Raw genomic sequence first — 288,288 nt, 5'->3', positions numbered from 1 at the left:
GTTGTTGTTTCATCCCTTTTCTGAGTCCTTCAAAGCCCCTGATACAACTCACAATTATTTCACTTATTGTTTTACATATTCATTTTTGTCTCCATCTCCCACACCTAGGTTATAATTTCCTTCAGGACAGGCACCCTGTCTGACTTATTTTCCACGGCACACCCAGCCCAGTGCCTGGACATAGCAGGTGGTCACTAAATGTTTACTGCATAAAGGATGACTGATTTGGCAGTCACTGTGTTAAACTTTTTTTCTTATTCACAGTTCCCTCTACAATTTGGCTAAGTGATGTTCTCAGGTTTGGTTGTCTGTGCTTTTTTTTAAGGCCTTTCATTCCTCCTGCTTTTTGTTCTCAGTCTCCTGGCCATTTTGATGCTCATTAATAATCCTTATCATGGAGTGGGTAGAAAAAGACATTTGCTTCTCTTTCACTGAGTCCACACAAGACTTGGTCAGACCAGAGCTCTAATTACTGGCTAAGCTATCATGTGGGGATTATTTGTGACTCCAATTATCCATGAGATTTCTGTCCACTCAGAGCAGGCAGTAGTATTGGTCAGAATAGGCCAACTGCTTTAACAAATAACCCCTGAATCTCAGAAGCTAAAACGAATGCCCTAAAAGTTCCTTTCTCACTCATGAATGTCCTCCTCCAAGGAGTGACTCAAGGCTCCTCCTATCATGTGGCACTTCCAGCTTCAACACCTGGCCTCCCAGGTCACCTTGATGGACAAAAGATCATGGGAAGACACCTGGACACCTCACCCTCTTGGCCAGTAGTGATGCACACAGCTTGCACTGAGCTCCATTAGCCAGCTGGTCACATGGTCCCACGGAGATACAGGGACTGGGCAGAGGCATGAGAGATGGAACCTGTGGTGGGCAGCCTTGTCCAGCAATAGCTCTCACAAGGGGACCCTGAGAGTCCCTGCCATGGCAGCAGGTCACAGCCTGGAGGAAAGAAAGCTCTCGTAACTTCTTGACCTCCTGCCACTTCTCGTACCCTCTTGGGAGAGCCAGGTGCCCTACAAGTTCCAGGGCAGCATCCACATAGCTCCCACTCCCCTGGAACTGTGTAACGTGCAGCCCTGTCTAAGAGCACGAGAGAATTTTTAGGTACCTTCCACTTCCCTTGGTCATTGTATCCCTCTTCTTGGCTTTCCTCTGGAAGGCTCCAGCGGGTAGCAGTGCCCTAACGTGGCCCCACTGGCTGCCCCACGTCCCTCAGTATCCTGCCAGGCTTATCAGCCCCAAGAGGGCTCCGTTGGCAAATGGTCCTTTTCTCTCTCTTCTCTCATCAAATTCCCCCTTTTCAATGTGGCTTAAGTCGGGTGCTTGGAAGAGAGAAGTCCTACTGGGTTTCCTCCCAGTAAGTCATAAAGGACTGAAAACGCAACACAACACAACTCAACTCTGAGACACTTGCGTCTACGCAGGAGGCCGGTGGCAGACTCAGATCCATGCAGACAGAAAGGGAAGGGCTTTGGACACTGCCAGTGGTGAGGGGCATCCGTTTTGGTGGGGAGGGCTTCCTGGTGCCCCTCGAATAGCACCAGGCAATGCCCTCTGTTTTGAAATGTAAGTTGTATGACTATTCAGGTATGGTGAGGCCAGCAGATCAGGAGACAGCTGCTATTGTAAAGTGAGACTCACGGTTTCCAAGGGCAGGGCCACACGGGGAAGCACCAGGTAATCAGGAGGCAGAGACAGAGGTGGGAATGAGGGGGAATGGCCTTCACTATGGTTTACCAGCTGGTGGGGATGGACAAGGCAGGGCAAGCAGGCTTGGGATTGGCTTTGGGAATGGTTCAGCAGGCTCTGGGGTATACAGGCTGGCCTCAGTTGTCCGGTTCCTGGGCCTGGGGTGATTAGGGCCGGGGACTAGTGGCCCCGAGTGTAAGAGCCCGATAGACAAGGGAGGTGGCTAGGATGTGGGTTGTGGGCTCTGGATTGGTTGGTTTGTATTTGAAAAGTGTTCTCACAGGCCAGTTGCTGCTTCTTTCTAGGAACTGCTAACCCTGGGAGGGGCAGTCCCTCCAGGAACAGCAAAGCCCATAGGTCAAAGCACCAGAAAATACGGAAACTCAAAGATGTGATAAAAATACACATCCTCGGGCTTCCCTGGTGGCGCAGTGGTTGAGAGTCCGCCTGCCAATGCAGGGGACACGGGTTCGTGCCCCGGTCTGGGAAGGTCCCACATGACGTGGAGCGGCTGGGCCCGTGAGCCATGGCCGCTGAGCCTGCGCGTCCGGAAGCCTGTGCTCCGCAACGGGAAAGGCCACAACAGTGAGAGGCCCGCGTACCACCAAAAAAAAAAAAAAAAATACACATCCTCCAACTAATAAGCTAATTAATGCAGTTCAATAGATGACAGTCCCGTCTAGTGGCAAGAGGCACATTTGGGGATAATGACTTGCCCTACAGTCCTTTGTGCTGACACCCCCCACCCTTCCCCACACCCCCAGCCCACCAGCAAGTCCAGTGGGCTCCAGCTCCAAAATGCCCCAGACCTACTTCACGTCTTCCGCTCCCCCTGCCCCACGGTGCTTGCTTGAACCATTGCAGAAACCCTCTACCTGGATGTCCCCTGCCCTCCAGCCCGACATAATCTGTTCACCAGAGAAGGTATTTTGCTATCGCTTGGTTTTGTCCATTTGCGGTTTAAAGGGTTCTTTTTTCCCACTTTTGTTTCTTCTGCAGTCTAAAGAGTTCTCCTGTAAACTTTCATTACAGCAATTTTCAAGCACACACAAAACAAAAGTGAATGTAATACCCCCCCGAAACCCCACCACCCAGCTTCAATACTTAGCAACCCACGGCCAGTCTTGTTTTAACTAGACCCTGACCCACTTCTCCCCTCTCCCCACACTATTTTGCAGCAAATCCTTGACAGCAGAGGATCTTTATAAGCAAATCAGATCTAGTCACTTCCTAGTTGAAAAACCTACCATAGCTTCTCAAGGCATTGACAGTGAAGCCCTAACCTCACTGGGGCACTCAGGGCACTGCTTGATCACTTGGATGGCATCTTCTCACTCCGCTCCAGCCAGGAGACCCTTCTGTTCTTGGACTCGCTGAGTGGATGCCTACCTCGGTGCCTTTGCACTTGCTGTCCTGCTCCCTAGACAGCCTACTGCCGCACATTTACGTGGCTGGCATCCACATCTCAATCCAGACACACCCCCCCGCTGAAGGAGTTGCCAGTTCATGCCTCCTGCACACCGCTACCATAACACTCAGAAATTAGTTCACTCGCTTGAAAAATATGCTTATTCTAGAATCAAAGCTCCAGGAAAGCAGAGCCTTTGTCTGTTTTGTTCAGTGCTGTATCCCCATGGCTAGACCAGTGCTTGGTCTATAATAAGCACTTACAATTTGTTGAGTAAAGCCAACAGAAAAGAATAAAAATGAAAACTAAGAACTGTAGGGCAGTTTGCAGGGAGTAAGAGGCAATCTCTTATATAATCCAATCGACAGGGAGTAGAGCCACATCAATGAATTATTTGAAGCATGTTGGGCTGATGCTTTTATTTTTTTTTTAATTTTTATTTTTTTGGCCACGCCATGTGGCCTGCAGGACCTTAGTTCCCCAACCAGGGATCGAACCCGTGGTCCCTGCATTGGGAGCGTAGAGTCTTAACCACTGGACCGCCAAGGAAGTCACTAGGGCAGTTTTTAAAAATAGACTTTTCTGGTGCTCTTATGATTAAATGAACTGATTTAACCAAGCATCATCTGTTAGGAAAAATATATTTATACAAATTTGTGTGGAAAAAAAAAAACCCGCCTCTTACTGCTGTATCTGTAAAAGATGCTAAGTGACCTGAGCTTTTTCTGTTTGGTTGGTTTTTGGTTGTTTCTTTGTTTTGGCTGCACTTCACGGCTTTGGGGATCTTAGTTCCCCGCCCAGGGATCAAACCCGTGCCCCCTGCGGTGGTAGCACAGGGTCCTAACCACTGGACTGCCAGGGAAGTCCCAAAGTGACCTGAGTTCTGATGCTGCATACAGGGAAAGAGAGTCAGGGGTGAAATGACTATTTGCAGTCCTTGCAAGTAGCTCATGCTTCCAGCTAAAGTGAGAATGGAGGAACCTGTGACTTATAAAGTTCATTTATATGATGAGACTACACTCTCCAGCTCTTAATGCCATGCCAGGGGAAAAAAAAGCCTCCAAGGAGACAAGAGTAATGAACTCTGAAATGAGAAGTAAAAGATTAAAATTTAGGTTCATTCAAGAAAAGCCTCCACTTGAAGGCCTTTGAGTATTTGTGGAGCCTGATTGATGGAATGCAAATTATAAAGTGAAATCGCGTTGTGTTTTTAATTATTTCATATCCTATTTTAAACAAACACCCACATAATGTATTCATCGGTGAAAATCCATTCCAAAAGCTCCTCCTTTCTTCCCAGCCCTGCGCCCCACGCTCCACACCTACACAGCCCCGCCCTCATCCACCGCCTCTCCCCGACCTCCCTTCTTAGAACCGGGATTCTCTCTTATTTCTGCCTGTAGGAACTTTTCTGTAGAACTGGGGTTCGGTGTTCCTGAATGTGAGCGCATATTGCTTTACACCAAGTACGTGTAGTAGAAAAGTTTCACATTGATTAAATTTGTATTCATCAGCGGCTTTTAAACCCCCAGAAGGGTGTCCTCTTACAAAGCAAGCCGCGCTCCCTGTAACTGGTCCTTTGTTCGAAGCCACAGGCTGGCCTGATGGAAAGCAGGCGGGACCTGGGGCCCACGTGGGCGCTCCCCTCCCGGCTCAGGCCAGCCTCAGACAGCTGGGTGGGTGACAGGGTCCCCTCAGCCTTCTCCCACACGCCCCTCGTCTCTCAGGGAAACAATAGCATTATTGATTCGGGCACTGGTAGGAATGAGCAGGGCCTGGGCAGGCTCCCAGGACATAAACCCTTTGAAGATAGAGAGCTCCAGGCAACCAGGAGTGCTTGGAGGTGGGGGGGGGGGGGGGCGGGCCTGGGCCCAGCAAGGAACCCGCGGGCAAAGATGCGCCTGGCTTCCTTAACTCCGTGCCTGCCCCAGGCCTCCTGACCTCAAGGCCCTCTGTGGCTGGGCTGGCCTGGGCCGGCCTGGGAGGTTTGGAACACAAGTTTCTTTGAAGAAGCCACTTGGAGTTCTGTGGATGGCATACATCCAAGACTTCGTTGTACATGCAGTGTCACTTCGCGCATTTGTCTGAGTGCCAGCAGAAGCCCTTCAGAGGAAGGGCTTATTTAAACCTCACAGATCTCTGCGAGGTGGGATTAATGTCATTTTACACTCAGTTGAGGACATTGAGTCATGGAGAGGTCTGAAACCTACTGACATCATACAACGTGTAAGAGGGGGAGCTGGGAATGTACTCTAAGCCATTTGACATCAAGGTCCAAGTTCTTGACCACTGTGGAGCACAGAGCCAGCACAGATAGAGATCAAAAACGTAGACCCCCGCACTGTGTGGGATCAAATTCGAGCTCTGCTGATTTTCAGCTGTGTGACTTTAGCAGGTCGCTAAACCTCTCTGTGCATCAGTGGCTTTGAGTGCAGAATGGGACTCATGATAGGACCTGTCACATGGGTTTATATGAGAACGAAATCAGGTGCTATATGTCAGTGCTTAAATGGTGCCTGGTAGATAATAAGTGCTCTGTGTCTGCCTTCGTAAGTCCTACAACACCACTGCCCAGCTTGCAGAATCCTGTTTTTCTGGCTCCTTTTCCCACCTGCTCATGGAGGGCACCTACCCCCTGCAAACCCATGCCAGTTATTTCAGGCAGGGGGACTTTCTGGAGGAGGTACTGTTAGATGCAAGTTCCGAGCTGCATCTCTTTCTCTCCGGCTGGACATTGTTCAGTGACGTCCACCTTCAACGATGCTGCCTTCCAAGGTGCCTAGAACCTTTTCTCCAGGGCCTGGTAGACATGGTGGTCTCCCCAGACAACGTGGTGCCCACCCCCATCCCTGCCAGATGGGCGACCGGGCCCTTGCGCTCCAAGGCTGAGCCAGCTCTGTTCTCTGAGCCAGAGCCATATGGGACCAAGCTGGGCAGCTTGCCTGAAGGGCCTTGCAGAGCACTTAAGGGAATTGGCTTCCGATCTGTCCTCACAGAGTCCATGAGCTCATAGGAAGCTGGGCTGAGGGTCACAGCCGAGGCAGAAATTAGAATTAAGCCTTCTCTGCAAATGCCTGAAGCTCTCTTATCAACCCACACCCCCATCTCACCATCCCCCTCCCCTCCTGCGCCCACACCCTCCCCCAAACCAGGGGTTCTCAACCTGACTCAGAGCCCCCTGGGGTGGCCTGGGAGGTGTGCACTGAGTGAAACTGAGTGTGTGTGTGTACATTTCCTGGAAAAACCCCCAGAGTTACTGTCGTGCTCTCAAAAGGGTATCATGACCCCCAAAATGCCAAGGATGCTGACTTCCACAGGGTAAGTCAACCTGTTAGGTTCCTTCTCCGGGAACGACCCAGAGATGGAGTGACGCGTGCAGCCGAGAAGCTCCTGTGGGAGGGGCACCATCAGGCAGGAGGGGCATCTCAGCAGGGATTCTGGAGCACAGCCCGTCCAGGAGAGGAGTCCCGTGCTGGGCAGAAACACCGGGCCTTTGGGCCACAGCCTTGCTCTGAGGTTGGCCTGGGCCGCCCGAAGAAGTGTAGAACCGGGTTCGAAAGCCGAGGCACGTCCTGGAGGAGCTGACAGCTGGAGGCTGTCAGCCAGCCGCGCTCCTCGTAACTGGGCCTCATGCCCTTTCTAGAAGGGGATCTGGGCCGTGCATCTCTGTGCCTGCTGCGTGCTCCGGGCGGCCACTGCACAGTCCATCTGACTAGCCTAGGCAGATCCGATCTGACTCCTACAAGTGGCCCGGCCTAAGCCAGCTGGGCCCCTCACCCCTGACTTAGCGAATACCGGGTCCCAGAGTCCTGGGCCCTGATGCTGACCTGGGGAAGAGAACTAGGGGGAATGAGATGCTGGGTAGGAGAGGTTATAGACAAGGGAAGCCCTTGTCTTATGATTGGATTGTATACACGCTGGTTGTTTGGAATATGGAATACATTTTCTCATGGAAATTCTATTATAAATGTTCCCCAGGGCTTTTTTTTTTTTTTTTTTTTTTGCAAAAACCTATTTAATTCATAATGATGTTGAAATAGTAAGAAGGGTCATCGGTCATCCTGAGCTCCAAGACCCGGAAGACACCAAGGGCCATCTCCTCTGAGTTGCCCCGGGAACCCTGCACAGTAGAGGACAAGGAGAAATGTGCCAGAATTAGGGGGTAGAAGCAGCTGCGGTGCGGAGCCAGGGGCGTCCCAGGGCTTCTGCGGCGAAGGCAGCAGAGAGACGTAGCACAGGGATGCAGAAGGACCAGGGGTCTGAGTCAAGGAGGGGGTCCCTGCAGCAAAGACACGCTGCCCTGCAGGGAGGGTACGCCGCATCGTTCTTAACCGGGTTCCTTGCCTACCATCAGCCCAGGCCCCTTTGCGACCACCATCACGGAAAGGCTCAGACGGGCTGGAAGGAGAACGCGAGACCCAACAAGCTCTTGGTTAACCTCTGGAGTGCCGGGGCCTCTCATCCCAGAGTGCCGGGAGCCTCAGGAGCCCGCCCTTGGGGGACGTTCTGAGAGCGACCACTAGATGGCGCGTCCGCCCTTCCCTACTCCGGGAGCGCGGGAGCCCGGGCACTAGGCGAGGAAACCGGTCGTTTAATTGCCACTTAATGAGAAGGCTGATCCCGATGTGCCCTCCTCCTAGGGAAAGCTCCAGGCTTCTATCAAAGGGAACAGCTTATTTATACTCTAACACGAAGAAGCATCAATTAAACACATTTAATGTGACCAGAGGGGGAGAGCATCTAAGGGATGGAATACAGACTTGTTACCTTTTAAAAATACCAAACCGCCCATTCTGGTCTCCGTGTCATATAGATTGGACCTGGGATGGGTCTCAAGAGTGCCTGGATCCCACGGAGCCCCGCCCCCTCCCCAGACAGGCTGAAGGTTGGGGGCTTGTCCAATACTCCACACCCATCAGGTGATCTTTGCTTCATACTCAATTTTCTTATTAGTCGCACTCGGACACTCACGTTGTCAGGACGTTCCTTACAACGTGGGGATTGAAAAATACAGTCATTGGTGATATTTTCTGTCTACTTGATCTGTAGGGCAGATTCCGGAAGGTGCCATTGTCTGGACCAAAGTACACAGTTCCAAACTGAATAAGTGTGTGCCCAGGTATGTGGTATGTGGGAGCGGACTGTGCACCAAGAAAACAATGAAGTCCTAAGCAAGTGTCACTGTTCTAAATTTGACGCGAGGTCAGATACAGGATGCCATTAAGGTTGTGGCTTAGTACACTACACAGATGGGCGAGGAAAGGCCCTCAGGAGAAATGCCTGCCTTTCCTTGGTTCCAAAAATAGTGATCTCGGAAGTACCTGATCCCTTTTATGTTAAACACTCATCTGTTTCCCTTTCTTCGTTAACTCCTAGTGCCAAACTTGTGGCCAATTGGAGGGAAGTCTATAAACCTGAACAGTATATTTTCTATTTTTTCCTCGCTTCACTCCTGGCTCCATTGTATGCCAACCACCCTTATCTTTCCTTTTTCACTTGCTCCTATTTTCGGTGTATATTAAACTTATATTTCGTGTCTCCTCTGTAAACTCCCTTAAACCCTTCCTTTGTGGAACAGAGCAAAACGCAAATAAAATAAAATGGACATCAGATGCATTCCTTCTGTGGCACAGCGTTAGGTCAAAGGGCTCCTGAGTATTTGTTGCCTGTACTCCTTTGTAAGAAAAGAAAATTTTAAAATTCTCTGCCAGCCTGCCTGAGTGGTGACATTTTCCAATGCTATTTATTTTACTTACCAGCGTCTTTAATTTTGCTTAATCTTTGATTTGGACACCTCCAGGTTGTGTCTTCTAGACTTTTCTCTCTCGTATGTGTTACACAAAGCCTAATTTTTCTGATTTTCTAAACTCAGAAAGTATATTCTAACTTCTCAGAGGACTTAGGTAGCAGATTCAGTTTTTAAAATCTTAGATTGGTTTACAATCCTATTATAAATGACTGCTGAACTTTTTTGCAAATTAAATTAAATTCACAATGATGTTGAAATAATAGGAAGGCCTGGAAGCTCCGAGGCCTGGAAGACCAAGCTCCGAGGCCTGGAAGACCCACAGCAGTACCATTTCACGGGTCTGGCTGGTGCTGTGGAAACATAGGAAGAAACAGAGAGAAAGTCATGGCGGGTTGACTCGAAAACTCAGATATCCCCAAAGCAATACACTTTTTTGGCTGCTGTTGCTATGACAGATATTGAGACAGTCTTTGAAGGCCTTGATTCCTGAATCTCAAAGATTCGCCCCCAAAACCTGAACACAGTAAGCAGTCAGTACTATTGTTCAAAGAATAGATGAGTTCACACAACCAAACCGAGAAGCTGGGGAAGAATGAACGAATCTTCTGGGTCAGGCCTCGGCAGTTCCATCCCCCAGGTCTCCAAGTGGGACTGGCCAACTTTCAGAGTTATGGGGATTCGCTAAAATGATGTTACTGTGGTTTTCTCAAGGAGGAAGTAACTAGGCAGGAAAAGGCCAGTCTCTGGGAAAGGCAGCTTTGAAGGAGAAAGATCTGGTGGCCCAGGAAACTTCTCTGGGAAAGGGCCTGGAACGTTGCTGTTTTATCAAACGTGCCCCCTCCCTGCCCTCTCCCCTGACCTCCCCTCCCTCGAGTGTCAGTAACTTGCTGTATGGATGCCAGCAACGCAGAACACCACCATCCCGATTCCCATGCCTACTTCTGAATGCTTGTCCTGAGAGGTTTTCTATTTCCAGGGGTTTTATGTCATTGGCCAGGCCTAACCCTTTAGGAGAACAAAGAGGGTAGTTAGTCTGCGGGTTTGGGCTGTGTAAACAACTGATTTCTCTAATTCAGGTCAAAAGCTGGACTTGCCAAAGACATACATTTTTACTGAAAATATGCATTTAGATTAGAAAATTTCACCCATTGGTATTTTTTCAACTCAACAGACGGGTCTCATTCTCCCTGGCTGCTGGTTCTTTTGCTTTCTCTGGGATTCCTTTTTCAGGATTGTTGAGCACCCCAGTGCTGTAGGGCCGGACTTTACAAGAAGCAGGCAGTGTTTGGTGTGGGGGCCTCTGCTGGAAACCTTCACTTTCCCGTGCAGCCTCCCTCCCTGCCGAGGAATCAGCAAGCCTGGGGGAAACGCTTTCCTTGCTGTGTTTACAAAGCACTAAATTGTCAGTCACTCATTCCCTTCCTCAAGCAGGAGCCTAATGGAGTTTTCTACTAGTCACTGAGATAGCAGTTATAACCCTGAAAGATCTAGAAAGCCAGAAGGGCCTAAAGTGAAGTGAGAGACAGGGGACGGACTTCTCCCACTTCAGAGGGAAATAGTTTGAATATCTCAGTCACTACCTCACGCACTTGTTTATTTTCCTTTCGAGAACGTTCAGAAGTGTTGTGTAGATGGAGTCCCATCCTCCCCCGCGCGCGCGTTCTTTGTGCTGGGGCTGCTGGCTGACCCCTTCCCACCGTGGCGGGGAGGCTCGGGGTCTTGACCCCCCAGGGGCAGGCACCAAAGCTGGGGTGCCCAGAGCGCCATACAGAAAGGGCCCTGTTTTCCCGGTGCTCAAATTACTCCTTGGAATCCAGGCTTCCAGGCAGACCCTTAACCCTCTCGGGGCCAGCGGGCTGCAGGGAGCATCCTGCTCTGAGCACATGCCTGTCCATCTCTGGGTGCGCCCGGACTGCCCTCTCCGGGCTCTGGGGCAGGAGAGGGACACTATTCCTGGCGGGGACACTGCTCCCCGGGCAGAGTCACAGGAGCAGCCCTGCCCCTGGGCCCCCTACAGCTCTATGATGAGCCCAGGGAAGACTCCTCTTGACTCCAGTGTGGATCAGTCTTCTAGAGAACGCCCTGAGACTCCAGGTGGCTGTAGGTGTTGCTGTGGCCAGACTGGAGGCAGTGGAAGCTGTGTTGGCAGGAAAAGCAGCCGTGTTCAAAATACGGCCCACAGGCCTCCACATCAAAGTCACCAGGAAAATGCAGACTCTCCCTCAGCATCACCAGCAGCCCCGCCACCTCCAGAATCAGGATCTTCCCAGGGATCGGGGTGGGGGGGGGGCGGGTGACGGGGCTTCGACACAGGGCAGAGACCTAAAGGGTGTCTGCACCAGCCTCTGGGTCCCCGAAACAGGCTGCCCTCCTGGGCTCCCATGATAGTCTGAGCAGACTTTCTTCCAGGTGTAGGAATACCAGGCTCCCCGGGAGGGAACGCTGCCTGGAGGCTGCAGAGGACCTCTGAGGCGTGCCCTCCCGATGCGGCGGTCAGCAGGCTATGCCTGCCTCCCCTCCGGACTCTGAAATCTTCTTGTGTGCGCTGGTGTTGTTTTCATCTCCATGCCCCTGGGTAGAATCCAAGAGAGAATTCAAAGCCCTCCAGAAATCCCTCGATAGCATGGACTTTGGTTACCCTGGCGATGGCCTTGGTCCCCCTGGCTGCCTGTTTGGCATTGGATCTGGCCCTATCTTGTTCGCATCCCCAGAGACACTGCCATGAACCTTCTCTGGAGGAAATTTACAGAGAGGCCTGAGAATCAGGGCTGCCTTTAGTGGAAGGAATTCCCTACCTCTGACTGCCAAATGAAGCCAGGGCCTCTTGGCCACCGGGGTAGCCCTTGAGACCCATCTCCTCAAGGAGACTTTCGAAAGGATGCTGGGACATTCTTCCTGTGTGAGCCTTTCCTCTGTGCCATGCCTGCAGAAGCAGGGAGCTGGGAGCCAAACCCTGGCCCTTCCTCTCATCCCGCGTGGTCTTCGGTCCATTACTCACCTTCTCTGAGCCAGAGATTTTCTTACCTGTAAAAGAGAAATAATAATAACAATAAAGATAATGTTCCTGCAGCTTTGAGATGATGTGAAACATGTCTGTCCCTCCCCCTCTCTGCCTATAGCATTCGCACCAGGCATCCAAGCCGGGAACTCAGGTACTGGGACACTCAGGGAAATGGTACCAGGGAGCCATTCTAATTGCCTGCGTTTGACATCCAGTCTGTCACACCTGATATTTATTCCTGAGTCTGAGGGGAGATAATTATTGTTTTGCGGGGAGGTGGTCTGGCTGCGCCGCGCGGCATGTGGGATCTTCGTTCCCCGACCAGGGATCGAACCCCTGCCTCCTGCAGTGGATGTGCAGAGTCTTAACCACTGGACTGCCAGGGAAGTCCCTGAGGGGAGATAATTACTGTTAGATTTTTAAAGCAACAGTGGCCCAGGCTGCTGACGATACCTCCCGTCAAGGCATATGCCCCACCAGGCTAGGGAGCGGATGATAACCAAAGCCATCTTGCTTCTTGGATTTTCTCCTGAGCCCTGCCATGCTGGGGTGACTCTGCGCATAGTAAATATTTAAGCACGTGTCTTGTGTAATGGTCACCAATCTGGATGCAGAGGGAGCCATGGAGCAACACACTGTCACCTGCCTAAGCGTCCCGGCTTCGAGAGAGACGGTGTTGATGCCAATACCAGGAGTCTCTCGGCTACCAGCGGCTGATAGGTGGCAGAATTCTGTGGCCTGTTAATTGTCTTGGAAACAAATCCTCGAATTGGGAGAGAGAGAGAAAGGAACTGTAATTAAAGCTTCCCTTGGGCAAAATTTCCCAGCGATGAGAATTAACACATTTCTTGTGTGCCCGTTAAGCTCCAGGCTCTAAGCTGAGAACTTTACATATACAGATCTTCCTTGACGTACAGTGGGGTTACGTCCTAGTAAGCCCATCATAAACTGAAAATATCTTGAGTCGAAAATGCGGTAAATACGCCTAACCCACAGAACCTCATAGCTTAGCCCAGCCTACCTTCAACGTGCTCAGAACACTTACCTTAGCCTACGGCTGGGCAAAATCACCCAACGCAAAGCCTACTTCACAATAAAGTGTTGAATATCTCGTGTCATGTATTGGATTCTGTACTGAAACTGAAAAACAGAGTCTGGGTCCAGAATGGTTGTAGGTGTATCAGCCGGTTACCTCTCGATCGCATGGCCGGCAGGGAGCTGTGCTCGCTGCCGCTGCCCAGCATCACCAGAGAGGCTCGGGCCACAGATCACTAGCCCAGGAAAAGATCCAAGTTCAAAATTTGAAGCGCTTGAAGGTTTCTACTGAATGCAGACTGCTTTTGCACAATCGTAAAGACGAAAAATCATAAGCCGAAACATCGTAAGTTGGGGACCGTCTGTATTGAATCTTTTAGTCCTTACAACAGCCAGAGAAGGGGCTCTTATTATCATCACCAAGAAATGAAGGCTCAGAGAGGTTAAACTGTCTGCTCACAGAACGAGGGGGCTAGGGGATGAGGCCAGAGTTGGGAGATCTGCTGATGGAGAGAGGGAATCAATGCTGCTCTTTTTAACCCTGCAGCCTCGTCAGTAACTTACCTTCAGAGACTCAGAGAGAAGTCCCGTGTTGGTCGGGACGCCTCCAGGTCTCTCCCAGGTCAATGCTAAGCCTTTGATGCCTCCTGGATGCCCACTGGGCAAATAGATTCTGTCTTATCTCAACGTATATATTTATTAAGATTCAAGGGAATGGAAAGACAGAGGCAAACGCAAATAGAACAATGCCGGATTAAGGGACTGGGCAGTGAACAGGACCAAGGAAGCCAAATCGTAAGAGACGTAGAGCCTGCTTCGCCCTCACCTTCCGTCACCCCGGCCCCTGTGCCTGCTCCCTCCTGAGCATCCTCTGCTCCCCACACAGACCTCAGGGTTCACCAGCCACAGCAGACCCTTCCAGCCTCTGTTCCCTGCATCACTCACAGCCACATCTACGTCCACAGTTCCTTCTTACACAGCTTGGTGCCTGGGCTCCCTAGTCACCGCCGCCGAGGAGTACAGCCTGCTTGTTCCCTGCTGGTTGATACTCCTTTTGCGTGGCGTCATAATCGCACAGTTACACATTTGTCCCCCTCTGTGAACTGCACGCTCTTCAGAGGGTGGATCTTGTGTTCGTCTATGCTCCGCGCGTATGTCGTCCAGGGCTTGGTGCCTGGAAGGCGCCCTATAGATGCCGAATGGCAGAGGAATGAATGCATAGTGGCCTGGAAAGAGAAACTACATTTGCATTTCCAATCCATATTCTGTGACAGGAAGGGTCTGACCATTGCTTTTGTTGCAAACTTAATGCAGTACTTTCTCACTCAAAGATAGTCGCTATGATTTTGGGTGGTAAATAAGCTTACACTGTCTCATAGATATCTCCGAAGGAATAACCAGGAGCTAAATAATAACCTAATGTTCAAAAGATCATAGGAAAATGAGAATAAAATGACCTCTAGAATTCGAAGATAATTAAAAAAAAAAACCTGGAAAACTAAAGTTTAAAATCTTCAAGCAGGTATTTTAATAGATACTGGGACAATTCATTTCCCTTTTAAAGAATCACTTCAACTCCAAAATGTTTGTTGAATATCTCCCAAGTGCTTGATGCTATAAGGAAAATTATCAAGATCGCCTGCTTACAAAGCGCTTTGTACTTCGCAGCACACTTTCACAGAATTGCTTCTGAGTTTCCTCACCGTGGCTGGCAGAATCGTGCCCCCAAGATGCCCACGTCTTAATCCCTGGAAACTGTGAATAGGTGACCTCACGTGGTAAAAGGGACTTTGCAGCTGAGATGGAGGATTTTGAGATTGAGATTATCCTGGTTTATCCAGATGAACCCAGTGTCATCACCAAGGTCCTTATAGAATAAAGTCAAGGGGTCAGAGTCCGTCCTAAGAGATGAGGTGAGAGAAGCAGATGGTTGGAGTGATGTGGCCGTGAGCCGAGGAATACAGGCAGCCTCTAGAAGCTGAAAACGACACGGGAAGGATTCTCCCAAGAGCATCCAGGAGGACCACAGCCCTGCCGACACCTTGACTTTAGACCTTTGACGTCCAGAACTATGAGGTAATGAATTTGTGTTGTTTCAAACCACTGGGTTTGTGGTCATTTATGACAGGTAATTTAATACACGCATCTTTACAACGCCAATAACAATAGTCCGTACTTACCTCATAGGCTGTGCTGTTAGGTGAGACACATTACAAAGACAAGGCCATTTAGTGACCTACTGTTACCAGAGAATTGTTATTTTGTTGTTATTTGGGAGATCTTATCCCGTGAGGTCAGCAGATCCACCTTATACTCATGAAATGAACCCGTATTAAGTCCTTACTAGACACCAGGTCGTGCAGTAACGCCAGGGACCCTAGAGGAATCCTGGGAGCTCCTGGCAGGAGGCGAGGCAGACACCTCAGCAAGGACAGCCAGCACGGGTGACAAGACCAGTTAGCAGTATCCCCAAGGTTGGAAGGGACCCAGAGGAAGGAGAGTGGGGCTAACTGGGAGGTTCCTCTCATGAGGAGAGCCTTGAACTCAAAAAGGCAGTCAGCAGAGACCACCAGGCAGCCCAGGGGAGGGAGCTGCAGGCAGGGGGAGCCAGGGAGCCGCCCGGGGGGGTGGGCGGCTGCCCAGGATCCCACAGCTGAGACCTAGACCTTCCGTCCCCCGCACTTTCTGCTGCTTTGGGACACTGCACGTATGACTCAGCTGCTGGCGGCCCTCAAGGAGTATATCGTCTACAAAGGGACAACCAGATGCATGCTGAGGGCACAGTTTAAATCAACCATAGAAGTCCCTGTTTGAGAGAGTTTAAAAGTAAATGGTGGGGGTCTTCCCTGGTGGCGCAGTGGTTGAGAGTCCGCCTGCCGATGCGGGGGACACGGGTTCGTGCCCCGGTCCGGGAAGATCCCACATGCCGCGGAGCGGCTGGGCCCGTGAGCCATGGCCGCTGAGCCTGCGCGTCCGGAGCCTGTGCTCCGCAACGGGAGAGGCCACAACAGTGAGAGACCCGCGTACCGCAAAAAAAAAAAAACAAAAAAAAATGTAAATGATGGGGAAATTCCACCAGAAAGATGTATAAGGACTGGACGCGGGGAAGAGTTCGAGAGGCAAGGGTGTGAGTCAGAACTGATGGGGGGATGCGGAGTAGATGGCTGGGGGCTGGGGGTGAAGGAGGAACCTTCTCAGTGTGGAGGCTGGCCCTCCCGGAGGCTGGAGGCTGGGCAAGTGTGGGGAGCAGCACAGCACAGAGACCCCCCAGCCTCTGGGGACGTGAGGATGACAGGCTGAGTGCAGGAGGTCCCATAGGGCCTGAAAGCTACTTCCAGCTAAGACTTTAGGCTGAGGGCATTTGGGAAGGCTTGCTGAAGGGTTTTTGAGTGACAGGATGAGATCAACGTGTTAGGGATACTTATGGGTCTGTCTGTAAGACAGGGACTTACCTTTCTGGTGCCTGCTCTGTTGTTATTCGTTGGACTGAATTAAGATTTGCAGGATGGATTGAAAGAATGGCGAAATCTGACATCTGATCTAAATCCCACGTGCTCACTCCTCATTGGAGGGGAAGCTAACGGTTGCCAGCCTCCATAAGGACCGCAAACCCTAGTATTCACAAGAGGTTATAGAGTCATCTCCAGCTTATCTTTTCTTGTTGTTGCCTTTCATCTTTCCTCGTAAATACTAAATGTTTCACTAGGTGCAAAATGAAATAACACTTTTTATACTGAGTATCGGCTATTTATACCTGAGCGTAACTGAGTCTTGACCCAGTTATAAAACAGGAGCTTGAACGTGTTCGTTCAATGCCAGATTCTGATGGGAAGAAGCAAAGTCCTGCCTGTCTTCTGAGCCTTCGCTCGGGACGATCGCCGCCCAAGCCCACCCCACGTGTCGGGAGCTGCTGAAATGAATGGGTGCTCAGCCGCCAAAATGCGCCCCGACTTGTGCACCAGAAATAATAGTGACAATATGACGCTGAACACTAAGAGTCTGTTAACAAGTCTAATAGCAAGAAATGCAACTTGAACTTGGACAGAAGGAAGCGCATCGGCTCCTAGACCCAAGAGACAGCAGGAGCAGCGCGGGGACCACGGGAGCAGGGATTCAGATTCCGACGGAACCTGCAGGCCGCTCTCGCCATACGCTGCTCTCCACATTTTGGTTTCATTGTCACCAGAAGGTGGTGGACGCTTTTCTCCAGGAGATGGGGACCGTGACCAGCAGCGGCCCCCAGGCTCTTCTCCCAAAAAGGAGCACCTCTTCCCCGCCAGCTGTCATCCCGATGCATCTCAGGGAGGGGCTGGCTCAGACATCCTCCCCTCCAGGGGAGGCAGAGACCTAGAGAGGGACGGATGACAGCTTCCATTCGAGGACCAAAGGCAGCTCCATCAGAGAGGGGGGGACAGGCAGCAAGAGCAGGAAGGGGTCATGCGGATCCAGGACGCAAACTTCAGTGTATGTACAGCAGCTTGTGGGAAAGGAGGCCTGGGGGGGCTCTGTCATCTCCTAGATGTCGTCACGGGGGTGTCCAGGTCCTGTCCGGCTGCCTCTGATTTCTGCCAAGAGCCGCCACTTACCCTCCACTCCCCCGAGTCAGTGTTCCTCCCTCTGTGTTAGAAACTCAACCCACCCCCAACTCCTGCCGTGGAGGTAACAGCAGGCACAGCCCTGAGAAAAAATGACAGAGACAAATATAGATCCAGCGTTCCGGTTAGTCCAAGAATCCCGGAAACCAGCAGCTTAAAAATGGCAGGTGTGGGTGAAATCAGATGCGGAGAGGATCAGTGGTACTTCAGGAGTTTGCAGACACCTCCCCTAAATGACTATGAATTTGGCACCCATGGCAAAGTGTAAGTGATCAATCAAGTCACTGGTCTTTGCACTAAGCAGCGGTTCGAGCTTGAACGCGGACAATCCCACTTGTGGAGGAAAAGGCCTTGCCGAGGGGTAAGATGTCGATTTACTTTAGGGAGAGCACAGTTGTATCTGTGCATTCTGCATTCCACTGCTGTTACCACCAGTGCCCGCCCTGCTGTTTGCAATTGTTTTCGGTCCTCTGGCACCATTGATCCCTAATTGACCCCAGATTCCTGAGCGCCAGGAGCCTGCCCCGGCTTGTGTCTGGCTGGCCCGCTGCGCACGTGTCCATTGGTGGCTTTCCACTGAGCTCAGCCTGGAAGGCCACCCTCCGAGCGTGAGCCGGCCGAGCCCTCGGCCGGGAGGCCAGCCTTCTCCAGGCCTCAGCGACAACAGAACCTCCCTGTAGCTAAGACACAAATTTCCTCTTACGTGAAGCTATGCAACACACGGGCCTTCATTTCCTGGCTCTCCGGCCAATAGAAATTCCGTCTGAGCTTGATTATTGGATAGCTGTCTGGGCTGGTTGTGACCTAGAGAAATGTTGAACGTGGGTTGGCCGCACTCAGACAAACTCTGTCCCTTCACCCCAGGGCGCACCCTGAGCTTCAGGCAGCTGGCTTTCAAAGTCTCCCGTGGGTGAGCGGGTGCCTGGCTGGGCACAGCTCTCCCGCCTCTCCGTCCCTGATGACAGGTGGCCCTCGTGTCATCTGGTGCACAGAGCAGAGTGGGTTCCTGCATTGAGAGCGCGCCCTGCACACGAAGGGCGAACTGGAGCTTCCTCTGCTCCCAGCTGGCTCTGCTGGAGCGGCCTGGGGCCTCAGGGCGTCATGTTTGCTGGGGACCGCAACCAGCGGTGTGCTCAAAGGTGCCTTGGCAGCCTGAAGGAGCCTGCGTTTAAGCCCTGCACTGAAACAACAGAGGCTTGAGGCCCGTGGTTTATTGGGTGTTTCCAATAAAGACGCAGGGCCCAACGTTCCCTGGGGAATCCACACGGCGCACATTCATCTGGCCACATCTGCACTTTTAAGATCTTAGGCAGATCCAGACTGGGGCCCCCGTGCCCTTGCAAGCATCCTCCTGGTCTGTCTTTGAAATCAAAGCTAGATGGTCCGATCCAGACAGGAGGACGTGTGGTGCTGAACCTCAGCGAAGCGTTAAACGCTCAGAGAGGAATGGCTCCTTGATTGTAGACAAAAGTTTGTTTTCCTCTTAAACCCCGAACCTGGAATGTGCTCTCTGATGATGATTGCAGGATGAATCAGCACTCAGGTGATGGAAACCAGGCCCGCGCTCTGCTCACGGTATCCAGGCTGCGGGGCAGCTGTGGCCTAATGAGATCCAGCAGCCCTGCTCAGCTTTCCAGCGGGCGCTTGGGGGAAGGGTGTGCAGGCGCTGTTCTGAGGGGCTCCCTGCCCGGCGTGGGGGCTCAACACTCCCAGCCTGACCCCAGGGCCCTGCAGGTGTGCACCAGGGTCAGCCGCTCGCACACGTGGACGCCTGGCTCAGGCGATAGGACGAGTGCAGTACTGAGGCCAGAGCTTTCCCCAAACCATGGGGAAACCATGACCTCATCGTCTGAATCTCTCATCGTCGCACTAACTGTGTCTGCAAAATGCAGGTAAAGTGTGCTCCTTTTGCACCTGGTGGAAATGATGCCTTCATTCCATACAGAATGAAGTCCCAAGTTAGCTCACCTACAACAATGTAAGAGCGGGTGGCTAGAAAGTGAGGGGTGATTGACGTCCTGCCCTCTGCACCGAGCTCGCCTGGTCATTTCACCTACCCCATTATAACACAAGCCCACATTTTATGAGACTGAATTTGGGGGGCCCTGCTTAGGAGTTTACTATATTTATTAGAACCCAAAGTATGCAGAGACAAAGGCAAAGCACGCAATACCACCCTCCACCTTCTGCCAGGGCCACTCCGGTGAGATGCTACCGTCAAGGACGTTTCCACCCGAAAGGGCTCAGATTTGAAACGCCCGTGGTCATTGGCTCTAATCAGTGGCCCCCCAGGTAGAGGGTCAACAGGTGAAGGGGATGCACGTGGCCCTGGGGATGACATCTAGCCATCAGAGGTGCACAGGTGAGGGGTGGAAAGACGGCTCAGTGGAGAAGTCGAGGCAGAACGCTCTTCTGGTCCTCACGGGACAGTAGACCCAGACCTGGCCTTGTTAATAAGCTGCCTCATCGCACAGCTCCGGGAGGGAAATGTGGCCGGTGACGAGTTCTCCGCCGTTTTAGATGGCAGGTGAGCGAAGCCACCAGGCCCAGCCGTTCCTTCCAGCCTCATCTTCCCCATCACCATTATTGGAGCCATTGGTCCTGAGACAAGGGGCAGCCTCGGGAGGCCGGACACCTTCTCATCACTAACCTTGCTTCCTATCACTGTAGATGCCGTGCTTAGAGGAGCTCTGGCTCCTGAACGAGAAAGAATAGTGCCTTCTCTGCAGCTTCAGCACAAAAGATGACCTTCAAGAGGAGACATCCAAGGCTTCCCTGGTGGCGCAGTGGTTGAGAGTCCGCCTGGCGATGCAGGGGACACGGGTTCGTGCCCCAGTCCGGGAAGATCCCACATGCCGCGGAGCGGCTGGGCCCATGAGCCGTGGCTGCTGAGCCTGCATGCCCGGAGCCTGTGCTCCGCAACGGGAGAGGCCACAACAGTGAGAGGCCCGCGTACCGCAAAAAAAAAAAAAAAGGAGACATCCAGCTTTTCTGGGAAAGAAATCACAGTACAGTTTCGACCTGGCCACTCTCTTGGAGGAAGTTTGCTTCACTGTCCAGAGTGTTGACCTCTCCAGAGGGGCAGCCATCTCCAGATGTGGCCACACGGCTGCTGTGGTCCTCCTGGAGACATCCTCGAGCAGACAAGTCAGCAAACTCAACCTCTTCCTCAAAAGCAGCATCTTCTCACAAACAGAATGTGAATTTCTCCCTGCTCCCTGGCTTCGCCCACAGGGAGTGCATGCCAGGATATACTAGAATGTTCCAGAGCTCCCTGGGAATTCTGGAACGCCTATGCCCTCCATCTAGGCAACCCAGCTCTCTGCTCCAGGCACCTGCAGGCTTCAGAATCTCCCCCTGCGTGTCCTTCCCCGACATGCACGAAACTCAAGTTCAGAGACTGGGTGTGTTTTGTGTGTGTTACCTTCTGCGCTCAAATTTTCTTGCTACTCACTACCTCCTCCCTGCACTGCACTTGCTTTCCCTCTAACTTCTATCACAGTCCACAGTGGCTGTGTGCAAGGCAGGAGAGCCCCACCTGCGAGTCTGGTCAGCAACTGGAAGCAACTGCAAGTTATATGCATCTCCTCTACGTCCTCAACATTCTATAGAAAAGCTCGACACAGCTTGTACCACATTATATGGTAACTGTTGCTATGCCTTCGCCTGGAAAATATGAACTGTCATTTACTGAGCACATCCTACGTGTCAGTGTTTAATGTACATTACTACCAGACCCATAAGATAGGTATTCTATTTTCCCTATAACAGATGAGAAAACAAAGGATCCAAAAGGTGAAGTAACTTGTCTAAGATCACTCGGCTAAGCAGAGAGACCAAGCATCACCTGGGCAGGCCTGGCTTCGAAGCCAACCTTCTCTCTATGACCCCACCTGCCCGGCAGCGTCTTAGAAGCCTGAGGTCTGGGCTGAGACTTTCCTTTCTGTCCTGGAGGTTTGCCCCGGGACTGAGGGGTTTCCTGGGATGAGGGACTCTGGGTGCTGAAACCGGGACAGTTGGTCACCCCACGTGGGAATGTGGATGCCTGGACATTACCGTGGCCTCAAGCATAGATGCCGGGCTGCGTGGACCAAGGGGAAAGATCACGGCCCACAAGACGCCCCCTGCAGGGCAGGGACCACAATGTAAAGTTCTCCAACTTTTGAGAAAAGTTCCAGCGGGTCTCCAGGCCAGAATATAATCATCATGATCATTTGGGGGTGCACACAGGACTTGTCAGTCAGTGGACAAGGTTTGCCAAACATTAGAGAAACATCCTGGGGGTTTTCTCTCTCTCTTTTTTTAACGAATCCAAGAAATCTAAATCTAGGTAAAAATTTTGAAAGTATTCATGTATCCTTTGGACTCATCGCCCTCAAGTGCTCATCTCTGAGCAGGCTTCAGGGTCCACAGCCACCTGGAGCTTGACCGAGAGTCCTTAGGTGGTCCTGCTAGAAGGCCACCAGCAGTCCCTGTGCCACCCCCCCCACCCCCCCACACACACACACTCACCCTGCACATGACCTTGTCAAAGCCTCTGCAGCTTCGCTTTGAGCTTCTGCAGGTGCTGTTGAGACCAAAGCTTCCCCCTTCCTCCCGAAACCCTACTCATCCTCCAGCCTCTCCTCCTCCCAGAGCCTCCCACCACCTCCTTCCTGCCCGGGTCCCACGGGCACTGCCCCTCTGTGTGGATGTTTGTTTCACTCCCCCGCCAGGCTGGGAGCCCTGCCGGGCAAGAGCCAGTGGCCATCTTCTTCTGGGGTTCCCAGCATCCACTACGGTGTTTGGCGTACAGATGCTCAGCAAATGTTTCTTCCAGTGAGACAGAAACAGAGCTCTCCGGGGCCTGCTGGTGATGGAAGCAGCCCAGCTTGAAAGGCGGTCTGCTCCGCGTTGCATCCACAGGTGGCTCCAGGCTTACTTACAAGCACAGAACTTACTGTCAGCTTCGAGCCAGGGCCGCCGGTTGCTGGCTGTTGTGGAGGCCACCCCACGGTTGCCATGGGAACCAGCCACTCACAAAGCCTCCAGGGAGCCCTGAACTCCGCCCCCAACTCCCTGCGGATGCTGCCATGGGAACTTCCCAGGTTCCAGCGCCTCCCTCCAGCCCATCCCTGAGGCCAGAAGATGAGGGGCTGGGCTTCGGTGGGGCTCGGACCACGCCACCTACAGCTGCTTTCATGGAAAAAGGCATTCAAAGTTCCAAAGAGACCAGCCAGTAAGTGCACTGCTGGGGCACATCCTGTCAGATGAAGTGTCTTCACACCTGGCAGTGAGCTGAAAAGGGCGAGAACCAAGAAACAGGCAGGATGGGGAAATTGAAGAGGGATCAGTTCTCCTTTACCCACAGGGTGGCTTTTGGGGTGTGTGGGGAGGTCTGATGCCGGGAAAGGGGCACCAGGGAATGTTGTCAGACCTGCCGATGGTGGATCCCAGCAGAGGTTTTACCAATTGACTTTGAGAAGCATCTGTGGAGTATCTCACAGGTGAAGAAGCTGAGGCTCAGAGACGTTAACCAAATCCATGTCCTTAACGTCTTGGGCCTCTTCCAGGCGTGGTCTTATAAGTCTCCCACGCGTGCCTCCCTGCTCCCCTGGCTGGCTGCAATAATGATGACTCTGGGCAACGCTGGAAGTGCCCAGTGACCTGGTGAAGAGGACAGAGCCTCTGCCAATCCAAGCCCCTGAAGAGCTGAGCTGAATCGGGCTGCCCACCAATTTCCGCCCCTGCTCCGGAGTATTACCTGGAGAAGAAATAAACCTCTCGTGTGACTACACATGGGGTCTGTTTGTTACAACAAGTAGCTTTCCTTAACTGAACGATGGGACAGGAAGATTTCGGCTTCCTTGTACTCCATTTCACAGGACTAGTTCCAGGACAACTGGTGGCGTCTGAGGTATGTAGGCTCAGTTGGAAAGGTCCAGAGATGCTGGTATGTTCGTCACGATAGCTTCTTCCTGTGCTCTGGAGGGTTTCCAAGAAGTTGGCTCCAAGACAGAGCAATAATTGTTCACATAACGTGTTGCCAGAGAGATTATGGCTTTGCTGCATGGTATCTGGTACTTAAAAGGTGTTCTATAAATGCTTATTGAATGGATGGATAGATGGATGGATGGGTGGATAATGGCTTCTACTGCAGGGCAGGGGAAGGAGGGAATGTCCTAAATATAGACACGGGAGTCTAACTGAGACACAAGAAAGAAGGTAAAGAGAGAGAGCTGGTCACTGCAGTGACAGCACCCTCTTAGGGTGTGTTGGCAAGTCCAGCTGGGTAAAGAAGAACAGGTGACCAGAGATGGACAGGCCCAAGGAGGCAGCAGATGTGTGGCGTGAGCGAGCAGCTCCTGCTGCTGGAAATGCTTCCCACCCAGCCCCAGCCAGGGCTCGGAATGCCACTTCATCAAATAAAACCACAGACAGTGTGCCCACTTAAATTTGAATTTCAAATAAACAACTCTTATTTGTCCTTGTGATGCTTGGGACATTCTTATACTAAGATGCTATTCACTTTTTAAAATCTGAAATTCAAATGGAAATGGGTGTTCTGTATTTGATCTGGCAACCCTAATCCAGGCTGCCCAATAAGTGATCTTGTTGGACAAACGGGGGAACATCTGACATAGGCTGATCAAAGACCACTGTTTCAGGGATCAGCAGTTGTTTGCTTCTTCTGAATAGCCAGGAGGTAGAAGACCTCTAACAACTTCACTGGGCCTCTTCTCTGCATTTTGGAAAGTATTCTAAGTACAGAAAATGGCAGGTTTGTAAATAGTGGCGTAACTTAGAACAGAAAAAAAAAAAAAAAACTCAAAAAACCCAAAACAAAACAAAACAAAACCAAAAAACCCTTTGGCCTTCAGTCTATTAGATCCAGAGAAGAAATTCTTCCAACCCGGTGACAGTTTATTAAATGTGAAACATACAGCCTCATTTAGAATAGAATTTATAGAATGGGGAGAACAAGGGGCCTTTCTGCTTTTAACCTTTGGAAGAAGTCTCTGTGTGTTTTTTTCAAAATTCTTAAAACAAACATTTTCCACATGTAGGTATTTTCCCTATGAAAAACTTGCTGTTTAATAAATAAATCCATTGTCAGCGCAGAATTCTTGGTCAGCGTTTGCGAAGATGCTGTTTTTCTCCCTTTAGATTAATTGTTTTAGTTTATTTTCTTAATATTCCTGGGAGCCATGGGAGAAAGTTCTAGAAGTAAAGGGAGTCTAGCCTCACCCTCTTCCCCCATACTGATCACATTACAATTTTACATTAAAATCTCCTTGGGGAGAAAAAAGGCAAGAGGCCTGAAGGGCTAAGCCAACCACTTTCCAGGGTCGGGAGGATGGGTCGTGTGCCTGGACCACATCCTCGCCGGGTGCTGATGCTTCTCGTCCACGACAGGATGGACAGCTGCATCTGAGCATCACATCGTGAGAGAATCTCCACCATCATCATCCCACTGGTCACGTGCTTTACTTGTCATCGTCCCCCGCGGGAGTCCTGATTTTCATGCGTGCCTCTCTGCAGTCTGTTCCCCACCCAGCAGCCACAGAGGGCTTTGGAAAACACCATTCCCCTGCTTTAAACCTTCTGATGAGTCCTCAGCCTTGAACAAAAGAGCCAAACCCTTCACTGTGGTCTCCAGTGCCCCTAGTTCCACGCCCGCTTAGGGCTCCCGATGAGCTGGTAACTGTGCTTGAAAAATCCTTTCCCCGAGTGTTGGCCTGACTGCTGCCTTGTTGTCACTCAGGTAACAGCCTAAAAGCTGCCTCTCTGGGCAAATTGCCCAGATCATGAAACCTAAGGCACCCCTTCCCCCCCGCCCCACACCCCCACCCCCCGCCCCCGTCTCATTGCGCTGTTTGATTCTTATCATAGCACTTACTACTATCTGATCAGTTTTTGTTTATTTGCTTATTGGCTGTATCCTCCAAGTAGAATGTAAACTCCAGAAAGCCAGGGACCCTGTTTCTCCTCTTCAAGCCATATTCCCAGCACCTAGAGCAGCACAGCACAGAGTAGGCCATCAATACCTGTGGACCAACTGAACGAATGGCTTGCAGAAACTTTCAAAGGCCCATCTTTTCACCAGGCACCAAATCCTCATGAAGGCAACACACACACAGACTAATGACATTAGCAAATATTCATCCAGGGCTCGCCACCTCCCTAAGCACTTCACATGTATAATTAACTCTCTTAATCCTCACAACAGCCCTGGGAATTCCATCGTGTTATTATCCCATGTCACAGGTAAGGGCCTGGGGCACAGATAGGAAACGTCCTTGCCTGTGACCACGTGGGTCAGAGGATGCCTGGATGGACCCAGGCAATCCAACCCCAACTCCAAGCACAGTCCCTAAGCTGTGGTGCTAACCCTAAAGAAAGCCCAGATCCTGGGACATGAAGCGGCCGGGTTTCTGGAAGGGATTCCCTGTGAGGCTTTTGGTTGAATACGTTGGTTTCTTTTATACCATTTGTTGAGTTCTGGTCCTATTTCAGCGTTAGGAGGATACAGAACCAGCGTGTGATTTGGCAAGACTTAGGAGGGAGCCAAAGACAGAGGGTGAAGGAGGACCCACGATAGAGCCACTGTTGCCCGTGTCTACCCACCCATCCCCTGGCCGTTCACCCAACACCCAATCACCACCAGGCGCCGTGCCATTCTGGGCACATCTGTCTATCAAGAGGCGGTAAGTACTGCAAAGGCACAGAGCAAGGTAGGGGGTGGGATGCTGAGGATAGAAGAGGATGCTGCTGTATAGGTTCCTGTGAGAGACCGTGGAGCAGGGTGTTCCAGGCAGTGGGACGGCGAGAGGCGAGGTCCCGAGGCAGAACGTGCCTGGTGTGTCCAGAGGACCAGCAACAGTGGGCCTGAGACGGGCGAGCAGTGGGCAGGGACGGGGTCAGGGAAGGGAGAGGACTTACGGGTGCTGTAAGGTATTAGGATTTTGCTCTGAGTCAACAGGAAGCCATGGTTTGACTTACAGGTTTGGAGAGTCACTCTGGCCGCTCAGACACTGAGTGGCATGAGCACGAAAGGGGGGGGACGGGCCGTGGCCGTGGTTCTGCTTCCTAGCGGACACCCGACAGTGCCTGGACACACGTTTGGTTCTCACAACCTGGGGAGTCAGGGAGTGTGCTCCTGGCATCGGTGAGTCTCAGCGGGTATGCTGTCAAGCATCCTGCCCTGCACACAAACCCCCCCGACAGAGAATTATCCAGCCCCAAAGGTCAGTCTTGCCAGGGTTGAGAAATCCGGAGCTAGCGGATTACTGCCATCATCTAGGCAAGAGGTATACTCATTAAAGAGCAACTGAGCACCTACTGTGTGCCGGGCAACGTTCCAAGAACTGAAGATACAGCGACGAACAACACAGACCAGGTCTGTGCCTTCCTGAGTTTACAGTGCGATGACAGTGGAAGCTTAGAACAGGGTGGAGGCGGCAGAGGGGTGAAAATGGTCGGGTTTTTGTATCTTTTGAAGGTAAAACCAATAGGATTTTCTAAGGATTGGGTAGAATGAAAGAGGAGCCGAAGTTGACCCCAAGGCTTCGTCCTGAGCAGTGAGTACAGAGTTGCTGTTTACTGAGCTGAGGACCACAGGGAAGGTGGGAGAAAGTGATTTGGGGGTTGGGCAAATCGGGGGTTTTGTTGTGGACATATTAAGTGGAGATGAGGGAAATTGGAGATTTAATCTGGAGGTTAAAAAAAAAGAGGTCTTGGGCTTCCCTGGTGGCGCAGTGGTTGAGAGTCCGCCTGCCGATGCAGGGGACACGGGTTCGTGCCCCGGTCCGGGAAGATCCCACATGCCGCGGAGCGGCTGCGCCTGTGAGCCATGGCCGCTGAGCCTGCGCGTCCGGAGCCTGTGCTCCGCAACGGGAGAGGCCACAGCAGTGAGAGGCCCGCGTACTGCAAAAAAAAAAAAAAAAAAAAAAAGAGGTCTTTTTTTTGTAGGAAAAAAATTTTAGAAATTGGCAAATGTAGAGAAGAGCACTGAAGAATTCAGTGTAGGTGTAAGAGTACATCCAGGAGATCATCCCTGCAAGCTGAGCTCTGCTGCCTGAGAGCTCTGACCTCTAACCCTGCAGAGGATGGGGAGAAGCGGAATGCGGTGAGAAGAAAGCCAAATGAAGAAAGTGTTCCAAGAGATGAGAGCCATCAGCCGTGCCAGGGAAGTGCTTCCATGCCCGGAAGAAAAACTGAATACCACCTCCTCTCCATCTTCCAACGCTATAAATTGTTCCAGGGAAGCATCATCACAAAACTCATCGCTGCCTTACCTATTTCAGTCTCTCCATTTACTCTGATCAGTAATCAAATTAGATGTTGCACAAGATGCTAAAGTGTTTAATACATATACTCCCTGTCCTCATGAAGCTTTCCATCTACTAAAGAAAATACAACATCAACGAAAGCTTCTGCCACATAAAAGAAGGAATTAATCTATCAGTATTCACCAGGTGTCCGCTATATTCACAGCCCTCAGCTTGTGGTTGAAAATACACAAGAGAAAGGCAAGACAAAGGTTTTCGTCTCATGGAATTTACAATCTAGTCGTGGAGATTTAGAGGAGACATATAGTGGAGAGTGGAGATGCTCTAGGTGTTTGAAGAAGGAGGAAGCTATTCATTATTAAAAGGTCTTCTTACCGACCTCCAGCCTGAAATGTCTCCCTTCTACTGTGGTTCACATATATATTGGGAGTGGAAGTCCCAAGGAAGTTGGGATCAGGCCAGAGGATGTGAGTACATCAGCATGACCATGACAACCTCGGAAAAATGACCCCAATGCCCACTGGCCATGGACGGACAGTAGGAGGAGACTTCTCCTAGGAGCTCAGGCTCAGAGCTAGCAACCCCTAGGACTGGTGGTGGAAGGGGAATTAGGGCCAACACGAAACTAAGATATCTTGGCGTCTCTTCCCATTCATTAGCTCCCAGCTGTGATTTCCCCAGAAGTAACCAGATAAAAGAGGTTTTGCATTTGCAATGTGGAGGCTTTGGAAAAATCAATTTCCACACCAATTTCTCTCTCAGGTCTGATATTCTAACCCGAAATAGGTTCTCAATTCTGCATACCCCAGCATTATAATGGGAAATTCATGAATTTCTGCATTAATGTAACCAAATCCTTGTATTATAAGGAGCAAAGCTTCAGTGCTCACAGGAACTCTTTGTATAAGGGGCAGATGAGCCTCAAAGGACAATCAGGCATTTACTTGTTTTAGCCTCATTTCTAGAGTGTAAGAAAGGCAGCAAAGTGGTGGATTGCTGGGCATGTGTAAGTAGAACATGGTTCAAGTTTTTGCAAAATTTATACACCTCTTTCTATAAAAATCTCAGGCAATTCTTAAGATAAATGTGTTTGGCTTGAGAAGGATCAAAGAAACCGTCTATTTTCTTTTTTGTACGAATTCCTGAAGTACTCTCCCGTGAAGACTCAAGATACCTCAGAAGGAAGATGGAAGGACAAAATATTTCCAAAAAAAGGTCTACTTCCTCTATCTCTCCTCATCTTCTTTTTCAAGTCAGTTTGCTTTATCGACAGTAAGATGTTTCAATTATCCGTTCTGTCAACACCTCACCAAAGCCAAGGTAAATATGATCATTTTGCTTTGGTATAAATAAATATGGGAGTAGTAGATTATTTTTTCAAACAGCCAAGGACCATAGAGTTAGAAATCACCTGTAAAGCCTGGAAGGCTTGCAAGGCCATTATCAGGAAAATTCCCTCAAGTCACATTTCTTTAACAAACAAACAGTAAGCAAAGGACCTGGATTTTTCTTTTTCACCGGTGTGAAGCCGTCCTGTTCTTTGAGCCCAGTCCTAAATTGGGAAATACAAAGGGTCAATTGATTTCTTATGAATGTGATTTTTCTTACCTGACATGTTTTCCATAAATTAGTACAATGATGCTAGGTTTTTAGATTAAAAGACCCAGTTCAAGATGTCTGTCCGCGGAAGAGGACATGAAGTATTTGCTTTGTGTCTCCATTAAGAAGATGACTTTCAATGGGCTGCTGTCAGACGAGGCGTCTGGATTCCGGCTGAGCTGATTCAGACCCCCAGGCTGAAAGCCTTCGAGGACCCTTAGCAAGTCCCTTCCCACCCCCCATCCTCAGAAACAACATGAACAACATGGAGACCCACACATGCATGTTTTGAGGATAATTTCAGGGTTTTCAAGCATCCCCACCCCAGAGGTCCAGACCCCAAAACCGCATCTGAGCTGTGATACAGGTTACTTACTTGCTCTCTCTCAGGCTCACTCTCCCCCCTCGTAAGTGGGCGTGTGATAACAATACCTCGATCATCAGTCGACTTTCATGATTAAATGAGCAGATGTATCTGAAGCTCTCAGCACAATACCTCGCCCATAATGAAAGCTGGTCATCGTCAGCTGTTATTTTCATGCCTGGGCCATGAGTTTAAGATTCCCTGGTCAAAAAGAATAATATAGGTACTTTACAGTTTATCTGTATCAATATATATTTTTATTTATTTATTATTTATTTTTGGCTGCGTTGGGTCTTCATTGCTGCGCGCAGGCTTTCTCTAGTTGCGGCGAGTGGGGGCTACTTTTCTTTGCGGTGCGCGGGCTTCTCATTGCGGTGGCTTCTCTTGTTGCGGAGCACGGGCTCTAGGTGAGTGTGGGCTTCGGTAGTTGTGGCTCATGGACTTTGTTGTTCCACGGCATGTGGGATCTTCCCAGACCAGAGATCGAACCCGTGTCCCCTACATTGGTAGGTGGCTTCTTAACCACTGGGCCACCAGGGAAGTCCCTGTATCAAGTTTTAAAAATCTATATGGCAGGTTTTATGGAGTAACAGTTAAGAGCATTAGTTTACTTTAATGTCCATAGTTTACTTGAGAATAGCTTGACATCGAGAATGGAAACATGAGTTTGTATTATCTGGAGCCTTAGCTCTTGGGGCATTGAGTTGCTGTAAGAGAAAATTCAGCCTCCGAGAGTGGTCAGCTGGCAATGCACCAGAAAGATGTCGGCTCTTCAAATTTCAAGCACCACCTGAGGCTTTGCATGTTAAGATAATGCATGTCAGAAATGAGTTTTTATTGGCAGAATGAGAGACTTGTTAGTCTACACGATGAGTATCAGAAATAGACTCTCACTGGTAGAATGAAAGGTATTCAAGTTTGGAAGCCTGGGTAAAATACTGTAAAAATGCTCCCCAATGCATGCCGTAGGAGCCAGTGCCGCTGGGGTCCTGTGCGTGGGGATGGCACTGAGGCCAGACAGTCCTGTGAGCTGCCATTGGTTAAAATTTCTGGTTGCCTGATGCCAGTTCTAGGGCCCTACCTCTGGAATATTGTTGCTTGTGCCTCAGGGGAAACTTTTAGTCAAGAGCTAGAATCCACCAAGCTCACAGTTGTACGAATTGTCCAGGGCCTGCTTTCTAAAGGAACCCTTGTTTAATAAAAGTTCTGTATTTGTGTCCAAATTTGGTCTGAGAATTGCTTTCCTAATAACATGATAATGAACACTTTCAATGTCTCAGTGACGTCATAAACCCAAATTACCCAAGAGTGGTGCTCAGCCCCATTGGATTAAGTCAGTTCACGGTAGCTTTTTTTTTTTTTTTTCTCCTGTGACCCCAGCACACAGCCTGCAGGATCTTAGTTCCCTGACCAGGGATGGAACCTGGGCCCCCAGCAGTGAAAGCACGGAGTCCTAACCACTGGATCACCAGGGAAGTCCCCACAATAGCTTTAAGATAAGATAGACCTGAATTTGACTCCCAAATGTGTTACCTCCTAGCCCTTTGACCTTGGGCAGATGTCCTTGCCTGTGGGCCATTAAAGGATTAAATAAGGCATACAGAGCACATGCACAGTACCGGGCACACAGCGAGACGGTAATAAAGGCATCGTCGTGGTTATGATCAAGTGTTTAGGGATTCTCGTCTCTCCTAATCGTAAGGGGCTTCCCAACGTCTTTAGATGTTTATCTTATGTGACAGTTTTACGCAGAACTGTGCGTCGAAAGTGCCCATTCTTGGGCTCTTGTGATCTACTTTGCTCAGGTGATCCTTTTACCTCTTGGAGTCTTTAAGGTCCCCCTTGGGATGAACATTCCTTGTGGGCATGGATCTTGTCTCTTAGTCACTCTTGATGCCCGGCACCTGGACCCAGGCCTGGAACGTGGCAGGGGAATGATAGGGACCTAACTGAACTGTGCGTCTTCTCTTATCCAAGCTCAAAACCAGGAGTCCTTTCTCCTCCCTCTTCTCTCCCTGCTCTCACGCCACCAGCCATGCTTCCCGTTTGTTGTTTATTCATAACGTTACATCTTCTAGCCTCTCAGCCACCATCTTGCATTTACCATTGACATCTTCACCTACTGGTTATATCCAACTTGTTTCCCCTCCCGCGTCTGGCTAGTTCTTTCTTCAAACTGTCTTCTACAGAGCAGCCAGATTACTCTATTAGAACTCTGCACAAATCATCATTCTCTCAACAAACAAAAAACACCCACTTTCAACAACTCTCTACTGAGAGCATCCAGGTCCCACAGGCTGGCTGGCAACTGGAGTCTCCACGACCTAAACCCACGGACCTTCCTTTCAGGAAATCCTTCACTCCAGTCACAGCGGTTTCCTCATGATCTCTGCTGACCCCTGCGTTCACAGACCAGTGTCTCTCAAACATCTCTACCAAAGGCTCCCTAAACTACAGAGGATGGTGGCTCAAGTACAGAGAGGGAGATGTTGCTTTCAAGTCCTGTGTTTTATCTAAAAAACTCATATGAATTTTGCATTCCTAGCGCATAATACATCCATCTGTGTTTGTATTAATATATAAACATCTTAGACGACAGCCACTCTGTAACATTGGATGAGTCCAATCTCCAGGGTCCAAGAAGATGTGCCCAGGTAAGCCGATGGTTTGTGTATCCTCTGGCTTACCACAAAGCACCGTTTTCCCCACCGTCACAAGCCCGCAGTCTGTTCTCCTGGCCTCCCTCCTCCCTACCCTGACTATTTCGGGCAGCAGTCACCGCCTCCTCTGAGATCCTACTCACTGTAGCTTGAACCGGGGACCATCTTTTCATAAACAATTCTGTTCCCCCAAATAAAAGGTAGGCACTTGGAGACAAAGACCCTCTGTTCCACCAGTGTTTTTCCCCTGGGTGTGGCACGGAGCTCTGAGCGCAAACAGCCCTCAGCAACACCTTCTGTATTCCTCGTGTGCTTTAAAGTGTCTCTTTAACGTTTCCATTTTACATTGATTTCTTTCTTTCTTGTCTTTTCTCCTCTTTCTTTCCCATCCCTTCAATGGCCTTTCTTTCTCCTTCTCTCCTATTTCGGGTCTGAGTGAACTGAACACTGAGTTATCTCTCAGCGGTAGGAGCTTTTCAGATGCTATGCTTTAAAATGCTTCCAACAGAACAATATAAAGAGCGATAAGAGCAACAATGAATGGCTTATTTATTTGTTTGTTTGTTTGTTTTGGGCATTTTATCAAAGACAGGCCCTGTGCTCAGAGATTTATTTGACTTGTTTGTTTCATGATAACACACCAGTGGAGAATCCCTCACTAAAGTAAAGTGGAACATTTCAGAAAAGTACACAAGCAACTCTCAGCTTCCTGGAGACCCACTTCCTTTCTCTGCCCGGCCTCTCCCATTTCATGTTTCAGTAACAGCCCCATAGAACGGAAGAATGAAGGCAGGGAACTCATGGAAGGAAGGGCTTTGAAACACAAGGTTAAACTGAGATGAGCTTCAGTCATTAGCTCTGCTTTCTGTGGTCCCCATTAACCCAGGTGATTGAAAGGGCAATGGAAGGATGTGTCAGCTGAATCACAGAATGCTATTGAGGTTTTCTTCCACTCAGTGGGCACGAACTATACACACACACACACACACACACACACACACACACACACACACCCCTTTCCCTCCGGCCCCTCCCCCAGCCTTTTTCAGAGGCTGGAAATAACGAGCCTCATCCAGCCGCATGGCGTCAGTCACGCCGGCCAGCACTCTTTTCATCTGTCACTGGCCGGGCATCCACAAGTGTAAACATAATTGGGGTGAGGGAGGGAGGCAGTGTGCCCAGTGGGCGTGGCCTCCTGGCTCCAGGTGAGAATCGACCTTTCCGGACAGTGCTGTGGCCACGGTCAGGTTGCCACAGCACTGACGATGAAACCGAACCTATACGCGCGGCAGCAAGAAATCACGCACCAAGTGTTCATTCTTTCGCTCTCTCGTGGACTGGGTGAGCAGATGTTTAGTCGTTGGATTCTGAGAAGGCTTATGTTTCGTTATGTTTATGCAGTGGTTTCCACTCTATTAATAGCATGTCCATTTTTGCAGCAAACTTCCTCAACCATTAAGGCCAATTTCCATTAAAAATTGTTTTCAAAAATTATCCAAAGAGAGACAGAGTCGTTGCTCTTCTATAGATAGAATTTCTGATTTCCTTGAAGCCTATGCTGACATCTTTCAGGCAAGCAGGAGTCTGCCCATTTGCGGAGCCGCAGGAAATGTTAATACGTAGGCTGGTGACAATCTGTACTACCTATCGGCACAGCATCTAAGTGCATAGGCCAGGGTAACAAGAAGAAAGGAGGAGAAACTTCTCCTGGGACTCTGGTCGATTTGTGTGCCAAGCGGAATTTTTAATTTGGAGAGCAATTCTGCAGAAATGAACAGAAACTGCTATCTAAACATTTTAATAAGAATAAGTCCCTGAGCCAATATGCAATTGAGTGCAGTGCTTTCTAGTAATTTCATTTATACAACAGCTCCACAAGCTGTTTCTCTCTCCATATTCAGATAACCCTCGCTTCGAGGGTGACCAGAAAAATGATATTTTAATAATGGGCCACATCTGTTGATCAGAAATACTTAATGAAACACTCTCATGATCATATGGGTAACAAGCTTCAAAGAACTCTTTTCTAGATTTAGACAGGACCTGTTCGCTTCTTGTGGTAATTTTTCAATATCGTCTGCAAGGAATCGTTACCCAAAGACACGTGCTTGGCCTGAGGTCCAGCGTGTTTTTCAGCTAGGAGACCTTGCTGGCTCCCACAGAACTTCTGGACCGGTGCTGTCCAATAGAAATATCGATACAACGCCAGCTGCATATGGAATTTAAAATTTTCTAGTCATCACATTAAGGAACGTAGAAAGAAACAGGTGCAATTAATTCTAATTAATGAATGAATGCATTTTGTTTAACACAACGTATCCGCAAGATTATCATTTGGATGTGTAATCAATATAAAAACATTCTTAATGGGATATTTTACATTTTTTATATTACGTCTTCAAAATCCGGCGTGCGTTTTCCATTTACAGCCCATCTCCATTCCGACAAGCCAAGTTCAAGGGCTCCATAGCCACGTGTGGCTATCGTATTGGGTGGCGCAGCTCTAGAGCAAAGGAAGGTAGTCTGCCACCACTCACATCAGGAAAACCCTGAGAATCTGAATAAGAAGGTGAATTCCTGGGCCCTGTTCATGACCTACCAAATCATATCTCTGGGGGTGGCACTGAGGGATTTGCATCTTTTAACAGCTCCGTAGCTGGAGCTTTGCTTAGTAAAACTTGAGAACATCCGTTAGGCTCCCTGTCCCAACTTATAGTCCTTCAGATATCACCACCACAGCCCTCACTGTTCCCGACCCAGGCTCCTCGCCTTCCCCAGGCAATAGAAATTGACTAGAGGCCAGACAAGAAATTCAGGCAAGGCTCTACCGGGGCCCCTGCTGCAGCAGCCGGGAGGGAGAACAAACAACAGGTTCCCTTGCTTGTTCGTTCCCGAGGCGGGGCAGGCTTGTTTCTTACAGGGGGTGAGAGTGAGGTGTGTCCAGGGGTCGGGCCGGAAGGGTGGCTTAGGGAGTTTGCCCACCCCTTAGGTGGTGTTGTGTGCAGGGGGAAGGCTCAATACCCTGCTTTTGCTCCGGGCTCTTCAAAAGTGGCGGTTGAGTTTGTTTGGTTTTTTTTTGGTCTCTGTATCTTCTGGGGCCAGAATTTGCCCCAACTGCGCATGCACACAGTCATTTTTAGTCCCATACAGTTTCTCTCTATTTTGTAGCTGGAGGAGAGGTGTGTCCACGTGCAAGCACTGCAGCACCGCAGCAAAGGGTCCAGGTCCCAGGCCTGTCTCACCACCACACATCATATAAACCAGGAGATACAACCTCACCACCCAGTCTATTCTGTTATTGGCTCACAAGCGTCTCTTGAGCACTGATCATGTCCAGCACTGTTCTCGGCAATAAACAATGGGGGGGGGGCGCTTCCCTGGTGGCGCAGTGGTTGAGCGTCCGCCTGCCGATGCAGGGCATGCGGGTTCGTGCCCCGGTCCGGGAAGATCCCACATGCCCCGGAGCGGCTAGGCCGGTGAGCCATGGCCGCTGAGCCTGCGCATCCGGAGCCTGTGCTCCGCAATGGGAGAGGCCACAACAGCGAGAGGCCCGCGTACAGCAAAGAAAAAACAGAAACAAAACCAAAAAACAATAGGGGTGTTGCTCTGGGGTATTTATTGCTCTGGGGTAGAGCAATAAACAATAGAGGCAGTGTCCCTGCCCTTTGGAAGCTTACATTCCAGTGTAGGAGGCAAAGAATAAACCAGGGAAGGGGTAAATAAGTGGTCTGATTTCTGGTGGTGATGGGTACGGACAAGAAAAGCGGGAAGGCAGGAGGACAGGGGGTGAGGCGGAGGAAGGATGGGCTTCTATGCAGGCGCAGTGCGGCGGTCTTGGGGGCTCTGGGAAGAGATGACCACAGACACTGAATGAAAGGATGAAGGGAGCCCCGGAGCAGTCTGGGAGGAGCGCACTGCGTTAGAGCCGGCAGCGCGACGCCTGTGATAGTCAATGCACTTGACTTCAAACGTCGAAGTGCGTGGGATTTCATTCTGCAGCAACAGAAAACGAATGTAGCAATAATGAATATAATAAATATAGCAATAATAATCTTCAGCACTTATTATATGGTAAACTTATTCAGTTGCTTTATCTCATTATTCCTCGCAACACCCCGTAAAGCTGGCACTGTTCTTAGCCCAGTTTAGCACATGGGAAGACGGCACAGAACTGAGGACGAGACAGAGCAGGGGTCCAGCCGAGGCCGGAACTCTGCAGAGAGTTTGGTCACTGTGCACCGCTGCCTCCTATTAGGGGCGGGGTCCCTCACGCAGGAGCTCTGCGCCTGAGCGCCCCTTCTTCACAATGTGGAGGAAGGCTGCTCTACCCACGTCTCATCCCCCTGGTGCCTCCGCCCTGCCCGGCCTGCCCAGGCCACGGCATGCAGAGCCTCCTCTGATGGGCCACCACATTGCTTCCTCTCCTGCCTGCTGCAGGCCCCATGGCCAGTTTGGCCTCTGGGAGCTAAGGTGCCCCCAGGCTCCACGGGGCATATTCTGGCCTAGCCCACCCTTAGGGTGACCGACTCTTCTTGGTTTCCCAGGACTGTCCCAGTTTTAAAAACAAAAGCCCCACCTTCCAGGAAAGCCCTTGGTCCCAGGCAAACTGGGATGATTTCTCACCCTACCATCCTCTGAACCAGCCGAGGCTGAGGTAGGCGCAGGGGCCACTTGCATCCTGCATCTTGCCGTGACCTTTCCTGTCACCAAGATGCAAAGAAAGGCCCGGCTAGGATACTGAGTCCTGCTCCCGCCCCGAGAGCTGAGAGCAGAAGCAACTCCACTGAGGCAACTGGCTCCTGCTGGATGTGGGGTCTTCAGCCTGGACCCTCAGACAGGCTAGGAAACCATGACCCCGTGAGGACTGTTCCCGTGAACTGAGAGACCTGCTTGCCTTGAGCATCACGCATGCAACACGTTGATGCAGACATCACTGAGGCCAGACTCCACGTGCCCGTCCACTCTGCTCCCAACAGGAGAGAGCCGGGGGGAGAGTTGGCCCCCATCCAGCCCCATCCTCCCTGTGATGGTGACCATGATGCAACTCGGCTGGGGGTAAAGGGGGCTCATCTACTGCTGGTCACCTCAACTGAGAGCTCAGTCCCGATGAGCCGGCTTCTCTCCATTGGGTGTCCTAGACTCCTGAGCACACCCTGCTGTCTTCCAAATTGTGCTTTTTTTTTGTCAAGGGACAGCAGGTGTGACAGTGGTTGGACGATTACGAATCTGTACCTGATACGGGAAATGGTTCCACACACATACTTTATGAAGTATTACCAGCCAGGGACTCATGAACTCATGCACTTACTTATTCATTTGTTCTACTAATATTTGGGGACCCCTACGATGGGTCTGGCATCATCCTAGGCTCTGACACTGAGTTACAGCACATTTTAAACTGAATGATACAAAGAGTGCTGGGCACGATGGTAGCACATAAAGGTACCAACCTAGTCCTCATGGGGTGCGGGTAGGGGGCACACATTCAACAAAAGATTCTTAAGGAAACAAAAGGTTCTTAAGGAAGTCTGTTTGTCCACAGGAAGGATTGTTTGTTTGTTTTTGCATTTATCCCCAATTTATTTATCTCATTAAAACCGCTAGAAAAAAATCTTGATCTCATACGACTCACGCCTACTGTCCCCTACAATACATCACGGTACAGGACGTTTTCTGAGTTCCCAAATAGTCTGAGCCATTGGGTGCCTGCTACGTGCCAGCCTCTAAGCTTAGCACAGGAAAAGCAAAATAAACAGGGACATTCAAGAGCTGACGATGTAGTGGGCATGGGCGGCACGTACTAAAAGCACCTTGACGTTGCGATATGGACTTGCTGCGGTTGAGACGTGCACAGGGTGCTGTGCTGGGGGTCAGGGGCAACACCAGACCAACCTGGAAAAGGCAGTCTTCAGTTGTGTCCTGTCTCTTTCTTTGTTTCGTGGTATTTTTTTTGCCACTTAAAAATTTTCAAATAATACATGAAAATATAAATAAGAGATTAACACTTACTCCAAATCTCTTCACCCAGAGATAATCACACTTGACCACTGGTGACCTTCCAGGTGTGTGTGTGTGTGTGTATGTGTGTGTGAAGACAGCGTATTTTTTTATCATCATCATTAAGGTCAAGGAAAACAACGCAGTTATTCAACTGTAGCAATTTACCCACGTAAAACTCAACCACCAGCCTCGCATATGTGTCTGCATTTTATTTTAGGAAAACATAAATCGGGTCACAACACATCCTCGGAAAGCAGGATAAGTAAGAAACACACAGACGGGATCTGAAGAGCAAATCTGGTGCCACCATCACGTTCCAGGGCGGAGCTGACATGAAGATATTCTCTTCCAGGAAAAGTGAGGTTCGCTCAAGCTGCAAAGCCCAGAGGGTCAGCAGATTTACAGCGTCGTTTAAAGGGTTGAGTTAGGACGGCTTCTAGGGACTGATTAGCTGAGCACACCCACCCGGAATTCAGTTAGGGGATGAGGAGGAGGGGGGAGATGGTGGTGGCAATCGTCTTCATGTAGTTTTCAAAGTCACTTCCGAAAACGAGGATGAGGAAATAGTTGAGTATCCCAGCCAGGGACATGAGGAACAGGAACAGGATGATGCGTTTCCCAAATATGTAGCCACGTGTGCTGGAAAAAAAAGGGAAGAGAAACTGTAGAGGCAACACAAATGATACCAAGTTAACAAGAAACGCTATCACGTTGAGGTACACGGGCTTTAAATACAGCTCCTTTTACTCAAGAATGCTCCATTTACTTTCTATGAAGGATGGTAGTGTCTTAGCTACTATTAGTCATTGAATCTATTTCAAAACCGAGCTAAGAGAGCCTCACACCCATCACCATTAGGGCTCTGCTCTCCGGCTTCTCAGTGCCATCGGCACGCCAGCTCCTGGACGGCGTGAGGGTGGTGGCTTCTGCTGGTCAGCGGGGTTGTGACCGGGGACTAGGAACCCATGGGCTGCCTGAGACCCTCTCCAGGAGCGCCTGTAGGAGCTGTGCTGGCCAGCGTGTGGCACGCAGGGCTTTCAGGGCCTCTGTGTGAGAAGATGGTTTCAATGAGCCAAGCAGCCTGGTGGCATCTAGGCGGTGCGTTGGCATCCGAGGGCTCCATCTCGTCTCCTGAGCTGCCTGGGAATAACTCACGTTCGCTCTAATGAGGGCCAACCCCCAGCACTGGAAGGCAGGCCCTTACAATTGAAGTGAATCAGGGGAGGGAGACGTTTCCTCGCCTTCTCTCAGAGGCTCAAAATCCTAAGCCGCTTGGACAGAGCATCAGCTGGGGTCAGGAGGCGTCTCCCCAGTGACATGTGACCACCTAGCTGTGCATAGGGGCTGCCCTGGCTTCCTCTCTCCCCTGCAGCATCCTCCTGTGACGGCTGTGGCTGGTCCATCTGTGCAGCACCGGCACATGTAGAAAGTCCGGCCAAGTGAGTCTCTAAGGCTGTTAGTAAAGACCCCGGCGAGGGGCCCCTGTGGCAATCAGGAGTGCTCCCCGAGATCAGCCAGCTCAGCTAAACAGACGCCTTAATGCTGCTTGGCCCTCGTTTGCTACAATCAGAGAGCAGAATGTGGCATCCACAGGCTCGACGTTAGAAATTTTATCATTTTGAAAGGGACCCCAAAGGTTCATAATGCATCTCCTAATATTCCTGTGTCGAGAATTTGAAAATCATTCCACGGTTGAGCATGAACGTCCTCGCTGCCCACAGTGTCCCGTGCACCAGCAGCACAGACACCTGTTGGAAATGCAGAATCCCAGGTCCCTCCCCAGATCCACTGGGTCAGAACCTGCGCCACTGACGAGCTCCCTCTGTGACTCCCGGGCCCAGTAAAGTCTGGGAGGCACTGCCCGCTGCCAGCACCCTGCTCCTTTTTAGCCGGCTGTGTTCCTCTGTCTTTGGTTTCCTGTTCACGGTCCTGCTCAGGAAGGGACACATTCTAGCTCTTTGTTGGGGAAAAAAAGTTTGGTCCCAAAAGAAAAGCGAGCTGAATTGTATCTCCCGCATTCACGTCAGACCGCAGAATGACTATTTAGAAAGAGGGTCTTTAAAGAGAGGTAATTAAGGTCAAACGAGGTCACTGGGGTGGACCCTAACTCACCATAACTGTGTTCTTATAAAAAGAGGTGAAGACACAGACATGCACAGAGGGAAGACCACTGAGGACAAAGGGAGAAGACGGCCGTCTGCAAGCCAAGGAGAGAAGCCTCAGAGGAAACCAACGCCCCCGACATCTTCGTCTTGGACTTCCAGCCTCCAGAACTGTGAGAAAACGCGTATCTGTTGTTTAAGCCCCCCAGTCTGTGGCACTGTGTTATGGCGGTCCTCAAAGACAAATACAGAGAATTACCTGCTAATGCTGATAAGGAACTGAACATAAAGCAAACGAGTCTATTTTTCAGCCAGAGAACAGAGGCTTCAGAGAAATTAAATTGTTAAAAGTCAACTATTGTGACTCAGATTTCTCACACGAATGAGGCCACCATATGCTCATTACAGAAACAAGGAAAAGTGATTTGTGAAGCTATTTCAGAACCTGCCCAAGATAAATCTGTGGCGAAGGATGAAACGGGAGTACCTCCTGATGAAACAGTGGTGTTCTTGATTTGGGTAGGAAGTTTCTAAGGATTCGAGGCATATCTCCCCTAAGGAGATGGGTCTATGGTGCTTTAACTCTTCCCAGACAAGAACTCAGCACGCTGTCACGTGCAGGGCTACGTGTGAAGGGGGGGGCCCCCGTCCAGCCCTTCATTCACTGCATTTTTAAGTCTCAAGCTTGGAGATGGGCTTTTGAAAACTGTGTCCATTATCATTTCTGTAAGCTCAATATTTGGGGTCTTGCACGGTGCCCCTGACTCTGGGAGATTCCCAGGTCTCTGCCATGCTTACTGTTATCACCTCACAACTGACACAGTACCTGCTCAGAGCAGGTGGTCAGTAAAGGTCCTGAATGATGCTGAGTGAACGAGGGGGGCGTAGGCAATGAGGAGAAGGTGGGCTTGGGTAACCCGAACTCACAGGCCTCGAGTCGCAGCCAATCTTTGCCCAACCAGCTCTGAGCTGAGAACTTCAAATTGCAAAGAGAAACTTAGTGGGAGCTCCACCAGGGAACAGGGCTCTGAGGGACAAGCAGACAGAGCAGCCTAGATGCCAGGCAGGTGGTAAAAGGCAGGTAGTCTTGTAACATCAGGCCAACTGCCATTGAGTTTGGGCCCAGATAGTAGCTCAGAAGGAAAGAGGAAGAAACTAAAATTCACCCTACACTGCAGTGTCATTAAGGATGCTACCTCATCAGGACAGGGAGAAAGGGGTCACCGTGTAAGGAGAAGGACTGAGAATAAGAGCCATAACTTCTAGGAGGAGTAAAGGAGACAGATGTAAAATTCTTGCAGGGCAGCCTGAAGCCGGAAGGCGAGGAGTGACTTACCCACCCACTGGACCAAAAATGACACTGGAACTTCTGCAGGGGTCAGAGCCAAAAGATGATCTAGAGCCCAAGGGAGAAGGTTCTGGGGAAGGATCTCACTGAGCAGTAGCCTCCATGCGCTGGTGAGGCCAAGAACTAAAGCAGGTCTGGAGGGTATTAAGGCATCTGCAGAGTCCAAGGGTGACACAGCCCAGGGACAGAAGGACGGGGGAAGGAGAGGAGTCTACAGCAGAAGAGGGATTAGCAAGTAGTTTCTAGAAGGCAGAATTAAAAATCCCCTTGACCTGGGGACTTCCCTGGCAGCCCAGCGGTTAAGACTCTGCGCTCCCAATGCAGGGGGCATGGGTTCGATCGCTGGTCGGGAAACTAAGATCCCGCATGTCCCACGGTACAGCAAAAAAAAAAAAAAAAAAATCCCCTTGACATGACCACAGAGGCCCTCAGGCTATATTTTGGTCTAAATTAGGATCAGACACTTCATCTAGTGTGTATCGTTTCTGCTGATGACAACTGCCCAGAACACTGTGTTGAGAAAGTATTGTGAGGCCGTGCTAGGTCTCGGCGGGAAGGAGCACGATGATGGCTAGTAACGCATGTGCAGGGGCGGTGAGAAGGGTCCAGCACTGGCACAGACAGTGGGCTAAGGGGCGATGGGATCTTCTTCCCACCACCTGATGGGGGACACCAGGGAGGGATTTAAGAGCACGGGCCTCATTTCAATGAGGTCCAGAGACGCGTCCATTTTTAAGTCTATTGTCCTGTTGTGTATTCTTGTTCATTCCCTAGTAGTGACTACCTTGGAAATGAAAAGAGCCTGTGGGTAAGCGGACATATTTTGTCATGTCCCACAGAGTGTCTTGGAATTAAAGCAACTTTAAGGGAATTCCCTGGTGGTCCAGTGGTTAGGGCTCCGTGCTTTCACTGCCGTGGCCCCGGGTTCAATCCCTGGTCGGGGAACTAAGATCCCGCAAGCCACGTGGCGTGGCCAAAAAGATTAAAAATTAAAGCAACTTTAAGATCTCAGGCAAGTGGTGACGGATAAAGAGGAGACCAGTGACTGGGCTGAATTCCTGGGACTTTGGGGGAGGAAGACGGGGCTTCGGGGGGAGCCAGCTGGGAGAGCAGAACCCCTCATTTCATTGATAGTTACTCTGCCCCCTTCGACTCTGGACAACAGGTAAACCTCTGGGGAAAGGCAGAATAGCGGTTTTCCAGGATAAAGAAGAATAAAGAATATCACTGAGGACAGCGTTGACAAGGATGTGCGAGGTAATGGAGTTGTGGTTTTAGAGGATAAACAAAAACGCCGCTAGAGAGGAATGAGGGGGAGGTGAGCTTGGAGGAGACTTGCTGGGGGTACCACCATTCCTCTCCGGCCGCAGCTGACCATCCAACCACCGGAAATCACTCAGCTTCGCAGGCCCCCGGGTTCCCCAGAAGCAGTGCTTTCACCTGGTGACCTTCTGGGATGGCACTGCCTTTGTCCCCGCTGAAGGAGGCTCCCTGAACGGAGAGTCCCTTATCCACTAGAGGGGGCGCTATTGTGAGAGACAGAGAGAAGTGAAGCCAGACAAGGGAGAGACATGGAGCGGGAGGCTGGGGTCAGCGTGTGGGCGGAGCTCCCAGAGCATCTTCCCAGCCTTCAGAGCCCATCAGGAATTCTGATCGCTCAGGAACTGGTGGAAATTGTAACTCAAACATTTCTTCTTCAAGCATTATCATTTATTTTACTAAAATCCAGCCTTCCCAACCCAGGTCTAGGGAAAGTACAATTGCCGCTTTGGGCGACATCTGTAAGCAGCGCAGTGGTGACTCTATCCACTGGCTCCGTCTGATGCCTGCTAGTGCATCTTACTTTCTCAACATTCTTTCCGCTGGTCCCCGGATGATCTGTTACTCAAGGGAACTCATCACAAGGTGCAAGCTTTAGTTCTCGTTTCTCTAGGCAAACAATGAAATGTTTCACTCACTGGAGGCTTTGGGAAGCCAGACAGAGACCGTCATTCAAGCCCCAGACTCTGCAGGGTGGGAGTAGAGGGTGTGGGGTTGCAAAGAATGCATTAAAGCATCCTTTGTGAGCCCAGCACCGTGTGGGGGAATTTTTAAATGGGAAAACTAGTCGAGGGCCCCAGCTGTATTTCAGAACCAGCAAAGCTCAAGGAGAAAAGGACGAGGGGTCCTAGTCGGCCTCCGCCCTCCCACCCTGAGTGGTCCCACAGGGCCTTAAATGGTAGACGGAATACTGTTGTGAATGACCACTCTTCCAGCTGGAAAAGTACGACTCCCTGCACGGTTCTTAAACAGTCCCAATGGCCTACCTCTGCGTTCTCTCCCCCAGGTAGCCAACAAAGTACTTTTGCCTCACAACCAGGTACATCAGTCCAGCAAAAGCCGCAGGAACTAAGTGGAGAAAGGAAAACACCTTGCGTTAGCGTCGCTGACACCAAAGCATGCTAAGTTAACCCAGTATTAATACAGTCATTATGCAATCAATGTTGGTCACGAAACTGAGCAGAGGCCTCAGCTTCTGCCAGTTGGGGCCGATGTGAAGTTCAGCAAAGAGCCTGCAGCTGGAAGAAACCTGAGATCTTTAATAATAGTCATGTTGCGAAGTAAGTCAGAAACAGAAAAACAAATACCGCATGCTAACACGTGTATATGGAATAAAAAAAAAAGGTTCTGAAGAACCTAGGGGCAGGACAGGAATAAAGATGCAGATGTAGAGAATGGACTTGAGGACATGGGGAGGGGGAAGGGTAAGCTGGGACGAAGTGAGAGAGTGGCATGGACATATATACACTACCAAATGTAAAATAGATAGCTAGTGGGAAGCAGCCGCATAGCACCGGGACATCAGTTCAGTGCTTTGTGACCACCTAGAGGGGTGGGATAGGGAGGGTGGGAGGGAGACGCAAGAGGGAGGGGACATGGGGATGTATGTATATGTATAGCTGATTCACTTTGTTATAAAGCAGAAACTAACACATCATTGTAAAGCAATTATACTCCAATAAAGATGTTAAAAAAAAAACTCAACAGAAAAAATAAAACAAAACAATCTAGTTAGAAATTTAACAAAAGACATGAAAGGTATTTCAGCAAAGGGGATGTACAAATGGCAAAAAAAAAAAAAAAAGCACATGAAGATTACTCTCATTAGACATTATAAGGAAGCACAAATTAAAACGATAATGAGACATCACTACACACCTATCAGAATGGCTAACAAAAAATAACGATGACACCAAACACTGATGAGGCTACATATTGCTGGTGGGAATGTGAAATGTTACAGTCTGGTAAAGACTTCAAGAATTTCCTACAAAACTAAACATGGAATTACCATATGGTACAGCAACTGTACACTTGGGCATTTATCTCAGAGAAATAAAAAATTATGTTCACATAAAAATAATAAGAATAATAGTCATGTTACCCTGTATTGGCATCACGGTGTAGTTTACAAAGTCTTTTCAAACCCTTCATCTAATTTGAATCCTTTTCACATGATTGATACCATCTTTTCTATTTCCAGATGTGGAAACATGGGCTCCATTGGCCAAGGGGCTTGTGTAAGACTGTCAGCTTGTAAGTGTGTGTGTGTGTGTGTGTGTGTGTGTGTGTGTGTGTGTGTGTGTGTGTGTTTGGGAGGAGAGCTGGACTTGAACCCAGAGCCCTGCTCTGAAGCTGGTTCTCTTCAAAGTACGCCCTTCACCTGTGGGCCTCCAGGAATTGCAACGTGCAACCTTTTCTGAACAATTGCTACAGTTCAGGAAAGATCTCTGGGGAAAGAAATGCCCTTTGCATTCCAGCCAAGTAACCCCATGGAGTCCTGAACGCTTGGAGCTGAGAGTTAGGAAACCCAGCCCCACCAGGACTATTACGATCTGGAGCTAATGCTTAACTCATTCCACATCTGGACAAAGGGCTGATTACAGCTTTCCTACCTATCAGGAATTAATATGCAGGTGAAACAGAAGTATGGGTATAAAAGCTCTGTGAAAACCCCCCAGCGTTATTCAAATACCAAATTAAGTGCATTAACCGAGCACTTTTTATGCGTCACGTACTGCCCGAGGCATACCGGGTACTCTGGTCTCCGATCCTCTCCTCTCTGAAGGTCACAAAATTGTCACAATTCACAATTTGCCTTGGACAAAGTCTTTCCTGGTTGGTCCCTTCCGGGTCGCTCTGCTCTAACTCACCGACCCATCTCTCTTTCACTGGGAGCTAAGGTGAATATAACCTAAAAGAAACCAGGGTGCAAAGTGGCTGAACTCCTTGCCCATATGCAGGGAACGGCGCCCACCTCTGGTGTGGACCTGGGCTGCTTGGAACACCAGGAGAGGTGTCGTGGATTCAAATCCAGGGTCTAAAATTCTCAGGTTTGAGCAAGTTCCCCTGGGGTTTGGGTTCCTGCTCTGTAAAGTGATGGGTTTGGGCTGGGGCTCCTTTCACCTAAAAAATTCTACAATCTACCATATTCATAGGAAGTGATGATTATTGAACAGGGGTGACTGACACTTCTGTCTCCCAGCAATGCCAACACTTGCTTTGGCAGAAAATGCATATTTCCAGCACCCTGAAACCCCTTCCAACTCCCTTTGTATTTAACTAACCAGAACAACTCCAGATTCACCTGTATCAAGTATCGTCTAAGACATAAAAGGAAGCATCTCTCCTACTCTAAGTGTAGTTTGACTTGACTTTTCAAGTGATGCCAGACATGTTTCTTATTTAACTGAGGACAGAAAGTGGGAAATAAAGAGTGAGCTTACTGACAGCCTTACAGCGCACATGATATTCCTGAAGTGGTTTCTGCTACCATCCCTCACCTCTCTTCTCTCTCACTGCACCTTATTCTTTTCCTTCATGGCATGTCTCACTCTTGGCAAAAATTTATCCATTCATTTATTTTCTATGGTCCATCTCGCCAACTGCTGTGTGCTTCACCACCATCTCTGTTTTATTTATCGCTGTGTATCCAGGGACAGGGCTTGGCACATAGTAGGTGTTCAATGTATATTTTTATGGAAATAAATAAAGTAAGAGGATACTTGTGAAAAATCCAGGATTTAGCCTGAAAGACCTGGGCTCCCATCCTGGCTCTGTTATTCACCAGCTAAGCAACCTTGAAAAAGTCACTTTATGTCCCTGAACCTGTCATAAAGTCACTTTATGTCCCTGAGGGTCCTCAAAGGTAACAGGGGGAAACAATATCTACTTTACCTACTTTATAGAATGAGTGAAGGCAATAAGGATGAAATCATTTATCAGAGGACGCTAGTGGCCTTTTGTCATGCACTGCTGGGCCACAGCATGGAAGCCGGCCAGGTCATGCCGAGCCTTCACCAGACACAGGGCCAGTCTCCAAAGGGGACCAAAAATACCACACAGGGACTTCCCTGGCGGTCCAGTGGAAGACTCTGTGCTTCCAATGAAGGGGGCGCGGGTTCGATCCCTGGTCTGGGAACTAGAGCCCACATGCCGCGTGGCACGGCCAAAAAGAAAAAAAAAAAAAACCACCACTCAGGTTTCCACTTAATTTTAAATCAACTCTGGGGGTCAACGTGCTGAAGTCAAGACGGTGGGCTGCTAAGAACCGGGGAGGCTGGAGACCAGGACCGAAGAAGGATCACCATGCAGAAGCCGACTGGCAGGACAGCCAAGTGACAGCTGGCCCAGAATAGACCCCTCGGGCGCTCTCATTTAGAATGCCCTTGCATCTGAGCTAACACGGCTTAAGGATTCTGAGTCACATTTAGCCATAAACCACCCTTGTCAGCGCAGCCACTCTCCACCAGCCACCAGGGGGCCAGCATTAGCGATGCATTACCGCAGGGCTCCGCGCGGGCGCCCCGCCCGCTGAAACACAGCCTCCGGAGGGTCTCGCCTCTCCAGGGCTTCATGGATTGGAGCTGGAGGGCAGGCGAAGCCTTTTCAGCAAAAAGCCTGCCCTCGAAGCTCCTGGTGATGCATCACGTTTCAGAAAGAGAACACGCAGGAGAAGCCTGGGTTACCTTGGCTGCAGAGAAGCCCGGCGCTCCAGAGCGTGACGAGGAAGGTGGGGTACGCATCCACACAGTTCTGGCTGTAGGATAAACACACAAGGGGAACCGTCAGAAGACACGCTACTGCAGCGCAGTCTGAAAATTACCCGAAACCCCGAATTAATCATCACTGTCGCGCACAGCACAAACCCCATTGATAATTCCACTGACCTTTACCTGATAAGACGTCAGAAACAGACAGCGGTGTGTGTAAAGCGGACACGGGTTCGGAAACCATCCACTCCCTTCCTCGGTGGAGCCGCTCGGAGACCCACTTTCTTCATGGTTTCGCCTTGGCAGGATTCCTGTTCCCGGTTACGCCAAAGCGCTTCTTGGAATCGAAAAGTGAGCGCTGCGGACAGCAGGTTGCTGGAGCAATGGCCTTGTGCAGGGCTCAGTCCTCACGCCCGTGCTGGTGTCTTACACCCTTGGTCTCCTTTAAACTCAAGCAATCCTGTGAGCACACATGGTGACTGCATGCGTTTCCTGGGGCTGCTGGGACAACTAGCCACAAGCTCAGTGGCTTAAAACAAGACAAATTGATTATCTGGAGGTCAGAAGTCTGAAATCGGTCTCGTTGGGCCAAAATGAAGGTGTCCACATGGCTGCATTCCTTCTGGAGATGCATCGCTTCTGTCTCCTTGCTTTTCCCAGCTTCTAGAGATCGCCTGCATTCCTTGGCTTGTGGACCCTTCCAACCTCAAAACCAGCAATGTCTGATCATGTCTTCTTTGCGACACCAACTCTTCTGCCTCCTTCTTCCACATTTGAAGGATCCTTGTGATTACGTTGGGTCCCACCCAGATAATCCAGAATCATCTCTTAAATTGAACTTAAATTCAGCTGGTTAGCAACCTTGATTCCTCCTTGCCACGTAACATAACCCATTCACATGTTCCCGAGATTAGGATGTGAACACCTTTGGAGGTCATTATTCGACCTACCACAATTAGTCTCATGTTTCAGATGAGAAACTGAATCTTGGAGAAGTTGAATAACTTGCCCAGGGTCACCCAGCTACAGAGTAGCAAAGCCAGGATTCACAGCCTGGTCAGTACTCTAAAACCAGGTGTGTTACCTCTTCGACTCTACAAGCACACCTCAGAAATAGCGTGGCTTCAGTTCCGCACCACCACGATGAAGCAAATACCAGATAAAGCAACTCACAGGAATGTTTTTGTTTCCCAGTACACATAAAAGTGATGTTTATGCTATACTGTAGTCCACTGTATGTGCAATAGCATTATGTCTAAAAAACAAGGTACATCACTTAATTTAAAAATACGTTATTGCTAAAAAATGCTAACCATCATCCGACAATTCAGGGCTGCTGCAAACCTTCAATTTGTAAAAAAAACAAAAACAAAAATCCCCGCAGTGTCTGTGAAGCACAATAAAAAGAGGGATGCCTGCACTAAAGCAAACAGCAAGTGTTCTCGAGTTTACAGCCTAGATCAGAACAATCAACATGCACATCCCTGGAAACACACACAAGAAGACTCAAAAGAGGAGAGCAATGCAATAGAGCAGGGAGGATTTGGTGACTAGGATTGCGTCCCCCACCTGACATTAACCTGCTGTTTGTCACTGGCAAAGCAATCTCTCTGGACTTAGTTTCCTTACCAGTTAAACTAAGAGACTAATACAGAGTAACTGAGATCCACTTAAGCTCTAAGAGTCCATGGTCTAATGTACTGGTTCTCAAGGTGTGGCCCCTGGACCAGGGGTCACATCAGAATCACCAAGGAACTTGTTGAAAATGCAAATGTTAATGCCTTCCTTGGACCTAAGGAATTAAAAACGCTGAGGGCGGGCCCAGCAAGAGTTTTAACAGCCCCCCAGGTGATTCTGATACATACTCAAGTTTGAGAACCACTGGTCTAAGGTAATTCGAACTGTATAGATGCAATTTTCAAATTACATTTGGCCTTTTATCCAAATTCCTTCCTTGGATTCTTCATCTGGATCCTTCCTGATCTGGTTCTCATAGAGTTCCTCCTAAAAATCAGCCTTGAAGCCTCGTTCAAACCAATAGGATCTCACGATTCAGCTGGTACCACTGAGAACCCTGGAATGACCAGCCTTTGGTCTGTCCCCTGCAGAGAACCCAGAGGTTGGGTCACGGGGGCCTTCAGATCTTTCTGAGGGTCAAAAAATCCTTTACTGGAGAAGTCAACAAATGGAAAAAGGAAGAAACCAATGTACCCTGTCCTGGACAGACACAGGAGAGCCAGAAGAGCCCTGATGACACTGCTGGGGGCTCTGGATACCCAGGATTTCCATTGATCTATGGACACAGTAAGAACTCCAAAGGGCGGGAGTCCCTTACAAATCTGCCATTTGCGGTGAAGCACCTAGTGAGTAAACAAGCCCCAAAGTGATAACTGTAGCAGCCGCTAAGCAACTGCATCACATCTATTCTTACACCTCATTAGAGACACAAAACTGCAGCCTCGGGACTGAGAGAAGATCCATCTCCCAGTTCCAGAAAACTAGAGAGAACATTCCCTTTTATTTAGTTGAATAATGTTCCATGTCTGATGGGATCTAATACCTGATGCTCCAACAGTTTGAAAATCTATTAATATCAAAGCTCTCCCCGGCTTCCTCTCATTCTCATGCTTCTGTTTTCTTTGTTTTGAAGTTGTGATTTTGTCTGGGTGATGCAAAATTTTAAAAAATTCTTCATTGTCCAAGGGATGTGCTCACAGAGAGAAGTGTCTAGTGACGTGGCATTAGATCAGCCATTCAATCATTCCTGCCTCTTATATCAAGTCACCATGGGCCCTGGTACAACACAGTCTGCCTGGAATTGAACGAAATTCTCCTAACTCTAAGAAAATGGGCTCTTCTCTGAATTTCCAGAATACGCCCAGAAACCTAACCCCCACTCTGGCTCAAGCCTGTCGCTCTCCCCATGCAGGACCTCTGACACATCTTCCATCCACAGCTGCGTGCACACACGCCCCTCCTCGCCAGAGGGCTGCTGCAGCACTGAACTCAAGCAGCTTTTGTCCTTTGGTCAGTGATACAGCTGCCTTTAGAGACCTTAGAGGTCACTCATGTGGTCCCTAAAGTCACAAAGCCTGGGTCCCACTCGGGGCTGCCACTTTTTTTTTTTCAGTATTAAAATGTTTAATTTTATATTGTCTTTACCACCTTTAATCTTCTTTTTTTAACATCTTTATTAGAGTATAATTGCTTTACAATGGTGTGTTAGTTTCTGCTTTATAACAAAGTGAATCAGCTATACATATACATATATCCCCATATCCCCTCCCTCTTGCATCTCCCTCCCACCCTCCCTATACCACCCCTCTAGGTGGTCACAAAGCACCGAGCTGATCTCCCTGTCCTATGCAGCAGCTTCCCACTAGCTATCCATTTTACATTTGGTAGTGCATATATGCCCATGCCACTCTCTCACTTCGTCCCAGCTTACCCTTCCCACTCCCCATGTCCTCAAGTCCATTCTCTGTGTCTGCAGCTTTATTCCTGTCCTGCCCCTAGGTTCTTCAGAACCATTTTTCTTTTTTTAGATTCCATGTATATGTGTTAGCATACAGTATTTGTTTTTCTCTTTCTGACTTACTTCACTCTGTATGACAGACTCTAGGTCCATCCACCTCACTAAAAAATAACTCAATTTCGTTTTGTTTATGGCTGAGTAATATTCCACTGTTATATGTGCCACATCTTCTTTATCCATTCATCTGTTGATGGACACTTAGGTTGCTTCCACGTCCTGGCTATTGTAAATAGAGCTGCAATGAACATTGTGGTACATGACTCTTTTTGAATTATCGTGTTCTCAGGGCATATGCCCAGTAGTGGGATGCCTGTGTCGTATGGTAGTTCTATTTTTAGTACTTTAAGGAAGCTCCATACTGTTCTCCATAGTGGCTGTATCAATTTACGTTCCCACCAACAATGCAAGAGTGTTCCCTCTTCTCCACACCCTCTCCAGCATTTATTGTTTCTAGATTTTTTGATGATGGCCATTCTGACTGGTGTGAGGTGATACCTCACTGTAGTTTTGATCTGCATTTCCCTAATGGTTAGTGATGCTGAGCATTCTATCATGTGCTTGTTGGCAATCTGTATATCTTCTTTGGAGAAATGTCTATTTAGGTCTTCTGCCCATTTTTGGATTGGGTTGTTTGTTTTTTTGATATTCAGCTGCATGGGCTGCTTGTAAATTTTGGAGATTAATCCTTTGTCGGTTGCTTCAAAATATAGGCAAATATTTTCTCCCATTCTGAGGGCTGTCTTTTCATCTTGTTTATGGTTTCCTTTGCTGTGCAAAAGCTTTGAAGTTTCATGAGGTCCCATTTGTTTATTTTAGTTTTTATTTCCACTTCTCTAGGAGCTGGGTCAAAAAGGATCTTGCTGTGATTTATGTCAGAGTGTTCTGCTTATGTTTTCCCCTTAGAGTTTTATAGTGTCTGGCCTTACATTTAGGTCTTTAATCCATTTTGAGTTTATTTTTGTGTATGGTGTTAGGGAGTGTTCTAATTTCATTCTTTTACGTGTAGCTGTCCAGTTTTCCCAGCACCACTTATTGAAGAGGCTGTCTTTTCTCCATTGTATATTCTTGCCTCCTTTATCAAAAATAAGGTTACCATATGTGTGTGGGTTTATCTCTGGGCTCTCTATCCTGTTCCATTGATCTATATTTCTGTTTTTGTGCCAGTACCATACTATCTTAATTACTGTAGCTTTGTAGTATAGTCTGAAGTCTGGGAGCCTGATTCTACCAGCTCCATTTTTCTTTCTCAAGATTGCTTTGGCTATTCACGGTCTTTTGTGTTTCCATACAAATTGTGAAATTTTTTGTTCTAGTTCTGTGAAAAATGCCATTGGTAGTTTGATAGGGATTGCATTGAATCTGTAGATTGCTTTGGGTAGTAGAGTCATTTTCACAATGTTGATTCTTCCAATCCAAGAACATGTATATCTCTCCATCTGTTTGTATTGTCTTTAATTTCTTTCATCAGTATCTTATAGTTTTCTGCATACAGGTCTTTTGTCTCCTTAGATAGGTTTATTCCTAGGTATTTTATTCTTTTTGTTGCAATGGTAAATGGGAGCATTTCCTTAATTTCTTGTTCAGATTTTTCATCATTAGTGTATAGGAATGCAAGAGATTTCTGTGCATTAATTCTGTATCCTGCTACTTTACCAAATTCATTGATTAGCTCTAGTAGTTTTCTGGTAGCATCTTTAGGATTCTCTATGTATAGTATCATGTCATCTGCAAACAGTGACAGTTTGCTTCTTTGCTGATTTAGATTCCTTTATTTCTTTTTCGTCTCTCATTGCTGTGGCTAAAACTTCCAAAACTATGTCGAATAATACTGCTGAGAGTGGGCAACCTTGTCTTGTTCCTGATCTTAGTGGAAATGGTTTCAGTTTTTCACCACTGAGAATGATGTTGGCTGTGGGTTTGTCATATATGGCCTTTATTATGTTGAGATAAGTTCCCTCTATGCCTACTTTCTGGAGAGTTTTTATCATAAACGGGTGTTGAATTTTGTAAAAACCTTTTTCTGCATCTATTGAGATGATCATACGGTTTTTCTCCGTCAACTTGCTAATATGGTTTATCACATTGATTTGCATATATTGAAGAATCCTTGCATTCCTGGGATAAACCCCACTTGATCATGGTGTATGATCCTTTTAATGTGCTGTTGGATTCTGTTTGCTAGTACTTTGTTGAGGATTTTTGCATCTATGTTCATCAGTGACACTGGCCTGTAGTCTTCTTTCTTTGTGACATCTTTGTCTGGTTGTATCAGGGGGTGATGGTGGCTTCGTAGAATGAATTTGGGAGTGTTCCTCCCTCTGCTATATTTTGGAAGAGTTTGAGAAGGATAGGTGTTAGCTCTTCTCTAAATGTTTGATAGAATTCACCTGTGAAGCCATCTGGTCCTGGGCTTTTGTTTGTTGGAAGATTTTTAATCACAGTCTCAATTTCAGTGCTTGTGATTGGTCTGTTTATATATTCTACTTCTTCCTGGTTCAGTCTCAGAAGGTTGTGCTTTTCTAAGAATCTGTCCATTTCTTCCAGGTTGTCCATTTTATTGGCCTATACTTGCTTGTAGTAATCTCTCATTATCCTTTGTGTTTCTGCAGTGTCAGTTGTTACTTTGTCTTTTTCATTTCTAATTCGATTGATTTGAGTCTTCTTTTTTTTCTTGATGAGTCTAGCTAATGGTTTATCAATTTTTTTTATCTTCTCAAAGAAACAGCTTTTAGTTTTATTGATCTTTGCCACTGTTTCCTTCATTTCTTTTTCATTTATTTCTGATCTGATCTTTTATGATTTCTTTCCTTCTGCTAACTTCAGAGGTTTTTTGTTCTTTCTCTAATTGCTTTAGGTGTAAGGTTAGGCTGTATATTTGAGACGTTTCTTGTTTCTTGAGGTAGGATTGCTATAAACTTCCCTCTTAGAACTGCTTTTGCTGCATCCCATAGGTTTTGGGTCACTGTGTTTTCATTGTCATTTGTTTCTAGGTATTTTTTGATTTCCTCTTTGATTTCTTCAGTGATCCCTTGGTTATTAAGTAGTGTATTGTTTAGCCTCCATGTGTTTGCATTTTTTACAGATTGTTTTCCTGTAATTTATATCTAGTCTCATAGCATGTGGTTGGAAAAGATACTTGATACAATTTCAATTTTCTTAAATTTACCAAGACTTGATTTGTGACCGAAGATATGATCTATCCTGGAGAATGTCCCTTGAGCACTTGAGAAGAAAGTGTATTCTGTTGTTTGCATGGAATGTCCTATAAATATGAATTAAGTCCATCTGGTTTAATGTGTCATTTAAAGCTTGTGTTTCCTTGTTTATTTTCATTTTGGATGATGTGTCCATTGGTGAAAGTGGGGTATTAAATTCCCCTACTATGATTGTGTTACTGTCGATTTCCCCTTTTATGGCTGTTAGCATTTGCCTTATGTATTGAGGTGCTCCTATGTTGGCTGCATAAATATTTAGAATTGTTATATCATCTTCTTGGATTGATCCCTTGTTCATTATGTAGTGTCTTTCTTTGTCTCTTGTAATAGTCTTTATTTTAAAGTCTATTTTGTCTGATATGAGAATTGCTACTCCAGCTTTCTTTTGATTTCCATTTGCATGGAATATCTTTTTCCATCCCCTCACTTTCAGTCTGTATGTGTCTCTAGGTCTGAAGTGGATCTCTGGTAGACAGCATATGTACAGGTCTTGTTTTTGTATCCATTCAGCCAGTCTATGTCTTTTAGTTGGAGCATTTAATCCATTTACATTTAAGGTAATTATCGATATGTATGATCCTATTACCATTTTCTTAATTGTTTTGGGTTTGTTATTGTACATCTTTTCCTTCTCTTGTGTTTCCTGCATAGAGAAGTTCCTTTAGCATTTGTTGTAAAGCTGGTTTGGTGGTGCTGAATTCTCTTAGCTTTTGCTTGTCTGTAAAGTTTTAATTTCTCCATCGAATCTGAATGAGATCCTTGCTGGGTAGAGTAACCTTGGATGTAGGTTTTTCCCTTTCATCACTTTAAATATGTCCTGCCACTCTCTTCTCACTTGCAGAGTTTCTGCTGAAAGATCAGCTGTTAACCTTATAGGGATTCCCTTGTATGTTATTTGTTGTTTTTTCCTTGCTGCTTTTAATAGTTTTTCTTTTATTTAATTTTTGATGGGTTGACTAATATGTGTCTTGGTGTGTTTCTCCTTGGATTTATCCTGTATGGGACTCTCTGTGCTTCCTGGACTTGACTATTTCCTTTCCCATATTAGGGAAGTTTTCAGCTATAATCTCTTCAAATATTTTCTCAGTCTCTTTCTTTTTCTATTCTTCTTCTGAGAGCCCTATAATTCGAATGTTGGTGTGTTTAATGTTGTCCCAGAGGTCTCTGAGACTGTCCTCAATTCTTTTCATTCTTTTTTCTTTATTCTGCTCTGTGATAGTTATTTCCACGATTTTATCTTCCAGCTCACTTATCTGTTCTTCTGCCTCAGTTATTCTGCTATTGATTCCTTCTAGAGAATTTCAAATTTCATTTATTGTGTTGTTCATCATTGTTTGTTTGCTCTTTAGTTCTTCTTGGTCCTTGTTAAACGTTTCTTGTATTTTCTCCATTCTATTTCCAAGATTTTGGATCATGTTTACTATCATTACTCTGAATTCTTTTTCAGGTAGACTGCCTATTTCCTCTTCATTTGTTTGGTCTGGTGGGTTTTTTCCTTGCTCCTTCATCTGTGTGTTTCTCTGTCTTCTCATTTTGCTTAACTTACTGTGTTTAGGGTCTTCTCTTCGCAGTCTCCAGGTTTGTAGTTCCTGTTGTTTTTGGTGTCTGTCCCCAGTGGCTAAGGTTGGTTCAGTGGGTTGTGTAGGCTTCCTGGTGGAGGGGACTGGTGACTGTGTTCTGGTGGATGAGGCTGGATCTTGTCTTTCTGGTGGGCAGGGCTGCATCCAGTGGTGTGTTTTGGGGTGCCTGTGACCTTATTATGATTTTAGGCAGCCTCTCTGCTAATGGGTGGGGTTGTGTTTCTGTGTTGCTAGTTGTTTGGCATAGGGTGTCCAGCCCTGTAGCTTGCTGGTCATTAAGTGGAGCTGGGTCTTAGCCTTAAGATGTTGATCTCTGGGAGAGCTTTCACCGTTTGATATTACATGGAGCTGGGAGGTCTCTGGTGGACCAATGTCCTGCACTTGGCTCTCCCACCTCAGAGGCACAGGCCTGACACCCGGCCAGAGCACCAAGACCCTGTCAGCCACACAGCTCAGAAGAAAAGGAAGAAAGAAAGAAAGAAAAAAATAAAATAAAATAAATAAAGTTATTAAAATAAAAATAAGAAATTATTATTTTTAAAAATTTTAAATTATAAAGTAATAGAAAATGAAAAAAAAAAAGAAAGAAGAGAGCAATCAAACCAAAAAAAAAAAAATCCACCAATGATAACAAGTGCTAAATCTATACCAAAAAAACCGACAACAAATGGACAGACAGAACCCTAGGACAAATGGTAAAAGCAAAGCTATACACACAAAACCACACAAAGAAGCATACACACACACATTTACAAAAAGAAAAAGGAAAAAAAATATATATATATCGTTGCTCCCAAAGTCATCTCCTCAATTTGGGATGACTCATTGTCTATTCAGGTATTCCACAGATGCAGGTACATCAAGTTGATTGTGGAGATTTAATCCGCTGCTCCCGAGGCTGCTGGGAGAGATTTCCCTTTCTCTTCTTTGTTCGCACAGCTCGTGTGGTCCAGCTTTGGATTTGGCCCCGCCCCTGCATGTAGGTCACCTGAGGGCATCTGTTCTTCGCTCAGACAGGACGGGGTTAAAGGCGCCGCTAATTTGGGGGCTCTGGCTCACTCAGGCCGCGGGGAGGGAGGGAGGGGTATGGATGCGGGGCGAGCCTGCGGTGGCAGAGGCCAGCGTGAGGTTGCACCAGCCTGAGGTGCGCCATGCGTTCTCCTGGGGAAGTTGTTCCTGGATCACGGGACCCTGTCAGTGGCGGGCTGCACAGGCTCCCGGGAGGCGAGGTGTGGAGAGTGACCTGTGTTTGCACACAGGATTCTTGGTGGCGGCAGCAGCATCCTTAGCATCTCATGCCCGCCTCTGGGGTCTGTGCTGATAGCCGCGGCTCGCGCCCGTCTCTGGAGCTCGTTTAAGAGGCGCTCTGAATCCCCTCTCCTCGCGCACCCCAAAACAGTGGCCTCTTCCCTCTTAGGCAGGTCCAGACTTTTTCCCGGACTCCCTCCCGGCTAGCCGTGGCGCACTAGCCCCCTTCAGGCTGTGTTTACGCCGCCAACCCCAGTCCTCTCCCTGCGATCCGACCGAAGCCTGAGCCTCAGCTCCCAGCCCCGCCCACCCTGATGGGTGAGCAGACAAGCCTCTTGGGCTGGTGAGTGCCGGTCGGCACCGATCCTCTGTGCGGGAATCTCTCCACTTTGCCCTCTGCACCCCTGTTGCTGTGCTCTCCTCTGCGGCTCCGAAGCTTTCCCCCTCCGTCACCCGCAGTCTCCGCCCGCGAAGGGGCTTCTAGTGTGTGGAAACCTTTCCTCCTTCACAGCTCCCTCCCACTGGTGCGGTCCCGTCCCTATTCTTTTGTCTCTGTTTTTTCTTTTTTCTTTTGCCCTACCCAGGTACGTGGGGAGTTTCTTGCCTTTTGGGAGGTCTGAGGTCTTCTGCCAGCGTTCAGTAGGTGTTCTGTAGGAGTTGTTCCATGTGTAGATGTATTTCTGATGTATTTGTGGGGAGGAAGGTGATGTTCACGTCTTACGCTTCCAGCGTCTTGAAGGTCTCCCGGCTGCCACTTTCTGTCTGTGCGATTGTGGGTGCACTTCCTAGCCTCACTGAGTTTCAGTCTCCTCATCAATTGAAGGTGAATGGAGACATGAGTATTTATGGATACCTCCTTGGCTGTTGTGAGAATAAAATGAGAGAAAGCAGCGCCAGGCTCATAGTAAGCATTCAATAAATGGTGGCTATTATTCCTCCAACCTCTTCCTTCTTATAACCCCCAATGGAAATGTCTTTCCTACTGACAAATTATTGTTATTCCAAATATTCTTTTGTGCCATTTTTTCTGCAGGACAAAACTGACAAACCCACTTTGTCTGTCATTTCTTGAGGTCTAACTACGAGCTACTCAGCAGATCTCTCAACAATTCACTGTGCTGTGTTCAACTGGATGCACCGCACTGCCAGTGTTTTTATGGAGAAAAGGATTCATTGCAATTTTCCCTTTCATTTTTCTCCACCTTTGGGAATGAGATATAGAAGCACTTAATGTTTTGCTAGTTAATTTGGGTTTATTTAAAATAAGTAAATATGGGAGGGATAAATTAGGAGTTTGGGATTAAAATATACACACTACTATATATAGATAACCAACAAGAACCTACTGTATAGCACAGGGAACTATACTCAATATCTTGCAATAACCTATAATGGAAAAGAATCTAAATAAGAATATATGTGTGTGTGTGTATATATACATATATATATATAACTGAATCACTTTGCTCTACACCTGAAACTAACACAACATTGTAAATCAACTATATTGCAATAGAACTTTAAATAAATATGTAAATAAGTAAATATCAATAATAACAGTAATAGTATCAATACTAATGAATAGAACCAACGTAGATGTACCACCTTCAAACCATTCACAAGTCCCTGCTACTTGGAAGTGGGTCCAGAGTGGATTCTGAGAAGTGTGGGGGGAGAAGGGACCTCAGGGTGTCATTTAGCAAAATGCATCTTGTGAAACACTAAACCTTTGATATGCCCTAGAAAAAAAAAAAGGAGGGGTGTCTGTAGTTAAATAAGACCTTCCCTTCTTGTAGAAACAAGAATCACAGTGTCTTAGCACTTTAAAGTTTCTCAAAAGTCTTGCTGTACAGAACTTGTTCTTTTCTTTAACACCTGTTAACAGCCCATGAACTTGTAATCTACGGGTCACATTTTGGAAAATGACACATCCGCAGAGACCCATCTTCTCTCCACAACCTGTGCTCACCCACACTCATGGAGAAGAATCTTAGGTCAGTTAACTGAGACTTTTCTCCAAAAATCAAACTTTGACGGCTCTGGCTGCGCTCATCAACTGGGAGCAGGGCTTTGACCTATGCCTTAGACACATGAAGTCAAGGTCGAGATCCTTCTAACTCTCAAACCCTGACTCAGCTCTGCCCTCGAGGGAGATGGGTGGTAGAGCAGCCCATTAACCGAGGCTGAGTCTGAGCTGAAGGCCTCACCTGGCTGGGACGTCTGTTTACCAACAGCCCCCAAATCTTGAACTCTCTGTATCACTCAACAGTCATACTTTATGCTGAAAAACATGCATCAGCCATTTCAATCCACGAGCATCATTTATTCTTTCTGCTATTTTTCCCTTTATGCAGTCTCTAAACATGTATGATCCCACACCCCATCAACCAAGAGTTTTGATCATGCAACCCTATGACGGGTGTATTTATGTACAAATTATATACACATTCTACTCTCAATCTGTATATTAAAACTGAGTAAAGTTCAATTTCCTATTTTTAGATAGCAACATAAGATACATGTTCTTTCCTTCTCAAACCCCTACAGCTCTGCTTGTACCCCTCTTTGGTGCTTTTGGACGCCCCTGGAGAAGCTATCACTGGGGATGACTTTCTACCGGGCTAACAGGTAAGGCCCTTCCTGGTAGCTTCCTGGCTGGGGCACACAGACTGGGGGCTCCTGGCGTCGCCAGCAGGCGGCAGCCTCTGTGTTGCTCTTCAGCACCTTCCACAACCCACCTCAGGCACACACAGGGCGCTGCCAGCTGGGTCAGGGAGGAAGCAGTCTTTGTAACAGAACCACAGTGGTGTCTGGGCCACCTTTTAATTACAGAAAATTCCCCTCCGCTCCCCCCTCCCCCCCCAAAGCTCTGACCTCTCCACAGCTCTCTCCCCTCCCCTCCCTCTTCTGGCCCTCTCTCGGGGGTGGGTAAGTGGGAAAGTCACGTGGGTTTGGGAGCTGGGCGGCAGCACCCATGCGGTGGGGACCCCCAGGAGGCACCAATCACCCACCACTCTCCTCTAGCGCCTTCGGACGTCAGGGACGCCATCTGGAGGCTGGCAGCGGGGGCCAGGCGTCAGCGAGGCGTCTTCTGAGACGCAGAGCTAGTTCACTCCGGGGGGAAATGGCGGGCACCAGGCGGCCTGGCCTGCCCCTGTTCTTCTTCATTTTCGGCAGGATGGAAACTTAGCTTCTCACCCGGTACCGAGAAATTCCGCTGCATGCAGCCCTGCGCCCCTTCTCCAGACGAGCCCAGCTGTGCCCCTAAGAACACGGGGCAGCCGGTGAGAATGTAGTGATCTGGGCGGGAAGAAGCTTCTCTTTCCGAACAGGTAGAATGGTTTTCACGTTCTTTTGGATTCCACGTGGGGAGAGGTTCTGGCGTTACCCCTGACGGAGGACACTGTCCTTGCCCCTCTTGCACTCTTGCACGTGGGTGTGTCTGAGGGGACCTCTCCCATCTCCCCTGCAAACAGCACAGAGGGGCTGACGGCACCGCACACACTCTCCTCCACGTCCTGTAAATGTGAACATCTAACATGGCTTAAATCACATCCTTACGCTTCTTCGATGGATTCTGAGAATGAACACACCGAAGGTCCGAATCTTAAGATGGAAATCTCCCTGTAAGTAGTTCAGGAAGGGATTTCCTCGGAATCAGACTGCGCAGGAGTGCTGGGTCTGAGGGGCTGGGGCCGACGGGAGACAGAGGGGCCTCGAGGGGCTGCATTTGCTTGTGCTATTCCTGCCGTTGCTTGTGTGGCCACGACTCCCACTTTGGAAGGATCTCTGGAGACATCCAAGTCACCTCCAAGCGGAGACTGAAGGCCAGCTCAGAGCTGCAGCCTCCCTTTCTCACAGGCCAATCACAGGCTCAGAGAAGCAGGTGACAGGCCGCTGGCTGAACCCTCTGTCTGAATGCGCTCAGCACAGAGAGAAATGAATGTTGGATTTGCATCCCACATCGCACCCGCCTCCTTCACCGAGTTCTTCAGGTGTTTTCAAACAGCCTTTTCATTCGGAAGGAAAGCAGCAGAGGTGGGGAAGCCATTGCATAATTCCCCCATTCTTTCCGTTCTGGTTGCACCAGGAGACCTGGCTTAGGAAACGCACTAGAGTCCCCTCCAGACCCCATCGAGGGGACCAGAGGGGCTGCAGGCAGCTGCCAGCTGGTCCTACCTGCTGCTTCCGAAGCTGGCTGGTGAGCGACGGCTGGTTTTCCCGGCAGCCCCTCTGGACTAACGCCCCAGAAAATCGGTCAACTCCACGACTGAATGACTGGCTGAGAGGTCCCCGAACAGGCGGAGCTCCATCCCGCCATGTCACAGCCCCGCTTCCTCTCTTTATACACCAGCACTTGCTAAGATGATGAAAAGTGTCCCCAAAGTCTCCCAGGTGAAGTTCAAGCTTCCCTGGGAACCTCGCCTCCCCGGCCTTTGGAAGGTTAGCCCGGACAGACATGCAGCCCTGTGCCCATTGCCCCTCTCTGTCAGTTAGCAGTGTCAGGGTTTGGACTCACTTGGCAGTGTAGACCCGTTCAAAGGCAAGTGTCCCCGTCCTCTGGAAGCTCCACCCATTATGGGTCTTGCTTTCGTGCTCCAACTTGTGGGCAAAGAACCCTGCCAGGGGGAAAGGTTTGGATTTGGTTTATAACGGGGAACATCCACGAGCCTCGTATCCCATTATTTTACTAGAATGTTAGACGGTTCCTTAACTTGACGTCTAAAGAGCCCTAAATGTCCTCCATCAAATGTAACTGAGCAAACATTCATTCAGCAGCTACCCTCCATTAATCACTGCATCTGGTGTTGGTGACTCAATGGTGAGTAAGACACGACCCTCACTTTCAAGGATCCGACAGTCGGAAGAAATAGACAACCAAGTAAAGAAATTACACTATAGAGTGACTCGTGCTAAGATCAGACTGAGCGAGAATACAGAGCCATCGAGGGTCCAAGGGGGCAACTTAATTCAGTGTTTGGGACACAGAAGGATTCCTAGAGGAAGTGATATTTAAGATAAAATCTGAAGAACAAGTGTGGCAAGCAGAGGAGACCACTCCACTCTAGTGTAATGGCATGTGCAAAGGTCCAGAGGCAAGAACCTCTGGGGTTCAGTACATCCAGCTTATTGGTGGTGGGGAAGTAGAACCTGGTACAATTACAAATGAGACCGAAGAGGTAGGTGGTGAATTGTTCTTTCAATGACATTTCTCTGTTATCACTTGCCATGTGCCAGACACTCAGCTTATGTCTGAGAACAAAACACACAAAGAGCCTTGGCCTGAGGAGCTTACGTTCTGGCGAGGATACAAGAAGAGAAGACAGACCACACACAGTAAACAAAATGCAAAAATTAAAACGACACAGTGTGCCAAGCTGTGGACAAAAGAGAAGGCACAGCACGACAGGGGCCGCTGTGGGTGCAGACAGGGTGGCCGGAGGGAGCCCCAGGGAGAAAGCAGTAAGTGAACCAAGGCTGAAGAAGACGGTGGCTGAGAAGTGCCTGCCGGACTTAGCAGCATGACCGTGACCTTGATGACAGCCACGTTAAGAGCTTCTGAATTTATTTCCATCTTGAGAGCAACAAGGAGTTACTGACAGATGTAAGTTGAGGAGTGGCATTGCCAGAAAGCCACTCTGTCTTTAGCATGGTGAGTGTTTAAAGGGGTGAGACCCAGGACAGGGGAAAGACAGAAGGGAGCTGGTTAGGGTGATGCTTGTGGGATTAAGAGATGCTGAGGGGCAGAATCTGTAGGCTGGATGGTGGGGATGGCGGGATAAAGGTCTCTCTCTCCCTCCCTCTCTCTCTCTCACCCCTCCTATTTTATTCCTTTCCTCCTATTTCAAGAGTGAGAAAGGGAAAAGTGTGATTGTCAGGGACCCACTCACAGGGTTTCTTTCCATCAACTTCCTCTTAGCCTCCTCAAAAAGACATGAAAAGGATGCCTTATCCATTGTGTACATGAATAAAAGTCTTCACGTTTTCCTTTCTGTCAAGAGTACATTCCTGCCCTAGAACTGTGCCCGTTTTGAGCAGCGCTGCAGGGCTGGCTTGTCTGAGGGCCCTCTGTCAGGCACTGGACATGTGCTCCTTTAGTGGGCCTGGCACCAGCTCTGTGACGTGGGTGGTACTGTCCCCACTTTGTAGACAAGGGCCCTACGGCTCAGGGAGGTTAAATAACTTTCTCAGAGTCACTCCACTGGGGAGCAGGGAGGTTGGGATTCAACTCCAGCTGGGCATTCGAGGGTGTGTTTACCCTCCTACTGTCACATAGAAGCTCACTTCAGGGATTCCATCAACTACACAGCGTTTAAGTATCCAACTGTCCACTCTGGACGTCCCTTCTTACCATAGAATACAGTGGAAAATTCTGATCATTGTCTTTCCAGAACCCAAGGTGACACCCCTTGCCCCTGAACATGTAAACAGAGACCGTTTAAGAAAGTCTGAGGTTATTTCTGCAACCAACTGCACAGCGTGGCCGTCCCTCTCCGAGTCTGCCTCTCTTCTTCCTCTCCTTGCCTGAGAACAAACCCCTTCCTCTTTTCCAAGCCTTAGCCCTCCACCTGCAACCCTGACACTGCTTCTGCCACCCTCTTCGGGTCTTTGTTCATCAGTGTTTGCCCCATTTCCTGAACCTTCAATCTCTGTTTTCCTCCTAATCCTTACCATTGAAACACACTCAGATCTTTCCTACCCTCAAAACAAAAGAGAAACAAGCCTGCCTTTAGGGTCTACCTCCCCCTCCTTCTAAGCTAAACTTGAAAGAGTTGGGCCACCTCTGTCCACTCCTCCAAACACTGACACTCCAACTCCTATTTTCCTTGACCACGTTACAGAAACTGTGCACGCAAAGACCACTCACACACTTCTCTTGGCTGGCTGCTAACATCAGGCCAAACCAGAGAGACAGAGAGAGACACGGAGAGAGAAGGCTGCAACGGTACCCCATGCTGGGCTCTGCTGGCTACTCTACCTATGTTAATTATCCCAGGCAATACCTTCAACCACCACTCATAGAAGATATTAGTAACTCCATCTCTCTGTTGAGGAAACTGGTGGTCAGAGCAGGTAAATAACTTTCTCAGGATCACATAAAAAGCCCTTGAGATTTTCATTAAGTTAGTATGAGCCAGCAGCGTGACACGGAAGAACAATTCACACATCCATTATTCTAACGGAACTGCTGTCTGAATCTCAGGAACGGTTTCCCTCCATGGAAAACACCCACCTGCATCTTAGAAAGAACATGGCAAGTTGGGGAGTGGGGTAGGAGGGGGAACCCAATGACAAGGGACTCTGGAAACCAAGTCATATGAGGAATGATACATTGAAGAAGGGATGTTACAGGTGACTTTGTAAACACAGAAGCAGCAGGTACAGTCTAAGCTTTTCCAAAGAACAGACACACCAGTGGATAGAAATTATAAGGCAGCAGATTTCAGTTCCATATAAGAGACAACTTCCTGAGTAGTGAGAGTTTGAATGAATGAATTTGAGACAAAATACACTGTGTAAAGGTCTACCCTTTGGAGCAGGTTTGAATCCCAGTTTCACCATTACTGGCTCTGGAACCTCCAACCAATGGTCTAACCTCTCCAAGCTCCACTTTGCTTACCTGTGAATTAAGCCAAGACATGGAAGCAACCTAAGTGTCCACTGACAGGTGACTGGATAAAGAATATGTGGCACATATATACAATGAATATTACTCAGCCATAAAAAGAAACGCAATTGAGTTATTTGTAGTGAGGTGGATGGACCTAGAGTCTGTCATACAGAGTGAAGTAAGTCAGAGAGAGAAAAACAAATACTGTATGTTAACACATATATATGGAATCTAAAAAAAAGTGGTCCTGAGGAACCTAGGGGCAGAACAGGAATAAAGACACAGACGTAGGGAATGGACTTGAGGACACGGGGAGGGGGAACGGTAAGCTGGGACGAAGTGAGAGAGTGGCATGGACATATATACACTACCAAATGTAAAACAGATAGCTAGTGGGAAACAGCCGCATAGCACAGGGAGATCAGCTCAGTGCTTTGTGACCACCTAGAGGGGTGGGATAGGGAGGGTGGGAGGGAGACGCAAGAGGGAGGAGATACGGGGATATATGTTTATGTATAGCTGATTCACTTTGTTATACAGCAGAAACTAACACACCATTGTAAAGCAATTATACGCCAATAAAGATGTTTTAAAAAAATTAAAATCAAAGAAATATAACACTATATATTTCATAGGGTGCAAAGGATTAAATGAGATAATATTATGCCCAGCACCATACTTGACACAAAGCAGATTCTCAATACACTTAACAATGGGAAGCGCAAGGCCAGTGCGTTGTGAGCCCTCCGTCAGGGGACTGTTCAGTAGGGGCTCTTGAGGATGCTGTAAAGAAGATTTCTGCTGTCACCATTCAGGCCTCCACGCACGAGGCCCGGGTCCCTCCCCGCAGCTCACCCAGTCTAATTAGTTTGGCTTCCTATGGAAATCACTCTCTCTAAATCTGTGTTTCCCAGGTTTGCTTCCTGGCCAAGCTGCTGGCACCTTGGCCAAGAAGTTGGAGGCCCTCTGGGTGTTACGCATAGGAAATCCATCTCTCTACACTCCCTGCGAAACCAGGCTTTGGCAGTTCTGGTCCAGGTCTCTTGGAACGAGGTACTCTAAACTTGGTCTGCATTTCCAAACGTGGGTTCTGCTGGATCAAGCTGGAAGAGGGCCATGAGCTCAAAGATCTTGATGACTAACGAGCGTCTGGGAGGCAGAGGAGGAGGTTCCACCAGGCGGGTGGGCTCTGGCCCTTCCCCTGGGGAATCGGGCTCACACAGTGTACTGAGAGCGCAGAGCTCTCCAACACTGTCACAGACACGGGGACTGACCTCCTTGTCTTGGGACAAAGACAGAGTGTGCCACGCCTGGCAGCAACATGTGAATAGTTCCTAAAGCTAACAGAAAGGGCATCCAATGTAACTGGGGTGGGACAGAGTTTTTGCATATTTTCCGCACTCAATAAGGTAGACCCGTGGCTGCAACATCGAGGTTAATTAGAATTGCAAAGAGAAGTTCTGGACCTACATTTGGACCTTTGTGTTTGCCTAAAAACTCAACGGTTAAAACAGGTAGAGGTGTTACCTTCCAAGTCATTTGCATTGTTCTTGTTTCCCTGCACGGGCACATTTAACAGTTAGAAACAAAAAGTCCTCACAGGGTGATCTCAGCATCACACGGGAGCCCTGGTCTCTGCCTCAGAGGGGAGCAGGGCTGATCCTAAGCCTCGGAGCGGGAGGCAAGGGCTCCTTCTGTGGCTTCAAAAGGGCAGCAGCATGTCTTCTCCCCCGAGCACGGGTGGGACAACGCTGTGAAAGGGAATTGGGGGGATTGGATGGGGAGGGACAGAGGCTGTGATGCTGGGGCCGTGCTGTCCACACCGCTACACATGCACTCCAATCATCTGTGTGCCCAGGATGAAAAGTCTCCAGCCCAAAGCAGTAGCTCGTCCACACTTGTCTCTCCCCCACCAGGAAGCCTCTTCAGTTCACGGGACCGTGTCAGGGAGAACACTGTGCCCTGTCGTTATCTATCTGAAATGGCTGGCCGAAAGACTGCGGTTCAAACTCAGACATGTGGCCATCTGTAATCTCTCCTCCCCCTTTGCACCGAAGAAGAAGACTTAATCTCACCTGCCAAAGATAATTAGAAATCTCACCGTCCACCTCAAGTCTGCTCCGGGTTTGCTGTGCTTCTATGGAAAAGCCCGGGACCCCCTGGACAGACCAGGGCCAGGTCCTGGGGCATCTCAGGAGAGATGAAAAGAGTCTGTTCTCACGGGAGGAGACCCTCCAGCTTCCCCCGACTCAGCCTGGACCAACAGGGAGCAGCTCAGGGTGCACTTGAACCTCTGCTCAGCCCCATCTGCACAGGCGGCCGAGGGGACCCTGGCTCCCGTCCACTGTCACCGAGATTGACAGGTATCCGGGGGAGGGCCGCAGGGGGAGAGCTGAACAAGCAGCGCCCGCCTGCACCCATACAACTGCCTCCACGGGCACCGGAAGCATCACTGCAGGCTTCCTGCTTACCGCCTGCCCATCTTTTCCTGCCAGCCTTTCCTTTCCTGGGAGGCAGGAACCTAGCTTTCTTGTTCACTGCTACATCCTCCTGGATGTGGGACCCTTCCTGGACAGAGCAGGGTCCCTGTGGGTGTATGCAGGTCGAATGAATGAATCCCTTGGTGACTGACAAGACTAAGGGAGCCCCAACATGAAATAGCAATGGCCTGAGACTGTGGCAGCCTCCAGCCGGCCCCTCGTCCCCTCTCTGAGCTGCAACTCTCTTGTGTGAGATTTAGAATGAAAATGTTTGGGTCAGAAAACTGCCAAGTGCTGTTCCGGACACCAAGGGGGGAAAGTGGCGGGAGGGCTGGTGGCGGTGGGATGAATTGGGAGGTTGGGGTTGACATATATACACTGATATGGATAAAATAGATAACTAACAAGAAGCTTCTGTATAAAAAATAAATAAAATAAAATTCAAAAACGAAAAACAAAACGTGTTGTTCCACGGAGGAAGCATACTCGGAGTATGCAGAGTTGGCCACTCTCTGGTGCGGGGAGACCACGGGCAGCCTTCCCCATCACCAGCCTCTGTCCACACTCGAGTTGGGGGAAAATATCCGAATATGCCCAATTGATTGAACACCCAAGTTTCCAAAGTGTGCCAGGGTGTGAACATACAGTAATTACCATTAAGTTACAGCGCCGCCCTTCGTCATTCCTCTCCTTTTTTCTCTGTCTTCGTAAACTGCAAAGCCCAAAGACACTGGCCGTACTGATAGAGACAGCCTGAGGCAGTCCTAGCTCAGAACTTTAGAGAGAAAGTTCTACCCAGTCCTGGCGTTTTCAGTTCTAGGTCTCTTGCTTGGTTTAAGTGATAGCAGAGTTCATGGAAATGCAAACCCCAAACAAGAAAATCCTCTCCGGTCTGTCTCTCCCTTTATGTAAGTACGTAATGCCTACCAAAAAATGCTTCAAAAATTACACATTGCTAGAGAAAAAGAAAGTATTGCAAAGGACATGTTTCTTCAAAAGAAAAAAAAAAAAGCAATACCGAGGTAAAATAATGTTAAGGTGAAATCCCCCTCACACCACACAAATTTCCTTTTTTTTAGCCTACAGGTGACAGGTGAAGAGCGCCCAGCTGCAATTAGTAGAACCTAGCGTCTGGGTGAACATATATCTGATTGTCCCTTTCCAGCCTTCCTGCCCTCCAACTGGTCTCTGGCCACAGTAATTCATAGTTAAAATGCTGATTGCAGACACTCCAGTGACGGTTTTTTATACAGTTTGCTGCCCTGGCTCTACAGACATGATTAATCATCCCCATTAAAGCGAAAGAACGATTGGGAGAAGGAAAAACCTAAATTCATGCAGAAAGGCACAAACCCCTATACATTCAAATAAAGATACAAATACACATAAAGACAAAAGCGTACACACACACACACACACACACAACTGTGTAAGCCTGACTTTCAAACAACTACAAACAAACTCTACCCTGAGGGAGGGGATTCCCTTACCGTTCTGGACTACACTGATGAGGGTGACGATGGCAAGCAGGACAATATTGCCCAGGGTTTCGTAATCCATGTTCGTTTCAGGCTCCCAGCAAGGACTGATCAGCTCTGTGGCACCCCAGGCCCGCACTGTGCACGAAGGGGAAGTGAGGGCTGGACTCTGCCTTTCATCATTAGAATTTCCAAAGGTCCCAGCGCTTCTTCTTTTTTTTTTTTTTTTAATAGCCACCAAAGTACCCTGGCTCAGCGTGTCCTGCCAGAAGAAGCAGGGCTCAGGAGACAGGCAGGAAGGGAAGAAAAAGTGAAGCATGTTTTTTATTTATTGAGCACCTAAAAGGTCTGTGTCCAGAGTACTGTCTTTCTTTTTTTCCTTGAATTCCTCGGAAAAAAATAACTACTTGACACGTGGCGGGGTGCAGAGTAGCGACCAAGTAATAAGCCCCGGATGAATGAATGAATGACGATGAGGTGGACGGCTGACGCCTCTGTTTCCACAGGAAACAAGCAACAAGAGAATTAAAACTAAACCAAAGAACTTAGATAAGGAGCAGAAAGACGGTCACCTAGGAAAACTTCCACACAGGAAGGACTGTTAACCACTGGCTTCTCTGAGGTCATTACTGAGCTACTTCCCTGGAATCTTCTCAGCATAATAATAAGAGTAGAGAGAAGGTGTAAGAGGGAACCTGCTGAGTGAGGTAGGTGGTGGCCTGGCATCTTATAGGACAGTTTTCTGCCCTTGGAAGTTACACAGAAAATGCAAGATTCTGCAAACTTCATCCCAGCCTCAGCATCTATTTGGCAGTGATGAAGAAGAGCTTTTATCAAAACCTCACTTCGAAAGAAAACATTGGGGGACTTCCCTGGCAGTCCCGTGGTTAAGATTCCACGATCCCAATGCAGGGGGCACGGGTTCGATCCCTGGTCGGGGAACTAAGATCCCCGCATGCCACACAGCCAGAAACAACAACAACAAAAAGAAAGAAAGTAGAAAGAAAGAGAACATGGGCCACTCTGGTTAGTGGCAGCAGGATTTGCATCTTGCTGTGGGAGAGGCCAGCGTGGGGAAGAGATCACACAGTCCTCATACCTGAGGCAGCTGAGGCCAGCTTGAGTGAAACAGGTCCATGGGGGTCCATGGAGGACCGAAGCGTTTGGAGCTTGGACGCACAGAGGCCAGTAGCGAGGGCAGCCCTGGCTGGTCATGATGCTCTTGAGAACTCTGGCTGAGTGCCTGGGGCACTTCACAACGTGTGGAATCTTTACAAGATGGCTTAGGGGCTGGGCGCTGGCAAGATTTGTGTGTTCACCTCAATGAGATCTCACTTGTAAGTGTCAGGGAACGCTTAGGTCCCAGTAGACAAGGGGTCTGGTCTCCATAAAGTGTTAGCCCTTCTAAGACCCCTGCTGTCTTAGTGACAGTGCATCAGAAGTGAAGGCCAGGCTCCTTGAAAAGTACTCTAGTTGCACACAATAGAAACTTAGCTCAAGCTAGCTTGGGCAAAAAAGGGAAATTTATTGCCTCAAAGAATCCAAGGAACTGAACAACCAAACACTGAAAAGAGCAGAGATGAGGTTGGGCCTCTCAAACGGAGTTCTCTGTCTCAATCTCTCTCTTTCTCTCTCCACTTTCTCACAACTCAGCAGCCAGGTTCTCTCTGCAGACCAGTTTTCTCCACACAGTGGAAAATACCTCCACCTCCAACTCTGGAGTTTTATGTCTTACAGCTCTGTCACCTGTAAAGGGCTGACTCTTCTCAGTGAACTATTAGGACAATCCCATTGGCCCCAGGCTGGTCAGATATCTACTCCTAGGACCACCAGACAGCAGGAAAATGAAAGGACCTGGTGCTTTCCACAGTTGTCCCGTGGTTGAGGGACACTGTTCCATAAAGAAAGACTGGGGCAGGGTAGGGGTGGGGTGAGGAGTGCCCGATGCGTCTGCTGCCGTGTTGTGACTGTTCACCACTTATAATCCCAGATTGTAAACGCCCAGCTTTAAAGAATTCTCCGTATCTTACAGCCTGATGTCTTTAAGGCTCATCCTGACCTCCTTCTGCTCCAGTGTTAATGTCTGTGGCGTCTGAGTTTGCGCAGGCACACAGAAAACAGCATCAACAGAATCCTACGCGGTCAGCCCAGGGCGTCTGTGGCGATCTTGCCACGTGTCAGGAACGCAGGAAAGCAGGAAGGAGCAGCCTCTCCGGCTTGTTCCCCGAGCCTCAGGAGCCCCGCAAACAGGATGGGGCGCGGGGGCGCGGAGCGGAATGCCCAGCCAGCTCCACTTTATAGAAAGCTGAGAAGGCGCCTGGGAAGAGGGTCACTCTTCGCGTGGTGGGACCTACACGTCTGAGCTCCCGGAGACACGCCGCCCGGGCGGGGCGCGCGTACCGGTGGAGCGAGTCCACTTCACCCAGGAGGAGAGCGTTTTAACAGTCAGCCGAGCTGGCCATTAAATTACAGCGTGCACATTAAGATTCTGGCTGCGGCTACAGAGGAGCACTTATCAGAGGTGAAGCCTCTGGAAATGCCATTCATCTCAACAGAGAGCTGCTGAGACAGAACAGAAAGAGAGGGACGCCAGGGGCACGGGGGAGGAGCGCGCAGGGGGCGCGAGGGGCGCAGCGGCCCGCGCTGGATGCCGAATTCCTAACAGAACGGTCTCCTGGCCTGGAGCCGGCCCTGGTCCGGCCAACACCAGACCAGACCCATCCTGGACCCAAAGCCCTGAGCAGCTGTGTCCTGGGGACCTGGCTTGTGCATGTGGTGTTCAACACACCGCTCTGGGGCCAGATAATCCCTCCCATTGCCCAAAAGAGGAGACTGCGCTGCAGAGCGGTTAAACCACAGGAAGCAAGGGGCAGACCTAGGATTCAAAACCAGGCCTGTCTAGCTTCAAAGTCTGGGGTTTTAACCACCCCGAATGCTGCTTCTGGAATAGTTTTCAGAGCTTGGGGCCCCTGGTCCATCCGCATCCAAATCTGGCAATCCCCTCAGGGGCTACTGAAATGACCAATGACCGCTCAGCCCCTAAAGAGATTTTTTTTTTTTAAGAAAAGAAAGAAATTAACATATTTCCGGACACCTGACCATTAGTAAAGGTAGTTGAACGAGAAAGAGCCCACAGGTCCCAGCTGTAGGCCCAACACCCTCTCCTCCCGGACCCCTGCTCCCAGAGTCCTCGGTGCTGACACAGACACTGCCCTTATCCATGCGTGACAGGTTAGTTGGACAAATGCGCTGGGAGTAGGGAAGAATAATTAGCACGTTCATTAATTAGAGTGCAGTTAGTAGCTTGACTGTAAAGACAACCATTTGTCAACAGAGATCAGGACAGCCGGGGCCAAGCAGCGACTTGGGGGCAGCAATTCACGGAAGGCGGTGGCACTGACCAGCTGCTATTAAAATCCATGGGAGCTGCGGCTCATCCACTTAGCGTCAGCGCGCCTCGATCACCATGGTAACACGGGCCCACTTCAGGCAACAACATTCATGCATCCTTCATCTCACCACGGGTGGGTGGCGTGTTGCCGTTTCATGACGTCTCTCGCCTTCACTTTCTGGCCAAGGAGGATTTCCCCGCACATAAACGTTGGGAGTGAGGGAGAGGGCGCAGAATGCCCCCAGGCTGCGGGTCAACTCTAGAGGGGCATGCGGATATAGCCCAGGTCTGTAGGCACACCCTGGAGGTGGCTACAGAGCAGTTCCTTTTAAGTTCAGTTAATCTAAAGAATATTCAGACCTGGGATTTCCCTGGCGGTCCAGTGGTTAGGACTCTGCTCTTCCACTGCAGCGGGCAGGGGTTCGATCCCTGGTTGGGGAGCTAAGATTCTGCAAACTGCACGGCGTGGCCAAAAAAAAAAAAAAAAAAAAAAAGAATATTCAGACCAGTATTGATCTGAATGAGAAGTGATAGGAGCAAAGATCAGGCCACAGTTTGTTCCAGATGTCATACATCGGTAGTCTCCAAGAGAACCCATCAGCCTGGTTAAAGTGCCCTGTCTTCTTCCCCAACCAAAATCAGATGGCCTTTCTTTATATGAACAGCCCGCAGTTCCGAACCGAATTGAGTTAGATAGAGATGAGTCCTCGTGCCTTATACAGATGAGGAAATTGAGGGGTAGTGAGTACGCTACAACCTCAATGCTACCGATAAGAGTCCACGCATGCCTGGGGCTAGATGACTGAGCTAGATGCCTCTGAGCTAGATGCCTCACAAGTCAAAATGACATGTACAGATATGACCTCAGTTCTCTAGAAGCTCAAGTTACAGGCTGATAATACCAGTGCAAGGAAACAAATAGAAGCAGAAATCCGTGGGCTGCAAGAAACGAAGATAGTATATCCGGAAAGCTGCTTTCTCTCTTGTCACAAACACGCAACACAGTGTACTGTTATGAGCTTAAGAGGAAAGTTAAGCAAGTAACCCACAAGTGCAGAAGACATCATGTTGTGTTCTATGTACAAAAACAGAGGTTAGACATAGATTCCTTCGCCCAACTATCAGCGTCATCTGCCTTATAGACTCACCAAGGAAAGGAGATCGGAAATGGTATGACCTGACTTGGGAAAGTTCAGTTCTAATAGTATTAAAACTTGCGATGCTCATATATGCTCAGCTGATTTTTGACAAAGTGATTCAACGAGGAAAGGAAAGTCTCTTCAATAAAGGACACTAGAACAACTGGATATTCATATGGGGGGGAAATGAATCTTGACCCCGCCCCCAAATCACACAAAATATAACTAGAAATGAGTCTTTAACCTAAACATAAAAACTAAAATTATCAAGCTTCTAGAAGAAAATATAGGAGAAAGTCTTTGTGACTATGAGGAAGGCAAAGATTTTTTAGATAAGACACAAAAAGTGTGAGCTATGTAAGGGAAAAAAATCAATAAATTCGACTTCATCAAAATTGAAAACTTCTGCACTTCAGAAGACCATTAAGAAAATAAAAATGCAAGCCACAGACAGGGAGAAAATATGTGTAATATATAAATCTGATGAAGGACTTAAAACCAGAATATATAAGGAACTTATTTTCAGCCAATGATAAGAATATAAACAACTCATTTTAAAAATGGGTAAATGACTTAAACAGATATTTCACAAAAAGAAGAAGATAAATAGCCCAGAAGTGCATGAAGAGATGCTCAACGTCATTAGCCATCAGGGAAACGCAAATTAAAACCACAATGAGATCCTACTATAAAGCTCCTAGAATGCTTAGCAAGGATGTGGAGCAGGTGAAATTCTAACTGTAACTGGCGAGAGTGTAAAATGCTAAATGTAAAAATGGCAAAATATAAATCAAAACACATTGGAAAAGCTTGGTAGCTTCTTAAAAAGCTAGATACACACTTACTATTACCTAGCAGTTCTTAGGTATTTTTCCAAAAGAAGTAAAAACATATGTCCTATATCAGCAGGGGTTCAACCAGAGAAGCAGAACCACTAGAGACTATATATGTGTGTGTGTGTGTGTGTGTGTGTGTGTGTGTGTGTGTGTGTGTGTGTGAGATAGGGGTATGACCTAACACAATTGTGTGGTTAAATAGTCTATGTGCACGCATGTATTTGCTTCTAGGGCAGATGTAACAAAGTACTGCAACTGGGTGCCTTAAAACCACGGAAGTTTATTGTCTCACAGTCGTGGAGAGCAGAAGTCCAAAATCAAGTTGTTGGCAGGGCCACGTTGCCTCTGAAACCTCCTTGCTCACGCAATTTACTTGTGGCTTCAGGCACTGCTTGAGCCCAGTCTCTTATACGTATACCCCTTGCATGTGATGATGGAATGTGGCTCTGTGAGCCCAACTTTCTGGCTTGGGTCAGATGACACTCAGTTCACTATGGACAACTCAGTTCACAAGCTACCATGATGGCCCATGGTGAAGAGTCAGCATTTATTACCAAGAGCAAGCCAGGTGTTCCTTAAAAGGAGAATAGTTATCTTTGGAGGATAACATAGCTTGGCTCCAACATCCTAAGGAGCTATGCTAGGATTCACCTGTAGAGTGAAAGATTCTAAACCGCATCTTCCTACCTACCACCACCAGCGACCTGCCAACAGTGCTTCAACCGCCACCGAATCGCGCTGTATCAGCAGTCTTTAGGCTCAGGTGACACAGCAGCTTTCACAGCAGGCTGCATTTGTATGCAAAGGGAAGATCACGATGCACTTGATGAGCTGAAATGTTTTTCGTTTCGCTGGAAACCAGACTGAAGAGGTGGTGTGAGAGGGGCCTGGGGAACCCCGTCACAAAGGGCCCTACCAGCGCCATCAGCAAGTGTCAAGGGAACTCTCTGGTGGTCCAGTGGTTAGGACTCCACGCTCCTGCTGCCAAGGGCCTGGGTTCAATCCCTCGTCAGGGAACTAGAAGCCCACAAGCTGCGCGGGGTGGCCAAAAGTGACATAAAATAAAATAAGAAGTTTTGAAATGATCCCAGAGGCAAAGAGAAGCCACTCGAGGATATTAAGAGGATTGTCTCCCAGCTGTATTTGCAGTTTGGAAGATCACGCTGGCTACAGTACGGAGAGCAAGTTGGAGGCGCCAGCATGGAGACGGGAGAGCAGTTGGGGGTCCGTTCCAGAGATCTATGGAGAAAAACGGCTTCGGGCACAGGATGGTGGATATGAGCGCTATTAAATAGTAACTATGAGGTTTAGTGAGGGATGGGGGATAAGGAAGAGAAGACAAGTGTGATTCTCAGATTTCTGACAACATTCTGGGTCTGGATGAGTGTGGGCGCAATTCCCTGAGAAGTTCCTCTCGAGACCCTTTCACTATCATCATTCTTATGGTACCTCATCAGGGGTCATTTGGGCACGTAGCTGAAGGCCCCAGTGCTTGGTTGACTTTGGCTCTTCTTGAATGAATTTTGATAAGCATCATAGCTCCCAAATGATCCACTTGACCGTACTATTGAGATATAGCAAATTTAAACTTGATGGCAGAGGTACGTGTATTAAACACGAATGCCCATTTCCTATGGTCTCCTGACAGGAGTAGAGGGAGGTGTGCCCGGCTATCAGAAGGAAGGCGTAAGGGGTAGCCTCAACAAAGAGTCTATGAACCCCGTGTGATGACTGGAGAACTGAATTACAAGCTTTGTTTCCCCCCAGATACACGGCCACAGGGGGTTCCCAGCTCGAGATTAGAGGTGCAGCATCCACACTGAAGTTCAACTCCTACAACCGAAGAGCATCTGTGCCCACAGAGAAGTGGGGAGAGAAATGAGAATGGCGGTTGTGTTCGCTGGAGGATTCCCTCAGGGTGCAGACACCCCATTCTCTTAGGGATCAGTAGGCAGAAGAGAGAAGAACTCCTTTGTTTGTTGTTCTGTCTTTACTGACAGAAATTATGCAACAAGCGAGTACACAGAACTCAAACCAAATGACCGGGCATTCAAAGATTCAAAAGTTAAGATTCTTCCTCTGGCAAAATTACCCTGACCACATTAACAGAGGATATACAGCATTAAAGTGTTTTTGTTCCTGTTTTCCTTTCAAATAAACTCGCTGAAAACATTACTGTTTGTGGTGTTAAATGGATTTCATAACTAATATAGGATGTGGCTAAATCCCTATTACTGTGATAATTTTAATTGAATTTCCTGACTCTTACATGCTTAATTGTCAACTTTTAACACTGCATTAAACATGAGGTTCCAATGTTATTACTATGAAATGCTCACATTCCCCACGACTGTGATTATATTTTGCTTATCATTCCTGAATGTTGTATTAAGTCTATTTAAAAGATATGTTTACTGCATTAGAAGAAAAACAGATGTTCTCACATATCCTGAGAGATATTATAATTTACACTGTATACGAAGGGTGTTGAGGACCACTTAGAGATCTTCTTAGGTGGCTAAGTTTTCAGTAATCCACAGCATCTGATTTTCTCTGTCACATTATAAAGTTAGAAAAAAAGTCTGTGATATTATAAAGTTAGAAAAAAATGCCAATCACATTTTCCAAATGCAAACATATTTTTAAAGCAACTATGGGACTTCCCTGGTGGCACAATGGTTAAGAATCCGCCTGCCGATGCAGGGGACATGGGTTCGATCCCTGGTCCGGGAAGATCCCACATGACACAGAGCAACTAAGCCATGCAACGCAACTACTGAGCCCACGCGCTGCAACTACTGAAGTCCACATGACTAGAGCCCGTGCTCCACAACAAGAGAAGCCACCGCAATGAGAAGCCCGCACACCACAATGAAGAGCAGCCCCCGCTCGCCGCAACTAGAGAAAGTCTATGCGCAGCAACGAAGACCCAACACAGCCATAAATAAATAAATAAATAAATATACTTTTTTAAATCCCTTTAAGAAAAAAGTATCTTTAAAAAGAAGAAAAACAAAGCATTTGAACCACAGTCCTATTGTTCTCTGTGTTTGAATCACATTCACCAGTTAGAACTGACACAGTCTTATCAACAAAACATCCCAGTCACTCCTCACTCGACCTGGAGCTTGTCCGTTATCGGCACCATGAACTATGACACGGCAAAGACAACCCTCAGCAATTCAAGCAAGTTTAACAGAGAATATTCACTAAACACCATCTGATTCTTTGAAATGCCCTAAAAAGCCTGGTCATTGTATGCAGGATTGTAACAAGACTTGTTCTCTGAAGTGTACACAAACAGGAAGAGATAAGGAGGAATGAGGGTGAGGCTTGAGGAACGTTTGTTGAATGCAACTAAGTGCAAGCAACCGCAGCACATCGTTTAATCTTGATAACAACCCTCTGAAGAGGCACTGTTGTCCCATTTTACAGCTGGGGACACTGAGGCTGAGAGAGGTCACATGAGCATGTGGTGAAGCTGAAATCCTAGCCTAGGCTTGTTTGACTCTAGAGAATCATAATAATAACAATAAATACTAACATTTATTGGTTGTTTTCTATGTGTGCCAGATACTTTCCTGAGCACTTTATATCCATCATAACCCTTAATTCTTACAAAAAGACTTTGTCACCCTTCTCTGTTGTGACCATGTCACAGAGGAGCGAACTGATGAAATTTTCGGTCACTTTCCCACCATCGCACAGCCCCCCGAGAGCAGAGACGGGCCTCAGACCCGGGATAGTGTGACTCCAAGCCCATGGGGTTTCACCACAGTCTGCTCTGCATTGATAGGGGAAGGGACAGCAGGAAACAGGTACCATGGCAACAGTAAGAAGGGGCAACTTGATGGCAAGAGAAGAAAAAAGAAAAGAATTAAGAAGCAACCGGAGCACAAAAATGAAGCTGGCCAGGCTGGGGCGTCCGAAAGAGGTGGCTGTCACTCAGGATGAGGGCAGGAGTGTGGGGGAGGGGAAGACTGTGAGGCCGTGGCCACATGTTCAGTGAACCTGGGGGAGGGACACTAGGGAGGTCAGGGGGCAGCTAGGAATATAGGGGGAGGGGGCTGTCATGACCTCAAAGCTCAGGGATTTCACGGGAGTTCTGGAAGCTGCATTGGGAAGCCAGGTCCACCCTGATCCCACCTCGTGATGCGACCTCAAGCCGCTGGTGTGGCCCCACAGGTCTGCTTATGGTTGGAAAGCATGTAAAGACTAGCCCAGACCCTGTGAAACTGACAAAGGAGCATGTCTCCCAGTGGGGTTCCCCCGGCCCCTGGGGATCGCCTCCTCTGGGCTGGTAGCTCTCATCACTCCAACGCCACAGGCCCAGTGACTCGGACCCCTGCAGGCAGCTCAGCTCTGATGGGGGGGCATAGCCTTGATGTCACGAGCTGACAGATGTTGCCCCCAGCTCAGCATCACAGAGATCAGGCCCTTAAATGCTGACATTCCTATTTGACTACGACCATATATTTTTCTCATCACTTTGAATGTTGCATTTGGTAGCCAGGAAGGGATCATCTTAGAAGTCAAGGGGCCACTTGCCTGAACATTAGCTCCTGAAAAGAAGCCCAAGAGCAGAAAGGGACGCTGTGTTACAGAAGGAAACTCGACAGGGAGCTTTCCAAACTGTTCTGGCCTCGAAACACATCCTGATGGACGGGCCCCTCCCACCATGAGGACAGCTTCCACGGGGGCTCAAGCCAGGAGGAGCCACTGGGGCAGGGCAGCAGGGCGCCTGGACCACTTCCCACCCCATAAGTCACGTCCCAGCCTCCCTGGCCCACCTACAGGCCTTGGAGGTTACTGCCGCCTTTTCCTCTGCGTGTACTGACAGGGAGGCCTCTAGGCTCAGGAGAAAGTAAGGCTAGGCATGGAGATATTCTCTGCCCCCAGTGCTCGAGAAGACCCTCACCACCTTCACTCTGGCCCGTGTACTGGGGCACAACTATGTGGTCTTACAATGTTTCTTAGAATAAAAGCTAACATAGAGGGCTTCCCTGGTGGCGCAGTGGTTGAGAGTCTGCCTGCAGATGCAGGGGACACAGGTTCGTGCCCCGGTCCAGGAGGATCCCACATGCCGCAGAGCGGCTGGGCCCGTGAGCCATGGCCACTGAGCCTGCGCGTCCAGAGCCTGTGCTCCGCAACGGGAGAGGCCACAGCAGTGAGAGGCCCGCGTACCGCCAAAAAAAAAAGCTAACATATAGCAAATTGCAACAAATGCACCAGACACTGTACCAAGTGCTTTTCATCCAATGCCTCGTTTAACATGGACAAAACCCTATTGTTATCGCCCTTTTTACAGATGAGGAAATTGAAGCTCAGAGAACCCCAGTCACTTGACTAAAGTCACAAAGCAAATAAAAACATGGTACTCAAAGCCAGACCCCTCGACTCCAAAGCCAGTGAAACTTAGTTACTTTTTCTGGAGGCCCTGGAGGCTCAGGCAACCCGTCCATGGCGCACATCAACCTGGGGAAGGAGCAAGGTGGCAAAGCCAGGGGTGAGGGCAGCCCTGCTCCAGCCTGTGAGTCATAGCCAATCGAGAAGTGATCTGACCACACGGTGCCCTCTCCCCAGCCAAGGCACAGTCTCTCACAACCTTGATGCAAGTCCCAAAAGGGGAACCCAGCACAGTACCACAGTGAGTAATGATGATGCTGGGAGGGGCACTGCTCACAGAGTAAGATGAATTTCCCAACAGGAACCACAGCCTGTAAGCTAAGTGGAGACATTCTGCCCAGTGCCCAGGGCCCAGTGGCAAGCTGGCTTCTCAGAGGCCACAAAAGTCCCCAACAGAACCTCCTACCAAGGCTCCCCAAGTCTACCATCCTCCCGCCCAAGGCATCGTGAGAGCCGTCCGCAGGCTGCCCACGAAGTGCTGGGTCCCACGAGCTCCTCCGACCCAGGGCAGCTGGCAGTCCTCCCGCCAGGCCCCTTGCCAGCCCCCTGCCTCTCTCAGGATGAGCCTGGGAATGCGGGGAGGGCAGGAAAGAATGAATGAGGCCTAGGGAAATGGACCACTCATGCTGAGCGATCCCACCAGTGTCCATACATGGTGGTACCCACACTTACTCCTCGAGTCTCCCCCCCCACTTGCTCCACCCCCTTCACCCTTGGTCCTGGAGAGGCCACTCATGAGGAGGGAATACAGTGACTGTATCCAAGTGTCTTCCTCAGGAGAGCAGAAAGGACCGCCTGGCTTCTCCCCCCAAAGGGACGGAGCGATGTTCTAAGCTCTTCGTGAATCTGAACGCTCAGCTCAGGTCTTTTGTCCTCAGGTTAGTAAATCCACCACTTACCCTAACGCTTATTCAGCATCCATTTATAACGAGCCAGGGCGCAGAGGGACCGCTCAGGGAGATCACAGCTGATTAACGCAAGGCAGGTAAGAACCCCTCAGACTCTCAGTTTGCTAGGAGGGTGGCCCCGTGATTCAGATTTACGGAACAAAACTTGAGAAGAAACTTGGTTTGGAAGTAGGTTGAGCTGGATGGAGATTCTGGGACCACTCTGGTTGCCAACACTGTTTCTGCGCGTGTCAGCTCTTAAAACCCCTGCATGAGGTCAGAGGACCCAGGCAGATTTGTAGGGGACGTGTAGAAGGCGCCCCCAATACACACCCCCTTGTGCCAGCACCTCAAAGACGGCCGATTTTCCCAGCACTTCCCAAGGTGCCTACAAATTTCCCAGATTCAGGTTTTCAGATGCTCCCGTGGACACCATGAGAGCTGTGGTTAAATGCTAGCATCGTTATCTCTGTTGACTTCCTGGAGTTGTACAGTGCCGGGTTCACAGTGAAGCGAGCGCTACATTGCTCTCGGAGGATTGTCCAGATGTGTCAGGACTCCCCCTTTTCACTGGGGGGCAGGAAGCTAAATGGAGTGGGGGAGGGTGGAGGAGAGGTGGGATGGGGGATCTGGGAACTGCAGAGCTATCCCCCGAGCCTCGCCTCTGCCAGAGCTGTGACACCTCCACGTTCCCTTGTGATGGGAACTGATTTCTGTCCCTTTTCTAGGTGCCTCTTGCCTCACCAGCTTCCCCAGACCAAACACACCCCAGAAAAGGACAGGGGGAGGTACAGTTTTCTACTTGTGGGGTTAGGAGCAATGAATGTGGGAGACCAGAAGTTGCAGTGTGGTCTCACTCACTTCCTCGTACCAGGCCTCAGAGACTCAGGTCTGCAGAAGGACAGTATTCCGTGTGGACACTTCCCGTTTCCCTACCTCTGTGTCACTCTCCGTAATTGGTCTCCTACTGCACCCCTGCAGCCTGGTGTCCTAGCCCCTTCCCCTCTTTAGGTAGTTAGCCGTCCCACCGCCACTAGCACCCACATTCTCCACTCCCATCCCCAGAAGGTGTCCCTTTGTGTGTCTTGGAAAATCTAGCACCTCAGGTTTCGATCAGATACACACGGAGCCTCTCCTCTGTCCAACCGTTGGGATGCAGGGTTGGTGAAAATGAAAAGCAAAAAGGAAGCTTGTGGGCTCACATGCCCACGCGTGGCTGCAAGGAAGTCAGCCTTGGGCACACCCCGGAGAGGGACCCTCACTTCCTCAGGACACTCTCTGCCTTCACTCTGTGTCTTTGTGGGTCCACTTCTTCCTCTCCAACTGAAGCTGGTCTCTAGTACAGGAGTGATGAGATGGGGGTGTTTGATTCCAGTCTGAACTCCCCAGCAATGAGCGATGCTGCTAACGGCCTCTATTATCATCTAGGAAGTAATCCAGTCTAGTTTGACACGAAGAAAACATGTTCTTCCAGTTAACGTGGCTTTGTTCCTGGACCTTACAAAATAGTAATTCAGGCATCTTGGTCCTGGTTCTCCTTACAAACTCTGGGACATGTGTTAGCAGCTGTTCCCAGGCAGATTGTATCCCCCTCAAATGATGGGTCCCAGTCCTAAGCCCTGAAATCTCAGGATGTAATCTTATTGCGAATAGGATCATTACGGACATAATTAAGTTAAGATGAGCTCATCCTGGAGTAGTGTAAGCCCCTACTCGTAAGACTGGTGTCCCTAAAGGAAGAGGAAAAGAGACACAGGAGGGAGAGTGCCGTGTGGCAACAGAGGCAGACATTGGAGCGATACGTGTACAGGCCAAGGAACGCCAAGGATTCCTGGCAACACCAGAAGCTCAGAGAAAACCATGAACAGACGCCCCCCTGGAACCTTCAGAGAGAGCGCAGCTCTGCCGACACCTTGATTTCTGACTTCTGTGGCCTCCAGAACTGTGAGAGAACAAACTTCTATTGTGTAAAGCCTCCCAGTCTATAGTACTTTGTTATGGCAGCTCCAGGAAACTAACAGAGCCCTCAACGTGGTAGTACAGCTCAAACTGATTCTTCCCAATCCCCAGTCTCCCGTGACAGGAGGTGCTCGGGCCTCAATTCCTCCCACCAAATGGAAACTTGTTTTGGTCGAGGCTTACTTTGCTCTTGCCTGGTTACTGCCACTCAACCCAATCTCTTCTAGGAAACAGGATGGGATAACTAAAGACTAAACCAATGACTCAACAGCAGGAGGTGTGGATGGATTTCCAAGTACTACAGATAAGAAAAGGTACAGTATTCACACTGGAAACGTGAGCAATGCCTGCTTTGAGACGTGGCGAGACAGTCATCCTGCAAGAGCCCTTCACTCTGTCACTGAGTGAACACAGCAGGTTCTGAACAGAAGTATGGTGTGCTCATCGATGTCTCTGGACCCAAACCTTTACTTGGCTTTGAGTTTCTAAGACGTCGATTGATTGAAGGTGTTAAAGAGGCAGGTATCATTCAAAGATTCAAATTTTCCTAATTTAATTAATGATCTGAATAAGGGATTGCTGTTTCTGTTGCAGATGAGAGTGGCCTTGTGGATAGGAGGTCGTGTCATTTGAAAAACTCTCCTCATGAGTCTTATGCCCTCCTGGGTACCCCTTGCCAGGTTGAGAAGCTGATGCACAATTAACTGAAGACATGAAACACAATAAAATATATATTCTGGAAGTTTCTCTTTGTCCTCACTCCTCAGTTTTATCCCCAGAATACATGTGGGAACAGGAAGGGTGATGGAGGCTGTCTAACTCTTCCCCACCCTGTACCAGCCTCACTGTGTACGGGAGATCGACCCACCTCCAGCTCCACAGGGGGCTCTGATTTGCCCAAACTAGTAGGTATAATCCCTCCCCCTTTGCTGCGGTCCCTGGTTCACAAATGCAACCAGTGCAGAGCGTGAAAGCATTCATCTTCCCAGTCTCCACTGCCACTAGGAGGTGGCCATGTGGTCAGTTCTGACCAATGAGATGTAAACAGAATTATAGATGGGACCTCAAGAAGGTCTTTATGATGGTTTGGATTTTTTGTCTTCTTCTTCTTCTGATAAAGAAAGGACAAACTCAGCTGGCCTTTAGCCTGTCTGTCCCCTTCTTCCCACTAGGAGCTAGAATGTGATGCCAAAGAAGTAGCTATCTTGCTACTGGAAAACAAAAATCCACTTGCTGAAGATGATGGAGCAGGAAGCTGGAGAGAGGCTGCTCTGAACACACAACTCCCTGGCACAGCTTCACCCTGGTCCCTCTATCTCTGGGAACAAGATAATAACCTTATCTGAATCAAGAAAGTGGAAACTGGCTTAAGAGTAGACAAATAGATCAACAGAACAAAATAAAGAGCCCGGAAAGAGATCCACACTGACCGTAAAATTAAAACCTGATTTACTGAACTTCATCAAAATTTCACGTTTCCACTCAGCAAAAGACATGAAGAATATGAAAAGGCAAACCAAAAACTGGGAGAAAATATTCACAATACATTTATCTGACAAAGGGCTTGTATCCAGAGTATACACACTGCTGTAACTTTTAAAAATTAAAAAAAATAAAGAAAATGATAACTCAATATTTTTAAAGACTGAGCAAACGACTTTAATGAACATGTCATGGAAGAAGCTAGAAATGGCCGATAAGCACTTGAAAAGATGCTCAACGTCATTAGTCATCAGAGAAATGTAATTACAACCCCAGTGAAATTTCACATCCACTAGAAGGGTTAAAATGTTTTTAACTGGCAACACTGAATGTCAGGGCGTACATGGAGCAACTGGAATTCTTGAACATTGTTATTGGGAGTGTAAATTAGTGCGGCCACTTTGAAAAACTGCTGGGCAGTTTCTGATAACTTAAATACGCATGCCTTTATTACCCAACAACTTTACCTCTGGTTATTCACCCCAGAAAAATAAAAAGATATAAATAAAAGACTTGTACAAGAATATTTTTAACCACCTTATTTGTAATAAGCAAAAATTGAAAAAAAAAAGTCCAAATATTTACCAAGTGAATGGATAAACAAATACTAGTGTATTTATTCAACAGAATACTACTTGGCAATAAAAAGGAAAAACTGATACATTCAACAACAGGGATGAATCTCACGAATGTTACTTTGAACAAATGAAGCCGGCACAGAAGAATGCATTCGGTATTACTCTGTTCATATGAGGTGCCAGAAACAGGCAAAACTTAGCTATGGTGACAAAAATCCAAACTGTTTTTGCCTGGGGACAGGGGACCCAGATTGACAAGGAAGGGACATGAGGTCATTTTCTCGGGTGATACAAATGTTTTCTATTCTGAGGAGGTGGTTTTAGATAGCTACCTTACACTTGTGAAAACTCATTGAACTGTGCACTTAAAATGTGTGGAATTTACATCATGCAAACAACACCTCCGAAAAACAAATCACCCTATTTGGTTAAGCGCTGTGGTCAGGTTTTTATTAATGCTACCAAATGTCATCCGTCATTGATTCAGGAAGGAAGAACCAGAGCAAAAATAAAGATAATAAAGGTGAAATGAAGAGAGGACAGAGGCAGTGTGGTATACAGTGTGACCTCCTTTCATGAGTCCTTCAACCTTCACAAGCACAGTCAAATTAATTGCATTGATCCCATAGTTTGATTGGATTTTCTTGTGCGGGTGCATGGCAAGACTACTGAAAAGACGGAGCTCTGTGTACAGGGTGGAAATAGATCACATGTGCCTCTTCCTGAGGGGACACTCAAGGGACAAGGGGAGGTAGGCTTTCCGGTATTCCAGGCATCATGGGACGAGCTTTGGAAACTCACAGCCAGGAAACTGGGTGTGTGAAAAAACGTACCTAAATCTTTGAAGTTCTAAGAGGCCCAAATTAATGTATGAGTTGGGTCTGCTAAGGGGAGAGGAGGGGTTACGCGTGGTGCCTTGACTCCATTTGAGGTCTCGTTGTGTTGGTGTCCCCATCCTAGTTTCCAGCCGCTACATACTGCAGGGGTGTGGTTTCACCTCGAAGCAGTTTTCACAGCAGTATAGGACCTTCTTATGGAAAGCCACTGCCCTTGCCCATTTATTACCACCCAACACATATAGTCTCGTCCTCTGGCCCCTTTACCCCAAGCCCAGCCCAGCTGGGGCTCCAGGAACGAAATCCCACAGCTGTGCATCTGCCCCTCACCATCTGGGGTGGACGTATGTGGGGCTTTCACAGCATTAGCAATAAGACCTTGTGTTCTGATCCCAAAGCATCCATGCAGTTCCCACTGAAAAACAACACCACCACGTGCTATCACTAATACCTACTGCAGTTCTGAGGGCAGATGCCAAGCATTGATAAATGCTTTGACGATGATGATGGTGCTGGTGGTGATTTTGCTGATTATGTTCCCCACAATAGTGGCTCTTTCTTCTTTGAGTGGAGTCACACATCTCCTAGAAAAACTTTGCTTTAGAAAGTAAAAGAAATTGTGCTCATCAGGCTGCAGCTCCGCAGGAACAGTGACTGTGGTATTTCTCGGGGATTCTCCCAGAAAGCCAGGGAGAACTGGGCACGTGGAGCTCAGGGCCTTGAGGGGACTGTCCCCCGAGCACATTTCACCTGCATTTTCTGCCACCTGACCAGCTGCAAATTAAATGCAAAAAGTTTCCAAACCCTAAAATTCCAGGGAACCACGTTAGTTCAGAGCGACAGATGTTATTGTTTTGCTGAACCCTAATTCCATCAAACCACAGAGGTGGCCCTGCCTGTCAGGCAACTTCCTTGGCTTCTTGGTGTGACCTGCTGCTATGTCTTCACTCATGCCAGGCACTGAGATGTCTCTTGTCCTTCACTTGACGCAAATACTTTGTTTCGTATGAAATCCATCTCTTGTCTTTTCCATTAATCTGCAACTACTTTTAAAAATGCCACTTGGCATCAAAATGATTATAAACCCATTTATGGATACGGGTCCTGACGTGGCAAAGTAGTACTCCTAACTGAGGGAGTCATTGGAGAGCACAGAATAGGCTTATCTCCATCTGTTTAGACGACCATAAACATGAAAACACACGGTTTTAACACACGATCCCTTGCAGAGGACTCTCACAACTCCGGGTGTATCCTCCCACCCCCCCGGCTGTGGCCGGGGACTGCAGACCTCGTCTGAGACACTCTTCACTGTTTCTCGAGTTTCCCTCGGTGCTTTCTTGCTTTGCTCCAAATCAGACTCTATTTGTTGCAAGAAAGCATGTTACGAATCCCACAGTGCTTTGGTTCAGGCCTGTTCTAGAATCTTTAAAAGCAATGTTTATGTCCTGGTGGTTTCCTAACGTTATCTTGCCAAGTATTACCTCCAGGCTTGATGTCACTGTCATATAAGGCAATTCCATGAGAAGCTCCCTTCCATTTGGGATTTATGGACAGGCCTTTTTATTTTTCAGCCTCTGATTTGCATTGAACTTGGTACCCTACAAGGGAGGGAGACGGAGGCTTTCTGTAAAACTCGGGGTCTGGCCTCCTCTTTCCCACACACACTGGCGCTGCCACAGACTCTGGCCGGTCAAGCCCCGGCAGCTCCCTCCTCTGAGGGTCACTGACTTGTCTGCTGGAGAACAAGTTCCAGGAAGGCGATGCTGCTCTTCAGGCTGGGAAAGGTCACACGCTAAAAATCTCCATGGCGCTGTCACCGGGGAACATTTGGCCTCGAGGAAGAGACGTTCTGACGTGGAAAGCCCCATCCTTCCGGGAGAAGTTTCTCAACCAGTCTGGTCTGTGAACGAGCCTGGGAGCCAGTCCCCGCTGCTGGACGTCTACACTGCTTCTCTCCTACCCGCCAGGCCTCCACACAGGTGCTCACTCCTGTTTCCTCTTGGGGTAAATGAGATCCTGGCCCTCCCGCGTCCCCAGGCTCCCAACCAAGGAGTCACCCTCCTCTGCTCCTTCACACGCCTCCCCATGTCGAGGGTCTCGTGGACCTGCCCCTGAGGTGTCTCTTTCCATCCCCCTAACAGTGTCTGCGTTCAGACTGTCATCACGACTTGTCTGGACCACAGCAGTGGCCTCTGAAATTACCTTCCCACCTCCGGTCACTCCTTTTGACAACCGACACTGTGCACATCATCAGAATCATCATTCTTTGTGTTTGTTTTCTTTTCATTATTTTTTAATTTTTTTTTTTAATTTATTGTTTTGGCTGTGCTGGGTCTTCGTTGTGGCACGCAAGCTTTAGAGTCCGTGGGCCCAGTAGTTGCAGCGCATGGGCTTAGTTGCGGTATGTGGGATCTCAGCTCCCCAACCAGGGATCAAACCTGGGCCCCCTGCGTGAGAAGCGCGGAGTCTTAACCACCGGACCACCAGGGAAGTCCCCTTTGTGTGTTTTTTTTAAAAAACAAAGCAAACCAACCAACCAAACAAAAAACATTGCTCCCGTTGCACACAACACCATGGCAAAGCCTTGAAACTCAAGGCTTTTCCCGAACGATTCCCCTAGCCTTCATTTCTGTATCTTTTGCTGCATAAAAAGTTACCCCCCAAATGAGTGGCTTAAAGCAACAAAGAGAACATTTACTATCTCTCCCTCTCTGTGAGTCAGAAATCCAGGCATGTCCTAGCGGGGCAGCGCTGGCTTGGGTCTCTCAGGAGGTTTCAGCCAAGTTGCCAGCAGGGGCTGAAGTCGTCTGAAAGCTGGATCTCGGGCTGCCAGATCCACTTCCAAGGTGGCTCGCTCATGGGGACAGGAAGTGGGTGCTGGCTGTTGGCAGGAGACCTGAGTTCCTCCCCGACGTGGGTCTCTCCCTACGCTGCGTGAGTGTCCCATGACAGGATGGCTGGCTTCCCCAGAGCAGGCGATCCAAAATCCAGTAAGGGAAGTGGAAACAGTTTCTATGACCTAGTCTTAGAAGCCACAAACCATCACTTCCACTATATTGAGTTGGTTGCACAGAGCAACCTTCTTACAGTGTTGGAAGGACTGTGAAAGAGCATGAATGCCACAAGGCAAGGATCACTGGGCACCAGCTTGGAGGCTGGCTACCGTGATTTTCCATCGTGACCCTCACCCTCCCATCCTGTGCACCCTGCATGGTAGCCACTCAAAATGACCCTCCCCCCACCCCTAGCTGCCCAAATCTTCCCATTTCTGCCAGAGCTCACCCTTCCATGAAGGCATCTCAGATCCCATAAGCTTTAATAAACTGCTGGTTCACTTAGCACTTTTACTTCCGTTGCAGTACTTATCACTCTCTGCCTTGTATTATAGTTGGGTGCAAATGTATCTACCTCCAAAAGACTGAAACTCCTAAGGAGAAAATCCCTGACATTCACATTTTCACCCAGCCCTTGGCAAAATACTTGAAGAAGATGCTCTATAAAAAAATTGATTAAATTGAGGACTTCCCTGGTGGCGCAGTGGTTAAGAATCTGCCTGCCAGTGCAGGGGACATGGGTTCGAGCCCTGGTCCGGGAAGATCCCACATGCTGCGGAGCAACTAAGCCCGAGCACCACAACTACTGAGCCCGCGTGCCACAACTACTGAAGCCTGCATGCCTAGAGCCCGTGCTCCGCAACAAGAGAAGCCACTGCAATGAGAAGCCCGCGCACCGCAACGAAGAGTAGCCCCCGCTCGCCGCAACTAGAGAAAGCCCGCGCGCAGCAACGAAGACCCAACGCAGCCAAAAATAAAAAGTAAATACATTTATAAAAAAATTAATTGAATTGAATGTGTCTTTCTCCCTGCCAGACGGGGAAGAGACTATTTCATTTAATATCCTACTATGGGTCTACTACATGCTAGCTGTTGGGGACAGACATGGTTCTTGCTTCCACGGAGTTTCCAGCCCAGCAAAACATCGATAACTTCTCACAAATGACTGGACATAATGCCGCCACATTTAAAAATCTCTATTCTGTCAACTCAGTGCATTAGAATATTACTGAAAGTATTTTAAAATAACATTTTATAAAGATTTTATGGACCAATCCTTCCACTTTCTTCTCAGCTTTCTTGTGATGGTTCCTATTCATGCATTCATTCATTCACTCGTTCACGCAACCTACTGTGGGGATTCAAAGATGAACAAGAGAGTTTCTCCTTTTAAGACCTTTGTAATCCAGTGGAGGAGACAAATGAGCACACAGATGACTACAACGCAGCTGGTAGCCCGGCAGCAGCAGCAAATTCTGAGAGTGATTCAGGAGATGGTCCTCTGCAAGCGTGCGAGGGGCAGGACCCTCGCTTCTGCTACAGGAGCTGCTGAGAGCGCAGGAACCACCACAGACTACACCAGAGATTAAAAAGCTGTGTCTTTTTTGTCCAGCAAGATCTGGACACCATCCCCTGATCCCCAGAACAAAACATCCTTGCCAATCTCTCCCTCTTTCTATGCAGGGAACTGAGAGCCAAGAAAGGAAATAGGAACAAGGATGCATTGAAATTCTCTAGGTGAAAAGTCTCGGCAGTGTGCTTCCCTCAGAAAGGAAATGGGCCAGTCCTCACCTCGGACTGCCCAGTGCTGGCTGTCCCCTCTCTGGACCACGGTGGCCGGCCTGGAGGGGACAGGGACACCAGTGACTCAACACTAGGGACTCCAAGGAATCTAGCACCTGCCAGTCTTCCAAAAAGAAGGGAAAAAATGAAGACAGGCTCAGCTATTAATTCCCAGGAATCAGGACTATTCTTACCATTACCGTAGTTTTTGATCCATGAATGAGAACACCTGGCTAGTCCCATTGTTTGGCACGTGGGTCTAGTAATAAGGTGGAATATTCTCCTTCACTGCTGTCCTGGAACCCTGGGACCTACGACTGCTAAAGCAAACTTCATGAATGCTCATTTTTTAAAATAGATCTTTATTGGAGTATAATTGCTTCACAGTACTGTATTTGTTAGTTCCCGCTGTACAACAAAGTGAATCAACCACGTGCATACATATGTCCCCATATCTCCTCGCTCTTGCGTCTCCCTCCCACCCTCCCTATCCCACCCCTCTAGGTGGTGACAAAGCACCGAGCTGATCTCCCTGTGCTATGCGGCTGCTTCCCACTACCTATCTATTTTACATTCGGTAGTGTATATAAGTCCATGCTATTCTCACTTCGCCCCAGCTTCCCCCTCCCACCCCATGTCCTCAAGTCCATTCTCTATGTCTACATCTTTATTCCTGCCCTGCAACTAGGTTCATCAGTACCAATTTCTTTTTTTAGATTCCATATATATGCGTTAGCACACGGTATTTCTTTTTCTCTTTCTGACTTACTTCACTCTGTATGACAGGCTCTAGGTCCATCCACCTCACTACAAATAACTCAGTTTCGTTTCTTTTTATGGCTGAGTAATATTCCACTGTATATATGTGCCACATCTTCTTTATCCATTCATCTGTCAATGGGCATTTAGGTTGGTTCCATGTCCTGGCTATGGTAAATAATGCTGCAATGAACATTGCGGTATGTGTCTCTTTTTGAATTATGGTTTTCTCAGGGTATATGCCCCGTAGTGGGATTGCTGGGTCATATGGTAGTTCTATTTTTAGTTTTTTAAGGAACCTCCATACTGTTCTCCATAGTGGTTGCATCAATTTACATTCCCACCAACAGTGCAGGTGGGTTCCCTTTTCACCACACCCTTTCCAGCGCTTAGTGTTTCTAGATTTTTTGATAATGGCCATTCTGACCAGCGTGAGGTGATACCTCACTGTAGTTTTGATTTGCATTTCTCTGATAATTAGTGACGTTGAGCATCTTTTCATGTGCCTCTTGGCCATCTGTATGTCTTCCTTGGTGAAATGTCTGTTTAGGTCATCTGCCCATTTTTTAACTGGGTTGTTTGTTTGTTTGATATTGAGCCCCATGAGCTGCTTATAAATTTTGGAGATTAATCCTTTGTCTGTTGCTTCATTTGCAAATATTTTCTCCCATTCTGAGGCTTGTCTTTTTGTCTTGTTTATGGTTTCCTTTGCTGTGCAAAAGCTTTGAAGTTTAATTAAGACCCATTTGTTTATTTTTGGTTTTATTTCTGTTACTCTAGGAGGTGGGTCAAAAAAGATCTTGCAGTGGTTTATGTCAAAGAGTGTTTTTCCTGTGTTTTCCTCTAAGAGTTTTATAGTGCTTGGTCTTACATTTAAGTCTTTAATCCATTTGGAGTTTATTTTTGTGTATGGTGTTAAGGAGTGTTCTAATTTCATTCTTTATGCGTAGTTGTCCAGTTTTCCCAGCACCACTCATTGAACAGGCTGTTTTTTCTCCATTGTATGTTCTTGCCTCCTTTGTCATAAATTAGGTGCCCATATGTGCACGGGTTTATCACTGGGCATTCTATGCGGTACCATTGATCTATATTTGTTTTTGTGCCAGTACCATACTGTCTTGATTACTGTAGCTTTGTAGTATAGTTTGAAGTTGAGGAGCCTGATTGCTCCAACTCCATTTTCCTTTCTCAAAATTGCTTTGGCTATTCGGGGTCTTTTGTGTTTCCATACAAATTGTAAAATTTTTTGTTCTAATTCTGTGAAGAATGCCACTGGTAGTTTGATAGGGATTGCATTGAATCTGTAGATTGCTTTGGGTAGTACAGTCATTTTCACAATATTGATTCTTCCAATCCAAGAACATGGTATATTTCTCCATCTGTTTATGTCATCTTTGATTTCTTTCATCAGTGTTTTATAGTTTTCTGCATACAGGTCTTTTGTCTCCTTAGAAAGGCTTATTCCTAGATATTTTATTCTTTTTGTTGTAATGGTAAATGGGAGTGTTTCCTTAATTTCTCTTTTTGATTTTTCAGTGTTGGTTATAGGAATGACAGAGATTTCTGTGCATTAATTTTGTATCCTGAAACCTTACCAAATTAATTGATTAGTTCTAGCAGTTTTCTGGTGGCATCTTTAGGACATTCTATGTATAGTACCATGTCATCGGCAAATAGTGACAGTTCTACTCCTTCTTTTCCAATTTGTATTCCTTTTATTTCTTTTTCTTCTCTGACTGCCATGGCTAGGACTTCCAAAACTATGTAGAATAAGAGTGGTGAGTGTGAACATCCCTGTCTCGTTCCTGATCTTAGTGGAAATGATTTCAGTTTTTCACCATTGAGTATGATGCTTGCTGTGGGTTTGTCATATATGGCCTTTATTATGTTGAGGTAGGTTCCCTCTATGCCCATTTTCTGGAGAGTTTTTATCATAAATGGGTGTTGAATGTTGCCAAAAGCTTTTTCTGCATCTATTGAGACAATCATATGGTTTTTATTCTTTAATTTGTTAATATGGTGTATCACATTGATTGATTTGCATATATTGAAGAATCCTTGCATCCCTGGGATAAATCCCACTTGATCATGGTGTATGATCTTTTTAATGTGTTGTTGGATTCTGTTTGCTAGTATTCTGTTGAGGATTTTTGCGTCAATGTTCATCAGTGATACTGGTCTATAATTTTCTTTTTTTGTGATATCTTCTTCTGGTTTTGGTATCAGGCTGATGGTGGCTTTGTAGAATGAATTTGGGAGTGTTTCTCCCTCTGCAATTTTTTGGAAGAGTTTGAGAAGGATCGGTGTTAGCTCTTCTCTAAATGTTTGATAGAATTCGCCTGTGAAGCCATCTGGTCCTGGACTTTTGTTTCTTGGAAGATTTTTAATTACAGTTTCAATTTCATTAGTTGTGATAGGTCTGTTTATATTTTCTAATTCTTCCTGGTTCAGTCCTGGAAAATTGTACCTTTCTGAGAATTTGTCCATTTCTTGATTGTTGTCCATTTTATTGGCATATAGTTGTTTGTAGTAGTCTTATAATCCTTTGTATTTCTGCAGTTTCAGTTGTGATCTCTCCTTTTTCATTTCTAATTTTATTGATTTGTGTCCTCTCCCTTGTTTTCTTGATGAGTCTGGCTAAAGGTTTATCAATTTTGTTTATCTTCTCAAAGAACCAGCTTTTAGTTTTATTGATTTTTGCTATTGTTTTCTTCATTTCTATTTCATTTATTTCTGCTCTGATCTTTATTTCTTTCCTTCTACTGACTTTGGGTTTTCTTTGTTCTTCTTTCTCTAGGTGTTTTAAGTGTAGGGTTAGATTGTTTGAGATGTTTCTTGTTTCTTGAGGTGACACTGAATTTCTATAAACTTCTCTCTTAGAAAGGCTTTTGCTGTGTCCCATAGGTGTTGGGTCATCATGTTTTCATTGTCATTTGTTTCCATGTATTTTTTTATTTCTTCTTTGATTTCTTCAGTGATCTCTTTGTTATTTAGTAGCACACTGTTTAGCCTCCATGTATTTGTGTTTTTACAGTTTTTTTCCTGTAAGCAATTTCCAATCTCATAGCGTTGTGGTCAGAAAAGATGCTTGATACGATTTCAATTTTCTTAAAGTTTCCGAGGCTTGATTTTTGACCCAAGATGTGATCTATCCTGGAGAATGTTCCGTGTGCACTTGAGAAGAAAGTGTATTCTGCCACTTTTGGGTGGAATGTTCTATAAATATCAATTAGATCTATTTGGTCTATTGTGTCATTTAAAGCTTGTGTTTCCTTATTTATTTTCTGTTTGGATGATCTGTCCGTTGGTGAAAGTGGGGTGTTAAAGTTCCCTATTATTATTATGTTACTGTCAATTTCTCCTTTATGGTTGTTAGCATTTGCCTTATGCATTGAGGTGCTCCTATGTTGGGTGCATAAACATTTATAATTGTTATATCTTCCTCTTGGATTGATCCTTTGATCATTATGTAGTGTCCCTCCTTATCCCTTGTAACAGTGTTTATTTTAAAATCTCTTTCATCTGATATGAGTATTGCTACTCCAGCTTTCTTATGATTTCCATTTGCATGGAATATCTTTTTCCATCCCTTCACTTTCAGTCTGTATGTGTCCCTAGATCTGAAGTGGGTCTCTTGTAGACAGCATATATATGGGTCTTGTTTTTGCATCCATTCAGCCAGTCTGTGTCTTTTGGTTGGGGCATTTAATCCATTTACATTCAAGGTTATTATTGATATGTATGTTCCTATTACCATTTTCTTAATTGTTTTGGATGTTTTTGTGGGTCTTTTTCTTCTCATGTGTTTCCCTCCTGGAGAAGTTTCTTTAGCATTTGTTGTAAAGCTGGTTTGGTGGTGCTGAATTCTCTTAACTTTTGCTTGTCTGAAAAGTTTTTGACTTCTCCTTCGAATCTGAATGAGATCCTTACTGGGTAGAGTAATCTTGGTTGTAGGTTTTTCTCTTTCATCACTTTAAGTATAGCCTGCCACTCCCTTCTGGCCTGCAGAATTTCTGCTGAATAATCAGCTGATAACCTTAAGGGGATTCCTTTGCATGTTATTTTTTGTTTTTCCCTTGCTGCTTTTAATATTTTTTCTTAGGAGTTAATTTTTGTTAGTTTGATTAATATGTGTCTTGGTGTGATTTTGCTAGGGTTTATCCTGTATGGGACTCTCTGTGCTTCCTGGACTTGGATGACTATTTCCTTTCCCATGTTAGGGAAGTTTTCGACTATAACCTCTTCAAATATTTTCTCAGACCCTTTCTTTTTCTCTTCTTCTTCTGGGAAGAGCTGGGTCTTGGTGCTGAGATGAGGACCTCCGTGAGCCCTCACTCCGATGACTATTCCCTGGGATCTGAGGTTTTCTGCTAGTCCAGTGGTTTGGACTCAGAGCTCCACTGCAGGAGCTTCACCCCCATCCCCGACTCGGGAACCAAGATCCCGCAAGCCGCATGGGGTGGCAGAAGAAAAAAGAGAACAATAATAAAGTAAAAAATAAAACCAGACTAGGAAACTAACAGATATGTTAGAAAGAATATAAAAATAAAAATATAGATGAATCAACAACTGGAAGGTACATCAATACTACAACAGTAAAACAGAGGAGGGAAAAGAAAGAAAACAAAGGGGGAAAGGCCTTGGCTGTGGAGGGCGGGGACTAAGCAGCGCGAGGTTTGGGCGGTGGGCAGGGCCAATGCTCAGGACCCACAGGGCTGGAAAAGGCCCTGGGGGCCATGGGGGGTGGGGTTTAGGCTCAAGGAACAGAAGGGTCCCAGGCGTGCCCCCCACCCCTGGTCTCAGAGGGCAGGGGACCTCACCTGGGAGCCCAGCAGACTTCCTGGGCTCAAGTGGGCGGGGCTAACCCATGCGCTCCTCTCCCTCTCCTCCAGGAGCTCCCCTCCCTCCTGCCTCTTCTGATCTCCCTGGCCTCCCTCCTATGCCCCCAGGACCCACACGGCCGGCCTGGAGGGGGCTTTGGAGGGGGGGATACTGGCCTGGGAGCTCAGCAGACTCCCCGGCCCGAGTGGGCTAGGCAATCGCCCTCCGCTCCTCCCAGAGGGTCCCTCCCACCTGCCTTTCCTGATCTCCCCGGCCTCAGGGGCCCCGATCCTGTATGGCCTCCACTTCTCTTCCCCCCTCAGCCCCCCACGTCCTACCAGTTCATTTGGGGGTTCCTCCCGTCTCCTTGGGCGTCAGGGTCCCCCATCTTCATTTATTTTTAAGGCGTGTATTTTAATGCATGTGAAGTATATGATACACATAAAAAGGATTTATAAGATATATGCACAGTTTAAAGCTTAGTAAAACGAACGACATGGACCCACTACCCCGCTCAAGAAATATATGTCAGATTATTAGTAATAAGAAGTTAACATTTTCTGAGCACTTATCATGTGCCAGGCACTGTTCTAAGCACCTCACATATTATGGGATGGATCCTCACAACAGCCTTATCAGTCAGGTGGAGGGAGCGAGAGGGAGGATGGGCAGGAGGCTGTGTACAGAGGAAACGCTCATTTCAGACTCTGCAGCCGACAGACAGAGGGATTTGGAGAAGAGTGGACACTTTGGTGACTCTTTCTCCCTTTCCTTTCATTGTCCCTCTATTGACGTCCCAGTTGTTTAGTGACTATGTCCTGTTTCCCATAAAAAGATAAGACCAATGTTTACTAGTTTGAAAAGCCTATGAAAATTATCCCCGGAGCTTTCTGACTACTTCACCCTTCTGCCCACAGAAATGCTCCACAACACCCTCCTCTTTGCAAATGATGAGAATATCGTGCTCTCCTTCCAGCAGACATAAGAACAAGGGGATTTCCATAGCCACAAGGTGAATGGAAGGGAAACGAACTTTTGGCAACGTGGCCCATTCACCTCCGTACACTGGCTCACATATTGCAGCACACAACAATTCAATAAGACCTCCATGCCCACATTTCTTCTTTAACGTGTTCCCTTCCAATAATTGAGCACAAAGATTTATTTCAGGGAACTTGGTCCTCTCCGTTCCCCTCCTTGCAGAAATCACCTTCATGGAAAAAGTCAACTTCAGTTCCTGGAAGAGTCAACAGCATCCTCAGAATTAATGTCCAGGCCACACTGCAGCGTGGCAATGGGTTGTGAGAGAAGAGACTACCCCCCAGGGTCACTGGAGCAGCCCCAGGCAGGGGACCGGGGAGAGAGCTTGCCACTGAGCCCCCGTCCAGTCTTCACGACAATGATTGGGAGGGAGAGTTGCAACATCTTGAGAACTCAGGGTCCAGCGGGAAGCCTTTGCCCAGGAAAGTGATGTCCTCCCTGTTACCAGGAGACGGGACCCAGACTGGGTCTCGGTCACGAGCTGCACCCTTCTGGACATGCAGAAGCCACCGACTGTCCCCAGGGAGGAGGAGCCCAGCACAAGAGGGAAGCTCTCCTCTGAGACAGGGTGCTGGAGAACAGGAATGGCCGGCCAGACAACCGGGGGGGGGGGGGCGGGGGGGGCTGGAAAAGGGGGTGGCGTGGCCCTGAGGCTTCCTGCCAGCATCCAGGGGGTCGCGAAGAACTGTGTGTCTAGGCAGCTGGGTCATCTTTAGGAGAACTCAACTCACCTGCACATCCGATGGGGAAGGAGAGAGCAGCTACCTGGGCCACTGAGGGTGGCCACACACTTTCTGTGGGTTCCTGAGAAGATGAGCTTATGGACTGGTTTCACTTTCAAAGAAACTTCCTTGGGACACATTTTGACAAATGAGGATCAGTGACTTTATAAAACGTCAAAGGAAATCTTTAGGTTTCTTGATGGCGCTCAAGCCGAGGGAAGAGCAAGTGGTGGCAGTTCACGCCCCAGGCACCTCTGGCCCAGAGGTTACAGCAATGGTCTCCCAGTAAGCCAGCCCAGGGCCCTATCACAGAGCCAAGAGCAGTTCATTTCTACCAAAAACTGGGAAACCAGATCCAGGCTGTGGTTGTCAAACAGCAGCAAATTTAAAGGATGTGAAGCAGAAACACAGGGCAGGAGAAGATGTAATGATGAAAAAACAAAAAAGAAAACTCATCACCCACACGCCTGGCTAGGCAGCGAGACACGTACAGACATATGCATGTGGTTATTTTGCATCAAATTACAAACCTTACCCCTAAGAGGCAAGAACGACGTTAGAGCCAGAACGATCATGGGAGTTTGTAATACTACAAAAAACTTTCAAGAAATAAAAATTGTTTATATTGAGGTATTTATTTTCCTCTTAGTAGGATGGCATGGCGTGCCATGGCCATGACCTCTTATTGCCAAATGTCCAAAATCAGAGTATTGGTGGAAATTAAGCCAAAGATCTTTTTCAATGACCCAGCATTAGAATGAGAGACAAAGAAAGGGCAGGAAGGTCTGAGGCTGAGGTTTTGGGCGTCTACAGCAAGCAAGCTCTGGCGGGCAGGGCTGAACCTGGAGCCTGCACTGCCCTGTGGGCTGTGTCTCCGCTTCCTTCCTACTTCTCTGCTCACTCACTCTCCGCCCCTTCTCTTCCACTTCCACTTTCTTTCCTCCCACTCACTCTCCACTCCACCAGCTATATTTGTCTTTCCTGCCACACCCGTTCTTAGAATAACCTTCCATTTCCGGCACCCAAATCCCTCTTCTTTCCACCCTTCAGAACTCTTGGAGAGCTCATGGCAAATGTTCCAGCTTGGACAGCTGGTTTCAAACTCCAAAGCATCCCATATTTGTGCACTGACAGAGGTGGGCGATGCACAGGTATGAACGAGACGGGGACCGCCTGGCCTTGGAGAATGTCCAATCCAGAGAAGGAAGCAGACAGAGGTCCACATAACTGAGATCCAGGCTGAGCCGGCTCAGGTACTAGAAAGGTACTATAAAAATACTAGAAAGGTAGAGTTAAAAATACCAGTGAGCAGGAACAATGGGAAGCCAAGATGAACTCCGCAGACAGGAAGAGTGTCCCCGGAGGAGGTGGAAACAGAGCAGAAGGCAGGGGCCTGCATCTCTTATCTCCGAGGTCTCTCTGTGAGGATGCTAAATATTAGATTGGTCAAACGTTTTGTACGGGTTTTTCCATAAGATCTTACTGAAATAGAAAAGATGCGCGTATCTTCAAAGAGTGCTGACGGAGACTTTCAGCACCTGCGTTCACAGCTGCGGGGGTCCCCAGCTCTGCACACAACCCCAGCTCACAGCCAGCTTTACATCCTCCGGGACCCCAGCTACAGTTCTGAGGGGCGTTGCCAGCAGGGGGGCAGAGATCTCAAAGATCTCCCTTTCCTGACCTGGAATCAAGACTCAAACCTCACCCAGGAGCCTCCTGTGCTTTCCGGCTGCCCCACGCCTGTCCGTGTAGGGCTTCCAGGCAGCCTGTCTGCCAGTACCGCCTCACCACAGAAGGGGAGGTGAGCAAGGGAAGAGAGAGCGAGAGAGCAGATGATTCCTTCCAGGCCCTGCCCTTGTGCAAACCACTTCCCCTCTCCGGGCCTCAGTTTCCTCGTCTGTAGAATGAGAAAGGTGGTCCTTGCCAGTGCCCACCCGACAGGCTGATTTCTGTTTCCTGCTCGCTCTCCTTCAGTACATCCTTCTCTTCCAGTAAGACGGGCTCTTTCCCAGCTTCTGGAGCCACTTCTCCCCCCCTGCTTGTCCCCCCCCCTCCCTCCCCGGGGGCCCTGCTCATGCACTTTTCAATGTTTCCCCTCCTTTGCTCATTCCGTCTCAAAACGCTGGCTTTTCTCTCCCTGCCTGGGTTTTACTGGGGAAGCAGCCAGACAGGACGGTCCACGCGGCTGCTGCTTTGGGGCCGACTCTTCTGAGGTTTCCCTCCTCCCTCCCGTGGCCTCCAGTGGCCACTCACACACGCAGGAGACAGGAAGTGAGCCCTTCAAAGTGTCTGCTCAGCACTGGCAGGAGAGCCCTCGGATTTCTCAGTGGCGGCAAGAAAGAGCCGTTAACCCCAGCCTGACGTGCAAAAGGGAATTTAGAATCTCTGAGAGGCCAGCGGACCCAGGTTGAGGCAATTGCCTCCTTTTTTAAAATGAAATCATGGTTGAGACTTCAGGGAAGAGTTAGGCACGCTTGTTGAGAGACAGAAGCCAGGTGGCACCTAGAACAGGGTCTGACACTCAGTGGATGAGGAATGAGAGATGCATGCGTCTGTTGCGAAGGACGGTTCCTCCTTTTAGAGCCGTTGTCAGAGAAATGGGCTTTTTTAGGAGACACTCCATCTGGAAAGACAGCAAAACAATGCTCTGCATATAAAGCACATTTCCCTTTGGATCTTTTTGCTGGAAGCTTCCTTCCTGCCTTCTTTCTCCTGGAGTGGCTCCTAAAAGGACGCTGACTGAACAGACCCGTCGTAAGGGCTTGTAAAGGAGAGGAAGCAGCCTAAGGTGGCCATTTCCCCCTTCACTGCCCACGACCTCATCTTCCTCTGCCTCCCTGGGAACCAGCCTGAGAAGCCGCTGCCAGTGCCCCACCCCCAAAGTCATACCCCACCACACAAGGGTGGATTCTAAATGCATGCGATAGATTTATCTATTCTTATCACCTGTGTTAGTCGCGCTCTCTCCCGGCATGCAACTCTTTCGGCATTTGTGTCCTGTGGCCCTCACCCAGCACTTAATAAACACTTTTATTACTTTAATCCTTTTAACGTGCATGCCCAGTCTCCCAACCAAACTGCAAGTTGCTCAAGTACAGGGACCGCATCTCATTCACCTCTGTCATCCTGGTCCCTATCAGTAAGTCTAATTCATAGTCAGCGCATTCTTTATTTTCTATGTTGGTTTATTACACAAATAAAACATGCTCACGGTAGGACTACACGTTTACTGGCAGAGGAAATCACCACACAACATAATGCACAGCCTCCGAAGCAATGAAAGAAACGCAAATATTTCAAAAGGGGAGATATTCTCATACGTGTATTATATTAAGACTAATCAAGAAAGGTGATAAAGTGCTCTGTGGGAATGATTACAGGGAAAGAGTGTGCTTAGACAGCACTGGAGGGGTGCTGTCATCCGGTTCAGGACTTTGGGTCACCACCCGGTGACATCTAACAGGAAGTATAAAGATCCTCGTGGCCTTTAATCTGGGGTGTGAAAGTTGAACCTGGCATGGGGGCGTCCTGACGCGGCTCCTCTGTTCTATATTCTGGAATGACTGTCATTCCAGCCCTTCTCCTGCTGCCCTCTCTGTAACCTCCCTCTCTCCTGCCACCTCCCTGTGCCGTGTGTTTCCTTCTGCTCCTGTGTCTGGCCTCAACTGCATTGCCAAGAGCCAGTCCTCATTCTGCTCCAAAGGAGACTCTTCCCTGAGCTAGACTTTGACCGTCTGTCCTCTCAGCATCCTCTCCAATGTCAGATAAGTCCTGATCTCATTTACATTCCTCCTACCAGGGTCTTTTTTTTTTTTTTTTTAATTTCTGGCTGCGAGGCATGCAGGATCTTAGTTCCCTGACCAGGGATCGAACCCGCACCCACTGCAGTGGAAGCGCAGAGTCTTAACCACTGGACCACCAGGGAAGTCCCGTACCAGGTTTTTCATCGAGCCCTCCAGGGTGAAAGCAGCCACGCTCTGTGAGTCATCACCCATGTCCAAGGCAAGGCGGCCGTCCTTTCCTCCTGGAAGTGACGTTTGCCCCAAAACCCAAGAGCAGAGAGTCAGGGGCTGCCCAGGGAGGCCCCACAGGCCGAGGTCAGCATCTGGGCTGTGGACTACACCCCCTGCACAGTGGGATGGTTCCAGGGAAAGCAGCCAGGGACAGCCCGAAGGGTGTGGCTTTGGGAAGCAAGACTTGGGCTCAGTTTTTTCAATCAAAACTAATGTTTGGGGCTTCCCTGGTGGCGCAGTGGTTGGGAGTCTGCCTGCCGATGCAGGGGACGCAGGTTCGTGCCCCGGTCCGGGAAGATCCCCCATGCCGCGGAGCGGCTGGGCCTGAGAGCCATGGCCGCTGAGCCTGTGTGCCCGGAGCCTGTGCTCTGCGACGGGAGAGGCCACAGCAGTGAGAGGCCCGCGTACCGCAAAAAAAACCAAAACTAATGTTTGCAGTTTATCTTTCTGATAATGAAATTGTACATGTTTATTATAGTAAAATTGGAAAATAGATGTAATCAATAAATAAACAAACGGACAAACACCTATCATCACCCCTTGATTACCTCTACTATCACCTCAGCACGGAGCCTTCCAGGATTTCTTCTATGTATATACATGTCGGGCGTGTGTGTCATACAATTCTACTAATCTGTACGTTTAAAAATGGTTAAGGGCTTCCCTGGTGGAAGAGTGGTTAAGAATCTGCCTGCCAGTGCAGGGGACCTGGGATGGAGCCCTGGGCTGGGAAGGTCCCACATGCCGTGGAGCAACTAAGCCCGTGCGCCACAACTACTGAGCCTGTGCTCTAGAGCCCGCGAGCCACAACTACTGAGCCTGCGAGCCACAACTACTGAAGCCCGCGCACCTAGAGCCTGTGCTCCACAACAAGAGAAGCCACCGCAATAAGAAGCCCGCGCACCACAACAAAGAGTAGCCCCCGCTCACCACAACTAGAGAAAGCCCGCGCGCAGCAACGAAGACCCAACACAGCCAAAAATAAATAAATAGATAAATTTATTATTTTTTTTTTAAGAAAAAGGTTAAGATGGTGAAGTTTATGGTATGTGGGTTTTGGGGGTTCTTTTTGGTGTGTGTGTGTGTGTGTGTGTGTGTGTGTGTGTGTGTGTGTGTGTGTGTTTTAACCACAACTTAACAAATAAGAAAGAGATGCACAGCGTTTTCCCAAATAGGCGCAGTGGAAGGCAGCTGCTGTGAGCCTGAAAGGGTCCCTGCCCAGAGGACGGCCTGAAGTCGAGAAACCCAAGCAGACAGAGGCAGGAGCTATCCTGCTGCCAGAAACAGGACCGACTGGAGTTGTAGGAGGTCATCTGGAGAGGGACCACCCACTCGAAGGGACAGACACACAAACTCCCCAGCAGAGGGGTCACTTGCGAGCCGTATCAGGGGGACAGGGCCTGGCCATTTCTGCCCCATGTGCTGCTCCTCTAATGCGCCATCTTCGGTCCAGGGCTCCCCACTGGGCTGGCCAGTGCTCTGTCAGATCTCCGTCACAGTCTGAGGTTCCCCGTCCACTCCTGCAACCTCCATCATCTTTTATAGCCATCGCCCCACGATAAACCTCTTGTACTCATGACTCAATGTCTGTTCCCCAGAGGATCCAAACTGTAGCGGTAATGGAGAATTTCAGAACTAGTTTCCCTAAATCAAGTAAATGTGGCAGGTTGAGCCAGCATCTCTCTTTAGAATGTGTAAGCACATTTGACCCTTTTCCCTCAGCTTTGAAACACCGACACTTAACATCCTGTTCCACATATTTATTTATCCTATTACATATTGTATAAGTCAGCTTCCACTAGACAATACTGTGGTAACCTAAAATCTCTGTAGCTTACAGCAACAAAGGTTTATTTCTAACTCACTTTGTATGTTACTGGTCTCCTCTAGATGTCTTCTCATCACAGAATCCAGGCTGAAATAACAGCCTCTATCCTGGACATGCCTTCCTAATAGCAAAGGGAAGAGAACAGAAACGCTGGTAGAAACATGCTGGTAGAAACATTCAAGTTTCTCCCACTCACATTTTATAGGCCAAAGCAAGTCACGTGGCCAAACCTGACAATGAGGCAGGGAAGCATACTCCTCCTACAGTCCCAAAGCAACAGGCAAAAATATCTAACACTCCTATAGGGGAGCAAATATTTGGAAATATACAGAAATGCCAGGGCTAAGGTTTCTGAGAGTTTCTTGTCCTTTCCCACATTGTGCCAAGATGACTGCTGTAGCTCCAGGCATCACAGCCCTATTCCACACAGGAAGGAGAAGGAAGGGGCAAAGATAAACAGAAAGACCAGCTAGCTGAGTCTGTCTCTTCTAAGAATTTTCTTGGCAGTCTCTCCCATGACTTCCATTGACATGGGATGTATTATTAAGCTGCCACTCTCAACAATACAGGGGTTCTGTTAGTAAGGAAGCACAATAATATGAATATTAGGTGGTCAACTAGTAGTTTCTGCCACTCCCACATAAGAGAGATTATCTATACATTTTTGGAAGATGCAAGACCAATAAAGCAAGTTGACCGACAAAGCCTGAAGAGAAAACACAGTCTAGAATTTTCTGTAGTTGTTGCAGAGATGCTGGCAGCTGATCTATCTAACAGAACCCTGGCATGTTTCTGGGCTTGGAGTCAGCAGCTGGGTTAGAGGGCAGAAGCAGGACGTGGGCTGGAAGAGAGAGATTATGTGAATGCCTCATATGGACAACTAGCTTTTAGACACCGTCTTCCCCACCGCTGCCCAGAGAGCCAGCATTTACTGGCAGACAGAACAGAACAAAACCCAAAGATACTGAACAAAATATTCAAGGAGAGCTCACCCCAAAATTCAGCCTCTTTGGGCCCTTATTTGGAGGTCCCTGCAGCCCGACATCCCTCTTTTTGCCCACCTTACCCAGAGCTCTGAGTCTGAAATCCTAATTGGTGGAGACACTTTGCCTGAAAATAGACAATGGCCGAGGAAGCTCACATCAGGCACTCACTTTTCCTTTCATATGCAGGCAGACCACTGGGGCTCTCCAGGCAAATGAGGGGCTCCACTTCAGGGCCAGGCACAGCTGCAGCTGGTGATACCATACTGAGAGCCAGGCATTAAGTGAAAAGTCCTGCAGGCTGACCCATGAGACCTCCCAGCCTGCCTGTACCCATGCAACAATAACAGGTTGCTACAAAAATGGAACATTCAGAGAACCACAAAAGAGTGCTTATAAATTTTAAAAGTCTGCCTACCACAAATATGAATATTAATACTGGGAAGGGGATGGTGGACTGGGACATTGCAAAGGAAATCTTCACATTGAAATGTTAAAAGTTAATGTCAAAGTCTTCTAAATAGGTCAGTACAGGTGATAACACATATATTGTCTTGAGTTATCAGCGTAACCAGAAGCAGAGGTGAATAAAGAAACGTTTTTTAAAGAAAAAAGAAAGAAAGGGAGGAAGGGAGAAAGGGAGAAAGAACCTTGTCTCTGAGTTGTGAATCCATGGCGGGGAAGGAAAGGTGGGAGACCATGACTTTCCACTATAACCTGCCCTGTATTATTTGCTCTGTCGTCACGCACATGCACTACTGTAACAAAAATAAATGGATGTGACCACCAAGAGGGGTGGGATAGGGAGGGTGGGAGGGAGATGCAAGAGGGAGGGGATATGGGGATATATGTATATGTATAGCTGATTCACTTTGTTATACAGCAGAAACCAACACAACATTGCAAAGCAATTATATTCCAATAAAGATGTTAAAAAAATAAATGGAAAAAAATCAAATAGGAGAATTGTGTCTCGAGTAATGAGGTTTGGAAATTCAGTCACAACGTAGGCATCAAACACCTGCTTATTAAGACTCAGCAGTGTTTGTCAGTTACCAGGAGACAGAAGCCACCTGGTCAGAAAGTGTCCAGAAGATGCTATAAGATGGGACCACTTCAAGTAATTGTAACAATAAGAGCAAACACTTATTGATGCTTACTGGATGCCAGGACTAAGCTGAGAGTTTTACTTGCCTATTTCTTTTAATTCTCATAACAATTCTAAGGTCTAGGTGTTTTTTTATCATCATCCCCATTTTACAGATGAGAAAACTAAGGCAGAGAAGTAAAGAAACACGCCCTGGTGCCCAGGGTAGTAAGTGGTGATAGAATTTGAATAGCCTGTTAGCAAGGGTACAACCTTAACCACTGTGCTCTGTTGCCTGTAAGCTAGTGCCCCAAATACTGTCTGAAAAAATACTGGGCCATTACAATACTGGCAGACGAGCCCTACATTCTATCATTACAGTTAAATTCACATAATGGGCACTGACTTTTTTTTTGCCTCATTGCTTTCGCATGGCTGTTATAAGAAATGTATGTTAAAAGGCCTTGGAGACTGTAAACCATTCATTGCAAAATGAAAGATGTTAAAATGCTATTTTCTTTAGCTCACTGTCAGGGTTGGGACTCTTCGTTGGAGCCCTTGTAAGTCCCACATAAAGCCCCAGCCCACCGAGCACACCGGTCCTCCCCACTCACGCTGTTGTATCTCCCACTCAGTCTCCTTCTCGTCCCCAGAACTCCTCTTCATTCCTCCCTCCTCCCCACCCAACGTAAGCTCTCAACCCTCAGCATTTTCTGCCATGTTCCTCGTATGTATCACTTAAACCATCATCTCAATTTTATCATTGAACTCGAGAGGCCCCAACCAAGAGAGGCAAATGTCTGGGAACCTGCGCTTCCCCCAAATGGGAGAGACTTGTAGCAGATTATGTTTCCCAAAGAATGTAAACCCGGGCTAGAGCAACAGGCCCCAGTGAGACCATCCAGCATCAGGCCAGTTTCACCCACTCGCCTGAGGAACTCTCTTCCATTACCAGAGAGCGATGCCCAGTACAAATCATGGCCCTTCCTGGACTCTTGGCAACGGTCGAAACCCTGATGCATCCCCACTCCCCAAAGGTAGCTATTAAGTGGTTTAGTGTGTCTCTTTCAAGATCTTCTTGTACAAATACACGTATATGTACGTGTATATATATTATACTACACCTAGAGATTTCCCCTAATAGCACTGAATGTATGGATTAATTTTAAGAAAATTTACATCTTGTAGTATTTTAAATCTTCCCATTTACATACAAACTCATACAAACTCTCAACTTGTACGATCAAGTCAAACACGAAACTCCCAAGAAAGAAAGACAGAATTAGAATAAGGCATTATATCTGCAACAACCGTGTCTTCGATGGTTTTGATAAGGAATTCTCGCCTGCCGTTTAAAATATTGTTATGAAATATTTCAGACACAAAAATCAGTTACGATAATAACAAGCTACAGAACGGGAGAAAATATTTGCAAGTCATATATCTGATAAAGGGTTAACGTCCAGAATTTATAAGGAACTCGTACAACTCAACCACAACAACAACAAAAGTAACACATTTAAAAAGGGGGCAAAGGACTTGAAGAGACAGTTCTCCCAAGAAGATATACAAATGGCCAAAACGCATCTGAAAAGATGCTCAACATCATTAATTATCAGAGAAATGCAAATAAAAATCACAGTGAGGTATCACCTCACACTCATTAGGACGGTCACTAACAAAAGAACAGAAGCTAACAAGCGTTTGCCGAGATGTAAAGAAATTGGAACCCCTGCGCATTGTTGGTGGGAATGTAAAACGGCCATTATGGAAAGCAGTAAGGAGCTTCCACAGAAAATTAAAAATAAAATTACTGTACACCCAGCAATCCCACTCCTGGGTATATATCCAAAAGAATTCAAAGCAGGATCTCAAAGAGATATTTACACACGCATTGCAAATTATTCATTGCAGCGTTATTCACAACGACCAAGAGGTGGAAGTAACCCAAATACCCACTGACAGATGAATGGATAGAGAAAATGTGGTCTAGACAGATATATAGTCACATGTACATACATATATACATATTATATACATATAATGCAGCCTTAAAAAAGAAGGAAATTCTGACATATGCTACAACATGGATGAATCTTGAGGACATTATGCTAAGTGAAAGAAGACAGTCACAGAAGGACAAATACTGTTATGATTCCACTCATATGAAGAGTCGGAAGCAAATTCATACAAACAGAAAGCAGAGTGGTGGTTGCCAGGGGCTGGGAGGACGGGGAATAAAGAGTTGTTGTTTGATGTCTATAGAGTTTCTGTTTTGCGAGATGAAAAAGTTCTGGAGCTCTTCACACAACAATGAGAATATACTTAACACTACTGAACTGTATACTTAGAAATGGTTCAGATGGTAAATTTTTTATGTGTTTTTTTCCCACAGTAAAAAAAAAAATAACAAAAATCTGTGTACCCACCCTGGAACACTATCAAATCCTAAGATTTCACTATACCTCCTTCAGTTTTTTTCCAGGAACAAAAGGTGGCAGACAACGGGAGAGCCTTCTGTCTCCATGACCCTACTCTCCTGTTTCCCTCTTCAGAGGTATCTGCCTCCCTGAATTTGGTTTTTATCATTCCTATGCATGTTTCACATTATGACCGCATGTACATGTATCCGTAAATAATACATAGCATTGCTTTGTCTATTGACTACTTTTATAGAAATGGTAACGTACGGTACCTATCCTTTGTGCAACATCACATTAGAAAATTTATACACACTGGTAAGTAAAGACCCAATTCATTATTAGAACTGCTATATAGTATTGCAATGTTTACATATACCATGTTTATTTATCCACCATCCTTTTGATGAAGTTGAGTCATTTCAAATGCTTCACTATTATGACAACTCAACAACAACAAAAAACAAACAACCCAATTGAAAAATGGACACAGGGTCTTCTGAATAGACATTTTTCCAAAGCAGGCATATAGATGGCCAACAGGCACGTGAAAAGATGTCCAACAACGCTAATTATCAGGGAAATGTAAATCAAAACCACAGTGAGATATCACCTCACACCTGTTAGAATGACTGTTATCAAAAAGACAAGGAATAACAAATGCTGGAGAGGGTGTGGAGAAAAGGGAATCCTCGTGCACTGTTGGTGGGAATGTAAGTTGGTGCAGCCACTGTGGAAGACACTATGGAGTTCCTCAAAAAATTAAAAATAGAACTACCATGTGATCCAGATATTCCACTTCTGAGTATTTATTCAAAGAACACGAAAACACTGATTTGAAAAGATACATGCACCCCTATGTTCATTACTGCATCTTCACAATAGTCAAGTTATAGAAACAACCTAAGTGTCCACTGATGGACGAATGGATAAAGACGATTTGAGATATATATATATATATATACGTGTGTACACACACACACATACACACACATACACAATACAGTGGAATACTACTCGGCCAAAAAAAAGAAATACTGCCATTTGTGATAATACAGATGGACCTTGACGGCACAATACTAAGTGAAATAAGTCAGATGGAGAAGATAAATACCTTATAAACTCTCATATGTGGATTCCACTCATATGTGGAATCTAAAAGAAAATGAACAAATGAAATAAAATAAAAATAAACCCCATAGATTTGGGGTTACCGGGGGGAAAGGAGTTATGGGGTGGGAAAATGGTTGAAGGGGACCGAGTGCATGGTGGTGGATGGTAACTAGACTTGTCTTGTTATCACTCTGAAGTGTATATAGATGTTGAACTGTAATGCTGTACACCTAGGACTTATAAAAATATTTAAATAAAAAATAAAGAAAATATTTCACTACTGTGAACAATACTGGATCGAACCATCTCGTACATATCCTTGTCTATGTATATCTCAAGGCGAAACCCGTGCATTGGAGGGAATGAGTCTCTCCAATGTCACCAGGATACTGACAAATCGTTCTCCAGGGCATGTGTCCTGATTTCCATCCACAGCAGATGAAAGTGAGGGCCAAATGCTCCAAACAGCACCAACTGAGTTTGTCAGGCTTCCTCAATTCTGCCAATCTGCTGGGTGTGAAATAACATCTCATTATGATTCTATGTTTCCCAGATTATTAGACGAGTGTAGTGTCTTCTCATGAGTGTATTGACAATATGGATTTCCTCTCCATTAATGTTTTGCCTTTTTTTCTGTTTTGTTGTTTGTCTTCCGCTAAAAGGCATTCTTTATAAATTCTGCATGCTAAGGCTTTGCTGGTTACGTGCATTACAAATTCCTCACTCAGTCTATGGTTTTGTCTTTTAAATTTATTTTTTGCTTATTCGTTTAACAAAAGTTTTACTACATTTTAAATATAATCAAATACATCAACCCTTTATTTCACGTTTACACTTATTATGGTGTGTTTATGAAATCATTTCTTACCCCGGGGACATTGTTCTGTCTTCTTTGGGGAACAGAGTAATGATTCAGTAAATATGTGCTGAATAAATGAATTATTTCTAGTTTGTTGGTCTCCAGAAAATTGCACAAATCCAATTTTTATTTTGTATAAGCCCCATGCTCATATAAGCAATTTTTTATTGCAAAATTGGACTTAAATATAAAAGGGGGTGCTATCATTTATCCTAATTAGGCCAAGGTGAAGCATGCCTTTGGTAACACACTAGCGAGAATAACTATTATTCTTCACAAAAGATTCAGTTGAGAAACAGGATTTTTAAATATAGCAATATTTAGATTAGAAAGCAGAAAGTAAGCCTTGTTAGTGAGGGCTACAGCAGTAGAACAGAGCACCTAGAACAGCCTACAGCATCAAAAATTCTATTGAGCATCTCTTATGTAAGGAGGGTTGTAGAACTTCTTTCTTCAAAAACTCAATCATGGGGCTTCCCTGGTGGCACAGTGGTTAAGAATCCGCCTGCCAATGCAGGGGACACGGGTTCAAGCCCTGGCCCAGGAAGATCCCACGTGCCGCGGAGCAACTAAGCCTGTGCACCACAACTACTGAGCCTGTGCTCTAGAGCCCGCGAGCCACAGCTACTGAGCCCGCATGCTGCAACTCCTGAAGCCCGTGCGCCTAGAGCCCTTGCTCCGCAACGAGAAAAGCCACTGCAATGAGAAGCCCGCGCACCGCAACGAAGAGTAGCCCCCGCTCGCCGCAACTAGAGAGACCCCGTGTGCAGCAACGAAGACCCAACACAGCCAAAAATAAAAAATATAAATAAATAAATTTAAAAAAAATTTTAAAAAGTCACCTAAAATCTCAGATACCAGTTCTTTTTTTAAAAAATTTATTTATTTAATTTATTTATTTTTGGCTGTGTTGGGTCCCCGCTGCTGTGTGCGGGCTCTCTCAAGTTGAGGTGAGCGGGGGCTGCTCTTCATTGTGGTGTGCGGGCCTCTCATTGCAGTGGCCTCTCTTGTTGCGGAGCACAGGATCCAGGCACGTGGGCTTCAGCAGTTGTGGCTCACGGGCCCAGCAGCTGTGGCTCGCGGACTCTAGAGCGCAGGCTCAGTAGTTGTGGCACATGGGCTTAGTTTCTCCGCAGCATATGGGATCTTCCCGGACCAGAGCTTGAACCCATGTCCCCTGCACTGGCAGGCGGACTCTTAACCACTGTGCCACCAGGGAAGCCCAGATACCAGTTCTTAAATGAAAGCACATTTATTACTGAAGAGTAGCACATCGTAAAATTCCCCTTAGGAGTGGTCTCCATGTCCCTCAGACACCTTTTCTCAGGCGGGTAAAAGAGTTGGAGAAGGGAAAGCAGCGTGACGGGTACACCATGCTTGCCAGGGACCCACGTGTGCAGGCACGGGACTGCCCTGAGTTACCACCTCACAAACTGGCACTCCTCTGCCCCCAGACAGAGAAGATCGGCGGAGCCTAACCACCTACCACCCTCTACCTGCAATTTAGGGAAACTGCTTCTGCTGCCTTTCATTGCTGGCCCCTTACAAGGACAGCATGCTGCAGATGCTTGAGAAACTAGTGGAAAGGGGGAAGGAAGAAAATTATAATCACCACTCAGAGGGAACCATACGCATTACTCATGTGTACACACACACACAATTTGTGCTCATATGCAATGTGAGAGGCTGTGTGGGTCAAGGTTACAAGCGTAGCTGCTGGAGCCTGACTCTAGGTGTGGAGCCCAGCCGCACACTCACAGGCTCTGCAACCTGAACAGATGCTCCGTCTCTGCTCCCATTCCCCCACCCGCCAAATTAGAATAAGAGTAATATGGATGGTATCTGCCCCACAGTCTTGTTATGGGCTTAAATGAGACGTTATGTATAAAGTGTGTAATAACATGGGATACACGGAAAGAAGATGCAGCTATGAGCTATCATGATGACAGTTCTCCATCTGACCTTTTAACTTAACATTTCATCATAACCCTGTTGTCAAATATTCTTTGAAAATACTATTTTTAGAATTATAGTGTTCTGCAGCCTACCTTTTTTTACTTCTTTATCCTGACTATATGTTTTAAACTATTATTCTTGATGTCTATATTTTAATACTCTATTTTCTAAATATACCACAATTTATCATTTTCCCCTGTTGCTGGATATTTAAGTTGTTTCCTATTTATCACTATTATAAATAATACTGTGATGATATACTTAAAACTTGGGCCACATCCCTGGTCCCTCTCTTAGGAGAGATTTCTAACATCGAATTTCTAGAATGAACATCATTTAATGTTCGTGTTACCAAACTGCTATCCAGAAATAATAGGCCAGGTTTACCCTCATCAGTTCTGTGTGACAATGACCTGTAACTATGCCACTGATAGAATTTTAGTAGTATCTCTTTTTCTTCTTTGCTATTTGAGAAGAGGAAGCTTTTTACTTCATTTCATTTTGATTTCGATAACTCGTGAGGTTAAACTTTTATGATTATATTGGTCGTGGGTATTTCTTCTTTTGGGAATCTTCTGTTCATGTCCCCATTTTTGTTTGTCTGATTTTTTTTAGTTGAGTTGTAAAGAGGTACTTTTCCATATTAATTGATAGATGCACTTTATATATTAGGATTGAATTTTTCCACCACACTTTATTTTTTCCCAGTTTCCTTTACGGTTTATGTTTTACTCTACTCAACTATTCAGCATGGAGTTACTGAGCGCCTTCTATGTGCTGAGCACTGTGGTAGTTGCTGGGGATTCAGCAGGGAACAAAGCTGACTAAAATCTCTGTCCCTGGAGGGCCTACATTTTAGCGGGAGCTTCTAGTTGAGGGTGTCATTTCAGTGGACACAATCATCTGGTTCCTGGAATGACCTATAATTGAGAAGGACCTACAATTACTTAAACATAATTGGTCCATTAACGTCATGTTCCTTTCAGAAAAGCACTGTACCCACATGAATACGGAGCAAGAGAGACCCCAGAGCTCAGCCTAACAGAGAAAATTTGATAATATTTTCAAACAAGTATGACTAAAAAGACACCGTTAGACTTTCAGCTGGGACTCAAGCACACTCAGTGTTTATTTCTTTTTCTCCCTTCCACACAGGTGCCTCTTAAAATTTTACAGCCTGACTTTCCCAGTGGCGCAGTGATTAAGAATCCGCCTGCCAATGCAGGGGACAGAGGTTCAAGCCCTGGTCCGGGAAGATCCCACATGCCACGGAGCAACTGAGCCCGCGTGCCACAACTACTGAGCCTGTGCTCTAGAACCTGCGAGCCACGACTACTGAGCCCGCGAGCCACAACTACTGAAGCCCGCCTGCTTAGAGCCCGTGCTCCGCAACCAGAGAAACCACCACAATGAGAAGCCCACGCACTGCAAAGAAGAGTAGCCCCCACTCGCTGTAACTAGAGAAAGCCCGTGAGCAGTAACGAAGACCCAATGCAGCCAAAAATAAATACATAAGTTTATAAAAAAAATTTGTTTTTGCAACCACTTGTATACCTCACCATCTGGGGCTCGAGAAATGGGGGTGTCCAGGTGGGGTTGATGAGAAGAGGAAAGTTTGGGGTCTTAGCTCAGGCTACTATACCAAAGTACCATAAACTGGGTGACTCATAGATAACAGAAATTTATTTCTCACAGTTCTGGAGGCTGGAAGTCCTACATCAGGGTGCCAGCAGGGTCAGGCTTCGGCGAGAGCCTCTTCCGTGTTGCAGACTGCTGACCTCGTGTTCTGTCCTAATGTGGAGGAAAAAGATGGAGCTAGCTCTCCAGCCTCTTCTTAAAAGGGCACTAATCCCATGCCCAAATACCTCCCAAAGGCCCCACCTCCAAACACCATCACATTGGTGAACAGATTTCAACATGTGAATTTTGAGGGGATACGAACATTCAGGCCATAACAGGTCCCATAAGTAGAGAAGACTGCGCCAGGAATGACTTTATGGAATGACGGATGCAACAGCCAATTTCACAAGAGATTCCTTTCCCTCAGTGGGGAAAGGAATGGGACCTGCAATAGGAGCAAAACTACCTCTTCAGCAAACTGTGTGCACATGTGACTCAAGGACCAGATGAGTGGCCACCCTCCAAAGCTTCAGCACTTGGAAACAACTCCAGGGAAGGGGACAGAGGGAATCCTGAATTGACAGAGATTGCGTTTGGGGCAGCAGCACAACTGGAAATCAAAACAGAAGTTGAATGGAGTGATAGAAAGATAAGGTTCTATTTCTTATACATCTGAAAGATATCACTGTGTTTTTAAGAGGAATCACAAGAAGAAAGAGAAAGAGGGAAGAGAGAGAGGTCATCATTTAAACACTTAAATTAGAATTTCCCACAATCCTGGGAATTCCCTGGCAGTCTAGCGGTTAGGACTCTGCCCTTCCACTGCAGGGGGGAGGGGTTCGATCCCTGATGGGGGAACTAAGATCCTGCAGTCCACATGGCCAAAAAAAAAAAGAATTTCCCACAGTCCTTAAGAAGAAACTGAAAATGCAATTGAAAAATTCCATTAAATTAGTGTAAGTTTAAGCTAACTTTTTTTTTTTTTTTTTTTTTTTTGCGGTACGCGGGCCTCTCACTGCTGTGGCCTCTCCCGTTGCGGAGCACAGGCTCCGGACGCGCAGGCTCTGTGGCCATGGCTCACGGGCCCAGCCGCTCCGCGGCATGTGGGATCTTCCCGGACCGGGCCACGAACCCGTATCCCATGCCTTGGCAGGCGGACTCTCAACCACTGCGCCACCAGGGAAGCCCTAAGCTAACTTTTAAAGGTGCAGTTTGGAAAACCTTATCTGTTCCAGGAATTCCAAGGTGGAGGTCATCAATTCCTTCTTCACCTGTTCACCACTCATAAGCACCACATACATAAATAACTCCACAGAACCAGATTAAACGTAACTGACTCCAAAAGTTGCCCAGCACAGAGGGGCAAGAACCTCCTGACAACAGGATCTCTAGATAGTCCTACTCAGAAGATTCCTCCTTCATCCCCTCTCCTTGAACGGCACAGGCTCAACTCTGCAGCTCCACTTAGCTCTTTCCCTTCCCCCCTTTATCAGAAGCTGGCCTCCATCACTCAGCTTTCTCCTCAGTGAAGCAGAGCTGGCTCTTGCTAGGAGGAAGCAAGTAGAAGGGTCGGAGAACCCAGATCCAAAAGAAATTAAAAAAAATATGTTCAACAGCAGTAATCACTAGGGAAATGCAAACCATAGGGAAATGTTAACCATAATGAGGTTAACACTTCACACGCATCAGGATGGCTATTACAGACAAGAAGGAAGGAAGGAAGGAAGGAAGGAAGGAAGGAAGGAAGGAAGGAAGGAAGGGAGGGAGGGAGAGGGAGGGAGGGAGGGAGGGAGCGAGGGGGAGGGAGGGAGGGAGGGGGAGGGAGGGAGGGAGGGGGAAGGAAGGAAAGAAGAGAGAAAGAGAAGGGAGGGAGGGAGGGCAGAAGTAAAGAAGGAAGAAGGGAAGAGGGAAAGAAAATAGCAAGTGTTGGCAGGATGTGGAGAAATAGAAACCTTTGCGCACTGTTGGTGGGAATGTGAAACGGTGCAGCTGCTGTGGAAAGTGGTATGAGAAATTAAAAACAGAATTACCATATGATTCATCAGTTGTATTTCTGGAAATGTACCCAAAAGAACTGAGAGTAAGGTCTCAAAGAGATATTTACACATCCATATTCACTGCAGCATTATTCACAATAACCAAAATGTGGAAGCCACCCAAGTGTCCATCAACTGATAAAGGGGTAAAGAAAATGTGGTGCATACACACAATGGAATATGATTCAGCCTTAAAAAGGGATGCAATTCTGACACATGCAACAATGTGGACGAACTTTGAAGACATGCTAAGTGAAACAAGATAGGACAACTACTGTACCATTCCACTACATGAGGTCCCGAGAGTCATCAAGCTCATAGAGAAAGAAAGTAGAACGGTGGTTGCCAGGTCGGGGGGATGGGGTGGATGTGGAAAGGAGGAAGTAATGTTTAACGGACGCAGAGTTTCAGGTTGGGATGATGAAAACGTTTTGGAGATGGATGGTGGCGATGGCTGCAGAGCAGTGTGGATGTACTTAATGCCCCTGAACCGTGCGCTTAAAAAAAAAAAAAGGTTAAAATGATGAGAAAAGAACCAGGAGGAAGGGGACAGGAAGGGGTGCGGGAAGGAGAAGAAGGTGGAGGAGGGTCCCTCACAGGTAAATTGAACGGAAACAGGGAACACACAGGACTGGATTTAGCACGTGGAGAGCTGGGGTGAATTTCCTATTCTGTGGGCGGAGAAGACAAGGGGAGCGATCCCAAAGGAGCTCAAGAGATCTGGCTTCGCAAAAGTAAACTGAAAGCCAGGAAGTTCTAAGGGTGTGGCACTAATGCTAAGGCCCCCACTCCCCACCTTTGGGGAGACGGGTCATTCCAGATCTCAAAGGCCTCAGTGCAGAAGTCAGGGAACGCGGAGGGGGGGGACCCTGCAGAGGCCATTTCAAACTTAAAGGCATATCTTAACTGCCATAGGGCTCTTCTGATGTCCCAAACCAGGCATTCTCAACGCTGGCCCTATCCTCGCCAAGGCGGCAAAAATTGTCTCTCTGAGGTGAAAAAATCTTATTCTTTCTATGCACCTAGCACAGAAGTGCACAGGGCAAATTCACACATACGCGGTGTGTCTATGGTACCAAAATTTTATGGGGGTTGGTGATTAGGGGGGAAATATCCAAAGGAGAGGGAGAGGGGCAATAACACAACCACGCAAAGGCTGAGACCACTGCCCTAAAGCTGGGGGGGCTCCGGGATGTGGCTCCATCCTCCAGGCCCGCACAGCCCTCTGGGCTTCTCGCACAGCTCGAGCGCGTGTGGTCCGGCAGGAGAGCACGCGCGACCTCACCCCTTCCAGCTTCCGCGGCCGGGCACCCAGTCGGCCGGGTCGTCGTCACGCTCACTGTCACTGCGCGCGGCCGCCCGGGACAACCGTTCCAGCGCGCACAAGGAAGGGGAGGGTCCCCTACGGGCCCCCGGAGCCGGGGGTGGGGCCGGCTCTCACGTCGGGGGCGGGGCCCGCGCGACGCGCGCCGGCCCCGAGGAGCCCCGCGGCTCCGCCCGAGCTTCCGCCCGCAGCCCGGCTCCTCCCGCCGCCTCCTCGGTGCACTCCTCCGAGGTGCCAGCGCGGCTACGCCCAGGGCGGCGAGAGAGCCGCCGCGGCCGCGGAAATCTGTACACACCGCAGCGCGGTCCCAGCAGCCGAGTCTCTGTGGCGCAATCGGTTAGCGCGTTCGGCTGTTAACCGAAAGGTTGGTGGTTCGAGCCCACCCAGGGACGCGGAAGCTTGTTTTCCTGTACGGGGATTCATTTTAAAACTACAACTCCGAGATTTTTAATCAAATAGGAGTACGACACTGATACGTTTCTAGGATAGAGGAAGACAACGTCCTCCTAATAGTATTCGGTGCCCAACGCAGTGAATCCAGGAGCGACACTGCTGCAGAACTGGGAGCTGGTGGATTGCTAATTCTAGTCCTACCGCATATACGGGGGAAGTGTGCATGTATGCTTCAGGAGACCTGCCCAACATTGTTCATCAACAGCAGACATTGTAATGGCAAAAACAAACAAACAAAAAACACTGAATTGCGCATTGACAGGTGAATGAATAAATACCATTGGTTTCTCTCAGAAAATCTGATACCACCAAAAAGCAAATGTAGTTATTCAATTTTGCCATATCTGCGGCCAAAAGCATTTGAGAAGCAAATGCAGGTGCAAACATGCAAGAGGAGACATCTCAGAGTCAAAAGTATGTGGAGGCACCGTTATACGAAGAAACTATTTGCTGAATTAAGCTGTGTTACAGCTTTGGGATCAAGGACTTGAATCTACACAAAGCCTTAATGTTTTCTTTAGACTGCTGGCAGGTTTTTTCCTGAAATTAAACTCAAGCAGAAATTGTTTGTATGGGTTCCTGTTAAAACGTCTCAAATGACGTATTCTCAACTCGTCTCACAGAAGACACAAATATTTTTCAAGCAGATGATTTGCACATGACTTTCTTTTTTTCTGATTTTATTGAGAAATAATTGACATGTATATCACTGTATACATACGAGTTTCTATAAAGATAGAGAACCACGTGATAATATGATAGCATGAAGATGTAATTCATTTCTGCCAAGATTGAGGTCATGTGGTAGGTGCTTTTTCTCTGGGTTGTTCTTATCAGGGATAGAATTTTGAGACCTAGAAGAAGGAATAGTTGACTGTCTCACTAGGGTGTCTCCTAGGGAATGGCTTGGCAAATGCTGGCTGACAATTATTTATCAAATTATGGTTGATAATAAAATATCCTCTACTGTCTCGTTAGGACCCCTCAGGAAGGAGACACAATATTGCACTTATGGTGGAATTCCAGGCAGAATGACAGGTAGCCACCCCCAAAAAATGTTCTTAGGTAGGGGCCTTTCTGACGCTTCTCAAAATTCCAAACTTGCCACCTACACTTAAGGGTAGCTTACAGTGACACAGAGAACTATATTCAATATCCTATGATAAACCATGATGGAAAAGAATATTTTAAAAAAGTATAAAAAGAAGAATGTATATATGTATAACTGAATCACTTTGCTGTACAGCAGTAATTAAGACAACATTGTAAATCAACTATACTTCAATTTAAAAAAAGGATAGCTTACAGTGGAAGTAAGAAACGGGGAGGGGGTGGCAGTGGAATTATGTCATAAGATCATTTATACACTGTTGAAATTGAGTCTCACATTTCAAGATGAAGAAGGCGTAATATTTGCTGTTACTGAAGTGATGGGGACTTAGCATGTCCTTCCACCTTGAAGCTGAGTATATTTACACTAGGTTATAAGCTCCTTGAGGGAAGAGACCATTTTCTGTTATTAATGATCAATTTAGGGTCCAAAGGATTTCCTTCAGGACACAGTTCAAATTCTTGAACTTAGCGCACAAGGGCTTTCATGATCCGCAGCTGTGTCTCCTGCCGTTTCCGCATGAGACCTTTTAGAGGTTATAAGCACTTACCAGGAGTTCCTTGAATGGCCCAGGCTGACTTACACCCCCTTCCCGGCCAGACACCTGTCCCTACACCCCGATGTGCCCCTCCCCCCCATTCTGCTTACCTGGGTAACATCTGCTGAGGAGTTACCCCCTCAGGAAGCCTCCCCTGACACTGCCTCCATCTGATTTAGAGGTCCATCCTCCACGCATGCATCACAGTACCCTGAAACCAGGGAGTTACTTGTCTCCTGCACAGGAATATGACCTCTTCAGAGTAGAAACCATGTCTCCGTTCATCTAGCACAGGCCTGTCCCATGGCACACGCTCAGGACCAGAGCAATCCCTGCCTTCTCGGGGTATGTGGTTAACAGAGACCGACAGTCAGATAAAAATGCATATGATGAAGGGTCAGCATGAGAAACACAGAAAAATGTTCCCAGGCCTTGAAAGAGGAAGTCAACTTAGATGGGCTGGATGGTGTCTTCATGAGGATCTGAAATGACCCTGAAAGATCTGGACAGGCCAGAGGCAGAGGAGGGGTATCTAAGGCTGGGGAAATTTCAGGACAAGATGAGGGCATGATGGGGGTGATGGACAAAGTGAACTTAAATAGGGAGCAGTGAAAACGAACTTAGCTTGTGGAAGGGCCCTGAAGACCAAGAGAAGAGGCTGTCTGAGAACAGTATGGAGGTTCCTTAGAAAACTAAACACAGGGCTTCCCCGGTGGTGCAGTGGTTGAGAATCTGCCTGCCAATGCAGGGGACACGGGTTCGAGCCCTGGCCTGGGAGGATCCCACATGCCGCGTAGCAGCTGGGGCCGTGAGCCACAACTACTGAGCCTGCCCATCTGGAACCTGTGCTCTGCAACAAGAGAGGCCGCAATAGTGAGAAGCCTGTGCACCGCGCTGAAGAGTGGCCCCCGCTTGCCGCAACTAGAGAAAGCCCTCGCACAGAAACAAAGACCCGACACAGCCATAAATAAATTAATTAGTTAATTAAAAAAAAAAGAGTTATCGTTTCAAAAAAAACTAAAAACAGAACTACCATATGACCCTGCAATCCCACTCCTGGGCGTGTACCCAGAAAAAAACATAGTCCAAAAGGATACATGCACCCCAATGTTCATTGCAGCATGGTTTGCAATAGCCAAGACATGGAAGCAACCTAAGTGTCCATCGACAGAGGAATGAGTAAGGAAGATGTGGCCCATATATACAGTGGAATATTAGTCATAAAGAAAAATGAAATAATGCCATTTGCAGTAACATGGATGGACCTAGAGATTGTCATACTGAGTGAAGTAAGAGGAAGAGAAATATCGTATAATATAGCTTATTTGCAGAATCTAAAAGAAATGATACAAATGAATGTATTTACAAAACAGAAATGAACTCACAGACTTCGAGAATGAACTTATGGTTACCGGGGGGGAAGGTGGAGGGAAGGGATAGTTACGGAGTTTGGGATTGACATGTACACACTGCTGTATTTAAAAAGGATAACCAACAAGGACCTACGGTATAGCACAGGGAGCTCTGCTCGATGTTATGTGGCAGCCTGGATGGGAGGGGAGTCTGGGGGAGAATGGATACATGTATGTGTATAGCTGAGTCGCTTTGCTGTGCACCTGAAACTATCACAACATTGTTAATCGGCTATACTCCAGTATAAAATAAAAAGTTAAAAAAAAGAGAGAGAGAAGAGGCTGCACTTTACCCTGTAGAGTAAGAGAGTCACTATTAAAGGTTTCTGTTTCAGGACAGAATGAAATCTATTTTAGGTGGTTGGGTTGGCAACAACGTCAATAAGAAATAAGAGATCAGAGGACAGTTTAGACGCAATTATATTTCAAAGGAGAGGCAGTGACACTCTGGGCTAAGGTAGGTAGAGGAAAGAAGGCATGGATTGATTCAAGGGAAGCCTGGTCAAGATTTAGGGACTGAAACAGGAGGGAAGTTTGAGGGTGAAGCCCACATTTAGAGCCTGGGAGACCCAGAAAATGGTGACACCATTGCTTGATGTGGGACTTTGGAGGGGTCTTAAAGAAACCTTGAAATCAGAAAACTTATACATTGTCCATACTCTTAGCTTTCCTAACTTGTGGCCTGTTCTCCACCGTGGAGTTTATCTAGAACCTAGTCTCAGAAACAATCTTCATTTTAAGTTAAACTTCATTTATTTAAGATAAACTTCCCAAGAGACTACTTAGGGGTCCACAGAGCCCTATGAAAATCTGAATGGGAAGCTAAGGACCCTCTCCCCAGAATGTACACATTCACAGAGAAAATCTTATTGACAATGTCCAAGAGTCACAGAGGCTCTGGAGCAGAGTTCTTGGCCCCCAGATTTTGAAGGCCAGGCTTTGTATTTTATTTATTGGATTTGTATTCTAATTACTGATAAAGGTCATAAAGCATGTCAAATCCAAAGTGTTTAGGTATGGAAAAATTACTAAACTGAAGATTTTAAGGTAACATAAAGAACTAGAAGAGTCTAATAGTATTGACAAGTCACAAAGAGAAGCCAGTAGCCAGTTTCTTTTCTTTCTTTCTTTTTTTTCTGATCAATTAATTACATATGTAAAATTAGTAATAAAGGACTTGAGACAAAAAAAACTGCCTTGAGGTTTTAACATTTAATGCTTTATTGTTACAGTCTGGAGCGACTGGAGGTACTGGCTGTGAAGGGCCTTAATATAGTGATCCTTCCAGGGTCCCTTCTATAGGGATTTACACCATCACCAGATACCAATTTGTATTTCTTTCCTTGGGAGTTACTTTAATGACATCCAGCAAACTATCATATTTTAGTCACCCCCTCATAGGAATTGAGCCTTTTTTTTTTTTTTTTAGTAAAAACAAACCAAAAATTATTGTCTGTCAAAGATGACTCAAACTAGTTATTCCTAAACAAGTAAATCAAATACACACTTTAAAATAAGGAGATCTTCAACCACCTTAGTAATAAACTGCAAAGTTGATCATAGATTATTATATGCATGTGTGGGCATAATGATAGTTTATTTATACGTAATTATCCAATATATTCACTGGTACAAGAACATAGGCTGGCTTGATAATTGGAATTCTAGTGAGGTGGATGGACCTAGAGTCTGTCATACAGAGTGAAGTAAGTCAGAAAGAGAAAAACAAATACCGTATGCTAACACATATATATGGCATCTAAGAAAACAAAAAAAAGGTCATGAAGAACCTAGGGGTTAGACGGGAATAAAGACACAGACCTACTAGAGAATGGACTTGAGGATATGGGGAGGGGGAAGGGTAAGCTGGGACAAAGTGAGAAGGTGGCATGGACATATATACACTACCAAGCGTAAGATAGATAGCTAGTGGGAAGCAGCCGCGTAGCACAGGGAGATCAGCTCGGTGCTTTGTGACCACCTAGAGGGGTGGGATAGGGAGGGTGGGTGGGAGGGAGACGCAAGAGGGAAGAGATATGGGAACATATGTATATGTATAACTGATTCACTTTGTTATAAAGCAGAAACTAACACACTATTGTAAAGCAATTATACTCCAATAAAGATGTTAAAAAAAAAAGGAATTCACTATACTACTACTACAGAGGTGAAAATCTGCAATGGATAAGAACCAGATATAGAACTGAAGTTTTAAATATAGAATTTCCCTATTAGTTACCAAGCACAGCGATGCTTTACAGTAACCACAAGGTCCATATCACTGGGACTCCAGTTTACAACTCAAACATCTCGACATCCTGCTGAACAGGCCCCGTTTACGTTGCCTTGGGGCTGGGGGAGTTTTAAGTATCAGGTGAGTTGTAGACACACTTGAACTTCTCAGCATACTTAGATCATCTCTGCCTCCAAAGGCGGTGGGAAGGTTATAATAACGAGAAAGCTGGCAAGAAGGGTGCTTGATCGAGCTATTAAGTGCCTGCAATAACTAAACAGAAAATGCATTTTCATTTTGAGATTTGAAGTATTTCATAGGAGCTCCTTTTCTCCTGATGACCTCTCGCTTCTGTGATTACATTTAATCTCCTGATTAAACTTCTCCGGTACCAGATTTATTGTCGCTTTGGCACTTTGCTGTCTTGCAGAAGTTAATAAGCGCCTTTTGTGGGTCTGCTTCACTCAGAAGCATCCTGTAGTGCCTGTCAGCCGCCTTTGCCTCTTCTGTGGCTTCCTGAGGGAGCACGGGTGGGGAGAAAGGGGTGAGGATCTCCTGGAGGTGAAAAGCAAAGGAGGGCCAGAAAGACAGTCACAGATAAGCTCACTGAACAGGCCTGTTTCAGAGCCACCAATTGTATGGGGCTCTTTACCTGCGGCAGGAGCGCCCACAGGAGGAGATGCCTCTGGAAACGGCTCAGAAGAAGTCATTAGTTTAAGGTCATTCCTTTGGGATGCTCCCTCTAACCTGCCAGCTCGATTCCACCCTTCCTCCCCTGCCATTACACATATGGACACGGATCACCGTCTTTGGCTCCAGATTCTGAGTTTGGAAGAACTAGTCCATTTTGTGTTGTTTGCATTTGCGGTACCCAGGAAAACACTAAGATAACTAAACTTACTGCAGTAATCATTTCACAATATATGTAACTCAAACCATTATGCTGTACACCTTAAATTTCTACAGTGCTGTAGGTCAATTACATCTCAGTAAAACTGGAAGAAACAAAACTCTAATAAACTGTATCTTCTGCTTTTCATATACTTTTTCTGACTTTCAGAGTGGATTACTGCAATAATGTTAACTGGAAGAAAAATTGGCTAAAATTTGATAGACTTTCCTCCTAGCCTTTTTTCCTCCCTAGGAAATTGATATTTACACTGTTTAATTGCCTTCTATAATTGATCACTAAGTTTCTTCCCACATAACTTCAATACACTATAGGAACTCAATATTTGTTAACATAATATGAAAGATATAATATGAATGGTGTATTTTGAATGGTTAAAGAACAGTGAGGTGATTCAATAAATGGTATTCGAACAAATATACTGTTGGGGGAAAAGAAACCTCATGGTACCACATCAAGATACACTGCAAAAGAATGAAAGATTCATGGAAGGAAGGAAGGGAGGGAGGGAGGAAGGAAAGGAAGGAAGGAAGGAAGAAAGGAAGGAAGGGAGGGAGGAAAGAAAAGGGGGAGAGAGAGAGAGGGATGGAGGGAGGGAGGGAGGGAGGAAAGAAAAGAAGGAAAGGAAAGAAAAGAAAGAAAAAGGAAGGAAGGAAGAAAGGAAGGAAGGGAGGGAGGAAAGAAAAGAAAGGGGGAGAGAGAGAGGGATGGAGGGAGGGAGGAAAGAAAAGAAGGAAAGGAAAGAAAAGAAAGAAAAAGGAAGGAAGGAAGGAAGAAAGAAAGGAGACAGAGAGAGAGAGAGGGAGTGAGGGAGGGAAAGGAAGGAAGGAAGAAAAGGAAGAAAAGAAACCTAGTTCCATTAGAAGAAATATGTCAATATTTATATATTTGGGGGGTAGAAGTAATCTTGACAAAACTTAATACCAAAGGGAAAAGACTATAAAATAATGTAAAACTTTTGTCAAACCATTAAAAATGATAATCAACTAGAAATCAAAACTGCCACGTGCCGGGGAAAAGTTTAATACCTTAAACGTAAAGAGCAGGTATAAAGCATTAAGACCCCAATTCAGTCACCGCAGGACCGAAGCTCCCACAGAGCTCCTTGTTCAGGCACCTTGCTCCCTGTGGCCCCCTTCAAAAAACTCCCTTCTTTCCTTACCTTTCAAACTGCCCAAGAGGCCAATCCCAAGAGGAAGGCTGTAATTGGAACTCAGGATCCTCCCAAACTCCTCTCCCCAAGAGATCCCATCACAACCTGCACTCTTGTTTAGCTCTGTCAGTCTATGAACGCCGATCCTCCCAGGACTTTAAATTCTAGATCTAATCTCTCCCAATCTCTCACTCCATCCAACACCTTAGCCATCCCCCCCAGCGTCTTCTGGAGTGCATCGTCTGTCACTGACAGGACTCTCCTGTCCCCAACTTCTGTAAACAGTCTCTCCCTTCCTTTGTGCTGGGTGAAACCTGAATAGCCCTGTCAAGTGGTGGCTGTTTTATCTTCCTGGTTCCCTGCTGTTATTTCAGCCACGGTTCCCCCATCTTCCTTATAACCCTCCAGTGCCTTTAAAGCACAAACCATTGGACTGAACCCCCTGTGCTGTTTGCTGTCATCCGCCCTTTTCATGGTCTCCTGCCTTTCCCTGAGGGTTTTAGCTCCTGGCTTACTGTATATTTCTTTCCGCCAGGGCTCCTGCTGCCACTTAGATGTCTTTGCCGCCCACAGAGACTATCCACACACCATCCTGGCTTCTTGGCTCCTGTATCTCCTCACTTTTCATGGACTTCTCACCCAACCTTGGCCTTGCACTTCCCTTGTCATTCTTCAGACCCTGTCATCACCAACAACTGTACTGTGTCTGAAAGCTCAGTTTCAAGCACACCACTGTCTAGCCAGCTTACTTCCTCCATGAGTCCCATTCTAGCATTCTTTGAACCCACCTCCAATCCATTGAGATCTGCTACCACTTTTTAGTTTTTATTTTTTAAATTTAATTTTGATTTTATATTGCAGTATAGTTGATTTACAATGTTGTGTTTCAGGTATAGAGCAAAGTGGTTCAGTTACACATATACATATATCCATTCTTTTCCAGATTCTTTTCCCATATAGTGCCACCACTTTTTGTTTTTGTTTTTGTTTTTGTTTTGCGGTACGCGGGCCTCTCACTGTTGTGGTCTCTGCCGTTGCGGAGCACAGGCTCCGGACGCGCAGGCTCAGCGGCCATGGCTCACGGGCCCAGCCGCTCCGCGGCATGTGGGATCCTCCCGGGCCGAGGCATGAACCCGTGTCCCCTGCATCGGCCGGCGGACTCCCAACCACTGCGCCACCAGGGAAGCCCGAGTGCCACCACTTTTTAAATGACCATCACCTGTCCCATGTCCCTCCCTCCCTCCTTATCCACCACGATCATCATGTTCCTTTCCTAAAACCTGACCTTTTCTCTTCTCTGTCCACTTTGTCTGACAATACCTCCAACTTTAGCTGACTCCAACTGCCCACCTACCCTCTGTCCCGCACCTGAGCAGCACACGTGATTGCAGAGAAATAAACAACCATCTTAGCTGGTCTCAGTAGAGTTTATGACCTTAAACCTCTGGAGGGCTCTCAGCACTGCCTAGCAAGCCCACCGCATGTCCCTATTCAATTAGCTCTGGAGACTCAAGCCTCTCTTCCTTGATCTTCAACCCCTCCTCCTCTCACGCCCTCAGCTGACTTTACTATATCCCCCGAGAAAAGAATCACGGGACCTTTCTTATCCTCTAATCATCAAATCTCCTAACGACTGTACCTATATACTTTGTTTTTCCTAGTATTAAAATGGATAAACTCTTAGCTCTTAAGGTCACACCCTCCTCCTATTTTGGATCTCATCCCAGAGAAATGTGCTCCTGCAACTGTCCCTTTTCTCATGTACAACATCCGTTGTCTCTCTCCCTGGAACACTCAGTCTCATATAGAAACATATTATGACATCTCCCATCTTAAAAACATTAACAAAAACCTTGACCTCACATTCCGCCACCAGGTGTCAAGTGAATGTTTCAAAAGAATGTAGACACACTTGAACCTCTCAGCATAGTTTAGATCATCTCAAAAGAATGTACCTGTATCTGCCCTTTCTCACCATCCCTTTTCGCTTGAACCCATTCACACTTATTCTCACAGCTCCACTGAACTGTCCTGGCTAAGTTACCAAGGATGTACGTCCCTGTTACCAAAGCCAATGTCAAGTCTCAGTCCTATGTCTCTACTTCCCAGCAGCACCTGACAAACCAGCAGCAGATCTGATAGATCTTCCCCTGATTTTCAGGACACCACTCATCTGGTTTTCCTCCTAACTGCCCCTTTTGCTCCCCAGAGCTGTTTTAACTCCTTAAACGGCCCCATCCTATATCATGGCATTACATAGGATCCATGCATTTATAATTCTTAAAAGAGTGTCTCCAGCGGCGCCCTCTCCTGAGGCCCAACACTGCAGATACACTTTCCTATTAAATTCTCTCTACTTGGAAGTCTAATAGAGATCTTATGCCTAACGCATCCAAAACTGGATAGGTTCTTTCCTTTAAATGTTCTCCCTCCTCCCAAGTCTGTCCCATCTCAGTAAATAGCGCAACCCATTTGTTCAGGCAACAAAATCTGAGGTTTATCTTTGCCTCCTCTTTCTAGCCCACCTTCAACCATCAACACGACCTGTTGGCTCTGCCTTGGAAAGGCAAGTGACCCAGCTGTTTACCACCTCCACAGCGGGTCACCCTGTCTTAACTGAGACTGTTACAGACTAGCACTTCTATTTCTGACCAACTGCATTCTCCACACTTCAGTGATCCTTTAAAAACTAGACCGTGGGCTTCCCTGATGGCGCAGTGGTTGAGAGTCCGCCTGCCGATGCAGGGGACACGGGTGCGTGCCCCGGTCCGGGAGGATCCCACATGCCGCGGAGTGGCTGGGCCCGTGAGCCGTGGCCGCTGGGCCTGCGCGTCCCGAACCTGTGCTCCGCAACGGGAGAGGCCACGACGGTGAGAGGCCCGCGTACCGCAAAAAAAAAAAAAAAAAACTAGACCGTGTTATTCCCTTGCCTGAAACCTTCCAGTGGCTTCCCGTTTTTCTCAAGCACAGACAAGGTCTTTACTATGCTCCACAAAGCCATACGTGATCTGGCTTCCGCCAACCTCTCTGATCTCGTTATAATTCTCCTTCCCTTGCCTCACTCTACTCAAGCGCACTGGCCTCTTCCCTGTTCTCGATCCTGCCAAGCACCCTTGCTCCTCAGGACTTCTGCTCTTCCTGGAATGCCCTTCGTCCAGTCACGTGGCTAAGTCCCTAACTTCACTGAAGTACCTGCTCAAATGTCATGTCACTCCAAGCAACCTTCCAAGTCCACTCAGTCTAAATTAGTCCTCCCATCACTCACCCACTTTTCTCCATAGCATTTAGTGCCACCTGACATTAGTCAATTGTCATTATTTGAGGAGTCTATATTTGTGAATTTGCCTACTTGCCAAAATTTATTTGTAACCCTAAAAATCAATACTTGCAGTGCTCTTGTGGTCATTTATGGACATGCACACAGCAATGACAAATCTGAAGCCCTTGCAGTACATTTGGTCCACGCCAAACGTCAAGGCTCTTGACAGTGGTACAGATCATTTGGCGTGGACCAAAGATGCTCATGGACATTTTGGATTGGACCAAATTTCCAGGACCACTGGCGTGGACCAAATGTCTTATGGACGTTCTTTGTCCTTTTCGTTGGTTACTTCACTTGTTTAAAATGGCCCCCAAGTGCTGTCTAGTATTCCAAAGTGCAAGGAAGGTGTGACATGCCTCATGGAAAAAAACATGCGTGGGATGAGCTCCATTCAGGCAGGAGTTACAGCGCTGGTGACCTTGTGTTCAATATTAATAAATCAACAATATATACTACATAAGGTATCTTTAAACAGAAACACACAAAAAACAACATTTGTTGATCAGGTGACAAAAATGTTGTGACCAGAGCCTCACAGGAACCTAACTGTATTCCCCCAGGAGCAGTGGTCCAGTATTTGCTAATTCAGTGTTTGTGGTGACTTGATACAACAGAAGTACCGCAAATAACAGGAGTCAACCGTATGTATCCCCTATTACCACCCAACATTATATATTTACCTCCTTGTTTAGAAGGCAAATTACTAAAAGGCAAGAATTTCCCTTTATTTATTTATTTATTTTTATTGCCTTATATCTGAGGTTTACAACAGCGCTTGGCACTCAGCAGAAATCTAGAAATAGTTGAATGAATAGTAACACGTAAAGGATGGATAAGCAATTCCTCAAAGAAACTCAACTGGCCAATAAAGTTACAGAAAATATTCAACCTCACTAATAATCATGGAAATGTAACCAAAACCAGTCAAGGTTTTTTCCCCCTTCAACGCTACTACCTGGTGTTGGTGAGGGTTCGGCAAAGCCATGCAAACAACAAAGTGCATATTCTTTGACCCAGAAATTCCACTCCCAGAAAATAAAATTTGGATCTGTGAAAATTTTTATCAATAAGGATAATTAACAATAACAAAACAATACAAATCACCTCAAAATATAAATTGGTGAAACAACGGTAATACACACAATGTAACATTATATAGCTATCCAAAAGTTGTCAAAAACTAAGATGGAAAGATGCTCATTAAACATTAACACACATCATTAACAAACAGGTACAACAGAATCTCATATTTATTTCTTAAAGTCTAAATGCATAAAAATATGAAAATGTTTGCAGCAGTTATTACCACTAAGTGTTAAGATGAATGCTCTGAAATTTTCTTGGTGTTTTCCTGGATTTTCCCAGTTTTTCCTTACAATAAACATGACTTTTTACTTCTGCAATCACAAAAAAAGGGAGGGGGAGGTTTGGGAGTAATTTTGACAAATCATTTCTGCAGTACTGAGTCCCTAACAAAGTATTCTCCCCCAAGACTGCCACCTTCAAACCTTAGTTAACTCTGCTACTAACTCAAATCACCCAAACTTTAAATGAAGCTAGAGGTAAAACAGATATTAAGTTCAAGCACTGTAGTAACCACTCTATACTCAATCCCAGCTCTACAACTTACTAGTTCCGTGCTGTTTCCTTATCTGTTAAAAGTGATAAGAGTACCTTGCTCATAGGAATGTTGAGGTTTAAATGAATTAATGTTTCATTCATAGTAGAATCCAACATAGGCAAGCCTTACATGCACTGGCTATTTCTCCCAAAATATAACTGCTAGATGGTGTCCCACTTTGGTTACAGAAATAAATGTCTTGGGGGAGAAAGATGATACTTATAATGTAAACTCTTAGCACATCAACACAAAAATAGGTTACTTTTTCCTGTTACAGATCAGTTTTTTGATCACCTAACATTATATGAAGTTCTAGTAACAAGTTTCCTGCCATCTTTTGTAAAGAGAGAAAGAGGAAACAAGTTGTATGAGGGGAGCTTACATTCTACACCACTCTACTGGTAGAAGAGACAGGCTGAGACTCTTACGTAAGACCACAAAACCACTAGCAAAACAGTCATGTGTTCATGTACCATATACAATGACTTAAGTTTGTATCAACTGGTGTTTTGCCTGAACCAACATAACTAAAATTTAAAATGTAGAAATTTAATGTACCCAACTGTACAGACTGCCAGAAACTACAAACTACTACTTTTCATTTTTAACATTTTGAAATCCTCATTCTCCTACAAACACAAAATGAAGCCAACAAGGAGAACAAATTCTTCATCATTTAAACTTGTGAAACAGATCGTATGCTTTGTGGGCATAACCAAAGGTAAAACCTTCAGTAGCTTACCTTTTGTTCATGACAAGGCCAGTGTGTAAACACTATCTAAAAACATAGTAAATTTTCCCAAGAGTAATAATAAATATTAAACTAAAAACAGTTACCAAGCATTCAACAATTCTCAAACAGATAGTCATCAAAATGAGGGAAGTCTAACGTGTCACTTGCTAAAGAATTTAACGCTGAAGTAGAAAAAAATTCATCAAAAATATCAGTCTTCATGGAATTTTCCGAGTTCAATGTTGTAACATAGGCATTATTTGTGAGTGAGTCTGGCTGAACTTTGCATTGATTTTTCTTAGTGGGGCTGCAGTAATTATGGTCCTGTCTCAGATGAATGTTTTGGGGAATACTGTTTAATTCATTAGGTACTGGTGCTGGGATATGATTATCTCCCATTTCTAAGTACCTGAAGTCAGCCTCCTCATTTTCTGAGAGCTCTGTTGAAACAACCGTTGTAGGGGACAGTAATTCTGCTAAAATTTCTTCATGAGTTTGACTACTGTATGAGGAAACGCCAGGAACTGCAGGGCATCCAGATTTACCATCGGCAATATCAATTTGATGTTGTAGTTCTTTTAGCAAGTCTTCAATTGATTCACAGTCATTTGGAGATCCACAATGGGACATAGGTTCTAAATTTTCACTTGGAAGTGTTCCATTTTGGGGGGAAGACATAAGAACAGCTAATTTCTTCTTTTTTGCCTTAAGTTTTTTAAGAAGTTTTAGACGAAGTTTATGAATCTGACCCTCAACTGAGTTTCCACGGTTTGCTGAAGAAACACCATTTTCATTTCCATGAGAATTGTGGTTGAGGTGAGCTCCACATGAGGCCTTTTCACATTTCTTCAAAACTTCCACATCACCATTACCATCAGCAGGGAGAGCAGAAGCTGTGCTAACTGGTGATGGATGGCTTGGTGCAGGGTTGCTAACTGGAGGAGGCTTACCTGCACAGCTGTGAGCTTCCCTGGATGCCCAGTTACCCTTTTGTTTTGTACCTTTAGTTTTAAAGCCACCAAAATTACTTGCCCCCTTAACTGAAGGCTGCAAATCAGTCACAGTGTTTCTACTATGAGCTGAAACATAAAACGGCATAAAAGAAACACCCTTGCTTAATAAGCCTTTAACCCAACTTCCCACAAATGGTTTTTTCTGATTTTCCTTCAGAAATGGATTCTGTGACAGCTTAGCTGTTACGGTTTGAGAAGACGCTGCAGTTTCTTTTTCCTTCAAATCAGACACCTGAGATGTAACATGTTGTTCTGGTTGTAATTTCTCAGGTCTTGGTAAAAGAGACTGTTTCGATGGAGCATCCTTCTCTAGGGCAACTGGACCCTCAGTTTCTACTGAGTTTACTCTCTGTGCAAGGTCCGTAGCACGCATATCATTCACAGGCTGAGTAACGACAGCATCTTCTGTATTCAGCTGTACTGACGGCACGTTTGTATTTACAAGCTGAGATGAAAAGCTTAAATCCACAAACTGGTCTTGGGTAAGCTTGTCCTTGCCTGGAGCCGATACTAAAGAAGCCATTAGTGACGCCTGCGATTGCAAAGTATGTGTTTTGACGACCCCTGCGTTCTCTGCCACAGGTTTATTTTCTAATAAAAAACCTTCAGAGTTAACCTGTATTTCTTCACATGTCAAAGGTGAAATATTCTTGTCGACCAAACCTTTCAGACCTGAAAATAAATGATGTTCAAAAGTTACGGCTTCATCCTGTGAAAGAGTATTAGGAGCAACTGACGCTTTTGTGGGGTGAGTTCCTGAGGACATTTCAGCTGAGGCAGCATCACCTACAGAACACAGTGCTGGCGAGACTTGATTCTCATCTCCGAAAGCGTGCTGATCATAAGTCTTTTTAAGTGGGCAGCAGGCAGGTGCTTTATCTGTCATTTGGGATGTTTTTCTTTCCCAGATAACAATATGTACCTCTGAAGCAGGAACTTGAAATTTCTCATGCCTTTCAGAACATGGGCCTTTTAAGTCATCACATTCCAGCCAACTTCCTGGGGGATGGGGAAGGAAAGTGAAAGATGTTAGACATTCAAAAAAACCACCATCCTGGGTTAACTTTCTTCTGGCCTTTTTAACCACTGTATCACTGGATATCCACCAAAGGAGAATGCTTGAAAACATGGCCTTATCCTTATGTCACCATTTTTCTCTGCCATGTTAAAAGTCCTTACTCGGATAACAAAAGTTATACACTAACATCCAGAAATGTGAAAAACTCAGGTAGTGTTTACTCTTTTCTAAAATGCCCACAAAAATCAAGACAGAAGTATCTTTAACTTCTGGAACTTAGAATACAGTACAGTATCACCTAATATATCTAACAATATTAGAAAATAGATTAAGTTTTTCATAATATAATGAATTTTCAAGATAAATGAAGCTTGTTAACTCAAATGCCAACACTTAATTCAATTCTTATTTCATTTCTTTTTGGGGTTAGAAAAAGAAGCTTTAGGTCTTTAGGTGTCTGCTCTTATTTTATTTCTGAGCTCCTGTTTTCTCATTTGTCAAGTAGGAATGAGATGATGGTGAAGGGAAAGAGGTTAATGTCCCTCTACACACCAAAAAAACCCCAAACAAAGCCATCTGTTAAGTTTATGTGCATACACCCGTATAAACTATCTGAACCCACCACTTTTTATCCTATACCCATTAAACTTTGAGAATATTTTCTTTGCCTAGGTCAGTGGTTCTCCACCACACATACACATTAGAATCATCTGACTAATATTTGGGCTGAATTCTCAGAGACTGATTCACTGGTCTAGGAGAGAGCCAGGATGTTTTTTATAAGCTAACCATACAATTTTTATATGCTGTCAAAGTTGGAAACCATCTAACCTCTTCTACCTGAAGCAGACTTTTCATTCTCTAGAATGCAATAAAAAAGTAAAATAAATTTTTTCTAAGTTTTTTTATGTTATTGAGAACCACTTCCCCCTGCCAATTCTGAAGAAGGGTAAAACTTTAAGGTAATAACTATATTTCTAACATGAGTTTCAATTTGCAAAGTGCAAATTGATGACACGTTATTGTGTCATCTAACCAAACCATCCCCAGGAAGAATATATCAAATATGAAAAATTTCCTAACAATTGTAAATGGAAAAATAGAACAAAATCAAAGTGACCCCTTCTCAATGAACTGATATAACACTTTAAGGAGACTGAGTTATCTTGTCTAAGACAAAGTGAACATCGTGAGGGGAAACAAACTCAATAATAAACCACATTAAATATACAGAAGGGAAAAAGCAAAATTCATGAGCTGTACTAGTTAACCTTGTATTGAAAAGTTTAATTATTTAAATAAAGGTTTTACCTTGACTGTAGCTGTTAGCAAACTATGGATTTCAGATATTCTATTTCACAGTGAGAGAAGGTTACATAGTCTGCAATGTCTAATAGTCTTAGAAATAGATGTTTACTTTTATTTATATTACTAACAATTGCAAACTCAGCAAAACTTATTTTATTTTTGTTCTCAACTAAAAAACCTCCAGAACAACGTACTTTCTTTTTAAAAGAAATACAAGGTTATAGATCTAAAAACTCAAAATTGCCACCATTTTTTATACTGAACATATATTCCTCATGTAATAAAAAATGAAAGCAAAGGCATTAAGTGAAAAATAGCAAACTGTAAACCAACAGTAGTATATCACCTCAATCTCTGTCTAAAAAAAAAATACGCATATGCATGTGTATACCCATAAATATGCTAATATAAACAAGCAAAGTTAAAAGTTAGGAGTGATTCTAAAGCAGAGTGACAGAATAGAGGAGGGGGCAGAACTGTAACAGGCAAGGACAGGAAGAGAGAAAAAAGAACCAAGGCAAAGCCTGTCTTAAAAGAACAAACTACAGTTTAGTGTCCATGCCTATTATCATGAAAGGAAAACGTTTAAACACTTACCATCAGCATCTAAAATCCATGTTATAAAATGATTATTTGCTTGGTACTGAATTACAGAAGTTATTTGATAAAGACAGCCTTCAGAATGAAATGAATAGTGCTGCAAGTCATTATGCGGTAAACCTTCCACAAAGTGCAACATGAATATGAGAGATACTCTGTGGGCGAGAAAGGTAAGAGAAGTCAAACAAATGTAATACCATGTGTCTGGTTATACAAAAGATGGTCTAAAGCGAGTAAGTCACACATAACATTTTCAAGGCCAACTGCACTGATTTTTCTTGAGAACCTCCAGATGTGTGCCTTAATTAGAAATGGAGAACTCACTCTAAGAAGAATGTAACAGTAAACCCTTCTCAGAATGGTATCACTGACAGTTGGAAGCCATCATGCAATAAGGCTCTAACACAGACCATTAAACAAAAATTGCTCTGTGAGCCAGGATGCTGCTTTGGCTTAAAGAAGATCTCTCGGAAACTACTTCACAGAATCAAAAGAAAAAAATCCAGACCTTTGAGAATTCTCTTCGGCATCAAGTGCCCAAATTAATTGCCTTTGTTAGATGGGACAGGTGATATGTGAAACAAAATAACAAACGTAAGATATTCAAACAAACATTTTAAAAACCGCAACATGCTAATACTTTGGCCTATTTCTCTCAGTTTTCTCAGGAAGTAGAGAGACCCATCAAACTAAAATTTCTACTTAAAAAAGTTTACTTGTGAGGAAGTAGAGAAGAAAATACAACATGATGGTTGATTTACTATAAACTTCAAGACATCCATAATTTCAAAGATACATTTTATTATTACAGTAGCATAACAAACCAGAAAATAGAACCCCAAATAGGCCTCAAATAATTAAATTTAACAAAGCTCTCAGGATTTACAAAAAATGTTGAATACCTCTTCCCAATATTTAAACAGCTGTCAAAACTTACTTAGCTTACCAAAATTTATTCAGCTGAAATAAACTTGAATCAATGTCCAAAATGCAGATTATTCAAACTGATGAGAGATAATTTGTAAATTATCCCTTGTCAATCTTTCTGTTAGAGAATAATCAAATCTTTAAAACTTAAGTACCGATAAATAAAAAGTCCTGCAAAACCGTCCATAACACTAAACTCTCATTGTTTTTTGCCACACATTGGTCTGAGATGCCACTGGTTATATAAAATGTACCATTATGAAAGAAGACTGCCAATTAAACTATACCATGCCATCGACTTTTAGATGTATTCCCATTTCAAACATGTTAAGAGGTGCAACTGTGTCTGTGCATCAGTGATCCACAGAAAAACCAGAGATTTACTCTCACAGCTGCATACGCAGGCTTTGGGTCTCTTCAAGTACTAATATTTAGTTCTTTTGGCCTCAGATGTTACCTTTTCGATATATTTGCTGAGGCTAGTTACTAAAACATTCTCTTGTTGATCCCTAGACTACCCAATCTTACTAGTTTATGTGAGTTTACACGTGGAAAATGTTAAATAAGCAGCATTTATTTCTTAATGGCATAATTTTAAAACAGTACAACTTAGAAACGTTGGCTTCTTGGAGTCAACAAAATAAAGCAGATGCCTCCTCCTTTTCTAGCTTATTCTCCTGTCTACGTCTCCTAAACCCTAGAAGTCACGGTATTTTCCTACCCATAATTCCAGCTTGTCTCATTTCCAGCCTCTCAGGTGAGGGTTGAAGTTTACCTCTAGCTTGGCAGTAACAGATTTTGTTCTCACACTTCTTCCTACCCACAGTACCTTGAGTGTCAAAGACAGTGCTCAGAGCTGAAGAGAGCAAGTCAGGTTCTGACTCAACCATAAAAAACTGGATGGGACAGGTTAACAGAACTGGAACCGAGAGTCACACGAGATTTCAAGCTACGATCCATTTGTCCTCACCTCCCTAACATGAGATTCAACTCCTCCTGTTATAAGGATCTACCCTCAGGAAGAGAAGAAAAAATAGGAAAGAGAGAAAGCAAGCACAAGAGAACTGTGCTAACTGCACTGCTATACAAGTCAGCAGGGCACACTGAGTCAGCTCCACAAAAAGTAGCCAGGCTTGTGCTAACGGTCTGGAGTACAAGTTTTTGATTTTCAGCCCAACTAATGTAATATAATCATTCATATTTTAGAAAAAGCATATTTAACAATGTGCACATATGTACTTCTGAACTGTCATAATGTAGGCTTTAGGCAGAAAAAAATCTGCAAATGTAATTTTTAAACCTCATTACATTTTAGCTCTATTATACCACTGTTTGAATTTGCAATATGACAAAAAATGAAAAATACGAGTAAAATTAGGTGTAATTCAAAGAATTAGAATTCGTTCATGTTAATTGTAAAAAAGAAAATACATCTTTAGAAAAAATTCAACTGTTCGGGAATTCCCTGGCTGTCCACTGGTTAAGACTCCATGCTTCCACTGCAGGGGGTGTGGGTTCAATCCCTAGTTGGGGAACAAGGATCTCACATGCTGCGTGGCCAAAAAAAAAACCTCAACTGTTCAACAAAGGTTTACAAACTGTGTTTTCTGAAGGTGGTTCAAGGATCTCACAAATAATGAAACATTTCCTGCCAAACAATGAAGACTTAAATTAAGAAACATAATTTTAACTATTTTTTATATCAGTATTCCATCCAAAATTTGTAGGGGAGAGTGTACTTTATCTGTTTTAAAAAAGTCTGAAAATCATTGTATTAGACAGTTTAACAAAGCTCTCTCTATAAGCACAGAGCAGAAATGTCTTATTTCAGTTCTCCCTACTCCCCTATCCTTGAGAAATAGTTATTTAAAAAACTGATCATTGTTAAAACTTTAAGTAAGCTTTTCAAATGACAATCCAGGATAGTGTATGACCAGATTCCTAAAGGAGATCGTGGCAGTAATGAGAGGTTCATTTCAAGAGTCTGTGAAGTAAAATTAAATCACATTCTAAGTCTATGTCACCATGCTCTGGATATAATTCCTAAATAATTTACTCAAATTTACTTAAAGAAAAGTAGCAGATTTGGACCCACCAGATTTATCAATGGACTCTTTTTCCAATGGGAACATATAGAGATGGGGATTACCTGAGACAAGGTGCTCAGGGAACACTATTAATTTTTAGAATGCTATAAGATTGAGTTATGCACGATATCATGATGGACCTAATTACTTTTAAGTTATCCCTAAAAGCTATATTAAATTTGCTTCTAAATTCCATTAGATACCAACAATCAAGTTACACAAATTTCAAAGTAAAAAAATTACCAGGGACTTTATAAAGACATTGTCATTTAAAATTTAAGTGAAATTTTACATACTAGCTCAATTTACTTTTGAATACAGTAAATGTCCAAATTATAAATTCTGCTTACAAATTGGCCCATTCACTAGAACTCTAAACACATTTCCCATTGAAACACTGGCTGGATACATTTCCACATCAGAGTATGAATCTTTAATGTAAGTAAAGCAACATATTTGTATAATTAAAAATTATATGTTGCAATACAACAAATTAATAGATCAAACAAAAAATAGTAGTGAGTTTATCTTCAATGTTAGGGCTTGAGAAAAAGCACTATAAACTGTTATAATTATATACACCAAGAAGCCTCAAGTGATCCAGTGATCCAGGGCAGGATGACAGACTTCCAATCCGGCTGCCCTTCTACCTCATCACTAAGGAAAGCACTTCAAAAAAAAAGGATTCCCTGGGAATTCCCTGGCGGTCCAGTGGTTAGGACTCTGTGCTTTCGCTGCCGAGGGTGCGGATTCAATCCCTAGCTGGGGAACTAAGATCTCACAAGCCATGCAGCACAGTCAAAAAAATAAAAGGGTCGGGGGGGGGGATTCCCTGAAGACTTAAATCTCAAAGCTTGGACCCCAGACAGCCTATGGACTTTTGGTTAAAGATATCTCCACTGTCTCCCCAATCAAATGCCATCAAATGATAGTAAAGGACAAAAAAAGGTAATAAACCAAAAGGACAAAAAAGGGAAAGGAGACATGAGCAAACGAGAAGACAATAAATACTTAGAAGACAAAAAGTAAACAGAAAAATGGTAACTTAGCAGAATGAATGAAGTGATGAATGTAGTGACTGCTACAGAGTGGGGATACTGATGAGAAGAGCTTATATGCCCCAAAGAACCCCTAAAGACTCAATATTGATAGGCAACAGATGTTGAAGAAGGTAGGGGTAAGGCCCTGGGCTGAATACTGAGATAGGGACCACAAGTGTATATAAAGAAGACTCCCGGGACTTCCCTGGTGGCATAGTGGTTAAGAATACACCTGCCAATGCAGGGTAACCAGGTTCAAGCCCTCGTCCGGGAAGATCCCACATGCCGCGGAGCAACTAAGCCCGTGCGCCACAACTACTGAGCCTGCACTCTAAAGCCCAAGAGCCACAACTACTGAAGCCCACGCGCCACAACTACTGAAGCCCACCCGCCTAGAGCCCGTGCTCCGCAACAAGAGAAGCCACCGCAACGAGAAGCCCATGCACCGCAAAGAAGAGTAGCCCCCGCTTGCCGCAACTAGAGAAAGTCCACGCACAGCAACAAAGACCTAATGCAGCCAAATATAAATAAATAAAATAAATTAATTTATTTAAAAAAAAAAAGAAGACTCCCATGCAGCAGACCCAGGGAGGAACCAGTATAGATTAGAACCCTGGAGCAGAAGGATAAAAGGTAGCCAGAAGAGAGGTTTCCAGAAAAAAAGGGGGAGGAGAACTTAAAAAACTGTGAAGTATTTGAGTGTTTAGAAAATTTGTTAACGGGCATTTTAAGAATTTGGAAAAAAAATCACAATGTATATATAACAAAGCAAGTGAAAACACAGGCAATTAATAATTCCAGGAAAACTAAAGAGTTATAAAAGAAATGAAACATAACCACGTATCCTGCTTGGCTGGAGAGGGAATATATGCATATTCATAATAAACAATAAGTACTGAAGCACTGATTTAACCAAAAATGTAATCATATTGGAAGGACAGGGAGAGGTTAAATAGAGACGGGGCCCAGGTGTTGGTGTAAGAGCCCTTAGTCCTCAACTACTATAAAAGAAGACTATATAAAGGTGGAATGAGTACACTGTTTTGAAATCTCAAAGTAAATACTACCTTAAAGGTTTCAAAAGCAGATGCCTGGGTCTTCCCTGGTGGCACAGTGGTTAAGAATCCGCCTGCCAATGCAGGGGACATGGGTTCGAGCCCTGGTCCGGGAAGATCCCACATGCCGTGGAGCAACTAAGCCTGTGTGCCACAACTACTGAGCCTGCACTCTAGAGCCCGCAAGCCACAACTACTGAGCCTACGAGCCACAACTACTGAAGCCCAGGTGCCTAGAGCCCGTGCTCTGCAACAAGAGAAGCCAACGTAATGAGGAGCCCACGTGCCGCCACAAAGAGTAGCCCCCGCTCGCCACAACTAGAGAAAACCCGTGTGCAGCAGCAAAGACCCAATGCAACTAAAAAATTAAACAAATGAATAAATAAAATTTAAAAAAAAAAAAAAAGCAGATGCCTGGAGATGGGTTAGGAGTGGCACTGCTCTTTTTTCCTTTTAAGTCATGGCACTATTAGATTAACTGAGAATTTATTACTTGGATGATAATAAACCTTTAGGAAAGATTCTGAGAGGTTTCTTGGCGCATCCAAGGGCATCAGAAAAAGGTTAAGAAAAGGTTAATGTCACTGGTTCTTTATTACATCAAATTAAACCTCAAAACATTTTCTTTATGTAGAGATAAGGGCAACTGAAAGCAAAGGTTAAAGAGGAGGTATGTGTGTGAGTGTATTAACAAAAGAGAGACAAACTGCCTGAAATGGAATTTACCTGTGAGTTTTTAAAGATATGGGGCTTCTGATAACACTGGAAAAGATAATTCTGATCAGTCCTCCCACTGAGGAAAAAATAGAAAAGCTGGCAAAATATAAAAATGATACATCTGCTCGAGGGCAGCAGAGAGCTTCCAACAGGATGAGGGATTAGCAGGCCGAGGACTGAAGAAGAGGGAAATTCAGACAGATGAGCCTATGGCTCATCTTTGAATCATCTTAGTTCTTGAAATTAGATTAAGGACATTCCAGAATTCTAATGACTCCAGGCACTTGGCAGAGGTGAGAAAAATGGAAGTTTAATACCCTTAAAGAGAGAAAAAAGGCAAAAGAAGGTAAGACGGTAGGACAGTGGGGTCAGACAATCACCCTAAGTCAGCTCTGCAGTGGTATGTCGCCTGAACAGCTTCCTTATTGGCCAGAGTTCCTGATAGAGAGAAGCATTTTGGCAATTCACAAACATACATTAACTCAAACTTCTGAAAGTGGGTTGTAGTCATCACTTTCAATTCTACACATTAAAAAAAAAGAAAAAAAGTAAATCCACCTTCATTTTGTTCTAAAAATAGTGCAATTTAAACTCACTTTTCTAATACCATTTTTCTTATCTGTGACTTATTGTTGCAATTGTTACATGGACCAAAATGGGCAGCATTAACTGGGTGCCACTCAGGGATGACGTTTGTAAAGGTGACCAGATTCTTCATACACCTATAAAAAAAGAAGACAAAACTTTGATTAAGTTAAATTCATTTATGTTAACTCAATCAACATTTAAAATAAAAAGGTACTTTCTTTTATTTGTTTATTCATACTTTCCTATTTCCTCAAATCAATATATCCATGTTCCTCCCGAACCCTACTCTAGTAAAGCTCTTGTAAGGACCCTCCACGTGAATTACCTATAGTTTTCAGCTATGAGATGAAGAAAACGTTAAGGCAGAGTTTCTCGAGAGCAATACCACTGCTATTTTGCACTGGGTTGTTCTTTGCTGTGCGGAACACTACCGTGCATTGCTGGATACGTGGCCTCATCCCTGGCCTCTACCCACTAGATGCCAGTAACAGCCTCCAGCTGTAGCAACTAGTTATCTCCAGACATTGCCAAATGTCCCATGGGACAAAAATAGCCCCCCCCCCGCCCCAGAAAAATATTTTTCTCAAAAAATAGTTGAGAACCACTGTTCTAAGGCTTTCAAATTTATTAAGAGCTCATCTCTTACTCAAAAAATTCACAATCTGGCTCTCCATTATTGACAACCTAAAACAAAAAGGGGCACTTACAAATATATACAATCAGGAATAGAGACAACTTAATTATCTTGATCCTTAAAATATAAGAATATCAGCTGCGAAAGAATATTGCTTTCACAGTTTACAAAAATTCTAAATTTGCACTTTAGCCTGAATACTTAATAGCAATAGGCATCTAAAAAGATATCTTTACAGATGCACACTGTACCGCAACTAGATCCGCTTTAGTAACATCTTTAAAAGAGCAATTATTCTAAAAAGATGATCTTTACAGATGCACACTGTGCCTCAACTAGATCCGCTTCAGTAATATCTTTAAAAGAGCAATTATTTATTATCTAGGAGACACCACCTTCTTCTCTAAACAGTAACAAATACTGGTAAGTCATAAGTGAGATAAGCACGGGCCGTTAAAAATAGATCAGGGAAGCTAACATTTTAAAAGCAAAGCCACATAGAGGTATCAACAAATACACTGACTATATTTCTGCTAAATTCTTAGTTCTCAGAGATAAACGTGAAGTAAAGGTTCCTATTTTTTAGTTAATAAGAGGGAGTTTGTCTCAGCAAGTAAGTGTTAATGCTCCACAGGACACCTAACATTTCTGAGCACTTACTGTGTACAAGTCACCGTGCTAAGCACTCACGTACCAAACAAATCCAAGTGGCAGGTACTATTCTTATCCCCATTTTACAGATGAGGAAAGTGAAATACATCAGATGATAAATGACAGACTTGAGACAGGAATTCAGGGAGTCCAACTCCAAAGACCATGTTTTTAACTGCCTCCAGAACATATCTTCTAAATTAAGTAAGAGCTGTTCAACTGGCACTAAAAGCAGCAGCACAGAAATGAATGAGTTTGCTGGGTATTCTTCCACCAGATTAAGTGAAAATACTTTTAGTAAAATGCCACTTCATTTTAGCTTTTCCTCTATAACTCCTTTTACTTTTAGAACTAAGAACTTAAAAAAAAAAAAAAAAAAAGGCAAACCCAAAGTGGTTGGTGGCTTCTGTGCCTTGAGCTCTCAGAGTTTTTTCTATACAGCTCCAAAATGCACTTATCCACCTTGTATGCAAAGCCAACAGATCAAAATAACGACTAAGTCACCGGTCCCCCATTATGTTCATGTTATTTCCCTAACTAACTGGTCTGAATTTGGCCAGAATAAAGATTATTTCTGTTGAGTTCCTGGCACACAGGATATGTTCAATGAAAAGCTGTCAAACAACTGAGATGGGGACTTTGGAAAAGCTATAATGAAGCTGATTTTAATCATAAGACTTGTATATGTTATTTATGTTATTTAAAATCCAGGTGGTGATTAGGCAGTACACCACAGTGAGCAGGAAAGTCTTAGAGAACAGAAAACCTAAGCCTGAATTTTGCCACTTACTAGCGTGTCACCTTGGGCATCAATTTAACCCCTTAAAGCTTCAGTTTTCACATTGTCAAATGAGGAGAAAGTCAGGTAATTTATAGAAATTAATGACAGAAGACCTAGAAGCAGGTATTTGTTCTCATACTCACTTACACAAAATTATTTAAGTCTTAGGTATGAGTGAAATGCTAACTCTTACTCTGTTCTAGAACTTTCAAGCTAACTGGTGAAAATACAAATGTTTCCTGGTTCTGTAGCTTGGATTCCCTAGAGTGTTCTCTCAGTCCCAACTCTCCTCAACTGATCCCTAAATACCTAAAAATAATCTTGATTAAGATAATGGATATCTAAAGCAATACTTTCCTCTTATAGTTTTATTTAATAACTTTGAGAGACTCCAAATTTTCTAGTTTACTAACAGTTGACTTTCAGAAAAGAGGAAAGGCCAGCCAGCCAGAGACTTTCTCATATATGGACAAAGTGAGGGTATCATGCCTGATGAACTTTCTCTCCCTGACTCCTCTTCTAAAACCTAATTTCTCTCCTTATTTATGTGGCAGGTGTATGGAGGCAAGATAAATTTGCAGCTTCTTTCTTCTCCATGCTTCTTCCCAAGTACCAATCTCAGGGTCATGTACAACAACCATGATCCCTCTAATCCTCACCTAGAGGCATCAGGGAAGTAGAAAGTACGGCTGAGACAGCTCACGTGTGGAAGGATTCTGGTGATGGCTGGTCTTTCATGGGACTAAGGAAAGGAATAGGAAAGCATAAGTTACCTCTGAGGACTGCTATCAGACTCTGGGAGCCTAAAATCAAGTTGCCATGATGTTAAAAACAAGCGCACAAAAGCTCTAGTCCCTAATATTGGCGTAAACAAAACACACATAGTTTTTCAAAGAATTCTAAGAGGTATTCTTACTCAGTGGGGAATCCAGAGGGGAGGGGAGTCCAGGGGAACACGCTACATTCCCATTTGTCCCCACTTCCCACTAAAGAACTTCTTAAGAAAATGCCTTCTAGTAATCTATCAAACCATTTTTTTTTGTACTCTTCTAGTATGAAGAAGCAAGCAAATTGCAATTTCTGAGGCTCAAAATTTTCCTTTAAACCTTAATGGTGGAGAAACTTCAATATATGGTGGGAAATTTTATGAAGGGTAGAGAGAGCAGTGCTACAAGTGGAAGCAAGTTTTCTTCCAATTTTATTACTTGGAGCCATTTTCAACAGAATGAATCCATTTTAAAAAATAGAAAAACTAACCTGTTTTGATATTTGTGTCCACATTGTGAACATTCAAAATTCCAAGAAAAAGAATATGTGAAGAGCTTCTCAACGTGGGGTTCTGTTTTTAAGAGCAGGGGAAGTGCAAACACAGGGCTTTCCATATCACCTTGAAGAAGAAAAAAAAAAATTATTGCTCATAATTAACTGAAAAAAGATAAACCAAAATTACAAATTGTTGTCTTTTCTCACTACATTCACAGTGTGAATATATGTGAATATGTATGTATGACAGAGTAAGTTATTCACAGCTGGGCAAGGGAAGTTTTCAAAGCAATTTCTAAAAATGTCCATCATAAAGATTTAATTAACACTCAGTATCTTTCATTTGTCTTGGTGGACACTTATGAAAACTTCTTAAGACAAAAGATAGAAAAGGCTCATACTGTCTCCTCAGATCTTTTTAGGTTTTCTCAGGGAAAACATATCCTCAGAACTATAACGGCCCTAGAGTATTATAAAAACAAAGCAAAAACATGTACAGGTTTGTTTGGTACAGATACTAAAAGTAATGACTGGTGGAACACTGTACGATAGTAATTTCAGAGCTGGACAAAACCATTAAAAAGCCATCTCCATTCTGACTCTCTTGTTCTACATGTGGTGAGGGTATGACAAACCAGGCTTAGAGGACTAGATTCAAATCTCCAGACACCTTACCTACTACTTTTCTTAATCTTTTAACAATTAAAATTAAACTTCAACAACTTTAAGGCTAAAGAAGATCTGAATTTTGTTGTCATTAAAACAAAAACCCAACTGTGGATTCTGTTTTCCAATTTAGAGACCAGCAAGCAAGTTAGTAGGAGGATTTATATTCTCCTCTTACATCCATCCTCCAATTGGTTTCTCTCCTTCCTATCCTCCGGGGAGCTTAGATGCTGCCTTACTGATTTGGCCTGAGAAAGAACCTGAGTTCTTCTATCCTCTCCCTCCCCTGGGACAGTCTCACTTCCGTGGTTCAGTTCTCCCCCTGGGCTAGAACTACAGTTGCCTGGAACACAGCCAGGAGGAGTCACCTTGGCATGACCAAAAGGCAGAACAGTGGGTTTTATTGCCTAAGCACACGCTATAAATATCGGTGGTCACAAAGGCTATTTTAATAGTCACCTTTGTGGTGCAGTCCCACAGCTATTTTTGTACAAAAAACATAAAATATTTTTTATAAACAGAAATAAATACAAATCAATCTCCTAAAAATGAACAGATGCAACATCATATGCATAAACAGTGCAGAGTACAGCATGAGTTTGTAATCAGTTATCAGCCTTTAAATGCTTACTCTATTGTAACTAAATATTAAGTGAAAAAGTAAGTAATTTGTATTTCATGAGGACATAGAATCTTTAGGTCTAAAAATACATGAAGTTTTCAATGAATCAAAGTATCATGAATCAAAGTATCATGAAAGAGCTCAAAACACAGTTAAATAAGTTACATGATTACAGATCATTTTAGATAATTTACATAGCTCCTAAATTGATCTTAATTATTTTTCCTTTGATTACAAGTTTTATGGGTATAAAGCATCCTATTAGAGAACTTATAATGCCAATACCTAATTCTAATTTTTAGAACCTCCAGCCTAAATTAGTTAAGTGGTTGATAGATTGATGGCTGCATTGGATCTTCGTTGCTGCACTCGGGCTTTCTCTAGTTGCGGTGAGCGGGGGCTACTCATCATTGCGGTGCGTGGGCCTCTCATTGTGGTGGCTTCTCTTGTTGCGAAGCACAGGCTCTAGGCTTATGGGCTTCAGTAGTTGTTGCACGCGGGCTCAGCAGTTGTGGCTCGCGGGCTCTAGAGCACAGGTTCAGCGGTTGTGGTGCACGGCCTTAGTTGCTCCGCGGCATGTGGGATCTTCCCGGACCAGGGCTCGAACCCATGTTCCCTGCATTGGCAGGCGGCTTCTTAACCACTGTGCCACCAGGGAAGCCCTAGTTAAGTGGTTTCTTTGCCTCTAGTACCTTATCCCCAACTCCTACCCAACTACAGATCTTCCTCATCTTATGATAGGGTTAGGTCCCAATAAACCTTTATACTGTAAGCTGAAAATATCATTAAGTCGAAAATGCATTTAATACACCTAACCTACTGAATATCACAGCTTAACCCAGCCTAACTTCAACGTGCTCAGAAAACTTAACATTAGGATACAGTTGGGCAAAATCATTGAATACAAAGCCTATTTTAAAATAAAGTATTGAATATCTCATATAATTTATTGAATACTATAATGAAAGTGAAAAACAGAAGGGTGGTCTGGGTCCAGCATGGTTTTAAGTGTATCAGTTGTTTACCCCATGATTGCATGGCTGGCTGGGAGCTACAGCCACTGCCCAGCATCACGAGTGAGTATCACACCACTTACCACTAGCCCAGGAAAAGATCAAAATTCAAAGTGCAGTTTCTACTGAATGCATTGATCTCTTTAACATCATTGTAAACTCAAAAAATCAAAAGTCAGACCATTGAAAGATGGGGACCTAGTACCTAGTTTGCATATTGCCCTAAAGTACCCTCGTTTATTACCAGGATGCAAACCTTTCAGTGACTCCTTGCCCTCTAGCTATTCAAGTTTCCTCTTCTGTTAATTTCTCATTAATGTTTTCTGGCCATTTTTCTATCAGTTTTTGTCTTTTTTTTTTTTTAACTGATGTACAGGAGTTCTTTGTAAGATATCCTGGGTATTATTTCTTTGTTCTACCTTTGCCCAGAGGTTTTAAACTTTAATGTAATCACAGTCACCAATCTCTTCTTTTATGTATCTTATTTAGGAAATTCTTCCCCACTGAGCAGTAAAATATTCACCTGTATTTTCTTCCAGAAGTTTTACAACTCTGCTTTTCATGTTCAGGCTTTTAAATATGCTGAAGTTTCTTTCTAATTACGGTGTGAAGTAGGGATCTATTTTCCCCCTGTATCAGGAAACTACTGTTCCAAGCACCGTTTCCTGGATGGCCTTTTCTTTCCCCACCTACCTGCATCAGTACCTCCATCATGGTTATGAAGTAACCAAACAGGGAGAGTTCTGATCTGGACTTTCTATTCTGTTCTAGTGGTCTGTCTATCCTTACACTGGTACACTACACTCAAAGGCTAAATTACTCTTTACACTTACATAAATAAGTAGAAACCATAACAATAACAGCTTTTTCCTTTTTAAAAAAAAGAAAGAAATATACACATTAAAGGGAAAGAAAACACCAAATTGAAGATAGTAGTTACCTTTGTGGGGAGGTAAGGAAGAATTGGGGAAGAGTGCAAAAAGGGCTTCAGTTGTATTTGTAATGTTATATTTCTTAAACTGTGGGGAGGGAGAGCAGAGAGGACAGTTTACGGGGGAGGGAGAGCAGAGAGGACAGTTTACAATGCGTTTTTTAAAAACAATATTCAAAATGAGGAAGTGGCTGGCTGATCTTAAAAATTTAACAAACATTCCGGGTCAATACAGATTCTACTTCTCTTTCTTTAGTACTTTAAAATACACGTTAATATTCAGAATGAGGACACATACATCGTAAGACTCTAAAGTGCTCCCTGAAACACAGATTTCATTAGTAAGATCTTAGCCTCTAATGTAGCACCTCTCACTGCTGACTGAGTAGCACAAACGCAAATGAGAGGATTCTACTGTATTGGAAGAGCTGTATGCTTGCCCAATTGCTATGAGTGCACAAAATTTACAAATCCCAGACCCAAGGTAGCAATAGAGCAAGACGCCACCTTGTAAATACAATTAGCAGGGATAAGAAGAGTGATGATGCAGACTGGGGAAGAAACCACTCTTTAATTCAATTGGGAACTGGAGTAGGGAACCTGAATAAAACATCTCAGGTCACTCTAGGAGGGAAATGATACCTGCAAAATGCAACACGGGAGCCCCTCAGTCTACACTCTGGCAATCTTATGAAAAAGGCTCCTTTGAAATGAGTATCCACCCAACAGATCAGTGATTGGGGGTAAGGAAAGGGGCTGACCATAAAGGAGCCAGGGGAACATTTTCATGGTGATAGAACTGTTCTATATTTTGACTGTGGAAATGGTAACACAACTATATACATTTGAAAAGGATTTTACTATATGTAAATCATACTTTGATAAAAAGAATATTCGTCCCATCTGAGATCCCACCTGATGATGAATTAGAATAGCCCTTTAGTCCTAGAGGAGGCAATGCCAAAGATCTGGCATATGGAAAATCAGTTTATAAGAACAGAGTAAACTTAAATATGTAGGAGTTCATGAAAAACAAAATAGTAAAACTAGGGGACAGAACTGTGGGACAAAGAAATAAGGGGACACAACCATGCAAAAAAGACACTGCTTCCAGATACACTATCTGGGTCTGATGAAATAAAGGCCACTTGTTGAGAGAAAAACTTGAAGGCATTGATATTGTACATAATTTAACAGGAGTATTATACTAATAGGAGTATCATATATTCAGCTACTACAACACAATATTAATCGAAGAGTTAATACAAGGATAAAGAGAGGGACTTCCCTGGTGGCGCACTGGTTGGGAATACGCCTACCAATGCAGGGTTCGAGCCCTGGTCCAGGAAGATCCCACATGCCACGGAGCAACTAAGCCCGTGCGCCACAACTACTGAGCTCGCAAGCCACAACTACTGAAGCCCGCGCGCCTAGAGCCCGTGCTCTGCAACAAGAGAAGCCCCCGCAATGAGAAGCCCACGCACCACAACTACTGAGCCCACGTGCCACAACTACTGAAGCCCGCGCACCTAGAGTCCTTGCTCTGCAACAAGTGAAGCCACTCAATGAGAAGCCCGCGCAAGGCAATGAAGAGTAGCCCCCGCTCGCTGCAACTAGAGAAAGCCCACGTGCAGCAACAAAGACCCAACACAGTCAAAAATAAAATAAATAAATTAAATTTTTAAAAAATAGACTTAAAAAAAAAAGGATAAAGAGAAATATGGTAATTCCCTGGCGGTCCAGTGGTTAGGACTCAGCTCTTTCATTGCTGGGGCCCCGGGTTCTATCCCTGGTCAGGGAACTAAGATCCCACGAGCCGTGTGGCAGGAAAAAAAAAAAAAAAAAAAGATAAAGAGAAATAAAACAAAAGGCACCCCCTCAAAAAAAAAAAAAAAATCACTACCAGCTTCTTTTTGCAATACAAAAAAAAATTTATAAAGACCTGGAGACTCTAGCACCCCTGTTCCACTCTGCTCCCAGAGGCCAAAAGACAATTCATAGAGGACAAAGCAGGTCTCATTCTTATGCCCTTTTTAAAAGTAAGAAAACTTTCCCAAAAGGTCATCAGTATATATCTCCTCATATTCCATTGGCTAAAATTGTACCATATGTCCATTCCTAAACCAATCACTAGCAGGGGAAATAGAATTATTATGGTTGGTGTAGACCAGAGATTCTCAACCCCATCCGTCCGTAAGAATCACATGGAGGCTTCTAAAAGTTACTGATACTTGAACTCCATCCTGAGATTCTTATGTAATGGGCTCCCAGCACTAGTTATTTACTTATAAATTTCCTAGGTGCTTTTTTAATACACAGTCAGTCAAGGCTGAAAACGCTGGAGTAGTCTACTGGGGGACAGTATTGGGAAAGCAACGGATGGTGTATCCCGTGAGTATTCAGCTGGTCCTGAGAACTGCATCCATGCTGAAGGGGTGGAACACGTGCCTGCATATTTATATAGAACACCTCCATCCACGAATGATTTAACCAGTGATGAAATGATCAGATTCCAAGAATCTGATCATCCCAAGTAATAAAACAGTATTATATTTCCTTTTGATGTAAGTATGTCTTTATGGTAGATGAGTAATACAATTCAATTCCATAAATTACTTACCTAATGTACACCTAAGCTGAGGCTGCAGCCTAATAAAAATATCGTCTCTGACTTCATTCAGACACGTCTCTATCTTTGCAAATATTTCAGAAGGAAGTTTTTTACAATCTCCATCTGATAATAAAATACAGAACATTATCAATTTCTCATCAACCTATTTCTTTCTACAGACAATTAAGACATTACCAAAATGAACGTTTACCAGAGTCAACAAATTTTGCAGAGACAAAAATGGAAAATACAAAATTCCTGAATTCTTCTTCCTCTCTCTGTGGTATACCATATATTCCCTCAATATGCGTTAACAGCACAATATCATTAGTACTGACTGCCTGGCTCAACGTCATTCTGCCTGAGTAAAATCTCAGTGCAAGTCTTTGAGGCCTGGCTAAAGAGCCACACTTTCAGATATTCTGCCCATCTCTGAAACAGCTGAAGCTCTCTCTTTTCATGAAATTATTACTTATGCTAGAGACAAAATCTAGCCATTTAATCCTCTCTGTTTAACTTTTACTGGACTTAACTAGATCACAGGAGCAGACAAATTTATAAGGAGTCTTAATACAGTCATGATTATTTCCCAAACTAACATTTGGTATGTTTTCCTCCTCCTATGTCTTTTGAAGGGCCTTCAATGACATCATCACATTTCATACAATTCTACATTCTGCTTTTTTTTTTACACAAATCTGCTTCATTAAAAACTTTGCAGGCTAGTAATTACACTCTGACAGAACCATAGTTTTATTAGCCATTCCCTATTGTTGGACATTAAGTTGTTTCTTTTTTTACTATTATAAATACTATCATGTTAAACATCTTTGGGCACACACCTGTCCATGTTTTTCATCATTTCTTTAGGGTAAAAGTCCTCAAGATGCAATTACTCTGGCAGAAAACTACCTAAGATTAATAAGAAAATTATTTTGAATAAAAACCGCCATATGCATCTGACTCTAGTTACTTTTAAGCTACAAACAGATCTTTTCACTCAAATCTCTTACGAATAAATAATTCATACAGCCTGATCACACTCTGCTTATATGTTTCACTATGAAAACATCCGGAGTCTTCTGTAATATGAAGTAAGCATTAACCAGAATTTTTGTTATTTGACCACACTGAAGAAGAGAGAAAACTTATAATCCAAAGTAATGTAGCTTGAACAAATGTTAATTACAACTATATTGTAAAAACTACAATTATCTTGTAAAAAATTAATATAATATTAAAATTAAAAGTTAATATTAATTTAATATTCAAGTCAAAATTTGAATGAGGTATGTTCTTTTACAACAAACAACTGTCACCAACTCAGTACTGGGGTTTCTATAATTATACAAAACAGGAATAAAGAGAAAAGGCAGAAGCAAATATGCTTCTGAGAAACTGAATTTTAGAAATTGCAAAAAACTTCAATCTCAAAGAAACTCAAATTGAAACAAAATATTTTTTATCTAAAAAAATTACAACTTTTTAAACGTTTCTACGCAAAGGTGATTACAGTGTTCTGGGATGTTTATTTCTACATATGAAAATGGAATTATTATGTTGGTATAACCCTTCCGGAAAGCCATTTAGAAAGACTCTTTTTTTTTTTAAAGGATTCCCAAGGGGATCCCCTTCTTTTTTTAAATATAAATTTATTTATTTTATTTATTTACTTTTGGCTGTGTTGGGTCTTTGTTGCTGCCCATGGGCTTTCTCTAGTTGCAGTGAGTGGGGGCTACCCTTTATATAAATATTTTAACATCCCTTCTAGGGTATAATCAGCAATGGATTCAAAGGATACAGGGATATCTGCCATGGTATTTACACATAACAGCAAAAAAAAATGATAAGTAGCCTGAATGGTTAACAATGGGGAAACAATGTATAAGAGTATACTAATAAAGTAAAATGTTGCACAACCGAAGTCAAACTGCATAAAGGTTAGGATTCTCCACCTACCATATACCAAAACCCCAAAAGCCATAATAATTAAAGAGTATGGTATTGGTACAGAGACAGAAAAATAGTCAACAATGGGGAAACAATGTATAAGATCTATATAAAAGATTGCATGATCAAAGTCAAGTTGAATAAAGATGAGGACAGCAAGACCTAAAATGCCCTAATAATTAAAAGTGTGGTATTGGTGCAGGGACAGATAAAGTGACCAAGAAAACAAAGCAGAGTTAAGGAACAGCTGCACACATACACAGAATGTTATATGACAAAGGGGGCATGGCAGATCAATTGAGGAAAAAGGTGGAGCTAGAAAAACTGGCTATGCAATGGAAAAAAATGAAACGTTACCACGTACCAGACACAATTACCTCCAGTTGAACTAAGAATTTCAATGTAAAAAGCAAAGCTCTGTGACTTCTCAGTGAAAACAGAGGTAAATGACTTTCTGATCTTGGAGAAAGGAAACATTTCTTTTTAAAACCACAGACATTACTAGCTATAAAAGGAAAGATTAACAATTTCTGTCATCAAAAGATATCTTTAAAAAAGTAGAAACATGAGATACAAAGTGGGAGATTCAGTAACCTGTCTGAATAAATATAGCAACAAGGACATATAAAAACTCACACAAATCAATAAGAACATGACAATACAACAAACAGGGATAAGACACAAACAGGCTTCACAGAGGGAACAGAGGGTCAATCTACATACAAAGAGCTGTTCAACCTCTTTAAAATCTGGGAAAAGCAAATCAAGACCACAAACCATTTTATATCATTCAAATTGCAAAAATCACCACGTGTGAAAAAAACCAAGGGAGGAAATATGGATTAGGAAAATCTCTTCTACATTGCTAATGGGAGTAGACTGGTACAACCACTTTGGAAAACCATTATCTAGTAAATCTGAACTCAGAGTCTATCCTACGGTATATCCAAGAAAAACTCTTGTGCCCCAGGAGACTTGCCTAAGAATAGTCACAGCAGCAGTATTTACAATTGCAAAAAACAACCGAATGACAGATGAATAAATACACATATGTACTTACAGACTGATATACTTACAAACTGGAAATATCATATAGCAACAAAAATCAATGAAACACAAATACAACCAGTACAACCAGCATAGATAAATCTTTATAAAAAAAAAAAAAAGTCCCAGAAGAAATACTGTACAGTATGTCTTTTTTTATGAAGTTCAAAACATTAAATTAGGCAATATATTGCTTAGCCATATATATGTAGGAAAAGCTATTAAAAAACAAGAAACGATATAACACATATTGATATAACACATTTCAGGATAATGATTAACTTTGGGGGAGGTAGATGATGGGATGTGGAGGAACACATAGGTAGATGCAAGTCACTGGAAATATTTTAATTTATCTTGGGTTCATGGGTATCCTATTTTATAGAAAATAAAAATACAGCCCTCACTGTGAAAAGAGATTTTGGGGGAGTTGTGGGATTATGGATGGTTTGTATTTACTTCTTTATTCTGCTTTACGGCAACTCAAAAACTTAAAGTTGTACTTTGATGTATTCTATGTTGACCACCATTACCCTGACAGCTAAGATACAGCCATAGCCTCTTTATTCTTTACTCTTAGTTTTTGAAAAAGACTGCCTTTTGGGCAGTCATGATAACACAACTGGTGTTCACTCAAGCTTCATGACAGACTCGGTCCCTATGCTCCTTGCTCCGAGGTTCTACGTAAAACAAAAGCTACTGATGGCATCTTTTTGCGTGCTACAACGGTCAACATTAACCTCTTTAAAAATTAAAGAGAAATAAAATGTTATTACTAACCTTTAACTCCATCCAACTGACTGGTGTGCAGAAACTCATTGGCTTGATTATACCTGGTAAACAACTGACCGAACACAGACTCCTCTTTAGAGCATAGGTCAGTCACAGTGTTTTTCAGCCCTTCCAAGTGCACCAATGCTGACAGGATACAGTCTAACCAACAGAGAGCATATGCGTTTTTCCACTGGACACATGAAGTCTGGCAAAATGAGGTATGCTTGCTCTCCAACGGCACTTCCAGTTCAGATGCGCATCCTTCATTTTGAGGGGCAGTCCCTCCAGTTCTAGAAACATCAACCACAGTAGAATCTTCTTCAGCAGCCATGTCAACAATATCAGCTTCCAAAATCTCATTCTGCTCCAAGGAATCAGTTGTCCTAATTGGATTCTGTTGACCACCGTGTAGTAAACGAGGTAAGTCTGATGAGGTTTCATCATACTCTTCTTCATTATGTTTACTGTTCAAAACTTGTTCACCATCAATACCATTATGATGTTTAGTCTTTTTGGCATTTGCTAAAAGAGGTGACTCTTTAGAGTTGGTTTCCACGATCTTTCTTTTTTGAGGCTTATTTGGAGTGTGACAATCTTCCAAATCAGGAGTAATTAAGTTATTAAGTGATTTAGAGCCCAAGGGATAGATGCACTAGAAAGAAAAAATAACAAAAACTAAAAATTCAAATAAGCTCAAGCTTTAACTTCACAGATTCTACATCATGAAAAATATGTACAAATTTTTAGCATTACTTTGACCTGAGAGGGTATACAATATTATCAATCTAAATTTGAAGGAACCAGGGATAAACAGCTATTTAATCAAAAATTTCGTCCACAAAGAGTAATTTTTCCTAGTTAATCTGAACAATCAAGGGTTTAATCTGAGTTACTCTAGAGTAAGCTAGCAAGGAAAACATACAAAATTTTGCTTTAATAAAGAATCTAATGTTGAGTGAATTAAAAATTCCAACATTTTATGAGTGTACTATTCTTTTTAAGACAGGTACACTGCATGGCATTAAAAACTAGAAAAGTATTTTCAAACCAAAAAAGTTGCAGAGTAATCTGTATTGCTTCTCAGTTTTGAAACTGAGTATTAATCTGAGAGCACATCAGCTATCAATTTTACACCCATATTGGGTCTAAGAATCAAACTGGCTGAATTTTAATAACTTCACCATGCATGAACACAATTTCAGGCAAATATCAAGAGTAAACAAATCACTGAAATAATCAATGAATTTTCCCTAAGTGTGAAAACTAGTAAAATATTTTATAAGACAAATGCAAGAAGTCTACATACCGTGTGCCCTCGTTTAAAATATGCTTTCTTCTACACAAGTATGGGAGATTGCTCCCTTGGTGGCCTCTAGCGAACTAAAGAACTATATACCTCCAGATACTCATGCCCTTGTACAGTCAGCCCCCTGCCACACAGCCTCAGGCTTGGCCACGTGACTAGCTTTAACGGGACAGTAGCAACCAGGATGCCCATGCTTCAATAAGCACTGGCTTGTTGGCTTGCCCTCTTGGAGCCCTCTTTCTGCACAATCTTTCTTAGTCCCAGCCATCACACTGTAAGGGTCCCAATTAACCTCACCAAGAGACGCTCATGGAAAAGAAGTGAGATCCTGGCTGACTACCTGAGTTGAGTTCCCAGCTGGCAGCTAGCATCCACAGTCTGCCATGTGTACATTTTAGTTGTCCCAGCCAACAGTATGTGAAGTGTAAGAACTGCCTTGTCAACCCACAGAATCATAAGTGAAGCCATTAAGTTACTTTAGTGACTAAGTTTTGAGATGGTTCACTTCACAGCAACAACTAACTGAAATGCTCTCATTTAAAGTATAGCATTTTCTATACAAGCGAACACTATATGCATAATATTGTACTTACTTCGAAATTCTTTAGTTTAATAGGACAAGTTCTTGATTTTTCTGTTACCAACTAGCTGTGCGATCACCATCAATTAACAACTTGACCCTCAACTTTATACCCTGAGATTACTTCCTTAGTCCTACCACATGTCAGAAGACAGAGCACACTTTAAAAATCAATAGCAGTAATTTTGTATTCAGAGTCATCCAAAAAAATTGAAAACAAAACCTCAAAGAGATATTTGCACACCCATATTCACTGCAGCATTATTCACAATAGCCAAGAGGTAGAAGCAAACCAAATGTCCATGGACAAACAAATGGATAAAGAAAACGTGGTATATACATACAATAGAATATTATTCAGCCTTAAAAAGGGAAATCCTGTCATATGCGACAATATGGATAAACCTTGAGGACATTATGCTAAGTAAAATCACAAAAGACAAAAACTGTATGATTCCACTTATATGAGGTACCTAGAGTAGTCAAATTCATAGAGACAAAGTAGAATGGTAGTTGCCTGGGCTACAAAGAAGTTGTTATTCAACGGGTACAGAATTTCAGTTTTGCAAGATGAAAAGGTTCTAGAGATATGTTGTATAACAATGTGAATATAGCAAACACTCCTGAACGGTACACTTAAAAATGGTTAAGATGGCTTCCCTGGTGGCGCAGTGGTTGAGAGTCCGCCTGCCGATGCAGGGGACACGGGTTCGTGCCCCGGTCTGGGAAGATCCCACATGCCGCGGAGCGGCTGGGCCCGTGAGCCATGGCCGCTGAGCCTGCGCATCCGGAGCCTGTGCTCCACAACAGGAGAGGCCACAACAGTGAGAGGCCCGCGTACCGCAAAAAAAAAAAAAAAAAGGTTAAGATGGTAAATTTTATGTTTTTTTAACAATTAAAAAAATTTTTACTTTTTAAAGGCAAAAAATTAAAAAAAAACCTTTACCATTCTCAAGCAGAGTCAAAATCATGGTGTGCACATCCCACCAGCACCCCTACTTAATTAAAAACAACAACAACAAAAATCACTCTTAGCCAGTGGGTAATATACAAACAGTTTGCTGACTCCTGGTGTAAACCAATGTACTTCATAAAATACACTGGGCTCTTACTGATGATTAAAACATTTTCTAAAAACTAGATCAATAATTCCTCTAAAGTTCTTTTTTTACATTTGCAAAGTATATACTTGAAAGTCTTGGTTATTTTTTTTTCCTCATTGCTTAAAAAAGAATGCTTCAAAAACTAAAAATGCAAAAAACACATCTAACCATAATAGTTAAAACCACTGTTCTGAGAACAGACTTCGCTATTCTGGTAGTCCTTGGTTAAAGAACTACTGAAATATCACGTATTGTTCAGAAGAGGGAAAAAAGTAATTTTCTTCTAGAATCTGTAAGTTTTATTTTTCTCTCTTTCCAGTGCTCACAATTCTACAACTTTATTCTGAGCTGGTTAATTAGTAAACTCTGTAGAGTCTGGTGTTACCGATGAGCTGAGCTGTCAAGTCTCCTAAAGTCAAGCCCTCCCCTTGTGCAATAGAGCCTGTCATTTGCTCCACGGATATCCCTCCAGCAATTCTGTGACACTTTCTGTTTTTCCCTCTCTACTGGATATAACCAGCGTACAAACATGCTGCTATTTTTCCCAACTTAAAAACAAACAGAAGTAAAACTTTTCCCTCCAGGTACTACCTCACGTCTATATTTCTCAATACTTCCTCTCCCATTTTCCATCACTCACTCCAATCAGGCTTTTACCACTACTACTTTACCAAAACCACTCTAATCAAGGCCTGCAAGGGCCCCCATGACACTCCAGTCAATGGTGAGTTGAGTCCTCAGCCACCTTGAGTTCTCACTGGAATTGACAGTAAATCATTCCTTCCTTCATTAAACATTTTTCACTTGACATCCAGGACAATACACTTTCCTTCCTGAGATTACGCCTACCTCACTCCCCATGTCTCTCACTTCTTTGCTGGTTCCACTTCACCTTCCAAACTTTTTAATGCTGGAGTGTTCCAGGGCTCAGTTTTGCAACTCTTTATCCACACTCTTGGTAAACTCACCCAGCCTCATGGTTCAATTACTTACTGAACCATGTAAGTTCATGTAAGTTTGCTGATGACTCCCAAATGTATATATCCAATCTTAGACTCTCCACCTAACACCAGACACATAGATCCAACTGTTTACTCCATATACCCAGTTATTAGATAGATGCCTCAAGCCTGATTGCTCCTGATCTCCTCATCTTTCCCCCAGATCTTCCTCTTCCCAAAGTCTTTCTCAGTTCAGTAACCGGCAGCTCCATTCTTCCAATTATTCAAGCCAAGTATCTGGGGATCATCCTTGATTCCTCCCTTTCCTACCATGTACCCCACTCTTTCAGCATATCCTTTTAACTATCAAAATACATATAGAATCCAACCATGCCTCATCAACCTGGCCACTACTTGTTCTCCCTGGAATACTACAACTGCCTTCCAACCATTTCCCTGCTTCAGATCTTGCCCATCACATTTTTTTCAACATGAAAATCAGATCATGTCACTCCTCTGTCAAAATCCCTACGATGGTTCTTTATTTCATAGTAAAAGCCAGCAAATGGCCTACAAGGCTTTACTGGATCCATCCAATCTTCCCTTATTCTGCTTCACTCACTCCGATCCAGCTCTGCTGGTTTCTCTGCAGTAGCACAAACATGGACAGGCAGCCTCCGCTCTCTCAAGACCTTGTATCTGCTAGTCTCCCCACCTGGAAGGCTCACTCCTCAGGTATCCACAGGACTTGTTCCTTTTCATCTCTTTCAGATCTTTGCTCAAATGTCACTTTCTCAATTAAGTTTCCTCCTATACTTTATTTAAAATTGCAAATTACCCACTCTCTGATACTCCAGTCCCTGTGGCTTTATTTTTCTCTACATCACTTTTCATTACCTCACACAAAAAAGTATGCTTTCCTTTTTTATTTTCTTTCCCAATCTAGAATATAGCCTTGTTGAGAGCAAGAAATTTTTGTTTTATTCACTGTATCCTACCATCTGGAACAGTGCCAACATGGTGACACACAAATAAATATTTATTGCATAAATGCAAAAAAATAATTTATTTCTATTTGTAAGAATACCTGAAATTTTCTTTAAGTGTTACCCAACAAAAGTATCTACCACCAACAGTATAATATAGTCTAGTATTTTCCAAAACTGGCTGATCATCAGACAGTTTATAAAAGTTATAAAACTACAGAATTCTGGGCCAACTCTATTGAATAAGCATCTAGGTGAGACCCAGAAATTTTTTAAAAGCTTTCCAAGTGATTCTGATGAACTGCTAGTTTACCTGGAATAATACATATCTGACATGAGAAGACTGTATTCCAATCACTGCTCTGCTGCTTTATGAAGATGTTGTGTTCCTAAACCCTCTGCATCTGTTTTCTTATTCATAACATGGGAATATCTACCTTGCAAAGTTTTGAGAATTAAGTATGTATATGACAGTTTCATAAGTTGTCAAGTACAGTAAAATATAGAGTATTATGGAATTTAACGAGCTCCTGTGTAAAAAGTTGTGCCAGTGGGTACAAATTACTATAATTCTAAGATATTTAGAGCCTTAAGTACATAATATTTAGAGATTAATAACCTTTTCAATAAGTCCCAAAGTTAATAAATAACACATGAGAATAACAACAGCTAAAAGGACCTCCACAAGGTTTAAAAAAAAAATCTTGAAACATATTCTCTCTTCTCACAAGTCTAATGACGATAAAAACAAACATCTTCATGTAATAACTCAGGAAATCAAGTGGCAAAATAAAATATTTAAAATTATATACCAGACAGATCTAGAGACTAACTACATGTTAAAAACATACAATCTAAAAACTACAAAATGAGTACAAATTTAAACACTGAAGAGAAAAGCAAAAGGCGAAAACTTCAATACCATCTAAGATTAATACTTTACCTGCAGGTCCTCACACAAAAAGACAGATTCTTGAAAACTAATTCGGTAAGTCTTTAAGGCTTTTAACTTTCCCTTCGTCCTACAAGCAGGGCAATACCCATCTGACGGTACTTTAGATGAATCATAATTCTAAAAGAGAAAAAAAGTAAATTAAAATATAGACATTCCTAGATTGTATAAAATTACAAAAAGTTAAATGGAAAAGTAACCAGAAAAAAAATGTACACTTTTTACCTAGAAGTGTCCTGGCAAGATATCTTAAAGACAGCAAATAAAAGAAATGCATATAGGCTTTAATACAGCTATTGTTCCAAAAAGAATATATTCTAGTTTTAAATATTAAATTAAGTGTTAAAAATAACATCAGTTTTATCTGCAAGGAAAAAAGTAATGTCAACTGTCACTGAAAATATGTTCAACATTTTCAAATAGTAAACTATACGGTCTATGTTTTATTTCTACTTTTACATATCAATAAAACATAGAGAGGTAAACAGAGAACAATCTTTCGCCATTACTGTAAGATTTCCGTGGAAGATACAATTTTTTTTAAATTAACTGGTAAAATTAAAACCAAATTTAAGTCTTAAAAATAGGAGAGAAAAAAACCAACTTTGCACTGAGGCAAAAAATAAGTTCACTAACTTTTCCCAAATACCCCACCATATGGAGTGAAGATATCCCTATATCAGTCCCTGGTCCAATCACTGGCAAACCATTTCCAATCTTCGGGGAATCCATCATTCCGAGTCATTGGCTAATTTATGTCACTTGAAACATGTCAATATCACTAAGGATTTTTCAATGAACCCTGGAAAAAAAAAAGTTAATAGACAATTTTTATAAGATGTATGCATATTAAGTATATTTTGAGAACTATATATCTTTTGTTAAACATATTCTGAAATTGTAATCTTGAAGTGAAAACAAAATACCTAAATTTATTTAAAGATCTATCAAATTTGTGAAGAGAGGGCAAAAACTGGCAATAGGACCAGTCTTCACAGTAGACTCATTTGTAAGCAAATTTATCAAAACTTGTAATAGAGATAGCTATTACTTAAATATATTGACAAGAGCTTGAAAACCTAAGTTTTTAGTCTACGCACAACTTGAAACAAATATGTAAGCATTATACCAAGAAAACGTTTAAATAAAACACAGATCCATTGTGCCATTACTTAACAAGGACAAAAGAACCCCATACATTCCTATTGCTTTCAACTGCCAAGAATACATCACCAACTGAGAACAGTGCCACTTTTTAAATAAAAGCTGCGAACAAAATACTATTTTACATTAAAGTAAATAATCTGTAACGGAACAAAAATATAAACACTGTCAATCGTACAATGTTTTGAGTGTAGACCCATGGAGTAGAATCACATTTAGTAAAGTTGAAATTATGAAACTGGAGCTCAGTGTAAGGGAAAAGCAATTGTTAACAGTGGTTCAGATATGGATTTAAAATACAAGGAAAACAAGATAAAGGAGAAATTTAAGCAGAGTGAATCACCACTTCACAGGGATGTTGTAAAACACTTTCAAGCAAAAGTCTTTCCCAAATCTAAGAATCCATGATTCTATGACAACCACTTTCTAGGAAACTGGGGCTCACAGATTCACTTTAAAAACTAGTTAGGCTATTGTTTCCTGCTGTATAAACTTTACACACCTTTCAAGCCAAGGAATAATTTCAAAAATAAAAATGCTTTTTAGAAAAGTATCAGTGGAGGATAGCCTCATCCACCAGAGGGCAGACAGCAGAAGCAAGAAGAACTACAATTCTGCAGACTGTGGAAGGAAAGCCACAGAAAGACAGACAAAACGAAAAGGGAGAGGACTTTGTACCAGATGAGGGAACAAGACAAAACCCCAGAAAAACAACTAAATGAAGTGGAGAGAGGCAACCTTCCAGAAAAAGAATTCAAATAATGATAGCAAAGATGATCCAGGACCTTGGAAAAAGAATGGAGGCAAAGATTGAGAAGGTGCAAGAAATGTTTACCAAAGACCTAGAAGAATTAAAGAACAAACACCTAGAAGAAAAAAGAACCAACAAACAGAGATGAACAATACAATAACTGAAATGAAAAATACACTAGGAAGGAATCAATAACAGAATAACTGAGGCAGAAGAATGGATAAGTGACCTGGGAGACAGAATGGTGAAATTCACTGCTGCGGAACAGAATAAAGAAAAAACAATGAAAAGAAATGAAGACAGCCTAAGAGACCTCTGGGACAACATTAAACACAACAACATTTGCATTATAAGGGTCCCAGAAGGAGATGAGAGAGAGAGAAAAAGGACCCAAGAAGAGATTATACTCAAAAACTTCCCTAACATGGTAAAGGAAATAGCCACCCAAGTCCAGGAAGCGCAGAGAGTCCCAGGCAGGTTAAACCCAAGGAGAAACACGCCGAGACACATCATAATCAAATGCGCAAAAATTAAAGACACAAAAAAATTATCGAAACCAACAAGGGAAAAAATGACAAATAACATACAAGGGAACTCCCATAAGGTTAACAGCTGATTTCTCAGCAGAAATTCTACAAGCCAGAAGGAAGTGGCACGATATATTTAAAGTGATGAAAGGGAACAAACTACAACCAAGATTACTCTACCCAGCAAGGATCTCATTCAGATTCGACAGAGAAATCAAAAGCTTTACAGACAAGCAAAAGCTAAGAGAATTCAGCACCACCAAACCAACTCTACAACAAATGCTAAAGGAACTTCTCTAAGTAGGAAAGGCAAGAGAAGAAAAGCACCTACAAAAACAAACGCATAAAAATTAAGAAAATGGTAATAGGAACATATATATTGATAATTACCTTAAACATGAATGGATTAAATGCTCCAACCAAATGACACAGGCTTGCTGAATGGATACAAAAACAAGACCCATCTATATGCTGTCTACAAGAGACCCACTTCAGACCGAGGGACACATATAGACTGAATGTGAGGGCATGGAAAAAGTTATTCCATGCAAATGGAAATCGAAAGAAAGCTGGAGTAGCAATATTCGTATCAGATAAAATAGACTTTGAAATAAAGAATGTTACAAGAGACAAGGAAGGACACTACATAATGATCAAGGGATCAATCCAAAAAGAAGATATAACAGTTACAAATGTTTATGCACCCAACATAGGAGCACCTCAACACATAAGGCAACTGCTAACAGCTATAAAAGAGGAAATCGACAGTAACACAATAATAGTGGGGGCCTTTAACACCTCACACTAATGGACAGATCATCCAGACAGAAAATTAATAAGAAAACACAAGCTTTAAATGACACAGTAGACCAGATAGATTTAATTGATATTTATAGGATATTCCATCCAAAAGCAGCAGATTACACTTTCTTCTCAATTGCACATGGAACATTCTCCAGGACAGATCACATCTTGGGTCACAAATCAAGCCTCAGTAAATTTAACAAAACTGAAATCGTATCAAGCATCTTTTCCGACCACAACGCTATGAGATTAGAAATCAATTACAGGGAAAAAATCGTAAAAAACACAAACACATAGAGGCTAAAAAATACATTACTAAATAACCAAGGGATCACTGAAGAAATCAAAGAGGAGATCAAAAAATACCTGGAGACAAATTACAATGAAACACGATATTCCAAAACCTATGGGATGCAGCAAAAGCAGTTCTAAGAGGGAAGTTTATAGCAATACAAGCCTAACTCAAGAAACAGAAAAATCTCCAATAAACAATCTAAACTTACACTTAAAGGAACTAGAGAAAGAAGAACAAACAAAACCCAAAGTTAGTAGAAGGAAAGAAATCATAAAGATCAGAGCAGAAATAAACGAAATAGAAACAAAGAAAACAACAGGAAAGATCAATAAAACTAAAAGCTGGTTCTTTGAGAGGATAAACAGAATTGATAAACATTTAGCCAGACTCATCAAGAAAAAGAGGAAATGGACTCAAATCAATAAAATCAGAAATGAAAAAGGAGAAGTTACAACAGACACCCCAGAAATACAAAGCATCATAAGAGACTACTACAAGCAACTGTATGCCAATAAAATGGACAACCTGGAAGAAATGGACGATATCTTAGAAAGGTATATAACCTTCCAAGACAGAACCAGGAAGAAACAGAAAATATGAACAGACCAATCACAAGTAACGAAATTGAAACTGTGATTAACAATCTTGGAACAAACAAAAGTCCAGGACCAGATGGCTTCACAGGTGAATTCTATCAAACATTTAGAGAAGAGCTAACACCCATCCTTCTCAAACTCTTCCAAAAAACTGCAGAGGAAGGAACACTCCAAACTCATTCTATGAGGCCACCACCACCCTGATACCAAAACCAGACAAAGATTCTACAAAAAAAGAAAATACAGACCAACATCACTGATGAATATAGATGCAAAAACCCTCAACAAAATACTAGCAAACAGAATCCAACAACACATTAAAAGGATCATACTCCACGATCAACTGGGATTTATCCCAGGGATGCAAGGATTCTTCAATATATGCAAATCAATCAATGTGATACACCATATTAACAAATTGAAGAATAAAAACCATATGTTTATCTCAATAGATGCAGCAAATCTTTTGACGAAATTCAACACCCATTTATGATAAAAACTCTCCAGAAAGTTGGCAGAGAGGGAAACTACCTCAACATAGTAAAAGCCATATATGACAAACCCACAGCAAACATCATTCTCAATGGTGAAAAACTGAAAGCACTTCCTCTAAAATCAGGAACAAGACAAGGATGTCCACTCTCGCCACTATTATTCAACATTGTTTTGAAAGTCCTAGCCATGGCAATCACAGAAGAAAAAGAAATAAAAGGAGTACAAATTGGAAAAGAAGAAGTAAAACTGTCGCTGCTTGCAGATGACATGATACTATACGTAGAGAACCCTAAAGATGCCACCAGAAAACTACTAGAGCTAATCAATGAATTTGGTAAAGTTGCAGGATACAAAAATTAATGCACAGAAACCTCTTGCATTCCTATACACTAACAACAAAAGATCAGAAAGAGAAATTAAGGAAACAATCTCATTCACCACTGCAACAAAAAGAATACAGCATCTAGGAATAAACCTATCTAAGGAGATAAAAAGACCTGTACTCAGAAAACTATAAGACACTCATGAAAGAAATCAAAGATGACACAAACAGATGGAGAGACATATCATGTTCTTGGATTGGAAGAATCAACATTGTAAAAATGACTATACTACCCAAAGCAATCTACAGATTCAATGCAATCCCTATCAAATTACCAGTGGCATTTTTTACAGAACTAGAACAAAAAAATCTTAAAGTCTGTATGGAAACACAATAGACCCCGAATAGCCAAAGCAGTCTTGAGGGAAAAAAACGGAGCTGGAGGAATCAGACTCCCTGACTTCAGACTATACTATAAAGCTACAGTAATCAAGACAGTATGGTACTGGCACAAAAACAGAAATATAGATCAATGGAACAGGATAGAAAGCCCAGAGATAAACCCACGCACCTATGGTCAATTAATCTATAACAAAGGAGGCAAGGATTTACAATGGAGAAAAGACAGCCTCTTCAATAAGTGGTGCTGGGAAAACTGGACAGCTACATGTCAAAGAATGAAATTAGAACACTCCCTAACACCATACACAAAAATAAACTCAAAATGGATTACAGACCTAAATGTAAGACCAGACAGTATAAAACTCTTAGAGGAAAACATAGGCAGAACACTATGACATAAATCACAGCAAGATCCTTTTTGACCCACCTCCTAGAGAAATGGAAATAAAAACAAAAATAAACAAATGGGACCTAATGAAACTTAAAAGCTTTTGCACAGCAAAGGAAACCATAAACAAGATGAAAAGACAACCCTCAGAATGGGAGAAAATATTTGCATATATTTTGAAGCAACTGACATAGGATTAATCTCCAAAATTTACAAGCAGCTCGTGCAGCTCAATATCAAAAAAACAAACAACCCAATCCAAAAATGGGCCGAAGACCTAAACAGACATTTCTCCAAAGAAGATATACAGATTGCCAACAAACACATGAAAGAATACTCAACATCAGTAATCATTAGAGAAGTATAAATCAAAACTATAATGAGGCATCACCTCACACTGGTCAGAATGGCCATCATCAAAAAATCTACAAACAGTAAATGCTGGAGAGGGTGTGGAGAAAACGGAACACTCTTGCACTGCTGGTGGGAATGTGAATTGGTACAGCCACTATGGAGAACAGTATGGAGGTTCCTTAAATAACTACAAATAGAATTACCATGTGACCCAGCCATCCCACTACTGGGCATATACCCAGAGAAAACCATAATTCAAAAAGACACATGCACCCCAATGTTCACTGCAGCACTATTTACAATAGCCAGGTCATGGAAGCAACCTAAATGCCCATTGACAGATGAATGGATAAAGAAGATGTGGTACATATATACAATGGAATATTACTCAGCCATCAAAAGAAACGAAATTGGGTCATTTGTAGAGACATGGATGGACCTAGAGACTGTCATACATGGTGAAGTCAGAAAGAGAAAAACAAATATAGTATATTAACGCATATATGTCGAACCTAGAAAAATGGTACAGATGAACGGGTTTGCAGGGTATAAATAGAGACACAGATGTAGAGAACAAACGTACGGACACCAAGGCGGGAAAGTGGTGGGGGGTGGAGGTGGTGGGTTGAACTGGGAGATTGGGATTGACATGTATATACTAAAGCGTATAAAATAGATAACAAGAACCTGCTGTATATAAAATAAATAAAATAAAATTCAAATATTCAAAAAAAAAGTATCAGTGGATGTCAATATGCTATTCCTAAAGAAATATCCAAAAGCAGGTTTCTCAACCACAGGATTATCGACATTTCGGACCAGATAATTCTTTTGTTGTGAGGGCTGCCCTGTGTGTTAAGAGGATGTTTAGCAGCACCAATGACCGCTATGTGCTAGATGCCAACAGCACCCACCCCTCAGCTGTGACCATGTCTCTAGACATTGCCAAATGTCCCTCCCTCCTCTCTCCTCCCAGGGGGAGGGGGGGAAATCACCCCATTGAGAACCACTGCCAAAAGGGTAAAAACAAGTGTGGTGATAACTTTTTCTTTTTAAGCTCCTCACAGACAATACTAATTTGTTAACTTTCGCTGGTTCTATTTATAATCTACTTACTAAAGGGAACTATATAGTAAAGTATCAAACTTCTGGTTCCAGAGTGGATAAAAGCATGAGCTTTAGGTACAGAAATTTATTTGTGAAGTTAGTTTCTTCTAAGAATTAAATGTGATAATACATGTAAAATGCTTAGCACTTGACACATAGTAAATTGCAACCACTATTTGATGCTTTTTTATACTTTATGCAGAAAATATGCAGCATAGCTTGGATCATTATGCAGTATTCTCAAAAGAGAAGTTGGTAAGCTATGTATCTTGAACAAGTTTTTTTTGATGAAAATTTCCATCCACCTGAGGGATTAAGAAAACTTCTCCAGCTGGTTTTCTCTCTCTCTCTCTCTCTCTCTCTCTCTCTCTCCCCCGCTACCCCTCTCTCTCTCTCTCTGTCTCTCTCTCTCTCCCTCTCTCCCTCTCTCTCCCTCTCTCTCATAAGTAAAACATGAGGAGCCTTCAAATCTGCTCTCCTGATCCTATCACCCAACATTTCAATGGGAAAAACAGGCAGGTTGGTGGTTGAAATCCTTAACATGCAGAACATCCAAAAGAAAATTCACTTAAAAAAATATCAAAGGTAGGCTACTCAGGTCTTCCAAATACAATTTACTTGGTCCTATGTACAAAACCCTGGACTGATTCCTACAACTTAACTTGTTTCTAAATGACCGCCTTCATTGTCCTCCTTTCAAAATTACCTGTTTCTGCTCCTCTTGTTTGTATCTCACCTAGATTTTGGCATCTCCATCCGTACAAACACACAAACTAGAAAATCTGAGTGGTTCTCGGGACTTCCCTGGTGGTCCAATGGTTAAGACTCCGTCCTCCCAATGCAGGGGGCACGGGTTCCATCCATGTTCAGGGAACTGGGGAACTAAGATACCGCATGTCACACGACGCCCACAAAAAAGAAAATGAAAAATTTGAGTGGTTCTCTACGCTTTCACTTCCCTCTTCTTTACTTAGTGAAAGTCATCAAATCCTACGGACAGTTCTTTGGAAGCATCTCAAATCCCCACCTCTTTCTATCCCATTCCCACTCTATCATGCCAAAGTGATGCTTCTATAACACAAGTCTGAGTCTGACACTACTCAACTTAAAATCCTCTACTGACTCCAGTGTGATTATAGGAAAGTCCAAACAGCTCAGTATGACCTAAAGCTCACTGCACTATGAGACCACTGGTTTTCCAGCCTTACCCTCCTCTACTTCACTTCAACTTCCGCATCTTTTTCATGATGCCCTCCCTTTTCATTACTTCTGTGATCTACTGGTGCTCCAAAAGCCCGAATGTCAATTACTAACCCAGTAGGGACCCAGGTACAGCACAACCAAAGTGTGAAGTTGGCTCTGGGGATAGCGAAAGAAGCAATTAAGCTTAATTCACAGCCCCATGTGCAAAATGGGGAAACCCAGAGAACCAGCTGTTCGAAGAAGGCCTTATACCCGTTTGAGCTTTCCCTCCAAGACCAAGTGGGCTCAGCACGCGAACTGTCAAAGGTAAGGCCACAACAGACTTGAAACCGAGGAATGGGGTCGGCTTTCGGTGCCCAGCCCTGTCTGGTACCCAACCCAGCCGTCCAGAACCACAGACTAAGACACGTCACTTGCAAAACCCAACCTTGGAAACCTAGGATGAGCAGGGTTTCGTTAATTCTCCCCATCTCCACGCTCCTTGGGAAAGCGGGGGCGGGGGAGACTCTGGTTTCTCTTCTGCATTTACCTCTCTGAGTTCAAACGAATGAATCTGTGACTCCATTCCAATACCTTAACCACCAAGCCTTCCCACCTGAACCTACTCCCATCCTTTCCCCCTCCCAGCCTAGCCCCTCCTTTCAGCGAGCAACTATCCCATAGATCACCCCAGCTCTGTCCCCCTTCCCTATTTCAGGAGCTGAAGGAAAACTACTCCGTCTTCTCCCTTACCTGCCGCGGGTTCTCCCCTTCTTCGCGCCGGATCGCTCCAAACTCCTGTTCCAGCTTGAGCGCCACACCAGAGTGCAACGTTTAGCCCACGTTCCCCTCAACCTGCTCCTCCCCCACCGGCCCCTCCGCTAGAAAAGCAGCTTCCGGTTTGAGTCCGCGGCCAAAGAGTTCCCCTTCCTGCCCCGCGCGGGGCCTGAAAGGACGTAAGCGTGGTGGGGAAGGCGAGGACGGGAGCACTTCCGTCAGGCCTCCGCAGAGAGGCGTGGCTGTTATCCCGGCTGCCGCAGTCGCAGTTTCAGCTGCGGCGACGACTAGGGGCGGGGCTGGTGGCTGCAGAGCCCGCCATATGTGAGTGGCGGGTTTGGGGTGGCGACATTTCTGGAAGCTGCTGGAAAGCGCTCGAGTGGCGGAGGTGACGCCGGCGGCCAGGGGGTGGGGCGTGATTAAAACTAGTGCGCGGTCGGCAGCGGAGGGATTACGCTGAGGAAAGAAACCGGAACGCGTCTCGTTGCGCTCTGGCCGCGCGAGCCCGGGTCGGAAGGCGACGCGCCCCTGAGTGACTTGGGTGGGTGGGCGGGCGGCGGAGGAGGGAAGGGCACCCCAGCCGGCGGAGGGTGCGATGGAGGCTCTTGGCCGGCGCCTCCTTGCAGCGCCGAGGTCACCGCGACGGCGGGCCGCGCGAGGCCCCCATAGTCCGCTCTCCTAAAGCTTCGGTGAGAGCCGAGCTGCCACAGAGCGTGTTCACAAAGGGTCACCATACACGGAGCTGCCCCTCCCTGTCTCCCTAAACCCCATCTGCGAGGCCAGGGGCTTTTCCACCAGGATTCTGGGTGTATCTCCTCCTTTCCTCCCTCCCAGATCTTCTAACGGTAAGGGGAGTAGCCGAAGCACAGGGACCCATTCTTACTAGGCAGTGGCCGACGTGTCCCTGCTGCGCTCATTTCAGCTGCCCTGCCTTGTTTTAACTTCAGAGGAGGGGGGAGTTCTCATGGAGTTTCTAAGTTTAAGGCTCTGCTTTCGTAGGAAGGTCATGTGGTTTAAGGGACATCGTGACCGCGCGTGCTATTTCTGAGTCTGCGTTCTGAATCTTGGGGGCAGCATATTCCAGATGTCCTTCGCTCGATTGAGTTGTTTCCTGGATTAACAATGTGTAGTTTTTGACCATTTCTTTACAGAATAATCACCATGGGCATTTTGGACTGTGGCTTTTTTTTTAAGTGGTCTCAAACAATTTATATTCTGGAATAATGCTGATAATTTTGATAGGGTGATATAGAGAAAGGAAGTCCCGTGTACCAAGAAACTCTTCAGTGAGAAGGAATTTTAGTTTTCGGTTCTTCTGAATGCAAATGGCCAAGAATCCAACAGAGAGTTTGTTGTTTTGTTTTTCTCCAGAAAACTGAAAAATAGGCTGGTTGGTTTTTGTTTACCTTTTTTGTGGTTGTACTAGATACCTAACGTGCCGGTGTATTGGTTGTCAGATCTAGCTAATTAGATTTTCTTTTATTTTAATGAATTATGATGAAAATGCGAGGATGTAGTAAGTGTTTCTTCCTGAAATAGTAGCGGTAATTCAGAAGGTTTTTCTTTTTCGCCCTTGGTATTTCCATTTTTAGAATGGAATACACTTTTTTGTAATGAACACTTGCTGAATGTTAACGTCATACATTGAACAAATAATTGATTCAGTTAAAATGTCGCTAAAATTTTAAGATTGAAAGTCAACATGCCCAATCATATCAGTCATTGTTGTCTGCAAAGTTGATTTATAGTCTTTTAGTGCAAATTTGATTTTTTGCCAGGAGAAATTCTGTAATAGTAACAGAAACAAAATGGAGGTGGGGCTTGAGTTGTGGAAAGAAAAGAATGGATTTTAGTGTGTGCTGTGTTTTGATTCCAGACTTTTTCCTCTTGTAAAAAGTAGAAAAAGGCATAAAAGAGTTAATACGATTAAGGGGAGGTTGACTAGAAAACTCCCCTTTCGTTTACATTAGAGTAATGGTCCGAAGGTGAGAAAATTTGTGTACATTTCTGCTTATTTCTCACCAATATATTTGGAATGCCTCTTTCTATGAACATTGGTCCCCAAGAGTGCAGTTACCATCCAGTAGGATTCAAGCTCATTGCCTCCATACCGTTGTTAGCAATGTATAAAACTCCTGTCAGGAGGAGTTTTATTTACCTATTTTCATTTAAATAACATGATTTAATCAAATGGAGTTTTTTATTAAATTAATAATTAATAAGCAGCCCCAATAGGAATACAGTGTTGTACAATTAGGATTTTTTTTTTCCTTTTCTCACATTGTCAGCTTTTGCCCCCCTCTGCTAGATTGGATTCCTTAATAACAAAACAAGTCTGCCCAAACATGGGATATAGAGCTGCGTGCTATAACTGCTTGTTCCGGGCTCATCAAAAAGATGAGCGTCGAAGTGACTAACCATATTTTCTAGCAGCACCGTTGTGAGTAGTCTGTAGTCTCATATCTAATTCAAACATTCAGAAGGCTTTGAGAACCAGAAACGTTTTAAGCTTGGAGACAAAATTCATTTGGTAGCAAAATACAGCCTGAACTAATGAAAAGTTATATATATTATGTACTTATCCCATATGTTTTGCTGAAGAAATATTATGTTTGATTACGGGATGCTATTCTTGGCCACTGGTATATGAGGTGTTACATAATGGGTTGTGTGCCTTGTGACATTTTTTAATTCCCGAAATTTCTTATTTCTAAAACACATTCAGCCCCTGGGTTTTGGTTAAGGAATGTGAACCTATATTAATAATTTTGGCAGTACACTTGTGCGAGGCATTCGCATATTTATTTATTTATTTTTCATTTTTGGTGTTTTTTTTGCCATGTTTCTGAGTTTATTTTTTTTAACATCTTTTTTGGAGTATAATTGCTTTACATTGTTGTGTTAGTTTCTGCTGTATAACAAAGTGAATCAGCTATATGTATACATATATCCCCATATTCCCTCCCTCTTGCGTCTCCCTCCCACCCTCCCTATCCCACCCCTCTAGATGGTCACAAAGCACCGAGCTGATCTTCCTGTGCTATGCGGCTGCTTCCCACTAGCTATCTATTTTACATTTGGTAGTGTATATATAAGTCCATGCCACTCTCTCACTTCGTCCCAGCTTACCCTTCCCCCTCCCCATGTCCTCAAGTCCATTCTCTACATCTGCGTCTTCATTCCTGCTCCTAGGTTCTTCAGAACCCTTTCGTTTTTTTTTTTAGATTCCATATATATGTGTTAGCATATGGTATTTGTTTTTCTCTTTCTGACTTACTTCACTCTGTATGACAGACTCTAGGTCTATCCACCTCGCTACAAAGAAATCAATTTCATTTCTTTTTAATGGGTGAGTAATATTCCATTGTATATACGTGCCACATCTTCTTTATCCATTCATCTGTTGATGGACACTTCGGTTGCTTCCATGTCCTGGCTATCATAAATAATGCTGCAATGAACATTGTGGTACATGCCTCTTTTTGAATTACGGTCTTCTCAGGTTATATGCCCAGTAGTGGGATTGCTGGGTCATACAGTAATTCTATTTCTAGTTTTTTAAGGAACCTCCATACTCTTCTCCATAGTGGCTGTATTAATTTACAGTCCCACCAACAGTGCAAGAGGGTTCCGTTTTCTCCACACCCTCTCCAGCATTTACTGTTTGTAGATTTTTTGATGATGGCCATTCTGACCAGTGTGAGGTGATGCCTCATTGTAGTTTTGATTTGCATTTCTTTAATGGTTAGTGATGTTGAGCATTCTTTCATGTGTTTGTTGGCAGTCTGTATATCTTCTTTGGAGAAGTGTCTATTTAGGTCTTCTGCCCATGTTTGGATTGGGTTGTTTGATTTTTTGATATTGAGCTGCATGAGCTGCTTGTAAATTTTGGAGATTAATCCTATGTCAGTTGCTTCAAAATATATGCAAATATTTTCTCCCATTCTGAGGGTTGTCTTTTCATCTTGTTTATGGTTTCCTTTGCTGTGCAAAAGCTTAAGTTTCATTAGGTCCCATTTATTTATTTTTGTTTCTATTTCCATTTCTCTAGGAGGTGGGTCCAAAAGGATCTTGCTGTGATTTATGTCATAGTGTTCTGCCTATGTTTTCCTCTAAGAGTTTTATACTGTCTGGTCTTACATTTAGGTCTGTAATCCATTTTGAGTTTATTTTTGTGTATGGTGTTAGGGAGTGTTCTAATTTCATTCTTTGACATGTAGCTGTCCAGTTTTCCCAGCACCACTTATTGAAGAGGCTGTCTTTTCTCCATTGTAAATCCTTGCCTCCTTTGTTATAGATTAGTTGACCATAGGTACGTGGGTTTATCTCTGGGCTTTCTATCCTGTTCCATTGATCTATATTTCTGTTTTTGTGCCAGTACCATACTGTCTTGATTACTGTAGCTTTGTAGTATAGTCTGAAGTCCAGGAGCCTGATTCCTCCAGCTCCGTTTTTCTTTCTCAAAATTGCTTTGGCTGTTCGGGCTCTTTTGTGTTTCCATACAAATTGTGAAATTTTTTGTTCTACTTCTGTGAAAAATGCCATTGGTAGTTTGATAGGGATTGCACTGAATCTGTATATTGCTTTGGGTGGTATAGTCATTTTCACAATGTTGATTCTTCCAATCCAAGAACATGGTATATCTCTCCATCTGTTTGTATCATCTTTAATTTCTTTCATCAGTGTCTTGTAGTTTTCTGCATACAGGTCTTTTGTCTCCTTAAGTAGCTTTATTCCTAGGTATTTTATTATTTTTGTTGCAGTGGTAAATGGGAGTGTTTCCTTAATTTCTTGTTCAGATTTTTTATCATCAGTGTACAGGAATGCAAGAGATTTCTGTGCATTAATTTTGTATTCTGCTACTTTACTAAATTCATTGATTAGCTCTAGTAGTTTTCTGGTAGCATCTTTAGGATTCTCTATGTATGCTATCATGTCATCTGCAAACAGTGACTGTTTTACTTCTTGTTTTCTGATTTGGATTCCTTTTATTTCTTTTTTGTCCCTGATTGCTGTGGCTAAAATTTCGTAAACTATGGCATATTTATTTATTTTTTTTTTAACATCTTTATTGGGGTATAATTGCTTTACAATGGTGTGTTAGTTTCTGCTTTATAACAAAGTGAATCAGTCATACATAAACATATGTTCCCATATGTCTGTAACATTGTATTTAAATGACAACTGCCACTGCAAGTAAAATTAATAAGGTGGTAGTCCCTATGGGGCATTGTAAAATGTCCCCTGCAAACCCCTGCCATTTTTTCTAACCACTCTGTGGACTAATAAAAGCCAGAGAAAGCCAGAAATAAGGCTTCAATTCCATTCTCTCTGCAGCTGCTCATGTAAGACCATGGTTTTCCCTGCACCTGAGATGTTTGCCCATAGAAAGTTATTTTTCAAACTGCCTGTGGAAGCTGAACAGATCCTAATGCCACCAATAGTTTTTTTTTTTTTAACATCTTTATTGGAGTATAATTGCTTTACAATGGTATGTTAGTTTCAGCTTCACAACAAAATGAATCAGTTATATATATATACATATATTCCCATATCTCTTCCCACTTGCGTCTCCCTCCCTCCCACCCTCCCTATCCCACCCCTCCAGGCGGTCACAAAGCACCGAGCTGATCTCCCTGTGCTATGCGGCTGCTTCCCACTAGCTATCTACCTTACGTTTGGTAGTGTATATATGTCCATGCCTCTTTATCGCTTTGTCACCGTTTACACTTCCCCCTCCCCATAGCCTCAAGTCCATTCTCTAGTAAGTCTGTGTCTTTATTCCTGTTTCAACCCTAGGTTTTTCATGACATTTTTTTTTTTAAATTCCATATATATGTGTTAGCATACGGTATTTGTCTCTCTCTTTCTGACTTACTTCACTCTGTATGACAGACTCTAGGTCTATCCACCTCATTACAAATAGTTCAATTTCGTCTCTTTTTATGGCTGAGTAATATTCCATTGTATATATGTGCCACATCTTCTTTATCCATTCATCCGATGATGGACACTTAGGTTGTTTCCATCTCTGGGCTATTGTAAATAGAGCTGCAATGAACATTTTGGTACATGACTCTTTTTGAATTATGGTTTTCTCAGGGTATATGCCCAGTAGTGGGATTGCTGGGTCATATGGTAGTTCTATTTGTAGCTTTTTAAGGAACCTCCATACTGTTCTCCACAGTGGCTGTATCAATTTACATTCCCACCAACAGTGTAAGAGGGTTCCCTTTTCTCCACACCCTCTCCAGCATTTATTGTTTCTAGATTTTTTGATGATAGCCATTCTGACTGGTGTGAGATGATATCTCATTGTAGTTTTGATTTGCATTTCTCTCATGATTACTGATGTTGAGCATTCTTTCATGTGTGTGTTGGCACTCTGTATATCTTCTTTGGAGAAATGTCTATTTAGGTCTTCTGCCCATTTTTGGATTGGGTTGTTTGTTTTTTTGTTATTAAGCTGCATGAGCTTTAAAAAGAAAAAAAGTTAAGACATTTTAGTTCTTGCCCTCAGTGATTTCAGTTGAGTTAGAAGGATAGATCTTTCATACTGTGGTATGTGCAGTGATAGAGATATGCACAACCTACTTGTAAGTATAGCCATATAGTGACCATACAAGAAATTAGTAGTCTAAGGGTTTGATGTTATTTTGTACTTCAAGACTCTAAAATTTAGACAGATGACAGCCCATTATATAGCCTAAACTTAACTTGGCCCTGGTTTACCCACACAAAATGAGAAGACAGAAAGATAAAGAAGAGTCTTAGAGCAGGTGCTGAAATTTCTGATTTCTAATGCTGACTCTTCTTTGTGACCTTACACAAGTCACTTAATTTGCAAGGCCTTGGTTTAGATATTTATACAGTGAGAAGTTTGGGATAGATGGATCTTTTAAGGAAGGTCCCGTACAGTTAAAACAGTCTACCTGCAGGTATTTACCCTTAGAACTATGTCTACTTTTTATAAATGTTTTTCACTAAGAACGTGATCCTGTTTCATCACAAACTACTTTCTTGCTGATCTAAATTTTGTGTTTTCTTTTTGGTTAGGTAATACATTCACAAGATTCAAAATTCGAAACGAAAAAAAAGAATATGCAGTGAAAAGTCTTTCTTGCACACATGTCCCTCAGCCACCTGTTTCCTTGCCTAGGAAACAACCAGTGCTAACAGTTTCTTGTGTATTTCCCCACCCCCACCCCAAGTGTATGCTTATACAAGCAAATAAGTACTATATATATTTTCTCTTCTATCTTTTTACATAAATGGTACATACTACGTATAGTTTATGTACCTTTTTTTCCACTTATCTTAGAAGTTATGTATATCATTGTATACAGTGTTTCCTCATTCTTTTTTATGGCTGCCTAATATTCCATCGTATGATGTATCATTTCATCAGTCCCCTCTTTTTGGACGTTTAGGGTTTTGTCTGATCTTATTAAAAGCGTTATTCAGTGTTTCCCTGGTGGCACAGTTGTTGAGAGTCCGCCTGTCAATGCAGGGGACACGGGTTCGTACCCCGGTCTGGGAAGATCCCACATGCCGCGGAGTGGCTAGGTCCGTGAGCCATGGCCACTGAGCCTGCGCGTCTGGAGCCTGCGCTCCGCAACGGGAGAGGCCTGTGTACTGCAAAAAAAAAAAAAACCTTATGCAGTGAATAACTTTGTACATCATTTCCTACATATGTGAATATATCTGTGCCCTAGACAGTGACACAGCTCTATTGGAATAGTGACATAGTTCATGAAATATGTTATTTAGTAACCAGTATCATAAATAAATTGATAAATCAGGGTTTCAAAAGTGTACTTCTAGAGTTCCATCAGCTTTGACTTATGTGCTCCCTATGGCAGTATAATATGATGGTATAGTAGACTCAGCATTCTATTTGGTTCTGAAGTAAACGTGAGAGAAATCACATCACCTGCATGGCTGTTTCTTCGTTTGAGCTTCTTGAGCCCTAGATAAAGGATTATGTGTAGGGACCTTGTCCTAAACAAACAAAAAAATATGTAAAATTTTAAACACTAAAATCATGCGTTAGAGTAAAATTTTCAGTGAGAGGCATATAAGAGCTGAGACCAATTGGTGTAACAGCAGATTTGTGCTTTCCAGCTCATGCTCACTCCAGGGCATATGCTCCTTGAGTGCTATTTAAGTTGATAATTTTCTTTTAAATTTTTTGCCAAGCACATATAGTCAAATTTGTATAATATGCAACATCTATGTATTCCCTCTACCAATAAGAAACTCCTAAAAGTAGTAAACAATTTACCCATATTTGCATAACAAAGTGGCAGACCTAGGACTAGAACCTACATTCTCTAATTTCTAATCCAGAACTTTTTCCAGTATGTCACATTCTATTCTAATTTAACATGTAGCACCAGCAGATCTGAGCATGCCCAGGGATTAGGGAGCACTTTAGGGAACTTTACTCTGCCTAGGCTCCAGAGCAACGTAGAGTTCCGAAAGCAGCAGTACATTTTTATGATGACAAAATAATATTCTATACGTAATTGTTGAAGTAATCATACAACACGTTGATTAGCAATCAGGAGGGCTCCAAATCAAAAAATGAAAGCCGATATAGAGGAAACACTCTTTCCTAATTGGGGAAGAGTTGTCACTTTGAGATGAATTTATCTGTCATAAGGACTGAAAGGGAATCAGTATTATTTGGAAGGAATCTTACATTCCCCAGAGTTAATGCTGTCATTTAATTTAGCCAGGAAAATCTGAACCATCAGAAAAGAAGTGGTGATAGAAACAATAGCAAAAGAATTGAAAAAATAGAAGATTGGGGAATGTGCTATAATAACTATCCCCCTGAAACTGGCATTGCGGCACATGACCCACACACACCTTTAGTCCCTTAACTGCTGACTATTCTCCTCTTTGCACAACTGACTCTTACCCTTCAAGTTTCAGCTTAAATTTCGCTTGTTAAGCTGTCCACCTATCTGAGCAGCCTTTTACCCTCCACCTCTACTCTAATTCCTTATTATCACTTGCTGTTTGTTTTCTTCATAGCATGCATATATGTGTGTGTGTGTGTATATATGCTTGCTATCGTCTCTCTTTGTACTAGGTGTGAATTTTTTGAGGGCAAGAGCTAATCTGTTTTGATCACTGTTATATATACATTGCCTGGTACATAGTACATATTTGTTGATGCATGAATGATCTTGGTGGTCCACAATTCCCAATTCACATGGCTGACCAAACCCACTCTTAAAGTGGAATGTTTTCAATAGTATATTTCCCCTTGTTCTTGTATTTGTTCGTTCAGGGTTGATTTAGGAAATGTATATGTAATTTATGTGCTCATCTTCTTAATGAGAAAAATGTTAGCTTACTCATCAACAAGCTTTTTTTAAATGTGCAAGGCACTGTGCTAAATGCTGGGTGAATACCAAGGTGAATAATGCATAGTCCTTATCCCTAAAGAGAAGCAGAAACATTTTTAAACCAATAGCTTTCATACAAGGCAAAATGAAATAAATGCTAAATGGAGTTGTACAAGCAATGTTGTATAGCAGCAATGAAGAAAAAATGATGAATTTTAATTACAGGAAGGGCCTCACAGAGTTGAATTTTGATTTTGGTCTTGTAGATAGAAAAGTAGAACTGAAGTCCCTATACGTGGAGAATAGAGACAATAAATGTTTAGTTTCACTTTTTTAAAAGTTCTTAAAATAGTAATATTGACCACAAAATCTTATAAAACGTTGTCATAAAGCAATCTTTAAAAATTTCAGTTATAAATAAAATTACTCTGGCCTTAACATTACAATTCTAAAATTGAAGCCAATCATAAAATTAATTTGACTGTTTTGACTAGGTTGGTGCTTTCCAACTAGTTGCTCCATCATCCCTTCAATGTAACAGTTGGATCCTGACTGACTGCTGATGGCAGTTAGTAATTATTTAGTAAACTAAATAATTGACACGAAACCATAACGATTAAACAATTATTTTTTGAGTGCTTTTTAAGCCATTGGTGGCCTTTAATGTATGGTCTCTGGCTGCATCACAAGTTAAAATGTATCTGTTTTGTAATGGTCTAATATTTCTTTTGTTAAGGTTGCTTTTGCTTTCCTTCTTTTGTGTGTTTTCCTAAGCAATATAGATCTTCTCCTTCCCCCCTTATTAAAAAAAAAAAAAAAGGAAGCATAGCCTTTAGATTCACAGACCTGATTTCAGCTTGGCCACTTACAAATCACAGTTCTGCCACTTTTCAGTTTTGTTACTTCTGACAAAATATTTTATCTCCCTGAGGCTCAATTTCATCTTTAAAATGAAAATATCTACTAATCCCATTCTGTCATTTAACTAGTTTTGTGACCTCAGGCAAATTATTTAATCTGTCTGAGCCTCAGTTTTTCCATATATGAAATGAAATTGTCTTAAATGAGGTGATATGTAGAAAAGTGTCTGCTGTTAATAAGCCCTCAGCAAGTGTTGTTTTCCCCTCATACTCTTCCACCTCGTCTAAATCCTGCATATCATTTAAAGTTTGCTTCAAGTTTTGTTTGCTATAATCTTTCCTTTGCTAGGTTATAGCATGCTCCTTTTTTCCAGAGTTATTGCACTTGCTTTGTATATCTTGGGTTCTTATTGATAGATTAGTATGGGTCAGCATTGTATTGAGAACTTATTAAAAATGCAATTGCTTGGGTCCCATTCCTGATTTCATGGGTTTGGCATGGGGGGAGGTCAGGGCATCTGTGTTTTTACCTTTCTCCTTCAGATTTTCTGATTCTCAAAGGTGATCATAATTTCTCACGTATTTGGTAGTAATTATGTGCTTCTTATAGTTTATATTTGTTAGGTAATTCTTATATTATTATGTAACCCTTCAGGTGTTCTAGTTTATACCCAAATAGGCCGGAAACTCCACAAGGGCACAAAATACCCATAATAGTACTTTGTACTTAGTTTAAAGGTTGATAGTTGCCCCCCCCTTTTTTTTTCTTTTCCCTACTGAAGTTTGGATCCAGTTTAGAAATAGGACACAGAAGTCAGATAGATGAAGATTCAAATGTAGGTTTATTTTATTTATTTACTTACAACAGTTTTACTCATCCTGTGTTAATTTAAGACCCAATGTTTCCACTCGCAGGTTTTTTTGTTTTGTTTTGCTTTTTGTTTGCGGTACGCGGGCCTCTCACTGTTGTGGCCTCTCCTGTTGCGGAGCGCAGGCTCAGCAGCCATGGCTCACGGGCCCAGCCGCTCCGCGGCATGGGGGATATTCCCGGACCGGGGCACGAACCCGTATCCCCTGCATCGGCAGGCGGACTCTGAACCACTGCGCCACCAGGGAAGACCACTCGCAGTTTTTTTAAAGTTGCAAATGCAACCCTGATTTTTCTTTTAAAAGATTACAATGTACATTACATTTTATTAAGGGAAACAAAGAGTTAATTGCAAGATGCAAAAAGATAAGAGACAAACTACAGCGTGAGTATTGTTCAGAGGTAGTAAGTAAGCACTCTAAGCTACAGAACATGTTGAAATTCTATTGGTTTGTATGAGTTCGCATGAGGTAATAAAGCTGTGTTTTGATTGGTGAGATGTATAAATACTCTTTTGCTACACTATATACAACACTTCAGAGAGCAGGGCCTTTGTGAATGCCCAGAGGACGCAGCAAACCTTGACAAGTCTGTGCAGCACCCAGTGCACACCGTAAAACCCCAGACGGATCTCGTGGTCACCTCTATCAGCAGCAAGTATCTTCAGCTCTCAAAACAGTCTGGATCCATAATTTAATTTCCGAGCAGACTCTGGGCACTGGTGCTTTCAGAGAGAGAAAAGATGCTACCAGTCTCTGATCTAATTATAACATAAGAGATCGAAACCCAAGTGTGACGAGGAAGATTCTTAAACACAACCATCATTAACAGGTAGCCAAACAGCTCCTTTATTCCAGCTCCATTAGTGATATGAAAGAAGGACAATCAAAGTCTGCAGTGGCAATATGCAAGAAGTTCAGTTTAGGTGAGGTGAGTCTTTGTATCTGCTTTAGCGACTGAGGTTTAGCATATATTGTACTTTTTACCCTTAAGGCCAAGTAATTGGCAAGTGAGAAACCGTTAATGTAAAATATTGGTAATAAATTATAATAAAATAGCTATAGGACTGTCAACAGTGTTAAATCTTGGCCTAATTGGATAAAGTGCTTTTTTAACATTGTGTGTTTTTAAGTATAAATTCAAATGGCTATGATTCCTTAAAAAACAGATTTACCAAGTTCTCTAATAAGACAAGGTTTTACAGTAAAGCTGTAGATGGTGGGCTACAAAAACGCTTTCCTTTTCCTCCTGTTAGTCTGAATGCACTTATCAAGGCATGTCAGCTCAGGGAAAGGTGTTGCCAGAGATTAGTTAGAGGTATCAGAGTGCACACTTCCTGGGCCTTCTGTGGGAGAAGTCACAGAAGATGGAGTTGTTGCGTCCTGCCAGCCTCCATTAGTGTTTAAAGTATGTGGACTGTACAGTGAATTTCCTCCAAGGCCATCAACGTATCCCCCCATCTGATTGGTCACATGACGGAGGGTACCCACCAGAATTTGGCGTGGTGGGCGAGTTGGTCTGGTGGTTCTGCACGGCTGCGGCCACTGCATGTGCAGCTGTCACAGCTGTCTTTGCAGCGTGGAGATGGGCTTCTTCCTGAAACTTGCCGATTTTCTTCTTGTACCTGGTTCGTTTGTTGCCAAACCAGTTGGATACCTGTGACACTGTGATGCTGCATTTCTTGACCAGCTCCTCTTCGGCTTCTTCACTGCGGTAGGGGTTGCTGAGGTGTGAGTAAAAGTATTCATTCAAGATTTCTGTGGCCTGTTTACTGAAGTTATGCCTTTTTCGTCTGGCATCAAGGAACCTTGATCTTAAAATCATAACTGCTTCACAAGTGCTTTGAGCTGCATCTGAATGGAACTAAATTTTCAATGGATGATGCCTACCATTCTTTCCATCTCTTTTGGGGAAATGGGACGTGTTCTACTCTGCTCTCGGAGAAGGTTCATCACGTGTGTAGTGAATTCATTACATGCCTTTCTCAGGACCTGAAACCCCTTCTGCCAAAAGCATATTGTCCAGTCTCATTAGCTGGGGATCGGGAGGATCCCCCTCCTGGGGTCCTCTGATGCTGAGACCTGCTAGTGTTGGAGGGTCTCCTGCAGAGGCGGGGGGTGGCTGTGGTTCACCGTGGGGACAAGGACACGGGCAGCAGAAGTTGTGGGAAGTACTCCTTGGCGTGAGCCCCCCCAGAGTCTGCCCAAATGTAAGTTTAATTACCGAAAAAGTCGTTTGCAAAATGCGGCTGAGGTTTGCAGCAACAGTGAGCTTCCTAGTGTTGCACTCCAGAATCACTCAGACTTAAACCTCAGGTTTCAGTGTCCTCAAGAGTAAAGCTTGTCCCACTACGTTTACTGTGTGACAGCAGACCAGAACAAATGGCTCTCTTCAGTCAGACAGATGTGAAATGGAAAGGAGAGAAGTAGCTGAGCCTCAGAATTCCTCCTCTCAAATTTGTCATCAGACCAGTTACTCCCTCCTACCTAGGGAGGAGTCAATGAGAAGTTAGAGGTCAGCCGTGACTGTTACCCTGAGGAAGTTTCATGTGGAGTGTGAGAGAGCTTTTTTGCCCTCAGTGGTACTCAGTAGGTATTTGTTAGTGGATTTTTTTACTACCTTACATTGCATCAGCATACTGTGATTTTTAATACCTAAATGAGAAGTTACAGAGTTATAACTTCAACCAGTCAAATTAGTATATATTATTATATTATCCTTTGCTTTGTAAGAAATTTCCCCAAAACAGCTTAAAAGACAAACATTTATTATTTCACATAGTTTTTGATGGTCAGGAAACTGGGAGTGGTTTAGCTGAGTGGGTCCAATTCAGGTTCTCATGTGGTTGCATTCATCTGAAGGCTGCTTGAGTGTCCTCACAACATGACAGCTGGCTTTCCCCCGGAGCAAGTGTCTGAGAGAGCGGCAGAAACCTCAATGTCTTTTATAATATAGCCTTAGAAGTGACACACCATCGCTCTGTTGTACAGATCCACCTTGATATAATGTGGGAGGGATGTACACAGGCTGTAAGTACCAGGAGGCAGGGCCCACTGGAGCCCATCTTGTAGGCAGCTACCACAAATATAATGTTAGTTTGATTTTGTTACCTCACGTTGCTTCATATGAGAGCAAGTAATTCAGTAATGTTGAATATCCCATTAAATTATTAAAGTATTAAGGTAGTTCTGTGAAATAACTGTATTTTTGTATGTATTACTGTATAATTTCCTAGCTGGAGAATAAATTGAGAGGATGATTTTCCGCTGCTGGTTGGTCCCTCCCTCCCGTCTAGCTCTGCGTCTAAATCTAAAGTTTACATGGTATGATTATGGTCTTCCAGATAGTCTGTGAAAGTTCAAGTGATCTACAGGCTGACTTATTATAAGGTAATAATAGCTACAGTTTTGATTTTTATATGAATTAATAATTCTGGTCTTAGGGAAGGTGTTTCTTAAAGTCTGATCAGCTTCTGATTTATTCAAGGGAGGGTTTGTAATCAGGTTGAGGTGGACTAGACGGCTGGTGAAGGGCATTTACCGCCCTGAGATGGTCCGTAGGCCCAAAGGAGTCTCCATCTCTCTAAGTAAGCGCCAGTGGTTTGATTCAGATTCCAATGCCAAGGCACTAAAAATCATTAACCATTTTATTTTACTCATTTATTTCATCATATGAGATGAACTCACTTATTTCGTCATAATTTAGATCTCATATAAATGCTAAATAATTTCAGGTTTTGTAAGATAAAAAAATAGCAATGCAAGTTAGAGGGAACTTGAAATGTTCATTGAATTAGAGTATAAAATTCATTTGTATAAAACATTCTATTTTTAATGTTTTCCAACACTGTGGAAAAGACAGTAATTTGAAGATTATGGCAGAAAATGTTTTAAGATAAATTGACAACACCTAAATGTTCCTTGGAATTATAGCTGTAAAAATTGTTGGGTCGATTTGCATTTTAAGTTGCTTAAAGAATGTTCATTAAGTTGTTTAAAGAATTTATACATGAATGACCAGTTATAGAGGCCCAAATATGAGTATAATCAAATTTTTCATCTGTATTTAAGCTGTTTACTACATAGACAGAAGGGCATACGGAACATACCAGCACCAGCCCGGTGAACTCATCTGGCTGTTATAATTTCCAGTCATGTAGGCATATTTAACAGCAGCTTTCACCCTCAAGTATTAGGAGGCACTATTTTGCTAATCAGGAAAGAAATTCCAGATAATTCATTTTACTTTCTAAATGTAATTTGTTGTGGTTAATCAATAAAATGTTGTATGGTTTGGGTACTGATTAGCTTTAAGATGAGATCTCCCTTGAATTCTTATAGTAAATGAAAGATGGTAGTATGTTTTTTCTGAATATAGAGTGTATAAGCCCTGAAAGTTGCTCAGTTGAGTCTTCAGAACTAATAGGTGGCAGTTAAATTTTTTTTTAAATCTTGGGGTAAATTGAGAATTTTCTGAAACTGAAGGGCATTGCAGAGAGATAACAGAAAATTGGGAAATGTTAATTTTAGGGTATTGTGCCAGGAATAATAAATGTATTTACTACCCTCAAAAACTTCCCTTCCAAGATAGAAGAACAAGTTAAATGTCATAACAAAGAATCAATCCAATCCATTTTATAAAACAGGTCTTTTTAAAAAGTCATTGAGAGAGACCAAAGAAACCTGATAACCAAATGCAATGCATGGACTTGGATTAGATTCTGGTTTGAAAAACAGAAAAACAAAACTGCTGTAAAACACATTGGGAGAATTTGAGTATGCCTGGCTATAGAATATATTTGGGAATATATTTTTCATTTTCCTGGGTGTGTTAATGGTTATCACGGTTATGAAGGAGAAAGGCCTTTTTTTTTTTTTTTTTTTTTTTTTTTTTGCAGTACGCGGGCCTTTCACTGTTGTGCCCTCTCCCGTCGCCGAGCACAGGCTCCGGACGCGCAGGCTCAGCGGCCATGGCTCACGGGCCTAGCCGCTCCGCGGCATGTGGGATCTTCCCGGACCGGGGCACGAACTCGTGTCCCCTGCATCTGCAGGCAGACTCTCAACCACTGCGCCACCGGGGAAGCCCGAGAAAGGCCTTTTTTAAATGAGGTATATCTGAAGTATATGTAGAGGTGAAGTTATCTTCAATATTCAGAAATGTGTGTGTGTGTGTGTGTGTGTGTGTGTGTGTGTGTGTGTGTGTGTGTGTATGTATATACAGGAAAACTAATATGATAGTGTTAAAATTTGAATCTCTGGGGTGGATGTAAGGGGAGTTGTCATACTGTAAACTTTTCTGTATGTGCATATGGAAAACAAGAAGTTGGAAGAAAAAAAAATCCCCTCCAGATATTATTGTTTCTTTAATCAGCTTTACAAAGGCCTGGAGAGAGTGGATCACTATTTACAGCTACTATCTCTACCTTCCTCTACTATTAACTCTTTTGACTCAGATTTTCATTCCTATGTACCCACCAAAACTGTTCATTTCCACATCAGTGTTGGCATCCGTGTTGCCAGATTTGGTGGGCATTTCTTAGTCCTCATTTTCCTTTTGACATCTGAGCAGCATTTGACACAGTTGATCATTCTCTTCTCTCCTCCTCCTACCTCAAGTTGTCTTCTTCATCTTCTTAGTATCTTTTACTGGCTCCTCCTCTTTAAACATTGGAATGCCTCAGAGCTCAGAGCTCTTCTCAGTTTGCATTTGCTTTCTAAATAATATTAGCCTGTTCTGTAGCTTTAAATACTATACAGATGCTAAAGAGTCCCAAGTTTTCTCTAGCCCCAACCTTGCCCCTGAACTTCAGACTCATATCCATTTGCCTACCTGATATATTTATTCACTTGGCGCCAAGTAGATAGATATTTCAAATTTAGTATGTCCAAAATCGAATGCTTGAATTCCATCGGTTACTTCTCACTCCCAAATAAAAACAAAGCACTTGTTCCCTACCTGCTACTCCCACATCCTTTCTCATCTCAGTACGAAGCACTTCATTCTTCTAATTGCTCAGATGAGAAACCTTGGTGTCATCTTTGATAGGAATCCTTTTCCCTTGTACTATACATTTAATCCCTCAGCAAATACAGTCAGCTTTACTTTTAAAATATTTAAAAATATATCCAGAATCTAAGCACTTCGCCACCTCTCCCCACTACTGTCTTAATCCTTGCCACCATTCTATGACACATTATAACAGAGTTTCTCAACCTCAGCATTATTGACATTTGGGACCATAATTCTTTTGGGGGGGAGTGGGCTGTCCTGTGCATTGTAGGATGCTTAGAAGTATCCCTAGCATCTACTGTATTCTGTGACTTTAAAAATGATTTATAATTTCTGCTAATTCTATCGGTGACTCTAAAGTTCTGTTGGTCTCACCTGGGTCCACTCATGCAGCTGCTGTGAGTTGGCAGCTGGCCTGGGGCTGAAGGGTCTGAGGCCAGGATGCTGCATCTCAGCTGGGCCTGTCTCTCTGTCTCCAAGCCATCTCTCCTCATTCATGGTCTCCCTTGGACTTTTTAACAAGGCAGCAGGAGTGTTCCAAGAGGGCAAGAGCAAAAGGCGACAAGGTTTTTAGGCCTAGTCTCAGAAGCTGCACATCACTTCTGCTGCTTTCCACCACACTATTATGTATGCATATTACTCACTTAAACTTCATAATAGTGCTATGAAAAGTAGGGTACCATTATTACCTTCATTTCTTAAAATGAGGAAACTGGAGCTCAGTACTAGTAGTTTGGCCACAGGTACCCAACAGGCAAGCCACAGAACCAGACGTGGGTTTTAATCTCTCCTTACCTATCAGCAAACTCTGTGACATTAATTTATCTGAGCCCGTTTCCTCATCTGTAAATGGGGTTAATACTACTATATAGAATTATTTTTAAGATTGAATTATTTGCTTTCTAAAGTACATAGCAGAGTACATGATACAGAGCAGGTACTCAAAAATGTTCATTCATCACCTTCCTCTTAATCTTCTTAGTTTCTTTATTAGTTGAAGAAATGTTTTTATACGTGATATTTGTCTCTGTCTTAAAAAAAACTTGAATGACCTATACTAGAATTATTATTAAAGAAGACTGTCATTAACATTCCAATAGCAGGGCAATAATAAAGAAAATTCCATTATGATGGAATTAGTTATTTTAAGACTGCGAACTTAGTTGTTCTACCCTAAGGTGTTAGTGGCTAATGATCACTTAATATATTACATTTTCAGAGGAAACAAAATGCCAGTGAAGGAATAGAATAGAAGAATTTTAGGTTTTATGGCAAGCCAGTGAGGAAGCGGTGATTTGGAAAGGGAACTTTGGTGCTCCTTGTGGTCCGCCTACTACCGTGGGCCAGCCCTGGCAAATTATCAAGTAGATCACCACACTTTGTGTGCAATTTATAGATTTGGGTTTCTATAGGAAGAAGAGATGCTTTTTAATAAATTGAGGTCATCATGCTGTATTACTTCATTTGCTTATGTGACATGTAGATAAATAGAGATGCAGTCATTGTACTATAAATGCAAACTACAGTGTTGACAAATTAAAGTTTGGGCCTGTTATGGGCTGATTTGTGCCCCCCCCCACCAAAATTCACATGTTGAAGCTTTAACCTCCAGTACCTGAGAATATGACTGTATGTGGAGATAAGTTCTTTGAAGGCGTGATTAAGTTAAAATGAAATCTTTAGGGTGGGTCCTAACCCATTATGACTGGTGTTCTTATAAGAGGAGGAGATCAGGACACAGATGTACCATGTAGAGAGGGAAGACCACATGAGGACCCAGTGAGAAAACAACCATCTGTAAACCAAGGAGAAAAGCCTCAGAAGAAACCAACCTGGTAACACCTTAGTCTTGGACTTCCAGCTTCCAACTGTGAGGAAATAAATCACTGATGTGTAAACAACTCAGTCTTTGGTATTCTGTTATGGCAGCCCAAGCAAACTAATACAGGGCCCATTTTCCACCCTTATAGATGCTGTTTAATATTTATTGTTTTTCCAAAACTGAAAATTTTGTTATAGGAGAACAAATCAGGAATGGGTTATAGGAATCTTTTCTTAATAAGTAATCAATTAAGTTATATGATGTGGTATTTGAAATAAATTAGGTTAGAAGTGTCTTCCTTTATTTTACCACTATGGCCATGGTAACCCCTTTTCCTTCCACTTCTCAATCCTTTTCACCTGACCCTACATCACCCTGAGCCATTCCAACACGCATGCATACCAGAAAGCTGGCTTCTTTCACCTTGCATTTTCAGGTATATTCTCTAAACAAGCTTTAGTTATTTTTCCTAAGCAACAGGAAAATCGTCCATCTTGTTTTCCTATCTTCACTTTGTAAAACACATGAGTAGCCCAGTTAAAGAAGGAGAGAGGGCTTTAACATTTATGGAGCACCTATTTTATGCTAGGTACTACGTTATTCACTTTACAGAAACCAGCTCCTTTAGTGAGAAAACAGCAGTGGCCCAATTTAGAAAAAGAGAAGGAAAAGCAACAGTAATAGCCTGTGGCATCACCTTGAAACTTTAAGTCTCTGGCCCTTGTCTAGCTTTCTATATACTTAGCCCTGCTATCAGATCCACAGTACCTGGTGATTATGAAAAGTACCTTAACTGTTTAAACCTCTAGATGTTAATCATTTTGTGAGATGTGAAAGCAGCATATCCTTGGGGTATTCTTGGGAATGTCCCTGGAAATAGCATGGGGGTACTAGTGCTTCTGAGAGTGTGTAGTTGACAGTCACAAGTAATTTGCATGTGCATGCCTCCTTCTTAATGGAGAGTAACTGAAGGAGAAATGGGGAAAGCTGCTAGTTCTGGACTATTACAGTGTAATAGTTATAATAGTCAAGAAGGGACAGCTAGCTCTAAGAACTTTGGAAGCATGCCTTATCTAGTGTAAAATATCTTCCATCTAGTTGTGAAAAGAATGTGAAATAGTTTCTCTGGGCTTGGAACTATGAGGAAGAGGAACCTAAGGAAAAAGAGGCTTGTTAGCCCTACACATCGTGGGTGAGCAGACTTGCCCCATGGGTCAAATGTGGAATGAGGCCTGTTTTTGTATGTCCCTTGGACTAAGTGATTTTTACATTTTTAAAGAGTTTTTAAAAAATAATATGTGACAGAGATCTTATATGTCCTACAAAGCCTAAAATATTTACTATCTGACTCTATAGAAGAAGTTTGCCATCCCTTGAATATAGTTACAGAGGATCTTTTCTGTTTTCTGTTGAAAGACTGGTGGTATACTGTAAACAATTGAATATGAGAAATCTTCCTGAACATTTGTAGTATTTCATAGAATTACTCAATTTTAGACCTTCTGGAATGTTAAGAGATCGTCTCTTCTGTATTAGTTTGCTGTAACGAAGTACCAAAAACCAGATGGCTTAAACAACAGAAATTTATTGTGTCACAGTTCTGGTGGCTAGAAGTCCAGGATCAAGGTGTCACATGTTGGCTCACTGTGAGGACTGTCAGGAAGAATCTGTTCCATCCTAGCTTTCGGTTGTTCACCCGCAGATTCCGGTGTTCCTTGGCTTATACACGTTATCACCCCAAATTCTGTTTTCATGTTCACGTGGCATTTTCCCTGTGTGCATTTCTGTCTCTGTCCAAATTTCCCCCTTTCATATGGACACAGTCACACCCTAAATGACTTCATCTTAATTTATCAACTGCTGAGATTCAATTTCCAAATAAGGTTGTGTTCACAGGTACTGTGAATCTTTTTAGAGGACACAATTCAACCCAAGCCTTTGTTTTACAAATAACACAGAGGCCAAGAAAGTATAAAGAAGTCATTCACCTCCTACAGCTATCTAGGAGCGGAACTGATATTAAAATGAAGGTCCTCTGACTGGTCCAGTAGTTGTTCACCTACATGCTTTATGCCATAATACACAATTGATTATAGAGTAATGAGGTTCATATCAAGTACAGTACTTGTTCATGCTGGCTGCATTATTCCACTCATCTTTTATGTGCCTTCCACTAATCACAGGAGAACAATAAATTATAAGTGGATCAGAATGTAATCCATCATTTCCATTAGAAACACAAGTACATCATGCATTATTTTGGGTTGAAACCATTTTAGTACATTTAGTTGAGAAAGAATTTGCTGAAGGTCTGTTGTTGCTAGAGAGAATTTAAGCATACGTGTTGAGTATACACTAGGTAGTGGTTGTTGGAACATTGTGGGCATGTGCATTGGTCTGGATCTGTGTTGCCTAAAGTTTTCATTCCTGCTTCTTTAAAAGAAGGGATGAGGTTTTCTAAAATCCCTTGTAATTCAAGGATTCTGTAATTCTGTGAATGTGAATGTGATAAGACTCTCTTGTGTTTGAGGTATTTACTGGTTAGGGGCAATTCTACACTTCATATTAAGGAGTGTACGGCACACCTCTGTACGGACTGAGACTTATGTGCCCACCTGAAGTAGTACATATGAGTGTAAGTCGTGGGGCCCCAGTATCTGATTATAAAAAGCTGTAAAGCTCTCTTTGGATACATTCTAGTGTATGCGTGGTTAAAAGAGGGAGGAACATTGCCAGGCTGTTGTATTCTCTGTTACAATTACTGGCTTACTTTCTGAGTGAAGAACTAAATTTAAAAGGTTATACCACAGAGATAACCTAATTTTTTTTTTTATCACTGGCAGCCCAAGGAATGGAGTTATTTGCACCTTCTTGGTACTCCCTTGGTATTTTCTATCTTTTGTGGTAGTCAGCTCCCAAGATGGCCCCTGGTGATTCCTGCCCCTTGTTATTCATACCCTTGTGAAGTCCCGTCCTGTACTAAGTAGGATTGACCTGTGTAACCAGTAGGATATTGTGGAAATGACAGCGTGTGACTTCTGAGGCTAGGTCATAGAAGACGTTGTGGCTTCCATCGTGCTCTCTGGCCTCCCTGAGAGTGAGTGAATCACTCACTCTCAGGGAGGCCAGCTGCCATGTCACGCGTGCACTAGAGCAGCCCTGTGGAGAAGCCCATGTGATGCGGAGCTCAGGCCTCCTCCCAACAGCCAGCACGAACTTGCCTGGCATGCGAGGGAGCCACCTGGGAAGTTGATCTTGCAGCCCTAGTCAAGCCCTAGAAGGACTGGAGGCCCAGCCCACATCTTGTCTGCAGCTCAACCAGCTAAGCCCTCCTGGATTCTTGGCCACAGAGGCTTTATGAAATAATAAATGTTTATTGTTTTAGGCTACCAAGTTTGGGGGAAATATGTTATACAACAATAGAAATACCACCTTTGTTGATTCTGCCCCTTTTTTCAGATCATAGTTTATATCTTTATCTCCCGCTAGATTTTTATCTACTGAAGGGCAGAGTTTGGGTCTTAAACTCACTTTTGTAGGCCTTACAGAGGTTATTACAGTGCTCTGAAAATATTTTTAACTGTATGTGATTAACTTATATAAAGCCTAGAACAACTGGGTTGCACCTATTGCTTCTGTTTGGAAAGGTTGTAAATTACCTCTGCTATTTTATTTGAAAGTAAATGCAGAAGGAGTTAGAATGTTTGAACAATGTAAATAAAACAAAAACAATTATTTATATGAGAATTAACATTTTAACAAGTGTCTAAACAAATGGGGGGAAAGACTCACAGCAGAACCAGGATGAACTGTTGGAGTTGGCCACCCCTAAAAAATTTACTGAGAAAAAAGAATGTCCTTTTTTGATTACCTGTTTTTATTCATTTGAAAGTAATTTCAAAACTTACAAGTTGGTAAGTTGAAAGAAACAACAAGAAGAATACCTATATACCTTTTACCTAGATTTGTCTGTTAAGATTTTTTGTCTCATTTGCTTTATCATTTATACTCCTGTGTGCTCGCTCTCTCTCAGAGCATGTGTTTGTAGATACACACATGCATGTATCTACACACAGTGTATCTTTTCTAAATCATTCAGGGGTAGCTTACGTACATCATAGCCCTACATTCCTAAATTCTTAAGTGTGTTAATTCCTGAGAAGTACAGTTAACAAACTTCAGTAAGTTTAACATTGATACTTTACTGTTGGTATTCCTGTTCTGTCAGTTGATTCAGTAATGTCCTTTATGCCATTTTGCCCCTTCCCAGTACAGGATTGAGTATGGGGTTATGCATTTAGTTGTGTACCTTTAGTCTCTTTTAACCTGTAACATTTCCATAGACTTTGTCTTTTATGGCATTGACATTCTGGAAGAACATTCTGTTCTTCCTCCCCTTTTTTAGAAGAATGCTCCTCATTTTGGGTTTTCTGGTGTTTCCTTGTGAATTAAATTCAGTATCCTTTTAAATTTTCTAAAGTGAGAAAACAATATTCCATTCAAAGGATCAATTTAAAGCAACATTTAGGTCAAACTTAGTTCAAAGGAATTATTAGAAACTGAAATGGAAAACCAAAACATGTTGTAGAATCTTAGAAAATGTTTAGAATAAGAGAGTTTTCTATTTTTCATGTTACTGTAAATAGTATTGATTGACTCAACAACTGGGTTTTTAAAAGTCAATCAGTGTCTTGGCATTGGGGTGACCTTAGGTGGTTTCATCTAGCTTCATCATGAACTTGCCTCCCCAGAAAGCCAGTGGTATCTTTCTGTGGAAACAAAGGATTTTCTTCCAACTATTGCTAAATTTATTTAACAGACATTATTAAATTCTTATTACCTGCCAGACCACTGGCGTGGATCCTGGGAATACAAAGAAGAACATAACAGACTTCGTGTGCCCTGCTGTATATTAAAAGACAATCACAGAGCCCGACATGCCACAGAGGTCAGGAGGAGCCTCTGCCTGGGAATAGTTGTAACCACACTGGAGTGGGAAAGCCTAAATGCTCTTTTCTGCCCAAAAGGAAATTCCTGTTGTTCCTGTAAGAGTCGCATCCACCTGCTAGAAAAACTTATCTTGCTGTTGTTTGGCATTTTTACCTATTGTGTATTAAAAATGACAAGATCAAGTTGAATAATTTAGTGCAGGTAATCCCTTTAAGAGACTGGGCGATAAGAGTTTATTTCTTTTAATGCTTAAATCTTGGATTGTTGCAGTTGTTTTGTACTATATAAAATGCCTAGGAATTCATTTTTTTAAAAAAATAATAGCACTAAAGGCTATTATTTTTGTATGCATCATTCCCAACAGTATCACAGGTAAAGGCTTAAAACTTTTAAGGTGAAAAATGTTCTTAAAAGCTGAAGGTAAAACAACTTTGAATCTTCTGATGCTGTGATCATAGTTATGGCTTTGTTCCTGACTCTTTCCATGTGGCCGTGTCCTAGGCAGTTCATTTCATCTGAAGACTAATATATTCTCAGCCACTCAACTTTGTGATTCTGGTGTAGGGAAATGTCATTATACATGGCTGCCTAAAATACTGTAATTTAAACTTGGAAATAAAATGCTAATATGCTGAAACTGGGATAATTTCTAATAAGAGTGCCACTAAAGATCATTTCTTTTTTTCCCAAATATAACATAGGGGAATGGATATGGTTGTACTATTGTAGAAGATGTTCTTTATCTTTAACTAAAATTATATCACATGAAAGATTGATATTTTCATGTAATTCTCAGTATAAAAATAAAATGTAATATCTTCTAAATTCTAGATTATATTTTGTTAATACAGTAACCAAATACCAGGCTAAAGCAAAGGAACTATGATTTTATATTGTCAGAAATGAGATTTTAAAAGGCACCTAGAGAACAGAAAGGAATTCAAGAAGATCGGAAAATCTAATATAAGATTGGGAAAGATTTTTTTTTCAAGTCACTGTATATATGTCCTTGCTCCTATGTTGGTAAATACTGACCAAAGAGAAATATTTTATTGATAAGTATGTATTTTAATCAAAATAATTCTCTGATATGACATTCAAATAAGCTAATTTTGACAATTTGTCTTCTCTTAAAATTGAGAGGAAAAGAATACAGATGCTTTTCACCTGTGCAGTTTAAATGCAGTTAACTTTAGTGTATAAATATAATTGATCTTTCAAACTACCTTAGTTGTTCGGCTGCCTACAGTAGGACAGTATCGTGAAACATAAGGTAAGCTCTGAATCTGATGATAAATGGAATGTAGATTATGTAGAGGTTATTTCTTATTTATACTGTTAATAATGATTTAGAATCGACTGGGTTGTCTTAAATCTTAAAATCCCTGTTGCTTTGCACAGAGCTTAGCAGAATACAAAATGTTTTAAATTTCATAGCACAGTATAGTATATAAAATTGCCAGGTGTTTCTTTTTAAAATCAAAACTGGTTGAATATTGGAAATTTTATATTATTCAACCTTAAAATGGGTTTCTTTGTAATATGGCTTCTGCCCCAGTCCACCTTGCATCTTCTAACAACATTTAACAGTCTGTCATTTCCTTGCTCACATCTAACTTTCACAGTTAGAGTTGCATTGTGTGGTCTGATAGCCAGTACTTGCATGTAGTCATTTAAATTTAACTTTGAAGTCACTAAACTGAAATTAAAAATCTAGTTCTTGCTGCAGTGGCCACATATAAAATACTCAGTAGCCACATGTGACAAGTAGTTACCTTACTGGACAGTGCACATATCAGATGTTTCCATCATTGCAAACTTGGTATTAATGTAAGCATTTTTGAGGCTATCCAGTTGCTAAAACACTTTCCAATATAATGCCTCTGGTTGAACAAAATAGTAAATATTTAAATAATTGGAAAATACCTGCAAAATAACGTTTGATTGATTACATTTCAAAGCATATGTGTTTTGCTGAGAAAATGAGATGATCTAAGTAGAATGTTTTGTAGCTAGTCAGTAAACAAAATTTTATTAAGCACTGCTATGTTCCAGGCACTGTCCTAGGTATCAGTGATACAGGAGTGAAATGGTGTCTGCCCTCAAGGAATGCTTACATTTTAGGAGGTGGGGGGAAGACAACAAGCACATACTATTTAGTATAGTAGTAAGTGCTAAGTACCTAGTATAGTACTACTTAGTACTTAGCTTAGTGTTAGCAAGTACTGTGAGGAAAATGTAGTAGAGTGACTGCGATAACTACTTTTGCTGGGTGGTCAAGAAAAGCCTCTTTGAGGTAACCTTGAATTAAGACTGAATAAAGGGGGATGTCCCTGGTGGCCCAGTGGGTAGGACTCTATGCTCCCAATGCAGGGGGCCCAGGTTCAATCCCTGGTCAGGGAGCTAGATCCCGCATGCATGCTGCAACTAAGAGTTCGAATGCCGCAACTAAGAAGTCTGCGTGCTGCAACTAAAAAAAAGATCCCAGGCTTCCCTGGTGGCGCAGTGGTTGAGAGTCCGCCTGCCGATGCAGGGGACACAGGTTCGTGCCCCGGTCCAGGAGGATCCCACATGCCGCGGAGCGGCTGGGCCCGTGAGCCATGGCCGCTGAGCCTGCGCGTCCGGAGCCTGTGCTCTGCAACGGGAGAGGTCACAACAGTGAGAGGCCCACGCGTACCGCAATCAATCAATCAATCAATAAAAAATAAAAAAATACATACCGCAACTAAGACCCGGCGCAGCCAAAATAAATAAATAATAAATATATTTTTTAAAAAGACTGAATAATGGGTGCAGGAGGTTATAGTCAGAGAAAAGAGCAAGTGTAAACATCTTGAGGCAAGATTATATTTGGCTAGCAGCGGGAGGGGAAGGCTAGTGTGACTGGAATCTGGAGTCATCTAGGAATAGAATGGTAGGAAATGTTCAGAGAGTTAGTTGGGATTATTAGTTTTATTGACTAGGAGGGTAAGGAACTTGGATTTGGGTTTTTTCCTTAATGGGAATCCATTGAAAGGTTTTAATCAGGGAAGGGGCATGATTAGATTTGTGCTTAGGAAGATCAGTCTGAATGCTGTGTGGAACATGAGGCATCTGCAGTCCAGGTGAGACATTGCAACAGTTCAGACTATGTTTTAACAGTGGAGATGGTGGGGAATGGGTAGATTCAGGGTGGATTGGACATGGGGTGTAAGGAAAAGAGAATCATCATATTCAGCAGAAACATTTGTAAGTACCTATCCTGATATGGTGCCATGTTAGATAACAGATATACAGATTGATTTAAGCAGTTATTTCCCTTCCTTCTTGCATAGTAATTCTTCATCACTTCTTCCCATTTTGGTTTGTGTGTTTTTTTCCACCACCTAAATGGTACCATAAAATTAATTTTCTTTCTACTTAAAAAATAATGTATTTTTCAAACAATTTTTTTGAAGCATACCACATCAAACTCCATAATTCTAAACTACCCTACTTCTCTTACGCATGTCTTGTTATACTCTACCTTCTTGTTGTTGGCTCCAGCTTTGATGCCCATTTGTTCTGGCATGATATGGTAACTCTGTTGAAAATCATAAAACGCTCCCTTCAGAAAGTCCTGAGACACTATTTCTCCCATCTCTCCTACCTTCCCAGAAGGTCTTGGGGCTTATTGAAAAAAGCAGTCTTTGCCAGGGAGAACCACCTATAGAAGCATGGTTAACAGGTTAAATACATAACTGAGCACTTGTTCACATGTTAAAATGAACTCAGAACTTCTTCCTCCAGAAAATTCTGACTTTGTCTACAGGTGTCTCCCTTCTCGTTGAGTTAAGGTGGCCTTATATCAAAGCAGGAGTCCTGATTAGGAACTTCAATTTCCATTATAGATTAGTAACCTTATCACCTGCTTGTCTGGTTTCTAATACATGTAGTTATGCTCTTAATCAGCGACATAGAGTACTTGTACTCTCTAAGCATCAGCAAACTATCTGTAAAGGATCTGTTATGGACTGAATGTTTGTATCCCCCAAATACATATGTTGAAACCCTACCCGCACATGATGTAATTAGGAGGTAGGGCCTTTGGAAAGTAATTAGGATTAGATGAGGTTATGAGGGTCGAGCTCTCATGAATGGGATTAGTGTCCTTGTAAGGGTCAAAGAGAGCTTGCTCCCTCTCTCTGCTCTCCACGGTGTGAGGATACAGCAAGAAGTCAGCAGTCTGCAGCAGGGAAGAGGGCTCTCACCAGAGCCCAGCTGGGCTGGCACCCTGATCTTAGACTTCCAGCCTCCAGAAGTGTGAGAAGTAAATTATCTGTTGTTTATAAGCCATCCAGTTTATGGTAGTATTTTGTTATAGCGGCCCAAGCTGACTAATACAGGGTTAGGTTATAAATATTTTAGTCTTTGTGGGCCATAACTAGCCAGCTCTGCTCTTGTAATGTGAAAATAGTCATTGGCAATACAAAAATGAGTGGGAATGGCTGTGTTCTAATAAAACTTTACAAAAATAGCAGGCAAGATTTGGCCCATGAGCCATTGTTTGCTAAACCCTTCTCTAGGCCTTTGAAGGACAAACTTGTTACACTGTTCAGCTCTCATCAAAGCTGGGCTGTGCTATTTATGGAATATGATTAGAAGGAGCCACCATATATCTACTTCTTTAAGTAAATTATAAGATTCAGTTTTTGGATTTGATTCTCTCGCATTTGTTTAAAAAAATTTTTTTTTTGTAAAAGGCAGGTAGACACACAGCTATAAGTCTGCATTATCTACAGTAGAAATGCTGAAGAGGAAGAATGTCTTTATGTAGCCAGTGGCTTCTAGGGAAAGGGTGTCTCGATGATGACCAGTGGTAATGGAAAAAATGGGGAATAGATAAAAACCTATTATTGTCTCTCCAGCTTTACCCTCTTTCTTGCTTCTGGATGTCATTCTAGCCTCTAATTTTATTCAACTAATAGTTGTTAATGTCTGTTAGGTGCAAGGTGTAGTGCTAAGCAATGTCTCCTGAGAGTATCCTTCTACTAGGAAAAGACGCCTAATATAAACAATTGACATCTGCTTTCCTGCATATATAGCTCACTCCCTGGCATGGAGAAGATACTTAATAAATCTTTGTGGCTGAATTAGTATTTCCTATTATAAATCAATAAATTGATATTGTTTGTAAATTACTCTCTTACAGATTCAGTTAACTTGAATCAGTGGATGAATTGATAAATAAAACAAGCCAAAGCTAATGTCCAAACATGAACCCAAGCTGATTCCAAATATCCTGTGATGTCTAAGGATTTTAACAAGATTACTGAAATATCTCTTCTTATACTGCCACATATAACATTGAAATATGTAAAAGGTCGTAATTGAATTAAATAGATACAGTAGATTTGTTTAGGGAAAGTTTTATAAGGTATCACTGTGAGCTATGCTATGAACCCAGTCTACCTAACATATTTTCACATCTCACTGAATGTTCCCCAAACTCTGTCATGGGCATTATATTATAGTTGAGGTCATTAAAAAAATAATAAGTTATACTAAACTAAGAAATGATCACATGCAGTGTTTTCCAAGCTGATTTTTAAAACCACACTCCGCAGTGGCAAAAGCATTTTACATTTCAACTAGTACACAAACACACATACATACAAGCAACTGAAACAAAATTGTGTGAACTAGTACCCACCCCTACTGTATGTGATGCCCTCTGAGGTTTTCAATTATTTGAATTCTTTTCATAACGGATCATGACCTACAGTTTGTAAAATAGTGATCTAATATGATTTTACTCAGTATGTATTTTCAGTATGACAGTATGATATTCAATAAGTCATTTAAGAGGTTCATATCATTTTTTCTAGCCATTCTGTTCATTAATTTATTTTTAAATGTTTGTACATATTGAGTGCTTACTGTACGTCAGATGCAGTTCTAGGTCCCAATATATACAAAGATGAGTATGATTCAGTCCTTGCCCTTGAACTCAAATGGGTAAGGCAGACAAAGTTATAATAACTTTTAGTAAGTATTATAATATCAGAATAAAAAATGTACTATGGGAACAGAGAGGAGCAAGCAACTAATTCTCCCAGCAGAAATCCAAGAAAGGCTTAGTACAGGAGGTGACTTACGAAAATTAGGTTATATAGAATGAATGCAAATTTTCCAGGTGTAAGAGAGAAGGGCATTCCTGGCAAAGGGACCTGTAGCACAGGCGGGAAGTATGAAAGGGTGGAACTTGTTCCAGCAGCAGTAAGAAGTTCAGTGTAGCAAGAGTTCAGGAGCGTAAAGATAAATAAGGCAGAGAGGTAGACTGAAAGACCTGTGTTCCTTGTTAAAGAGATTAGATTTTGTTCTTATGTAGTGAGAAGCCCAGAGGTTTTGAATCTAGGATATGTAAGGTAAGATATTTGTGTTTCAGGAAGACAGGTCGGCTCTTTAAGGGGTGGTAAGGATAAAAGAGATATTAGAGACAAGAAATTCTTTGCATTGCTTCAAATGAGAAATAAAAGGTTGAACTAAGATAGCAGTGCTAAGTATGGAAAACATGGTCCGAATTCCACAGTTCAGTTTGTCAGACATTTATTGAATGTTAACTGTATGTCAGGTTATTAAACACTGTGATACAAAAAAAAGAATAAGAACTGGTCTCTGATCTTGAGTTTTCTGTCTAATGGGAAACAAAGACAACAAATAGATCCGTTTTGTATTATAATGGTCAAGTGTTATGACAGAGACTTGCATAAAGTATGAAAAGAGCAAAGATGAGACAAGGGGCATTACAGGCAGAGGGCAGAGGAAAGCAGTCCTGAGAATTCCAGAACCTGCGGGGAGCTCCCTGGAGTTCAGTACTGCTGGAGCACAGTGTGGGTGAGGAATGATACGAAGGAGCCCAGAGCAGGAGTGAAAGGTTCACACGAGTTCTTGTAGTGGGACTTGCAGGTTTGTATGGAGCCTAGACTTCGTCCTGTCACCGGTGGGGAGCCTGTGGACTGACATGGGCAGCTTTGTGGTTGAGGTGGCTTATTTTGATAATGTGGAGGATAATGACAGCTAACTTTCATTGAATGCATGTAATATGCCAAGCACACTGTTAAGCATTTTACATGTATCACCTTGTTGAAGCAACCCTGTTGTTAATAGTCTCATTTTACAGAGAAATTACTGACACACAGATTAAGTAACTTGCTCAAGTTTACACAGTCAGGGGCAGAGCAAGGACTCAATCCCAGTGATCTGACTCTAACCCATAGTGATAATGGTGCTGGGTAGATGAGCGAGTGGCCAGACTATAGGGAAGAGATTGTGATTACCTGCCCTGGGGTAATGGTAGCAGATGGAGAGAAGTCTGCTCGGGCCGCCATAACACAATAGTGTAGACTGAGTGGCCTAACAACACAAATTTATCTTCTCACAGCTCTGGAGCCTAGAAGTACAGGCTCTCGATGCTGTCAGTTTTGGGTTCTGAGAGGGCTCTCATTCCAGCTTGTAGATGGCTGCCTTTTTGCTGTGCCTTCACTTAGCCTTTCCTCTGTGTGTGCATGTGGAGAGAACAAGCGCTCTGATGTCTCTTTTAAGGACGCTAACCCTGTCGAGTCAGGCCCCACCCTTATTACCTCATTTAACCTTATTACTTCCTTAGAGGCATCCCTTGGCCAAATACATTCACACTGGGAGTTAGGGTTTCAACATATGAATGGGGTGCGGGGGGAGGCACAAATACTCAAGCCATAACAACAACAATTGCAGAAAATATTTAGGAGATAAAATCAGCACAAGTTGGTGACTGATCTGGTGTGGGAAGCAAGGGGGAAGGGAGAGTTTAGGATGACTCTCAGGTTTCTCACAAAGGATACAGAAAAAGCAAATTTGTTGGGGGAAATGACAGTTCCGTTGGGATTATAGTAAATCAGAAGCACTTGGAAAGCATCCAGGAGGTGGTTGGCAATACTGGTTGAGGAGAGGGATCAGCATCTGATGGTCGTTGAAGCCACAGTTTGGGTAAAATCACCTAGGGAAATAATGTAGAGTGAACAGAGGTAGTACTGCCAAAACTGGAAGAGTACTTACGAGGTAAGCAAACGAACAGCAAAGGGAGGTACAAGAAGCAGGAGATTTCCATCCCTGAATCCAAAGGAAGAGAGTACTTCAAGCAATAGGGAATCCTTAACACTCAAATTCTTTAGCCTCTTGTGTGTCAGATTCGTATTCTTAGGTGAGAAAAGGAAACAGTCGCAGAATCATCGCATTTTATTGCCTAATAGGCCCAAAGAGATGATTTTCCAATCCCCTTATTCTGTAAACAAGGAAGCTGAAGCCTTGCAAAGCCTAGGGATTTGTCTTTTTCATGGTACAGGAGGAACTAGAATTTAGGTCTCCCAAGCCTCTTGACTTCAATCCAGCGCTTTTTACAGTATATCAGACTGAATCTATTTGTGGGGTTTGAAAATTGGGTCTAAGTTGTAAAAACACTACACTAAATAAAATGGAAAAAGAAGCATCAGAATTTTATTATTGTATGATTTGGGTAAAGGTAGAAGTAGTATATAAAATGTCTAAAACTCGAAAGGAGAGACTAATCATGTTGATCTTGAATGATGATAAGAAAATTGACTAGGGCTTAGAGACAGGGATTCTGTTTTTTCTCTATTTAGAAGGGAAATGGCACATTGTCAAGGTCACGTGTTAGGCCCTGGGCACACATTTATACATGTGATTCCTTTTTATGTTTTTCCTATCAATGACCCCATATTAGGAATTTAGCAATACCATATTATTAGAAAATTAGTGTTAAGTCAGTATCTTATTATAGGCTTCAAACTGTCAGACTTCATTACTTTTGGAGAGGAGTAGCTCGCTCTTTTACAGGATTTCAAAGTTGCCTTCAGCTCATGGACTCCCCTAAGTGAAAATTTCTGTTGGTATAAGAGAGATCGTTTGTCTTATAATTCAGTTAATGAAGTATATATTGAGTCTTAACTATATAAAGCACTATGCTAAGCACTTCAGGTTTGTAGGTTGTATCAATATTAATGAATTGGATACAGTCCCTCTGTAAGACATTTAGAATCTGTTTCAGGTACCAATAATGTCATGTAAACCTTTAGACTCACAAGTATTTTAATGGTGTCAGTGGGGTCAGTAGTGCCGGTATGTCCTCATCGGTACTTACCATTGAAAATATGAGCTGCCTTTGGTTTGTATTTATCCCTTTCAATATTTTAAAAGCAAACAAAACTGAAGCAGGTTTAGCCACCATCTTGGCTTGTATATTAATTGCTTTCTTATTTTTTACCAGCTAAGCAAGCCTGAATTTGACTTAGTAACACAATAAAAAAACTATTTTTCCCACTTTATAACTCTGTAAGCTAACGTTTAAAATAATAAGTATATACATACCATAAAGATACTCTTGCTCTGTATTTATATTTTTGGTAGATTTTAACATATCAAATAAGGTAGAATTGTACAGAAAATAACTGATTCACCAACAGACACAGCTTTGGTACTAGGCCATTAACAGAATTTTTATATGGTATATGCATATTACAAAGAGCACATTATGTGGAAAATAAACCAAGCTGGGAATATGTAAGCATCATATAAAAGGACTAGATAGCCTGCAGTTTGCATCATAAAAAGAATATTTGTGTTTGATACGGTAGGGTAAGTTTCTGCATCAGGAGAACCCTCAGCAAAATTGTGAAATAGGCAAAGCATAGCTTCAGAGGGATCAGAATCTCGGCATGGCCCATGGTATGTGTTATTCCAAATACGAAATTTTTTTAAATTAATTAATTTATTTATTTTTGTCTGTGTTGGGTCTTCGTTGCTGCGCGGGCTTTCTCTAGTTGTGGAGAGCGGGGGTTACTCTTTGTTGTGGTGCGTAGGCCTTTCATTGCGGTGGCTTCTCTTGTTGCTGAGCACGGGCTCTAGGGCACACGGGCTTCAGTAGTTCTGGCACGCAGGCTCAGTAGTTGTGACTCGCCGGCTCTAGAGCGCAGGCTCAGTAGTTGTGGTGCATGGACTTAGCTGCTCCGCGGCAGGTGGGATCTTCCCGGACCAAGGCTCCAACCCGTGTCTCCTGCATTGGCAGGTGGATTCTTAACCACTGCGCCACCAGGGAAGCTCCCCAAATATGAAATCTTACCACTGAAGGCATTTAATGAAAAGTTTGATCCATAATGCTGCACTAGACAAGACTTTCAAGAGAATGGGGAGCTTATCATATTCATATTAATATTTCCATGCTAGCATGGTTCATGGAAATTAATATTCAGTAAATGTTTATTAAATGAGTGTATTCTGTTAAGTAAAACATTAAGAAGAAATTTTGACTGGGAATTATATTAACATTGTGCTATTATCATAAGAAGATTCATTTAGCAATTGTTTACTGAGCATCATCTATGTGTAGCTGCTCACTGTGTTGGCATTAGGAATACAAAAATGAGTAAGATGGACCTTCAAGTGGTGAGTTTGGGGAAGAACTTGTAAACAGCTCTGATAAGATAATTGGTGCCACAGGAGAAATATGAAGACAAATAACAAATAGTCAATCATACTAGTACCTACGAACAAAATATAGTTATATTATCAAAATACGAAGTGCTGTGTGATCCCAGAATAGAAACTGATTCCATTTGGAGGTGGGAGTGTTTGGCAAGGTTTCATAGGGGAAGTGACTTATGAGTTGAACTTTGAAGAATATCCCACTGGCATCTTGGGCATCTCAAATCCACGGTGTCCATTGGTATATTCATTATTTTCCTCTTCCACCCATCTGTCCCAGACCCACATGTCTGATAGTCTTGAACATGGTTAGTGATTTTACCATTCACCCTTGGATCCTTCCTTATGGAAAATGCTAGAATCACTTGTCTCCCTTTCTTTCCCCTCCAGTATTAATTTGGTCACTATAGTTGCATGAAGTTTTGAATAGTTGAGTTTTTTTATAATCGACATACTTTGTTCATAATCAAAGCTTATCAAACATATTTGTATTTGAGCATATCCACCTACTAATGACATATTTTAATTTTGTTGAATAATACACAAAAATGTCATATTTTGAAACCACTTATTTTTTGCACATTGAAAAAATACAATTCTAATATGTAAATAATGTACTGAAAATCCAAAGAACGTAGTATTCTAGAGAAGCTATCCTGGTAAGCAGTCATGACAGCATTTTTATTTTAAATAATACTATTCTACTAAGAATATATTTCTTTTAATTTGTCCTTATCTCTACAGAACCATAAAATTTTAGCACCACTGCAGAATTTCTAGACAGTAATACATTTCTGCTGCCATTTGGAGGAGCCTGCATCACAGAGTAATGAGGAGTTCAGTCTGACTTGCGAAGATGCCTTCATTTGAAATTCAGAACCCCCCAGAAGAATTTAGTCAAATTCCATAGTGAATTGTGTCTTCTAGATTTCTCTAGTACTGAATTTAATGGAAGGTACAATTATAACTAATTATTTTGTAGAGATTCTAATGATGTTCTTACACCACTGAAACAGTAGATATTCTGAAAACTGAAAGTGAAACTGTCAGACCTTGACATCTGTAGTTAACAACTACTTAGAGTTTTGTTGATAGATATCTAGATAATTGTGAAATTAAACCACGAGTGTGGGAGGCCTCTGGGCTTTTCTAATGAAACTGTTTACGTTTTGATAAAATCCATGACATATAATCCTGGTCTCTTTCAATCCAAATTTTTAAATAATATCTATGAATACTTATTCTCCAGAGTGGTCTTAGGAGTTAAGGAAAGCAGAAGTTTATGAAAATTTCATTGTTTCTCCTTAAACCTTATGCCAGAGTTACTAAGAATTAGCAAAGTTCTTTGATACAAGATTTACTCTTCTGATATTATGCTCTGATGAAATACTAGAAAAATGTTTTGAGAAATAAAAGACATGTGTGAGTTAAAGGAAATTTTAGTTAGTTAACAGAGTTGCATTACAATAATCTTAACCATGATTGTGAAGTCCTGAATTCTAAATTTGCCTGTGCTAGTATAATGCTAATTGTATATTTTACTTAATTTTTACGCTTTTATAATAGTCCAATTTCTATCAATAAGGTGGAGAATTCGCATTTAGAATTGCCTTCAGAATTAAATTCTTATGCCATTACAAAATGTAACTGAACAGTCTGGTCTCCAAAGACCAAGATGCACACTCTGCATATCTCTGATATGTCCTTGCAGTCTGTTGCTGATGTGTATGAGGAAAGAAAGGTACTTCCTAATTGGAGTATTAACACCACTTACCCCTAATACTCATGAAAAGTCCTGGAATCATTTCATACCTGGTGACATCACATTTATCCTTTAAGTTTTAACTCAAAGTCAGTTCTTTGAATGAAATCATGCTTACTCGCAACATCATAAGCCCGCAGAGCTAGGCCTGAAGCTATTTTCTTTCCTCCAAAGTAATACCCGCTATCCAGGTACATATCAATACAGAAGCAGTCTCGAGTGTAGTCTCACGGTCTATACAGCTAGACTTATGGTACACTAAATTTACTGAGAGCCAATATATCTGTTTTCCATTAATTTTTAAATATATATATATAACTCACTAAAATGGGTGGATGTAAATATTAACTAATACTATAATATAAAAATATATAATACTTGTAAAATATAATACTCAAATTTATTAATTTTTCTTACTAATCTTAAACTGTTTTCAGTCTCTGCTTAGACAATCCCAGTTTTCTCCAGACTTGAATAGATTTAAATACTTTTCATTAATCTGTTTGTGGCTTCAAAACCACAAGACTATGCCATCTATTAAAAGTGGAATTTCATTCTTGAGCTTAGTTATCTTTAAAATAACTTAGTCAATTTTGCTAATCCTGTAAAAGTGCTTCCCTACCATAATCAAAAGTAAAGCAATACAGAATGAAATGTCTATATATGTCAGAAATTTCCTTATGACTTGCATTTCTAGTCAGAATAAGATTTTTGTACCACCTTCCAGCTATTCTTGCTCTTTTACATTTGACTTTATGAAAACATTTATAATGAATACACACATTTGTGAAGCTGACTTTTGAACAAGACTTTTTAAAGGACCGCTGATACTATTTTTTGAGAATTAATTTATTTGAAAAATCTTATGAGGATATGAAGATGCAAATTGCCTTTATTTAAGAAGAGAGAATTGTATGAAATAGAACTCCTCCAGAAAATGTGAACTATCTCTATGGAGCATGGGGCTTACCTATTTGATGCATCTTGGTAGAGTACCTAGCACAGTTGCACAAAACGATGGGCATTTAACAGAAAGCTTTTAATAATCACGGAATGAACTTCCTTAGATATGAAGTAGCCAAAACTGCTTTTATTCTCATTGTCTCTACAAGTGTAGGAAGCAGAGCATTTTAACATAGTGCTTGAACGAGAAAGCGGCACACAAAATCAGTATACCATGTAGAAAGATCAAGATTTATGGAGGCCCGATTACATGAAGGATATGTTAGTAGAGCCCCATGTGTCATTATGTGGATGTAAATTAAGCTAAGCACTTACTGAAATTGCTTTCTGAAAACTGATGATAAAATAAAATGCAGAAGTTCAAAGTGAGAAAGTTACCTTAGATCAAGAGTGAAATGAGAACCCAATTATGCACTAAAGCAGTTTTGCAACACTTAGAAGTTTTCACTAACATCTAGAAATTCACGAGTGATTTTTTTCAAAGAATGAGAACTGAATCATTTGTTGCTTGCTTTATTAGTGTACTTGTTTAAGCAGAAGGGTAGTTTCTATGCAGTGCCTCAGATTTCATTTTCACTCCTACTCTCCCTGCTTATGAGTCATTAAGACCAGAGTGCTTTCCTTCACACACAAAGAAAATGCTGCTGACCCATTGTCTTGGTCTGCTCAGGCTGCTATAATAAATTACCATTGGCTTAAACAACAAACATTTATTTCTCACAGTTCTGGCAGCTGGAAGTCTGAGATCAGGGTGCCAGCATTGTCAGGTTATGGTGGAGGCCTTCTTCCTGGTTTATAGACTGCCGTTTTGCTGTATCCTCACATGGCAGGGAGAGAGAGATCGCCTCTCTTGTGGCTTTCTTATAAGGGCACTAATCCCATTCATGATGGCTCCACCCTCATGACCCAGTTACCTCCCAAAGGCCCCCACCTCCAGATCTCATGTTGGGGATTAGGGCTTCAACATATGAATGGGGTTGGGGAGGGTCGGGACAAACACCCATCATCAGGGAATGCACTGGATTTGTAATCATCAGTTCTGCTTTATTCATATTCCTTTTAATTAAGCCCATGCATTTATAAATTTTTGGCAGGTTGTTAGAGAACCATGGATGGCTACAGACTCCGCTTAGACAACCTAAGCTTTCTCTAGACTTGAGCAAGGATAAAACATGCAGAGGTGAAATGCATGACCTTTGGCCTCAACACAAGAACTGATTCAAGTTCTAAGTATATAGTTTGGTTTTGGTGTCTTAAAACCTTATTTTTTATGTTTTTTATCTTCTTTTCCTCCTCCCTCCACATTCCTTTCCTATCTTGTGACCTGTGCTTTCTGCTCTTTATCCGTCAAACCATACTCTGAAGGCAATATAGGAAAAGCATTATAGTAGTTAATAACAGAGGCTTTGGGAACCGGACTCAGAGTAGCTCATAGCCTGGCTCTGCCACTTAATAAATATATCATCTCAGACAAGTGAGACCCTTAATGGCATTGTTTTCTCCATTTCCTCATCTGTAAAATAGAAATAGCGCCTTCCTCACAGAATTCTGTAGAGGTTAAACAAGGTAGTGCATTTAAGGTGCTTAGTGTACTGGCAAGCATATAGAAGTACATACTATTGAATAAACAGCTAAAAATGAAAAAGGAACTAGACTGGTGGATTTAACTTACAAGATAATGTGTGACTTTTCTCAAAAAAATTCACTTTTTTAACAGGGGATAAAGAAATAATCTCTAAATATGATATATTTAAATAATCTCTAAATATGAAATTAGGAATACAGCGCAGCTGGTGGAAAAGGCTTTATTTTAAAAGAGCTAATCCCAGCACTCCTGTAACCGTAGGCACATGCCTGTTTTGCTGAATACTGAACTACAGACCTTTATCAACCTCTTTGCTACTTAAAGCTTGGCTATGTCCTAGGATGAACCATTTTTACTTTTTTATACTGTGAATTAGTTTCCTAATGCTGGCAAAACAAATGACCCACAAACTTGGTGTCTTAAAACAACAGTTTATTCTTCAGTCCTGGAGGTCAAAAGTCCAAAACCAAGATATCAGCAGGGTTGGTTCCTTCTGGTGGCTCTGAGGGAAAAACTGTCCCATGCATCTCTCCTGGCTTCCAGGGTTGCCAGCATTCCTTTTCTTGTAGCTGCATCATTCCATTCTCTTCCTGTCTTTCATATGGCCTTCCCTCTGTGTCTATCTCAAATCTCCCTCTGCCTCTCTCTTATAAAGATAACCTGTCATTGGATTTAGGGCCCACTCTAAATCCAGGATGATCTCATTCAAGGTTTCTAATTTAATTATATCTTCAAAGACCATTTTGCCAAATAAGGTCACATTCACAAGTTCCAGGATTAGGACGTGGACATACCTTTTTGGAGAACCACCATTCAACCACTATGTACTGTGTATGAGAACCAGACTCCGGAGAATGGGAAGATGAACTGGGAAAGGAAAACCATACTTCCTGAAGATCCCACAGAGTGGGAATACTAGAGCCTTGCTGCCAGTGTGGCCACGGGGACCATGGAAGATTAGTTTTCTAGGTACAGTTAAACCTCTGCCCAACTGGCAAGTCTTCATCTTCAGCTGCAGTGAACTGCTTTGGGATTTGTCCAGTTTTCCTTTCTTTTCCAAGTACGTCAATGCTGTCTAATTTCTGAAGCCTGTTAACTCTCTTTGGGTAAAGAACAAGCAGTGGTGCTAGAAGTGCATGCCTGTGATTTGGGCTTGAGAGCTGTGGTGGAATGTTCTAAGAAGCACCAGCTGAGGAAGATAGCCATAGGTCATGGTACTTATTAGCCCCTTCAGTCACTTCACCACCATCACCCCTTTTCAGCAGGAATTTACCATGCCTCAGGGGTGTGTAATTGGAAATTTTGTTAACAAGTAAATAAGTGGAGGCGATTAATATTCTTGACATTTTTGGGTTTGGTCTGAATGGAGCACTGGAAATTGGCTGCAAGGGCTGAGTAAGGAAAGATAAAGGAAATCACCTAATTTTATTCACCACAGTCATGTGACTTGTGACTGGAAGAAGGACATTGTTAATACCAGGGCCCTTTACCTGAGACATAGAGTTTGATCCTAGTAGTTCTACCTAAAATGATGGTTAGTTCAAGAAGACCCAGGCTGGTAGAGGGTTGTAACTGCATGTGATAAAATTTCCTACCAACATGCATAGCAAGCTGCCCAGAAAAAGAGCATTGCACAAATTTTTAAAATCAACTCATTAGGTCATCAGATCTCTACCTAGATCAAGACATCCTCAAAGTTAATTACTACATTATTCCTTTTTGTGTCTGTGGTTCCTATTACAGTGCTTATTTAGGAGATGTTTAATCAGCCAACTACTTAGTGTATCACTGCTCACCTTTTAAGTTGCTCTTATTGATTTCCATAAAGATCAAAATATTGAGAAAGTAAACGATGTCACCTAAATGCTGGATTGAATAGGTATGAACTTAATTTTTCAGGATAACTTATTGTTTTCTTGGTAAAAAGAAATAAATGCACAGTTTCAAGGAGAAAAATTTGTTGATATAAATCGGATCAAGGTATTACTGCTTCTAAACAGTGAGAGCAAACTATGGCCTGTGGGCAGAACCCAGCTCCCTGCCTGTTTTTGTATGGCCTGTAGGTTAAAAAATGGTGGTTATGGGTCTTCCCTGGTAGTGCAGTGGTTAAGAGTCCTCCTGCCAATGCAAGGATCACAGGTTCGAGCCCTGGTCCGGGAAGATCCCACATGCCGCGGAGCAACTAAGCCCGTGAGCCACAACTACCGAGCCTGAGCTCTAGAGCCCACAAGCCACAACTGCTGAGCCTGTGTGCTGCAACTCCTGAAGCCCGCATGCCTAGAGCCTGTGCTCTGCAACAAGAGAAGCCACCACAATGAGAGGCCCGCACACCGCAACGAAGAGTAGCCCCCACTCGCCACAACTAGAGAAAGCCCGCGTGCAGCAACGAAGACCCAACACAGCCAAAAATAAATAAATAAAATATAAATAAATTTGTTTTAAAAAATAGATAAATAAAAACAGGTTAAGGGCCAAGACAATTCAGTGGGAGAAATAATAGTTTAAAAAAAAGGTGGTTACCTTTTTAAATGATCGGACAAAAATCAAAAGAAAAATAATATTTCATGACACATGAAAAGTATATGAAATTCAGGAATTTATTTTAAAACAAATAAAGTTTTATTGGCACACAGCTCATTTGTTTATATATTGTCCATGGCTAATTATGCCCTCCAATGGCAGAATTGAGTAGTTGCAATAGAGACCATTTGTGGCTGAGAATCCCTAAAGCATTTACTCTCTGGCGCTTTACAGAAAAAGTCTGATGACTCCTGCTGTAGTGCAGTGTTTATCAAAATGCTGATTTTTGAATTTCAGAATATCAAGAACTTGAGCTTCTCCCCTCAATCTGCAGTTTGACCCGAGAAAAGTAGGGATGTGTTGTATCACATAGCTGCCCAGCTTCCCTCCCATGGGCTGAAGGCAGTGTCCAGGCACTTGTAACTGGCAGGCTCTCCACAGTGTTCAGGAAATGACCAAACAGAGGCGGGCAAGCCAGGGAACAGTCTGAACAGGACACTGCCCCTGGCACCACTGACACTGAGCTCTCAATGCCACTCGTGCTGGGAATTATTTCTAAACTGTCCTTGCATTTTTGCAACGTGGCCTCAAGAATCATGGCCCTGGAAAGAAGCTTCTGGTTGGCTAGAGCCAGGCCACATGCCCACACCTAATTGTCAGGGTACAGGAGAGTGAGGTACTCGTTCTAATTTGCTGATTTTCAACTCATCCCTCCCACTATGATGCACAGAGGAGATTTACCCCAAGTGAGAAGCCATGGTAGGCGGCCAGAGAATGTAAATCAAACATTTCCTACATCTTTGCTACTAGAACTGTGGTCTGAGGCCCAGCGTCAGCATCACCTGTGAGCGTGTTCAAAGCGCAGCCTCCTCAGGCCCGTCTCCTGACCCCCCCCCCCCGAATCAGATTCCGAATTTTAACAAGATCCCCAGGTGATTTGCGTGTGCATTAAAAACTGAGATGATGCCCAAATAAAGTCCTAATTTGGCAGAATTCCAGGCAGTATCATGACGTGAAAGGAAATATTCAGGCGGCTTGGGGCTACGTAGTTTTGGCCCTGCAGGTTACCTATAAACATGAGAGCTGTCCCTGGGAGCCTCCTCCCCTAGGCTATCCCTGCTTTTCTGCTTTCGTTTCTTAAAACCCTCAGATTTAAAACCTCTTAAGCTTATAGCATTTCCCACGGCGGTGTACCAGGAGCCCCAACAGTGAAAGGCAGTGGGGGAGAGGGCATTTAGACGTGGGTTGTTTATAAACGACGGCTTGCCTGTGTAGGTCACAGGGCCAAATAATATTTTAAAGGGCCACAGGTGAGTTTATTGACCTAATATAAAATCAGAAAAGGAAGCTTAATTTGAACCCAGTCATACTTGGATTCAAGTCCCAGACTCTGTCACTTTGTGATTTTATGTAATTCACATAACCTTCCTGAGCCACAGTGTTCTCATCTCTGAAGTGGGGTTAACAAAATGAGTATGAAAGATAATCTATGTAGAGGAGATACCGCAGTGCTCAGCAAGAACTGTGTACTCCATTTATTACAGCTATCATCATTCGTTTTAATTTGCTCCATTCAGAGACCATGGTATTTTATGCCTTAGTTAACCAAAGTGTCAGAGTTTATTAACTCAGTTTGCAATAGAATTGTTACAACTACTGCTGCTGAGTGATCTATGCTGAGTTCTGGATTACAGATTTAGGCATTCAACTTCTATTTCTGCCTCCAGTTTCTGTCATCATGAGGCATCACAGAGTACAGTTGTTTATACCATCAGGACAATTTGATAAATTGTCCTCACGAATATTAAAAGTACATATTTGAAAAACTGCTGAGTGTACCTAAGGATATTCTTTATATATGACTTCTGGAATATTGCCACTGCTGACCACACTTGAAAACTCTCAGAAGAACCTTTCTGTAGGGTAGAAATGATTACTCTTAGTTATCATAAACTTACTGAAATTTACTACCAACTGTCCTTGGAATTGAGGAAAAACAGATCTTTGCAGGCACAGGGCAGTGGTTGGTATCTTAAGCATGTGCTATCCCTGATCATTTGGATACATTTCCTTCGAGAATCTATCACTTCAATAAAATTGATTTGAAAAAAATGTGAATTTTTATTTCCACAGCTAAAACGTTTTGGGCACAATGCCCCTGAAGTTATTAAAATAAACTCTTTATTGAAAAGCAAAATAGGTTTTCCAGTTACTATTTTAATTTTTATTGCCCTGTAAATTAAGGAAGAACACAGTTATAGAGTCGAAAACCAGCTAATAAAGCTTAAACAAGTTGTTAATAAATGAACTGGATACATAGAGTCCTTAAGCTATATCTCAGTTAGCAGTGAAGTGTCTTTATCCTCAGTTGTTAATACATCTCTCCCATGTGCACTTGTTTTTTTAACTATTTATTTATTTATTTGGTTGTATGGGGTCTTAGTTGCGGCAGCTGGCTCCTTAGTTGCAGCTTGCCAGCTTCTTAGTTGTGGCATGCGAACTCTTAGTTGCGGCATGCATGTGAGATCTAGTTCCCTGACCAGGGATGGAACCAGGGCCCCCTGCATTGGGAGCACATAGTCTTATCCACCGCGCCACCAGGGAAGTCCCTACACTTGTTTTAAAGACACCTCTAACGTGAAGGTCTCAGGTTACTTTTGACTAGAATCAACCTAAATGTAGATTTGCAGAAACATAGCTACTAGACTTTGAAGTACATGGCTGTAATGTACCAAATGAATGAAAATGCTGTATTATTAATAGCCAGGCAATGTTATTAATATTGGCCAGGCAGTGTAGGGGACACCCTGTCAGACATTAAGTTTGTGGGAATTTTCCCCTATTCTTTAAACAAGAGAACTGCTAGATGCTTCTGTAAATGCAGGAATCCATTTTGACATCTAAGCAAATCTTCCTTGTTGAAGTAAAACTTGCTTGAGTAGTTGCCCTCAGAATGCAAGGCTGGGAGACTTCCTGCTCTCACTGCTACGTGGAGCCTTATGCATTGTGCTCTGGAGGCTGACTCCAAACCAGAATGTCCACCCCAGGTCTAACTCTGACATGCAGTCATTAACGCTTAATCTGCTTCCTTTCCTTTTCTGGAGCTAATCTCATGATCTTATGCCTTCTATAAACCTTCTTAACCATAACCCTTTCGGAATCCTCTAGTTTACATACTAACAGAGGAAAGCAGAGACTTTCTCCTTGATTTGCTCCCTGTCATCAGGGTCAAGCCCCTGCCATCGTAGAAGCAGCACCTACTCCAGCCAACCCGGGGGCAGTTGTATCCCCTTTAAATGTGTTGGCCAAATCCTGACCCCACCGACTCCAAGAATGAGGTTTCTCTTCAGGTCTGTGAGTCCATCCCACCAACATTTAAACATGCTTAAGTCTCCTAATAAAAAAAAATCTTCTTCAGCCACAGGCTGCTTTCCAGCTACTCCCCTTTCTTTTCTTTTTTTTTATTCGTTTTTTTTAAATTAATTTTTATTTTTGGCTGCGTTGGGTCTTCGTTGCTGCACGCGGCTTCCTCTAGTTGCGGCGAGCGGGGGCTACTCTTCGTTGCGTTGCACGGGCTTCTCATCGCGGTGGCTTCTCTTGTTGCGGAGCACGAACTTTAGGCACACGGGCTTCAGTAGTTGTGGCTTATGGGCTCAGTAGTTGTGGCTCGCGGGCTCTAGAGCGCAGGCCCAGTAGTTGTGGCGCACGGGCTTAGTTGCTCCGCAGCGTGTGGGATCTTCACGGACCAGGGCTCGAACCTGTGTCCCCTGTATTGGCAGGCGGATTCTTAATCACTGCACCACCAGGGAAGTCCCTCCCCCTTTCTTTCTTAACTGCAGTTAAAGGTCTTGGAAGAGTGGTCTGTGCTCTGTTTGCACATGCACACACTTCTCACTCTCTTCTCACTCTCCGACCCAGTATAATCTGTCTTCTTTCCTGCAGCTTCACTGACTTCACTCTCAACAAGGTCCTCAGAGATTTCCTTGTCACCCATATTTGGCAGCCATCTCACTGTTACTGATTCATTCTTTCTTTTGGAAACGTCTTCTCTCAGCTTCCCTGAGTCCACTGTCCCACCTCTCTGGGGACAGTTGCCCAGTCTCCTTTGAAACCTTTCGTGTATTCCCACCACTGCCCCACTTAATATCTGGAACATTAAGAAACTTCTGGTCCTTCTCTTCTCATTTGACACATGCAGACTGGGTAATCTCAGCTACCTCCGTGATTTAATACCACTGGATAGAGTTACCTCCTCGTTCTGAGCTCCAGACAAGTTGTTGGCCGTTCCCACCTTTGTGAAATACTCTCTTCTCTTGGCTTCCCTGGTTCCAGAATGCCTTGGTTTTCTTCCTTTTTTTTTTCTTTTTTCTCAAATATTTCTTAGTCTTCTTAAATCTGTCACTTTCCTACTTAGGCACTTCAGTTATTTGAATTCAGGGTGAACTATAAATCCAGTCATTTTCTGGCTCCTACCCACTTCTCTAGATGCTTCCCACCTCACACTAGCTTTAGCTGTACTGATCTTTCATTTCTTCCAATACCTTGCTCTCTTGTCTCTTGCACCACGTATATAACTGTGACCTGAAGCCAGTTCTGATGTATGAACTCCAGCCTCTGCTGGTCTAAGTAGTTATTCCAAATTTTTATCACTTTCCAAATCCTTTCATCTTGTTAACCACTACCCTCTCTCTTTGCAGTTGACTTTGCCACCTGCTTTACATTAAAAAAAGGGGGGGGCTGGGGAGCAGAGAATGAGGGCATGATGCTAGAATTTTCTGAGCCTCGTCTGTAACACTTAGAAATTTACTTCCGTGAGAACCCACCCAATCGTCCTCATTTTCTGTCTTAGGGGAAGAAATGCAACTCTACCTCTTTAAGCCTAATCCGATCCGTCCTAGCTTTTCAGGAATGTATTCTAACTTCCTTGTTGATATTGGCTTTTATCTCAAGTAGTTTCACCCAATGTTACACTCTTACACTCTGGAAAATCCGGTCCCTTGACTCCACATTTTCTTCTAGTCATGGACCTAGCTCTGCTTCCCTTCAGATTCAAGTTTCTTGAAAGAGTGGCGGGTGATTGGCTATCCCCACTTCCTGATGCCTGTTTGATTCCTCAACCCACTACAATTAACTTCTCTTCCCAAAGCTGATAAAATAGCTCTTGCTAACTTGCCAACAACCTTCATGTTTGCCAGAACCAATAGACGGTGTGCTGTCTTTTATCTTTCGTTGCGCCTTTGTGATATTAGACACTGCGAATCGCCCTCCTTGGAACTTTTCTCTCCTTCGATTTACAGGATCCTACTTTGCCCTAGTACTTCTCCCATCTTTCTAGCTTTTTCCTTTGCAGCTTCTTTGGGAGCCCGTCTTTCTTCATTTACTCACTCAACAGACATTTCTTGAGCTACACGCTGGAGCTACAGTGATGAGTGGAATATAATCCCTGCCCTCGTGGAGTTTCCAGGGTATAAAGAAGGAGAGACAATCACATAATCGCACAAATAACTGTAAATCATTCCGAATTCTGGTACCGTGCTGTGAGAGCATGTGTTAGGGGCCTGATCTAGTCTTAGGGCACCTGAGGTCTTCAGCATAAGTAGGAGTCATCCATCAGACCGTACTGCCTTCCTTCTTCAACATGAGACTTTGGTGAATGAATACATATACATCTTAGTCATGCCCTTAATAACTGTCAGTCACATACGCTTTCACAATCTGCTGTTGCCAAATGGAGGTATTTTTAGCCTTTTTATGCACAGTCTCCTTCTCAGCCTCTTATTAGTAGTTAGTTATGTGGAATCTCGGGCTTGGGGACGTTTCTGTAAATTTCCTCAGCTCAGCTTTACCTTACTTGAGCAGGCAGCAGCAGGGCTTCACAGCATTCCAGGCGCCCATCTTTCTGAAACGGAATTCCATTCACTTTCTTCAAAGTCGGGTTCTCCACGTGTAGCAATCTAAATTTAGATCTCATGTGTTAGAGTAGGCAGCCTACCGCAAACACAGCTATGAGCACTCCCCTTTGATGTGCCATGTTGTTGAAGAGGTGCGGACGAAATACACAGCTGCTTTGAGTCTCACCTCCATCATTTCAGAATTTGGACCAATTATTTGGATTTGCTCCTGGAGGAAGCATTGAAAATCAGCATTGAAGCTCTGGCGAGCTGACTGGGATTGGGGCTTTAACCTGTAAAATCGTCCATTGTTTTGTAAATGACAGTCATCACAGTGAGAAAGCAGTGTCGACCCCCAGTCACCTCCCACCCCTCGGGCCATGGTGTGCTTCCCTAGCCATTCTAAAGGCACGGAAAGCGACCAGCCCTGGAATGAGGTAAGCGCCTCATCTCCGTTGGTAAGGAAAGATCGAAGTCAGTGGTTCTCAACAGGGAATGATTTTGTCCCCAACCCCTGGGTACATCTGACAATGTGTGGGGACATTTCTGATTCTCATGATTGGGTGGGCGCTACTGGCATCTAGTGAGCAGAGGCCAAGGATGGTGCTGAACATCACGCAGTGCAAGAGACAGACCCCCGCAGACAAAGAATGATCTTGTCCAAAATGCCAGTAGTACCCAAAGTGAAAAATCCTAATCTAAGGAAGAATAGAAATGTAACGATTTAGTGACTGCACCTATGAGAGATGCCAGAAACAGATTCACCTATTTCTGGTGAAGTACTCAAAAGGTAATTTTAATTTTAAAAAATAATTCTATATAGATTCGGAGTTTTCTGGGGAAATTTGTAGGTTATTTATGTATTCAACAATGAACCATGTGCCACAGTTTCAACTTTCAACAAGTTTTGGTCCCTGCCCTCAAGGACATAATCCAGTCTGCAGTAGTGGTCTTTAACAGTGTGGCAGACTCACCTGGAGTCTTATTAAAATCCACTGCTGTGCCCCACTGCCAGTTTCTGATTCAGCAAGTAGGTCTGAGGTGGAGCCCAAGAATTTGCATTTCTAACAAATTCCCAAGTGGTACCAATGAAGCTGGTCCAGGATAACGCTTTGAGAACCATTGCTCTAGGGGATACAGAAAACACCTGTAGTTCTGCGATGGACTAAATGTTTGTGTCCCGCCCAAAATTCATATGTTGAAATCTTAACATTAAATCTTACTTGGGATTTCCCTGGTGGTCCAGTGATAAAGAATCCGCCTTCCAATGCAGGGGACGCAGGTTCGATCCCTGGTCGGGGAACTAACATCCCACATGCCATGGGGAAACTAAGCCTGGCATGCCACAACTATTGAGCTCGTGTGCCTCAATGAGAGAGCCTGCCTGCCGCAAACTACAGAGCCCACATGCTCTGGAACCTGTGCTTCACAACTAGAGAGAAGCCCACGTGCCGTAACGAAAGATCCCACGTTCCTCAACGAAGATCCTGTGTGCCACAACTAAGACCCAACGCAGCCAAAAAATAAGGAAAATAAATATTTTAAAAGGGGGCTTCCCTGGTGGCGCAGTGGTTGAGAGTCCACCTGCCGATGTAGGGGACGCGGGTTCGTGCCCCGGTCCAGGAGGATCCCACATGCCACGGAGCGGCTGGGCCCATGAGCCATGGCTGCTGGGCCTGCGCATCCGGAGCCTGTGCTCCGCAATGGGAGAGGCCACAGCAGTGAGAGGCCCGCATACCGGAAGAAAAAAACAAAAACCCAGTTCTGAAGTCCCCTAAAGAATTGAATTATTTAAAAAAAATAATTAAATCTTACTTAATGTGATAGTATTAGGTGGTAGGGCCTCTGGGAGGTAATTAGGTCAGGGGGTGGAGCCCTCATTAATGGGATTAGTGCCCTTTTGAGAAGAGAGAGCTTGCTTCCTCTTTCCCTGCTCTTCGCCTTATGAGGATACAAGATGGCCATCTGTAACCAGGGAGAGGGCTTCCACCAGAAATTTATCATGCTGACATCCTGATCTTGGACTTTCAGTCTCCAGAATCATGAAAAGTAAATGTTTGCTGTCTAAGCCACCCAGTCTATGGTAATTTGGGAGTGTATGTAGGACACTAAGTTTAACATTGGGAGTATATGTGGGACACTAAGACTTGATTGTATCTGTCAGAATGTCTTTGGAGGAAGGAAGATTTCATAGCCCATGGCCGCTAGAGATAGACTTAGTGTTTCACTGAGAACTAGTGTTATTGCTGAAAGCTCAGCTGTTTTCATTTATGTTTCTGTAAAGCTAGCAAGGTTGAATGTTTTTTCATCTTAAAAAAAAGTTTATTTTTTTGTGTGAATTATGTGTTCGTTTCAGTTATCTCTTTTGTATTTTCCTGCTGACATCTTGGTGAGCAAATGGTTTTAAACGCCACAATTTTGGCTAACAATGAGATGCAAGATATAGACACTAGTTCTTAAAATTCAGCACTGTTCACTTTTGCCAAGTGAACATAAACTGAATCGCATCATATTATAGATAACAGAGTATCTAGAATATTTTATCTTTTTTTACTTTTCCCATTGAAAAATATAGTCAGGCAATCAACGTAGCAAGGGTTAAGTTTCCAGATTGCCACAAGTCAGAATTGACAAGAAAAGCTTTCTGCTCCATATTTGCCTGGGAAGGCTCCAAGGGAAAGGCAAGAAGCAGTAGCTCAAATCCTTGTTCCCTCCATTATCCTTTTTTTTTTAATAGCTTTTGCATAGGCTCGATTTGGGGAGGTTGTATGATGCTAATTTAGGTATATATGTCATTACAATTTTAGTATGCATCCTTCTCAGGCATACACAGAATATGCCAGACGTGTGAAAAGAGGAGGGAGTCAGGCACAGGAACCTCTGGGGCACTGGTGTAACAGTATTCCAGGCTCAGTGACCTCTTCAACACATACCAAATTGATAGACCTGAGTTTCAAGTCCATCTCTCAGTACGGAGGATTAACTCTTTTTCTTGTCTAACTCATCCCAGTGTCCCCTGTTCTTTCCATAACTATATTCTACAAAATTCCCTAGGTTAGAACTAGAACCAATGGGTGAAAAACTAAAAAGAGGTGAAGTTTGACTCAGTTTAAGAAATAATTATGTAACAATTAGCCTTGTCATGGTTAATGAAATTGTTTATCTTGGTGTAGAGGCATTCTTTTCTCTGGACATGTTTTTGCAAAGACTGGCTTTTCATGAAGTAGGATGGTAGAGAATTGGGCTAGATGACCTCCAAAGCCCTTGTAATTCCAAGGTGAATCTATAAATCTAGGATTCTTTGATCAACATTTATTGGAGGGTAGCTATAGACAGAGCTAGGCATTGGGCACATACAAGAGATACAAGCATGATCTTTGCCCTCCAGACACATGCACACATAAAAAATAACAGCACAAAATAATGCAGACTAGGCATTACCTTTTTAGCCCCAGACCTTGTGTTGAAGATCACTATGATTATGTTTAGAATTAAATTCTTAGAGATTACTTTATTTAGATTGATGTGCGGCAACCAAAGGACATTTTTTACTAGGATTGGGGGACTTATTTCCATTAGAACACTGCTTGTATAAAAATAAAGATGAAACCATGGGAAAAAGGTAACCCTGAAAAATGTGGAATTCAATGCACATTTTATGAGTCTATAAAATCACATTATACAATTTTTACTCTTCCCTACTGTGCACATTTAAAATATTTACATAAAATCATAAAAAGCTATGTTAAAAAACATTAGCATAAGACATAATTTGTTTTTAATTTGTTGTGTAAATAAATTTCACTGTCTTAAGGATTTGATAAATTGTAACTAATTCTGTCTTTGATGACTTGCTGGTGTCTCCTGGTTTTTGACGAGTGTGGCAGCTGTTTCCAAAAGCTGCTTTTTCTGAGGTCTTTGCAACTGTCTGACACTTCTCCTGTTGAGAAAGTAAAATTTTTCTTCTGAGTAATTCTCATTTCCCACTAAGTGTATAAACAACCTGGAGTATTTTGTGAGATACAGATTAATATTTCAATATCAGTATTACAAATTAATATTTCAAATTACAGATTAATATTTCAAATATTCAAATATTAATATACAATTAATATTTCAAATATTAATATTTAATAATAATCCTTATACATTCTGGTTTGATAATGGAGATTATGGTAATGAATAGAGGTTTTGATCAAGACTGCTTCTGAGGTCCCAAGGCTTTGAAAATCTTAGGTAGAAATAAGACAACATATTCCTATGAGAAACTAATGCTATACTAGTTTTCTTAAATTTCTCATCTACCGATTGAGAATTTCTTCCAGAAATTTAGATTTACTACGTTACATTGTACTGTGAAATGTGGTTTGTCTTTTCCTAAATTTAGGATGGTTATTTTTTAGAATAATTGTATACGTTGTTTTTTCAGGGTATTAGTGTATTCAGTGCACTAGTTAGAACTTTGGTTGCTAATAAAAATGGCTAACTAAAAGTAGCCAATGCGATAAAAGGGATGTAGGTAGAAGAATGCAGCTGGGCCTCAAGAAGGGGATGGACGCTGGTATTAGGAGCCATCAAGGCTCCAGGAAGTTCTTTCTCCGTCCTCTCCCTTGTCTCTGCTGCTTCATGAAATACCGTAATGAAGTGCTATGCTTCCTATTTGCTTCTTTCTGTAGACTAGGTTTTTGTGCGTCGTCATCCACGTGGCAGAGTATGACCAATCCCCAGACCCTGGATTTATATTTTATAGCTAAAGCCATGTGAGAGGTTAACTATTTTTTTTTCTAAAGTTCAGTTTCCTAAGATAAAGAATCTACTCACAGTCCAATTAGCTATGGCTAGAGGGGGAGGATCACAAAGTTTCCTAGTAGACATGTGAGCCCATGAGCCCACTCCCAAGGAGCTGAAGGGGAGAGGTGGTAAGTTTTAAGGGAAATGGAAAGGAGGAAGATGGTTCCTAGGCTGTACAGACACCCAACATGGTTTATTATGTTTAAGTATTACTCTAGGAATCTATGTACGTATACACACACATCATATATGAGGAAGGGAAGGAATTTTTTTTTTTTTTTTTTTGGCCACGCCACACAGCATACAGGACCTTAGTTCCCTGACCAGGGGTCGAACCTGTGCCGCCTGCAGTGGAAGCACAGAGTCCTAAGCACTGGACCACCAGGGAATTCCTGGGAAGGAATTTTTAATTTCTAATTATCATAATCCTGCAAAGTATTATTATCCTTACTATAAACTGAAGAAAGTGAGACTGAGAGAAGTTAAATTACCAGCTCAAGATCATAGCTAGTGAATGACCAAATTGGGATTCAAATTCAAGCCTGTCTGACTCCCAAGCCTGTGTTCTTGTCCCTTTGCCACACCGTGTCAGTCTGGGCTCTCCTGAAAGCAGAGACTGCCCCGAAGACTTGGATGCCGGCAGCTCGTTTGAGAATGTGACCGCAGGGAACAGGCTGTGAGAGACAGGGGAATGACCCCAGCAAGGAGAGAAAGCCCATCTGTGGATCCTCTTCAAACTGGCAACCACGAGAATATCTGCTACTTGTTCCTGTGGGAGCATTTGAGGAACCTTACAGAATGTATCTGAGAATCGGCCACCTTGGGGTCAGAAGTGGGAGAAGCATTTTTCCTTGAGCTCCTGTCTCTCAATGGTCAGAGGTGGCCCTAGAGACCTTCACCGCCCTGGTTCCATATTGTGCGTGCCAGATTGAAGGCCAAGTGGTTCCCATTGGAGTCCTTTGTCCCCACACCAGTGTAACCCTGGGGCCAGAAAGGGGAGTTCACAGCACAGGCTCAAAGCAAGGTGCTGTCAGGTCACATGTGCTTACAAGGCTGGTAGAAGCCTATACAGGACTGGGCACCAGTGGCAGCTTTTGAAATAAGAGGTGAAACTGAGGAGACATGAGTGGTGCCCAGAGGCTGTGAGACACATTGACCAGTTATAATGAGAGAGTGGAATGAACATCTCGAATGTCACCATTCATTTATCCATTCAGTCAACAACGAACGCCACGTACTTACGAAGTGCAAGAGAAGTTGAAATGAGTCTAGTTGAGTTTCAGATACTACAAAAAAGGAAATGGACAATGTGATAGTGTGGGAAGTGCTTCCATAGAAGTATGAGAAAGGTAGTAAAAATAAGGAAGAGAGACACCTGACGCATTGTGTGTGTGTTAGAAAGGCACGTCCTTTTTCTAAAGCTTAATCTTTTTTTTTAATTTTTATTGGCGTATAATTGATTCGAGCTTAGTCTTGAATGATAAATAATAGCCAGTTGGGGAATTGTGAGAAATTTGAATATTGACTGTGTATTCCAATTAAATTTTAGTATTTTAATGTTAAATTTCCTGAGTGTGATCATTGTGTTGTGGTTATGTAAGAGAATGCCCTATTTTTAGGAGATAGGTACATGCTGAACAATTTAAGAGTAAAGTGTCCTAATGTCTGCAACTTACTTTCAAATGATTTGGCAAAAGTAAACATGCATGGGAAACAAAGGAACACAAATGTGGCAAAATGTTAACAACTGATGAATGCAGGTGAAGGATATGTAAGTGTTTATTGTACTAAACTTTGTGAAATTTTCCAAAATAAAAAAATTGGAGGGAAAAGTTAATTGGGGGCCATGGGCAGGGGCTGGGAGAATGTGAGGGGGAGCTATCTAGGATGAGACTGTGACACAGACACCAAGGCAGGAGGAAACTTGGGGCTTTTCAAAAATTGCTAGTGGTTAGGTGTGACTGGAATGCGGAATGCTTATGGGAGGGGAATGACGGAGGTGAGGCGAGAGAAGCCTTGAGCCGTGCAGGAGTGCCTGGGCTGTATCCCGAGGGCATCAGGGTGACTGAAGGATTCCACACACCTTCTGTGTTTTAGGTGATCACATTAGCAGCAGTTTAACAAGAATGGATTAGAAACGGGCAAAATTATGGTGGAAAGATTAGTTCATAAGAAATTATAGTAGTTCAGAGGACAAATTCTGTAGGCCTGAAGGAAAATGGTGCCAAAGATAAAGGGGAAAAGCCAACTTTGCGACTGTATAGGGCAGAAGAATCACCAGGACTTAGCAGTCAGTTTCAGTACGTTCGTAAGAAAGCTGATTTGGTTCAGTTCCATTCGATGAGTCTTTTAAACCCAAAGGAAAAAGCAAGACTTGAGACGGATGAAATCAGTTCTAGAACTTCTTCAGCCGTGACTGATAAATTAAGGAGATGGATTTATACATCAAGGGTTTATTTATCTTTTATCACCCTATCTGGTACTGCTTGGCATATAGTGAGTATTCAATAAATTTTTGAAATTGTTTTTAGAAATCATGAAAGTGGTTAGTAAAGTGCTTTCTTCAGTTGCTGATATCAGGGGAAATAGGCTCTATATTTTGTTCATGTTTTCTCCCTGGGGGCTAAGCATTTGGCAAACATCTGTCTCCTAACACCTGTTGGACTGTTTTACATGCAGTCTACAATGAGCACATGCCAGGGTAGTGCCACTTAAAGTACCTGCACTTTTTTAAATCTATCAGATGTGTCTAGAATTACTTGTCTTCCACCAACTAGTTTATTTTCTCAGTTTTAAAAGTACAGGTATTTCTACTTCTTAGTAAACTTAATACATGAAATGTGCATTTACAGAACTTGCAAAGTTATAAACATATTTCATATAACATGAACTTGCAATATAAAATTTCTTCTCAGGAGTAATGCCTGTGCTTGAGAAGCAGTGACAGAATAAATATGGTACTGAAGCCAGGCACACCTAGACATTGCAGGTACTCTGGCAAAAGAAGAGGTGGCCTGGGTGTGTCATCAAAGGATCCCTAGGATGGGAGCAATTCCTTTGGTGGGTGGTGAGCTGAACAAAGAAGACAAGTAAGTGATAGGTAGTTACAGAAAGAGGCCAAGGAAACACGAAAGACGCCAGGATTCAATTTAGATTTTCTGGCCTTGACGTCCCTCCCCCATCCTATTAGGGAAACCGTGTGCTCTCATCACACTCAGCCACAGACGTATTACACTTGTTATAATAGCTTATAATTGTTTGCTCTCCTCCTTAGACTTTACATAAGCCCTGTGGAAGCCACCCCCCCCCCTTTGTGTCCCTAGCAGTTTACACAGTGCTTAGCTCAAGATCAGAGCTCTGTGGCTTTTTACATATATGAATGAACATACGGACAAATGAACATGCATGACTTCTTAAAAGGATCACGGGTCCCTATAGTCATAACAGGACTAGTATTAACCCTTTTCTCTGTAATCAGTTGCAGTTTAGTATTTTAAAGAAAACGTGAGATTTTTAAATAGTATACGCACATAGTCCATTTAGAGTCTTTCTAGTAGATATGAATATTAACTTGTAAAATCGTCTAAGCTCACATGCTTTACAAATTAGTGCTTATTCCTGAAGTGTTGTTCTGGGATCCGCCAAATACAAGGGTACTGCCCCAGTCTGGCCAGAGCTTTCTCCAGTTCTTCTGATTTCAATAAAATGAAGATTTCGGGATACCAAAAGAGAAAGCAGCCAAAGGGGCTCACACTGTCCCCTTTATTTACTATTAGGGACACTTCATAGTGACCGTTTCCAGCTCTCTGCACAATGGCTTTTGCTGCCCGAGGTCAGCACTTCCAAAACAGTGGTTCATTTAGTCTTAGGGCCCATGAGGACCTAGTCCACAATTCACAGCACAGCTCTGTAGGCAGCTGCTTCCCTGGGAGAGATGTTCGGACTCTTTTATACGTCCCCCGGGGTTAACAACTCCAGGTCCTGTGAGTGACATCTTATCATAACCCAGTGCAAACACTGAACAGCAAGCTAGCATAATTCTGGGCAAAGAACGACTTCTCTCATAAGAATTTTGCAAACAGTACATATTCTCTGTTTTGTTACAATGCATATAATTTATCTTTTGGGAAAGAGGCACACAGATCTTCATGTAATTTGCACACTAGTCACTGCTTATTAATAAAATATCCTTCTTAGTGGAAAGAAAAAAATATTCGTGATGTCACAGTTTCCCATGACACGTGCTATGTCACGATTTAGAACCCTGAAATATAATGGTGTTCCCGTCGCAAGGTCTGTTAGGAGAACGCCTTTCGATGAAATACAACAAATGATGAGAAAGGGCTTTCCATTGTAGAGTGAGAATTTTTACTTTCTCCTAAACATAGGTGGCTTTATTTATTTATTTTTCTAAATGCTAGAGTCCTGTTTGTAAAGACCCTTGTCCCATGGTATTAGACAGCTATTGCCATGATAATGTCTTGCAACAAATCACCCCAAACACAGTGGTTTATATCACCATGTAGTTATTCTCATACTCACAAGTCTTAAGGTTGACCAAGCTCTAGCTTGTATAGGATGGGCTCAGCTGGATTGCTCTGCTTCAAGCTGTGGGTAAAAGACACTAATATTTAGTCAGATGAAAACAACCTTGCCCTGTGGGACTTCCCTGGTGGTCCAGTGGGTAAGACTGCGTGCCTCCAATGCAGAGAGCCTGGGTTGGATCCCAGGGGATCGGGGAACTAGATCCCGCATGCATGCCGCAACTAAAACATCCCGCGTGCCGCAACTAAGACCCGGCTCAGCCAAAATAAACAAATAAATATTAAAAAATATATATATATATAAAACCTTGCCCTATATTAGGCTCCCTAGGTTTTGCCACCATACATAATTATTAAACTTTCACTAAGAATGTTTAGCGGGGACTTCCCTGGTGGTCCAGTGGTAAAGAATCCACCTTCCAATGCAGGGGACGCGGGTTCGATCCTTGGTCGGGGAACTAAGATCCCACATGCCGTGGGGCAACTAAGCCCAACGCGCCGCAACTATTGAGCTTGCGCACCTCAACGAGAGAGCCCGCGTGCTGCAAACTACAGAGCCCATGCGCCTGAAGCCCGTGCGCCACAACTAGAGAGAGAAAACCCTCACACCACAACTAGAAAGAAGCCCGGCACTGCAACAAAGAGCCCATGCCTCAAAGAAGACCCCGCATGCTGCAACTAAGACACGACGCAGCCAAAAATATAAAGAAGATAAGTAAATAAAATAAATATACATAAAAAAAGAAGGTTTAGCAACAATGTTTTTCATGAAATGGAAGGATAAAGAAAATAACTAGAGCAGTGTCTTACCTGCAGTAAGTTCTCAAATAATACTCGGAAAAAGAATAAAGCACAGAATGTTTAAAAAATCAGAGATGATAAAATTTTATGAAAACTGTAGCATTTCGGAGCAAACCTTGGGGAAATTCTGCTTGACAAAGCTGAACAACAGACTGCTTTGTACCCACTCACTGTGTTGTTAGTTATGTTAAGAACATTCTTAGGAGGACTTCAGGTTTAACATGGCAGGTTGAACATGTTTATTTCTGTTCCCTTCCTAAAACCCATTAGACTGATAGTAGAGGAGTAGAATAGGTATAAACATGTTTTGGAAGATGGAAGACAGACGGATAAATGGTAATTAACAGTAGAAAGCTGAAACCTACTGCCTGCAAGTGTGTTTGCTGGAGTGGGGAGTGGTTAAGTGCAATGTCAAGAAATGGCCTTCAAGTACCTCTGAAGCTGGGTTTTTGGTGAGGTTGAAAATTAAAGAATTACTGTAAATTTAAAAATTATTTAAAAAGTAATCAATGGGCTTCCCTGGTGGCGCAGTGGTTGAGAGTCCGCCTGCCGATGCAGGGGACGCGGGTTCGTGCGCCGATCCGGGAAGAACCCACATGCCGCGGAGCGGCTGGGCCCGTGAGCCATGGCCGCTGAGCCTGTGCGTCCGGAGCCTGTGCTCCACAGCGGGAGAGGCCACAGCAGTGAGATGCCCGTGTACCGAAAAAAAAAAAAAAAAAAGAATGAGTGAATTACCACTACGTGCTGGCATAGATGAATCTCACAAACTTAATGGTGAATAAGAGAGACCAGTAGCAAAACAATACATGTCGTATGATTTCATTTATACAAAAATTCAAACAGGCAAGCCGATCTATGGTGTTAGAAATTAGGATAGTGGATACCACTAGGGCAGGTAGTGGCTGGAAGCATGCTCTTGGTAGTGGTCCGTTTCTCTATCTAAGTGCTAGTTACACAGTATGTTTGTTCATTCTGTAGAAATTCATCAAGTTGATATTTACAACTTGTGCTCTCTTCTGTAAGTGTATTATTCTTCAATAGAAAGTTTACATTTCTAAAAGTTCCATAACCAAACACATCATAATGAAATTTAGACCAGAAATAGAGGAGATTCTAAGAGCTTTGAGTGTGACTGGGAAGGGGTGAGGAGATAAAAGGATCAAGACAGAAAATAACTCCACTTCTTTAAAGTAGTGCTGGAAACCACAAGACAATGGAGAAATACCTGTAACATTCTGAGGGAAGATGATTTCCAACATGTCAATCAAATTCAAGTATTGATTAAAACACAGTCTCAAAAAATTTACCACCCATGCATCCTTCCACAGGAGGTTTCTAGAAAATATACTTCACAAACATAAGAGAACAGGGAACACAGAGGATCCAGGAGGCAGAAAAGAGTGAAATGATGGTAAAAAGAAGCCCCAAACTACAGTCAAGCAGCAGGCTTAGCAATGAATTTGGACCATGGACAGGGGTCCGGAAGGAGCCAGAGTAGCCTGAGATATGAGAGCAGGTTTACAGTTCTCTTGGAGAGTAAAGTGAAAATTGGTGATAGGCACATAGAAATCTAAATAAATGAAAGCAGAAAAGATAGCTACTAACTCTAGGAAAACAAAGATGTATAAGAAAAGACATGTCGGGACTTCCCTGATGGCACGGTGGTTAAGAATCCGCCTGCCAATGCAGGGGACACGGGTTCCAGCCCTGGTCGGGGAAGATCCCACAAGCCACTGAGCAACTAAGCCCGTGCGCCACAACTACTGAGCCTGCGCTCTAGAGCCCACATGCCACAACTACTGAGCCCGTGTGCTGCAACTATGGAGCCCGTGTGCTGCAACTACTGAAGCCGCGTGCCTAGAGCCTGTGGTCCAGCAACAAGAGAAGCCACTGCAATTAGAAGCCCGCGCACTGCAACGAAGAGTAGACCCTGCTCGCCGCAACTAGAGAAAGCCTGTGCGCAGCAATGAAGACCCAACACAGCCAAAAATAAAAAAAGAGTGCTGTATTGTGCTAGCAAGCATTTTATCAGAAAAATACACCCCCAAAAGTCAGTAATTTATTCACTTTGTTATTCTAAGAACTGGCATGTTTTTGAAATTAAACCTAAATTTTGATCAACATAAAATGAAATAAACATTTTCATAATATTTAGTTTCATTAATTAAACCATTTTCTCTGAAAGTTTTATTCCAAAATTTAATCCCCATTCATGTGAATTCATTTTAAGTGGCCTTTTCTGGTGTCATTTTTTTTTTAGGTGTAAGCATCTCCTCTGTTACCTTTAAAATGTATTTTATAGGTGTATCTGTTATTTTTCACATTGATTAATGTCTACACTTAATGAGTGTACAGCATGACTCAGTGGTGTAGCGTATAATAAAATTAACACATTTTTATATAAAGAGCACAGCCACCATTAAACATTCCCTTTTATTTACTTAATATTAGAGATACAGAGATGAATAGGATATATTTCCTGCCTTCATGGAGCTCACAGTGTAACAGGAAAAACAAAATGATACAAACAGATAGCTGCAATGCAAGAACTCAGTAAAACGTACAGAGATGGCACAGAAGGAGAGAGTATCTCAGGGCTTAAAAGAAGTGTTTTCTTTAGAGAAGAGGGACCTTAAAACACAAATCTTTGCATATTATTTTGGCCCACTAAAGAATTATCCTCACTGCTGATTTGCACTTTGATATTCTGCCCTTGGCTTTAATTAAAGGGCATTATAAGAAATAAATTATACATATAATTGCTGTAGGAAAGTGGTCTAGAACATTGTTTTTTCTGTCATTTTTGTGAAATCTACCCCTTCATGCAAGTAGGGCCCCAGACTTGGGCACCTTGCCTGGAAGTACAGGGAGAGGGAACCCAGGTTGAATACAGGGGTGAATGTCACCGGTCCCACTGCCAAGCCAAGAGGGAGGACGGATGAGGAAACCCAAAGAGGAGTGAAAAGGTTTCACAAGGGGTTGGAGACAAACACAGCAAATTCCTCAGCTCAGGAGGTAACTGCAGCTGTTTTTACTATGGGTAATCGCAGCTATAGACCAGATGGGAAGGGACTTACGATTCTTTTAGAATTTGGTATTAGGAAAAACCTTATATCCCTGAGAAAGTGTATGATTCTATCTGATAAGAAAATTACGTAAGTGACCATGTCTCACGTTTTACCTTTCTTTTTTCAATTGTGGTAAAATATACATAACCGAATTTGCCATCTTAGCCACGTTGAAGTGTACAATTTAAGTAGTGTTAAGTATATTCACGTCGCTCTGCAGTGGATGTTCAGAACTTTAGCATCTTGCAGAACTGAAACTTTGTGATATCTGTGAAACAGCAACTGCCCATTTCCCCCTGCCCCAGCCCCTGGCAGCCACCATTCTACTTTCTGTTTCTATGATTTTGACTATTTTAGATACCTTATTATATTTTAGATAAGTGGAATTATACAGTATTTGTCTTTTTGTGACTGACTTATTTCATTCAGCATGATGTCCTCAAGGTTTATGCATGTTGTAGTATATGTCAGAATACCTCCCTTTTTAAGGCTGAATAATCTTCCATCGTATAGATATATCACATTTTGTTTATGGACATTTGGGTTGCTTCCACCTTTTGGCTATAGTGAATAATTCTGTTGTGAACATGGGTGTGAAGATATTTCCTGAGACACTGCTTTCAGTTCTTTGGGATGTATACCCAGAAGTGGGATCGCTGGGTCACACGTTTTCCACGGTGACCGCACCATTTTACACTCTCCCCAGCTGTGCGCAAGGGTTCCAGTTTCTCCACATCCTCGTCAACACTTGTTATTTTCCGGGGTTTTTTTGTGGAGGGCTGGGAGCGGCTCTTTTTTCTTTTGGTGGGGGAGAGGGGATCGTAATCATCCTAACAGGTGGGAGGTGATATCTCATTGTGGGGTTTTTGTTTGTTTGTTTGTTTTATCTTTTCTGCATATATGCCCAGGAGTAGGATTGCTAGATATTATGATAATTCTATTTTTAGTTTTTTAAGGAACCTCCATGCTGTTCTCCATAGTGACTGCACCAATTTCATTTTATTATCTGTTACAGTATCTGTGTGAGTCAGGAATTCAGGATGGCTGATTCTTTTTTTTTTATTTATTTCAATTTATTTTATTTTTTGGCTGCACTGGGCCTTCGCTGCTGCATGCAGACTCTCTAGTTGCGGTGAGCGGGGGCTACTCTTCACTGCGGTATGTGGGCCTCTCACTGCGGTGGCTTCTCCTGTTGCAGAGCACGGGCACCAGGCTCACGGGCTTCAGTAGTTGTAGCATGCGGGCTCAGTAGTTTTGGCTCGCGGACGCAAGAGCGCAGGCTCAGTAGTCGTGGTGCACGGGCTTAGTTGCTCCGCAGCATGTGGGATCGTCCCAGACCAGAGCTTGAACCCATGTCCCCTGCATTAGCAGGCAGACTCTTAACCACTGCGCCACCAGCGAAGCCCCTCATTGTGGTTTTGATTTGCATTTCTCTGATGATTAGTAATGTTGAGCATCTGAGTGTCTTTTCATATGCTTGTTGACCATTTGTGTATTATCTTTGGAGAAATGTCTATTTAAGTCTTTTGCCCATTTTTAAATCAGGTTATTTGAATTTTATTGTTGAGTTGCAGGACTTCCTTATTCTGAATATTGACCCCTTACTGCATAGGTGATTTGCAGATGATTGGCTTTTCACTCTGTTGATTGTGTCCTTTGATGTACAGAAGTTATGAGTTTGATAATACATTTTTGCTTTTCTTGCCTGTGCTTTTTTTTTTTTGGTGGCATATCCAAGAAGTTCAATGTTATGAAGCTTTTTCCTGTGTTTTTCTCTAGGAATTTTATAGTTTTAGGTCTTACATTTAGGTTTTTAATCCATTTTGAGTTAATTTTTGTATATGGCATAAGGTAAGGGTCCAATTTCATTCTTTTGAATGTGAATATTGTTTTCCTAACACCATTTGTTGAAGTGACTGTTCTTTCCCCGTTAAGTCGTCTTGGCTCTCTTGTTCAAGATAATTTGACCATTTATGCAAGGATTTATTTCTGGGCTTTCTCTTTTGTACCTTTGGTCTGTATGTATGTCTTTAATCCCCTTTTGCCTTTGATGGTCAGGAAGCTTTCAGGCTAAATCAGGGTTCAACTGTAACATTTATGTGGACCTTCATGATCCAGAAGTGTATGTTCTTTTTTTCCCTGCCTCGGCCTTGAACTCCTCTTCTTTAAGTTTTTCCTGGTCCAGATTCCTAATTCATATTTCTGTTATATTTTTATGCTGTGATAAGTTGTTATCATGAAGTACCCCATATCCCTTCTAGATAGAATGAGGCATCTCATCAATCATGTTAATCAATCTGTCAGTCAGACGCGGCCACCAGAATGCACACGATCTCATTGACAAGGCCTGGCCTCTCACATGGGACAGTGCAGGACAGGATCTGTGTCACGACATATAGGCTCAGGTATTAAGTTCTCGGAGATAGAAAAGAAAGAGATCCGTGTGGGGCAGAACGTCCAGGGCAGGTTGTACTTCAGCTGGACTTCTAAGGAATGTTACTCTTTGGATTGATAACCTAGAGGTTAGAGAAAACAGAGCTTTCCCCCAAAAGGTGAGCCCTGTGAGGATAAAATGAGAGGCAGGACTGAACCTGGCCTAGACCGTAGGGTGTGATTTGACTGAAGACTTGTGAAGTGGCCGAGACTGAGTAGGTGAAAGGGGAGCAGGTCGTGAAGGAACTTGAATACAGAATGAGGAATTTGGATGGACTTTCTTTTTTTTTTCTGCCCACCCACCTGGGGAATAAAGATGATCTTGTCCAGGATATAGTGCAGAGTTTTCATACTGGGGGTTTTGACCAGCATTATTTTTTTAATGAAAGAGAAAATTTCACAATGCTTTGCATATAGCAAACGTTAAGTATTGTGTCATGACACTTCTGTTGCAGTTGCATATGCGTGCATGCATGCCCGGTCACAAGATGGAATGTTTTTCTTACTGAGAATTATGTAATCAAAGACACTGGTACAGAAGAAACCCTGTGGTTCTGTCACGGATTTAAAATACTGGGAAGCCCTGACATAGAGACATGTCAGAGCACACCACAGTACTGTGAAATCTCTAGGCTGTGGGAGCACAGATGTCCCTCGTGCTCCAATCCCAGCCCCTCCTGGCTCGGGACATCCCAAGGTGTATCCCAAGGTGTATTGGACTCCCCACCTCTGTTCAATCCTTCACTCTCTCCTGAGTGTGAGTCCATGTTAGTGTAGTAGAAGGAGTACATGTTTTAGACTCAGCTGGACCTGTGTCTGAAGCTAGTTCAGCCACTTACGGACAAAGGTGTTAAGCCATTCTGAGCCTCAGTTGCCTTTTCTGTAAAAATGGGAGGAAGTCATACCTATCTCACAGGTTGTAATGAGGATTTAAAAGAATATATGTCCCCTTCTATCAAGCTATATTCTACTTCTAGGGGCATATCTATGTAAATACTCATACGTGCAAAGATTCATATGCGTGGATGGTTGATTGCAATCTTATCAACCAAAAATTTAGAAACACTTAAATATCTAATAGGTGATTGATTTTTTTAAATTATGATGTATCAGTAGCATGGAATTGCTATGCAGCCATTAAGAAGAATGAGATAGACCTAGATCTACTGATATGGAAAGATACTTGCAGTACTATTATTTGGAAAGAAAAGTTGTAAAACTGCTATCCCGTTTTTGAAAATATATAGTTTTTTGGACATGCATAAAAGATGCTGTAGTCACATATAGATGGCTATAGTAGTTATCTCTGGAAGTCAAAATTATGAGGGAGTTTAACGTTCACTGTTGAGAACGTCCTCACTGGTTTCTCCATCTCACGATCCAGAGATACCTACTTGTGAAAGAACATGTGTCTTTCTGACCACTCAGCTCCTCCAAAAGTGATTCAATCTCACGCAATTTTCAGTCAAGGAGATTTCCCTGATCCTTCTGCTGCTTTCCAGGTAGGCCCAGTGGTTTTCATCTTTTTGCACATCTTGCGAGTTCACGTCTTCCGAACCCTCTGCATTCACAACTAATCCGTTGTTTCTCTTCTTTTTTAAGTCATATTCAGATATGTATATGACTGCGCATAGGGCTTCTGGTCAACCTTTGGCAATCACTGTTACCTCATGAGTTTATGTAAACTCAGTCACCAGCAAGGGAAGGTAATACGTTAGTACTTTTGTGGGTAAACATGATCTCACCCTCCCCCAACACAGTAGTCAATTTCTTTATATTCCTAAAAAGGGAAGGTCTCTGGGCTGGGAACCCCTTAAGTTGTCCCTTCTAAATGGTTCAAATTTCCTTTACTCCAGCCCTCCGGCTTTCCTAATTAGCTTGTGGTTGGTCACGAAAGAGAGTGAGTGGCTCAAGATCACTCACCTCACTCTCTTACCTGAAAAAGGACATTTCATGTTCACATTTTGCGGGTGACAGGAGCCCTGAGTCCAAAGTTTTATGCAGAGAACAGCCTAGGAAACGAATTGCCCGGTCACTGGTGCTATAGCACATCGAGTTCCCTGCCTGGGATCAGGAGGATGAGGTGCTATCAACGTGTCTTCCTTTTCAATTTAGCTTTGCCAGAGTCCATAAGTCCCCTGGCAGTTTCTGTAAACAGTTCTTCTCCACTTTAAATAAAATTTTTAAGAAATTAACACCTGGTTTGCATTTTTTATTTTTTAATAAATTTATTTATTGTTTTTTGGCTGTGTTGGGTCTTCGTTGCTGCACGCGGGCTTTCTCTAGTTGCGGCGAGCGGGAGCTACTCTTCGTTGCGGTGCGCGGGCTTCTCTTTTAGGTGGCTTCTCTTGTTGCAGAGCATGGGCTCTACAGCGCAGGCTCAGTAGTTGTGACGCACGGGCTTAGTTGCACTGCGGCATGTGGGATCTTCCCGGACCCGTGTCCACTGCATTAGCAGGTGGATTCTTAACCACTGCGCCACCAGGGAAGTCCTGGTTTGCTTTTTAAAAATTTTTGATGTGTGAGGTAGGACAGGGGGAGAGTGTAGATCTGGGGGCTGTGGAAGGCATTCCAGTATAAGGGGAAGGACACAAGGTTTTCATCATTAGACGTGTTTGACTTTGAACCCTGGCTTCACCAAGTATTTGGCTGTCGTGACCTTAGGAAAGTTCCTTTTAAGTCTTGACCCACATTCGGGTGAGTGGGATGCTACGACCTTGCAGCCTTGTTGTGCACGTTAAATCCTAACAGCAGACCCCTGGCACAGCGTCCCAGCTCAGTAAGGGGTACTTGCCTATCTCCTTTCCCGTCTCTTTTTCTGTCACGATGAATCGGAGCCTTCTAGTCCATCCGTATTTAAGGGAGCTCTGGATGCTACACGGTGATGCTGACCCTGAGGAAGGGACAGTCCATGGGGGAGAGAGAGCTAGAAGACAGACAATCGTATTTCACCCATAGAAGCACGTCCCTGCCTGAGCCATCGCAGACTCGCGGACCCCGGGAAAGGTGAGCAGGGGCTCAGTGGTGGGAGCTGTCACCTAATGTTCAGGCTTTATTCACCCAGCTACACTGCCTCTGGGGTCCCAGTATCCCCTAGAGGGAAGGGAAAGCAGTTCCTTCCTGGATTAGCTGAAGGGCAAGGTGAGAGGAGGCCAAGGGCTTTGTCCATCCTCCTGCCTTGGACCAGCGTCCCCTCTTCCCAAAGTCTCTCTCAGAACTGAAGCTTAAGTTCCGGCAAACAGGAACCAGTGGGCCTAAGTCCTGGGCCCCAGCACTAGCCTCCCGAGTCAGGGTCCTGTTCCCTTTCTGAGGTAACTGCTCCTTCCTGCGTGCTCCCCTACCTCCCTGCGGGGAGAACACCACCCCTGACCCATGGCCACCGTGGACCCTGCTCTCGTGCGGATTCTTGACCGCCAACCCTGACTACTCAGGCTGCTTGCTGGGAATGCAGACCCTCGGCCCCCTTGGTGATCTAGCCGGCCCAGGAGCCTGCATGGCTGTGATGCAAAGAAAGGGGCCGTCAGCAGGAGGTGTTGAAAACACTGAGATAAGAAACAAGTGGCTCATAGGAGCGAAGACTTCAGGCTGATCGTGATCAGAGAGGCTGAGACGGAGCAGTGCCAGGTGTTTCTAAATTGTTAGAACACTTATGGAAATGGCAAGAGACTAAAGGTCTTCTTTGACCTCGCCCTCCCACAGGAAGGCAGTGTGGTATAGTGGGGGGAGAGCATGAGCTTTGGTGTCAAATAGGCCAGGCCCCTTCTGGTTATTTGTCTTAGGACATGTGACTTAGTAGTGACAGTGGAAGGGGAACTGTGATAGTAGTTCTTGCTGTGCTGTTCGTGAGTATTGAGGTCTTACTATGTACCGAGCACTTTCAGGGCTTATAGCTGCTGTCTCCCAATAGCCCTATGAGGTGGTCACTATTATTTTCTCTATTTTATAGATAAGGAATGTGAGACACATAAGTTAAATGCCCACGGATGGAGCCAGTATCACTATTCTCTTATCCAACCTCTCTCCACCTTCATTTCTTGCCTGCCAAATGGGAATTTAAAAAACACGATGTCATAGAGTTGGAGAAACAATGAATAATTCACATCAAGTCTGTGGTGTACAAGAGGTGTTCAGTAACTGTAAATTTTCCTCCATGAGAATGACTCCTAATGAACTAATTTAAAAAAGGAGCAAAAGGCCTTAGGTACAAGGATACAGCCTAGAAGCCAGCTTCGTGTCCAACAGTAGGAAAAGGCTTAGCACTTGATGACGGAATATTATACGGCCACTAAAATATTTATGAATACAAGATAAAGTAGAAAGTTTTATAGTATTATGTTAGATTAATAAATATACAAAATAGTATATGCATGTTGATTACAGCTCTATAAATTACAGTAGGCAAGGGTTTCAAAGCAAAGTGTAATACTTAAACGTTGTTAGATATAGGTTGTTTAATGTTGTTACATATTGCCTTCCAACTGAAAGACAGAACAAAAACAAAGCAGTGCTAGGTGCTGTCAGCACGATCAGGGTAACCCCAGCGTGTCTCAGACGTGCAAAGGACACCAATCCTTTTCAACACACCAGCATATTCGGAGCGTGGGCTCTATCAATAACATCATTTTGTTGTTGTTATACTAAGAACGTAACACATCTGAAAAATTCTGAAAAAAAGGTTTGGCTTCAGTAGACATACCACATGCTAAGCAACCTGCCGCACTCCTTAACTCCAATAATGTTTCATGGTCCAGAGATTGGAAGTAGACTTTATCAGTGAGGTAGGAAAGCTTCCTTTCAAATGCCTTCTGCCTTTAGTATCATGCGGATTTTCTTGAACTAGAAAAGAGTGGTGCTGAAGCACTTAACCTCCAAGGAGATTATTTCATAAAATATTGATTTTTTTTTTACACATAAAGGAGATAGTTCATGAATAGAAAATGTAAGCATAAGTGATAATTCTTGTGGTCTCTTGCTTTATGAACACCAAAAATAATGAGTCCAGCTTACCAACCAAGGCTGCTGTCTACTATACCTGCTGTGAAACAGGCAGACCTGGAATATTATTCTTCCTTAGTGTTATAATTCTGAAAACAGATGTGGCAAAAAGAGACTAACGTGGATTGCACAGTCTTTTACTGTAGGCTGTGAAGGCAAAGCTGTAGACTTTGTTGCAAGTTGTAGACTTCCTTTGCCTCTATACTTCCCAAGCTGCAACTGGGCCTTTTCCCAAAATCAGACTCATCTTGCCGAGCTGTTGCAGGTCATTATGGTCCGCTAGCTGTTACTGCCTTGTGAAAACCAGTAACAATGTCACATCACCAAAAATGCTACGGCAGTACTAAGTCCTGTACCAACCTTCTCCCACCCTCCACATCTTACCTATAATCCGCCATCATTCTTGACCTTGCTCTGTAGCAGGTAGCTATGCTGAGGTTAGACTAGCCTGGTGTGGTAGAAGAGCCATGGTTTCAGAATCTACAAGCATGTTAGTTCAGATGCTGTCACACACTGAACTATCTTGAGAAAGTCAGTGATTCAGTCCGTGTTCGCTTCCTTAATTGTGGATAAAGAATGTTGACACATGTTGTGAGGATCAAATGAGAAAGTGCAAGTGAAAGTACTTTAAAAATAAGTGCAACGCAGCAAAGGAAACCATAAACAAGACGAAAAGACAACCCTCAGAATGGGAGAAAATATTTGCAAATGAGCAACTGACAAAGGATTAATCTCCAAAATATACAAGCAGCTCATGCAGCTCAATATGAGAAAAACAAACAACCCAATCCAAAAATGGGCAGAAGACCTAAATAGACATTTCTCCAAAGAAGACATACAGACTGCCAACAAACACATGAAAAGATGCTCAACATCACTAATCATTAGAGAAGTGCAAATCAAAACTACAATGAGGCATTACCTCACACTGGTCAGAATGGCCATCATCAAAAAATCTACAAGCAACAAATGCTGGAGAGGGTGTGGAGAAAAAGGAACCCTCTTGCACTGTTGGTGGGAATGTAAATTGGTACAGCCACTATGGAGAACAGTATGGAGGTTCCTTAAAAAACTAAAAATAGAACTACCATGTGACCCAGCAATCCGACCCCTGGGCATATACCCTGAGTAAAACCATAATTCAAAAAGACACATGGGGCTTCCCTGGCGGCGCAGTGGTTGAGAGTCCGCCTGCCGATGCAGGGGACGCGGGTTCGTGCCCCGGTCCGGGAAGATCCCACATGCCGCGGAGCGGCTGGGCCCGTGAGCCATGGCCGCTGAGCCTGCGTGTCCGGAGCCTGTGCTCCACAACGGGAGAGGCCACAGCAGTGAGAGGCCTGCATACCACAAAAAAAAAAAAGACACATGTACCACAATGTTCATTGCAGCACTATTTACAATAGCCAGGACATGGAAGCAACCTAAATGTCCATCGACAGATGAATGCATAAAGATGTGGCACATACATGCAATGGAATATTACTCAGCCATAAAAAAGGAACAAAATTGAGTTATCTGTAATGAGGTAGATGGACCTAGAGTCTGTCATACAGAGTGAGGTAAGTCAGAAAGAGAAAGACAAATACCGTATGCTAACACACATATATGGAATCTAAGAAAAACTACTGATGAACCTAGTGGCAGAGCAGGAATAAAGATGCAGACGTAGAGAATGGACTTGAGGACACAGTTGGGGAAGGGTAAGCTGGGACGAAGTGAGAGAGTGGCATGGACATATATACACTACCAAACGTAAAATAGATAGCTAGTGGGAAGCAGCCGCATAGCACAGGGAGATCAGCTCGGTGCTTTGTTGATGACCTAGAGGGGTAGGATAGGGAGGGTGGGAGGGAGGTTCAAGAGGGAGGGGATATGGGGATATATGTATATGTATAGCTGATTCACTTTGTTGTACAGCAAAAACTAACACACCATTGTAAAGCAATTATACTCCAATAAAGATATAAAAAAATAATAAGTGCAATGCCACACAATGAAGATATCATTCCATACCCACTATGTTTATATTGACGGCTATAATCAAAGACAGATAATGACAAATGATGTGAAGGATGCAGAGGGACTGGGAACCTTGTACATTGCTGGTAGGATTGTGAAATGGTGCAGCTGCTTTGGAAAACAGTCTGGTAGTTCTTCAAATGGTTTAACCTAGCGTTACCATGTGACCCAGGAGTTTCACTCCTAGGTATATACCCAAAAGAAATGAAGACCGATGACATCTACACAAAAACCTATACATGAATGTTCATAGCAGTTTTATTCATAAGAGCCAAGAAAGTGGAAACAACCCAAGTGTCCATCACCTGATGAGTGGATAAACAAAATATGGTCTATCCATACGATTGAATATTATTCAACAATAAAAAGGAATGAAGAAGCCAATCACAAAGGACAGTATATTGTGATTCGATTTATTTGAAATATCCAGATTAGGCAAATCTGCAGAGTTGAAAAGTCGATTAATTGTTAGGAGGGCTGGGAGTTGAGGGGAGGAATGGTTACTGGCTGCTAATGAGACCAGGGCTTCTTTTAGGGGTGATGCAGTTGTTCTAAAATTGATTTATTGTTATACTCCGTGAATACACTAGAAATCATAGAATTTTGCACTTTAAATGAATAAATTATATGGTATGTGAATTTTTTTTTTTTTTTTTTATGGTATGTGAATTTTATCTCAAGCTGTTATGGGGGAAAATATAGGTGCAATGCAAAGACTATTAATAATAATAATACTGGGCTTCCCTGGTGGCGCAGTGGTAAAGAATCCGCCTGTCAATGCAGGGGACAGGGGTTCGAGCCCTGGTCTGGGAAGATCCCACATGCTGCAGAGCAACTAAGCCCATGGGCCACAACTACTGAGCCTGCGCTCTAGAGCCCGCATGCCACAACTACCGAGCCCTCATGCCACAACTACTGAAGCCACGTGCCTAGAGCCTGCGCTCCGCAACAACAGAAGCCACTGCAATGAGAATCCTGCGCACCGCAAAGAAGAGTAGCCCCGCTAGCCGCAACTAGAGAAAGCCCACGCACAGCAACGAGGACCCAATGCAGCCAAAAATAAATAAATAAATAAATTTATTTAATGATAATAATAATAATAATACTGTGTTTTCTGTAAATGACCAAACAGAGCTGAACTCTAGCAAGGATCAGTTCAGGGCTTGATTGACTTACTTATTACCAACATCTGTGAAATCAAGACACTTCTTATAAATGAGGATTCTCACAATCTGTTGGCCAGGCTACAGTTGTCATTGCCTACATATCCATGAACATCAAAAACACCAGTGTCCGGACTTGGAAAAAAGGGTGTCAGTTGCTTGCAGTAAAATCCCAGAAGGAAGAGTGAAGCACTCTTTTAATCCCTGGGAACCAAATGTTTATGGGAAAGAGAGTGGGGGAAATGATAAATCATCATGTGCTTGGCAATATTCTTAAAACAGGGATCAAAAATAGGCAAGCAAAGAATCTAGCCCCAAGAGCTCTCAGTACTTTCGGATTCTCTTAAGAAACGCTGCGTTGCCAGTGCCCTTGATGGTACAAAGGATGACATTGAGTGAATAGGCAGTGACAGGACTGCGAGTCAAGCAAGACTTCAGAAGACTGGGACTCTGAATGTGGAGACAACTTAGGAATATTTGAAAGCAATTCGTTTTGCCTGTATTTTCCTTTTTGTGTATGCAAAAGAATGATAGGTATTTTGAAAAATCTAAGTCTAAAAGACAGCTTCATAAAGTATAAAATAAAAATTGTAAATAAGAAAGCATTATCCCATAGTTAAGTTGGTAGCCTTTTTTCTTCCTAAGTGCTACGTAATATAATGCTGCATCTTAGAATCAGAAGTCTTATACTTGATAATATTTGGTACTTACTAAAGGTAGTTCATGGGAATTCAAGGGCGATCCGGTGGTCAGTGGTTAGGGCTGTAACTGCCAAGGGGCCCGGGTTCAGTCCCTGATCTGGGAACTAAGATCCCACAAGCTGCACGGCCCAGCCAAAAAAATAACAATAATAAAGGTAGTCATGAGGGTGGCAGGAACTTCCACGTTGAAAGTGACATCTCTGGCTGTTTCCGTGAAAAATATTATAGTGAGTCCAGGCCTATCGGGCCAGGCCTCAGACCTGCCTACCTGGCCATCCATCCAAAAAAAAGAAAAAGAAAAAAGAAAAGGAAGGAAGGAAGGAAGGAAACTATTTAATATGATTCTTGATTCTCAAGATTGCAATTGACCCTTGTTCTAGGACTTTCATAGAGTTTTTGTTAGTAATATCCATTGTGGGTTATCTATCGCCCCCTTACTCTGGGCCAGGCACTGACTAAGTGCTTTTCATGCATTTTCTCATTGCCTTCTAACAGCAATGATATGAAGTATTTCCTATTTTATAGTAAAAGAAACTGAGGTTAGGAAATATTAAATAACTCTCCCAGTGTCCTTCAGCAACTAAATGACAGAGGCAGGACTTGAATCCATCTGACTGTTGACCACTGTACCGGAATACCTTTATGGCTGATTCTAAATTGAGTCTTAAAATCACAGACAATTAAACAAATGTGAAGGGAAATAGGAAAAGGAAGATGGAATGTAGAAGTATATGGTAGTTGCAGACTTCTGGGCAGCCTCTAATTACACTGCTGGTCAGCTCGGTCAACTGCGTTTTCCAGGTTACTGGAAGGAGGTCAGAGCAAAGACAGCTGAGAATCTGTAGTTACGTGTTCCAACTATCTCCTCCAGTAAATTCTGATGATCAGCTGTAAAACGAATTCCATTTCTGTCTTCCACCTTTATTCTCCAAGCATTCTGGTTTTGCTTCTGTGTGCTGAAATGCCCATGGAGAGAACTGCAAAGGATTTGAGGTACAGAGCCAGAGCAAGGCTATCCTATACCAAAATCCCCAAACATGGGACTTCAGAGCTAAAAAGGAGCTCTGAGGTGGGCACACACTGAAACCACCTAGGAAGCTTTTACCAGACTTGTTGAGTGAGAATCTCAAGGGAGTCAGTACAAGAACTAGATTCTCAGTGGTTCTCAAAATAGGCTTCCTGGACTGCAGCATCAGCATCACCTGGGAACTTGTTAGACATGAAGATTCATGGGCCCCACCCCAGACCTCTGGACCAGGGACTCTGAGGATGGGGTCCAGCAATCTGTGCTTGACGAAGCCTTCCGGTAGTTCCTGAAACCTGCTAAAGTGTGAGAACCCCTGAACTGGAGCAAAAACTTGGGTAGAATCCTAAGGTTATTCCTCCTTTTTGGAAATCCACCACAACTCTTATTTCAAATTCAATTTAAAATATTTATTTTCATATTTTATACTTTAAATCTCTTTCAGCGTGTATAGTATTTAAAAGCACAAGAATCCTAGCCTAAAAATCTGAACCTATTCTACTCTCCTCCTTAGCAATGAACATTAACTAAAAATACCTTTTGTTAAGGTATTTGTCAGTCTGAAGGGTTGCCTGCATTAAATTGTAAGGTATTTGATGACAGAAACCACCTTGTTCCAATTAATTTTGAAATATATCCACTTCAGTAATGCACAAATAGATATAGGATGTCACTAAAACTATTCTAGAAAATTCCTTGGCACATTTATTTTGCTGAACAGGTATTTTGTTAATATAGTTGTTAAAAATCACTTTCCCAATTTATTGACTCTAGAAAAAGAAATAGTGAAAACTAGCTATAGCCAATAGGGAAAGAGGGAAGATACTTTTCTGGCTCCCGAATATCTTTCATCAATTCAATTTCTGAAATATTTCTTTCTCTACTCATATTTTGATTTGATACTTGGTCTGGAGAAGTGAAAAATTTGTTTAGATCAGCATTTCCCAAATGGGGTTCCTGCAAGATGTCAAGTTGTTTCTCAAAGCAAAGGTTCTGTGGTAAATACATCTGGGGAATGCTGTATTTAAAAAAATTAAATATCGGGGAATTCCCTGGTTGTCCAGTGGTTAGAACTCCGCGCTTTCACTACAGGGCTTTGATTCCTGGTCAGGGAACTAAGATCCTGCAAGTCACGTGGCAAAAAAAAAAAAAAAAGAAAAATTAAATAGGTAGATTCCCTTCGTGCCGTCTTTGCGTTGTTAGTATGGTAATATGTACTGTGAATCTCCAGGGGGTATGTAGTACACAGCATGTGCCAGATTTTTCTAATAAAAATTTGGGGGGCACAAATCATTGTTTCCAAGGACCTTCTGCATTGACGTGGAAATATTTGTTATATAGGATTCTCCTTTGTAATGGTAATTTACGCAAAGAAATTTTGCCTGTAAATTCCTCTGAAGATTACCTTCATTTGTAAAATAATCCTACCAACTGGACTGGTGGGATTGGGGTCCTCAAACTAAAGTGTAGTCCCTAGGTATATGCAGTGCGTCTCTAGGTGCATCTCTGCTTTAAGTAGTTCTTTTCATGTTTTATAAAAACACTGCTTCTGGAATATAATGTGTTTTAAGCAATTTAACAAATATAAAATGAGCGTGACACAGGACTTCCCTGGTGGTCCAGTGGGTAAGACTCCGAGCTTCCACTGCAGGGGGCACGGGTTCAGTCCCTGGTTGGGGAACTACGATCCCTCAAGCCTCACGTGCGGCCAAAAAAAAAAAAAAAAAAACTATTTAAAAAAAAAAGCAATGGCTTATAAGCCCAGGTACTGTGCTGTTTACCAGTATTATCTCATTCAATCTTTACAAAAATCCTATAGTTATTCCCATTTTACAGTTGAGGAAACAGAAGTTTAGAGAGGTGAAAGCACTGGCCAGTGGCAGAGCCAGGAGCAGTGTCAAGCCAGTGGACTCCTCACTCTTCAGTGTAACAAACCTTCGTTAGCTGTGCCAGGCACTTTGCTAGTTGCTGCTAAAAAAAAAAGTAAGATACAATTCCCACCCTTAGGACTTCACAAAAAGAGAAAGGGTTGAGAAAATAAATCATTGCCCTAGAGTATGTAACATGCAATAACAGTACAATGGCTTCACAGAACAAGGAGTGATCAGCTCTGCTGCAGTGGGTTACCAAGGACTTCTCAGAAGAACTGACACCTGAGCTAGATCTGAAGAATGAATAGTTCTCCAGGAGAATGTGGAGGGTTGGGATGCACAAGGAGAAATTCCAGACGTGGGCAAAGGCGAGGAAGAATGAAACCATGTGACCTACTTCCGAAATTGCTAGTGTATCCTGGTGGTTCTGCGTGACTGGATCCTGGGTGACTGGGAAAGATAAGAGGGGGGTCTGGAAAAGAAGCCAGGGGTCCCATCATAAAGGGACTTGCAGGACATAATGGCCAGTTTGGATTTATCCCATAAGTAGGGAATCCATGGAGTTGTTTTGAGCAGGAAAATAACAGGGACAGAGTTATACCCAAAAAAGATAATTTTAGCATTCAAGTGGAGGATGTATTTGAGAAGAACAAGAGGAGAGCAGAGATACCAGTCAGAAGACCACATCGCAACCCAGATGAGTGATGTCAGGGGCCTGAGGTAAGAGGCGAAGCAGACAATGTGAAGGTACAATGGATAGATGAGACCTGCTGACTGATTAGATGTAGGACATGAACAGGAACAGATTTAGAATGACTCTTGTATCCGATTTAGCTTGTTTGGATGATGGTACCACTGACTGCTGTAAGGAGGGAAAATCCAGTATTGGCCAAATTAAGGCTGAATTATCTGTATTACATCCAAGTATATAGCGACATCCGAACACACGTGCATACATTGCAGTGTCGTGTTGGGCACGTGCACGACCTACCTGTGGGGTGACTCCCTAAGGCAATGATTCTAGGGAGACAGGAGTAAAACCAGGAGGGAATAGTGAAACGGATCTTCTATAGAACAAGTGAAAAATGCCTAGAGAGCCAAAAATGGGGGTAGCTGGTGCGCTCAGCACAGGGTGATGTGGGAACCGTGCCCACAAGGTGAGCAGACTATCTACCACAAGGCTTTCCCAGAGCACCTTTACCTTGGCCATGGTCGTGACGCTCTTTGTCTGGCTCAGAAATCTGTTCTTTTGTTAATTACCATTATTGTTGGAGCGGAAGTGGCTCCATTTCTCAGCAGTGGCCTTACGTTAACCAAGCTCACCGCGACGGATCACTCATACACACGCACACACCCGAAGGCAGTGCGTCCATCTGCGGGTGGAGCTGTACTCCTGCCTGGCTGACCAGGACCCCTTCTGTGGGAAACCCAACTGGTCGGAATTTGCTCTGGGTTTGTGAGGGGCGAAGGGGATGGCTGGGTGATTCCAGCGTTCACTTGCGTCAGAGCCTGAAGGCTCACGTTCTCCCGTGTCCGTGGAAAACCAGAACGTTTTACATGTATAGTGCTTGTAAACATACACCTGAAACAAAGTACAACGTTAATTAAAATACCTAAAACACTGCCAGTAATCATATAGCTAAAGAAAATTAGTAGATCACGTTTTCCTCTTTTCTATCTGCCATAGCCCATCGGTCATCAAGAAGCAAGTAACATAAAAGGGTACATAGCTGAGCTGCTAAGCTGGCGCGGGGATATCAGCGGTATTTAGGTACAAACAGGGCTATGGGCCTCTGGAAGCCACAGCAGAGAAAACAGCAAGGTCAAGGAGGGCAGAAAAATCATAGCTTGAAAGGAACAGGCAAACTGGGGCCAAGTAAGTTTAGTAACAGCTTCCAGAGGGATTTATCCTTTCTTTTTTTTTTTCTCCTCCCAGAGGTTTATTCTTTGCAAAACACTTTTATGTGTATTAATCTCATTTTAGCTCTGACACAATCCAGCAAGGGAGGCAAGGTGGGGATTCTAAAGAGGTAAAGGATTTGAGAGAGATTTATGATGTAGAAACAGCAGGATTTGATGACCAATTAATCTTCTGGTTGAGGGTGAGGGAAGAGGTAGGATGCCCTGCCCCCACTCACTCATTCACTCACCAAAGTACTCATACAACAAATCCTTCCTGAGGGTCGATGACGTGCCTGGTCTAGGCACTGGTGCTAGGTTTCCAGATTCCCGGCTGGGGCTACCACATAGATGATGGTGCCGTTGCCTGCATGGGAAACGGTGGAGTATCCGAGGCGATTGTCCAGGTCTCCACCCTGTGAGTTCAGGCTGTCTGTGGACACCTGGGGGCAACTGACAAGTAGGTAATTTTACAGAAAAGTTTGGCTTGTTCAGGGAAGCGGTCTGGGATATGAAACAGATTTGGAAATTATTAGCCTCTAGGTGAAAGTTAAAACCGAGAGTGGATTAGATGACCCGAGAGATCTTGGTTAAGACACTTAACAATGCCGAGCGTCAGTTTCTTTCTGTGGGGAATGAAGAAGATAGCATCTACATCACAGCCTTATCTTAGGTCAAATGAACATGAGTGGGCCTGGAAAACAGCAAAGCATTACATAAATTGAAAATATGATTGGGAATTCCCTGGCCGTCTAGTGGTTAAGACTCTGTGCTTCCAATGCAGGGGGCGAGGTTCATCCCCGGTCGAGGAACGAAGATCTTACATGCTGCACGATGCAGTGGAAAGAAAAGAAAATATTATTACTGATATTTCGTCACTATAGTATCAGCATCTTCTCTAACCGAACAGCTTAGCAAGTTCCCCAGAGAAGACCAAAATTTTGCACTAATATTCCTCTCTCATTATCATCACACCCCCAGGCAGAGGTCAAGAGCCAAATAGGAATAGGTCTTGATATCTGGGCTTTGAATAGAAATTAAGAATAAGAGATTCCGAAGTGTTTTTTTTTTGTTTTTTTTGTTTTTTTTTTGTGGTACGCGGGCCTCTCACTGTTGTGGCCTCTCCCGTTGCGGAGCACAGGCTCCGGACGCGCAGGCTCAGCGGCCATGGCTCATGGGCCCAGCCGCTCCGCGGCATGTGGAATCTTCCCGGACCAGGACACGAACCCGTGTCCCCTGCATCGGCAGGCGGACTCCCAACCACTGCGCCACCAGGGAAGCCCTAATCTTTATTTTTATGCATGATGTTAGTATAACTAACTCCATGGGTTAGGACATGACTGGGAATAGAAAGGGACACATTTACGCTCAATTTAAAATTTTTTATACAGTATGGTATGGGAGCAGTGGCTCAATGCCACATTCAATGAGTCATTGAGTTTTCTGGCTTGTGTTAATTGTTGCGTAGGTATGTCCACTGTGCAAGTAGTCACTGTGTCTCAGAAGTTAAACTGGGGAGAAAGATGGGTCACCTCGTGCTAGAAATTTGCTTAGTCTACTCTCAGCAAAGCACGGTGGGCTTGTTTCATGAAATTTTAATTCATAAGGCCTAAAAATTCAAACTGCGATGCTAGCCTTCCTTTGGTGTGAAGAATCAGTTTGTGTTTCTACACTGACAGAAATTAAAGGAATCAGCTCCTTCTTGCCCTCATTCAGTCATTCATCAAATGTTTATTGAGACGTTTATATGTGCCAGACATTGTGCTCATGGCTAGGGACACATGCATGGTTGAAGAAAAAGTCCTTGCTCCCAGGAATCTTCCAGTCCAGTGGAGAAGACACCAGGGTTAGGGTCAGGGCTCGCTTCCCACAGGTGCTGACACTGAAACTGAGTCTGAAAGGCTCAGCAGGAAGTGGCCGGTTGGATTAAGGGTTGAGATCCCGGGCAAGGGAGAGAACCACAAGAGAGAACTCAGTAGGGCACTGGGAGAAGTCCCTGTTGTAGTGGGAGGTGGCGTTCTTCTCAGTGAGCAGCAGAAGCTTGGACTGAGAGGTCGTGAGGCTCAGAAGGGCCCTGCAGGTTGTGCTAAAGAATCTGGAGTTTTCCCATGAAAGTGAGGGGAAGCCTCCTGAAGAACAGGAGGTAGGCAAGCACTCTGACCCCTTGCTTTTGGAGGGCGGCCACTGTATACACTGAGCTACTCTGAGAGCACGGAGGGTTTTGTTCATCTTTGGGTCCCTGTTGCTTTCCCACAAACACTTCTGAGCACCTTCTGAATGAGCAGCCTGAGAGCCAGGGATGCAGTAGAAAGACTCGGCCTCTGGCCTCGGCGCTTCAGCCGCGCTGGAAGAGAGGGATGCCCCACACACCGCACCCACCGGCAGGCGGGCGTACACTGAGCACACTGCCGGTGAGTCAGCACAGGCATGGCAGGCTCTGTGACTTGGCAGGGAAAGTGGCAAGTTCAGGAACGTTTCCTGAAGATGGTGAGGCTTCAAAGAAGGGAGAGCTGGGGGAGCAGCCGCCAGAGGAGGGCTGGAGGTGGGCAGTCGGGGCGCGTGTGGACGGATAGATGGCATTTGGGTGTGTTGCAGAGGACTTGCCCGTTGAGAGGCAGAAGGGCCGCTGGGCAAAGCAGAGGAGGGGGCAGGAGGGCGCAGGGTGGAAGGAGACACGTTGACCAGGAGCAAAAAGGACACATCCTGGGCTTCCTGGTGGCATAGTGGTTAGGAATCCGCCTGCCAATGCAGGGAACACGGGTTTGACCCCTGGTACGGGAAGATCCCACATGCCGTGGAGCAACTAAGCCCATGCGCCACAACTACTGAGCCTGCGCTCTAGGGCCCTCGAGCCACAACTACTGAGCCCGTGAGCCACAACTACTGAACCCGCGTGCCTAGAGCCTGTGTTCCACAACAAGAGAAACCACTGCAATGAGAAGCCCGCGCACTGCATCAGAGAGTAGCACCCACTCGCCGCAACTAGAGAAAGCCCGCGCACAGCAATGCAGACCCAGCACAGCCAAAATAAATAAATAAATAAAGGTATTAGGAAAAAAAAGGGCACATCCTCCTAAGGTTGGAGGGAAAGGTGTCGGGATAGATGAGGCCACAGGTTGGTGTAAAGAGGGACTTGGGGACAGACAGGATTTCACCAGAGGTTGGTTCGGTCAGTCGGGTCACAGTACCGTGTCCTCAGCAGCACCCTTGGGTGGTTCCGGGAATGCATCTTACCTGTCCTTGGGCAGGGCCTGCTCCCTCTGCCTCTACAGCTATGTCAAGCAGCCAGGATGGAAGTCGGCAGATCTTAAAGGCTTCTGCCACTCAAAGGCCCCACTCCCGCTCCCAGAGGCCCCTGACGTCCCCGCCTGGGAAGGGGGTGGGAAAGGGCCTGGCTCTGCCTCCTGACCTTTTCCTGATTCAGAGCTTTCACTCTCTCCCTTTGGGCCAGTTTGGTATTTCTGTGGAGACTTTTCTTCTCTCCTGAAATCGGTCTCCTTGTTGTCCTCAGATTACTGCCCAGAGTGGATGGAAGAGAGTGAAGAGAAAGGCAGGATCAGAAAAGCAGGCTTGACCGTAAAATGATTGGGACTTCCCCGGCGGTCCAGTGGTTAGGACCATTGCAGGGGACGCAGGTTGGATGCTGGGGAAATAAGATCCTGCAGGCCGTGCAGCGCCGCCAAAACACACGCGCGCGCGCGCACACACACACACACACACACACACACACACACACACGACAGACTATAAAATGACTGTGCTCACTGAGGGAATTACAGATGAAATGAAGGCTTCAAAATAATCCAGTAAGATGAAGTACGGATGAAAACAGATCAGCCAGTGTGTTGGGAATGGTTAAAGCTGAACAGTGGGTACACAAGGTTTTATTACACTCTTCTCTCTACTTTTGCATGTTTGCAATTTTCCATAATAAAAAGTTGAAATATAATAAATGTAATAAAATAGTTGGTATTTGAAAATACTGTGAATTTACAATAATACTTCATTTTTGCCATTTCATGTGAATAAACATATTATTTACCAGTGTAAAAAAAAAAAATGCAGGAACTGTCTTAAGAGAACACTGCTGGTTTGGATTTCTCCTTCCTCTCTCACTTCCAGCTCTGGCTGTTGACAGTGCTAAGCTGGCATTTTCCCTCCTTGGTTTTAATCAGAATTCATTCCTTCTGTCTGAGCATACTTGCGAGAAAGGGCACCTTCCTCTATCTCTGTTGTGAATTTGAAAGGCTAACCCTGATTGTAAGGAAGTTGCATGTAAACCTAACCTAAACCTTCCCCTAGACTAAGCTCTTCCTTCCACCCCGGCTGTGACTTTGAAGTGACAGGGATTTGCTGGTTGTCATACTTGTTTTTAAATTACCCCCTTGGGCGTCTCTAAAATCCTTTCTTGTCCAGCTTTTTCATAGGTCTCTGATGTTTTAAAAAGGGACTAAAACTTCTCCAGCGCTGAAAAGATGCTTCAGTAATAAGCATGCAAAACCAATCTGAGATTATTTTCAGTTGAGACTACATTGTGATTGAGAAGCTCAAAGACAAGTAAGTTTATGACTCAAAAGATAAGGAACCAACTGGCAACAACAGCAGATGTTTTGGGTGGAGCCTGTGGCCCAGGCTGGGACAGAGTCATTCACACTCAGCCTCCCAAGTATTCCCTCCAGGCCTCCCCACTCCTTTCCACCTTCTTAGCGACTCTGCATTTTCTTCAGGGGCATTTAAGGTTACTTGACATCTGACTCAACCCACCTCTCAACTCTTATCTCAAGGTTTCCTTCCTGGGAACCTTCCTTATTGCCTAAATCATTCTCATTCCTCCACTGGTGGCTGCCGCAGTTGTTTTCCCTCCTACGAGCTCCCTGGGCTCAGCTGTACCCTCCTTTACCTTTGCAGTACTATGCTTCACACCTGGGAGGCTCCCCCAGAAAGCCTAGTGACATCAGCCACCCTGCAGAATGGGAGCAGCTCAGGGTGAGGACCGCTGATGAAACCCGTAGACTGGCGACAGAAATGTTACTTTTCTAATAGTGGAGGAGCATTCTCCCTAAAAGATATAGCATAGAATATAATAATGATTTTATGTTATTTGTTCGTTTGTTTTTATTGTGTGCTAACTAGGAGCCAGCCACTATGCTAAACCCTTTACCTGCTCTGTCTGACTTTTTTCCTAAACCACTCCCTGTCCTTCACCCCCTTCCCTAGCATTCTATCAAATCAGTTGAGAGTGTGGACTCCGAAGCCAGTCTGCCTGGATGTGAAGCCCAGCTCTGCCTCTTTTCAGCTTATTGGTTTCGTAGACAGATCACCTGATCTCTTGTGCCTTAGTCTCCATGTCTGTAAAATGGGTATGATAACAGTAAATACTTCATGGAATGGTGAGGACTTAGGAGTTACTGTGTGTTCAGCTTTTAGAACAGTGTCTTGCACGTAGTAAAGGTTAAATAACTGTTAGCTCTTAATGTTATTATTTCAAGACACTCAAAATTGCCAGCTTTTTGTGTGTTTTAAAATATTTTCTATAACTTTTTTTTTTCCCAGTTCACTTTTGGACTCAAGACATTTTGTAAATCAACTAACTTCTCTTCGTCTGTTGAAATAACAGGGTTACTATATTCAGTCCTAATTGCTGTCTTTCAGCATCCTTTTTCTAAGGAATCTGACAAGGGAGACGGAGCTAGGACACATTCCTCTCTTTGTAGAAGGTAATCGCAAATCTGTCTATGCTGACATTGAGAGACAGTCTTCAAGGTTTAGTCCTAACTGAAAAATGAAAGTTATATATACATATATCTGTATATCACCATAATCTAGATAAGTGAATTTAAAAATAAATTATAGATATAATACATATATTTATAATTTTAAACTTCACTTACCTAGATTATGATGATGGTTGCACAAACCTGCAAATATACTAAAAATCATTGAACTGTACACTTTACAGCAAGTGAATTTTTATTTTTATTTTTTTGGCCGTGCCACTAGGCATGTGGGACCTTAGTTCCCTGACCAGGGAGTGAACCCTGGCCCACGGCTGTTTTAAAAATCCTTCCTAGGTAAGCTGGGCCAAAGTGAGACAGCGGCATGGACATATATACACTACCAAACGTAGAATAGCTAGCTAGTGGGAAACAGCCACATAGCACAGGGAGATCAGCTCGGTGCTTTGTGACCACCTAGAGGGGTGGGATGGGTGGGGTGGGAGGGAGGAAGACACAAGAGGAAGGAGATATGGGGATATTTGTATAGCTGATACACTTTGTTATAAAGCAGAAACTAACACACCATTGTAAAGCAATTATACTCCAATAAAGATGTTAAATTAATTAATTAAAAATCCTTCCTAAGGTAAATAAACAAAAACTCTGGAGGAAAATACTGCTAAAAAGGTAATTATTGCAAAAGAACTGAGATGGAGCAGGCCTCCAGGAGGAAAACTTTGATTTTTTCATTCTATATGCTTCTGTATCTGAATGTTTTATAATGAAGCTATATTTATGTGTTATTATATATTTTTGGTCTGTGTTGTTCACTGCTGTAACTCTGTCACCTAGATCAGTACCTGCACATAGCAGAGGTTCAATACATATTTGTCGAGTGAATGGATAAATAAATAAATTACATTTTAAATGTAAAAAAACGGTGTGCACAAAAACTTGATGGGTTTGTGTATGGCTCTCACAAACTTGCTAATTTTAAAAACCCATTTCTAAGATAGATTTATGGAAGTGACGCTTTTCAGCAGTTTGAGAACTATTCTTAGAATACTCTGAATGGGACCTGGCTTTAAAAACATGGGCTCTGAATTTGATTTTTGGCTGCAGAAATTGCCTATGAAAGGAGTTTCCACAGTATATCTTTGAATCAGTCTGTTATAAAGTATGTACAATAATTTATTTTTCTTATCCAGTATAAGAAAATAGGTGCTGTAACTGAGGAACTGTGTTAAATTGTGATTTTATTTGTATTCGTATTGCCTTTAAATTGCCTGATTGAAGTTTTTCTTAGACAAAAGTGGAAATAAGTCTATTGGTAGTTTTCAATCTAGGTTAAAATCTGTATTTGAACTTGCCCCTCCCTGATAAACTTGTTTTATGTATGTTAAGGTAAATACTTGTCGATATGTGTCTAAAATGCTAGAATAATATTGTCTATATTAGCATTCAAACAGTTACTAGTCATGTTATGACTAGTTACAGTATTCAACATTTTTTCTTGCTGTTTGCTGAAATGGAAGTTGTTTGCTGTTTTTATTTACTGCATTTAGTAATGCATAAAATAATAATATCTTGATTTTCATCTTATTTTTCCCCTAACACAGAGGTTCTTAAACCTTTTGGAGGCCACAAACCCCTTAAGGATCTGATGAAAGTGATGAACCTTTGCACTAGAAGACTGTACACATTTGAAATTGGTTTCAAACCTCAAGTTAATAACTCTTTCTCAATCATTAAAATGAATGGAGATATTCATAGGTATCTTCACATCCGTATATTTAACTTGAACACATGGAATTTGACCAAGGCTCCTAGCTTTGTATTGATGGAGACTTTCACATTTAACCTGTGGCTCTTGAAGCTATCAAATTCCCTTATTAGAATATCATTCTTGCTTCTCCAGGTATAAGGTACTCAGGTGACTCTAGGATGATTGGCAGATGAACTGCAGGTTCACATTAACCAAAACCCCAGTGGCTTGGGGCAGAGTTCTGTGTTCTTCGGGTAAAGTCATTACATAATTGGTTAAAGGTGATGTAACTAAAGGATTGACTTCTCAAGATTCCGTTTTGGTCTTATGATAGTAAGAAGTTCTAGACTAGCAACGATGGTTTTTAAAGAAGAGGGAGTCTACAGTTAATTAAGACTTATTTCTCAACTTAGTGCTTCTGTGAGAACAAGAGGAGGGAATTGTGGTTTTTGAGTGTGGTTTGGGGGATGCTCGTGATAATGGAAAGATCATTGTCGGGACAGACCACGAGGCTGAGTGAAAGACAACGATACCGAGAGAAACACAGTCTGAAACAAGGACAAAGAAATGGAGAAGATACTGAATTCAGAATTAAGGATGGCTGAGAGCTGCAATTCTTGAAAAAGGACGACTGAGAGATTTTCAGGGGAAGAGCCACCCAATGTGGAGATCAGAGATGCAACGGGGCCCATCTCAGACCTAAGCATACCTACCATTCAGTTATAATTAGTAGGGAGAGGAAGGGGTTGGGGTCATTTCTGATGTCATCTTCAGGGCAAAGAATTTGCTGCTTTCCTACACAAAGAAACTTTTCTCCATAGTGCTGTCCTTAAGGGCGTAGCGTGGGTGATGACAGGGGAAACTGGCAGGGGACACCAATCCCAGCAACCTCCACAAACCCCCAGCATCTATTACCGCTCTCAAGTCTCCCCCACTCCTGCTGGATCCCAAAGAGATAAGGAAAAGCATATGCGAAGATCAGTTTCAAATGAAGACCATTGAATTTGTCCAACCCAACGTCCCTATTGACCTTCAGAGGATATAATTTTGCAGGTTAATGAAAACGGAGTAAGTGGTGAATCCAAGGAAGGAATAAATGTTGAATAATCATTTGAGATGTTCAGCTATGAGTGAGGAAAAGAGAGATGGGTTGGTGCGGTGGTATTGAACAAATATGTTTTCCACATTGGAGGGTCCTGGTTGTATTGAAAGAAGGAGAGGAAAGAGCCAATGGAAAGAGCTAGGGGATAATTTTGGAAAAAGAAGAGATGACCGAGGTCCTTAACATCCCTGTCTAGGATGGAAGGGAGAGAAGGCTGAATGCCACGGAGGGGATAGTTTTCCCATGTGGAGGAATATTCGCTCTGAATTTCTAAGAGGCTCTGAGAATGATGACAGTGTTGGTAGTGTGTGTGTTAGGAGGGTGGGCGTCTTTGATCTGATGGAAGGAATGTCTGTATGGAGGATTATTAAGTAATGATCAGCCTGAAGTTGACTGTAAAGGAAAAAAGTACCAAAATTTGTTCAACTGTCTTTCCTCTTAAATGACTTGAAGTTTCAAGGAAATTGCCTGGAAAAGCAGTCCTTCTCCTCTCCCATTGAATATATTGTACTTTACTTTAAAAATCCAACAAAAAAGATGCAACATTTCTTTTATGAAGAATCTCCATGGAAAAAGGCAAGATAAGTGACTGTTTTCTTGGTCCATTTCCCTGCATGTTTATTTATTTATTTATTTATTTATTTTTGGCTGCGTTGGGTGTTCGTTGCTGTGCGTGGTCTTTCTCTAGTTGTGGCGAGCGGGGGCTACTGTTTGTTGCAGTGCACAGACTTCTCATTGCGGTGGCTTCACTTGTTGCAGAGCACAGGCTCTAGGCATGCAGGCTTCAGTAGTTGTGGCACACGGGCTCAGGAGTTGTGGCCCGCGGGCTCTAGAGCACAGGCTCAGTAGTTGTGGCGCATGGGCTTAGTTGCTCCGCGGCATGCGGGATCTTCCCGGACCAGGGCTCGAACCCGTGTCCCCTGCATTGGCAGGCGGATTCTTAACCACTGCGCCTCCAGGGAAGCCCTCCCTGCATATTTCTTGATAAGGCTTTTCCTTGATGCTCAGCATCTGCACTGCCAAGAACTTTAAGATAAATGCACTTCCTGGATGTGTGTGTTCTACGGCAATTGCCAACATTTCCTGCTTCTAATCACTGGCCACAAGTGCCCAGTGGCTATCAAGGATAGAACTGATGGTACGAGGAGGAGACCTGTGTGTGAGACTGTGCATGTGGGCAGATTGTCGAAGAGGCGCTTACTTACTAGGGACTGGAGTTCGGTAGGTAACTGACTGATAGGAGGCCTGAAGGGAGGAGTGGGTGTGGACATGGCCTGCATTTGCTATCAGGAGTGGTCAACATTTAATAAATAGGCAGAATTGACAAGGAAGAAATTCTCTCCTATCTTCACCCTCTTCCTTCTTTTGGCCACCCCGTCTTCAGATGCCCTATGGTGTCATTAAAATTTACTTGGAAAAAAAAACACCTCTGAATATTTGAATTTACTGCAAGTTAATATACATCAGCTTTGGAGCTAAAAAGGTTAGTGGCATGTCAGGCTGCATTACAGTAATAGAGCAGCAGAAGAAAGGAGATGGTAATCCTACCTTCCATCTAGAGGACTAGATACTGTCCCAGGCGTCCCATTTTTAGAGGGATACTGACCAACTGGGATCACAAGCAGAGAAGAATAGCTGGGGCCACCATGTTCTCCGAGGAATGACTAAAGGCCTGGAAAACGGAGACCCAGGGAGTATCTTCAGATACTTGAAGGGTTGTCTGCCATGTAGAAGAACAAAGTAGTATTATTCAGTGTTGTTCTGAAGGGCAGAACTAGGAGAAATGGGAGGACGTGACCAGGAAATATATACTGGATTAAAATAAAGGAATTTCAGCTAATGAGAGGTGGTCAAAAGTGGAACGGGAGAAAGTCTGCAGAACAGCATTAGCCATGGTTCCCATTTTAGTTTGCAATTGTACACGAAGTCTTTGAGCAGCGCAGGGACAGAAAAACCACGCTGGCAGCAGATTAGAAGGTGCGTGACAGAAGTAGGCAAGGATGGCCAGTTAACAGACCCCTGAAATAACCCAGAGCATTATTTCAGTAGCAGCGGGCCTTCCGAGTCACAGATGACCCAGCCATCCACTGACGGATGAATGGATCAGTAAAATGTGGTTTAGGCATACAGTGGGATATTATGCAGCCTAAAGAAGGAAGGCAGTTTTGACACATGCTACAACATGGAGAACCTTAAAGACTTTATGCTTAGTGAAATAAAGCAGTCACCAAAGGGCGAATACCGTCAGACTCCACTTACATGAAGTACCTAGAGTAGTCAAATTCATAGAGACAGGAAGTAGAATGCTGGTTACCAGGGGCTGGGGGAGGAGGGGAATGGGGAATTGGTGTTTAACGGGGACAGAGGTTCAGTTTTGGAAGATGAAAACGTTTTGGAGATGGATGGTGGTGATGCTTGCACAGCAGTGTGAATGTACTTAATGCTATTGAGCTGTACACATAAAAATGGTTAAAATGGGGCTTCCCTGGTGGCGTAGTGGTTGAGAGTCCGCCTGCCGATGCAGGGACACGGGTTCGTGCCCCGGTCCGGGAAGATCCCACATGCCGCGGAGGGGCTGGGCCCGTGAGCCATGGCCGCTGAGCCTGCGCGTCCGGAGCCTGTGCTCCGCAACGGGAGAGGCCACGACAGTGAGAGGCCCGCGTACCGCACAAAAAAAAAAAAAAGGTTAAAATGGTAAATTTCATGCTGTGTATGTTTTACCATAATTTTTAAAATACACTTCTGAATTTTTTAAAAAGGGAGAGAGAGAAATTTGTGAAGGAGGAGGGCTGAAGGTAGTTACCAAGCTATTTAGCTTAGCTGATCAGGTAGATGATGAGGCCATCAACCAAGAAAGAGAACGTTAACCAAAGAGAGAAATAGGCGTGGGAGGGGAAGATTATGAGCTCAGTTTAGAAACGTGAAGTTTGAGTGGCCTGAAGAACATTCAGGTGGAGATTTTGTAAATAACAACTTTATTGAATTTTACACAATAAGTTGCATCTGCTTAAAGTCTACAATTGAAAAAGTTCTGAGAGCCACATGTACCCATGAATCCGTCACAGCCAAGATACTGAACATTTCCATCATCCCAGCCCTCCCCCAGACAAGGACTGGTATGATTTCTGCCACTTACAGGTTAGTTTGCATTTTCTAGAGTTTTATACGATGGAATTATATGGTATGTGGTTTTTCTGTATCTGACTTATTTCACACAGCATAGTGGTTCTGAGAACCACCCGCGTTGCTGTCTGCATCAGTAGGTATTCCTTTTTGTTACTAACTGATGCTCCACTGTATGGATACTTCACAGCTTGTTTATCCATTTATTAGTTATTGGGCATTTGGTTTGTTTCTAGTTTGGGGCTATTACAAATAAAGCTACTATGAACATTCCAGTGAAGTCTTTGTGTAGACACCTGTTTTCGTTTCTCTTGGGTGAATACCTTGGAGTTGAATGACAGGGTTGCATGTTTACCGTTTTAAGAAACTCTTAGTAGGACTTCCCTGGTGGTGCAGTGGTTAAGAATCTGCCTGCCAATGCAGGGATCACGGGTTCGATCCCTGGTCCCGGAAGATCCCACATGCCGCGGAGCAACTAAGTCCGTGCGCCACAACTAGTGAGCCTGCACTCTAGAGCCTGCAAGCCACAACTAGTGAGCCCACACGCCACAGCTACTGAAGCCCTCACACGTAGAGTCTGTGCGCCACAACAAGAGAAGCCACCACAATGAGAAGCCCGCGCACCGCAATGAAGAGTAGCCCCACTCGCAGCAACTAGAGAAAGCCCACACGCAGCAGCGAAGACCCAACGCAGCCAAATAATAAAAATAAATAAATAAATAAATTTGAAAAAGAATTCTGGTTTTGGACTTCCCTGGTGGTGCAGTGGTTAAGAATCTGCCTGCCAATGCAGGGGACACGGGTTCGAGCCCTGGTCCAGGAAGATCCCACATGCCGCAGAGCAGCTAAGCCCCCGCGCCACAACTACTGAGCCTGTGCTCTAGAGCCCGCGAGCCACAACTGCTGAAGCCTGCGTGCCACAACTACCGAAGCCTGCGTGCCACAACTACTGAAACCTGCATGCCTAGAGCCTGTGCTCTGCAACAAAAGAAGCCACCGCAATGAGAAACCCGCGCACCACAATGAAGAGTAGCCCCCACTAGCCGCAAGTAGAGAAAGCCCGCGTGCAGCAACGAAGACCCGACACAGCCAAAACTACATACATAGATACATTTATTTTTTTTAATTTCTGGTTTAAAAAAAAAAAGAAACTCTTAGTTTTCCAAAGTGATTGTACCATTTACATTCTTATCAGCAGTTCAGCATCTTCCTCAACACTTGGTATTATCAACTTTTTAACCTTAGCCTTTCTAATTGGTGTGTAGTGGTATCTCATTGTGGTTTTGATTTGCACTTTCCTGATGCCTAATGATGTTGACCACTTTTTCATGTGCGTATCAGACATTGATGTAATTTCTTTTGTGACGTGTCTGTTCAAATCTTTGCCCATTTAAAATATTGCCTTGGTTGTCTTCTTGCTGAGCCATAATAGTTCTTTATATATTCTGGATACCAGCCCTTTATCAGATTTATGTATTGTAAATATTTTCCATTCTATGCTTTATCTTTTCTTTTTCTTAACAATATCTTTCTAAGAGCAAATTTTAAATTTTGATAAAGTTCAGTTTATCAATTTTCTTTCACATGAAATTTTGTTTTTGTGTCCCTTGTAAGACACTTTTGCCTCCTTCAATATTGAGTAGATTTTTTTCCCTCTGATTAACTCTAGGCCTTTTCTAGTTTTACGTTTCGCATTTAGGTTTATCACTCTTTTTGAGTTAATTCTTGTGTATTATGTGAAGTAAGGGTCACTGTTCATTTTTTCCCCCAGTGGGTCTGTAGTTGTTTCAGCAGAATTTGTTGAAAAGATTTTCCTTTCCGCCACTGAACTGTCTTACTACCCTTGTTGAAAATCAGTGACCATACACATGTGGGTCTCTTTCTGGAGTCTCTGTTCTGTTCCAGGTGGAGGTATCGAATAAGATGTTTGAAATAGGATACTGGAGCTTTTTTTTTCTTTTTTTTTTTTTTTTGCTGAATATCAGCAATACATCTTTGCCCAGCCCACAGAGAAAAGCATCTCTCTTCAGGAAAGCCTACCTACCGCCATCGAGTTTGCTCTTCAATTCTTAAATTCTGGATTGAAATACATATTTCTTATGGGCTAGAATTAGAGCCAAGACCTACAATTATAAGGCAAAGGAAAATACGAAAACTTGGGTTTAGACTTGGTCAAATGCACAATGGCATCAAGTATTTGGGCTCCCTAATTGTTTACTAAACTTATTCATGTGTTATTTCTGTGGGAAAACTTACAGGAGAAAGAAATGAAGATGCCTGGAAAACACCTTAAGGATCTGGGAGCTGTCTCTGCAAAGACACTGAGGAATCCGGACATCAGCAGACTACTCAGCTTTTTCTTGGTCCTATTCATGCCACATAAAGTCATCTTCCAGGGCACCAGGATCACCGGCCGGGTTCTCCTGGCACTGGTGTAGGTGTGTGGGCCTTTCTGTCTCTAGACTCCGAGAAAAGCAAATCCTTCACAGACATGGATTCAACCACCATCTGAGAATAGGGCTCCTCCCACTTCACAGAGGTTCAAGAAATACTTTCGGTTACCACAGAGGTTCTGTCTTATTTCCCTCCATTTATCTAGGTATCAAGACCTGAGGAAAGAAGGAAACTGGTCCAAGATATTAAATTTATTATAAACAAGAATTTTAAATAAATATGAGGGCAATTTTGAAGACATAATAGAAGAGACTATGAAATTCAGTTTTAGTGGCTCATTTAAAAGGAGAGAAAGATGGCTGAAGAACATGGATTCAGAAGTATGTGACCCAGTGGACCCAGGGGATCTAAGTTCGTATTCTGATTTCCGCACACATCTTACAAATGGTCACCTCTGTCCCGTATCTTAATGAGAGCTACACGTGCTATTAGGAGAACTGCATGATGTCTGCTTACCTATGCTTATGTAATAACAAGTAAATTTAAAATTATATTCTAGACAAATCCTTTCCCACTTACATATGCAGTGTTTTGGGGTTTTTTTTTTTTTTTGCTTTTACAGCTTAAATTGGTAAGAAAAATAAAGTCAATCAACTCAAGAATCAATCTTACGTCCTCCAACAAGAGTTTCTGAAAGTGCCTGGAAATTAAAGTTATAGGGTTTTGAACTGCTGAGTTAATGAGCTTCCTGAAAAAAAAGTGTCAAGTTCACCAGTTGCTAAACCTGCCCCTAAAGTCACTTAAAAATGTATTTAGAAAAAAAAAATGTATTTAGATTCCATGGCAATAAACAGAAAGGAAAAAAAAATTCCCCAACGTTTGTGATTTTGAGTGTTTGCCGTGGCATATATTTGCACTGAATATTCATGTTTAACCTTTTGTCTAATTATTTGAATTCAGGTTCTCAAGGTATTATCTATATATCTATATCTATAGATGTGTGTGAGTGAGTGAGTGTGTGTGTAAGACAGTATAAGACGTTTTCTATAATTTCTATAATTAGAAAAGTTGTTAGCTGTCTGAAATCATGTTAAGGTAATGGATGCATTTTGAACACTGTCTATCCACTACTAGTTCTTGATTTACTTCTTTGGACCTTTTGAGTCTGAAACTTTTTATAGTTACCTCCATAGCAGCAATTCTGATCCATTTCTTGATGTTGCAATTACTAGCTTAGCATCTAAATTAGAAAATTAAAATAAGAGTTTGTTTTGTTTAGAGTGATAGTTTCCAATTTTATTGCATTTTTATTTAATTTATCAGCAGTAGATATAACTACTTCCATCTAATATATAAACATAAAGTTTGCACGACCACCTGGTATATTTGCTTGTGTCCAAAGGTTACACAACAATTCTGTAACTCTTTAAAGACTTTGGCAAAGTGCCTTCCCTCTTGATTTTAAAGCATTATTTTGTAAGGAAAATTTAATTAGAAAAAAGATGTTTCTTTTCTAAGTGCAGGCCAGTCTATTGAGCCAATAAAGAATTTGTTTGAAAATAATTCCCAGCTTCTAGGATTACTAAGAGAATAAATTTTTTTCCCTTTAATTAGTATTTTAGAATTTTTTTTAACGAATGCCAAATGCAATGTGGGCTCAAGTTTTTTAGTTCAGTTCTAAACTTAGAACCCGTGATTTTCAAGTGGGTTCTAAATTTGGCAAAAATGTCTTCTCTCTGCCATAGTAGCTGGTGTTTTCCCATTCTTAAGGGTTCATACATCTTATTTTCTAAGCGAGCAGTCCTGTTTTTCTTCATTTTTTAATAATTTTTTCCGTTTCCTCTTTGTGGAATACCAAATGTGATACAACTGTTTTTAGACCATAAAATAAAATAGATATGGTAGCTTTTGCAAAGAAAATGGGGGGGGGAGGGAATGGTAAGAAGGAAAAAAAGTCATTTAGCTTCTCTCTTACAATGAAAAGATAAGTACCTTATGTCTTAGATATTGAGTTACACAAAGTTTATATATAGGTTGTTAGAAATCACCAAGTCAGAATTCAATTTGAATACTTATTTTTTCTGCAAATTTCTGCATAAATGCACATGAATCCCGGCCCCTCCCTGAGAAAAATGTGGGGGAAAGAGCATCCCTTTTGGTCATCACCTCTAGAAGTGTGTCCAACAAAGCCATCTCCTGTGGTCTGCTCTTTGCTGAATGTTTAATCCCACTCCTTGCAGGTGAAGACACAGAGATAAAACGCTAAACTCAAAACCCACTGAGTGGGCTTCCCTGGTGGCACAGTGGTTGAGAGTCCGCCTGCCGATGCAGGGAACACAGGTTCGTGTCTCGGTCCAGGAAGATCCCACATGCCGCAGAGCGGCTGAGCCTGCGCGTCCGGAGCCTGTGCTCCGCAACGGGAGAGGCCACAACAGTGAGAGGCCCGCGTACCGCAAAAAAAACCCACAAAAAACCTCACTGAGTGCAGAACCCAGGCCTGGTGAGCCGGGGACACAGGCCTCTTCAGGGTAGAGGTTATTAGTGGACAGATGTTCTACATAGTTGAAAACAGCCACTTCCTAATTCTGCAGGTTGTCAGAGGAAAGGATACCGAGATCTCTCCCCAAAACGGGCACCCACACGTCTCTCACTCATCTGCATTTCTGTCCTTCAGCCCCGCACTCATCTTTCTCTGTCCTCTTCCTCGTATCCCATTTTTCCCATTAGAACCATCTTTTCATTAACATAAAATGACCCAGAGGAAAGAAGACCAGCATTTCAAAAGGTGGAATGTTTGTGTTCTTTCTTTCCCCCCCCGCCCCCCCCCCAGACAAACTTTTGGCATCTGATCCTCAGCTGCACACCTCTGCCGAAGTATTTCCCTCTCTGTTTGAGCTGCTTCCTTTTCTCCCCACGACGATGTTGTTTGGGCACTTGTACGGGTCACCCCAGCCCGGAAGGACCAGGCTCAAGCTTGGTCTCTCACAGCGAGCATCGCCCAAGCGCTTCCCTACACATCTCGGCAAATCGGCGTCGCGCTCGCTTGCTCGGGTCTCTCTGGTCCTCACTCTTCTCCGCTCAGAAGGAAGAACCATCAGGCCCCTTCTAGCAGGTGGTGGCCGCCAACAACAAGCCAGCGGCCTTGATGGTCTAGTCCAACAGGTTCCCCTGCTTTATTTTCTCTTGCTTCTGCAGTGCCAAGAGGGGAGAACTGGAATACTTCAGATATTTCCCGCTCCCAGGGTACTAAGCATTCTGACCACCAGGCTCCCGGCAGAGGCAGCAGTCGGCTTTTCTGGGATGTTCGGCCCTCCCGTCCTCCATACCACTTCCACTGGCAGCTGTCTCCCCTCCCCACCCTGCAAGTGTTGGTAGAATTCCACTGACCTCAACATTCCTAGAGGGGCTGGGATTGGCATGGACACCCAACCTTGAAGGGAATGCAACAGAGTGAACCATCTTGGGCACTGCCCCTGTGGGCAGTGTGCATCATCAGAGTTCAGAGAATAGGTGGTCTGAGTAAGCAAGTCAGATGGGTTTAGCTCAGCAGATCAGCCAGGCCAGTCTCCTGCCTCTGACAGTGGCACAAAGGGCTACTTTGTGAGAAAACATGGTTGCCCTCTACCGCGTCAACCTCAAACGTTGAGGGTTACTGCACACGCCATTCTGGTTTTCCTTAACAGTATGTTTATCTGGCATTGTCTCCAATTTCTCTATTTTGGGCCTCAATCATCTGTCACAGTGTTTTCGTATTAAATAATCTAAAGGAAAGAATTTATTAGGCCTGGAGTCAGGAGTCGTGGGTTCTTTCTGTAGCTCTGTCATATGGTAAGGTATGACCTTGGGCATTTACCTTCTCTGGGCCTTCCTTTAAAACATTGGGGTCTGGATTGGATTACAACCGTGTTCTAAAACACCATGAGTCTTCTTTAAACTCTACTGAATAGTACAGTAAATAGAAAATAGTATTTAAAATAATATCATATGACACAACTAAGGAGCCCGTGAGCTGCAACTAAGGAGCCTACCTGCTGCAACTAAGACCCAGCACAACAAAGTAAATAATAAATAAATAAATAGTAAAATAATATTGCATGATACTATTTCCCCCACAATTGCCCCTGCATTACTTTGGTTCAACTTTAAGGAAATACCTCTATTTCTACTCTTGTAGGTTTACCCCATGATTACAGATCTATTGTCTTTTTTTTTCTTTAATCTTTCTTTCTTTCTTTCTTTCTTTGGCTGTATTGGGTCTTTGTTGCGGCTCTCTAGTTGTGGCCTGCGGGCTTCGTTGCCCCGAGGCATGTGGGATCTTAGTTCCCCGACCAGGGACCCCTGCACTGGAAGGCACATTCTTAACCACTGGACCACCAGGGAAGTCCCTTTTTCTTCTCTTTATAAATCTACATTTATAAACTTTCCAACAAGGTCTGAAGATGCTCTTATTTTTGTTACCTATCTCTAAGAGAGACCTCAGCCCTGAAGGAAGTAATCCGAACTCAAGGTAGGATAACGGTGTTTACTGTTAACCCCCCAGTCCGGTGGCCAGCAGCAGCATACTGAGCTTGTGTCTTTGGGGGGCTGCCCACAGTCCCTCCCAAGATGCCTTTCCTGTGTTATAAATAGGAATTCAGAGTCCATCATCTTATAAACATTTGAAACTTTCCCCCCAATATTTTACTGTTTGCCACGTGAGTACATATCTCCCACTTTTTGCACATTCACAGAGCTTTGTGAGATCTTTTGGTTGTTTATCCCCTTGAATATCACCTGGAAGAAGAATCAGCTACAGAATTGAACGTTGTATCACATATTTCCACTTCCATTTTATTTAAACATTTTTTTTATATCTATTTAGTTGGTTACACCAGGTCTTAGTTGCAGCTAGCCAGCTCCTTAGCTGTGGCATGCATGCAGGATCTAGTTCCCTGACCAGGGATCGAACCCAGGCTCCCTGCATTGGGAGTGCAGAGTCCTATCCACAGCGCCACCAGGAAAGTCCTTATGTTATTTTTCCAAATGTTGAAAAAAACCTCTCATACTCATCCTACTCCCTGGGAGAGGGTAGCAGTTGGTGGGGGACGGTGGGTGAGGAATGAGATGCAGATCCTACCTGAAGGATGGGAAAACTTAGCATTTTGTGTGTGTGTGTGACTCAAAATTTTTATAGATTATACTCCATTTATAGTTATTATAAAACATTGGCTATATTCCGCGTGCTCTACAATATATCCTTGTGGCTTATGTATTTTATACAGAGTAGTTCGTACCATTAGCATTTTGTTTTAACGTGAATTTTAGTGGCAGGTTATACAGGAGTTGGTAGCAAAGTCATGATTAGACTCACATCTCTTCATTACTTTCCCCACTCCGTCACATTTAAGCATTTACTCATGGATTGAGTGGCTCCTATAGGCCAAGCACTAGGCTAGATGCCAAGAAAAATGGTGAGTAAAGCTCACCCTGCCCTTGAGAGATTTGCAGACGAGATGGCTACACACATGGGCAGCTGCAGGCCTGGGTGAGGATGCCAGGGGAGGAGTGGGCTCAGAGTGGGGCGGTCAGGGGAGGCTTCTCAGAGCGGAGATGTTTAAGCTGAAAGACAGGCAGGAGGCAGGTCAGTGGAGAATTATCCTGATTGAAGGAGTAAGTACCTGAAGAAGCACACAGTCTAGGACCTCCCGATGGCTGAAGACAGTGGGAGCTCAGAGCGTGGGGCTGGATCTATCAGCAGATGCTGAACACGATGCTCTGCTAAAATGTTTGAACGTTCTCTTGAAGGCAGTGGGAAGTCATAGAAGGATTTTTAAAGTAGGGGAATATCATGATCATATTATCTTATTTACTTTAGAAAAATCACTTGGCGTTTTCTAAGGCTAAGGCCCAGAGACATCAGGTACGTTGTTGAAGTAAACCAAGCAGGAGACCATAGGTTCAGCTAAGATGGTGCTCTTCGAAAGGAGGGAAGTGGGTGGATCAGAGACGTAAATGAAAGAGGTAGAGACCACAGGACTCGATGATTTGTTGATTTGGCAGTTAGGGAAAGGGAGGAATCAATGATGCAATTCAGGTTTCTGGGCCAGGCTGCTGAGCTAGAGAGGGCCAGGAGAGGTTTCTACTGATGAGTACAAAGCTGGATGAAGCCTTGATTCTCAGGGCCACCCTAACGCAGTGCTGAGTTTCCCAATCCTGGAGGACTCAGAATGATGAGGGACTATTTTAAGAATGAAGTGGGTTTTCTGTGCCTACGTGGCCCACTCACCTTTGGGTCAAGAGTGCTGGGGCGGACTTCCCTGGTGGCGCAGTCGTTGAGAGTCCACCTGCCTGTGCAGGGGACACAGGTCTGAGCCCCTGTCCGGGAGGATCCCACACGCGTGGAGCAACTAAGCCCGTACGCCACAACTGCTGAGCCTGCGCTCTGGAGCCTGCGAGCCACAACCACTGAGCCCCTGCGCCACAACTACTGAAGCCCGCTCGCCACAACTACTGAAGCCCGTGTGCCTAAAGCCCGTGCTCCGCAACAAGAGAAGCCACTGCAGTGAGAAGCCCGCACACCACAAGGAAGAGTAGCCCCCGCTCGCCGCAACTAGAGAAAGCCTGCGCGCAGCAACGAAGACCCAACGCAGCCAAAAATAAATAAATGAATAAATACATTTATTTAAAAAAAAAAAAGAGTTCTGGGGCGCTACCCCTTGAGGAGATTCTCTGACCTCTCAAATGTTCCGTTGAAATTTCTCAATAATCGGTAAAGAACATGAGTTTTCTCACTTCCCACACAGACCCTAGAAGGAAGCAGTACTGCACAATTTTGGCTACAGCTGTCATTTTGCTCCCTTTGGAATGTATCTTTTTGAGATTGTTGGTTTTTAGCGCCAAAGCAGAGACCATAAGGACACATCCACGCCGGACGTCATGTAAAGGGGTTGGGCTTTGGAGTCAGAGAGACTAAGTGGGTCAGCCTAGGCGACCTTAATTTCCTGCTCCGTAAAATAAGAAAAGTAGCACCCACGCCAAGGACTTGCTGCGAGAATTACAAGGAGGTAAAAGCATTTTCGGTGCCTAGCACGTGTAAATACCCGGTAAGTATTAGTTTCTGCCCTCCGCCCCACCCCCATCCATGGACACTGACCCCTGAACATCATTGCCCTCTCACTCTGATGGGAGAAGCCCCGCGCTGCCCTTCCCTTTACTGGCTCGCTAACAAATGGGAAGGTTTGGGAGCTTCCCCGGCGGTGCAGCGGGTAGGATTCGGCGCTTCCAATGCGAGGAGGGAGGAGGGGGCAGGTCCGATCCCTGGTCGGAAAACTAACATCCCACGTGCTGCGCAGCCAAAAAACAAATAAATAAATACTTTTAAATGGGTGGGGTTTTTTGTTGTTGTTTTTTAAAATTTCTTAGGCAACAGAGAGAAAGGAAGAGGAAAGGAAAGAAGAGAGGAGGGGGAAGGGATCCGAATTAAACTTGGGAACTTTTCTAAGTGTAAGTTTTGCCTAAAAGCTTTTTCAAGTGTCTAACATCGGTTCTTTCTCAACCACAAATGTTAACCTATGGCTTGTGACAATCGTATGGGTCTTTGGTAGCACCGTTAAGAATAAGAATACTTGAACTGAGCGGGAATACCAGGCTCATGAGTAAGACAGTGGCTTCCCTCCCTTCGTAGGCTGACTCGGCTCCACCTGTCTGTCCTTGAATCTTAGAGTTCCAAGCTATGATGCGATCGGCAGCTCACTGTAGAAAAATGCGGGTCTTCTGCCTTGAGTCCTCTTCAGATCTTTCTGCTTTGGGAGATATGCATGTACATTCTTTCTTACTACTCTTTCTGGTTTTAGATAGCATCTAAGCCTTGCGTTTAGCGCTCACAACCCGCCTCAGGCTAACTTTCTTAGATGTTGGATAGATTCAGGGAACATCTGTGAGTGGAACACTCTTTGCCACTGGCTTCTACTTTGGTAGACGTCCCCCTTCCCCTCTTTGGCATTCTTTCCTTCTGTGGCTCTAGCAGTTCCTCCTCTAATCTCATTTGTGTTCTTTTGCTCCATCAAAAAAAAAAAAAAAAAAAAAAAAAAACCCTTTGAAAAAGATAGGAGGCTCGATTTTAGCCATTGAAGAATTTATAGCCACGTAAAGATATTCTTTGAGTCTTCTAATTATCTTTAGGAAACATGTAGCTTTTAAAGACACCTTGTTACCATATAATATTTAGGTCAGGATATAGTTTCTATCTGCAAAAAGATTACATTTCTTTAGGCAAGGTAAGAACACACAAGACGAAAAAAGATTCAAGAGACTAATATTACGCTTCTTTTAAAAGATGGGCAGGAAACCATAGAGATAGCCTGACAAAAATCCATTCTTCTGCTTCAGATGAGATTATTGATTTTCTTAGTTACTGTTTTTCCCTGAAGTGTTGAAATAAGTGCCTTTTGATGCCTGGGCTTGAGAAAAACTTGTTCCTCACAGCCACTTGGCAAGTATAAATCCCAGGAACTAGGTGCTTTAAGTACTGTGTTTGTGAAGCAGGAACTGCTGTTAGTAGGGCGCGGGCGGGGAGGAATGAGGCTGGGGAGGGAGGGAGCTCGGAGCGCTGGGGCTAGAAACACTAGCAGCGGGTTACAGGAGAGCCGGTCCCTGCTGGGGCCTTGCAGGTCCGCCTTGCTAGACTTCCCCTGTCCCACCACTGCCAACTCCACCCAGGGAATCCTTGTCACCCATACTGCTCCCAATAAATCTGGAGTGGTTTCAGGCAAATCTGAACTGGTTTTACCCAAATGTAAAACCTAGATTGAATTTGTTGAATTCTTCGATGGTGCCCATTTTGGTGCCAAAATGAATTTGCTGCACAAGAAGGAGTACCATTTTAGGGGAGTTTATGAATTTTTGTGATATCTGGTAATATGCAGGAAAAAAGTGTGTTGACCTCAAAATCTGCCACATGAATGCGACCGATTAGAAACCTGGTGTTACTGTTTTGACTTTAAGGACTTTTCATAAGATCCGGGAATTTAAAAAATAAATATATTTACAAGCTTCTGAACTATAGCAACCTTACACAGTAAAAAGCAAGAAAGAAAATCTGTTAAAACAGCAGTTCATCAAACCATTGCCCCAGATCGTCAGGTTAGGGGCCAACCTGAATAGAATTTAATAACTACATAAAGTTGCCAATATCCACTGATTTTGGCCAACGAAGATGACAACACAACAATGGGTTTTGCTCCATGTCGCGCTAGGATGTGATTCAATCTATGAAGGGAAGGGAATAGTAGACATGGTTTATTAAAATTGAGTATCAACGGTGTGATAGGTGTGGACAGAAAATCGAACCTCACCTTGACATTCAGCTATCATTTACTGAGTACCTGTGATGGGCAAAGAGTGCTGGAGAAACAAAGATGCGTAAAACAACATAATGTGTAATATATTTATATAGGTTATAAAATATATAATAATCTATTGTCATTATATTTATAACACTATAAAAGCCATTAGAAAGGTACAACCAAAAGTGACAGAACTCAGAAATGAAAGAAGGCTCATCAAGTTGAGAACTGGAAACGGTTGGGGAAGTTTTAAAGGACAGGTTGGTTTTAGCAGCACAGGTGGGGGAAGGACGCTACAAAGCAAAAGTGTGGCCAGAAGCTCGAAAGTAGGAAAGTACAAGGTCCAGTCTGATTGGAAATTAGGAGAGCAGTGGGAGGGAAAGCAAGGGAGACCTTCTGCCTGACTAGGGAAGGCCTTGAAGGCCAGGTGAGGGTTTTGTAGTTAATTGGGGAGAAAATGTTGTAATTAAATGGAAAGTTTTAAGCAGTGGTGGAGCTTTATGCATTAGGAAAATATTAATAATACCAGTTTTTAAAATAATCTAAAATAAACAGCCAACATCTGGTGCTCATTTACAGAACTCTAAGCAATTTGCATACTAGGCTCAGCTCTTTATGTATATGAGCTAATTTAAACTCACAACTTCCCTTTGAAAGGGGTACTATCATTTTACAAAAGCAGCTGAGCCTCAGAGAAGTTAATTCACTCTGCCCAAGGTAACACAGCTAGCTAGTGCAAAGGCCAGGATTTTAACCTAGTAGTGTCTGGTTCCAAAGCCACTATTCTTAACCACAAAATAACAAAGCCAGAACTAGAGTTGGGGGCAATAGAAATGAAAATAAAGGTGTGGGGCGTTGATTCAAAAGTACTGTGACATAGATGTTACGGAATTTGATGTGAGAGAAGAGGAAGAAGGAGAATTAGACTCCTAGAATTGGAGCTGGTGTGGGAAGTCGGCAAGTAGGGAAATCAGAAAGGGGTCTGGCTTAGAGAGCAAACCTGTGAGCCTTGAGAAACTGGTACGTGGTGGGGTCCAGGATAGAGCCTAAGGCTGGAAGGGAAACTTAGAGTCATTTACATAGAAATGGAGGTTAAAACTCCACATGGAGTTGGTCACGGGGGTCTCTAAGAGAGCAGAGAAGCAGAGAGAAGATGACTCAGGACTGAATTACGGGAAAAGAAGGAATAGTGATTAAAGAAGATACAGCAGTAGTGATGAGAGGTAACAAGGTTTTCATGTAAACACTGATACTTTTCCTCCTAGCACATACCTGATTTTGATTTGTGTTAACAGGGTGGTTGTATTTGGATGACAGTGGAGACACCTTAACTTTAGGGCCATGGTAAATGTGCATGTTTTTATATATAGTGTATATCTCTTTACAGGGAAGAATTTCTAGAGTAACGACGAGGTCTGAATTTCTTTAAATGATCTAAATCTTTCAGTCTTCTATTAGCAAATTTCTTCTCTTAAAAAATTGGAGTTGGGCTTCCCTGGTGGCACAGTGGTTGAGAGTCCGCCTGCCGATGCAGGGGACGCGGGTTCGTGGCCCGGTCTGGGAAGATCCCACATGCCTCGGAGCGGCTGGGCCCGTGAGACATGGCCGCTGAGCCTGTGCGTCCGGAGCCTGTGCTCCGCAACAGGAGAGGCCCGCATACCGCAAAAAAAAAAAAAAAAAAAAAAAATTGGACTTTTTGTTTCTAATTTTAGAAGTAGCATAAATTGTAGAAAACTAAGGAAATATTGAAGAGTCTAAGGAGAAAACCAAGCCTACCTTTCACCTGAAATAAACACTATTAACGTTTTTTAGTATATTCTTCCAATCTTTGTTGGATTCACATACACACCTTTCTTTCAAACCAGGGATCCTTCTGAAAATAGTTTTTGTCGTGATAAGGTAATATGAATATTTTTACGTGGCATTAAATTTAGTATTCATAACAATTTGATAGTGGCATAATCCGTCATGAGGATGGACCCAAACTTATTAAACCAAGCCACTCTCATTGAACATCTGGGTTGTTGACACATTATAGATAATTCTGCAATTAATATTCTTACTCACATCTTTGTGCCTTTTACTTATTTCTGATTATTTTCTTAGTATTTTTTGAAGCAAAATCACTGGTCAAATGCCATGAATGTTTCCAAGGCAGAGTTCTGTTCCTCAATGTGACTATCAATTTGCTGGTAGTACTTTTGTTAGAGTATACTAAATCATGCTATCTCCTTCCTACTTCCTTATTTCCGTTCTTGGAAAGCAAAAGGAAACCTTAGAACAAGGATCAACAGCAACCTTTCAAAATAAGCATACAGGTTTTTCATTGTTGTTGATTTTTTTTTTAACACCTTCATGAACAACAGGTATGGGCTGGCAGTCACCCTCTATTTAGCCCACAAGCCATTTTGGGTGCTGTGTTTTAAACAAAAGGCTGTCTTTTGGGGAGCTGAGGCCATCTTCCCATCGATGCAGCTTCCCCTGGCAGAGAGACTCCTGCTGTCTGGCCTCTGACAAAGACAAATCCAAGGTGGTGAACCCCACCCAGGTGAGGAAGGTGTTTATCAGGTCTGCTAGGATTTCTCTCCTAGGCCTCGGGGGATTTTCAGATGTCTTCTTTGCATTTCCTGGAGGCCAGGAGCGCCTGATTTTGTCTTGATCTCCCAGGCAGAGCAAGGCACTCCCCTCTCCTGCCTCCAGACTGTTTCTCTGGACTTGGGACGGTCCACAGCTTTGGCACCAGCCTCCTTGAGTGTGCTCGGGAGCTCTGGCCGCAGGTCCTGGATTCCAGGTATCTGTCCTGGCCTTTCCTCCCTTCAGTCCCATCCCATCAGCTGGCAGCACCCACACTTGTCACTTAGGGCTGAAGTTACCCTTGATGGGAAACGGGGCTTCTTTACTCAGGCTTTAATGCAATGTTTTGCAAACTGCAGAGCCCATTGGCAGGTTGGAAAGTAAACTTAGGATTTTAAGAAAAAAAAATGTCAGACTCCATCACAATGGTAGGTATTGTTTCATGAAACTGTTTTCAAGTTTGTTTGTTGTTTTTGCCACACTACTCAGCTTGTGGGATCTTAGTTCCCTGACCAGGAGTCGAACCCGCGCCCCCTGCAGTGGAAGCGTGAAGTCTTAACCACTGGACCGCCAGGGAAGTCCCATAAATTTGTTTTGTTTTGTTTTGGCCACACCGCGCGGCTTGTAGGATCTTAGTTCCCTGACCAGGGATCGAACCCGGGCCCTTGGCAGTGAGAGCTCGGAGTCCTAACCACTGGACCACCAGGGAATTCCCATAAATTTTTTCAAGTTTTATATATGCAAAATGTATGTGTCCTATTCAGAAATCTTGAGAGTTGAGGCTGTAAACTCACGTCAGATTCCCTTGAGGATATGGGTTACATTTAGGTGGGAAAATGTGATCATTTTTTATTTTATTAGCTAGGCTAATAACTGCAAGGTCATGCGGCTTAGTGGAGAAAACTTCAGCTTTGGAGTCAGAACTGGGTTTACTATTACTCTCTCACTAGCAGTGTGACCTTGGACAACTTAAGGGATCTCTCTGAGCCTCCTTAGAATTATTTGTAGAAGAGAGGTAAGCGTCCTGGCCTATAGGATCACTGTGAGGACCAAACAAAATTATCTGTGTAAAGTGCTCAGCATATAGGAGAGACATGATAAATAAAGCTTACTTTTGGCTGCCGCACAGCCAGACTCTCTGTTTCACATCAGGAGTACATGCTACCTGTGACAGCACCAAAAATGCTCTGTTCCTCACCTGAGGGATCCCTCTAGTTCAGTTTCCCACTCTGTGTTCTGTGTGATGATAATAAGTGTTTCCTACGAAAAGAGTCTCTGAGGAAGAACGTTTCAGAATCGCAGGTCGTAGTCCTGAAATTCTAAGGACCCACCTCAGGACTGGCAAAACTCAGATGTCCACAGGAGGCAGGTAGGCAAGACGGCAGGCCAGATGCTTAGGGAACAGTGGGGCTGCGCAGAAGACAGAACACACCTCCGCTGAGGGAGGCGGCCCCTGTTCACTCAACAGCGTCGTCACCCTGCCCAGCCATGGAGCCAAGGTTATCGGATCTCTGATTTTTCAAAAGAAGCCAAATATCTGGATTTTTTTTAATGTGAAAAAAAAAATCCAACTTTTTAAAAACACCATGTTAACCAAATGGCACATCTGAGGGTCACGTAAGCCAGAGGCCTGCCAGTTTGCACCGTCTGACCTAACACTTCATGGCTCAGCCAACAGTACAGTCACCTCAGGCGCTCGTGGGAAACCGCCCAAGGTACACCTGGAGAGTGCTCTTTTAACATAATTTTGTAGCAAAAACACACTTTAAGCACAGAATATATAACTCCACTAATAGAAGAAATTTCCACCGAATGAAGAGGAAGAGCATCGTTTTCAGGAGGTGTTAAACACCAGAGGCAACAGGAAAGTACGGGGCAAAATTAGCAAGTGGGTAGCGATCTGTCGTTCCTTTCTGTGTTTGTTTCATAAAACATTAATTCGTTTTTTAAAAGACAGCTTTGTCGAGAGATAATTCACATACGTACGAGCTGATGATTTTTGGTGTCTTCAGAGTTGTGCAACCATGACTATGATCTAATTTTAAATCATTTTCATCTCCTTAAAACAAGCTCCACACCCACCAGCAGTTACCCCCCCTTCCCCCCATCCTCCACCCCTGGCTACCCCTAATCTACTTTCCGTCTTTATAAATTTCCTCTTCTGGACATTTCATATAAATGGAATCTTACAATGTGTGGGGTTTTTTGTGTGTGTCTGGCTTCTTTCACTTATCCTAATGTTTTCAAGGTTCATCCATGTTGTACCATGTGTCACTACTTCATTCCAGTCTATCGACGAATAATATTCAATCACAAAGATACACTACATTTTATTCATCCCCTCAACAGTTGATGAATATTTGGGTTGCTTTCTGACTATTACAAATAATACTGCTATGAACATTTATGTGCAGGTTTTTGTGTGGACATGTTTTTATTTCTCTTGGGTACATACCTAGGAGTGGAATTGCTGGGTCACGTGGTAACTCTATGTTTAACCTTGGGAGGAACTGGCGGACTGTTTTCCAAATCGGCTGCCCCATTTTACATTCCCACCAGCAGTGTATGATGCCACCAATTTCTCCATTTTTCACTCATGCTCCCCATGTCTGTCTTTTCGATCGTAGCCATCCTAGCAGGTGAGCTAAGACATTTGTTTTTAAGGTTTATGGCACCTGAATTTGGCCTGTTGACGTGGCTCTTGAGATCAAGACGTAAAACACTGATCTTTTCTGAATTTAGATCACCATTTTATAAAAGCTTTTACTAATGAGTGTCCCCCTCTTCATGTGTACCATTCTTTGGTTAACCAGAGAACAGGAACCTTATTAAGAAAAGGTAATTTTTCTTCCTTACTCACCAGTGAAATATTACAATTCTAGAGATATTATTGGTATAAATTTGCTTCCGGGAATTCCCTGGTGGTCCAGTGGTTAGGACTCTGTGCTTTCACTGTGGAGAGCTGGGGTTCAATCCCTGGTCAGGGAACCGGGATCCCGCAAGCTGCAGAGCGCAGCCCAGGAAAAAAAAAATCACTCCCATACCGTTTTCTTTGCCTCAGCCATCAGTGCTGCCCACAGCTGAAGCCACTGATTTCCCCACCTGCAAGCCACATTGGCACAGAAGACTCAGGCCCAGGCAGAAGTACTTAAGCAGCCCAGGACAAGGTTCCCCTTCCCCACGCGCTGACAGATATAATAACACCACCTCTCTGCCTTCCTCGGGTCTCTCTTTGTGCCCGTCTGTTTAATCCTGTGATGTCCTTGCAAGTGAGATGAAGCATCGCTACCTCTAAGCAAGAGTTGGGGAAATGAGCACAGACCTTAGTGGCTACCCGAGGGCACACGTGGTAGATTGAGGGGTGGGACTCAGTGTCCTAGGTCACAACCTGTACACTTTTCTCTACCTGAATTCCTCTCCTTTATTGTCAGCATCCAAAAAAAGAAAGAAGAAGAAGAAGGTTTTAAGTGTACAGGACCCTTAGTGTGGTTGGCCTCGTCAGACATTTCGGTTTACAATTTCTATTCCTTTTCAGAAACTGGCCCTTTTTAGGAAGGAGAGACAACAGAGAATTCATATAACTTGACTTTAGGCTTCATTGCATGAGGAGGAATCAATATCCTCCAGCCAAAGACTTACAGCCCCCTGTCTGCTTTTTGTATTTTTTTACGTTAGAGTTGTTTCAAAGGCCCACTGGAAACAACCTTTGGGCAGACATTCTTGCAGTTTTCTGTGATAAATTCTTATTTGGCTTGCCGTAGTTCACTGTATCCAACTAGGAATAACCTTGGCCTAGTTGGGAGCTGGTAAATAACTACAAATATATGCGTTTGTCTTTCTTTGCGATTGCCCCTAGCCCCCAACTCCATCTTCCTCTTTTTAAGTTATAAGAATGAGGTGCAGTTGACATCTTTCCTCAATATTAATCCTAACATTTACTTATTGTTCTATTTTCATGCCTTCTGATTTAGAAATCCCCCAATGTTTATCGCCAAAGATGGAAGAGGAAGATTAAAACAATAATTTGCAGTAAGTACTCTTTCAGCTGTTAAATCATTTATTCAACAGACTTTATTTACTGCTTGCTGTATGCCAGGCACCCTGCTAGGTGCTTGGGTTGCAAAGATAGGATTCCTGCCTTTAAGGGGTGCATTGCCGTGGGACAAACAGACATATAACTGGATAATTACAATTGTGAGCACAGTAATTAACGTACAGAATATTTTGAGATTCCAGAAGAGAGGCGCTTCTCCTATCCTAGAGGCAGGCTCCAGGAGGGGTATAACCCATATTCGTGATGATCTGTAATTTAGTCGGCTAAATTGGGCATGGGAGAGAGTGTTCAGGCTTTTTGAATTAGATAACTTCGTAAGTTGGGATTAAAACACCCAATAACCCTAAAGTAAAATATATGCCAATTTGTGGCTAATGATTCATGTTGAAGAAGGAGAGGGTCTAATATAATAAAATAAGCGAACGTAAGTTCAGGGTTGGGTTAAGGTTGCAGGTTAGGTTAAGGTTGCAGGGTTAGAGCTAGAAGTTGTAGAGTTCACTTAAAAAGTTTCTCTCCTTTTTATGTTCCTCCCTTTGTATCACGAAAAGCAAATGAGAAATGTGCCTAGAAGTGCAGGTTTTAATGGTCTGTGACAGGGCCTCTGTTATCCTTGGGAATAACTGAAGGCACCATCACTAGACCGGATGAGGATTTAGTGCTGTCTGAGGCTAAAATTAAAAAAAAAAAACACAACTTAATTTGCAACCACTGCCCTCATATAAAATTAAAATATGAAGAAAAACTCAAGGCTAACTAACTGCACTTGATGTTTTCTAAGTCATGGGTTTGAAGAGGTCTGCATAACATAATTTTAAACCTTTGAAGAAAAAGTTTAATCTTTACAACAAGCCCGTGATCACTTCCATTTTATAGCTGAGAGATTGGAAGCACAAAGGAGTAAAAACAAAAAAAAAAACCTTGCCAGAGATCATACAGCTAGTAAGTAGCAGAGCTGGGATTTGAACCCAGGTCTATTTAAATCCGGTGCCTGTAATTCACCATACCATCCTGCTGAAATAGACACCTGTGTGGACCCATTGCTCTTGAGTTGTTCTGTGACCATAAACTTACCCTAGCAGGAGTAAGCTATTAGAGACAACTGGTAAAAGAACCTAAAAAAGTGGTTGTACCAGGGCAAACCCAACACTGCTCCTGGAAAATACCGATTAGTGCTATCTTCAGATAATATTCAAATTTGGATATCACGGATGCCATCTAAAGTGTGGATAATTCTCATGAATATTTTGTAATATAGTCATCGAGAAGATAAAACAATTGAAATAAATACCTAGATTTAAAGTAAGCATAAAATTTGATTAATAGAGGGAAGTAAAGGAGAGTAAATATGTGTGAAGGTAACAATATAACAGTTAACTTTAGATGTTTGCTTTTTAAACACCGAGTGTACATTATACTAGTTTATATAGTCTTAATATCATACTTTTTCATGTTCATATGACATGCATTGTCCATTCACCAAGACTATAATCCTTGAGACCAATTATGTATTTTTTTTAATAAAAGGAATAAACATTAACATCAAAGGACAGGAGAGGTTATCTCTAAGTCTATTCTCAAATAGCTCAATAAATTTGAGCAAATACATTATGTTATGGATGCTTAGACTGGATATATGAAATAAAATTAACATAATAAAATGAGTGATTTTAACTTTGGTGTGTTACATTTGGAGGAATTGGCTGGTGGGTTTAGAAGTGTATAAACATACCATCAGAGAGTGAAAAAAAGGGAAGTCTGTTATAACTGAATAGGGGTGTGGTCTGCTCAGGCTACAGAGGAATAGATAATAGTTTCATAAAGGGCTGATATAACCGTAGAGTCTTCAGAACTGGCTATCATAGCTAGCAGATTTTTCTTTACAGACATAATAAGTATGGCTGTTAATACCGCCAGCTTGGTGAGTTAGAGAAACACACTCTCTGCCTCTATCTAATCCTCCGGGTAACAATATACCTACAACTCCTGTAATCCTAGAGCAGTTACATGGATGCACTAAGTGGTGTGATGGGAGGGAAAGATAGCATCACAAGGATTCGTTTGATTATAACAGTAATCCACACCGAGTCAAATAAAACAGCCCAACAGTTAAAAAGGTGGTCTCTAATGAATTTGCTAATTCTAGCAGGCCCTCGCGAACATTTCCTGCTAGAGTACCCCATATCAAAACGAAGTGGCTGTGTGCTTTAATTACATGGAATAATCATTTGATTTCCAGGAAGTTGAGACCGTGCTTTGTATTTAAATAAAAAGTTCTAGACGAGCTGTGAAACTCGATCAAACCAAGAAAAAGGGTGAAACTAAATGCCTGTTCGGTGAGTCAAGGTTTCAGCTGCTCAGCAAGCCTGACGGTACGGGTTTAGGAGCCCAGAAAAGGGGTGTTTTAAAGCCGGCTGACTGGATCGTGTCACTTTCTTATAGGAAAAGCCCTGCCTTCCCAGAGATCTAGAGTGTAATGCAACCATATGTTGCTGAGGAGCTCGAATCTTGGCTGCCTTCGCCCCTCTGCACGAGCAGAAACCCCGGTTTTCAGGGGCCGTGATCTCATCGTGTCGCTCTCACTTTTGAAGGTCTGTTAAAAAGTCTGGGGCCTCTTATCTTAACGGCTTTGGAAGTGAGTTTGGGGTGAGAAGGGGGGGGAGGCCTGTGGGTGTCTCTTTTGCCTGAGGAGCTGGAGACACTTGTGGAAAAGTCAGGTCCTTTTCGCTCGGGCGGCCGCTCGGGCGTGGGGCTGGCTTGGGTTAGACACATGCACACATACACCATAGAGCTCTGCTTTCCCGTAGCAGCTGCTGCCTCTGCCTCTGCCTCTCCCGCCTCAGCCTCTTTGCCCGGCATACACACACATTCAGATTTGCGCGCTGTTTCAATCCTTGATGACGTGTCCCCGGAGACAGCCAATAGCAAACGGGCTCTGGTCAGGACAATGGGAGGTATCGGGCCAATGAGCGAGCCCCGTGAGTTGGCGGTAGCCAATAGGAGCCGCGCTGGCTGGAGAGTAATGTTACAGAGCGGAGAGAGTGAGGAGGCTGCGTCTGGCTCCCGCTCTCACAGCCATTGCAGTACATTGAGCTCCATAGAGACAGCGCCGGGGCAAGTGAGAGCCGGACGGGCACTGGGCGACTCTGTGCCTCGCGGAGGGTGAGTCTGGGGCAGCGCCGCGGCGGGGAGAGCGCCTCCGGCAGCTCCCCAGCCCGCGCGGCGGCCGGATCCCCGCGGCCGGGAGCCGGCGGGTCAGGATCCACACAAAGGCAAATGAGGGGGGACCGTGGGGGGAACTGCGCACGGAGCGAGCCTCCCCTCGGGCGCCGGGAGCCCGGCCGCGCGCCGGAGCCCCGGCCCCCGGGCCGCCGGAGGCGCCGCGAGCCCCGAGCCCCGCGAGTTTCCACCCCCGGCGGCGTCCGCGCTGACTGGCGCAAAAAAATTTTTTTTCATTAAAAAAATTTTTTAACGTGTTTTCGGCCCCCGGGCCGAGCGTTCGGGCGGCCGGCGTGCGCGGGGGGCGGCGGGCCGCCGGGCGGGCGGGCGGCGCTTCACGGCTGCATTGGCCGCCGCAGAGCCGGGCGCCGGCGGCGGGCAAGCGCGGGCGGCGGGCGCTGCGGGCGGGCGGGCGGCGGCGGCGCGGGGCCGGGGCCGGGGGCGGCGGCGCGGGGCCGGGCCCGCCGGCCTGAGCCCGAGCCCGAGCCAGTGCCCGGGCGCGGCGGCGGCGGCGGCGGCCCGGCGGCGGGGGGAGCGGCGCCGCGGCGCTCGCTGGAACATGGCTGACTCGGCCCGGCGCTGCTGGCTGGAGAGAAAACAAGGCGGGCGGGCGCGGGCGGGGGAGCTGGGCGCAGCAGTTCCGAGGCAACTTTTTTTTTCGTCTTCTCACAGCCCCGCGTCGCCCGTGCGGGGGCGGCGGGGCGCGCGGCCCGCGCGGAGGGAGAAGGGGAGCGGCGGGCCGGGGGCGCCTCCCGGGGCGGCCCCCCCGCGGGCGGCGGGCGGGGGGAGGGTCCGGCTGCGCGCCCCCCGCCCCTCCCCCCGGCCGTCATGGCCGAGTGTGTGCGCCAGAGCGCGGCGCGCACCCCGCCCGCCTGCGCTCGCACTCACACTCTCACACACTCACTCGCGCACACACACACACACACAGACAGACACACACACATATACACACACACACACACACAAAGGGAAGGAGCCATATTCTCGCTCGCGCTCGCCCTCGCGGCGGCGGCGGCGGCGCAGGCGGGGAAGACGCGCAGCGGCCATTCCGTGCGCGCCGGCCCCGGCGGCCGCGGGCGGAGCCAGCCCCCATTTCGAGCGGGGCTGCTCCCTCCGCCGAGCCGACAAAATGGGGGAGGCCGGCAGGCCTGCGCGAGCGGCGGGCGGCCGGGCGCACGTGGCGGCGCCGCGCGGGGCGGGGAGCCGGGCCCGGAGGCCGAGCCGCGGCCCCGCCGTCCCGGGCGGCCTCCCCTCGCGGCCCCGCAGTGGGCGGGCGGCCCGGGGGGGGCCGGTGGCGGGAAGGTGTGCGGCGCCCGCCCCGCGCGTCGCCCCGACTTCCACGGCTCGGAAAAAAAAAATACTGCCCTGGTGGGGGCGGGGGGCAGCCCGAGCAGCGAGCAGGAGTGGCTTTTGTCCCTCATCCTTGTTTACTCGAAGAAACTTCAGACCGGACGTGTTTAGTCAGAACCGAAATGCGTCTCGGGGCCAAGCCGATAGCAAAGGAAGCTGCCTGGCGGTGGCAGCCGCGCAGATAGCGCCGCCATCCCCCAGCCCGGGCCCGAGCGGGCCTCCCGCTCCCTCCCCCCGGCAAACTTTTATGCCGAGAGTATTTACAGTGATCCCTGGGACAGCTTTAGGTGAGCCGCGGACTTGGCCCGCGATCCGGAGAGGTCTGCCCGCTTTGGCTCTCACCTATTTGTTCCTTACGTAGCGCAGAGCCGTGAATCGGCAGCGTCGCTTTTCTGACCTTTGGTTTTGTTGATTGAAAACGGGTTTTTTTGCATTTAATTCTTCGTTTCTTTTAAATGACCGGTTGGGTATTCACCCAGAACAGATACAGGCAGCGAAGTAACAAGCGCCGTGTGAGTATACCACTGTGTGTCCACTTTTTGGAGATCACACTCAAGGACCGGTTTTCGCCTGGTGTAGCCTTTTCTAGGAATTGACTATCACTGCCATTTTCTCTGGTATTATGAGGGGTTAATGCCACTGCCGGGTTAAACAACCAGTGCCTTGCTTTTCATTCCCTCCCCAAGGAGTTAGAGTGCTCTTAAATGCCGTGAATTGCATTGTTAACATTACACTTTCATTTATTTTTTAGAAAAATAATTAAGCATGGGCAAAGGAGATCCTAAGAAGCCGAGAGGCAAAATGTCATCATATGCATTCTTTGTGCAAACTTGCCGGGAGGAGCACAAGAAGAAGCACCCAGATGCTTCTGTCAACTTCTCAGAGTTTTCTAAGAAGTGCTCAGAGAGGTGGAAGGTAAGAGGGCTTAACACAAATACTAAGGAGGTACTAAAGGGTGAAGTCCAAATGGGGATTTTTAAAAAGCCTCGGTGCAATTTGCATCATGCGAGTGGTGGTGTTGGAACAGGCTGCTAAATGTTCAGCAAAGGACACTGGTTTTGTTCATTTTAATACTTAAGAGTACAACTTGTTAAAACTTCGTTGTCGAGTTAAGTTTACGAGTTATTATTTTATAGACCATGTCTGCTAAAGAGAAAGGAAAGTTTGAAGACATGGCAAAGGCGGACAAGGCCCGTTATGAAAGAGAAATGAAAACTTATATCCCTCCTAAAGGGGAGACAAAAAAGAAGTTCAAGGATCCCAATGCACCCAAGAGGCCTCCGTAAGTATCTTGCCCGTTTTTATTTTCAAGGAGTGTTTTGCAGTAGAATCAGACAAATTTAGCAAGCCACCTTGTGGAGTCCGTAATCAGAGTTTCTTCGCTAACTCACATTGGTATGTTTAAATTTTGTAAATAAAATTCCTGTTGGATGGCAGTTTTAGTTAGAGCAGTGGAATTGGATTCTGGCCTCCTTCACCCAATATATCTCCTAAGTGTAATTTTAATTCTTTTCTTTCCTGAGAAATACCATCAGTCTGAGAGTAATTTGCAGAATGTTCTTTTGGAACGCTAATAAATAGTGTATGTTCCGCTAGTGGTGTCATAAGTTAGATCATTGTGTAAATTAAATTTAATGAGGGATATTTAGCGTTTCATAATATTTATATCCTGTGAAATATGTGGTAGAAATTAGAAGCAGCTTTTATACAGCAATACAACACAGTTGTTAGTAAACCTACAATTCTAAAATTAAATCTCTCTTTTTAGTTCGGCCTTTTTCTTGTTTTGTTCTGAGTATCGTCCAAAAATCAAAGGAGAACATCCTGGCCTATCCATTGGTGATGTTGCAAAGAAACTGGGAGAGATGTGGAATAACACTGCTGCAGATGACAAGCAGCCTTATGAGAAGAAGGCTGCTAAACTGAAGGAAAAGTACGAAAAGGTAAGTATGGATTGGCTTGGTGTCCTGATGAAAGGGTGTGCCAGGTGTTAGATGGATGACTGTCCTTGGTACTGCATCTTAATCTCCTATTATGATTCCTAAGAGTTGGAGGTGTAATGCAGTTTTAAGTATAACAGCTATTCAGCGTGCCATTGGCTGTACTCTTAAGTCCCTTTCCATGTTTTAAAGAATGTAGAAGATCAAATAAATTGTTAGTGTTGTTTGACTTAACATTATTTGACTCGGGTGGTTTTGTTATTCTCCGGTATCCAGATTTATGAAGATTTTGGTAGTCACTTTGAGTCAAATGATTTAAGTATTTTAAATGATCAGGCACACAACATAAAAATAGGCTGGACCAAGTAACGTAACCTGTATTGTTCATAAACACCCTGAAACATTTATGTTTTCCCTCCCTTAGATTTAAAAAAAAAAACTTAGAAAGTTATGAGTTTGTTGATCTGTATAGTAAATTGATATAATAAAATAAGAAAAAGCTGTAGCCTCTATACTTTGAATTGAAATATTAAAAGTAAAGTTAGAGTTTAGCGTATTTAGTCATTTTGGAGAAATGTATCTATTTCTAGATGTTTCTTAACCTAATTGCATGCTCAGTGGCAAATAACTTTTTTTTTTTTTAAGACAAGATTTTCTACTATGGATTAGGGTCTGACAGTATAAACCTGTAGAATGCGTTTTTGCATTCAGAAGGTGGCAGTGTCTACCCTTTAATCAGTCTCTACATTCTAGTTTTAATAAACTGAACTTGGGATGTGGTACATGGTTGTACTTCAGTGAGGCATAACAATGCTAATGTCAAACCGTGTCATTCCATGAGTTACGGATTATTTACAATTATAATATTTTTACGTGTGTTTCTGAAAGTCCACAGATGTGAGTGCAGATAATGTGTTATTTTAGTGTATCTGAGTCCTTGTTTTTTCATAAAGTTTTGCCATGTTACTTTCATTTCTCTCCTTAACTGTTTTGTCTTTCCAACCACTTTCTTCCTGCCTTTATTTTGGAAGGATATTGCTGCATACCGAGCTAAAGGGAAGCCTGATGCAGCAAAAAAGGGAGTCGTCAAGGCTGAAAAAAGCAAGAAAAAGAAGGAAGAGGAGGAAGATGAGGAAGATGAAGAGGATGAGGAGGAGGAGGAGGATGAAGAGGATGAAGAGGAAGAAGAAGATGATGATGATGAATAAGTTGGTTCTAGCGCAGTTTTTTTTTTCTTGTCTATAAAGCATTTAACCCCCCTGTACACAACTCACTCCTTTTAAAGAAAAAAATTGAAATGTAAGGCTGTGTAAGATTTGTTTTTAAACTGTACAGTGTCTTTTTTTGTATAGTTAACACACTACCGAATGTGTCTTTAGATAGCCCTGTCCTGGTGGTATTTTCAATAGCCACTAACCTTGCCTGGTACAGTATGGGGGTTGTAAATTGGCATGGAAATTTAAAGCAGGTTCTTGTTGGTGCACAGCACAAATTAGTTATATATGGGGATGGTAGTTTTTTCATCTTCAGTTGTCTCTGATGCAGCTTATACGAAATAATTGTTGTTCTGTTAACTGAATACCACTCTGTAATTGCAAAAAAAAAGAAAAGTTGCAGCTGTTTTGTTGACATTCTGAATGCTTCTAAGTAAATACAATTTTTTTTATTAGTATTGTTGTCCTTTTCATAGGTCTGAAAATTTTCTTCCTAAGGGGAAGCTAGTCTTTTGCTTTTGCCCATTTTGGATCACACGAATTATTACAGTGTTTATCTTTCGTATAGTTAGCTGATAAAAAGCTTTTGTGTACACACCCTGCATACTCATGATGAGGGTAATAAAAGTTTAATTGAGACAGTTTTCATCCATAACTGAAACTCAAATCTTGATCGGTTGATATCAGATGTCACATAGCCCAGGTTCATTTACAAAGTGAAGAGTAACCAATCTACTCACAGCACGGGATTATTAGAATCAAACATTTTGAAAGTCTGTCCTTGAAGGACTAATAGAAAAGTATGTTCTGATCTTTACATGAGGACTCTACATCCTTTAACTCCCATTACCATGTAATGGCAGTTATATTTGCAGTTCCCACGTTTAAGACTGAGAATGTATCCCCAAAAGCGTGAGCTTAAAATACAAGACTGCCATATTACGTTTTTTTGTTGTTGTTGATAATTAGTCCCAACAAAGGCTCTGGAGAAAAAGTGCTGGCTGTAAATGTCTTCTCCTATTTATCTAAATATGGATTGTTTAGGAAACTTGAGATCCTCCATTAAAGGTATTTTTAATGGGCCAACTTTTAAAATTGTATACCACATTTTAAATTGGGTATATTTTCCTATATTATGGTTTGCCCCTTTATAAATGAAGTAGACATGAGGGAGGAAGACAAGCTTTGTATTTCAGTGTGAATTACCTGATTTATTTGAATTTGATTTTTCTCTACAAAACTCAAGCTCATTCATCAGGGTCATATGTTTATCTGCTTAACAGTTTAGGGAACAATTTGGCAATTTTGTGGTTTTTGAGATTATCGTTCTCTTAAAGTGCCAGTGTTTTAAAATAGCGTTCTTGTAATTTTACACGCTTTTGTGATGGAGTGCTGTTTTGTTATATAATTTTGACTTGGATTCTTTCCATTTGCATTTGTTTTATGTAATTTCAGGAGGAATACTGAACATCTGAGTCCTGGATGATACTAATAAACTAATAATTGCAGAGGTTTTAAATATTAGTTAAATGGCTTTCACTTAAGATTTTAAGGTTTTGTTATATACATATTTTAATCTTATTCTCAGTTAATACCTCTTAGCAACATCATTTAAATAAGTGTAAGGGCGGGCAAAGTTTATCCCTTAAAAAATACTCACTTTACCCTTGTAAATAGGTTAATGGGCTGATAAAAAAAGATTTTTGTGAAACATTCCATGTGTTCTCATAGGCTGCTGTTTACATAAATCAGGAAAAACTAATTTTGCTTTCAGAGTATTGGATTAAACAAGATCGTTTTCTAAAGCAAGGCACATGTAAGTAAAAAGCAGGAATAGTGATTATAAATCTAAACTTAAGTTTTCTAAGCTAAAGGAGAGGACCGCAGTAGAGGGGCTGAAAGTGTGTCAAAATTTATCAGGTTTTTTAGTCAAGGGGAACAAGTAGTTATCTCTCATTTACATGGAAGTTTGCTGTAGCTAAAGAATCATTGTTTATTGCTAGTAGGTGATCCAGTTAAAATGAATTCTGCCTCGAGGAACTTCAGTGGGTGTCTTGTGACAGCTACCGTTGAGATGTTGAGAGCGGGAACAGGTTTTTTTGGGTTAACTGGATTCAGATCTTGACAGGAAGACATGGACAAAACCCCTTTTCAATCTGAAAACATACTAGCTCTGTTTACTATTTCAACAGTATACCCTGAAACTTGGATGTTCAAAACTCAAGTAAATGGAGGTGGGAGGCATAACAGATTTTTTTTTAAGTTAATGCATAGGAACTATTTTAATGTCTAGAAATAGTTACAGCACTATGGGGTATAAAGATTTTCTTAACATCAAAAGATTAAACAGTATAAACTTTAGTATTAAGTCATCTGCATTTTAAAACTTGATATAAAATCGGCATACTGATTAACACTTAACCAAAGTAATTGTCTCCTAAAGGTTGGGAGCTGTTGCTGGTTAGTGCCTGTAATCGTTCTCATGATCTTCCATCAGGTGTTGATACTTGCTCTGTTTTCATTAATTTTCTAAGAGTGAAATCTGAAAAAAAATCTTGTGTGTGTGCTGTGCACCACAGGGGTAAGACTTAAATGATAATGATGGAAAGTGCCTGTGTGACAGAAGCTGTTGAAATACTTCCCTCGCTGCCTGGGGGATTGTAAGTACTGCTTAGACGGTAGGGTAGTATCTGGCTATGTTGAAAACTGCACTGGGAAGACAAGATGGAAATTTTTGAATGGAAAGTGTGGCCAACTCCCTTGCTTGGCATCACAAACTGTGACAGAAGTTCAAATCTAGGTCTGCTTGGTACAACAGGCCTTCTGAAAGGGCCTGAAATAGCTCTTTTTCAGTACCAGCCAGCTACTTTTTGCGAACGATGGTATCACTGTAAATTTGCACAAATTCAATACAGCTTAAATCAGGATTAACTGCTGCTCAAGTATGAACCATTGGCCAGTAATTAGCTTGCTTAATAAGTTGTGGTAGGTTATTTTTAAATTTTTTCATATTTGTGCTTTGTCATTTTAAAATGACTCTTGAAATGCTTTTAAAACAACGTAAAAGCCAGGAAACGGTTTGGATACCTGTGCAACAAAAGATGCAAGCTGGTTCATTTCTCGTCCCCCTCATAGCAAAGACGTGAACAGCAGTGCTAACGCTCGCGGGAACCTGGGAAGTTCCCTGGGTCTAAGCCAAGTTGCTCCCTGCAGTAATAAGGCAAAATGTGGCCCTGTTCTAGGAATGCTGCTATTTAACGATACACCGTGGCACAGGACAAAGAATGACAAGCATAACTTAACAAGCCACACTCCAAAATATATAGCCCCACCTTCCAGTGGGTTTCAGTCTGAAATCATATCTACCAGCAGGAAATTTAATCACTTAGGTCTCTAGGCATGTCCATTGGTTTGAACCTTCTGTATTTATCGGTCACCTGCTGAAAAAGGAAGTGGTAATACAGATCTGGAATAAGATGAGGGATAATGATAGACCTTTAAGTTGTGGTGTGAGGTATGTGGAGACTGAAAGTAGTGGTGAGAAAATCAGTGAAAAGGGATTAAAGAGATTCTTGTAAATTTTTATGATGTACTTTTTTTTTCTCTTTAGTCACACAATTCAAACATAAGTGACATTTCATGGGATGATAGATACCCCATGATATATTTGATCATACTTTTACTGACGGTCATTCATGTTGCTTCCTATTTTTTGCTATTCCTAACAATACTGCAATGAACGTCTGCGTACATTTCTGTTAGGCTTGTGTAGGTCTAGATACCTTGAAGTAGAATTGCTGAGTCAACAGATAGGTGCATTTAAAATTTTAGCAGATATTGAAAAATTGACCCCTCCCCCAAGACTATCCTTATTGTGAAACGTTTTAACAATGATTTTTAAGATATAATAAATCAGGTTTTTAATGGCTATTTCTTTGGCTCCATGAAAGAAATGTCCATTTTTAAAAGATAAATTAAAATACTGAAATACTGCCATTTATTCAGAGCCACCCAAACACAAGAAGGTAGAATTAGAACTGAAAGACCCTTGGGTTGACTATTGACTATTTAAACTACTCTAACAAATTATTTCTCTATAAACTTACTGCAGTAACTAAATGTTTAAGTAATCCATTGTGTGAAAATGAGGAACTTCCTATTTTGACATCTTCAATCCAGTAGCTTTATCTGGGGAGGGCTTTTTCTAGCAGAGATTGTGTGTCAATCTTTACAGAAGCTACAGCCAACGGTTTTGGAAACTAGTCAAGGATTGTGTGGGCTGGATTCTGGGCATTAGGAGATAGTTATTTGTAAAAAAGGAATGGATACAGAGGATCTGCCTTAAATGGAATAAAACTGACCACTGCTTCACCTCCTTGCTGGAGATGGTACTTTAGGTAAAGGGCATACCCCAAACGCATTTATAACTGCAACTGTATTAATAGGCTTTAAAGTGGAATTAAACTTAGTTCCTTAGAGGTACATAGAATCTCTAGTTACAGTCTTTACCATATTTTTGTTCACTGGGTTTCAACTACGGATCATCCTATAAAGTGTTCTGAACATAACCAGGTAAGTAAATTGAAAGTCCTAAAGCAAAAGAATTATCGGTTGAGGGTAAGAGAGTACTCAGTGTAATGCCCGCAAAGGTGTGAAGGGTAAGAACTTGCAGGCTACTCAGAGCAAGGACTCGGCAGCCTCTTCCCCACTCCCCAGCCTAAATTTCAGGGAAGCTCAGGTCTTGCTCTGCCATCTGGAGTCTGCCTGGCTGGGACTTGGGCATAGGGAGTGGGCTAGGCGCACTCAGGCTGAGAAGGACCAGACAGACTTTGTTTGTTTTTACAAGAGGAACAAGAGGTACCATTGCTTTGGGGACTGACAACAGAATAAAGTAAGGCACCAGTGTAGGGTCCTAGCGCATTAGAGGTAAAAGGCTCTAGGCTCTAAGGCAGTCCCGCCTATGCATTTTCACAGAGCAGTGGGCAAAGGCCCATCAAGACTCAGAGGCTCACTCAAAGACCAAAAGCAGCATCACAACGATCTAGCAGTGCCAGGCTCGCAGCAGGTGCAGAAAACTTTCGAGTTCCTTCCCCTTCTCTGTAAGGACAGTAACTAGGGGCTGGAAGGCTTCCTCCCTAGCCCTCACCTTCCTGCCTGGGTCCTCCTGCCTCGGCTACAATTGTGGATATTCGAGCAGGTCAGCACACGCCGCCATCACTGTGATTCTTCTCTGGCCTTCCTCCTTAGGTTTACTTGGACTCAGGACACTTGCTGACAAAACAAAACTAAAATACTGCCAATCATTTAGAAAGTGATAAGCTACCTGATTCTAACAGGCTGGGAAGCGCCAGAAGAATGTGTACTGCTTGTGTGTCCTTAGAATTGCAGCATGAACTTCCAGAAGTGGAAGGATAGCAATACAGTACAATCACTTTTGAAAAACTTGTTTACCATTATTGTGAATGAAATTTGCGTTCATTGAAAGAAAACAAATAAGCAGGGAAACAAAAATCTACAATTCTATTAGTCAGGAAAACTACTAACATTGTGTGCTCTTCTCGTTTTATATATATAATATG

The 288,288-nt window shown here is 43.6% G+C and overlaps 3 protein-coding genes, 1 long non-coding RNA gene and 1 pseudogene across 10 annotated transcripts; 1 reads left to right on the top strand and 4 right to left on the bottom strand.

The window, feature by feature from the left end:
- Positions 1-38,586: 38,586 nt before the first annotated feature.
- ALOX5AP (arachidonate 5-lipoxygenase activating protein) lies at positions 38,587-69,533 on the bottom strand. Its single transcript, XM_079903398.1, has 5 exons — positions 69,026-69,533; positions 61,963-62,062; positions 47,842-47,912; positions 44,140-44,221; positions 38,587-39,022 (listed from the first exon to the last, which is right to left on the bottom strand). Exons 1-5 carry the CDS (start codon positions 69,330-69,332, stop codon positions 38,860-38,862), a joined length of 723 nt encoding a protein of 240 aa, XP_079759524.1. The 5' UTR covers positions 69,333-69,533; the 3' UTR covers positions 38,587-38,859.
- A 42,556-nt stretch (positions 69,534-112,089) lies between these two features.
- Positions 112,090-116,817, bottom strand: LOC307176886. The gene is made up of 3 exons (XR_013824932.1): positions 116,690-116,817; positions 113,442-113,539; positions 112,090-112,668 (listed from the first exon to the last, which is right to left on the bottom strand). It is a non-coding gene; the product is annotated as an uncharacterized lncRNA (long non-coding RNA).
- A 12,275-nt stretch (positions 116,818-129,092) lies between these two features.
- Positions 129,093-168,902, bottom strand: USPL1 (ubiquitin specific peptidase like 1). Of its 6 annotated transcripts, none has more exons than XM_079902653.1 (10): positions 168,519-168,902; positions 167,290-167,465; positions 160,015-160,180; positions 159,370-159,498; positions 153,517-154,162; positions 149,749-149,862; positions 143,891-144,020; positions 140,576-140,701; positions 134,151-134,308; positions 129,093-132,226 (listed from the first exon to the last, which is right to left on the bottom strand). In XM_079902653.1, the coding sequence occupies exons 3-10, from the start codon at positions 160,111-160,113 to the stop codon at positions 130,326-130,328; spliced, it is 3,303 nt and encodes a 1,100-aa protein (XP_079758779.1). In that variant the 5' UTR covers positions 160,114-160,180; positions 167,290-167,465; positions 168,519-168,902; the 3' UTR covers positions 129,093-130,325. The 6 variants fall into 6 exon arrangements, with proteins under 6 accessions (XP_079758779.1, XP_079758782.1, XP_079758783.1 ...); XM_079902656.1 differs by having other exon boundaries at positions 160,033-160,180; XM_079902657.1 differs by lacking the exon at positions 149,749-149,862.
- Positions 168,903-175,889: 6,987 nt separating this feature from the next.
- LOC307176841 (pre-B-cell leukemia transcription factor 1-like) lies at positions 175,890-277,845 on the bottom strand (annotated as a pseudogene). The gene is made up of 2 exons: positions 277,671-277,845; positions 175,890-181,926 (listed from the first exon to the last, which is right to left on the bottom strand). The product of its transcript is annotated as a pre-B-cell leukemia transcription factor 1-like (transcript).
- Positions 277,846-279,084: 1,239 nt separating this feature from the next.
- HMGB1 (high mobility group box 1) lies at positions 279,085-283,164 on the top strand. Its single transcript, XM_079903015.1, has 5 exons — positions 279,085-280,067; positions 280,307-280,470; positions 280,692-280,837; positions 281,324-281,498; positions 282,527-283,164. Exons 2-5 carry the CDS (start codon positions 280,321-280,323, stop codon positions 282,701-282,703), a joined length of 648 nt encoding a protein of 215 aa, XP_079759141.1. The 5' UTR covers positions 279,085-280,067; positions 280,307-280,320; the 3' UTR covers positions 282,704-283,164.
- The last annotated feature ends 5,124 nt before the right edge of the window (positions 283,165-288,288 follow it).

The sequence above is a fragment of the Stenella coeruleoalba genome (assembly GCF_951394435.1).
Source record: "Stenella coeruleoalba genome assembly, chromosome: 18".
NCBI lineage: Eukaryota > Metazoa > Chordata > Mammalia > Artiodactyla > Delphinidae > Stenella > Stenella coeruleoalba.
This window is presented reverse-complemented; position numbering and strand designations above follow the sequence as displayed.

Bases quoted from the DNA above. Each gene is read 5' to 3' on its own strand.
- ALOX5AP (XM_079903398.1), bottom strand. From the start codon at position 69,332: ATGCTTCACTTTTTCTTCCCTTCCTGCCTGTCTCCTGAGCCCTGCTTC. The intron at 62,063-69,025 runs GTAAGGGAATCC...TCCCCCTGGCAG, and splicing joins CATCAGTGTAGTCCAGAACG to GGTTCTTTGCCCACAAGTTG. The intron at 39,023-44,139 runs GTAGGCCATTGG...TTTTTTTTCCAG, and splicing joins CTGGGGGAGAGAACGCAGAG to CACACGTGGCTACATATTTG.
- USPL1 (XM_079902653.1), bottom strand. From the start codon at position 160,113: ATGATGGATTCCCCGAAGATTGGAAATGGTTTGCCAGTGATTGGACCA. The intron at 154,163-159,369 runs GTAAAGTATTAA...TTTTCTTTCTAG, and splicing joins TTTTGTGTGAGGACCTGCAG to TGCATCTATCCCTTGGGCTC. The intron at 140,702-143,890 runs GTTAGTTTTTCT...CTTTTTTTATAG, and splicing joins GGACACAAATATCAAAACAG to GTGTATGAAGAATCTGGTCA.
- HMGB1 (XM_079903015.1), top strand. From the start codon at position 280,321: ATGGGCAAAGGAGATCCTAAGAAGCCGAGAGGCAAAATGTCATCATAT. The intron at 280,471-280,691 runs GTAAGAGGGCTT...ATTATTTTATAG, and splicing joins AGTGCTCAGAGAGGTGGAAG to ACCATGTCTGCTAAAGAGAA. The intron at 281,499-282,526 runs GTAAGTATGGAT...TTATTTTGGAAG, and splicing joins TGAAGGAAAAGTACGAAAAG to GATATTGCTGCATACCGAGC.